Source organism: Pararge aegeria, chromosome 6, assembly GCF_905163445.1.
Source record: "Pararge aegeria chromosome 6, ilParAegt1.1, whole genome shotgun sequence".
NCBI classification, from domain to species: Eukaryota; Metazoa; Arthropoda; class Insecta; order Lepidoptera; family Nymphalidae; genus Pararge; species Pararge aegeria.
The window spans coordinates 10,178,744-10,413,418 of NC_053185.1; the positions used below are offsets into that span (position 1 = coordinate 10,178,744).

The window sequence follows — 234,675 nt, forward strand, 5'->3', positions numbered from 1 at the left end:
AGGAAGTGTAGACCAGGCTTTACTACGCTCAATCGCATCACTGCGTACCAAGGATGCTAATAGATGCATAGTAGCAACATATACTTTTTTATTTTTAACTTTATTTGAAGGATCGTAATTGCTTGGACATTGCATTGGACATGCTATTAGCAATGTCTAAGTAGGTACGGTACATACATTAAACATATTATATTCGATTAAATTTCTTTCGTCAAACTGTCGTTGACCAAAATAACTGAACTGAACCAAAATGTCATTCACCTCTGAAACACCATAGATGGAGACATGAGGGCAGTTAACGAGTTCAAAGGCTCTTAAAAATTTATTTTCTTTAAATGAAGTGAAACAGATAGAGAGAGTAGTATCAAAAGTTCTTTGAAATATAAAAGCGTAGAAAAAAATGTGTCTCGTTCGCCGCTCGGGTATTCAGCCGGTTTGGCTTCGGCGTTTATCACTCTTGCAGTTTTATTATCTGGTAGAGTCCGGGCACGCAAAAGCTTGGCCAGTGAGAGCCTCGGCAGCTGAGGGGCTGAGGGGGGTCGGGGAAAGGGCGCGCGCGCAGCAGCCTTCCGCACCGACACCAGTCTCACTCCGACCATTTCGCTGGTCGTGCGTGCAAATCGAACTGCGTCGCTACGTTTCGTTCTCCGAGTGTCAGTTTGCTCCAACTTTGGAGTGTTGTACGTGTAGTGTTGTGATAGTGTGTTTTTAGTCATACAGACGGATAGTGTATCACTACAAAGTATCACTGTCAGCGGTGTGCGGCTGCTTCCACGGAGTTACCCAACGGCTGTTCGCCTTGCGAGGGAAGGCGGATCGCTTGCACCGGGAGGAATGAGCCCCGTACATTACTGCTCCCACACTTACCGATGATCTCAAGGTTGGCATCCGTACTCAACTGGCCGTGTCGCAACACTATCCGCAACCCCCGACCGCTCGCATTCTCTTCTACTCTCCATTCTGCTCTCATTACAATAACATTTGTTCCTAACCCAACACTCACTTTACAGTACATTCACTTCATAAATATTAACGACTGCACTCAACTAACATTTTTACGCTTACTTAAATCTGTATTCTTATAGGAATACTTGTATTCCATGCCATGTACCGCTGAGGCAAGTACTTGTCTTGCCAATTAGTAAAGTTGATCTAATGAAATTTTGATTCATAAAATTTCACTCTTTTATTAATAGAGGAATTTCTTTAAGTACGTAGATATGTCACTTACTTCATACATCCCTTAATTGAATGGTAAGTAGTAAACTAGCATTTAGGTAATACAGTTTAATTACATATCCCACAACATAAGCTTATAGTGTGGGAGATGTAATTAAAATGTAAAGTGCTACGAGTTGCATAAGAAAGCACGTTGAAAGTTATTGCAGTAATTGCTACGCAGTCAAACGAACGCGATGGTGTTACAACACGATGGTCAGTTTCACTAGATGGCGTTCGAGGTCCACTTATATAAGCCGTACCTGCTCCTGCATCTCCATATTAAGGCAGGCCGATTTCCTTAGCGGCATCCGCAGGCACGTACTAAAGTAACATGATGTAATCAAATTAGTTAAATTAACCACTGTAGTTGATACTTTATTAGGTACGTACTACGTCTAAGTTCCCAAAGTACCCAGTTATTTATTAGATGTTAACTTTTTTTAAAAGCAAATTGACGACCTCCGTGGCGCAGCGGTAAGCGCGTCTTATATGTGGGTGGTGCCGGGTTGGTTCCTGGCAGGGGCAATTTGAATTAATGATTTCTTAATATTTTTGGTCTGGTGGGAGGCCTCGGCTCAACCGAGACAAGCCTTCAAGCGATTAAGCATCCCGGTACGATGTAGCGCAGAAATCGATTAGGGGTGTGGGTGTAATATAACAGCTATACCCTCTACTGATTAGCTCGTTACCACCTTGGACTGCTTCAGGTGAGATTGCAGTCAAGGACCAAATTGAAGTGGAATAAAAAAACACATTTTCCTCTTTAGTACATAAAAAAATACGTATGATATGATACTATTATGGTTCTTAGCTACTGTAATGGTTGAAATAAAAACTCTGCTATAATATTCATAACCAAGTCACAACAGTTATTTCAACATAATAAAGGTACCTACATTAATAAATATTAAATAACCTACTCGTTTATATATCACGGCAATCGAGCAGCATTTAAACCAAAAGTGGTTTTTACAAAGCTGATGTCACATCACCGTAAGTTCCGCAAGCGTCATACGCAACGCATTTGTCCATACCTACTGAAAATGCGAGATATATATTGAAATCATCAGATGCATAAAATAAATTAACGTGACTCCATTACAATACACACTACGTCTGAGTTTCCTCTTGAACCAATACGATTCGTTCGTGGTGTTTTCTGCTCCGTTCGCTCGTAATATAAACCAAGCTCAAGCTGGTCTCAGAGTAATGCATAAGGTCTTTACGGATTTACGCCGCAGTGCTCTAAAACGTTCAGTTAGCTGTATAAGGACGACTTGTACAGGCTATACGCGAGGTTTGGTACTGAGAAATCCGCATCACGGTAAAACGCTGTTCTAACGGCTTACGTGCGTCTTCTATCCGGATGTCTGTGCAGACGGTCCATATGCTTTTCTCTAAAACGAACCTTACCACGCTTGCGGTGCGTACTTATGATGTCATTCGCTTCGAAAAATGAGTTCTTTTGCTCATCTTAGCATCATGGATTATAACTCTTGGAAACATTTAAAATATGCATCATCATCATCATATCGGCCCACTACAGGGCACGGGTCACCTCCCACAATGAGAAGGGGTTAAGGCCGTAGTCCACCACGCTGGCCCAGCGCGGATTGGTGATTATAGAAATATGCATGTTGATGAAAAAATAATGGAAGCAAATATCATCATCATCATCATCACTTCAACCGATTGAAGTGCACTGCTGGACTTACAGGTCTTTTGTATAGAGTTCCAAAATCCACGGTCCTGGGCCGCTTGTTTCCAGCGGCTCCCAGCGACTCGTTTGATGTCGTCTGTCCACCTCGTTGGGGGCCGACCAACACCGCGTTTACCTGCGCGGGGTCTCCGTTCCAACACCTTGGAACCCCACGTCCATCGGTTCTCCGAGCTATGTGCCCCGCCCATTTCCACTTCAGCTTAGCAACTCGCTGAGCTATGTCGTTAACTCTGGTTCTTCTACGGATCTCCTCATTTCTGATTTGATCACGTAGAGATATTCCCAACATTGCTCTTTCCATATGGTCGAAAGATTTATCTTTATCTAATCGTGAGTTACCGCCATGCTTATTTCTTCCGCCAAGCAGCATTGTTGCTATCCTGTGTTCCGGTCTGAAAGTCGTGGTTGCCGGTGTAATTAAGGCACATTGCGCTTAACACCTACAGCCTTAGGTTGATGGACACAGGGAGGTACTTTGTAGAACGTTCCCCTTGCACGAGCTGCCAAAAAAATGTAACACTAGTAATAGATTTTATAAAATATAACATAAGTATAAGACACCAGTGATTTCTTTCTTCATCATTTTTTTGTCTTTATTATACCGATACGTTATGATAACCTTCAGGACTTACCACTATGATGTCCTAGATTAATCATTTTCATCAATTATAGAACCTTTACATATGTGTTTCCAAACAATATTTATTTTCATACTAGCTGTTGCCCGCGACTTCGCCTGTGTTTGATTTCTTTTTTGATGTGGCATTAAATTTAGTTGTAGATGTAAAAAAAATTAAAGTATTCAGTATCGCTAAGCCTTAAATGAGGGGTTTGCTGCTGTCCGCTGAGGAGTTCTGTCCTCTATATCCAACCACAGTTTGGGCAAAATTAAACACATATTATAACCTCTATAGTACAAAAATAATTATTTAAATCGGTTATAATATGTCGGAGTTATGGTGTAAAATCGTCAAACTCTCATCCCCTCTCCCAAAGGAACCGAGCTTAATGTCGGGATAAATAGTATCATATATAATATATATACTTCTAACACTTCAAGAATATGTGTACAAAGTTTCATGAGGATCGGTTAAGTAGTTTTTGCGTGAACGCGTTACAAACAAACTTACATTGACATTTATAATATTATTAGTTAGTAGGGATACTCGGCACTATATATACTTTATATATTACATACATTATACTTATATAATTTTGGAACAATTTTTTATTTTCTTTTAAATTTTGCTTTGTTAAACTTTCTTCGAAAAAGTTTTTTTTAACTATGCGAAATAAATTTTGGAATTAAAATTTCAGTTTATTATATTTTTCGCTATTCAGAAAAAACTGAAATCTAGATACCAATACACCATTGAGTTCAGCACTGGGATAGAAAGCGTGTTTGCCTTCAAATTATGAATCATACCGGAGCTCGGAGGTTGATGTCACATTACTATTTTGTGTAGGTGCCGTGTAGATATACTTAAAATTAAAGTTCTTAATTTTTCAGTATGTACTGTGCGGAATATTTGTGGGTATAAGAGAGAGACATATATATACCAGTTCTATTTAGAACATCAGTGTGTTCTGCTATTATTAATGTGATCTATTTTAATTAAAGAAATAATTAATATCGTCCCGGACTTTATTACACGCATTTTAAGCCAAATATAATTTCTATAGATAGAAATTACTTACCGTTAAGGCAGGGTTCTTAAGAAAAGCAATGCATTAACTAAACTTTACTTCGGTTTACGCTGCAACATGGGTCTTTACGAAGAAAAAAATATTTCAGCGGTATAGTATGCAACCTATGCCCTTTTTAGATACCTATTGGTGAAAGAATTTTTTAAATGCGTACCTAGTCCATACGGAGACAGCCTCCTACATCTAAATTTACAATTTTTTGAGTATAAACATTCAATATTTATTAAATGTATTCCATAATTCTGAATGCGACGATGGGAAATCATAATGCTTAGCAAATCAAAACTTCTTTTCACAATTAAATCAATTTTGTCTTTGATTTTTCCACCGCATGTTAAAAGTACATATATAGCAGTTTCGCTGAAGCGTGGTACCGCTAAACAAATGCTTGCTTCAAGGCCTCTTTGTTCTTATTGCATGCCATTCCCACAAACAAGTTAATTGTAATCAACTGTAGATCAAAAAAGTTTTCTTAAGACATTTCGACATGCTCACAATTCTTAGTTCGTTAGAGAAGTCATACCTCTGCTACAGTGATCATATCTTTTGTTATTGTTTTTCGACAACATTCATTTTTGTATGATTTCTCCTTTCTGTTATTCGTGTCTGCTAGTCCTCATATTTCTCACAATAAATTTTATAATGTTACATGATAACTGTTTTTGTTACTTACAAATAGAAGGCAATACTTCGAGATCTTAAGCAAATTTGTAACAAGCCTTTTAGTAGCATAGCTTTTTGTGACAGAGCTCGTCGTACTTAATGGAAGTGCTACCGCCATGTTTATTTCTGCCTAGCTGCAATGCTGTGTTCCGGTCTCAAGGGCTTGGTTGCTGGTGTACTAACAGTTACATGAAGTTTAACACCTCAGTGACACAAAGCGGCACTTTTGTAAAACTCGTTCCTTACTTTGCCTGCAAAGTTTAGCTCTCTTTACCATACAATGGTCCATCTGCTTGGTCTGTCAATTATGACTATAAAAAGGAAATTTAGCTCCCTCTATAAGTACCTACTCACTTTTAATTTTCGATTTGAAGAGAACTATTTTAGCTGTTAAATTATTTCGTTTTGGTGGTTGGATGGAAAAAGTCAAAATCTTTTCAAAATCGGATAAACCTAACTAAAATATGCTTTTCCTATTCCAACATAACATGCTAATTTTTCAAAGGTCACTGCCTACTGAACATAAGTAGTAATGCGTTATTATAAATTAAGAAAATTCAAAATTAATTTATTTCACATGTAAGCACTTTAGAAACATCAAGTCTGTCTGTTTGTAGTGACTCTATCACCGGTTTGAAGGCAGATTCTACCGAGAAGAAGCCAGCGAAAAACTTAACAGTTGCTCTTTTTCAACATCAACTGTTTACATTTTACATTTATCATTATAAAATTCATTTTTCTATCTTGTGGGAGATGAGAGCGGAGCCGGATGCTTCCAAGCAATCTTGTCATTAAGAAGTTCATCAATTGTAAAGTAACCTCGCTATAATGAATGTGTAATAAAGTCTCAGTTAAAATAGCCAAATGACAAATGCTTTTCTGAATAAAATGCTAAGTTACATTAAAAAATCCTAAACTCGTTATAGGTATATAACGATACGACGATAAATATAATATCTGAATATTATAGGTATATAACGATACGATACGTATATAATATCTGAAGAGCTCCCTCAATTTTTCCAGGATCCCTCCAGTAGATCTACACCAAATTAAAATGGGACTACCTCTGAGGTATGGTATGACATATCAGACAAAAAAAAAAACATCAAAATTGGTTTATTATTGTCAGAGTAATCGCGTAACAAATAAACAAAAAAAAAAAAACTAATTGAGAAACTCCTCCTTTTTTTAAGTCGGTTGAAATTGAACATAAAAATAAATATTAATATATTTTGATTACTTAACAGAGTAAATGCCTTGGTTCATTGAAATATGTAGTTAGCGAATAGCGATTACTTTCACATGTCACGGCTTTTTGTGGTTGAAATAATATCGGGTGTAAAACTTGATACGCGTAGATATCTATCATTATCCGAGGGACAGGCGAATTAGCGCAGATGGCTACGGCTCTACCACTGACTGAGCGAGCACCTGTTACGTTGGTGGGCAGTCGACCGACGACAACGCCCGTTATGTCATTCCATTCCAATGTACGAGTACAAAGCCCGTCCCATACTCTCACGCGTAGGTATGCCATCAATCTCCCGTGGCTGTGAGAAATTTCATTTAATGTTTTTTTTATAGATGAACCTTTGTATATAGGTAGTGCAGGATTACTTGTGATTGTTTTCTTATATGCCTCTACACATAATTATAGCTTATTGAACAAGAAACACTTTGTACTGATTAAGTGTTCATATATCTAATTTACATATTGTTCCTATTACTTTTAGGTACTATTGATTAATGTTATTTATGAGCTCACTGATATATAGTATAACCTCTTTGTGAAAGCTCTGATCTAAAAGAGTGTGAGATATTTTCGGACACTTTTTTTGGACAATCAATTTATACCCAGTGTTTTATCAATTTATATATCTGTCTGTTCGTATTCAAATTATCCTAAAATCTATGAAATGGTCATGTATTCTGGTATGTAGCTGGGTAAAATTAATATAATAAATTAAAATTCCCGAAAAATATAAATATTCCTCTAGGATAGAAAATGCTAATTTATCGATGATACTCCATACTTTCTGCAAATCCGAACCGATTTTGACATTTCGTTTTCTTTTCAAATATTATATTATCAGTATTTAAAAAGTACAAATGTGATAAATAGGTATAATGACAAATAGAGTAGACAATTTGGGAATTTATAATTTCTTGATTTTATCTTAACACCAAACGATTAAGTCCGGTACGATGCTGCATAGAAACCTATTTGGGTTGAATATGTCTATTTTAAACCTAACAGGTTAACCCCTTACCATCTAGAATGCATCATAACTTACCACCAAGTGAGATTGCATGCAAGGGCTAACTTGTAGAGGAATTAAATAAAACATCTAGTAATAACAAAACAAGTCAAGTTAAATCAGTTGGAAGTTATTAAATTGAAAATGAATTTGCTATTTATTCATGAGTATGTTTATACATTAATAGATAAAGACTTTTTAATTATTCCTGTCGCGATTCAGCCGCGACGTCGCCGGTAACCGTCCCCGTCACCGGAACTAAGTTACACGCGAGCGGCTCTTTCTCCTTTAATAGATATTATCGGCATACGAACATGCCCGATGTGTCTCTACCACCAGTCTTCGATGCATGAGATTTATGAGACAGATTGGTCATTTTCGGAACCTATAAAAACGGATCTATTGTGTGATGGAACGAATAATTATTCGGATATTGATTTGCAAATCAATAAACTGGTAATTCACAATTTTAAATTTATCATTCAATACGTTTAGTGAGACTCAAGCTACCGTAATTGGGAACCACAATGGCAATTTATCCTAACAGGTAGTGAATAAGTGGACGGCTATAGCAAAGATGTAGCCGCAAAGGTTTTGAGCTGTCAAACGCCTTATTTTTCTATCATACATCTTTAACCTACTATTATCATACACCTTTTATTTCTGTTCTTTAATTATCACCCACGAGACGACACAAGATATCAATAACTCTAAACTAACAAACAAAATAAACAATGCGAATATCTGTCCATGTCGTACCTTTTGTGGCGCCCTCGGAGATCGGCTTCATATGTGTGTCGATCCCCTAGGAGAAGCGCGGCGTTAAGGGTTTAAGCTCTTTTGTTCCGCTCTTCATTAATATACGATTCTCTAGCCCTGAATTGAGACAGTAGTAGACTTAACGTCAATGCAAATTAGTAGCTATATGTATAGAATATTAGAAGTTATACCTGCAGAGTGTTTTTTAAAAACCGTTAAGTTATCCGTAGGCGTACTTGAATATAGCGGAATGTTTAAGTGAATACCTACTATGGCAAGACGTTAAATTATCATTAATATTTCTATGAAATGAGAATGTCCAAAGTTTGCGAACCATATTAAATTAATAAGAATAGACAGATTAATTTTACATGTAACAGGACACAAACATAACAAACGTTTTTCACTTACTAGCAATTTTCTAAATTAGCTATAATTGACAAACAAACAAACTTAGTTATGTGGCCCGGTGAAACGAAATAAAACAGACGAAGTATTTCAAAATTTAAAATTTACTTATTTCAAGTAGGCCTACTTTATTTATTTTATAGCACTTTTGGAACGTCAAGTATGCTTAGAAGTTTTCGAAACCAATTTGGTGTTAGACTGTACGCATGGCAATATTGCCCATTTACACTTTCTTTAAAACTCCTGTAAAAGAAATAAAGTAACAATGTTTCTTAAACGCATAGGTACAGTTGAAAACACACACACAGAAGCTGTGTTGTGTATTTTTATGCGGTTTAATAAGTTCTCACTCACTACACACTAATGCTTAACTGTTGTATTTGTTTTTAGATCGTAACCAGTTTTATCTTATTATCCAGTTAGGTATATCCTATGTATTTATCTTAGTATCTATACTACTACGTACTAGTCATTAAATATATTATTTAACGTTTAAAATATTTAGAAACGGAACAAAAGAACATAAGAATTAGGCTAGAAAGGAGGACATTTGTCTAAGTTGATTATGATTCTCGATTAAGTCCAAAGGAATATTATTGGTTGCATTTTCAATTCCCCACACCTAGGCATGTTAAATAAGTCTTTTTTTTGTTAAATTTGGATCAACTATTGTGACAATTTGGCGAAGTCCTGGAAAACAGCCAGTTTACTTAATTTCATTTTACCAGATACAACTCTAATGAACGGATCAACAGCCTAATTCCACCCTATTGTTAATAATAATACAGACGATAAACCTGGGTTGCTGTGTTTTTCAGTTACGTTGAGGAATCCAATAAATGAGATGAATGTGGCAAAAGAGTTCCGTTAATAGAACAGTTCCATTACGCTCCTAGCATTACTATCTATACCGTTCCTAATTGTAATGATCCCCATTCAACGTAATCGATTTAGATCGAAAATATCAAAGCAATTTTGTTCTTGCCTGGAGCGTTTGTATCGAAATATTATAACCTTCATTCTCTTCATAAGCCATAAGCTTAATCAGTTTGTGATGATATAGACATTTCTGTAAATCAAGTAAGACACACAAACACTTAAATAACATTACTAGTCATATCCTTGGATATTCAAAGTACCAATAAGTATGATACTCTCTAACATCAGCGATGCAAAGATGTTTACATCGAAGACCGAAAATGGCTGTACCTACAGTACAGCGCGTATCCTGGCCAAAAAAAATCCAATTGCAATCAGATATTTTTTGGCCAATTGATGTAATATCTCCGAAACTGACTGCCAGGGACAAGATATCAACTAATGGAACAGGTCTATAATAATTCACACCCCTCTCAAGTATTTAAAGGATACAAGGAAAGTTCTGTTACATTATATTCTAATAGTAAGATTGAAACTACTGCCAGAAGGCGAACTTAGTCGATAGAAACAGGTTTTATTAATGTTCTTAAATGTTATTTTATGAACCCTAACACTATCAGTATTCTCTACATTTAAAGTTTCCATTTCTCACCACCCGCTTCAGTTATTCAAGAAGCTCTATTGTGTAGCTTCTGCTCTTGGTTTTGATGTTTGTCGTCGTTACTATTAACCATTATTTGAAAAAAAGATGTAAATGTATAAACAAGGAAACAAATATAATTTTGGTGCAAAACCTACCATGGTTAAACGGACTTACTTAGAGATAGGAATTTTGATAAGAGGTTGCAGTGCTACACAATCGTTAATGAAGAATCATTTCTCAAGAGAGAAACTGGCATATAGGCATTGTTTGAAGCCTACTTTCCGTACAAGCCGCGGCGTGCCAGCGAACGACACAAGACGTGAAAGTGAATGGCGCAAGCAAGTTCATATGAACGCACAGTCTTTACGCCCGATTTGATACGTTCACGCGAATTTGTAGGTACTTAAAAATTAATGTTACCTTAAAAATTCTTTCATGACGTAACTATTGTATTTTGGACTATCTGATTCAACCAGTTGTCCTGTCGAAATATACAACTTCCAGTTTTCCGCGATTTCTCAATTTTCCCAGAGACTTTAAATAAGGCCTTTACATAAAGAAAGGTTCTTTATGTAAAGGCCTATGTGAAGGCCTTATTTAAACTCTTATAAACACGAAAAAAAATGCCGAACTATCCAGCCGTTCCCAAACGATGCGATTTTTATTCATAAAGATAATAGGTACAAATAGCTTATACAATTCTAATCTATTATTATACTTTATATTTTAAATATCAATCTCAATACAAATAGCTTATACAACACAACCAATAAAATATAATTGTAATCTATTATTATACTTTATATTTTACTATATTTTAAATATCAGAGTGTATATTATTTTTTACCTATTTTTTAATCGCTACACCGTCATTGATTGACGGTCAACATTGATGTGCAAAATTTCATAAAGATTTTTTTTACCCTACATTTATCGTTTCGGTACGATGTCCGTCCGTAGAGACGATTAACCGATTAGCGATATTGGTTTAATATAACTGCAATACAGGGACTATTGCAGTTACAGGTTAGCCCGCTACCATTTTAGACTGAACTGTCACTAACCATCAGGTGAGATTTCAGCCAAGGGCTAACTAGTAGCAGGGTAAAAAAAAAGATTATTAAACTGAAGTTCAACAATTATGATACCAACACAATCGATACGTAAATACATCTTCATTAAATATGCTCTGCTAGAACTTGGCACTACATCGCAATTTTCATAACATTGCCTTTTGTTTTACAAAATTTTAAAATAGGAACTATAACTGTACCTGTTTAACTAAAAGTTGTTTCTTCGACTTCCAGAATGATAATATTGCCAATAAGACAACAATTTTTTACCAAAATTAATGGCATTTAATAAATAATTTTCAGTATATTTCTTTTAAACTACATTGTATTATTTATTAATGCCTACTTGTACTTATTTAAATTAACGGAGAAAATTGTTATATAGTGTTTTAAAATATAATTATTAATGCTATGTTCCGTAGATAGTTAAAATAAAACTGTTCATCACGAATTCATTTGCAAGGTGTCAAGGTTGTCTGACTAGAGACAAATATTTACAAAGTATTTTCCGAGCATCAATCTTATGTGGCCGTAGCAGCATTGCGTAAAATTCAATACTTTACGTATAGTTTGCGACATCAATTGTTAAAACCTTGTCGTGCATATAAACAGTAGTTAATAATAATGTAGTAGGTATGTAAAGTTAAAATCTATATATACAAATAAATCGAACTGAAGTGTCTGTTTGTAATGTCAAAGTAGCAGCTTTTTACTAAATGCTTAAGAGTATAAGATATATTTTCTCTGTCCATCTATTTATTAAAATGCAAATGCCTGATGTTATTTGAAGTTACTTAAGCTACTTTTAACGGTTTATTCGCGTTATCTTATTATATAGCCATATATACCTGTGTTGATATTATATCTATGAAGTTATTTGTCTATAACTAACAAGAATAATCAGTAAAACACCAAAAAGTGTTCATCTTAACCTGGAGATTTACAGGATGAGATGGACACTTTTTGGACAAAAAACTGTTTGTTTTTTATGTAAACATGAGTACGTGTCCATATGGAGGGTTATTTCGATTACTTAAGAGCTATATTCGTGTCACAATTAAACGAAACGTATAAGTAGATTTTCCTGCTTTTCGTTACTGTTGTAAACTAAATTAGGCTTATTATGATTAGTATTCATTTAACATTATGGAATTCCGGTAAGTAACGCCTGCTATCTAATACGAATAAGTATTGACCATATTAGGGTAAGTCCGGAATATATCCTACTTCAGCAGGATGAAAAAAATATTGCGCATGCTTTTTTGCGCTATCGACAGTGACGGGTCAACATGTCGTGATTTTAATTCGTATTCACGGCGTTTTTTTTTATTTTTACTTTTTAATGTAGGGTAGGATATGTAAATTATGATTAATTATATTTTTAGTATAAAACTAACGCGTTTAACGTTTTTTTCTAAGGCATCTTCTTCTTCAAAGAATACCGTCTAGAAACTTTCGTTACTAATACTGGAGTAAAATTTGGAAAGAGTATTTTGATGAAAAATCTCTGAGCAAAGGAATTTAGTTTAAAACAATTCAACCTACAGTAGGACGCGTTTCATTGATTGATGGTGCTGATCTGAGCAGGTGTGACATTGTTACGGCTTTAAGAGCTGGTGCTGGACATCTTCCACTAAATAGTTTTGGTTTCCTTATGAAAAATACACCTAATCTCGTTACGTAATGTGTACGTAACGAGGTGAAAAGAACAAATTTATTTAATAAGTTTAATTTAGAACGTATGAATATTGGTATTTGTAATAGCATTCTGGCTTCTCCGTTTTTACGAGAGGCTAGAATGCTATACAAAATGATTTATATAACAATGAGGCGTAGAGAGTAGTTAGAAGTAAGTGTAGATACAACAAAGTTTAAACCAAAGGGTGACATGTTCAGTGTTGAACAAACCCTTTAATAAAAAAAAAAAAAAACTTTCTTTACTGTGTTATATGCTTTAAAAATGATGTTGATTATTGAGTTCCATACTCAAAACGTTTGTATTATCCCAAAAGGCATCTATATTTTTTAAAAATATATGTCTGGAACATCCTGTTATGCTATTTTATTTTCAACTCAAATATAATTAAAGACTTGTCTACTAAAATCAGTAAGAAGTGAATAAATAAAGGGCCAAAGTTCATGCACCTAAGACAAACATGTGACGATTAAATGTATGTTATAACGGAGGTATGAGTAAATTAAAAAAGGTTAGACATATATCCCGGATTTACCCTATGACAGACAATACGATTATAATAAACATAAAAAAATACCCGAGAAAATTACAATATAAATAATACGAGAACTGCATTTATCAATCCAATTTGGAAGTATATCCTTCCCTTAAATATTTAATCTCGGATAAAATGGATTGTTTAATACACTTGTTTTACCTCCCTGGCGTATTACCTTCCTGGCGCAGCGGGGGCGTATGATCCCTGGTTCGATGTCCGGCAGGGGCAATTGGGGAAATAATAGTTACTGAATTTTCTCTGGTCTGGTCTGTTGGGAGGCTTTAGCTCTGACTAGTAATCACTCTACTGACAAAGATGTGCTGCTAAGCTATTTAGCGTCCCGGTACCATGTCGCCTAGTAACAGATTAGGGGTACGGGTTTAATATAACTGCCATTCCCTTAGCCGGTTAGCGCGTTATCAGGTTCGATTGCATCATAACCTACTATCTGATGAGATTCAAGTCAAGAGCTAGCTTGTGAAGTAGGAATAAAATAGAAAAATTGTATTGCACAATATAACTACTAGGTAGTGTTTGATCACGTTGGTATTTTGAAGTCGAGCTATATTCTGTTCCGTCTTGTCTTATGCCTACCCGAAGTCAATACACGTGTATAAACAAAACGTTTCTTGTAACTTTTGTTTATTTTTAAGAATTTTTATTTCGACACTAATCTAATTTGTTTATAGCATAAAGAAGTGGATAGGACCACCAAACTAAATAGGTTGGTATTCAAGAGTGCCATACTTTTCCAGAGGTAACATTGCGAAAAGTTACTATACACAGCACTACTATTTATTTAAGTTAAGTTTATTATAACTCTTTATTTTTACACCACATCAAGTTAAGGATATATATAAGAAAAACAGAAGCACGAAGAAAGAAGTAAATTACTGAAGCCTTATCGCTTCAAACGTTCTTTGCCAGGCAACCTCAGAATTAGTTTAGGGATTTGTGTACTACAGTGGCACCATTACCCTAACATTTCCTATCTCACTAGCAATTGCTTAATGTGTGACAACTGTGAACTGATACAGCTGGACAATGAAATACCTACTACATCTACATGTTAATTTGACCGCACATTAGGCCGAATACTCCCGTTAAAAGTGAACCGTACAATTAAACGTTTACGCGTATATGATACAGAATAATCCATTGCGACCAACTCCCGCTCACAGTTACCTGACCTCGCGCTGCAACCTTCGCCTTTGTCGTTCAGTTAAATTTAACGGAAATAGTAGAGTTCGCTTGCGTGAAATACATTTCACTTCTTTAAATAAAAAAATACATTACTTATTAGAAGCTATAATAACGCTTGACACTTTAAGACAGATAGTTAATGGTTTATAATTCATATAGTTCTGGACCCCCGACCCATACTTAAACATCGACGTTCACGAATTAAAATTTCTAATACTTGTAGAACTAAACTCGACTAACAAAAGAATCAATCAGTCATTCAAATAAAGTAGGGAGAAAAAAATATTCATATTATTGTTGAAAGTAAGGTTAGGTTTACATTTTATTGGTAGGTGGTAGGACTTCGACTTAACTTTCGGGGGGCGAGTTCGAATCCCAGCACGCACCTCTAACTTTTCTAAGTTATGTGCGTTTTTTAAACAATTAAAATATCACTTGCTTCAACTGTGAAGGAATCCTGCATGCCTGAGAGTTCTACATAATGTTTTCAAAGCTGTGTGTGTGTGAGTCCACCAATCCGCACTATCAGGCTAGCCTGATCGACTACGGCCTTAACCCCTTCTCATTGTGGGAGGAGACCCGTGCTATGTAGTGGGCCAGTAATGGGTTAATGGGATGATGATGATGAACTACTTATGCCGAAGAGCTAAACATTAAGTTATATTCATATCATCAATATATGAATGAATGAATGAATACACTTTTATTGTACACCAAAGAAAAAGAGTATTTACATAGATATAAACATAGATCAAGAGAGTACAATTTGGAGTTATTGCTACATAGCCATTTCTTCCAGGCAACCAAAGGCGTAAAAGGAAAAAACATAGAAAAGAGGAAGAAGAGACATATTTTGTTGTCTGAAGTGGTAAAACAATTAGGGATAGGTCGGGTATTTATCTGTTTATTATAAGTATTTTGTACATTATAAAAAATATTCATCAGTCGTCTTAGCACCCATAACACAAGCTACGCTTATCTTGGGACTATAGGTGGCGATGTGTGAATTGTTGTAGTATATTTATATATTTATTTATTTTTAGGTGCAATGAGGAATAACTGTTTCTTTGTTATGTCAATTATATTCTCTAATAATTCATTGAGTTATTTTGTCTTTATCCGAAATAATTTATTTTATTTTCATATTTTTTCTTCAAAATCGAAATAAGAAACAATGCTTAACTCGGTCATAAACCCCAAAATTTTTTAGTTCACTTAAATATTGACTTTTGACCTGACCCGGGAATCGTACCTCTCGAAAATGGACCTCGAACTTTACTGATGATGAACTGAACTTTTGAGATGGTTTTGAGACTTTTGATCACCCGAGGCGAAGGCGAGGATATTGTTTTAGGCCCTTGAAGCACAATCTGCTATTTACCTCAAATAGTAGATCATGCACCCAAGGCTAAATATAAGGGCATAAAATAGTAGTTATAAATATTTTAGATTATTTCGAGAAAAGCAGGAACGTAATTCATTTCACAGTTCATTGTTAATCAAGTACATATTGCCATTAGAAGATTTTTTGTGGTACAGATTTTTTGTACATTTTTTATAGTACAGGTTTATTTTGATCTGAAAATACGATGTTTACACAGAAAAATACTTGGAAAAGAATTGATATAAAAAAAAAATATTTCCGAGTGTGTACGGTTTTTAAAATAGCTAGGCCTTACTTCACCATTCTCATTTGACATTGGTCAAATAATTAATCTGAGAGTTAAATGGATCTTTTTACAATAATTAATGACAATAAAAAATCCAAAAAAAAAAACAAATGTTCTTGTGCAATTTTGTAGAAAAAAGCGATGTTTTTTCAAAATTGTACTGGTTGTCTAACCAGTACAATTTTTGGAAAAACCGATCCGAACTGTTTTATAAATACATCCAAGGGGAGGGGCATAAGATAAGCCCTCGGAAAATACAGTAGGGATCTTGCTCGACCTAACCAAAGCATATGACAAAGTATCATTCAAAATATTATTGTCTAAGCTATATGAATGCGGAATTGGGGGTTTCTTAAAACTGGTATAAATTCTACTTACAATAAAGACAACAGCTGGTCCAAATTCGAAACCATAACTTAAGAATTCGGAAAACTCTGAACGTGAAATCGGAGAGACGTTTCGTTTAGGGATCACTTCCTCAAAGAAGAATACACAGATATGTCTTGTTTATGATATATATATAATTAAATATATATATTAAAAAAATTGACATATAATACCAATCACCCGCCATCAACAAAAGATCGCCACAAGCTTCAAATTAACTATAACAAAACTAAATCAAAACAAATATATTATTACTCAATTAGGTTATTAGATTAACCCGCAAGCTATCGACAGTATTATTAGTGAAATGGCATAAATACCAACGCCAGTCCTTATTACTGCGACTCCATGTAGTAAAACAAAAATGTTTTTTGTTTCAGAGATCATGTATATAGAAACCCTACCGCTCGTGGTTTGGACGCTCCTAGTAACATCAACGCATGTAAGTACTCTAGTATTTTTATTATGTAAATTTTCCAGAAACTTATATTAAAATCGAAACAATTTGAAGCAGCCTGACATCATCATCATCATCAACATAATATAAACCCATTACCGGCCCGGCAGAGGGCACGGGTGTCCTCCCAGATTGAGAAGGGGTGAAGGCCGATTGGTGGACTCCGCACACTCTGAGAATACTCAGGCATGCAGGTTTCCTCACGATGTTTTTCCTTCAAAAACGTAAGTTAGAAAAGTAAGAGGTGTAGGCTGGGATTCCAATTAGGCCCCCCGAAAGCGAAGCCGTAGTTCTGCCCAATGGGCTATTAATCTTTTCAAATATTTATGCAATAGTTATAACTTTACAGTTTGGCTAACTCTGTACGAGAAACTATCGACACGATATCGAGCTGTTTTAAAGTCATGCGTGACATCACAGTATATTTCAAACAGTATGTCTGTTTGAAATATAATGTGATTATTTAATTTTAAGTTTAATTAATAAAGGCATTAACATTTCAGGTGGCGACGCAAAACCAATATGGAATAGGCTTAGGAATAAAACGAGAAATATTTTTCTTAAATTTAGAAAATGGTTACTTCGGTTGCCAAGCAAACGAATCAACACATATATTACAATTGTACGAATTATCTAAATTATGCGACGGTGTGCCGGATTGTTATAAGGCATCCGACGAACTTCGAACAGAATTAAAATGTTCAGGTAAAACATTTAAAATTACAATCACTAACTATTTTAAAATATAAAAAAAATAGCAGCAGCTGCGAAGTTTTACTCTGTTTTTAGTCAAGGCGATGGGATTTCACTTACCATCCGTCAATTATCTATATTTTAATACGTGAAGGAAAAACGGACGGACTAGTTTGAAATTTCCCATACTTATAGTTTATGCAGAGAAGGAGTGCAGAATAGAATTAAAATTGATCATAATAAATACATTAAAGGAATAAAAAAACATTACATATCTACACAAAATAGAGACACACATACTCTATTCTTATCATTTTTTGTTTGAAAAAAAATAGGGAAATGGTCAACATTGTTAGTGTTAGCAAAATCCGTGATAATAGAAGTATAGTCTTAGACAATAGAACCATAATAATGTTCAAACCTTTTATTAAATTATTATGGCCACTGGGCCACCACTAGTTAAAAAGTCGATGTTATGGTTAACACTTCGTTATTTTTATAAAAACTTTATATAGTTCTTGCTCTAAAATAACTCATCTGAAGAAGTTGAGGATCACTTATCATAAATATTTATGAAGTAAACTTTTGTATTTTTAAGATGATTGTACCAAAGATGACGGAGCGCGTTGTGTAAATGGTGCCTGCCTCAGCGGAGTATGTTATTGTAACGACGGATTCGGTGGATGTAACTGCCAAGAGCTCGGTAAGTTATTGTTAACTTTTCGTTTAATTAAAACATACGCGCATTAAACGACACATGATGTCGAAAGGAGGTTGGATAAACGATAACAACCTGAAAATAGTTATTGCTATTTTTGAATGAAGCATTCATAGAACATGATAAGTTATACGTTAGTTTGTAGGTAACAAACTAACGTATGAACTGAATATAAATTTTATGAATATTGGCATTTGTAACTCTATTATTAGCGAACCTTTGAGCATTTCGGCAATGAAATTTTATAGATATGTTGGTGATTCTCTCAAATTGTTTTAGTTTGAGATTTATTGGTATTTAGGATTCATAAAGTGGGTAATGATGAGGCTGACATATAGGTAACCTATAAAAGTCCCTAAGTAAATAGTTTTTAAAAAGTATGAAAATAATATATTTGCAAGGCTGCAAATTTGTTCTTTGGCACGATTTTCTTGTATTGAATAAATATAGCAAGCGAAGCACTCTTAAGTGCGTAGCATTAAACTTCGGCGCATTGCACGATCAAAGATACTTCACGATCAAAGATACATAAAAGAAAATCAAGAAAAAATTAATTCTGAGAGCAACAATAGATTCAAAGGCATTTAAATTAGAATTTTACGGCAGTGCGAAACTTAAAACTTTTCATCTTAAATTATTTTAATAATTAAATCTATACTAATGTTATAATAGAATGGACTCTGAAAGTACTAGATCTATTTTAACCACTTCTTCGCCAGAAGAAAGTTAAACTATCACCTAGTTAGTACACACTACACCTAGGCTATACTTTGTGTGTAAAAAAATTGGATATCCTTAAGAAAAAAGCAAAAATGTAATTTAAAGTAGCAAAATTTTTCCCTTGCGCCTTTCCTTCCATCCTTTGCGCTTAAAAAACTCTTAATGATAAATACAAAAATACCGCAACGAAATATATCTGACTTTTATTGTTCGGTCGCAATAGCAGCTTTTGTTTTTTAAAATTTTATTACATTGCCGGTAGAAATAAAAGTTACATTAGTATTGCAATATTAATTCGTAATCAACTATATTATACTTTTATCGTAAATGGTATTAATGTAGCAGTAAAATACTTTTTAATTAATTCGAATCGGACCTTTAATTTAAAGTTCGGACGCATCGGGTGTTTAAAATTTAAGGACGACACGTAAAAATACCAGTTCGATTTAGATACACTTGCTTGTACTTTTTAAAAACTACAACCGATTTTGTTTACAAAAATCCACATCTTAAAAATATCTGTAGAACTACACCTAAATTTTATCCCACACACCTACCTCCCAATCCCATAATACTGTAAACTGTTCCAACGGGTTGCTTTAAAAACCAAATCATAAGCGGACGAAGTTGCGGAGAACAGTTAGTCTTCAATAAAGTAGTAAATAATCAGCGTTTTATCATTAGCATTACGCCTAACTACAAAATGGAACATTTTACCTATATGAACTTAAACTTGATTCTGCTGCAGTTTTCAGTAAAGCTATGTTATTTTTGGGGGACTGCTACTTTCTATATAAAAGAAAAGAGTCGCAGAGCTAGTAAGATGAAATTAATATTATTTGAATAATAAAGAACTTTTTTTTCAGACGTTAATGAGTGCAAAAACAGGCCATGTGATGTATTTGCACACTGTACAAATACCGTCGGCAGTTTTCAATGTTCCTGTTTTCCTGGCTATGTAGGCGACGGTTTTACATGTAAAGGTACTGTGGGAATTTCACTATTAAATAAATTCTCCATTGATTATAATTGAATATGTAATCTTATGAAATTGATATAAGTAAAAACGTAGTTACCTACCAGCCAATACATTGAATTATTTCCAGAATGTATTTTCTATTATTTTATTTTTATACAATTCTTGTTTAGATATAAATGAATGCGAGGATCCAGTAATATCTGCGCGGTGCGTAGAAAATGCTGAATGCTGCAATTTGCCCGCTCATTTTATTTGCAAATGTAACCGAGGTTTTGAAGGAGATGGAGAAGAGGAATGTCGAGGTACCTTATTCTTATAAAAAATATATGAAAACATTGAAAATAATTTGTTGCAAATTGTCCAGCCCGCGAACTTCTAATTACAAAATCAAAGTTTCTCTTTAACCGGATTTCTTATATTTAAAAAAATTAGTATACACTCACGCTCGCTCATGAACACACGCTGATGAGAATATAATAACTGATTGTTCTGTTTATTTTGTATTTGTTCGTATTAATTCGTTGTCACAGTTTAGATTTGTAAGTTATATTTTGAATTGAAATCAATATTTCTATAATAATAATACTGTTTTAGATATTGATGAATGCCAGCACCCAGGTGCTTGTGGTGCTAATGCAATATGCCAAAACTATCCAGGAAACTACACTTGTGCCTGCAAAGCGGGATACACAGGAAATCCTTTCGATGGTGTAAGTTACTGTTTTTAGATTTTTATAATCCATTGTTTTATTTTTACAGCGCCATTGTCCAAGTAGAAACTTGGGTCATGTCCCAAATCCCTTATTAGGGTACTATTTTATACTGAGATTAATTCATCCTCATGATTAACCCATATCGGGCAAGGGTCTCCTCTATAAATGAGAAGGGGTTAGGCCGAGTTCACCACGCTTTCCAATTGCGGACAGGCTAATGATAATTTTATCTGTTGGGCAATTAGTTGTGCTTAATGAAACTGTATTATTTCCTTTCTGTTTCAGTGTGTCGATTTGGATGAGTGTAGTAATGGGGATGCATGTGGACTTGGAGCTATTTGTCGCAACGTCGAGGGCGGTTATGAGTGCAGCTGTCCACCAGGCTACGAGGGGGACCCGCGTATTGCGTGTCATGACCACGATGGATGCAAGCGAGCTACTTGTGGCAGAGATGCACTTTGTGAAAACCTATCTGGCGCATACCGTTGTTTTTGCCCACCAGGCTTTGAAGGCGACCCAAACAAACAGTGCACTGGTAAGGTCCTTAAACAATGCGCGAGTAGGTGTGACCACTCTAACTACTGGTTTCTAATGACTAATGCTTCTGTGTACTATTAATTCATTCATTGCTCGTGAAGACGGGCTGAGTACTACCGCAATGGACGCGCGGTAGCCTCACGCTTTTACTAATCTAACAAGTCATAACATTGACATTTTCTTTCTAAAGTAACACTTTTCAGTTTGGAAATCGACGTCTCTGATGCTTTCTGCTGAATTAGATTTTCTTTTTGGAGAAAACAAAGACTTGCTGAACTTGGGTGTAATAGGTTTTATCGTTGTAGGACTTGCATTGTTTATTATGGATTTCTTTTGCTAGTTTGGATCTGGATCTTCTATTTTGGCAAGCCTTCTTTCATCACTATCATCATTTCCTGTGTGCCTGTAACTTCTTCGTAGTAGCAGTCGGCGTACCTACTGCGTGCGTATGTCATAAATCTTTCACACAGATTGTATATGTAATAAGACGTGAGTTATTTTTTATACCAGACTTGGATGAATGTAACAGTAGCCATCCTGTATGCGGCGTACATGCCGTTTGCACCAATACCATTGGCAGCTACGTGTGTAATTGCAAACCAGAGTACACAGGCGATGCGCACACTCCCAATGGTTGTCACGATGTGAATGAATGTGAAATACTTGAACATCCTTGCGGAATGCACGCCGTTTGTGAGAACACTGATCCTGGATATAACTGCAAGTGTCCACAAGGATATAGAGCAAAACCAAGTCCTCAAATTGCTTGCCAACAGGTAATTTTTGGTTTTAACTTTATGGTACGTATTAAATGAGTTCATGTAATCATGTTGTATATTTTTTTTCTGCAGATGGATGTAAATACGCTATGTAAATCTAATTTTGACTGCACGAATAATGCTGAATGTATAGAAGAACAATGTTTTTGTAAAAATGGTTTTGATGCCAAAGGTTCTATTTGTATTGACGTTGACGAATGCAGTAATAGTTCTAAATGTGGAGAAAATGCATTATGCTTGAATTTACCAGGCAGTTATAAATGCGAATGTAGCGCTGGCTACGTTGGATCTCCGCCACAAACGATGTGCCGAGCACCGTGTGAAGATATACAATGTGACGAACATTCCTATTGTAAACCAGACGGACGCGATGTTTACTGCATTTGTGAAGATGGCTGGACGTTTGATCCTAATGATATATCCGCTGGTTGTGTTGACATTGATGAGTGTAATGATTCATTGGGATATTCTGGACGTTGTGGGCTCAATGCACAATGTTTAAATACCATAGGAAGTTTTATTTGCAATTGCCCTGAAGGTTATAGTGGCGACTCTTACAAAGAATGTATTGATATCAATGAATGTTTAAATGAAAATTCATGTGGGGTAGGGGCAAACTGTGTCAATCGACCAGGCTCTTTCACTTGTGACTGTCCTGATGGAACGTTACCAGACCCCGAACCTTTCATAAAATGTTCTGAAATTCTTACTTGTAAACACGACAATGATTGTCCTGGAAATTCTCTTTGTGACCAGAATAGAAAATGTCTATGTCCAGAACCAAACATTGGAAATGAATGCCGACGTAAGTTTTAAATTACAATATTATTTACTATTATTTATTCTCAATTTTATATAATATAGGTAAACAGATATACTTTATAGAACTCTGGTACTTTCATCAATGACTGAATTAATTACCTACGTGCCTATAAACCACAACAGAAGTGTCTTGATAAACTATAACTGTATTATGTGAAATATCATTCACCTTTTCAAGCAATATCGACATTTTCCTAAATATCCTAATGGCTTAATTCTTTTCCACTTAATGTTGAGTATTTTCTTTCAGATCCGTGCGAGAATTTAAGTTGTGGAAGTAACTCAGAATGTCTTTTAAGTAATCAAGTCGCCCAATGCACATGTCGAAGTGGTTTTACAGGAGATCCATTGTCTTCTATAGGATGTCAGGATATCAATGAATGTGACGTTAGTCCTTGTTCAATGGGTGCTGTATGTAAAAATCTACCAGGACATTTTCAATGTGAATGCCCCGGAAATTTCAGTGGAGATCCTTATTTAAATGGGTGTATTATCAGCAAAACACCTAACGAGTGTAGTAATGTTAACCCATGCCCTTACGGTGAGCAGTGTATTCTACACGAAGGTGAATATGTTTGTATTTGTTCGCAAGGATTTTCTCGCAACAAGGAAACCAGTTCTTGTGAAGACATAAATGAGTGCACCCAACTCGGACGTACTCCTTGTGGAATAAATGCTATATGTAAAAATTTACCCGGTAGCTACGAATGTAAATGCCCCCCAGAATATAGCGGTAATCCGTACAACCTATGTGAAATTTGTGACGACGTCAGTTGTCAATGCCAACCTCCGTATAAGCTCGTAGATGGAAACTGCGTTTTGTCTGGTTGTTCTGTTGATAAAAAATGTGGGAGAGGAGCAGAATGCATCATTATTTCAGATGGAGTTAGCTATTGTGCTTGTCCTGCCGGCTTTATACAAAGTGGTGATGGCTCTTGTGAAGATATCAATGAATGCACTTTTGGCCAACCAGTTTGTGGTTTCGGGGCAGAATGTATTAATATCATTGGATCCTATACCTGTAAATGCCCACCCGGTTACGGGAGGGATACTATAGCCGGACATTGCAGTCTAGATCAAAAAAGGTGCATAAGCGATTCTGATTGTTTCGCTAATGAAAAATGTGTACAGCCAGGTAATTGTGTGTGTCCTCCGCCATTTTACCTAGATGTGACAGATGGGCAAAAATGTAAAAGTCCTTGCGAAAGGTTTGTTTGCGGTATCAATGCTAAATGTACACCTAGCGATCCTCCTAAGTGTATGTGCATGCCCGGTTTTGAAGGAGATCCATATACCGGTTGTACAAATAGAAATGAATGCCATAGTGCCCCTTGCGCATATGGTGCAATTTGCCACGACAAGGTGGGAGGTTACACTTGTACTTGTCCAGATAATATGGTCGGCGATCCATACAAGTCAGGATGTAAGTAAAAGCCATATTTTTAGTTTTTATGCGCCCATACCGCAATATTTTACAAAATTTAATGGATTTTATTGGAAAATTTATGTAATAGAAATGTACTTTTAGGCACTCTAGATGGAGAAATGACACAAAGACAGTTATGTAGTGGAAATATCCAATGCCCCAACAATCTCGCTTGCTTAAATCGCACCTGTATGTCTCCATGCCTAACTGTTTCTTGCGGCCCCAATGCATTTTGTGAAGTCGAAAATCACGCGGCCTGGTGTCGCTGCAGTCCTGGTTACACAAAGCCTGAAGGAGGAAAATGCATCTCTGGCAAGTATTCGTATTTATATTAATAAGTTAACTCCTAAACTTTCTTCCAATTAAAAAAATCACAATACTTCTAAAGATGTAAACATACATCGAGCCTTTTATAGAATATTTTAATAAACCCTTTGAATTGTCTGTTAAGCTAATTCAGCGGTAAAGGTTCGATATAAATATAAACCACAAATATTCTGGAAGTTCTTGGTGTGTTCTGTTAATTTTAAAATACCTATTAATCGTTTTTCTTGAATTTTAGGATGTGACGATTATTCTTGCGCTTCAGCTGCTCAATGTATCATATCAAAAACGGGACCAACATGTGTTTGTCCGGAAGGAATGGTTGGGAATCCATTCCCTGGTGGAGCTTGCAGGAGAGATATTTGCGGGTCAGGATTACCTTGTGAAGAACCGTTGAACTGTATAGCTGGTCGATGCCGACAGCGTTGTGAATCAGTTGTGTGTGGAATAGGTGCATCATGTGATGAAACCAGCGGTCGTTGTATTTGCAATACATATTTTGTTGGAAATCCAGACTTATTATGCATGCCACGTAAGTTACACAACAGTACCAAATATTTGTCCTTTTCATCACTTCTTTTTATTAATTAATATTCTTTCACAGCTGTTGCACCTCCAAATTGTGAGCCAACATGTACTGATAATGCACATTGTACTTATGGCCAAATTAATATGTGCAAGTGTGACAAAGGTTATACCGGAAATCCATACGTAAAATGTCTGTCAAGAAAACAAATAACTTGTGCAACTACTACTTGCGGAACCAATGCAGTTTGTCAACAAACTAAGACTCATGTCGAATGTTTGTGTCCACCAGGCTATGTGGGTAATCCAAATTTACAATGTATAGATATAGATGAATGCAGCTCTAGACCATGTGCTGAAAATGCAATTTGTATCAATACTCCTGGAAGTTATAGCTGTATTTGTAAGAGCAAATACATCGGCAACCCTTACGAATTATGCACACAAGTTTCAATTTCTAAGTGTGTCGATGGATCTGTTTGCTCGTGTTCTCGCAATGCAACGTGTCCTGAAGGGTTTATGTGTCAAAATTCTAAATGCATTGATGTCTGTCAATCTATTATATGTGGTCCCAATTCAATCTGTGAGGAAGGACAATGCGTATGTCTACGAAGCTACACTGGAAATCCAAATGATTTAATGCAGGGTTGCAGTCTTGATAATAAATGCATCACAGATATTGATTGTGAGAATTCAGAAATATGTTTTCAAATAGGAAGAACGGTTCGAAAATGCGTAGACGCATGTACAAAAATTCAATGTGGACCAAATTCTTTGTGTGTCAGTACTAACCACCAAGCTCATTGCATTTGCGCTGAAGGATATATAGGCAATCCTAGTGACGTTAAGTCAGGCTGTCACTTGGAGCAAAGAGAACCAAATCAAGAATGTAACTTAGATAGTGATTGTAATGCACCACAAATTTGCTTTTCAATAGACGGAAGTGGTAATAAAAAATGTCTTGATTTGTGCTCTACAGTTGCCTGCAGTCCAAATGAGATCTGTAATATTGTAGATAATGTTGCTCATTGTGAGTGCAAGAATGGTTTTATTTGGAATCCAATAAGCTCAATGTGTGAGCAACCAACAACACCGAATTGTGAAAACGACGATGATTGTGACGACACTAAGTCATGTCAAAAGGATGTACTCGGTGTAAAAAAATGTGTGGATAACTGTTCCGTATTTACGTGTCCGCAAAATTCAAGATGTGTGACGAAACTACACAAAAGTCAATGTCAATGTTTAGCAGGTTTTATTGGAAATCCAAACGAACGCGATGGTTGTTCACTTATTGATAAAAATGAATGTATAAACGATGTTGAATGTAAAGAAAACGATATCTGTAAAGATATAGGAAGTTTAAAGAAGTGTGTCCCGGCATGTCAAGATATAGTTTGTGGACCGAATGCTGTTTGCGTTACTAATAATCACGTAGCTAAGTGTCAATGTCCATTGGGCGCTTTTACAGGCAATCCAGATGATCTCGATAAAGGATGTCAATCAGTTCCATGTGTTTACAATATTGACTGCCATTCTCATGAAGTTTGTAACCGTATTACCCACGAATGTATTAAGGTGTGTACAGAAAATAGTTGCGGAGAGAATTCTGTATGCATAGCAGAAAATAACAAATTTAAATGTCAATGCTTACCCGGATATCTTCCTGATCCATTACCTGAAATCGGTTGTAGAAAAACGGAATTATGCAATCCTAACCCTTGTCATGAAACCGCAATTTGTGAACCACGGTCCTCAACTTATATTTGTAAGTGCCCTCCTGGTCTCATTGGAGAGCCTAAACACGATGGTTGTCATAAGCAAGTTGATTGTCCAAAAGGGGATGTTGACTGTCCCGACGAATCCGTTTGTGCTAATGGTATTTGCATTAACCCATGTGAAGGTGCTTGCGGTACGAATACTTTATGTAAATTTGTAAACAAAAAAACCGTTTGTTTATGTGCCGATGGTTACGAAAGCACGATAGATGGTAAATCGTGTAAGAAAAAAGTGATAGCATGTGCAAACGATGTCGACTGTGACGGTGATATCTGCCACAATGAACAATGCTTTTCAGCTTGTAAGAATTCTAGTCATTGTGATTCCGGGGAAGAATGTTTTAAAAACTACTGTGTTACTAGATGCCAAAAACATGATCAGTGCAGCATTGGACAAGCTTGTGTTGAAGGTCAGTGCTTAATTGGATGTAGAACCAATGAAGTTTGTCCAAGTGAAGAAGCATGTATTAATAGTAGATGTGTAAATCCTTGTTTGGCGACAAGAGTTTGTGGCCCTAATGCTATATGCTCGAGAATTAACCATAGCACAAAATGTGAATGTCCTGATGGATTCGAGGGATCTCCGACGCCACAGCAAGGATGTGTACGAAAGCCAGCAAGTTGTACTAGAACATCCCAGTGCCCACCGGATCACATGTGTATTGGATTTCTTTGTCAAGTTCCCTGTCAAGATAATTCTAATTGTGCAATGGGAGAAATATGTAACGACAATAAATGCAATAAAATATGTCACACTAGTAGTAATTGCTTACATGGTGAACACTGTAGTGCTGGAGTATGTATTCCTGGTTGCAAAAGCAACTCTGACTGCCCCAATAATCAACTTTGTGCTTCAAAAGAATGTTATTGTGCTGCAGGGTTTAAAATGATAAACAGCGAATGTTTAAATCTTGATGAATGTCTTAATAGCCCATGCCATCCATCAGCTCAATGTATAGATACTGAAGGATCTTTTAAATGTATTTGCCCTACTGGTGCAATTGGCGATCCTTATAAAACTGGTTGTTTGCTTCCGAATCAGTGTAGACAGGATAGCCAATGTGATGAATCTCTAGCTTGTATTCGAGGAAAGTGTTCAAATCCCTGCCGCACTAACGGTTGTGGCCATAATGCTCTTTGCCAAGTTAATAATCATAGGACAACATGTACTTGTGAAAAAGGACATTTGGGCAATCCCTTCGATAGGAAAATTGGTTGCTTTAAAGTTGAATGTATTGATGATTTAGACTGTGCTAATGATAAATACTGTAATCCTGAAAGTAATAAATGCTCTGGTAAGTAAATTGTATTAATCTTTTGAACATTTGCTATTCTTATTAATAGTAAAGTAACAAAAAGTAATTTTGTAACATTCCACAGAAAAATGTAAGGATTCCGTATGCCAAGGGGGTATTTGTAAAATCGAAAATCACAGAGAAGTTTGTATTTGTTCGTCCGGATTTGAATTGATCAATAATAAATGTGAAGATACAAATGAATGTATTAATAATCCATGCCCTTTAAATGCACAATGTGATAATACGATGGGATCGTTTAAGTGTAATTGTGTTAATGGAACTATTAGAGACGTAAATAGTGACACTTGTAAAATGCCTGGAGAATGTCAAACAGACAATGACTGTTCCGAGTTAACAAATTGTTACAAAAATCATTGTGTTAACCCATGTGATAAATTGGTGTGCGGAAATAATGCTGTATGTGCAGTGTCCAAGCATAAGCCTCTATGTGAATGTGAACCAGACAGTGAAGGTGATCCATACAAAAAGTGTACAAAGTTTGAATGTGTAAAAGATTCGGATTGCTCCTCTGAAGAAGCTTGTTCTAATAGCATATGTATTAACTCCTGCAGTTTACCACGTGCTTGTGGTAAAAACACCAACTGTTTATCGAAAGATCACGTCGGGTATTGCTCTTGTATGTCAGGTTATACGGGTGATCCTGTACTTGGGTGTGTACCTATTCAATATTGCAATGATGACAGTAGATGTTCTTCAGGTACAAAATGTGTTGAAAACTTATGTTTAGGTAAGTTTAACGCACGATTTCATTATTTTTTTAACTATCCGTTCATCAGTGTCATTAAATCATAACTTGATGCTACATCCATAACTTAAACTTTAATGAACAGGCTATGAGCAAAAAAAATAATTATTCGGAATTGTATGTTCACCTGATGTCAGACTCAGTTCCAGGCAATTGCAACATATAATGCAACCCTTTTCCTTATAGTAACAATAGCAATGACAGCAGTGTGCGCGAATGATATGATCACACACGGGATTAACTCTTTAATCACATTATTATTGACAATCAACAATGACTGTCTCAGGCTTCGCTTATTAATAAAAAAAGGCTGTTACTTTGGAATCATTGACATGCCTTTGTATTTATTTATTTGTGTACATTTTATATATATACATATGTTTATTTCAGCCGTGTGTCAAAATTCAAGAGATTGTTTTGATGATCAAATTTGCATTCAGGAAACATGTAGATTAACATGTAATTCAAATGACACCTGCCCAGATTCACATTTCTGTGCTAACAGAATTTGTATGAAAGATGTTAAATGTATATCACACAATGATTGTGCTGAAGACGAACAGTGTGGTATTGGATCCAACGGCATATCTAATTGTACTAAGATATGTGAAAATCAACCATGCGGGAGAAATGCATATTGTTCAGGTATTTCCCATAAATCCGTTTGCTTGTGCAAAGAGGGTTTCCTTGGAGATCCGATAAAAGGATGTGAAAAAAAAGAATGCGACACTGATTTAGATTGCAGCGAGGATAAAATTTGTAGAGATAATATGTGTAAAACAGTTTGTTCAATTAATAACAATTGCGGAGAGAATTCAATTTGTTCATCTGAAAAACATAGGCTCGTTTGCTACTGTCAACCTGGGTTTACTGGAGATCCAGTTAAAGGATGTGTAAAAGTTAATTGGTGTGATTCAAAACCTTGTGGTAGAGGCGCTGAATGTATTAACACGCGAAGTAATGCGAAATGCACATGCCCTGCGGGAACTGTAGGAAATCCATATAAAGAAGGATGCCATAAGGCTGAGGAATGTAGATTTAATAGAGACTGTCCTGTTGTTGCTCGTTGTACAGTTATCGGCAGTGTAAGAAAATGCACAGGTGAGTAAAATATAATAAGTACTGAGGGAAATAGAAAAATCGGTTGAGGGTATTAGCCATCACATAACCCTGATTTTATCATCGTAAAATATAATAATTAATTAAATATATACTTTACCTGGGTGTTTACCCAGGCAAAGTATATATTTGAATATAAAAATCTGGAAGTGTGTGTGTTGGTTTTTTAATAAATTTGTTTATTACCTAGTTTAGCTCAATTCCTGGACCAATATTATTATATATTGGACAAAGGAAGCTCTTTATTTCGAGCGACTATGAGTTCATTCAAGTATCGAGCTGATTTAGTGCAAGGTGACGAAAGAAATTTGAACCTATAAAATCAATATCGCCAAAAAAACATTTAAAACTTAATAAAATCACTTTTAATATGTATGTTGTTAGTGCTCTTAATAAATGAATATGTAATAAAGTACTAGATCTCTTATGATAAAAGAGATTTAAAGAGGCTGCTAATAATGATATAATAAAATTAATTGGTTTTCAGATGCTTGTGAGAGTATTAAATGTGGGGCAAACGCTGAGTGTATAGCAGCAAGACATTCTGGTCAGTGTAAATGTAAAGCGGGATACATTGGAAATGCAGCCAATGATAAAGGCTGCCACCTTCAGGAAATAACATGCACTGAAAAAAGTGATTGCCCAGATGATTTATATTGTCATCAGGGAGTTTGTAAAGGTAGATTTCAACTTTTTAAGTAATCAATAGATATAAATCAGCGAAAGCCCGCAATCACTAGACCTAGGAAAAATATCAAGCGTTTCTGTCTGTGGGCATAGTTGTTCCCAATATTGTAATTGAAAAGAAAATTGTTTAGAAATTCGCAGTATAGGCCTGCAATATTATATTAACAGAATGAAAATATTACCCAGGTCTGCTGTATAATATAATCGCGGGCTCTTGATCTATATATATTACTAGCTGTTACCCGCGACTTCGTCTGCGTTTGATTTTGTTTTCATCGTATTCAGTATCGCTAAGCCTTAAATGAGTACATGTGACTGTCAATTAATTATAGACAAATAATTTGCAATAAAATAATATTGCGACTATAATGAAATATCTAAGCTATCCTATCTCTTAAGTTGGACCAGACTGCTCACGGTGTGCCAATTTAATTTAAAATCGGTTAAGTAGTTTAGGAGTCCATCGCGGACAAACATCGTGACAGGAGATTTATATATATTAAGATTAAATTAAGTGCATTTCTAAATTACTTTAAGTAAGTAATACCTTCAAGAAATAACATGCACTGAAAAAAGTGATTACCCAGATGATTTATAGTGTCATCAGGGAGTTTGTAAAGGTAGATTTCAACTTTTTAAGTTATCAATAGATTTAAATCAGCGAAAGCCCGCAATCACTAGACCTAGGAAAAATATCAAGCGTTTCTGTCTGTGGGCATAGTTGTTCCCAATATTGTAATTGAAAAGAAAATTGTTTAGAAATTCGCAGTATAGGCCTGCAATATTATATTAACAGAATGAAAATATTACCCAGGTCCAGCAAAGCTGTATAATATAATCGCGGGCTCTTGATCTATATATGTTATTAAATTAAGTGCATTTCTAAATTACTTTAAGTACTGCATTTTTAGGAGTATGCATAAATGATGAAGAGTGTGAATTAAACGAAAACTGTTACAATGGTCAATGTATCAATCCTTGTCAAATGGAGAAAACTTGTGGGCTTAATGCAATTTGCCAGACTGAAAACCACGTCATACAATGCAGTTGTCCTTATAGTTTCACTGGAAATCAAGATGTCGAGTGCGTTAGAAGTAAGTATCTGGAATACATTTAGAATGCAAAAAATTAGAATAACTATTTTATGATCTCACTTATGTTACTAATTATAACTTTATTATTTATGATTAATTTAAACTTTGGAGTTTCATTAAGCACTACTTCCAGGATTTGTAGCTTTTCAATTTCTTAAAAAGCTATAATTTCTGGATGCAATAAGAAATAAAGAAGAAATAAATATACTACGACAATACACACACCGCCATCTAGTCCCAAAGTAAGCGTAACTTGTTTTATGGGTACTAAAATAACTGATGAATATTTTTATAAATAATATATATAAATACTTATCATATACATATAAATACCCAGACATTGAAAAAGATTCATGTTCATCACACAAACAATTTCCAGTTGTGGGAATCGAACCCACAGACCTAGACTCAGAAAGCAGGGTCGCTGCCCACTGCGCCAATCGACCGTCAAAGGCTTCGACCTCCTTTTTGAGGGGGATCGAGTTCGATCCTAAGTACGCACCGCTATAAGAGTTATGTGCGTTTTTATTTAAGCAATAAAAATGTCAGTTTCTTTAACGGTGAAGGAAAACATCGTGAGAAAACCTGTACGACTGAGATTTCTCATCTTCTCATGCGACCATGTCATTGTGGCAGTCTTCTTGTAAAGAAAATCTTAAATGATATCGTATATTTTATACGACGTTCCCTTCCAAAGTACAGAACCTTAGCCGAGTGACTCGCATTTGCCGGTTTTTTTTAATATAGATTTTTAATCTGAATAGGGAATCGAATTACTATTCATTTTTTGTTTTAGATTAACATTAGTACTTAAATATCACCATAAAAATATTTAGATTTTTTACAACATTTAATGTACCCAAGAACAGATTTGAAAATATATATTTAGAAATGCTGCGTAAACGGTTTCAAGAAAACCGCGTGACTCTGTGTTAATAGAGCGGAGGAATTAATTTTAAAAGTTATTTTCAAAATTTTCTAAATAATGGAAATGGATCAAAAATCTTATCGGTGGTGTTCAGCATTAAAAAAATACTTGTGTCATTACTCCAAATAAATTATTAATTAATTTACGACGAAATAAGAAAAAACTGGTTGAAGTTGGCAAGACGAAATAGCGAAGGAAAGTTTGCAATTTAAATATTTTAATACTTTTATTATAAAAAGAAAATAATCTTACAAAGAACTCTGTCGGTAATGTTTGCACTTTGCTTACACACAGATGACGTCACGCGCATGTAACCGTGTTCCGTTTGGAGTGAACCACAGATTAAAAAATACTTCACATTAAAGTTTTATTTGTTGATTCAAAATTATGAATACATATTATTTAACAAACACATTGATTGGATAATCGTTTCATGTGACGGAAATTCTATTCAGATACATTTTTTTTTTGAAATGCTGTCCAGTTGCCTTGACCGTGGAGTTTGATTTAAAATAACTAATTTCTGCTTTTTATTTTGGATTTATTATTATTAATTTTGTTTAAGCACCCAGGTTGTGTGGTTCTGTCGGGGAATGTGAAGATGGCTATGTTTGCAAAGATTCGGCATGTCTACCTCACTGTAACTTAGACGAAGATTGCGCCATGAATGAAAGATGTTCCCAAGGAACTTGCATGCGTAAGTTTTCGATATTATGTGATATAGAGATAAGATTGAAGTTTGTTTCTAATGTTATGTGACCCTAATTTGTATTTTATTTTTAGTAACATGTCGCGTCGACAATGACTGTTTTCTCGGGCATATATGTTTATCAAACAGTTGTCGATATGGATGTAGACATGATGATGATTGTGGACAGGCTGAAATTTGTAACAACAACTACTGTAAAAATCCTTGTGCTCAAGATGTTAATCCTTGTGGTCCAAATGCATTATGTTCCGTCGTTGATCGTAAAGCTGTTTGCACTTGTTCCGATGGTCTTATAGCAAATCCTACACCTAATATTGGATGTGTTCGAACGCCATCTTTGTTTTGTCAGATGCACACTGATTGTGCTATTGGCTGGAGGTGCGAAGACAATCGATGTCGTCCAGTATGTAATGTGGACGGATCAGAATGCTTAGAAGGGGAGCGATGTCATTCAGGAGTATGTCGATACGCTTGCACTTCAGATGAGCATTGTTCAGATGATGAAGTTTGTGACGGTCACTTTTGTATTACTGGCTGTAAATCAAATTCACATTGTCCAAGTAATCTGGCTTGCATATCGGGACAGTGTGTAGATACCTGTATAGAACCAGGAACATGTGGTGCAAATTCTTTATGCGTCACAGAGGAACACCGTGCAGTGTGTACATGCCCTCAATTCTTAGTTGGCGATCCAAAAGTTGTTTGTAAAAGAATTCCATCACCCTGTGATAGTAACAAAAATTGCCCTGATGGCTTAAGTTGCTACGGAGATACGTGCTACCCATCATGCAGAAGGTAGTACATTTTGATAAAATATCAAGTTGAATTAAGTAACGAAATTTCATATATGAGTGTTATAATAATATTTTACGCTATTTTAGGGACAACATATGCCTATCAAACGAAAAATGCATACGTGGTATTTGTAGGCTTATCTGCAATAGTGACGAAGCTTGCAGTGAAGGACATATTTGCGAAAACAGAATTTGTAAGCAAGGTTGTCGAGATGATAATGCTTGTGATTCTAATCAAGCTTGTTTAAACGGACAATGTAAAGGTAAGATAAATAGTTGTTTTGCTTTATATACTTAACGGTTAAATACTAATATTTTAATATTAGGAAGTTACAATAACAGTTTCTAATAAACATTATTTTGTAGATCCCTGTAAGGATATTTTGGCTTGTGGAAATTGTGCAGAGTGTAAAGTATTGAATCACCGTAGATTATGCAGCTGTTCAAGTAATTATACAGGAAATCCACTAGTTGAGTGTAAGAAGAAACCACTACTATGTGAAGGATTTTGCCCATGCGATGATAGTGGATATTGTGTTTCAATTTGTAGTGATGATTCAGATTGTAGATGTGGTGAGAAATGCATTGAAGGTGGATGCAGAACAGTTTGTTCAGCAAGGAATAAATGCCCTGAGAGACAAATATGTGCGCAAGGTGCATGTATTCCTGGCTGTAACAATAACAGAGATTGTGGTGATGATATGACATGCTTATCAAAGAAATGCGTGGAAGTTTGTAGTGAAAAATCGTGTGGAAACAATGCAATTTGTTTAGCAAATAGACATCGACCAATATGCAGTTGTCCTAGCGGTTACTCTGGGGATCCTCGAAAAGAATGTAAGCCTTATGAGTGCATAAAAAACACCGATTGCGCATCAGATGAATTATGCAATAACGAAGGAAAGTGTAAAAACGTATGTTTGAATGCTTGCGGTGCCAATGCTATATGCCGTCCTGAGAATAGAGTACCACAATGTTCCTGCCCACCAAACTATATTGGAAATCCAAAAATTGAATGTTCAAAGCCGGCTGTTGGAAGTTGCTTACGCAATCCATGTGGAATTAATGCTCGTTGTCGTGATTTGGATGATGGAAGTTACGAGTGCACATGTCCTCCGGGCTGTGCTGGAAATTCGCAAAAACAATGTTTTTGTGGCACGATGACACCGTGTGCCCACAAAACGTGTGGTAGTAATGCTCAATGCAGGATTGATCACAAGAGTGAAGCGCAATGTTACTGTCCGCGCAATTTCCCAAACGGAGACCCTAATATAGAATGTAAGTTTTTTGTTTATAATTTAAAATATAATATTCTTAGTCCTTCAGAAAGAAGTCACTGAATATTATTAGGTAAATCATGGACGATTTAACATTTCAGGTGCATTAGAGCGAAGCGTTGTTGATTGTCGGACCACTGGATGTGGAATAAATGGAGAATGCTTAAGAGAAGGGGCTGAATTTGTATGTCGTTGTAATCCTGGCACAGAAGGACAAGCAGATATCGAATGTCACACCAGTGAGTAAATAATTAGTTAACATGCTCCTCATAGTTTTAACACATGTACAAATGCACGAGACAGGTTTACATAAACAAGTGTATTTCTAAGACAAAAAAATTCAGTCTCCTTAGTTCTCCATTATATCTATTTATATAACAACAAAACAGTCGATATTTTGTAAATAAAATATTAGGATTTCCAGTTATAACGATTCAAAAGGATATTTGTTTTTATTTGAATCATTTCACTTTTCATAGAAGATTTTTAAATTCGAAATCTAATAAAACAAGTATCCTAAAACTTTATTTTTCGAAAAGACCCTGTTTTATGTAGGTCTCTTTTATAAATATTATACTTATCTAAAAAGTTGTACAGATATGTACTATAAAATTAACTACATATGTGTACAAAAGGCTATAGGTCATATTTAATGTTGACGTTAGTGGAAGCATTCTCACCGTTCGTGCTTGAATACAGTCAGTTACATTTTGTTCGGCTTCATGTACATATTGCTTGTATTATAATATTACGTTATATACTTCTGATCATAAACCCTTAATTTCAAAAAGCATGCACTGTCTCGTGAGAAAGTTTCCTCTTCATGGCTGAAGGTACAGCTCTTTCGACTCTGCTTTCTTCTTTCACATCTTCCTAGGTATCGAATGTACGAGCGATAAAGACTGTCCAGTAGACAAAGCGTGTTTGAGCTTACGTTGCGTCGACCCCTGCACCATACGCGGCGTGTGTGGAGAAGATGCCCTGTGCGTATCTGTAATGCACCGAGCGCAGTGTTCGTGCCCACAGTGCTATGTGGGCCAGCCACGTTCATCCTGTCGACCCGATCCTAATTGTAAACCCACTTCAGAAATCAACATAACATTCAATTGTTCTGACTCTAAGCCATGCCCGTTGAAACTGGCCTGCGATTTAAGTACAAATCTATGTCGGAATCCATGCTTGGGGTACCAAAATTGTAGCAGAAATCAAAAATGTGAAGTTCGGAATCATATGCCTGTTTGTGTATGCCGTAACGGGTTTGCTCTTAATGAAAGAGGAGAGTTAACATGTGCACCAGAAAACGCAGAATGTACGAGAGATGAGCAATGCCCCTCAAACGCAGCATGTCACGATTCGAAATGTGTGAATCCTTGTTTAACGTCTAAACAGCCAATTTGTGAGAAGGGAAAACAATGTGATGTCCTTGAACACCGGGCTTACTGCATTTGTGTTGAAGATTGTCATCCAACGGTTTCTATATGTTTAAGAGATAATGGATGTCCCCACAATTTAGCATGCATAAACTTCCAATGTAAAGATCCTTGTAAACAAGCTTGTGGTGACGCACCATGTTCAGTAGAAGATCATCATCCTGTATGCAAGTTTTGTCCTAATGGATTTACACACGATGAAAAACATGGCTGCATTAAAGGTAATTCTGCGTTAAAGAAAATTAAAATATTACAGTACTATTAGTTTATTGCCGTCAATCTTATTAATTTTTTTCTTCATATTCCAGGAAATTCGATAGTATACTTTATGACTTCATCCGGCTCTTTCTATATCTTTAATTCTTTTGTTTCTAGCATGATCATTTTCTTTTGACAGTTGAATTCTTCTAGATCTTCCAAACCAGGTAGAGATTCGAGCATGTTATTTTTATCTGTGTAAATACATAAATATTCGTTAGAGATACTCTCACTTAAACATTTTGGTGTTGGTTGCGCTTGGGTAAACTATAACGCTTTCGATGCTATAATTTAACTCGAACAATGCAAAAAACTGCCACGAGACAGTTTGCAAAGTTGTTAATGTTATGCCTCCGTTCTGTATACTTTTACCACCATTTTATGTATTGTTTTACTATCATTACTCATACGTAAACTTGTTGATAAAAATATTTATTATCTATATCTACTTTTAAGTAGCTATTCCAATATTTTTGAAACGTTTCAGTAACTCAATTCATTAAAAAATAAAACATCTTCAATTTTCATTTGCAATAAAAATATTGATTTGTAATTATTAAAGAAATATTATTAATTTTTTTTAAGAAAACGCAGTGTTTGCACAAAATGTAATGTACTTTAATGTTTGAAAAAAAAAAGGAGCTCTTGGTGATATAGTTCGATTTCGCAGCATTAGAGTGTGGTGCACATGAGCAGTGCGCGGTGGGACTGGCGTGCGTGAGTGGCCGTTGTTCTGATCCCTGCGAGCGTGGCGGGCCGTGTGCTACAGGACAGCATTGCGCTGTCGTAAATCATCAGCCTGTCTGTTCAAAGGGTAAATACAACCTGTAAAATATTTGCAAGACAGAACTGCGTCAGCATGGTGTACCATAGAAATTTTCTCGTAAAGTCATGTCTAGACTAAAGTTTTTACACAATTAAAAAAAACAATTATTTAGAGTTGTTTTTATAACTAAAACCGAGATACGTATATTATTTTTAACAATTAGCGGCTAAAAGATGCGGTGATAGCCGACAAATTTTAGCATTATGCCACCTCTCAATAATTTGCTAGATTCGTTCATGGGTTTCTGTTTCTTCAAACTTAGGGATAATTTAAGGGTTGGTCGAAACAGGAGACCCAACCTTATATACCCGAAGTTAGCAAATCGAAAAACCTGATATAATTGTTATTAGAGTTATTTAATGTAAATATTAGGTTAAGTCGTTATTGCATTTGGCCGGTTTTTTGTGTATAGTTGTAATAGTATAGTATAATTAGTAAGTAAAGTATAGTAGTCATTTTTGAAAATCAAATATTCATATTCTTGATATCACAGTTTTTTTTGTTTCTAACAGTTTGCCAATGTCAAACATCTTCGGACTGTGCAAGATACCCTAATACAAAGTGCGATGGATGCGTCTGTGTACAAGGTATAATGTATAAATATATTTTTAGGTATTTAATAAGTAGTATATTTGATATGCAACTATTTAAAGTCTATCCCTATTGGACCTTGTAGTATCTTATGTGATATTTATTTGTATGAAAATGGCTTAGTCATCACCACACAATGTTAACTAAGTGATTTAGTTTTTTTGTTGCAATAATTTGCAGATAAGTTATGTTGACTAATTTGATGTGGTTGGCGTTTACCTATGTATAATGAGGGGTTTTTCTGTAAAAATCTAACTACCACCCCGCAGACAGTGCAAATCGTTATGCCATCAGGCACGGTTATTATAATATAGTGATAGTAATTATTAATATTACCCTCTCTCATGAGAGAGAGGGCATGCACCCAGCAGTAGGACGTTAACAGGCTGATGATATAGTTATATTTCACTGCAAGATACCTTCAGGTACGTTATTATTGATAGCTGAATAAAGGTATGGTATTTAGATATATCGATATTTGTAATCGTTAAATTAATTGAATAGGATATATAAAGAGTTTGTCTATCGTCAAGTGATATGCAAGTAATGTAAGTATTACTTTATAAAAAATAGTTACATTTTTCAACCTTTTTCAACATTTTTTTATTTTATAACATTTGCTGGCCGCCACAAGCCTGTCAAAATAGATCCCAACTTATGTAGATCAAGACCAAATGAACATTAAATAATGTACATAACAAATTATTATCATATGCATCATTTTCTTAAGCATTCCCGGTAATAGATAGTCAACATGGCTTAGACATTAGGCCTGTTATAGATTTCCAACATGTAGCAATCGCCGGATACCCTTTATAATAAAAAGCGCATCGTTCATTTTCAATGGTAATTAATAATTTGGCAGGTGAACGTCCATCTCCAAATTGTGGCCATTGCCGACCTGGAGTACCCTGCGATCCATTTTCGGGAGCTTGCATGGAAAGTAAGTACTCGTTTAGCTTAGGCATAATTTTTGTCGCTAGTACTTAAAATTCTTACGCTACATTATGATGCCTAATGTGACATAGCTAACTATAATATTATTTATAATAAATTATAATATAATACAGGTTCTCATCTAAGCTGTTTCTACTTACACATTTCTATATGAGATGTGCAGCAGACTTCTACTTTAAAGCTAGCGAGTCTGCCCACTTTTTTAAATGTGAATAGCAAATCTAACTCCAAATTAACTGGTTGTTGCTATGAACAGCGTACCATTTTGTCCGATAAAACGCCACAAAATACTGGTTCCGTTCTCTCGGCAGACCCGATACCCAACGTTATTTTACCTACTACTTATTCTGTTTGATTAAAATTCTCTTACGTAGTTTTAGTCATCGAAATCTAAATAATCTTTTATCTGTAGAATTAGGAATTTACTTCTACTAAACTATTATTTTTAGGCTTAAGTTACAATATAATTAATCTAAAAGAATATAAAGTAATTGTAATTGTAAAATTATAGAATTTTTTACTCCTATCAATTCTTAAGCCTAAATTAATTCTCTTTCTCACTTTCTTTCTTATCTTTCTTTCTACTAATATTTAAATATGGGCCTCTTTTTTAGATTTATATAAGTAAATTATTAAGAAAAATTAAGCTTTATAGAATTTGATGCTTTTAATAACTTGTAATTGTGAGACTGAAGTACCTATTGAGTGCTGTTCATCGATGTTTTGGTATGAATTGTTGCACACAAAATTAACAATTTGTTCCTTTCCCATTAACAGATGATCGACCTCTAAATGCATTCCCACTAACCGAAACATACTCCAAAGCGTTTGAAACAACAACTTCTACGATAAAAAACAATATGACTATTTCTCCAAGTGACAATACTGACAACAATGTATATAATGACGCGACAACCGTTAGTGCTTTGGACGAAAAAAAATATTTATTTTTAGAAGAAACTATTACAGATAAAATGACTACAAAACATATAACCGATAAAAATTTAAGTACTTTCTCTTTTAATTTAAATGAAGTAAACTCATCTGGTGTTACTGATAAGACTGAAATAAATAATAAAGTTGTAGTCACAACAGACGGTACCTTGGATTTTTCGCAAGAATTTAATACAACACCATCATTAAATGATTTTGATCAAAAAGAAATCACAAATAAACAAGAACTTAAAACAACACTAGACTCTGATGAACTTTTACTGAGTAGTAGTAGTACAATTTATGGTGAAAGTACTCTCAAACCCCAATTTCCATATAATAAAACAGAGACTGAAACACAAAAGCTAGTTCATGATAATAAGAATACTAAAACTCCAGAAAATCAAAGAAATTTACACAACTATACAAACTATATAAAAATAACCTCGGTCCCGCCAAAACTCATAGAAACCACTATGCCAATAGAAAAATCAGAAGAATTTACAGCTCTAACGTTAGATATACAACAAGAAATTACATTCAGGATCCCAGAAAATATTACACCAATCAATGAAAAATTATATACTTCTCAATCTCAGACATCAGATGTGACAACTAAAATTATGTTTGAAGAACATCCGACTACAGATAGCGGGATTTCAATATCTACTAATCATATAAAGAAGGATACGTCTGTAAGTCTTAACGATTCATCAGCATACACAAACAATATTCATTCAACACATTCAACGGAATCTATTAAAGACAATGATAATGTACCAATCGCCACTTCAACAATATCTCTAAAAAGTGCAGTCAGTAAATCGACATACGTAACAACAGAAAATGAACCTGACAGTTTTGACGTTGAAAATGAGTTGTTTTTTACTACAGCTAATTATTTCACAGATAATGCCATAACAGAAAGCACGTCATATGAAACTACTAAGTTTTATGAGGACACATCTAGTTCACGCGAAAGTACTAATTCTATTAGTGACTTTACTGGATACACTTTATTAGATTCTATGCGGACAACTTTACAAGACTCTAAACAAATTCCCTTAGAAATTCCTACGAAAGAGCAAAATCAAGAAGTATCAAACAATCTTGAAGGTGAATGGAATTATAGTAAATCGATAACACCAACAGAAAGTACTAACTCAAAACTTACAACATTCAGTGCTGAAACAGATTTAACTACGGGTACTGATTTACCATCAACGAATATTGTAACCGAAGTAAACCAAGACGAAGATAGTACATTATATATAAAATTAAATACCGACATAACAAAGCCTTCCGATACTCTATTTTATACTGAAACTTCTCAAATAACAACAAGCAATGTACAACACAATATAGAAAATTATTTAACTACTTTGCACCCTGAATATCTTACTAAAACTCATTCAAATCAGCCCGATTTATCTTACCTAAATAACAGAGAAATGAATGCAGATGCGCAAAGTTTCACTACGCAAAACTCAAACACATTAACACCTTCAACCATTTTAGTGCCATCAATTAATACAATTTCGACATCTGAAACTCAATTTACACAGAGCAAATCTAATTTACCTGATTTACAAAAAAGCACTACAACATCAATTTCAAAAGTTGAGTTGAAAGCAGATGGAACAGTGATACACTTTAACAATAGTATAATTGAACACACTTTAACAAATGAATTTGATTCTTCAACAGCTGGTTATACTGATGCCAGTGCTGAAATTCCTTTCTCATTCAAAACCAACGATAAGAAAGTATATACAACTGAATTGAATTCGGAAAAAAGTACCAATCGTTTTGAACAAAACTTATTCACAGAAATATCAACAAAAAAGTCCACGGTAAAGGGTATAAATTTGATAAATTATTTAAACATATCTAGACAAGGCATTTCAAAAATCGCTACAGCTAATAATTTATCAGAGAATACAAATACAAAATCTTTTAAATCGGATACTTCTATTCCTACTGCGACGGAACCGTTAGATTCAGTATCAAGTGTTGAGCCACAAATTACAATGGTAGATACAATGGTATCTTCACCCGGTATCGATCATTTTACCGAATATCTTGAAAATGCAGCTATGATGCGTTCCGATACTACAACAATACGCGATAATTTTACTCCTTATGAACAGAATTTACCGAGTGTTCCTTCTGACAGCGAATATACCACTAAAAATACAAAAATTATTAACAATCATAAAATATCAGATCAAAGCGATATGACGTTGGATAATAAGAATGATTTATTTAAAATTGAATTAACATCCACGCCTTATACCACACAAGTCTTTCCAATAGCATCAGATACAATTTCCTCTACAGTTACTAGAGCCATATATGGATCTGAAGAAAATGACAAAGAGCCTACAGCACCTTTAGAATTTACAACAAGTACAGGTAGTGAAATTAGTACCTATACTGATACCATGAAAACCAAAGAAAAAGATAGCTTTACTATTTCTGATAATGATAACAGGGTAATGTCAATAAATACAAATTTTGAAAATAATTCTACTAACGGTAATAATGGGGATGAAAATATCGTTTTAAACGAAAAACAGGAGAAATTTATAACTCACACTTCATCTCATATTCATAGAACACCAGAAGCCCTTCAAGAAAAACACTCAAAACCAATATTCACCACTAATTACGAAACATTTACAGAAGAAACGACTTTATCTGATAACTACTTTAGAATAGAAGGTATTGAAACGACTACTATAATTCCTTCCGGCGCTCCAGTAGATAATTTAACTAGCTTCTACAGTCAAAACTCTTCTCCTTATACTGACAGTGCAACAATATTTTATCGCGATATTACAAAGACCACCAAAAGTGGGAATCTATACAATACAAATGATGAAATCACTATAGAAAATGAACCAGGAAAGTCGCACACCAGTCTTTATGCGCTGAAGGATTATACTACGCTTCCAGAAGCGATTGATTCTAAGAGCTATACACACCCTTTAAAAGAAACGACAATGTCTTCTAGTAGATACAAAGATAATGTCTTTACAAAATCTACTCTTAATGTAGATTATATAATCAATTCTGTAACTAAATCGACCACGCAACCGGCATTTGTTACAAATAGTGAAACTAAAGTTGACCCAAACCGTGACGAACCCACTACAGTTGAAACAAGCAAAACTGTACCTGATGACGAGAATAATGTTACGTCAACTAAGTCACATTTATTTAAAAATTACACTACTGTATCTGTAACAACAGAAGATTATTCAGAAATTGAAACTGAAAAATATATTTCAACTACTTACAAAGATTCCGCTAACAATATTAATCTAAATACAGAACAGACTACAGCAAATTCGGAATCATCTACAATCTCACAAGATGGACCTCCTACTATTTTTACTGGGAATTTAATAAATAAATATACTTATTATCCTATATTAGATATCTCAACACTGTATGCATTACCCACTACTGAAAGTACTGCGCATGATATTGAAACTAAAAGCTCAATTACTCATGAATCTACCATAACTGATAATGTATCTTCACTTTCGCACTATGAAAATAATTTTTCTACTTCATCACCAATTGATACCAAGAGTAGAACTAATAGTTATGAAAGCACACCAGTTGATAATGTTGCAACCACTAACTCAAAAGATAATACAGACGGAATAACAACCACTGAATTAGGCCAAAATACATTTTCATTAAATTCTACACCTATTGCTACTAAAACTAGTACGGAGGTTGTAGAAACCACATCTTCTTTAACAAACAGCATGTTGGTATTAAATAAAAGTACGTCTCAGCCTGAAGATAGCACTAAACATATAAGAAAGAATACTACAATGTTTTCTAAATCCACAGAAAAAGGTTATTTTACTCACTCTAATGAAATACCAGTATCAACCACACCTTCAATATTAATTTTAAATAATGAAACTAGTATACAATCCACAAGAATTTATACATCAAAACCAACTGATAACGTTTTCGATGAAACTTCTGTAAATGAAAACAATGTAGATCCTATAAAAGAAACTACTTTGCCTATTGTCAAGGCGACGCTTTCGTCGTTAACTATTACAAATGATGACGACGTTAGCCTATCAACCTCGACTTCTCGTTTCTCATCTCTAAATGATACTACTTTGTATAAAAATGACGACTCGAGAACAACTACGTTTACCACAGAAACTATTCCAGAAAATTTAAGAGATATCGTTACAGAACAAACCTTACCCACGATGGAATATCATGATGACAATTTTAATGAAAATAAAATAACTACAATAAGTCAAAATATTAGTATTAGCAAAACATCTGAAACTAAAACAATTACTACCGATAATTCAATTGTATCTGAGCAAGTTACCACTGCATTAGGCTTAACCACAGCATCTAATTTTGACAGCACAAAAATAAAGGTTGCAAGCAAACCACAACAACAATCACAACAATTTACGACTGGTTCTAGAAAAACTTCCTTAAATACTTTAGATATAAATAATGAAAGGGGCAAAGAAACTGAACAAAATCTTAGAACATCTACTTCAGAAATATTAACTAACGATGCTTTTAAAAACCCAACTGAGTCAATTCCTACAGTAGGATCAGAATCACCATTAAATTTTAATCAAAATCACGGTGATAAAAGCTATCCATCAACAATATCTGCCCACTCCAGCACTTCTTTAGAAAATCTATCATCTCGCAGAAAAGACATAGACATTCCCGCTTGGACAGATTCTACTGCTAACTATGATATAACTTCAACCGAGACTATTACTATTGTTACTGACACTCATAACCAGTGCAAATTAAACATTCACTGTCCGACGGACATGTTTTGTTATATTGGAGTATGTCAAAATCCGTGTGAAGTTCGGAACCCTTGTACAAAGAACGCTTCCTGTAAAGTCTTCAACCATGAAGCCGTATGTGCGTGCGATGGCCCTGCCGGGGAGAACTGTGAGAAAGGTATGCTAGTAATAATGATACTACAAATTATTAGTTATATTTGCATACCTGTTAGGATAAAAAACTTTTCTTTCCGAAAAATAAGTCAAGTATAAAGGTAGTTTTATCGGACAAATGAGTACTGTTCTGACTAAATGTTAAACTTTGTAAATATACTAATGTTTATAACTTTCCAATATAACGAACTAATAAGAATTTAACATGTAATATACTAGAACCACCTGGAACACCTAAGGCACCAGAACCTTGTCATTCTGATCGGGATTGTATAGAAACAGAAGCCTGTTTTATGGAACTTTGTCAAAACCCTTGTGACTTTGACAATGTATGTGGCGTTGAAGCTAAATGTCATCCAGTTAAACAAAGACCTATGTGCTCGTGTCCAGCTGGTTATGATGGAGATCCCGCTGTAAAGTGTACACCTACAAAATGTAAGCCTTAATTACTCACTTAACATTATAAACTAGTTTATTTAGTAGACCTTGTACGAGTACCTAAACCTTAGTATCCACTATTGTTTAGATACCCAGAGTATTGACTACTAGATATACGAATAAACGAACTAAAACATCTATTAAAATAATAAACGAATTAAATGGTTGTGGGAGTAACCTATACCAATTACAAATACATGCATCGTATCATTAAATATACGGATCATTAAATGACGGTTGACTAGCGTAGTGAGCAGCGACCCTGTTTGCTGAGTCCATGGCCGTGGGTTCGATTTCCATAACTGGAACATGTTTGTGTGATGAACATGAATGTTTCCCAGTGTCTGGTTGTTTATTTGTACATTATAAGTATTTATGTATATTATTCATAAAAATATTCATCACAAGCAACAACACAAGCTGAGCTTACTTTGGGGCTAGATGCCGATGTGTGTATTGTCGTAGTATATTTATTTATTTGTATACTTTTTTGTAAAATATCTGAAAATTTTCACTTTTATTCAGCTGGTTGCACTCGCAATGAAGACTGTCAATTAACTGAGGCTTGTATAAATAATGCATGTCAACATCCATGTGAAATACATAATCCATGCGTACCTAACGCTGTCTGTATAAATACAAACCACGGTTCAGATTGTAGTTGCGTCGAAGGATATAATGGCAATGGATACGTTGGTTGCGTCCCAGGTAAGCTAGCCGAATAAAAGGTATTTACTAGAATGTGGCCATTTGTAAATTTTTAAATAATTATAAACATTTTTTTTAGTGGTTGATAGTCGTTCAGTTTGTCAATATAATGAAGACTGTCCACCAGAATTATTGTGTGATAGATTAAACAGAGTGTGCATTAATCCATGTGCGATAAACGAATGTGGAGATAACGCCGAGTGTTTTCCTTCAAATCACGGTATACAATGCAAATGTTTCGCAGGATTTACTGGGAACCCATTTTTGGAATGTTACCAAGGTATGTATCAAGGGGGTATCAAATGATGTTAGAATTCATAATATGTAAAAGTTACTTATAATACTAGTTGTTCCCTCCGGTATTACACCCGCAAGCACAGCGTACTCCTTCAAAAAACCTAACGTATAGATTTTCGGATTCTCAGCGTTTGGTAGTTCCTAATAACAGTTTCAAATACAAACATGAAAACAAACTCTTCAAGTTTATAATATTAAGTATATTTAGTAAAGACAGCGATGCAACTGCTTTTAACTAGTGTGTGTGTGAATAATATATCTATTTTTGACCTTGGAGCTTCAACAACCCACTATGCAATTACAAATGTCTGTCCCGAGGACCTACTCCAGTTTATCCTAAACTATTATACATTTAATCCCCTATCACGAACTGCTTGGCGGTTATATGTGGTAACACTTTGTTTTCAGTGACATACAGCCTTAAGTGAAGGGTGTGTTGCTGTCTGCTGAGCATTTCTGACCTGTTTCTTCAATCATACTCATCAGTTCTATAAAAATAGTTTAGGCAAAACAAAACTGATAATACAACCCAAACCGATATTCGTTTTCACTACTAAGCTAAATTTCTATCGATTATGTTTTGCGGCCATTTATAATTAATTATTATGTTATAAAATGTATTATTAACTTCTTCCAATTTTACAGTACAAGGTTGTAGGTCCGACAATGAGTGTGCAAATTCTGAAGCATGTATAAACGGAAAATGTGAATCACCATGTAGATGTGGAACTAATGCAATATGTGATGTCCAAAATCACCGGGCCTCATGCAAGTGTTTGGGTGGTTACTCTGGTAACCCAACTTTGAGTTGTGAGCCTCCAACGAATCCTTGTATACCAAATCCATGCGGGATAAACGCACTTTGTGAAATTGACAATGGCAATCCGATATGTTTCTGCCCCAAAGGATTGACGGGCAATCCGTTCAAGACTTGCAGTAAGTAATCATGTCACTTAAGATATTTATAATGGTGTATATCATATATCACAGTAACATAATATGGCCATAACAAGTTCACTCAGTCAGAATAAAACAGCATTTTATTTTTTTTTAGTTCCGGAAGGCAATGAATGTGAACCCAACCCGTGTGGACCATTTACTGGATGTCGAATAATAGATAATAAGCCGGCTTGTTTCTGCTTACCAAATTATGAAGGAAATCCTCCGCGCCAGCCATGTCGTTTGCCAAATAATCCATGTAATCCATCTCCATGTGGACCGAATACACAGTGTACAGTATTATCGAATGGATTCTCTAAATGTACATGTTTGCTAGGTTATGTTGAAAGTCCAAATACTGTACGCGGTTGCGTCGAATCGCGGAATCCTTGTGAGCCAAATACTTGTGGTATAGGAGCACGATGTGATCCAAATAGAGCCCCTGCCTGTTATTGTCCAGAAAACACGCGAGGAAATCCTTACAAGTCTTGCGGCCCTCAATCTTATTTGCCCCCGTCTGTCCTCTGCCAACCAGGAAACTGTGGAGAAAATGCTGATTGCTATGTAAGTAGTAACAGAGAAATGTGTTTCTGTAAAGCTGGATTTATCGGTGATCCGTACATTGGTTGCCAACCACAGAAAAGTCCTTGTAATCCAAGTCCTTGTGGGTCGCAAGCGGTATGTAACATTAATTACGATGGGCAAGCATTATGTACCTGTAGTGAAGGGAGCACTGGTGATCCATTCAGTTTAGAAGGCTGTCATTCCCGGGAATGCGAAATCGATGATGAATGCGCATTAGATAAGTCGTGTATTGGTTACACGTGCCGTGACCCATGTCCTGGTATATGCGGATTAAACGCAAGATGTCACGTAGAGGCTCATCATCCGGTGTGTACTTGTGAAGATGGATTAATAGGAAATCCTTTGCTGTGTTGTTTACTACCCGAAGAACTTAAATCGAATAGACCATGTAATCGTGCGCCATGTGGTACGAACGCTATTTGTCAAGATGTAGGAGAAAACGCTTTATGTTCCTGCCCCCCTGACTTTTATGGAGATCCAACAAAGGAATGTAAGCCAGAATGCCTAATGAACTCTGATTGTTTACCAAATGAAGCTTGTATTAATCGAAAATGTATTGATCCTTGTGCACAAAGCAATGTCTGTGGTATAAATGCTATTTGTATATGTTCAGAACATACTGTGTCATGTTTATGTTCCGACGGATACATAGGAGATCCATTGATTCAGTGCATATATCGACGTGAGTATTTTTTTGTTACCTTTTTTTTTTTCGCACGTTTGGACGAAAAATAGCGAGTTCATCGAAAATATAAAAACGGAATATTGAATTTGGCTTTTTTACTATATTAAAATAGATATCCCATTCATAAATTCGAAATTTGGATGAAGAATTATTATCGTCATAAACTCCTAAACAAAATTTTCTTTCATCATTGTTTTCTGCCTTTAATTAGTATTATGCAGCTACTCACTCACCTTTGGTTAAATGCCTCTTAGCACTATAATTCATAGAATTCAAGATTTTATTAAAATGTTATCCTTTGTATTTATTTCAGCAATTATAATTGTACCCGAGAATTCAACCTTACAGCCATGTACACCGAATCCTTGTGATTCCAATTCATTATGTGATACTTATGGAGACAAGTTTGCTGTTTGTAATCTTTGCACTGGATCTAATGCTATCAACAATCCTGCCTGCCGACCGGAATGCGTTTTGAATTCGGACTGTGCATTCAATAAATTTTGTTTAAAGAATAAATGTGTTGATCCTTGTCCTGGGTCATGTGGTGTTAATGCTGAATGCAAAGTGTACCACCACGATCCGATTTGCCAATGTAAAAATGGATTCGAAGGCAATCCTTACGAACATTGCAAGTTTACAAAAGAGCGTAAGTGTTTATTTAACGTTAACGTTTATTAGATTTATGGTATCTTTTTTTAACTTCAAGAATTGTCCGTACACAATTTTTAAGTCTCACACGACTTTATAAATTATTTTTATTTCACGTAGAAATTAGCAAAATGACTTTATACCTACTTGTTTTAATTATAGCACGCTTGTAACGGCCTGTTAACAGCATACAAAATTCCATAGCAAATCTTGCACAATTGCCGTTACATTACTAAGTCAGTTGATCTGAATCAATAAAGTACATAGGATTATAAAAGACGTTATCGTTAAAATAAAATTCATATTTGTATTTCAGCTGCTCCGCCTGAAACATGTGACAATGTCCGATGTGGAGCAAATGCTATATGTCAAGATTTGAATAACGCCTTAACGTGTAAATGTTCACCCGGTTTTTACGGTAATCCGTACATGTCTTGCAGACCAGAATGCGTCGTAAATAGTGATTGTTCCACTAATTTGGCGTGCATAAATAATAGATGTGAAAATCCTTGTCAAAATGTTTGTGGAATTGGAGCCTTGTGCGAAACTGTTAATCATAATGCTATCTGTTATTGTTCACCGGATCAAACTGGCGATCCATACATAAGATGTCAAGAAAATACTCCCGCAACACCAACATTGTACTCATGCGATCCTTCACCATGTGGACCTTATAGCCGCTGTCTGGTTTCAGCATCTGGATTTGCCGTATGCTCTTGTCTGCCTGGTTTTAGAGGTGTTCCACCAATGTGTCAACCAGAATGTGTTAGTAATTCCGATTGCCCACAAAAAGATACTTGTGTCAACCAAAGATGTATAGATCCATGCCATGGTAGCTGTGGAGTTGGGGCGAATTGTATTGTAGTAAATCATAACCCAATATGTAGCTGTGGGCCAGGGGAAACGGGAGATCCTTTTGTTGTGTGCACAGCATTCGTTGACAATTTCCCGAATGAAAAGAATCCGTGTATACCATCACCATGCGGGCCTAATTCCGTTTGTGAAATAAAATCTAATCATCCGGTATGTTCTTGTCAATTGAACTACTCTGGATCACCACCATATTGTAGACCTGAATGTATTATTAGCCAAGAATGCCAATCAAACCAAGCTTGCATAAATGAAAAATGTGCAGATCCATGCATTGATGCCTGTGGAAATAATGCGGTATGCAATGTTGTGAACCATACGCCTTTGTGTAGTTGTGTAGATGGATACAAAGGGGACGCTTTTATAGGATGCATGGCTGTGTCGAGAGATGACTCGGTAACACCATGTAATCCATCACCTTGTGGCGAAAACACAATCTGTACAGTTATCAATAATGCAGCCCGATGTTCGTGCATACCTCCCAATATTGGAAATCCATATGCAGGTGGATGCCGACCTGAATGTTCTCATAATTCCGACTGTCCAAATAATTTGGCCTGTTTATCGAATCATTGTCGTGATCCATGCAAAGACTTATGCGGCATAAACGCAGAGTGTATTGTTACCAATCATGTTCCTGTGTGCACTTGCTTCAAAGGCTACGAAGGGGATCCATTCTCATCATGCCGTCGAAAATATGCAACACGTGAGTAACCTTAATAGAAATGTTCCACATTTCAATAACTTCATAACAATAAATCATGTAATTTTTTTTACTAAAACAAGTTAAAACAGTTGTACCTTACAAACAACGATAAACATAAAAACATACAACAAGGTTGATGGACTTAGGGCTTTGCAGGACCTCAGTAGGGCGGCTCATTGAATGACCGTTATTATGTATTATATATATGTGTATTATTTGGTCGGAAAATAAACTTCTTCTTTCTTCGTCTTTCTGGCGTTTCAACCCCGAGATAAGCCAACATATATTATTTCCAAATAGTTTGACGTGTTGTACATATGAAAAAATCTAACAGAAATATCACTCAATCTTTTTAGTGATATTTCTGTTAGATGGTGTTCAGAAATATAACGACATCTGTGTCGTATTATCAATGTCACGATCACTCTTAATTATTCTCAGTTAAAAAAACTATTATTTGTTGCTTAAAAGTTATACATTTGGTGTCACTGACTTTAATTGTAGGCATTATTAAACTACATTTTTTCTCTAGAAATCTTCAAGCAGAGTTCATATGAAACGTTTTCGTTCCTTATATAATTAAGATGCAACGATAAATGAGCTGAAGTTATTTTATTTTGTTTACAGCCGCGACACCAATAAATCCGTGTCAACCTACGCCATGCGGCCCTAACAGCGAGTGTCACGTAGTTAGTCAGCGAGCCGCCTGTTCATGTCGCGCCGGCTACCTCGGTACTCCTCCAGCTTGCCGTCCTGAATGCGCGGTGAATTCAGAATGCCCAACCAATAGAGCTTGCATTAACCAAAAATGCAAGGACCCATGTGTACACAGCTGTGGCCTTGACGCGCTTTGCCACGTCGTCAGCCATAATCCTATCTGTATGTGTCCTGAAAACTTTCCTGAAGGGGATCCATTCATCCGATGTTTAAAGAAAAGTAAGTGCTCATTTAGTTTTTGCTGTACTGCGTTTATAATTAGCATGTACGTATAATGATTTCGTTCTAATATATTATTTATAACACACAGGTATTTCGCTGCCAGCACCTAATCCGTGTTTACCTTCGCCATGTGGGCCGCATTCTACTTGTCGGGATGAAGCTGGCCGAGCAGTTTGTGCCTGCGAGCCTGACACTTTGGGTGCTCCTCCAACATGTCGACCACAATGTCTTATTAACCAAGACTGCCCACTTGCTCTTGCGTGCCTAAGTGGTAGCTGTGTCAACCCCTGCGTAGGTTCCTGCGGGTTTAACGCCCGTTGCGTGGTTCAAAATCATCAACCACTATGCTCTTGCGATGAAGGCTACTCAGGAGACCCATTCTCTGGCTGCAATCCAATCGAAAGTAAGTTAAAAACATTTGTAAGTGATTTTTTTTGTATAAGCATTATGCATGGTAGCTAATATGCCTGCATGTTTAAAGTAGTTTTACTATAGTAAATTGTAATTCATATTAAGCTGACAGTCTTGCGAGGAAATGCCAAAAAACTTAAAAAAAATTTAGTGTACGAGACCCACGCTTGCCTCGCCTAATGCGCTTCTGCAAAAGCCAATCTGTAATACAAGACAATCGCCGCGCAAGGCTGTTCGCGCAATGTGGGTCGGGCCACTGTCGTAAAATGTATTATTGAAACACTTTTCAGCTCCTAGAGAAGTTTTCAGTCATCCTTGTAATCCATCACCTTGTGGACCTAATGCCATTTGTAAAGAAAGAAAAGGTGCTGGTGCGTGTACATGTATAGATGACTTTTATGGAGATCCTTACTTGGGATGTAGACCTGAATGCGTTATGAATACAGATTGTGCTATTGGCAGAACCTGTTTTAATAACAAATGTGTAGACCCATGCCCGGGATCTTGCGGACAAAACTCAGAATGTAGAGTTTCCAATCATGCACCTTCATGTTTCTGCTTGCCGGGATATACTGGAAATCCTCTTCATGCATGTTCTCCTACCACATGTAAGACTATCTTTCTTTTCTTATTCTTTCTTATACTTTATTTTTTTCTGTGTTCAATCTGTATATCTTATCTTTATATGCAGCTATTGCGGAACCGGTTGATCCATGCCACCCTTCACCCTGTGGCCCTTACAGTAAATGTCGTACATTCAATGGACATGCGGTTTGTACATGCCTTGATATGTGTGTCGGTTCTCCTCCAAATTGTCGACCTGAATGTATTGTTAGTGCTGACTGTAGACAAAACAAAGCGTGCATACACAATAAATGTCAAGATCCATGCCCTGGTACCTGTGGAATAAATGCTCAATGTCAAGTCGTAAACCATAACCCTATCTGCAGCTGTTTAAATGAGTTTACTGGTGATCCATTCGTGAAATGCTTTTTGGAAGATAGTAAGTTTTGCTGTTTAATTATTTTATGAAGATGAAAAAATAACAATACCTAAGTACATTAATATTACTTAATTGCAGAACAAATGACACCTATAAATAATTGCCTACCGAATCCATGCGGTCCACATTCTCAATGCAACGACATAAATGGACATCCCGTATGTTCCTGTTTAAGAAATTATATAGGTCGTCCACCAAACTGTCGACCCGAATGTGTAATGGATATTGAGTGTCCAGGAAATCTTGCATGTATATCTGAAAAGTGTAGTGACCCATGCCCTGGTTCTTGTGGTTTTCATGCAACTTGCAACGTAGTAAAACATATTCCGATTTGTGTATGTGATCAAGGATACACTGGTGATCCGTTCTCGGGATGTTCAATTGCCCCTTGTAAGTTTATTTTTCATTCCATTCCATTTTTTTTATTCCATTACATATAATATGATGTTAAAGACAAAATAATTTAATTTATTTCTTAAAATTACTAACGTTGTTATTTTTATAGCTATCGAACCACAATTGGAAAATCCATGTGCCCGATCACCTTGTGGTGTTAATGCTGTGTGCAAAGAAAGGCACGGTATTGGATCGTGTTCATGTCTTCCTGAATACTATGGTGATCCATACATAGAATGCAGACCAGAATGTGTATTAAATTCAGACTGTCCAAAAGACAGAGCCTGCATAAATAACAAATGTACTGATCCCTGTCCGGGTGTTTGTGGAATGAACGCCGAGTGTCGTGTAAATAATCACGCCCCATCTTGTGCGTGCCATTTGGGATATGAGGGAAATCCTTTTACTTCTTGTTACCTAAGTAAGATTTCTTATTACACTTATTAAAACAAAATAAACCTATATTTCAGTATTAAATCTCACTTTATAAATATATTGTAGTTTTTCATGGTAACGTTTTGCTTTTAGGTCCCATTGAAAAACAGTCAGATCCATGTGTACCTACACCATGTGGACCATACAGTGTGTGCCGTGCTCATAACGGGCATGCTATTTGTTCGTGTCAGGAGCAATATTTCGGCTCACCTCCGAATTGTCGTCCTGAATGTATGGTCAGCAGTGACTGTATGCCAAACAGGGCTTGTATCAATCAGAAATGCATAGACCCATGTATTGGTGCTTGCGGTGTAAATGCCAAATGCACTGTTGTCAATCACAATGCTTTATGCAGTTGCCCACGTGACTATGTTGGCGATCCGTTCGTTAATTGTGCCTTTGAGAAACGTGAGTTACAAAGATTTTTTTTCAGTGCGTTATATTACACAAAAAATAAATGAAGAATTTTAATGACTTACAAATCTTTAAATAATTTTAGGACCGGAACTAAAACCATCAGGCAATCCCTGTATTCCTTCACCATGTGGCCCAAATTCACAATGTCGAGTTATAAGAGAAACCCCAGCGTGTTCTTGTAAAGCCGGATATATTGGACGCGCACCACATTGTCGACCAGAATGTATATATGACGAAGAATGCCCAAGTAATCTTGCATGCATTCGTGAAAAATGTATGAGTCCTTGTGATGGCTCTTGTGGATCTAATGCTAACTGTAATGTAATCGCACATAAAGCTGTATGTCACTGTCGTGAAAGTTATACAGGGGATCCTTTTAGTGGTTGCTATTTTATTGGTAAGGCTTCATTAGAACCAAATACCGTAAATTTACTTATTAATAATTCATAGTAGATATATTAGTCTTACAACAAAAATTTTTTTTGATTAACAGTGACAGTACCAAGTGAAGATGAAACTAATCCTTGCAATCCATCGCCATGCGGACCAAATTCTCAATGCACTGAAAAGAACAATGCTGGAGCATGTACTTGTTTGCCAGGCTACTTTGGAGACCCATATCTTGGCTGTCGACCTGAATGTGTCACTAATAATGATTGCTCTCCCGACAAAGCTTGCTCGAATAATAAATGCATAAACCCTTGTCAAGGCGCATGTGGAGTAAATGCCTTATGTAATGTTGCACACCACACTCCAGTTTGTCTGTGTTTCGATGGTTATGAAGGAAATCCCGCTATATCATGCCATCTGCAAAGACAACGTTAGTATAACATTTATATTTGAATACATCAGTCGATACGTAGTTCCATTACGTTGATGATTTTATTTTATTTGTAATTGTAGCTCCTGAAGATTTCAATCCTTGTGTTCCATCACCATGTGGACCTTACAGTCATTGTAAAGAGATTAACGGACACGGAGTATGTTCTTGTGAAGAAGGATACATAGGATCTCCACCAACTTGTAGACCTGAATGTGTAACTAGTACAGATTGTCCACAACATCAAGCATGCATTAAACAAAAGTGCAACGATCCATGTCCTGGAACGTGTGGAGTTAACGCTCGGTGCCAAACAATAAATCATAATCCTATTTGTACGTGCAAAGCAGGATTTACTGGTGATCCATTCGCAGTTTGTCAGTTGGAGCAAAGTAAGAAGATAGTAATAATCTTAAAAAAAAAAAATGTGTTTGATATAATAAAAATTATAAAATATCGACTAAAAATAATTGTAATAATTAAAAAGTTGTTTTTTTATAACCCTACTAGCATGCTTTTTCGAAATTTCTTTTTCTTTACTGTTTCTCTATCTTTTTATTCTTAATATATTGAACTTTCTTTCTTAGAACCTATCTTTATGGGGCCTAAAGGAAATCCATGCCTACCATCACCATGTGGTCCAAACTCTCAATGTAAAGTAGTTGGAGAAGCGCCTGCATGTTCATGCTTACCAAATTACATTGGTATTGCACCAAATTGTAGACCTGAATGTTCTATCAATGCGGAATGCTCCGGTAATCTTGCATGCCAGAATGAAAAATGTGTAGACCCTTGCCCAGGTTCTTGTGGCTTTAATGCTGACTGCACCGTAGCGAATCATGTAGCATTATGTAACTGTTTACCGGGTCATACTGGTGATCCATTCAGCGGATGCTCTGTCATTGAATGTAAGTCATCCGGAAGACAATATATATTAGTTATTTAATGAGTGCATGCAATGTTTAACGTATGTATGAAATGTTTCAACAGATGCTTCAGAACCGCCACCTAATCCATGCCATCCATCACCGTGCGGTGCAAATGCACTGTGTAAAGAACGAAATGGAGTTGGTTCTTGCGCCTGTTTACCAGAATATTTTGGAGATCCGTATACGGGATGTCGTCCGGAGTGTGTGTCAAATTCGGATTGTGATCGTAATAAGGCTTGCTCGAACAACAGATGTAAAGACCCATGCCCCGGATCGTGTGGTATTCATGCAGAATGTAGAACAGTAAATCATTCTCCAACTTGTACCTGTCTCTCTGGATATACAGGCAATCCACTCGTAAAATGTGACTTAGAAAGTAAGTTTACTATGTTTTCAATTCAAATAACTTAAGATTAAAATATAAGAAATATCAGGTAACCATGACGGTGATAATTTTTTTATTATATTAATCAATTTAAATTGTGTATTTCTGGACACAGAAACATTTTGATTTGACTCCATACGCTTTACATAGTGTGGAATCGATAGGCATATTTGCAAAATATGTTTTCGGGTACCTTACTGACCAATTATTATTATACCAACGCTGCTTGACGTACCAAAAAGTATAATCGACTTGGACTTTTTTTGCAAGTAAATGTAAATTATTATACCCGTCAATTTAAAGGATTAGCATATTTCAAATAAAAATGAAATACTACGCTAATATTTTCAGCAAAAAAAAACAAATCTTTTAAATCTTATCAAAATTAAGCTTAATTTACTATACTCTGCGAAAAGCTGGAGAATCTGTGTAGCAAATTAAGCTTAATTTTCATAATATATCATGGATTTAAGCAAAGTAACGACTGCTTCTATCCAATCTTTTAAACCTAACAACTTCTACGGGTAATAAATTTACTTTAATATGTATTTCTCGTTTGCCTGTTTTAGTTATTTCAGACGGCAAGGAATCACAAGAACCTTGCCAACCATCACCATGCGGACCAAACAGCCTTTGTCGTGCGGTGAATGGCCACAGTGTGTGCACTTGTGAAATCGGTTACATTGGGACTCCACCGTCGTGTCGACCAGAATGCATAGTTAGCTCAGAATGTCCGCAAGACAAAGCTTGTATTAACAAGAAATGTGTTGATCCGTGTCCAAACACGTGTGGCCTTAATGCACGTTGTCAAGTTGTAACCCACAACCCTATTTGTAGTTGTACTTCTGGATACACCGGAGATCCTTTCACCAAATGTAGTCTTGAAGAGAGTAAGAATTACTTTTATTTATTATATAGTTTAATTATTGTTTTTAAAGAATAATATAAAAAAAACACATCTGTATTTCAATTAATAACCTATAACAGTCCACTGCTGGACTAAAGACCTCTCCCGAATAAAGGCTCATAATCACCACGCTGTGCAAACGCCCAGACGGGTTGGTGATCGCAGTAGATGGTAGTAAGTAGCACAAAAGGCTGCTAGCCGTATTCTGTTATATTCCCTGAAATGCCTCGTACGACAGCCGCGGGAACAGGAGGGGTGTTGACAACTGTATTCAGGTCTGTCTTCACCCCACGGCTGGTATCTCAATAGTTAATTGAAATACAGAAATGTATTAAGAAGTAATGCCTACTTACAGCAAATTTAAAATTACAGGAACTGTGCCCACAAATCCTTGTGTTCCTTCGCCCTGCGGACCAAATTCCGAGTGCCGTGTAATTGGAGATCAAGCTGCGTGTTCTTGCTTAACTAACTATATTGGAAGAGTACCAAACTGCAGACCAGAATGCACAATTGACCCAGAGTGTCCTAGCAATGCAGCTTGCATCAATGAGCGCTGCAAAGATCCTTGCCAAGGCGCTTGTGGATTAAATGCACTATGCTTAACCATTAATCACAAGCCAATGTGCTCATGCCAGCAAGGGTTTACTGGTGATGCTTCTAGGAGCTGCAATCAAATTTTAATATCAAGTTAGTATAATTTCAATTACTATATTTATAGTGTCTTGTAGTAATGAACGCTTAGTCTGGTGTGATGAGGCGGTCGTGGCTTGTTACCACCGACGACTAACGACTTTAATAAAACTACCATACTCCCCAACACTCTAGCCCGCTACCACCTTAGACTGCATCATCACTTACCACCAGATGAGACTGCATTCAATAGCTAACTTGAAGTGGAATAAAAAAAAGAATGCAATGGTGAGATTATTGTTTGATTATGATAAGGATCGTCGATCCAAGGCGTCTTAATTTCAGAGACTATGAACGTCCCCCTGGACACGGATCTCTTCTCTTATAAGAGAGAGAAGCTCTGAAAACAGAAGCTTGAACTTTTGCTTGAATGCAGGTTTGCGGGTTTAGAAAAAAACTAAGCATATTTTATAAAATTGTATTTTCAGCTACAGAAATGACTCCAACATCTAGTCCTTGTAGTCCATCTCCATGTGGACCTAACGCAGAATGCCGTGAAAATAATGGCGCAGGAGCTTGTTTCTGCTCCGAGGGTTATGAAGGTGATCCATACAATACAAACGGATGCCGGAGGGAGTGCGAAAGTAATGACGACTGCTCTTTCAATTTGGCATGCACGCGATTTAAGTGTATAGATCCATGCCCTAGAACCTGTGGTCAATTAGCTCAATGCATTGTTGAAAATCACGTTCCTGTATGTTCATGCCCCGTGGGCTATACCGGAGATCCGTTTTTCGAATGTAGAGAAATACTTTTAGAACGTAAGTAAATATTTTTGATTAAGTAATCATAGTAATACAAAAACAATAAAATCAAATTATTTTATTAAAATTAACTTACTTTAACACCTTACAGCTACTCCAATGAGAAACCCATGTGAGCCTACTCCATGCGGACCGAACAGTCAATGTCGCCAGGTTAATATGCAGGCAGTGTGCTCATGTCTTCCGAATTATATAGGCTCTCCTCCATCATGTAGACCTCAATGTGTCGTAAACAGTGAATGTGACACATCTAAAGCATGTATCAATCAAAAGTGTGACGATCCTTGTCCAAATACATGTGGTCTTCGAGCGCATTGTCTTGTTAAAAATCATAATCCAATATGTACATGCCCATCAGGAATGACTGGAGACCCATTCACACAGTGTTATAGTATGTATTTTAAAATGTAACTTAATGAAATAATGTACATTTAAATATATATAGCAAATATTAAGTATTCATCCTTGTTTACAGCAATACTGGCTACAACTGATCGACCTCCATCATGTACTCCATCACCATGTGGGCCACATTCACGTTGTCAACTATTAGCAACTGGGCCTGCTTGCTCATGCCTGCCAAGTTATATTGGTTCTCCACCGTCATGTCGCCCAGAATGTACCATTAACTCAGAATGTCCAGCAGCTTTAGCTTGCGTCAGACACAAATGTGAAGATCCCTGCCCAGGTTCATGCGGAGTTGAAGCAAATTGCCATGTTTTGAATCACGTAGCAGTGTGCGTATGTAATGAAGGATTTACAGGAGATCCTTTCTCTAGATGTTTGCCAATAAGAGAAGGTACATATAACTATATATAACTTAATAAAGTTTTAATAAGCTTCAGGCTTCGGGTTCATAAAAAAGTTTAGTGTGATATTAAGCAGGTTATATTTTTGAAAAAGATTAAATAATTTTTATTTTTTTCAAACCGTTACCAAAATAGTAGTAGTACAAACACATACCGCGCGACCTTGTCCGTGTTCCCGCAAGCATATAGCTTGTTTATACGTTCTTAGAAATAACTACTATACATATATATTAATATATGCATATATATACAGATTTGTAAATGTATTGTACACGTTTAATGCAAACGAAACCAATTACTTGTGTAATATTTATAAAAATATACTGTATATAAATATTACACAAGTTATTTGTTTTACAATCACTTTTATTGTTATTGCAGCACCTACGACACCTCCACCGTCAGATCCTTGTAACCCATCTCCATGTGGACCAAATGCAAAATGTGATAATGGCTTCTGCACTTGCTTACCTAATTACAGTGGTAATCCGTACGAATCATGTCGACCTGAATGCACCGGAAGTCAAGAATGCCCCAGGGACAAAGCTTGTTTCAGAAATAAATGCCGCGATCCTTGCCCTGGTGTCTGTGGTCAAAATGCAAAGTGCGATGTTATTAACCATATACCGAGTTGTTCCTGTATTTCTGATTACACTGGTAATCCGTTCACCCACTGCCAGCCGATTGAAAAAGAAAGAGCACCTCCGAAAGACCCATGTCATCCATCGCCATGTGGACCTAATAGTATATGTAGGACTACAGATAACACGGCAGTTTGTGCTTGCGTTGAAGGATTCCAAGGTTCTCCACCAGCATGCAGACCTGAATGTGTCGTCAGTTCTGAATGTCCGTCAACTAAAGCTTGTGTCAATCAAAAGTGTATTAATCCATGTATCAATGCATGCGGCTTGTCAGCACGATGTGAAGTAATAAATCATAGTCCTATATGTAGCTGTAATCCAGGCCAAACCGGAGACCCATTCAAGAGTTGTTACGATGTGATAACAACACTTCCTGACCCAGTCGATGCTTGCAATCCTTCACCGTGTGGTCCAAATGCATTATGTATTGAGCGAAACGATAAAGCAAATTGTAGATGCGTGGATGATTATGTTGGACAGCCACCAAATTGTAGACCGGAATGCGTCATTAATCCCGATTGTCCTTCAAATCAAGCCTGCGTCAGGAACAGATGTATTGACCCATGCCCTGGATCTTGTGGTATAAATGCTGATTGCATTATTGTAAGCCACACCGTTTCATGTATATGTAAAGAAAAATATACCGGAAATCCTTTCTTACAGTGTGTGCCTTTAGAAGGTAATTTTCATATTTTAATTTAGATACTATCCACGAACATAATTCAAAAAAAAACCTATTTGATTTTTTATAATATATTTTATATTGCAGAAAATGTTGTCAAACCATGTGACCCATCTCCGTGTGGAGCAAATGCAGTTTGTACCCAACGAGACGGTGCAGGGGCGTGCTCATGCCTTGATGAATATCAAGGAAATCCATATGAAGGCTGCCGACCTGAATGTGTTCTTAGTTCAGATTGTTCTGCCGATAAAGCCTGCATAAGAAATAAATGCGCAGATCCTTGCCCTGGAATATGTGGAACATTTGCAGAATGTACAGTTGTTAATCACGTTCCAACATGTGCCTGCGTTAAAGACTACTCTGGAAATCCATTTGTACGTTGTGAGAAAAGTGAACCGTTACATGAAATAAGACCGTGTCAACCTTCACCATGTGGTCCTAACAGTGTATGCCGAGAAAATGGCGAATTAGCGTCTTGTGAATGTTTACCAGAATATATAGGAGCTCCACCTGATTGTAGACCTGAATGTACTGTGAGTAGTGAATGTTCATCAGATCGTGCATGTCACAAATTTAAATGCGCTGACCCTTGCAGAGGCACTTGTGGATTAGGTGCACATTGTCAAGTTATAAACCATAGTCCCTTGTGCAGCTGTCCAGCAGGCAGTACTGGCGATCCGTTTACTGCTTGTCGAGAAATAAATTATTCCGAAATAGAAAAACCGATTGAACCATGTCAACCTAACCCATGCGGTCCTTATAGTGAATGTCGTGGAGTTAACGAATATCCGTCGTGTTCTTGTATGATTGGTTACATCGGAGCTCCACCAAATTGCCGCCCAGAATGTCTCGTTAATACAGATTGCCCATCTCATCAAGCATGTATAGCAGAAAAATGTACAAATCCTTGTGAAGGTTCTTGTGGTTTTAAAGCACAATGCAGAGTGCAAGACCATATACCGATTTGCAGCTGTCCAACTGGTTATTCGGGAGATCCTTTTATACAATGTTCCGAAGTAATAGGTAAGATAATCAATGATTTAACTAATAGTGTGCTCACAGTAGGTACGTTTGTCTTTAATGTTTTTAATTTAAGATTTATATTTGAATAATGTATGTCTAAAAATAATACCATTATCCTTAGCTATCTACAATTTTTTATATAATTATTAAGTATTCATAGTTTATAATTTACTAATTATTTTACAGTTACACCAACTCCTGCATATGATCCATGTAATCCATCACCATGTGGCAGTAATACTGTATGCGAGTCCGGATCATGTTCATGTGTACCCGGTTACTTTGGTGACCCATACTCGGGATGTCGTTTAGAATGTAGTACTAACGGTGAATGTTCACCAAGTCTTGCATGCCAAGGCGGAAGATGTATCGATCCATGTCCGGGAGCCTGTGGGACTGGAGCAACATGCTCTGTGAATAATCATATACCGTCGTGTACCTGTCCACCGAACACGTCAGGAGATCCATTTGCATTTTGTACAGAAATTACTTTAGACGGTAATGAGATAGAATGATTTAATTCATATTATTTTAAATGATTAAAATAAGTGATGAAATACTGACTTAAATAATATTATTTTTACAGAGAAGCCAAGGTCACCTTGCAGTCCATCACCATGTGGTCCATATAGCGAATGTACAGTGAGTGGTAATGGCGCAGCTGCATGTTCATGCAAAATTGGCCATATAGGTTCTCCACCATCTTGCCGACCGGAATGTCTTGTCAGCTCGGAATGTAAACTTCAACTGGCTTGTGTCGACAGACGCTGTCGCGATCCTTGCGAGGGTGCATGTGGTCGTGGAGCTCGATGCCAAGTAATAGCACATTCTCCGATATGTACCTGTAATGACGGATTAACTGGCGATCCTTTCAGTTATTGCTACCCGTTGCCAGGTAAAGAATTAATTCAAATATTCATTTTGAACTTATTACTAGCATCCTATTTATAGATAAACTGCTGAACTAGATGGAACTAGAGCGAACTCAACTACAAATACCACGCTCAAATGCTGGTTGGCGGGCTTTCATCATTTAAATTATACGCAAGTGAAAAACGACAGACCTAATGTAATCTCTAATTCGCTTAACCTGATCTCTAAGGCACTCTCTCAACTGACTATAATGATAATTATATATAGTCATCATCATCATCATCATCATCATTATCATCATCATCATCATCATCATCATCATCATCATCATTACATCAAGCTATTGATGTCCACTGCTGAACTTATAGGTCCGATCCAAACTCCACTATTCTGGCCCGGCCTGTAATACCAAAATACCACATAATTTATTTTTTACTCCCCAGAAACGAATCCGGTCCCTCTTTATCCGTAGTCAAACATGCTTACCACTAGACAAACGACTCATGATATAAAAAAATATATTTAATTCATTTTTTATTTTTAGCATCTCCACCTACACCTGAAGATTCTTGTCAGCCGTCACCTTGTGGACCTAATTCGATATGTCTTAAAACCGGAGAGACACCAGCTTGCAGTTGCCAAGCTGGTTATATCGGATCACCTCCAAATTGTCGACCAGAATGCACTATAAGCGCTGAATGTCCAGCAACGTTGGCGTGTGTAGCATTACGATGCAAAAATCCTTGTGCGCAAGCTTGCGGACCCGGTGCCATATGCTCTGTTGTAGACCATCGTGCAACTTGTGCATGTGAATCTGGTTTCCAAGGTGATCCTTTCCAGGGTTGTTCACGTACCCAAGGTAAGATTTATTTCTCATTTAACGTGAATAAATATTGTGGTAAATATAAATGAAACAAGTGTAAATCTGTAAAAAATACTTTATATTTTTAAATGTATCAAAAGGGTTAAGAAATACAATTTTATTAACATTGCCAATATCATAGCGAACAGGTAATTTGCGGATAACCATAAGCTTTGCAAAGCGTGATAATTCATGCTTTAAATGTGTGCTTAAAAATTGTATTTACGGTCACGCCTTACACAGTCTACTAATTTATGATAGAGTTGCATTGATGTTTTAGCTTTAAAGCTTTCTGGCGACCATGCCCGCCGGCTAGTTTGTGGCCAAATTCATCTTTGCGATTTCTATGATACGCTTAAAAATTAAACAAAACATTCGGAATTGGAAACTTAAGTTATTTTTAATCATTTAGACTTTTTAAGTGCTTTCAGAAGGGAAGTAACATTATTTATAACTTAATTTTGTGAAATTAATGCCTTGCTTATGATTGGAGCACGCGGAGATAACAACGCACTTACAGTAAGCTTAGGCCGTTCGCTGAGACGGCCGCTTTTGGATGGGCGGCAGGATAAAATCGCCGTCGTCATATTAGAGAGGTCACTAAATGTCGCCGAGCCCAGTAAGCTTCGACTAACGCTTCGGACCAAGGAAGTGCTTCTACCAGGGTGACTGAGTTTTAATGGGTAAGTTAATTCATAAATTATAATACTATTTCAGCTCCACAAAAGTATGAATACTTAAATCCCTGTGAACCATCGCCTTGCGGTGCAAATGCAGTGTGTAAAGTACAAGGAAATGCCGGGTCATGTACATGTATTTCGGACTATTTTGGCGACCCATATCAAGGCTGCAGGCCAGAATGCCTAGTTGATGCGGATTGCCCCTTGGTTTTAGCGTGCAGCAGAAATAAATGTACTGATCCTTGTCCAGGAGTATGTGGATACAATGCAAACTGTTACGTCACAAATCATAAACCAACATGCACTTGTAAAACAGGCTACATTGGGAACGCGCTGTCCATGTGTTCTATTATGCGAGGTAAGTAAATAAGCTTTTCTATTAAATTCAACAAAAGTTATGTTTATTTTACTAAGTGGTATTAATATTTTAAGGTGAAGATTTAGCAGTGACGAACGTTTGTAATCCATCGCCGTGCGGAGCTGGTGCTGTGTGTAGAGAAATTAACGGGCAACCAGTATGCTCATGTTTAAACAATTTCGTTGGTTCGCCTCCAAATTGTAAACCAGAATGTGTTGTAAATGCAGAATGTAAATCAAACAGGGCTTGTATCAATAACAGATGCATTAATCCTTGTCCTAAACCCTGTGGGAAAAATACTGAATGTAGGGTAATAAACCACAGCCCCGTTTGTTCCTGTCTTCAAGGATATTCTGGAAATCCATTTACGACATGTAGTCAAATAATGCGTAAGTTTTTTTGTTATTACTTGGTATTGTATGATAATACCGTAAGTATTAGTTACCTTTACTCATATTATATTTCTATTTAATTTTTAGATATATCTGCGATAACAACAACATCAACAAACCCTTGCATTCCATCACCTTGTGGCCTTTATGCAGAGTGTCGAAATAACAATGATTTGGCATCGTGTTCATGTCTGCCATCTTATACGGGTTCGCCGCCTTTCTGTAAACCTGAGTGTATCATTCATTCCGACTGTCCTAGCAACCAAGCATGTGTAGGTGAGAAATGCCGAAATCCTTGCGACGGCGCATGTGGAATTTATGCAGAATGCTTCGTGCAAAATCACGTACCCGTTTGCTTGTGCTCAGAAGGATTTACTGGTGATCCGTTCCGCGAATGCAGACCAAGACCGCTAACAGGTGAAAATCTCAACTAACTTACTCTTGTTTATGTGTATTTAAACCAAATACTGAATATATAAATATAATTTGCAGATCCTACGCCGGAACCGCAACGCAATCCATGTTCGCCAAACCCATGCGGACCGAACACAAATTGTGAAAATGGCGTTTGTATTTGTTTAACTGGTTATCACGGTGATCCCTACCTTGGATGTCGACCAGAATGTATATATAACACGGATTGTCCACAAGATAAAGGCTGTCAACGTAATAAATGTGTAAATCCTTGTATTGGTACCTGTGGAACAAATGCGATCTGCGATGTTAATAATCATATCCCTATGTGTACATGTCCAAAGGGTATGAGTGGTAATGCATTCGTTGAATGTAGGCTTGTTACAGGTAACATATTTTATTCTTGGATAATTTTTGGATATTTATATTTTATAAAATAATAATTTTATACAATATATTTTATTTTTAGTAACAAATGTCAACCCGTGCAACCCATCCCCATGTGGACCGAATAGTCAGTGCCAACAATCTAACGGCCAAGCAGTTTGTTCGTGTTTACCTGGATATCGTAGTAGTCCACCGACATGCAGGCCAGAGTGTATAGTTAGCCTTGAATGCTCCTTAAAAGAGGCCTGTCAAAATCAAAAATGTGTAAACCCTTGTATTGGCGCGTGCGGCGTGTCAGCAGTGTGTGATGTAATAAATCATAATCCAATATGTTCATGTCCGCCATCATTTACTGGAGATCCATTTTTAAAATGCACCATATTAAGTAAGCTACTTTTTTTTAATTTTTTTCTGCTATAAAATTACTTATTTTGATAATAAATCTAATACATTGTTTTTAGTTGAACCAGTACAACAAAATGATCCATGTGATCCTTCGCCATGCGGGCCACATTCAACATGTAGAATAAGTGGAGCGGGTCCCGTATGCGCATGTTTAACAGGCTACAAGGGCTCTCCACCAAATTGTAGACCAGAGTGTATAAGCAACAATGAATGTGACTATAATTTAGCATGTCTCAATCAAAAATGTTCTGATCCTTGTGTGGAAAGTTGTGGAACTAATTCTGAATGCAGAGTTGTAAATCATTCACCTATGTGCGTATGTCTGGCTGGATTTTCAGGAGACCCATTTTCACAATGCAATCCCATAACCTTAGCATCTCCTGAAATTTTGAAACCTTGTAGCCCAAGTCCATGTGGCTCAAATGCTATATGTAGAGAACAAAGAGGTATCGGAGCTTGTCAATGCCTGGATGACTACTTTGGAAATCCATACGAAGGTTGCCGACCTGAATGTGTAATCAATTCTGACTGTGCTCTTAACAAAGCTTGTTCAAGAATGAAGTGCATAGATCCATGCCCAGGTACTTGTGGTACCAACGCTTTATGTCAAGTGAATAATCACTTGCCGAACTGTATTTGTCAAACAGGATACACTGGGAATCCATTCAGCCACTGTCACATTACGCAAGAACGTAAGTATTGTTACCAAGATAAAGTTCTAAAACAAAATGCCAACGTACCGTATTAATATTTCATATAGGCCACATAACAATATATTTTCGTTTATGTAGAATTTTCTGAATCTTATTTATTTTATTTGATTAATCATTTCTGGTAGAAATCTATAATATTAATATATTATAATATATATATTATAATATTATATAATATCAGGGTCCTATGAATTTATCTTCTTTTATCGTTTTAGCTCTACTAGCTGATGAGAATCCATGTAACCCATCTCCATGTGGCGCTAATAGTCAATGCAAAGAAGTAAAAGGCCAAGCCGTGTGTTCTTGTTTGCCTACTTTTATTGGATCACCACCTAACTGTCGCCCAGAATGTATTGTAAGCTCAGAATGCTCACCAAATTTGGCTTGCATCGACCAAAAATGTTCTGACCCTTGCATAAACAGTTGTGGTGATAACGCAAATTGCAACGTTATTAACCATAGTCCAATTTGTGTATGTAAATCTGGACTTACTGGAAATCCTTTCACTAAATGCTTCCCTATAAAAGGTAACTGAACACTTATATTCTTTAAGAGATTCTCGTCATGATTGATTATCAGATTGTTAACTTTTAAATTATTTTTCTTACAGTATCTCAACCACCGGATGTTATACAATCCGAAGATCCATGTTTGTCATCACCCTGTGGTCTTTATGCCGAATGTCGGAATATTGGAGGTTCACCTTCATGCGCGTGTCAATCGGGTTATGTTGGTAATCCTCCCAATTGTCGACCTGAATGTACAATTAATTCCGAATGTCCCAGCAATCAGGCATGCATTAATGAGAAATGCCGCGATCCATGTTCTGGAGCATGTGGTCTTAATGCCCAGTGTACGGTATTCAATCATATTGCTCAGTGTGGATGTGTGGAGAAATATAGTGGAGATCCTTTTACACAGTGTGTTCCAAAACCACTTGAAGAAGGTAAAAGTTTGGCTATTTGTGCTTCGCTATTTTTACAATTTTTTTTTATTTGTTTTGAGATACAAATAGTTTTTTATTGAATACGTCTATTAAATTAAATATTGTATTTATTTACAGATTTCTATGAACCAGATCTCTGTAACCCTTCACCGTGCGGATCGAATGCACGGTGTAATAACGGTGAATGCACCTGTTTATCTGGATATACAGGCGACCCGTATTTTGGTTGCAGACCAGAGTGTCTTGTCAATAATGACTGCCCACAAAACAAAGCTTGTGCCAGAAACAAATGTATCGACCCATGCATTAATACCTGCGGAAAAGAAGCAGAATGTAACATTTACAATCATGTACCAATGTGCACTTGCCCCGCAAGTTACACAGGAAATGCTTTCCTTGAATGCAGAAAAATTGTAGCGATAGAAGCAATTAATCCTTGCAACCCATCCCCCTGTGGACCTAATAGCCAATGTAGAGAGATGAATGGTCAAGCTATTTGTACATGTTTACCTAGCTACAAAGGAGCCCCTCCCACTTGTAGACCAGAATGTGTCACTAGCGCTGAATGTGCTTTAGACCGGGCATGTTCTGGACAGCGTTGTATTGATCCATGTAAAGGAAACTGCGGTATTGGTGCTCATTGTCAAGTAATAAACCACAATCCTATTTGCTCATGTCCAGCCGGTTTAGCTGGCGATCCCTTCCTTAGATGCATAAAACGAGGTTAGTATTTTATGCAATAGTTATTTGTTTCATTAGTCATATAATACATCGTACCTTTTATTTGTATAACTAGCTAAATGCTTGCTTTTCTTCTTCTTGCGGTGCCTCTCCGACTAGCGAAGGTTGGCAGTCAGCTTAAATTATTGTCTATTTTTCGCGAGGCGAAATAGTTCTACTGAACTCGCGATTCCAGTCCACTCTCTGATGTTACGAAGCCAGGACTTTTTTCTGCGACCAACGCCTCCAACTTTTCCCAAATGTTATTTATTTATGCATATGTTACTTTCTGTTTTTTAGATATAGAACTGCAAGTACAAGTCAATCCTTGTGAGCCGTCACCGTGTGGTCCCAATTCTATTTGCAGAGAAGTAGGAGGCTCGCCATCTTGTGCATGTCTCGACGAGTTTCTTGGAAGTCCACCGAATTGTCGACCTGAGTGTATTGCTAACAGTGAATGTCCAAATGAACTGGCTTGTATTAATCAAAAATGTAAAGACCCCTGCCCCGGTTCCTGCGGATTTGGTGCGGAGTGCAGAGTACTAAGTCATGCACCTCAGTGCCTTTGTCCCGTGGGATATACTGGAGATGCCTTTATAGGGTGTAACGTTATGAGCGTACCCCTTACACCATGCTCTCCCTCACCTTGTGGACCTAATGCGGTGTGTAAAGAATACAAAGGCGCCGGTGCATGTATTTGTCTAACTGAATACATAGGAAATCCATACGAAGGTTGTCGTCCCGAATGTGTAGTCAATTCAGATTGTCCCGTAAACCAGGCATGTATGCAGAATAAATGTAAAAATCCATGTGGTAACATATGTGGCCTTAATGCAGTTTGCAATGTAGTAAATCATCAACCGATTTGCGAATGCCTCCCAGGACTAACTGGAAGTCCATATCAAGTGTGCACGGAAAAAAAACAAGGTAAGATTTAATAAAATATAGAAAAATTTATAATATATAAATATATTTTTGAATCATAGTGTCGTAAAAATTAAACAAATTTGCTTTTACTGGTAAAAATCACAAATTTATACTGAATACACTTTTTTTTCTTAATATGAATCAGTTTTATGCCTATATATATTTTAAACAGATATACCGGCAGAGTCTAGAAATCCGTGTACACCCTCGCCATGTGGACCCAACAGTATTTGCAAAATATCTAATGGTCAAGCTGTGTGTACATGTCAACCAGAGTATATTGGATCACCTCCTAGTTGCAGGCCAGAGTGCCTCGTAAGCTCTGAATGTACGCAACAGCAAGCCTGCATCAATCAGAAATGTAAGAACCCATGTGAAGGCGTATGTGGCTCAAACACTGATTGTAAAGTCATCAATCACAGTCCGATTTGTACCTGTGAACCGCAACATACGGGAGATCCATTTAATCGGTGCTTTAAAGGTATATTATATAATGAGAAATAATTTTCTTTATTGTAAAACTTGAATTCTTGTAGTAACCATTGTTATTTTTCTTGCAGTAGTTGAAGTTCTGAGTGTACCAACAAATCCATGTCTGCCATCACCCTGCGGACCATTCTCGCAGTGTTTGGAAATAAATGGTTTACCATCCTGTTCATGCTCCCCAAATTACAGCGGTAGTCCACCAAATTGTCGACCGGAATGTACTGTTAATACCGATTGTTCAAGTGATAAAGCATGTATAAATGAAAAGTGTGTCGATCCATGCCCAGGCTTGTGCGGTATCAATGCGGATTGTAGAGTTCAAAGTCACGTATCGATATGTACTTGTTTGGAGGGCTATGTTGGTGATCCATTCACGAGATGTTCTTTAAAACGTGAAACTGGTAAGAATCTTATATCACTGATAAAATTATATAAAAATAAATTATTTATATTATTTATAATTAATTTTTCCAAAACTGTATTCTTTCAGAATCAGTAGCTACAAATCCTTGTAATCCCTCTCCATGCGGGCCGAATGCTATTTGTAATAATGGTGCATGCACATGTCTACCCGAATATCACGGTGATCCTTACTTTGGTTGCCGGCCTGAATGCACGATCAGCTCTGAATGTCCAATGAATAAAGCATGCGTGCGACAACATTGTGTGAATCCTTGCGACAATACCTGTGGTATTAATGCGCTATGTGAAATTATTAAGCACATGGCAATTTGCACATGCCCGCCAAATTACTCAGGAAATGCATTTGTACAGTGCAGTCCAATCAAAGGTATTTATTGTATTAACTAATAGCATTGTAGCTTTATTTTTGCTATCGTACTTATAACTTACGTTACATGAGTGTTGTGTTATTTATTACAGACATCGTTCCGCAAAATCCTTGTCAGCCAAGTCCTTGCGGACCTTATAGCCAGTGTAAAGAATATAATAGCCAGGCCATATGCTCATGTGCACCTAGTTATCTTGGTGCGCCCCCATCATGTCGACCCGAATGCGTTGCAAGCTCTGATTGCCCTTTAAATAGAGCGTGCAGTAATCAAAAATGCATTAATCCTTGTGATGGTGCTTGTGGTGTTTCTGCAATATGTCAAGTGATCAATCACAATCCAATATGTTCCTGTCCTACAGAGATGACAGGAGACCCATTCACAAGATGCATTTTTATTCGTAAGTATATTCTGAATTACAATATGTTTAAAAAAACGGATTTGAAATTAAAATCATTATATGAATTAAAGTTGAATGCTATACATTCCGATTAACCCGAAATCCGGAGGACTTAATTTATATTTACTGGGCTTTATTAGATTGTACTTTATCTCTACCAGTCCGTCGGTGGGTAAGACTATCTTGTATCTTAATTACGTGAGATATTGGTGCCAATTCTGTTGTGTTCAAATCATCTAACTAAATTAAATTACCAAGACACATATGTCTAAAATTAATGCTATCGTATTCACAATATGTCTCGTTGAAATGACCAATTTAGTTTGGAGATATTGTATTTATTATCATTTATTGTATTTTCATGATCTTTTTCATTAATGAATTTACCTTAAAGGCTGTTTTGTGTAATTTTGCTTATTTTTCAGCCATCATTATTTTAAACTCTATTGTTAATTTTTTTTTTTTAATTTTTTTACAGCGATATCTAATGAACCTATTGAAGTGGCAAATCCATGTCAACCGTCACCTTGCGGGCCAAATTCGATTTGTCAACCATCCGCATCAGAAAATCCGTCATGTGTGTGTATGCCTGACTTTATTGGCTCACCACCAAGCTGTCGTCCCGAATGTGTAGCAAACAATGAATGTTCACAACAATTAGCTTGTATTAAAAAGAAATGTCAAAATCCTTGTATTCAAGCTTGTGGAACGAATGCGGAGTGTCGAGTTGTTAGTCATACAGCAGCGTGCGTGTGCCCTGAAGGTTATAGTGGCGATGCCGCTATTCAGTGCACTCCTAATGCTTTGGTGCCCACTGAAGCCTTATCACCGTGCACGCCCTCGCCTTGTGGGTCCAATGCTGAATGTAGGGAAAATTTAGGAGCAGGTGCATGTGTTTGCATAACCGGCTATTTTGGTGATCCATATGAAGGCTGCAGACCAGAATGTATCGTCAACTCAGACTGCCCAAGCAACAGAGCCTGCTCAAGAAATAAATGCACTGACCCTTGTCCGGGTACATGTGCATTCAATGCTGAATGTCAAGTTGTTAATCATGCACCTTTATGCACATGTCGCCCTATGTACACAGGAGATCCATTCAAATACTGTACTCTCCAAGGTAATTCTACATACAATGATATGAAATGCTATATAATTACATCCATATATTATATTATTAATGGTACATTTGTTTTAGAACGCAATGAAATTCCAACAAATCCTTGCCAACCATCGCCTTGTGGACCTAATAGCCAGTGTCGAACTGCAAATGGTCAGAGTGTATGTTCATGTCTTTCTGAATATCAAGGTTCACCACCTAACTGTCGGCCAGAATGCGTTGTGAGCACAGAATGTTCTTCCGATAAGACATGTCTAAATAAGAAATGTGTATCACCGTGTCCAGGACCATGCGGTCTAAATACAGATTGCAGAGTTATTAATCATAGTCCAATTTGCACATGTAAAGCTAAATATACCGGAGACCCATTTTCCAGTTGTTACCAAATAACAGGTAAGAAAATAAATCGTTCACATACACAACTCATGTAAACATAATTATGTTTTTTAGAAATCATGCAAATTGATAGAATTTTACCTATAAAGTAGGCTGGTTAAATCACAGAAACATAATAAAAAAATGCCAGTTAATTGCTTTTTTAATTTTAATTTTTGTTTTCAGTTCCAGTTTTTACTTTAGTGCCAAGGGATCCTTGTATTCCTTCGCCATGTGGACCAAATGCACAATGCCAAAATAGAAACGGAGTGCCATCATGTTCTTGTCAACCGAACTTTGAAGGCAGTCCCCCTAACTGTCGTCCAGAATGTTCTATTAATGAAGATTGTCCAAGCAATTTAGCGTGTATTAATCAAAAATGCAACGATCCGTGTCCTGGTTCGTGCGGAATTAATGCTGAATGTCATACAATGAATCACGTTGCAGTATGTACTTGTATCGAAAATTACATAGGCAATGCATTTGTCCAATGTAGCCCCAAGCCTATAAAAGGTAATACTCTTCAGAATATTTATGTATGTGATTAATAATTGTGACGTGGTTGGTTCGAAGATTTGGATTAAGAACGTGATGATTCTTGTAAAAGTTTAAGATTCTCTTCAATACGAAGTTCCAAAACACATTGACAATCGCAAGTCATTCGTAGTCCAGAGTGGTAGCCGAGGCACGCAATTTATCACTTGCTTTACTAAGATGTTTTTCAACTTCCTTGAACATAATTCGCCGTTTTTATACCAGTTCGGAGTCCTTGAACTTTCTTTCCTCGGAAATTGAAAACAAATGGAACGATCTAAAAACGTTTTGAATTATGATTGTTCTCGGAAATACTTTGTCGTTTCGCAGGTACCTACTTATTCGGTACAAATACTTAATTACTCGGTTACTTAAATACCTATAAGTTAAGTTGACACGTGCAGTTAGGAAAGTAATCCTAGTAATAAGGTTCTGTGTAACAGTATAATAAAATCTATTCTTATGTTTTAATATTTTTTCAAAACATTTTAATGTTTCAGATGAAGTTAACTTATGTAACCCTTCACCTTGTGGAGCTAACGCAGAATGCAACGATGGTAAATGCCGCTGTATACCTGAATTCCGTGGAGATCCATACAGTGGATGTCGTCCTGAATGTGTACAAAGTTCTGACTGTGAACGCAATAGAGCCTGCATCAAAAACAAGTGTGCGGATCCATGTCCAGGCACATGTGCATCTACTGCTATATGTAACGTAGTTAATCATATTCCTATGTGTAGCTGTCCTGATCGAACTACGGGTAATGCATTTTTAGAATGTCGAACAATTGCGGGTGAGTTATATTTACGTTACTATTTTTATAACACATATTATTCTTTTTTCAAATGAAATGAGCGATAAATATATATTCAATCTATTATTTCAGAGCCAGTTAATATCAATCCCTGCAATCCCTCTCCGTGCGGTCCAAACAGTCAATGCAGGGAAGTTAGTGGACAAGCGGTGTGCTCGTGCGCCCCTAACACTATTGGAACACCGCCCGCTTGCCATCCTGAATGTATAATAAGTGCCGAGTGTCGTTTACATGAAGCATGCAGCAATCAGCATTGTGTTAATCCATGTGTTGGAGCATGCGGTGTAAACGCAGAGTGCAAAGTTGTAAATCACAATCCTATATGTAGCTGCCCAACTTCTCATACAGGAGACCCCTTCTCTAGATGTTTCATTATGCGTATGTATCCGATGAGTTATACTCTATATTTTTAAATTTTCCGTTAAATATAAAACATAACGTTATATGTTTTGAATAATATTTTTTACAGCTGAAAAGCAACAAGACCCCTTGAACGTATGCACACCTTCTCCGTGTGGTCCCAATTCGTTATGTAAAGATACCAACGATGTTCCTTCTTGCACTTGTTTAGAAGGCTATCACGGTCAACCTCCGTATTGCAAACCCGAGTGTACGAGTAACGAAGAATGTTCATCACACTTATCCTGTATTAACATGAAATGTGTCAATCCATGTGAAGGAGTATGTGGTATTAATGCCGAATGCAAAGTTGTCAGCCATTCACCTATCTGTTTGTGTGCTCATGGATACATTGGAGATCCCTTCTTTGGCTGTAATCGCGATATTGTTTATGTTGAAGAAATCGCAACTCCATGTTCACCCTCACCATGTGGATCCAATGCAATATGCAAAGAAAGAAATAATGCGGGATCATGTTCTTGCATAGAGGGTTATATCGGTAATCCGTACGAAGGTTGTCGACCAGAATGTCTGATCAATACAGATTGTCAGTCTAATAAAGCTTGCATTAACAATAAATGTAAAGATCCGTGTCCTGGTAGCTGCGGTACAAATGCCATATGCCAAGTAGTCAATCATCTGCCATTATGTACATGCTTAATTGGCTATACTGGAGATCCATTTAAATACTGTGTTTATGAAGGTTAGTTTAATAAATTATATATATTTTTTTAATAAAAATTACAAATAAAAATAACCATTATTTATTACATATACTTACGAAACTTGTAAATTACAGAAGTATGCAATAAAATACAGAATTATTTCCACATCATTTCAAAAATAATAGCTTAGAGTATAATTAATTAACATTAGCATGACTGATCAAAAGGTTCAAATATAATTTCAGTTTCAATTAATAGTTTTAACTAATTTCATTACTAATGTTTTTAGAATCAGTCCAATTGATGCCATCGACTGATGTATGTTATCCCTCACCATGCGGACCGAATAGTCAGTGTAAAGTGAATAACGGTCAAGCCACCTGCTCATGTTTATTGGGATATGAAGGAACTCCACCGAACTGTCGACCAGAGTGTGTAGTAAGCTCAGAGTGTCCACACGATAAGGCTTGTGTTAACAACAAATGTATTAATCCATGCCCAAAACCATGTGGACTTAACACAAATTGTAAAATTATAAACCATAGTCCCATTTGTTCGTGTAAGACAGCGTATACAGGAGATCCGTTCACTGTATGCACCCATGTTGTCTGTAAGTATACAAATTGACACATTTTTGTAATATACTAGAATATAAGGTTAATAAATACTAAACTTACAAACTTTTTCTAGTCGAACCAACTCCAGATGTAACAAATCCATGTGTGCCGTCTCCATGTGGTCCGAACGCAGAATGTCGAAACGTCGGGAACACACCGTCGTGTTCTTGTCTTATCAGTTTTATCGGAAGTCCACCAAACTGCCGGCCAGAATGTAGCATTCACTCTGACTGCGCTACTGACCGTGCATGTATTAACTCCAAGTGCAAAGATCCTTGTCCTGGATCTTGTGGTATTTCAACTTCCTGCACAGTTCTAAATCATATACCAATTTGCACTTGCCTAGAAGGCTACATTGGGGATCCATTTACGAGCTGCAGGCTGCAACCCTTACAAGGTACAACACACTTTTTGTATTTACTTTCTTTTATCGTGAGTATTTTCATAAACCAAATTAATTTTGTGCTACTGGGCACAGGTCTTATTTCGTTTAGGAGATAGGGGTAATTTTTTTTTATTCCACTACAAGTTAGCCCTTGACTGCAATCTCATCTGCTAGTAAGTTATGATGCAGTCTAAGATGGTAGCAAGCTAACCTGTTCGGGAGTACAGTACCAGTAACCCTTATCGGTATCTACGCGACATCGCACCGGAACTAAATCGTAGTATCGGTTGTCATAACAAGCTTCGGCGCTTCATCAGATATTAGCGACTGATTTGCGCCGTCGTAACTAGACGTCAATTATATCTATACAGGGTGTTTCGTAAATGTATAATGATCTTATACCAGTAGATTTATGACTGTGATAATGAGTTTTAGCGCTTCATCAGATGTTAGCAAATGATTTACGCCGTCGTAAGTAGGCGGGATATTAAAACTTGTTTACAATAAAGGCATTGTAAACAGATTTGAATATCTCGATTCGCGTGTTTTGTTTCTCTCTTTTTTCTTATTATCTCACTTTATCTATATATTTTTAGTGGAACCGATCGTTGTTGATGCTTGCACAAATGTAAGATGCGGATCGAATGCTGAATGCATTAACGGTCAGTGCCAGTGTTTACCAGAGTATCACGGTGACCCCTACTACAACTGTCGACCCGAATGTGTATTTAGTACTGATTGTGATGATAAAAAAGCCTGCGTTCAACAAAAATGCGTTGATCCCTGCATCGATACTTGTGGCATAAACGCTTATTGTCAAGTTATAAACCACATACCTATGTGCACATGTAATCAAGGATTTAGTGGAAATGCATTCGTAATTTGCAATGCAGTAAAAGGTACGTACTAGAAAAACAATCACAATTTCTAAATATTTGTAAGACTTAATAAAATAGAAAATAAACACGATTTTATTTTTAGCTCCAGCATTTGAACATCCATGTAGTTCAGAAATATGTGGACCAAATAGTCAGTGTCGTGAAATTAACAACCAAGCCGTATGCTCTTGTTTACCTACTTACTTGGGAGTGCCACCAGCTTGTCGTCCAGAGTGTGTTGTGAGCGCGGAATGTTCTCAAAACCAAGCATGTATGAATCAAAAATGTGTAAATCCATGTATTGGATCATGTGGGCTAAAAGCGACGTGTGAAGTTATTAACCACAACCCAATTTGTGCGTGCCCGGATGATTTATCAGGAGATCCTTTTGTCGCATGCTCGATTATTGCAAGTAAGTTATTTTAAGTCATATTGCTATTGAATGTTACTCAAATTCAAGTTCTTTAAAAAATAATTATGCAAAATGCAAATATGCAGCAGTGTTTTGCAATTATATTATTATGTTAAAAATTTAAGGTTCACCACCAGAAACGATAAATCCTTGTCAACCTTCACCATGTGGACCCAATTCTATATGCCAAGAGAACAACGGAAACCCATCATGCAGTTGTATGACAGAATTCAAAGGACAGCCTCCTTACTGTAGGCCAGAGTGTATAAGCAATAGTGAATGCTCAACTCATTTAGCTTGCCTCAATCAAAGGTGTAAAGATCCTTGCATAAGCGCGTGTGGTACCAATGCTGAATGTAGGGTCGTTAGTCACTCTGCCATGTGCGTGTGTCCTCAAGGATATGAAGGCGATCCATTTTCACAATGTTCTATAAGAAGAGCTGTTGAGATTTTAAGCCCATGCACTCCTTCACCTTGCGGATCAAACGCGGTATGTAAAGAACAAAATAAAGTGGGATCGTGCACATGTAACGAAGGCTACTTCGGAAATCCTTATGAAAGCTGTCGTCCAGAATGTGTATCCGATTCCGATTGCCCAGGAAATAAAGCCTGTATTAACAACAAATGTCAAGATCCATGTCCTGGAACGTGTGGAATTAATGCAGAGTGCTCGACTATAAATCATTCACCAACATGTGTATGCATATCAGGTTATACCGGAGATTCATATCGAAAATGTAGTCCTATACCTTGTAAGTATTATGAATTGTACATTATAATCTCGCTTTGATATTAATTTAAAAAATATGAATTCACTGTAATTTAGACTTGTTCAAGTTAGACTTGCCTTGTCCGCTGCTGTTTATAACAATATGGCTAATATTTTGTTTCGAATTATTGACCTTTTTGGATTTTGATTTTGTACTTAAGTAAATAGTATTAAAATCTTTTATTTTAGTGCAAAGTGAACCTGTGAACGTTTGCTATCCCAGCCAATGTGGCCCAAACAGTCAATGCAAAGTCGTGAACGGCCTAGCAGTATGTAGTTGTTTGCCTAACTTCTTTGGAGAACCACCAGCCTGCAAGCCGGAATGTACTCTTAACCAAGATTGTGCTTCAGATAGAGCATGTATAAATCAAAAGTGCGTTAATCCCTGTCCTGGTCCATGTGGACAAAAGGCAGAATGCAGAGTTTTCCATCATAATCCAATATGTAGCTGTTTACAAGGGCATACAGGAGATCCGTTTACCAGATGCTATGTTAAACCAGGTAAATGCCCATATGTTTTTTTATCGATATGAGTCAGTTTTAAATAAATACCTACATCTATTTTATTTTTATATAAAATAAAAATATTACCATACATTCATTTAACAGAAAGTGGGGAAAAACAGGTTTAAGTTTTATAATTTTGTTAACAGTGCCATCGCCACAGCTGGAAGAACATAGAGACCCATGCGCACCAAGTCCCTGCGGCCTCAATGCCATTTGCCGTAACGTAGGAGGGCAAGCTGCTTGTTCATGTTCCCCAGGTTACTTTGGTAGTCCGCCAAACTGTAAACCAGAATGCACAACAAATCAAGACTGTATTAGTTCGCTTACATGTACCAATGAAAAATGTATTGATCCTTGTCCTGGTTCGTGTGGTAGCAATGCAAAATGCTTTGTCCTAAACCACGTTGCAATTTGTACTTGTCTTGATGGCTATAAAGGAGATCCATTTTCGTCTTGTGAATTAAAACCTGTACAAGGTATGATATATTATTTATTGACTCTTCATAGGAAATATGTTTAACAAAAAAATTTACATTGCCTCTTTTTAATTTCAGATGTGACAATTGATCCCTGCAATCCATCCCCATGTGGATCCAATACAGAATGTAATAATGGAGAATGTTCATGTTTGACACAATATCACGGTGATCCTTACATCGGGTGCCGACCAGAATGTACAGTCAGTACGGATTGTGCAAGGAATCAAATATGTACTAACAAAAAATGTGTTAATCCGTGTCCTGATATGTGTGGTCATAATGCTGTCTGTGAAGTCTTCAATCATGTACCAATGTGCAGTTGTCCTGCTGGCTTTACTGGCAATTCTTTTGTATCTTGTAATGTCGTTCAAGGTAAGAACAACTGCCCGCGCCCAAAAAGGGTACTACTTTTTACTAGTTGAATCCCAATGAAGCAGAATATATACCAATGAATTCCGACTAGGTGAATTAGATAATCACGTTAACAGGTCGTATCGTAAGGATACACCGAACTGCAAAATGTGATAGGACGAACCTTTCGTGTTTCGTCCTATCGCACTCTTATAATACTTATTATACCCAGATAAATACGATTTAACTGTATCTAATTTTTTTATTTCTAGTACCGTTGGCTGCAAACCCGTGCAACCCACATCCATGCGGGCCCAACAGTCAATGCCGTGAAGTAAATAGTGTTGCAGTTTGTTCTTGCATACCAGGATACATAGGAAATCCACCGTCATGTAGACATGAATGTACCACGAGCTCTGAATGCCCATTAGATAAAGCTTGTAACAATTATAAATGCATTAATCCATGTAAGGGAGCCTGTGGTGTAAACGCTTTGTGTGAAATTGTCAGTCACAATCCTATTTGTTCGTGCCCTGCGGACCATACTGGAGATCCATTTAGTAGATGTATACCCCGACGTAAGTACATGTTGCGAACCTATATTATTTTTGATTGATTTGTTAATCATCTTAACAATTGAATATGTTCCTATACCTACATAATTATATTATTAATCACGGATTGGTTTCTTTCAGCGCTAGAAACACCACAACAAGTAAATCCCTGTGTACCTTCGCCTTGTGGACCTAACTCTGTATGTCAAACGATCAAAGATACGCCTTCTTGTTCTTGCATGCCAGAGTTTATTGGCACTCCACCAAATTGTCGTCCTGAATGCACCAGTAATAGCGAATGTTCAAATAATTTGGCTTGCATAAATAGCAAATGTCAGGACCCATGCGTTAATGCTTGTGGTTCTTTGGCTCAGTGTCGAGTCGTGAGTCACACTCCTAATTGTTTATGTCCTCAAGGATATATGGGTGACCCATTCGTAGCTTGTCAAATAAAGAGTGTTGCAGTCTATGAAAACCCATCACCATGCACGCCATCACCATGTGGTAGCAACGCTATCTGCAAGGAACGTAACAATGTAGGATCTTGTACGTGCAATTTGGGATATTTTGGAAATCCCTATGAAGGATGTCGGCCTGAATGCACTGTCAATACAGACTGTCCATCTAATAAAGTCTGTCAACGAAATAAATGCCAGGATCCTTGTCCTGGTACTTGTGGTGTAAACGCACAATGTCAAACGGTCAATCATGCTCCGATATGTACTTGCATTCCGGGTTACACTGGAAATCCTTTCCAAAATTGTGCCCCGATAAAACAAGGTAGGCTATCATTATTATTGATTTTATTATATACAAAAATTTCAATCATTTATTTATTTGTATTAAATTATATATTTTTTATTTTACAGAGATACAATTACATACTACCCCATGCATACCATCACCTTGTGGGCCAAATAGTGTTTGCAAAACATATAATGAACAAGCCATTTGTACTTGCATGCAAGAATACAGAGGCAGCCCACCGAACTGCAGACCAGAGTGTGTAATTAGCGCTGAGTGTTCTTCAGATAAGGCATGTGTTTCACAAAAATGTATCAACCCTTGTATTGATCAATGCGGACAAAATTCCAAATGTTTGGTTATAAATCATAGTCCTATTTGTACATGCATGGAGCATTACACAGGCGATCCATTCAGCCGCTGCTATCCAATAACAGTATATATTCCAGAAGAGCAACATAATCCTTGCTTGCCATCACCTTGTGGACCATTTAGTGAATGCAGAGAGAACAACGGTGTTCCTTCTTGCACTTGTCAACCAAACTACTTAGGCGCACCACCTAATTGTCGACCAGAATGTGTTATCAACTCTGAGTGTCCCAGTAATTTGGCTTGTATAAATCAAAAATGTAAAGATCCGTGCCCTGGATTGTGTGGCATAAATGCTCAATGCATAATCAAAAATCACACACCAATTTGTGCATGCTACGAAAATTATATAGGAGATGCATTTATCGAATGCAAACCGCAAGGTTAGTTTGGTTTGACTTAGTATTTTACCTATTTTCAAACAAATAAGTTGATTCCGTTTATATGTTTATTTTTTTGTTTTTGCAGAAATAGTAAATGATGTTACTGATCCTTGTAACCCATCACCATGTGGATCAAACGCGATCTGTAATGATGGGATATGTTCTTGTCTGCCAGAATATAATGGTGATCCCTACTTCGAATGTCGGCCCGAATGTACTTTAAGCTCAGATTGCGCGCAGAATAAAGCTTGTTATAAGAATAAGTGTGTAAATCCATGCAATAGTGGTGTATGTGCCCCTAATGCCATTTGTGAAGTTATAAATCATGTACCGATGTGCAAATGCTCGATAGGAATGATTGGAAATGCCTTTGTTAACTGCGTTATACTAGAAGGTAATAATTACATTTTGTATATACCACTAAAATAATTGTAATATCATAAAACTAAGTTTATATTTAAGCATATGTATATGGTGCAAATATGAATTATAAATTATGTTTCAGTTGAGCAACTACAACCGTGTCAACCAAACCCATGCGGACCAAACAGTCAATGCCGAGATATTAATGGGCAAGCTGTATGTTCATGCTTAGTAGGCTATATGGGAAGTCCACCCTCCTGTAGGCCAGAATGTATCGTTAGTACTGATTGCTTGCCAGATGAGGCATGTAGTAATTTGAAATGTATCAAACCATGCCAGGGGGCTTGCGGTATTGGTGCAAAGTGTCAAGTAATTAATCACAATCCAATTTGTTCTTGTCCACCATCACACACAGGAAATCCCTTTACAAGATGTATTTTCCAAGAAACAAAACCAGAAGTGGTCAGTGCCTGTATTCCATCACCTTGTGGACCGAACTCTATATGCCAAGAACATTCAGGCACACCCACTTGCTCATGTCAAGCTGGTTATGTTAGTGCACCCCCGCATTGTAAGCCAGAATGTATTAGTAATTCTGAATGTCCTACTCATCGTGCTTGTATTAATGAAAAATGTATTGATCCCTGTGAAAGTTCATGTGGTGCTAATGCAGAATGCCATGTAATAAGTCATTTTCCTTCATGTTATTGTATGCCAGACTACACAGGGAATCCGTTTATTGAATGTCATAAAATAGAAATTATGCAAGAAGTGCTATCACCATGCCAGCCGTCTCCTTGTGGAGCCAATGCTTTATGCAAAGAATTTAATGGAGCGGGATCATGTACTTGTTTAGCGGAGTTTTTCGGAAATCCTTACGAGGGTTGCAGACCTGAGTGTCAAATTAATTCCGACTGCCCATCGAACAAAGCATGTCTAAGAAATAAATGTCAAGATCCATGCCCAGGTGCATGCGCGCCGAATGCTGTGTGCCAAGTAGTATATCATGCGCCTATATGTTCGTGTACTGTAGGCTTCACAGGAGATCCATTCCGATACTGTACACCAAAACGTAAGTTTTCTCATGAGATCATTTAAATATATGTTGTTTGAAGTTTAGTCCAGATAACACGGTTATACAGACACGCCTTGTTGTTTTGTTCTTATAATGAGTAAGATGTATAAACTAAGAATTTAATTAATTTTGAAATTATCGACAGAAACTTTGGAGACACCTATGAATATCTGCCAGCCATCTCCTTGCGGACCTAACAGCCGGTGTCAAGAAGTAAACAAGCAAGCTGTTTGTTCATGCTTAACAAATTACATAGGCATACCTCCAAATTGCCATCCTGAGTGTGTCATAAGTACAGAATGTGCAAGTGACAAAGCTTGTCTTAACGAAAGGTGTGTCGATCCGTGTATTGATGCCTGTGGTGTAAATTCCGAATGCAGAGTTATAAACCATAGCCCTATCTGCAATTGTAAAAATCTTTACACCGGGGATCCGTTTACAAGATGTAATCCTCTACCACGTGAGTTTCTTCCCTTAGAGATTTTCTATCACTTTATTTAAGGCTTGTATGTCTTAAAAAATAATTATAATGATAATTTTCTTAAATGTTTTAGCACCAGTAGCAAATGCAGTTTTGGAACCGTACAAAAATCCTTGTATACCATCGCCATGTGGACCTAACTCTATTTGTCAGGAAATTGGACAAATACCATCCTGCACATGTATGCCTACTTTTGTGGGAAGCCCACCAAACTGTAGGCCGGAATGTATAATCAATTCAGAATGTTTACCATCACGAGCCTGTATCCAACAGAAATGTCAGGATCCTTGTGAAGGTGCTTGCGGAATAGGAGCATTATGCGCAGTATCCAGGCATACTCCTATGTGCACTTGCCCTGAAGGTTACACCGGAGATGCATTTTCATTTTGCAAACCCAAACCTCAACCAGGTAAGACAAACACTAAAAATCTGCAACATAAATCGAGCTTGAATAGCTTATCCATTCTATGAAAAAAATTATCAACATATAATTTAGTTGAATACGCGTTACAAACATAAATAAACTAAATATTATGGTTATGTATTGTTCCAGAATTCGACACTACCGACAAGTGTAATCCGTCACCCTGCGGTACGAATGCCATCTGTAATGACGGATTGTGCTCATGCATAGAAGAACATCAAGGAGATCCATACATTGAATGTAGACCGGAATGCGTTCTTAGCACTGATTGTCCTAAAGATAAAGCATGCATAAAAAATAAATGTTCGGATCCATGTCCTAATGCGTGTTCTGCATCTGCGGTCTGTAGCGTTATAAACCATATTCCCATGTGCAGTTGTCCTCAAGGAATGACCGGAAATGCTTTCTATGGCTGCGAAACTATAAGAGGTAAGGTTTAACTTTATTTGTAGTTTTAGTTAAATTATGCAGTGTTACCACAAAGTTGCTAATAAAGTGTATTATTAAATCAATACAATCATAGTGTGAACCCTTTCTAAGATTTACAAGAAGCTCGCTATAAAATAGATACTAGATCTTTCACTTGTTTTGACCCTTTCTAAGATTTACATGAAGCTCGCTATTAAATAGATACTAGATATTTCCCTTGTTTTGACCCACGTTACCTATGAGTTTCAATGATAAAACGACCTAAGGTAGATACTTGTTATCTCCTAAAGCATACAATGAAATGATAATGATGTAAAAGGCCAAAATATCTAAAAAAGACTTTATGGTAAGATGTTTTTTTTTTATTTGCATTAGTATTTTATGCCATTATGGTGGATTATTTTTATAACTCCGCGGACTTTTTACATAGTATTTACAATTAAAGAACCATTCATTTACTGAACGTTATCCTATTATCTCCTGACTTGATTTACAAGTACTATTGTGCTTCAAGCTGAAATAATATTATTACTGAAATAAATATAGATAAAATAGGTTTCTAATGGTGAAAGAATTATAAACAATGTTTAAGTAGTTTTAGAGTTTATCAATTACATATAAAAAAACAATCAAATAAATGTTTCCTCTTTTTTTCAAGATTTCTAATATAGCATTTTTTTTAGTTCCAATTATAAGCAACCCATGTGTTCCGTCTCCCTGTGGACCGAACAGCCAGTGTCGAGAAATCAATGGACAAGCTGTGTGCACGTGTACTCCAGGTTACATTGGAAGTCCACCTCTATGCCGACCTGAATGTGTAGTCAGCTCAGACTGTCTCCAAAACAAAGCGTGTAGTAACCAAAAATGTATAGACCCATGTAAAGGGTCATGTGGAGTAGATGCAAAATGCGTAGTTGTAAAGCATAATCCAATATGCACTTGTCCACCCAAATATACTGGAGATCCATTTACTAGATGTTTACCATTCAGTAAGTATATAATATAAGTAACGGTACACTTCTTAAGTAGATGCTATATAACATAATATTAAGAATCTGCTAGCCTTATATACTTCAGCAACTTTCACAGTATCGCGACAGTATTATATGGTGTTATATAATGATTTGACAAAATGTATGTGTATTTCTGCTGATATTCACAATAAGCCTTTTTGCAAAATTGTATGAACCTACCCTGTAGTAAAATTATATTATGTATTATTTAAAAGAGCCTGTCATTGGCCTATTTGACGATTAATGAATTTATTTTACATTAACCTTACTCGACTTATTTGATGTCGTCTGTCTGCTACTTTAATCCACAAGTTCAAAAACGTGTTAATTCTCCCTCCTAAAAATATGAGCGATGTCTCATTCGATTCGGAATGCCGTCCGTAAAATGCACCGAAAGTATATAATATTAAGCACAAAAAAAATGCAACTGTTATTTATAAATTAAGGTGAAAAAAAGATATCATTTAGTTTTTTGTTAAAACCTAAAACTATTATTAGTAATATTTAAGAAATTTTAAAATTATTTCCGAGAATCGAATAGAACCTTTAATAACATAGGTCAAAATTAGTCATCATGCCTTTTGCAATTTTTTATGTGCAATTATACTTTCGATACATTTTTCTAGACGGCATTTCGAATCGAATGAGACATCGCTCATATTTTTAGGAACGTGATCAAGAATTAACAAGATTTTGAACTTGTTGACTAGCCTATGGGGACCGACGAACGCTGCATTTACCAATGTGGGGGTCGCCTTCCACCTTGGGACTCCAACGTCGATCGGTTATCCGGTCAATGTGACCCGCACGTTTCCACATCAGCCAACCTTACTTATTAGTTATTAAAATTGGCAAATGAATTTAACAAAGTTTTTATTTTATCAACAGGTCCTGTAGAAATGGATACTACGCCTTGTACGCCATCGCCATGTGGTGCTAATGCGCTATGTAGAGAAGTAGCTAGTGCACCTTCATGTGCTTGTATGCCTAATTACTTCGGTTCGCCCCCATATTGTAGGCCCGAGTGTTCAAGTAATAGCGAGTGCCCAATGAGTCAAGCTTGTATACATCAAAAATGTAGAGACCCATGTAACAACGCCTGTGGTCAAAATGCCAATTGTAAAGTGGTCAGTCATTCTCCGATATGTTTCTGTAATGTTGGATACGAAGGTGATCCATTTTCAAGTTGTCAAGTTCCCGTACAAATAATCTCGGAAAATATATCACCATGCACTCCATCCCCTTGTGGAGCTAATGCTGTATGTAAAGAACAAAACTCAGTAGGTTCTTGTAGTTGCTTGCCAGATTATACCGGAGATCCGTATGAAGGATGCCGTCCTGAATGTACAGTGAATACAGATTGTACACCTGACAAGAGCTGTATTCGAAACAAGTGTCAAGATCCTTGTCCTGGTACATGCGGTTCGATGGCTACGTGTGCCACTGTTAATCATTTACCGGTCTGCACTTGTTCTCCTGGTTTTACAGGAGATCCATACCGAAAATGTGACCTGCTAAAAGGTAGTTATACTTACTACATTGTACGTACATATTAATAATAAAATGTTAACGATTCGTTTTAATTCCAGAACTACATCAAGAGCCTGCCACTCCCTGCATACCAAATCCTTGTGGTCCAAACAGTGTATGTCATCCGGTTAATGGACAAAGCGCATGTTCGTGTATGTCTAATTATATCGGATCCCCACCCGGCTGCCGACCTGAGTGCACAGTTAGCTCAGAATGTCCAATCAACAAAGCCTGCATTAATCTTAAGTGTGACGATCCTTGCCCTGGTCACTGTGGAACCAATACTGACTGTAAAGTTTTTACTCACAGTCCTATTTGTTCCTGTAAGTCAGGTTTCACTGGCGATCCTTTTACGAGATGCGTTAAACAACGTAAGTTAACAAATACTTCCTGAAGACTTAAATTATTTAGTTCATAATGACATCGTCTTTTAATATTTATTAAATGTGCTTATCGTGATTTTATTCTAGCGCCAGTTCAGTTTATTCCTGATACACAAAGGAATCCTTGTACTCCCAATCCTTGCGGTGAAAACTCAATATGTAGAGACATTAATGGAGGACCATCTTGCTCTTGTATGCCTGATTTCCAAGGGCTCCCACCGAATTGTAGACCGGAATGTGCTATTAATCAAGATTGTCCATCGAATTTGGCATGTATTAATATGAAATGTCGTGACCCATGTCCGGGTAGCTGCGGACAAAGCGCAATATGCACAGTATTTAATCACTATCCAGCTTGCACTTGCACACCGGGCTTTACTGGTGATCCTTTCACAAACTGTTATGTTACTCCTATACAAGGTAAGATATAATTTAACAGTTTTATATACCTACATTTTATTTATAACATATCGTCTATGTCAACAATATGCTTTATACTTTTTAGATGTGCCGTTACAAGATCCCTGTAATCCATCACCCTGTGGATTCAATTCTGAATGCAATAATGGGGTATGCACATGTATTAACGAATACTACGGTGATCCTTATGTAGGATGCAAACCAGAATGCATAATAAATATGGACTGCTCGACGGACAAAGTATGCTCAAGAAATAAATGTGTAAATCCTTGTCCAGGAGCATGTGCTCCAACCGCTGAATGTAATGTTTACAACCACATTCCTATTTGCACATGTCCTCAAGATATGACCGGGAATGCTTTTAGAGAATGTTACAAAGTTGAAAGTAAGTAATATCAAATTTAATATTCAATTGTGTATTAGCCAGACTTACATAATTCATAAATAAAATTTAATGAGTAATTAATAAGTAAGTTATATAAGTGATGTATTTTTTACAGTTGTGCAAGTTCTACCATGTAACCCTAGTCCTTGCGGACCGAATAGTCAGTGTCGAACTACCAATAGCCAAGCAGTGTGCAGTTGTTTGCCTACATTTATTGGCTCTCCGCCATCGTGTCGACCAGAATGCAGTATTAGCGCTGAATGCCCACTAGACCAAGCTTGCAATAACCAGAAATGTATAAATCCTTGTAAAGGCAGCTGTGGATATAATGCAAGATGTGAAGTAGTCAACCATAACCCTATTTGTTCGTGTCCTGCTCAGTTTACTGGAGATCCATTTACAAACTGCAACCAAATTGGTTTGTATACTATTTCCATGTATTTTATTGATTTTACGTTTAAAACATATTAAATTTATGGTTAAGTGATACGTTTCTCTTTACAGTTGCAGTCCCGCTGGTACCTGTTGATCCTTGTACGCCATCACCGTGTGGCCCGTATTCAATATGCAGGGTGATCGGCGAATCGCCATCATGCTCGTGCCAGACGGATTATGTGGGTTCCCCGCCTAATTGTCACCCTGAATGTATTAGTAATTCTGAGTGCCCCAGCAACCAGGCCTGCATCAACAAGAAATGTAAAGATCCTTGCCCCGGAAGTTGTGGATACAATGCCGATTGTAAAATTGTTAGCCATGCCTTAGTATGTTCGTGTCCTTATGGTCAAACTGGGGATCCACTTGTTTCCTGCAGTCCCATCAAAGGTAAAAAGAATATTAACTGTTTTTTATATTTAATTCAATCTACCAGGCTCACAAAAATTACTGGGTAATATAATTAAATGTTCAGGGTCCCAGGACTTTCATTTATTGGATGATTGTTCTCACAGTTTATTTAGGTCAAAATAACATTAATACATAGTTAAAATAAGAATTTTGCATGTTTTCAGATTCTGTCATAGAATACAATTCACCATGTGAACCATCACCTTGTGGTCTAAATGCAGAGTGCACAGCAAGAAATTTTGCTGGCTCTTGTAAGTGCCTTGAAAATTTCATCGGTGATCCATATGAAGGTTGTCGCCCGGAGTGTGTCATTAATACTGACTGCAGCCCAACACAAGCTTGCATACAAAACAGATGTAAAGATCCTTGTCCGGGTATTTGTGCACCGAATGCAATATGCCAAGTCGTTAATCATCTACCATCATGCCACTGTCCACCTGGACTTACCGGAGACTCCTATTCATACTGTATAGATAAAGTAGAAGGTAAGACAAAATATTTAATTTACTGTAAATATTTACTAATAGATATACATACAGTATACACAACTCAGTATATTCGGTGGTTATTACACATTCTTTGAATTTACAGATATCGTTAAAGTAACACCCTGTACACCTTCACCTTGTGGGCCTAATAGTCAATGTCGCGAAGTTAACTCTCAAGCAGTATGCAGTTGCAGCAACACTTACATGGGCACACCACCAAATTGTCGCCCTGAATGCACAATCAATAGTGAATGTTCAACTGATAGGGCGTGTGTCAACCGAAAATGTGTAGACCCTTGCATAGGCCAATGTGGTAGAAACGCTAATTGCAGAGTAATCGGACATAATCCAATGTGTTCTTGTCAAGAACTCTACACGGGAGATCCATTTTCCTACTGTATGCCTCGTGAGTAAACTTTTCTCATCCTATTAAATCTAATCAAATAATCTACGTACTAAGTAAGTACTTTGTAAAAATAATTGACGTGAAATAATATAAAATTTTGTTTTCAAGAATCAGTTGCTATATCTCCGCCGCCACAAGTAAATCCGTGCATACCTTCACCCTGTGGAGCAAATTCATTGTGTGAAGAACAAGGTGGTATTCCTCGATGCAGTTGTCTTCCAAACTACATGGGTATACCACCTCGCTGCAGGCCTGAATGCACCATCAATTCGGAATGCAGCGCCGTCAAAGCCTGTATAAACAGTCGGTGCGCGGATCCTTGTCCAGGCGCATGTGGAAGCAACGCTCAATGTATAGTCAACAACCATCTACCTATCTGTTCCTGTCTTCCAAGTTACAACGGTGATCCATTCACACTTTGCAATCCAATTATTAAAGGTCGGTATTCAAAATAAACTAGTAAAAAATCAAATCAATTAAATCAAATTCTGTAATGATAAAAATATTTTTTTCATTTTGTAGATGTCGAACTAATTGACCCGTGTTCACCATCTCCTTGTGGAACTAACTCCATATGCAATGATGGTGTTTGCTCTTGCTTGCCGGAATATTATGGAGACCCTCACTTTGGATGTAAACCAGAATGTGTATTAAATTCCGATTGTCAACGTAACAAAGCTTGCATAAGAAACAAATGTAGTGATCCTTGCGTTGGAACATGTGGAAGTGATGCGACCTGCGATGTTATTAACCACATACCCGTGTGCTCTTGTCCAATCGGAACTTCAGGAGATCCTTTCCACTACTGTACCCAATTAATTGGTATGCCGAATTTTATTGTATATATTGAATAAAGTACCTATCGAATACTATACCTTAATAACCTTTTTTTCTCTTTCTAGAAGTTGTTAACAGAAATCTATGTGATCCGTCACCATGTGGACCATTTAGCCAGTGCAGAGAGGTAAATGGGCATGCCGTATGCGTTTGTATGCAAGGATATGTTGGTAGTCCACCAAACTGTCGCCCGGAATGTACTGTAAGCTCCGATTGTAGCTTGAATCAAGCTTGTTCAAATCAAAAATGTTTAGATCCATGTCCTGGTGCTTGTGGTAGAAACACACATTGCATTGTTGTTAATCATAACCCAGTATGCACATGCCTGTCTGGGTTTTCTGGAGATCCATTTTCAGTCTGTCAACTCATTGGTTGGTATATTTATTTTAAATTGTTCTTACCTTTTGTACCTATATTGTTGTATTGCTATAATTATTTTATTTATTTTTTTCTCATTTTAGTTGCCCAACCAACAGTCAAAGTAAATCCTTGTTTACCTTCGCCTTGTGGACCTAGCTCAATATGTACAGAAAATGGAGATAGTGCAGATTGTAAATGCTTGCCACAATTTATAGGGGTACCACCCAACTGTCGCCCTGAATGTACTAGTAACAGCGAATGCCAAACTAATATGGCTTGCATAAATAGAAAATGCCAAGATCCTTGTCCAGGTTCTTGTGGATTAAATGCTCAATGCAGAGTCGTGAGTCACACTCCGATATGTTTATGCCAAAGCGACTACACTGGTGATCCTTTCGTATACTGCAATATTATCACTGCCCAAATAACACAAGAAAGACCGACACCGTGCATACCGTCTCCTTGTGGTGCTAACGCTGAATGCAGAGAACAAAATGACATAGGATCTTGTACGTGTCTTCCAGGCTATTTCGGTGATCCCTATGTATCATGCAAGCCGGAATGTGTATTAAATTCAGATTGTGCGTCTAACAAAGCTTGTCACCTTAATAAATGTCGGGATCCTTGTCCAGGCACTTGTGGTATAAATGCGTTCTGCAATGTTGTCAATCACGTGACCAGCTGTAGCTGTCCTGAACAACACTATGGTGACCCGTATAAAATTTGTACTTTTAAACCTCAAGGTAATTTAGTATTTCATACTTCATACTTTTTTTACATATTAACAATGTAATTATTGTACAACAAATACATTGTCTTCTCATTGGTGACAACTTAGTTCATGGCGCTATCAATCTCGGTCATAAACATAACAATTGAAACAAATTCAAATGTTAGAGTTTATCATCTGAGGCTGCCACCCCTTTAACCTAATAGTTTCCACGGAAACCATGATTTAAAACCCAATATTCGGTCTTATCTGCACCTACCAAGATTCCAAGTCTTACACAAAACTTCATAGTTATTATAAAATAATGCCCTTTTCATTAATATGTTATAAATATTTGTATTTCAGTGGAAAATGTTGATCCTTGCAATCCTTCTCCATGTGGACCGAATGCTCGATGTAATGTTCAAAATGATTTAGCTATCTGTACATGTTTGAGTGGATACCAAGGATCACCGCCTGACTGCCGGCCGGAATGTGTCACAAGTGCTGAATGTTCTCTAGATAAACTGTGCGAAGATTTTAAATGCATAAACCCGTGCCCTAGAGGTTGTGGCGTTAACACAAACTGCCGAGTAATCAAACATAATCCGATTTGCTCCTGTAAGGAAGGATATACCGGGGATCCATTTTCAGTTTGCTACATCATCGAAACTAAACCATCTAAAGTTGAGCCATCAAATCCTTGCTTACCGTCGCCCTGTGGGCCAAACGCTGAATGCCGAAACATAGGTGGAATTCCTTCATGTGCTTGCGTTATTGGATTCTTTGGAAGTGCACCTAACTGTAAGCCCGAATGTGTACTCAACACTGACTGCAGCAACAATAAAGCATGTATAAACATGAAGTGTCAAAATCCATGCCTAGGATCTTGCGGATTGTCTGCCGTTTGCGATGTCGTTAACCATGTACCTATGTGCTCTTGCCCCGCTGGATATGAAGGAGATCCATTTGTTTCATGTTCTATAAAGAAAGCAGGTAAAACATTTTTGAAAAAATTTAAAATGAGATAATTACATGGCCAACATTTTTGGTTTTATAGCGTAAATTAACAATAAAATAAGCAAAAACTAATTACAAAATTACTTGCAGAAATCCTTCAAGAAATAAATCCGTGCAATCCCTCGCCATGTGGTCCTAACGCCATTTGTAGCAACAATGGGGAATGCAAATGCCTTCCAGAATATCATGGAGATCCATACTTTAGTTGTCGTCCTGAGTGTGTGCTTAGCACAGACTGTTCACTATCCCAGACGTGTGTGCGAAACAAATGTATCGATCCATGTATTGATATGTGTGGAAGAAATGCTGAATGTAATGTTTATAACCATGTCGCTGTATGCAGCTGTCCTAGTGGGATGACTGGAAATTCTTTTACTGAATGCATACAAATTCAAAGTAAGTGGATAACTAAAGATAGCTTTCCTCTACCTGGAATAAATTAAAGTGGAAATTAGTGTAAAGGTATTCATTTTATTTACCGCTCAACAAGTAAACTCGCTGCGATAAAGTTACGTAGTTATGGTTTACTAGCGGTTGAAACATAAAAATGATGTACTAAATAATTAAAATAAATACTCATTATTACTATCATATATAAAACTATCATAGTTAAGCCATAATAGCAGTCTTGAGGTAGCCAATAGAACATTACGCTACCATATCTTTAGTTTACATGAGTCAAATCGCGAGGGCCAGCTATGTTAATGATATTTTTTCTTCGTACCACCAGTATTCACGTAAAATAATTATTTATTCTGTAGTTGAATATGATAAGAAATTATTCTTTTATTTAAGATACCATCATAAGACCTTGTGACCCTTCACCTTGTGGACCAAACAGTATGTGCAGAGATTTAAATGGCCAAGCGATTTGTACATGCGTACAAGGATTCATTGGAAATCCACCCAGTTGCAGACCCGAATGCATTCAAAGTGCCGACTGTCCGGCATTCTTAGCATGCATTAACCGAAAATGTCAAGATCCTTGTCCAGGTTCATGTGCAGCTAATGCTGTGTGTAACGTACGAAACCACAATCCAATTTGTTCCTGCCCACAGAGGTACACCGGATCTCCGTTCACACATTGCTATGGTAAATATAGTACCCCGATCTCAATAGGTATAAAGATACATTTGCAAAATATATGGCAATATGGTATGTTTCAGTTTAAAAATCACCAAATATAATTTTTAAATGCCTTAAAACCTTCCACCTAAAATTCATTAATGATTAATAAAGATTTACATATACTTAATTTTTGCCCAAAATGGATTTTATTCTTGACTATTCTTAGGAGTATAACAATCTGTCTGTATTGCCAAAGTTATCCGAAATGGCAAGTCCCATGAGAAATTACGGATTTCGATTCTTTTCGAGTTTAAGATATATTTGGTAGGCGAACAAATAAATGAAATAACAAATGAGCAATTTTACTAGACACGCACAAAATTTTTGATTACCCAGAGCCAATTAAGTTTAGTTTATTGGTTCTAAACATTTTATTACGAGTGAAAACAAAACAAAAAATTAATAGATTTTGTATTTTTCAGTCCAGATTATAGAAGAACTACCTAGTAACCCATGCGCATCATCACCTTGCGGACCCAATAGCATTTGTCAATCAGCTCCTAATACTGATTCTTACACTTGCTCTTGCCAACCCACGTTTGATGGAAATCCGCCTAACTGCAAAAGAGAATGTACCGTCAATGAAGAGTGCCCATCTAGTAAAACATGCATAAATTATAAATGCAAAGATCCATGTCCAGATTCCTGTGGATTTAATACATTATGTACAGTTCGGCATCATATTGTTATGTGTTCATGCAAAGAGGACTACACGGGAGATCCATTTGCGTCATGCCAACAAGTTACTCAGGTGATCAAACCGCAAGATCCCTGTGATGCCGCACCCTGTGGCACAAACGCCCGTTGTAAAGTTTTAGTTAATGGCGCCGCTACTTGCATTTGCGAGTTTGGATATTTTGGTAACCCATACGAATTCTGCAGACCTGAATGTGTTGTAAATACTGACTGCCCATTTAACAAAGCTTGTATAAGAAACAAATGTGAAGATCCGTGCCCAGGAGTCTGCGGTACAACTGCCATTTGTGACGTCATCAATCATTTGCCAATTTGTAAATGTTCTCCGGGATACACGGGCAACCCATATTCATACTGCCATAATATTATTTATGAACCAAGTAAGAACAATAACAATATCACTTTATGAATAATTTTTAAATAAATAATAATTGATTTCTCAAAATACTTTTTTGTTATAGCTCCCGCACCACAAAGACCTTGTGTTCCAAATCCATGTGGAAGTAATAGCATTTGCAGAGATAATAGCGGTATTGCTTCTTGTTCTTGTTTACCTGAGTACATCGGATTCCCACCAAATTGTCGTCCAGAATGTACCGTAAATTCAGAATGCGAGAAGTCAAAGAGTTGTGTAAACCAAAAATGTGTTGACCCATGTATCGGAGTATGTGGACAAAATGCAAACTGCAAAGTAATTAACCACTCACCTATTTGCTCGTGTCGGGAACGCTACGAAGGTGATCCGTTTACAAGATGCATTTTAATAGAGGGTAAGATCAGTTTTTTGAACATTATAATTATACATTTGAATAATTATTTCGGCGATTGTTAATGGAAGGTTACCATTTATTTGTTACAGATGTACCTTCTAGTGATATTAACCCATGTACACCATCGCCTTGTGGGCCTAACTCAATTTGCCAGGCTATAAACAAGATACCGATGTGCACATGTTTGGATAACTTTATTGGACATCCACCAAACTGTAAACCAGAATGCACTGTAAACTCAGATTGCCCTTATAGTACAGCCTGTATTAATCGCAAATGTCAAGATCCTTGCGTCGGTTCATGTGGTCTACAAACTATTTGCCAAGTGCATCAACATTCTGCTGTTTGCAGCTGTATTGAAGGGTATACAGGAAATCCATTTGAAAGTTGCTACACCATTGAAGTAATAGGTAATATCAAAGTTATATTTTACTTAGAAAGGGAAAAATATACCTACATTAGATATTGTTTGTAATGTTTTTTTTTCATTTCAGAACATGTACCTACTGTATACGACAGATGTAATCCGAGCCCTTGTGGAGCAAATACTGATTGTAATGAAGGAGTTTGTACTTGTAAAACAAACTTTTTCGGAAATCCTTACTTAAGTTGTAGACCTGAATGCACCCACAACTCTGACTGTTCAACAAATCAAGCATGTATCAATAATAAATGTGTTAATCCTTGCTTAAACCTATGTGGTCAAAATGCGACATGCGACGTATACAATCACATACCTATGTGTAGCTGTCCGCGAAACACTATAGGAAATGCCTTCTTTGCGTGCACACCTCTCGAAGGTTAGAAAATAAGTATAAATAAAATAGTAATTCAATTCAATTTAATAGAAAATTAAATAATTTTCTATTTCTGCCCAATTTAACAAATTTCATATTTACTTTTCAGTAGAGCAGGAGAAGCAAAATCCATGTGTTCCTTCTCCGTGCGGCCCTAACAGTCAATGTCGCACAATTCAGAATCAAGCTATGTGTTCTTGTCTTTTGGGTTATAATGGAGTACCGCCGTCTTGTCGGCCTGAATGTTTAGTTGATTCAGAGTGCACTAGTCTCATGTCATGTTCTAATCAGAAGTGCATAAATCCATGTGAAGGTTCGTGCGGACTTAACGCAGAATGCAAAGTTCACAACCACAAGCCTATATGCTATTGCCGAAGTGGATTAACTGGAGACCCATTTACACGGTGTTTAAGTATTCCATGTAAGTTATTTGAAATAAAAATAAGAATTCTATACAAAACTTTAACTTTATTCATAACACAATAAAAATATTTTTATTATATTTCCAGATGAAATTCCTGCAACTAAGTTACCTTGCACACCTTCGCCATGTGGACCGAATTCTTTATGTCGTGAAGTTGGTGAAACGCCATCTTGTACATGCTTGACTGGCTTTATTGGAAGTCCACCATACTGTCGTCCTGAATGTATTACAAATAGTGAATGTACTTTCGAAAAATCATGTATAAACAATAAGTGTGCCGATCCGTGTATTGGTGCCTGTGGTCGCAATGCAGAATGTCGAGTGATCAGTCATTCACCATTGTGTTCCTGTAGTTCTGGCTACGAAGGGGATGCTTTTGATGAATGTCACCTTATTAAAGGTATTCATATAATATTTTGTATATATCTTGGTTTAGAGCGAAATATTCAATTTGTCTTACGACCATATTTAAACATTTTCTGAAACATATGTGATTACCTAACTAATATTGTAAATATTTTTAGTGTCGATTCAAATACCAACAGCGCAAGTCAAGCCATGTTCACCAAATCCATGTGGACCTAACGCTATATGTCAAGAACGAAATGAAGCCGCAAGTTGTATGTGCGTAAGCGGATTTTTTGGAAACCCTTACGAAGGGTGCCGGCCTGAGTGTTTGCTGAACTCTGACTGTCCGCAACATTTAACCTGTATAAACAATAAATGCAAAGACCCTTGTATAGGATATTGTGGTATAAATTCTGAATGTCAAACAGTGAATCACGTAGCTAAATGCTATTGCATTAATGGATACGTGGGTAATCCATATGATCGCTGCGCTATAAAAGAAGGTATTTTTCTTATTCATATTTATTTGAAATATTATTTTTTGTTGTCAGCCTCTTACTTAATATGCCTTTGTTCACAGAAAACCCAAGAGATCAATGTAATCCATCACCATGTGGACCAAACAGTATATGCAGAAACGTCAATGAGCAAGCTATATGTACTTGCCTACCGGGATTTATAGGCAACCCACCTAACTGTAAACCAGAATGTGTAACAAGTTCGGATTGCCCACTTACAGAGGCCTGCATTAAGCAAAAATGCATAGATCCTTGCATTGGAACATGCGGAGAAAATGCTCAATGCCGTGTGCACCGCCATAGTCCGTACTGCACTTGCCTTAATGGTTTTGAAGGAGATCCATTTATAAAATGTACAAAAGTACCGATATTTACGACACCGGTTTCTAGTTCTTGTGAACCAAACCCTTGTGGTCCGTTTGCTACTTGTAGAGACGTAGATGGATCGGCGTCTTGCAGTTGCAAACCGGGTTACCTTGGAGTACCCCCACGATGCTCCCCGGAATGTACAATTAATGAAGATTGTTCAAAAGATAAGGCTTGTGTACGCGAAAAATGCGTCGATCCTTGCATAGGGTCCTGTGGCGATAATGCAGAATGTCGTGCAATGAACCACCTTGCTATTTGTACTTGTTCGATAGGCTACAGAGGAGACCCATTCGTTAGGTGCTACGAAATAGTTAAAGGTATGTTAGAACACAATCAAAGTCCATAATCTTTAAACAAAATATGTTGTTTACTGTAAAATACCAATATTAAAATTTCTCAAACGAGGGTTACCAAAATATGAAAACTAAAAATTCCAAACTTTTCCTATTTCATGTACCTTTTGAATACTTTTTTTTTACAAAAATTTTGGCATCTGGTAAAAATTATGCCAGGGACTAAATGAAATATACGTTTTCACAATACACTTAATAACTTTTTTTTATTTTGTTTGTACAGATATAACAACTGTGCCGCTGGATGCTTGCGCAACATCGTCTTGTGGTATTAATGCCATATGTGATAATGGTACTTGTTCGTGTATTCTAGGATATCATGGCAATGCTTACATCGAATGTCGACCAGAGTGTACAACTGACAATGAATGTCAAAAACAATTGGCTTGTGTTAATTATAAATGTATTGATCCTTGTAAAAATGCATGCGGTTTAGATGCAATATGCAATGTGTATAATCACTTAGCAATATGTGAATGTCCAGCACCACTACAAGGGGATCCGTTTATAGCTTGCCGGCGTATCATAGGTTTGTTTACCTTTCAATACTGTTAATATTTTTTGTAACACTGTTAAGAAAATATGTAAAAGTAAAAAATCGTTATATTTCAGCACCGACTGTGACCGATCCTTGTTCACCAAATCCATGTGGGCCGAACAGCATTTGCCGAGCCGCTGGTACTGTAGCCCATTGTTCTTGCCGATCAGCCATGTACGAAGAACCACCGAGCTGCCGCCCTGAATGTCGTGTTGATTCAGACTGTCCGCCAACTCTGGCCTGCCGTAATAATAAGTGTAGAGATCCTTGCCCGGGTTCATGCGGAACGCATGCAATATGTCGAATTAAATCACATTCTGCAATTTGTACTTGTCCAAGTGATTACACTGGTGATCCATTCATACGTTGTTTACCAGGTAATTTTGTTTGCATAACATGTTATATTCTGTTATATGTAGGTTGTTAAGAATAATAAAACTCATTTACTTTATTTATCTACAGTCTTTGGAATTGAAGCGGATACAAAATCGCCGTGTCCAGATTGTGGTCCAAATGCAGACTGTATTGATAGAATCTGCCGGTGCCGTGCAGACAATATAGGCACTCCTCCATTCTGCCGCCCTGAATGCCTGAAGTCTAGTGACTGTGACTGGAAGTTCATGTGTTTAAACAGGCATTGCACTGACCCTTGTCCTGGAGCTTGTGGGCAGGGTGCTGTGTGTACATCCTTGGCTCATGAACCACGCTGCAGCTGTCCCCACACTACTACCGGCAACCCTCTTATAGAATGTCGACCCATCGAAAATATTTGTAAGACAGATTCACCTGGAAGATTGCTTTTATGAATTAATGTTTTTAAATTGTTGCTCGTTAAAAAATAAAGTAGGAAATATTGACGTGGCGATGAACTTATGTTTTCGCTTTTAAAACTTAGGCATGGGTTTTAATTGCGAAACTTAAGGAAGTTGCATTTTTCAAAGTGACCTTTTCAGGCTTTTCATAGTTTTTCGAAGCGTAAGCTTGCTATTTTTGCTTGTTTGTAAAGTAACTCGTATTATAACATGTTTTTTGCAAATTTACAGTAAGACCGCCTAATGACCCATGTAATCCATCACCATGTGGTCCTGGCGCAATTTGTCGTACCAGAGGTACTGGTGCGTCTTGTGAATGTGAGCCAAGCTTACGCGGCGATCCATACACTGGATGTCGCCCAGAATGTGTCGCTGATTCAGACTGCTCTCCAAACCGCGCGTGTATAAGATCACACTGTCGTGATCCATGTCAAGGAACTTGTGGTGTTGGAGCAGAATGTGAAACTGTAAACCACATTCCTCTATGTTCATGCCCATCTGGAACGCGAGGAAATGCATTCGAACGATGCGATACTGTACCATCAGGTATATTAAAATTATAATGTTGTATGCTAAAAAAAATGTAAACGAAATTTAAGTTACCTATTGTCTCATTTGATTCACTCTCGAGTGTGTATCGTACAGTATACTATTATGATAAAAATAATAGGTAATATTTACTTCACCTGATGTATAAAGATGAAAGATAAAGGACCATTCCGGACTTTTACATAATACGCTAAATTAAATATCCGTTTTAGCTGACATGTACTTCTATAAATAAATTAACGTATTTCATTCCAGCGCCTCCTTGTACACCATCACCTTGCGGACCGGGTGCTCTATGCTCAGTAGCAGGCAGTAATGCAGTTTGTTCTTGCCCAAGCGGTACTAGTGGTGATGCAGCCTCTACTGGATGTCGGCCTGAATGTGTTGTAAGCTCGGAATGTTCGCGTGATCGGGCTTGTGTACGAAACAAATGTGTCGACCCATGTATTGGCACATGTGGTAATGAAGCAATGTGTAGAGTGTTTGATCATGCACCGATATGCTCGTGCCCACCTTCTATGATTGGCGATCCATTCCAGAACTGTCGAGTTAGAGGTTAGATTCTGCAGAGCATTTTAATATTATTATATATATTTATATTACACACAAATTTAATTCATTATTTTAAATTAAAATACTTATTTTTCATTTATAGATACACCTCCTACGAGTCCGACTGTATTTAATCCCTGTGACCCTAACCCCTGTGGACCTCATGGTACATGTCGTGACGGATTTTGTACTTATCCAGAGTGCGTTGTTAATGATGATTGCCCTGGAGATCGATCATGTATTAATAGAAAATGCTCAGATCCATGTATCAATGCTTGTGGTATAAACGCAATTTGCACAGGTGTCAGACATTCCGCTGTCTGTTCTTGCCCAGAGGGCTACACTGGATATTCATTTGTACGTTGTGAACGTATAACCACTGTTACCACAATGCCACCACAACCAGAATGTTTGCGTGATGAACAATGTGCTGACAACGCAGCTTGTATTGATACGAGATGTACAGCAGCATGCGGACCTACAAATTGCGGCATAAATGCTCGATGCATAGCAAAACAACATAGAGCTCGTTGCACTTGTTTGCCCGGTTACGAAGGTGACGCATACACAGGATGTTATTCAGGTACCTATTACATAGTATTCTCATATAATTTAACTACTGTATTATATTTAACAATCTTTCTTTTGTAGTATTAAATTTTCAAATATTCAGTAAACTTAATATTAAACTATTTTTCAGTTCAATGCCACAGCAATAATGATTGCCCTGATGACGAGAGTTGTGAAGGCGGCTCTTGTATCAAAGTGTGTTTACGTGTACGATGTGGTCCTGAAGCTCATTGCTATGCACGCGGTCATGTAGGGTCTTGTGAGTGTGACTCTGGAACTCGAGGAGACCCATGGACTGGCTGCCGAAGAGATGAATGTACAGTCGATGAAGATTGCCCTACGTGGTTAGCATGCAGAGGGAAAAAATGTCAAACCCCATGCTTCGGTGCTTGTGCGCCTGAAGCACTTTGTAATGTCGTCCGTCATGCCCCAGTATGTGAATGCCCACGAGCCACAAAAGGAGACCCTAAAATTGAATGTAAACTAGGTAATTTTAATTTAAATAGCAAATTTTGTGAATGTTTTTAATACTTTATAGACACGTATACTACTAGCTATTTAATATAACAACCTACGTATACAGTACCTTAAAGGCTTCATAGTATTGATGGGGCTGCCGCGCTTCTGCATTGCATCATACCTACCTGATATCATGTTTGCGGAGAATCACGTTTATGACTGATGACTTTTACGCAGTCATGCGAAAAAGGTCATGATGAGCAGCATGCGCGCGAGCTCCAACAATATTTTGGAAATTTTAAGGTTTTTTTTAATAAAGGACCATTTATGGATCACTGAGTTGGTACACACGCATACACCAAGTTCTCAAAAGGTTACTTACCCTAATCAGGAGCAATGTTCGGCCAATTTTAAGTAGTAAAATGGTTAATAAGATAATTGTTACTAACAATAAATGATTTTAGAATCATAGAGCGATCATAAGGTTTAGAATTTTATCCGAACTAAACTTTATTATTATTTTTGTTAATACATATTTTAGTGCAAGACAAGAGCGAGTGCTCTAACGATGCGGAGTGCGGTCCAGGCTTAGCTTGCTTACAAGGAATCTGCAAAAACCCCTGTGATTCATCGTCTTGTGGAACTCGAGCTGTTTGCCGGGTCGCAAACACACTGCCTTTCCGTACACTAGTATGCGAGTGCCCTCCGCTTTTGACCGGAGATGCCTCTGTGCAGTGCAGTCCCAGTAAGTTTTTTGTTTATTTTATACGATACACTGATAAATAAATAATGATTTATTAATAAACTTTTTAGTCTTAACAGATATTAATTAACCTTCAGTTATACTTAAATGTAATATTAAATATTTTTTTACCGTACAACAGGAATCAAAATCCTGTAAGCTCAGCGCGAGTTGAACTGCACTTCAAAATGTATGAAAATGGTGCTCAGCCATATGGAAGAAAATTACAGTTGTTTATATCTTGTATCATACACTTGTACATAAATATTGTTTTATGTATCTACTTTCGGGATCGGAAGAGTTTAATCTTTGGTGGCGTTAATAGTATTTTATTGTTTTTTAGCGTACTTTATGTACCAGAAGTTTAAAACCAGATAAATTGTTGGTAAAGTTTAAAACCAGGTAAAATGTTGTTTAATAATTGATTATTTTGATTAGGAGGACAATGTGAACAAAACTCACAATGTAATGACGAAGAGCAATGTATCAACGGACGATGCAAGAACGTATGCGCGTCAGGCGCTTGCGGAGTTGGTGCTGAGTGTCATGCAAGCGCTCACAGGGCCTCATGCACTTGTGTACCACCGTTACAAGGAGATCCTAATGTGGCTTGTACACAAAGTACGTAACTTTAATAGTCTTTTTAAACCGAAATTTATCGATTCACTTATATTCATTACCCATTACCATAATATCTAAACAAGTCGTCCCAAAACAAAACATAGCTAAGCCAACTTGGTCGATTTAAATTTTTTGACATTCTATCCATTTAGGTTTATAAGATAATTTACTTTTAAACTTGTCCTTAACCTTTAGTTTGTTGAACTGTTTTACGCAGCTGAAATAGCTGAAATAATAACACAACAGAAAAAGCTATGCTACTTAACAACCCCAAAAGTTTCAGAAGAAACCTTCAAGAAACCCAGTACCTATTTCGTCTTTTTTCCCCTACATCAGCAATTTACAATTTAAGATTTTGTGAGAAAATTAACGAAGCCGGGATGCTTCAAACCTTTATAAAAATTAAATATGACCTGTATTGTATATATAAATAAAGGTATATAACGAAAATTCAAATACAACAGGTGTATCTGGACCGATGTGCTTGTCTGACGAGGAATGTGGCACAGCAGAGGCTTGCATAGGTCGTCGCTGCGTTTCGGCGTGCGCTGGGGCCTGCGGCGCGGGCGCACTGTGCGAAGCGAACGCGCACCGCGCACGCTGCCGCTGCCCACCCGGCACGGCTGGCGATCCTTCCCGTGCCTGCTACACTCGTAAGTTTATCCGAATTTAACACAAAAGATATACCCTGAATGCCCGTTTTCACTGAACCTAGGAAACGCTTAAATCGGATGCCTAATGATTAGGGTAATGCGTAGGGAGAAAAACTTTTCACCAACTCTTAGATGATGACTAACGACGTTAGGTGCCATCTGAAATTATGACACCGAATCGACGGTGCCTAATGTTTTAGAAACTCGTAAACTGACACTTGACACATGAAAAATATATAAATTCGGTTTTTTTATAACCTTAAATCCATATGAAAAATAAGAAATATGATAATACAAATATAATAAACCACACTTTTTGGCAAGAATCATAGACAATGAGTTGCTTAGTGAAAAGCGATTGGTGAAAGTTAAATGTATGCCTAAGAATTTTCTTTGATTAGGTGTTAATTAGGCGTCTTAATAATGAAATTATTTATTATACACTAAAGGGAATACATACTCGTACATAGGTAAACAACACAACAACAACTTATAAACGAACTTCGGGTTCACTGGTAGTGACGTCTAGCTTCTTAGGAGACTCAAACTACGCGTTAGGAGAATGAGTTTCGTTAAATATGTAAATGGTTCACATATTATAAGACACAAATAATATATAATAAAAATACATAAAATAAGCGTGCGTTATAAGTACACTAATTTACATAAAAAAATTATATAAAGGAATAATAATATACATACCATACCAGGTATGTACCTAATAGTCAAACATAAATAATACATTCCACACATGACGCTTTTGAATAGTCAATTGAATGAAACTTATCTAAAGAAATACAAAATGATAGATATTATCGAATGTTAAGTATGTGTAGTATTTACATCAAAATTCCTATTTTACAGCCGAGTGCACCTCAAATGATAACTGTCCCTTCGATAAGGCCTGCATCAACGGATATTGCCGCGACCCCTGCGCTCAGGGAGGACCATGCGGCCGGGACGCTCTCTGTGAAGTGGTCGCCCATGTAGCTAATTGTCGCTGTCCAACGGGCACACAGGGAGACGCACATCGCGCTTGTGTTTCCGGGGTGTGTCACTACAACGAAGATTGCGATGACACTCAAATATGCAACCGTCTGAATAGATTCTGCCAACCTGTATGTTCCGAAAATAGTTGTGCACCGGGTGCAATTTGCACTGCGAGCCTTCATCGACCGATATGCACGTGCCCACCAGGTTACAATGGAGATCCATATACGCGAGGTTGCACCACGATACAATTAACAGACGAATGTTCCAGCGATGCTGATTGCGCTCGTCCACTGGGCTGTGTTAACGCACGGTGTATCGATTTATGTCTGGGTAATCCATGCGATGCTGGACTTATTTGCAAAACAGTTGATATATTGCCGCTTCGCGCGGTCGCTTGCGTGTGCCCTGACGAAGGACGCGCAGCACCGGACAGCGGATGTCGATCACCACCAGAAGCTGAATGCTCTGCTGATCTAGATTGCGCGACTAGCCAGACTTGTCGCCGTGGAAAGTGCATTGACGCCTGTAAAGCTGCACCGTGCGGACACAATGCTCTCTGTGAATCAGTCGATCATGTTTCACGTTGCAGTTGTCCACCTGGATATTTCGGAAATCCAAGAATTGAATGCAATACAGGTTAGTGATAAAACTTTCTACTGAATAATGAAATGTAAAATCACACCAAGAAACAAAAAGTAAATATCACCCCATCGATATAAATGAATAGATATAGCCCTGCGAACACATATATTTAACTAATTCAACGCCAACTTTTATGAAGTACCTTGCTCATGAAGTACCTACCACGGACTTCCAACATTTTTGTTTTAACTTAAGTTACTCGACATAACCATTTTAGAACGAATATTTACGAGTAAACTTACTGACGGGAAAATAATTGCGCCAATAATGTAATATTTATGATCTGACCCATCTCAATTCTATCGTTGAATCCAACACATATTATAAACTTAATTATGCATTTATAAAGAAGCGAACAAATCTCGTGTCAATAAAATTAGTAGACTTATTTTTATACCCGAGATCGCAGAAAAAGAAAATTCAAAAAATGTTATTCATGTTCTTTCGTTTTTTTTTTACAACAGAATCGAGACAGCCTTCTATACTGGAATGTTACAAAGACGAAGATTGCGGACCGGAACAAGCTTGTAATGAGCGTACCTGTGTAAATCCATGTGTTGATTCTTGTGGTCCTGGGGCTCTATGTCGCGTTCTAAAACATAAACCATATTGCTCTTGTCCAATAGGGCACACTGGCAATGCAAACATACGATGCACGCCCCGTAAGTATTGACAAAAATTACCGATGTTTAGTTTTGATTTCTGAGAGTATCATAATTATAACTAATAACATATACTTTTTACAGCATCACAAGACATGATACCAGTTGGTTGCAAGGCTAACTCTGACTGTCCATTATCACAGGCATGCATTAATGGTGCATGTGGTAATCCATGTATTTGTGGCACCAATGCTGAATGCACTGTAGTGAGACACCATCCAGTTTGCTATTGCGAACGAAGTCACTCAGGAAATCCATACATCGGATGTATTAAAGGTAAGCATATTTCCGAACAGAACGAAGAACCAGTATTTAAATATTTTACCCATTCAAAGGCTTTAAGGTCATATATTTTTAATTCTTTCCTTCTGAGCACGAAATACGTGATATGTCTTATAGTGGTAAAAAAATACGACAGTATTTGTGCTCTTGGGCTAAATTTTCTGTTCGCTAGATGTATTTATAATAATTATAATTATTGTTTCAGTCGATTGCACATCCGACTCAGAATGTCCTAATAGCGACATGTGTTACAACGGAGCATGTGTAAACCCTTGTGTAGTTGAAGCTCCTTGTGCTGTGAGTGCCGAGTGCTTCGGTGAACATCATAGGCCTCAATGTCGCTGTCCCATAGGCACTAATGGAAATCCATACAATAAATGTCAAGCATCAGAGTGCGAAGTGGATAATGACTGCAATGATGATAGTGCCTGCATAAAGGGAGTTTGCATTAATGTCTGTTCATCAGAAGGACGTAATCCCTGCGCCTATAACGCAAATTGTTTTGCCCGTAACCATATCGCATCCTGCAAATGTCCAGCTACCCTTCCATTAGGAGATCCTTTGACTCATTGCGAAAAGTTGCTAGTAATTGGAGAGCCTGAATGTAAAATGGACGGCGATTGTCCAAGTGGTCACGCTTGCCTTAGAGACGAATGCCGTAATGCGTGTGAAGAACTTAAGCCATGTGGTACCAACGCCCGTTGCTCAGTTTCTGATAGTATTCCATTCCGCACCTTGTTATGCCGTTGCCCTGAAGGTTACATACCGGATGAAAAAGGCGCATGTAAGCTAGCTCAATTACCGCCGCTTAGTTGTTCATCAGATCAAGATTGTAGTGAACAAGAATCATGTATTAACAGAATCTGTAGGAACCCATGCAATTGTGGTGATAACGCAGAATGTTTTATTCGTAACCATAGACCTGTTTGCGCTTGCCGGGACGGTTTTGATGGTAATCCATACAGAGACTGTCGTATCGTTGGATGCCGTTCCAATTCTGAATGCGAATCACACGAGGCATGTGTAAATGGCAACTGTGTCAGCCCATGTCTATTAAACAGCACATGTGGGCCCAATGCTGAATGCTTTGTAGAGAGGTCTCAACCACTTTGCCGCTGCCGCTCTGGATTCGATGGTGATGCTTACTTTGGATGTAACGCTGTTGAATGTAGATCAAACGGCGATTGTCCTCTTGATAAACAATGCCACGCTCATAGGTGTATCAATCCATGTTTTTCGACAAATATGTGTGGTAATAACGCCGAATGCCTAGTACGGAATCATATTAGTGTATGTAAATGTAAACAAGGTCATACAGGTAGCCCATACATAGAATGTAGACCTCAAGTTACGGCCGAATGCTACGTAGACGCTGATTGTCCATCAAAACTAGCTTGCTTATCAGCTAAATGTGTTAACCCATGTACTGCATTAGAACCTTGTACTTTACCCGCTCAATGCGAAGTATCACCAACACTACCCGTTCGAACAATGCTTTGTTCCTGTCCATCTGGATATGTCAGCAGCGGAAAGGGCGTATGTCGTCCAGCTACTCCAATCCAAGAAGCAGCCTGCGAAATCGACAATGATTGTTCCTCTAACCACGCATGTATAACATCTGTGTGCAAGACCCCATGCGATTGCGGACCAAATACCGATTGTCAGATAAAGGATCATAAACCTGTGTGCGCCTGCAGACCGGGCTTTATTGGAGACCCTCGCACAGGATGTTACGACGTAAAATGCCAATCAAATAGTCATTGCGCAGATGACGAAACTTGTATTAACAATCGCTGTGTGCCTGCCTGCACTGTTGAACCAGATATCTGTGGACAATCTGCTGAATGTTATGGTGTTGAACATCGTGCATCTTGTCGTTGTCAAATTGGAACTGTTGGCAACCCAGCTGTAGCGTGCTTGCCAATAGGCTGTAGATCAAGCACCGAATGCACATCAGAGAAATCTTGCATTAACTTAAAATGTGTTGAGCCTTGTACCTCCACAACTTGCAATACACCTGCTGAGTGCCGAGTGCACCTTCATGAAGTTTACTGTGTTTGTCCACCTGGCTTCGAAAGTACTTCAAATGGCTGTAATAAAACGGAGCCGCGATGTTCCTCTGATATAGAATGTCCGTCAGGAACTGCATGCTTAGGAGGAAAATGTGTCAACCCTTGTTTAGAAATGAACCCCTGTGGAATCAATGCCGACTGTAAAGTCGCTGATACGTTACCTGTAAGAACTATGATATGCGAATGTCTACCCGGCTACAGAGGATATGCTCTTGCAGAATGCACACCATATAAACGTAAGTTATTTAAAGTATTCTATACTATACCTATACTAAAAATATTCCAAATATTATTATGATATAAACACGATATTAACAAATATAATAATTATTAACGTAATTTCAGCACCCGGAACAAAATGCATACAAGGTCAAGGTGTTGACGTCACTGGCGAATGCGTACCTTGTTTAGAATACGAAGGACGTGTGGTTGATGCAAGAGGCCGGTGCGTGTGTGACACAGGGCGCGGATACACGTTACGTGGAGACACTTGCGCGCCCGGCGGATGTCGCGCTGACGACGACTGTGACAATGCTTCACGATGTATCAATGAACAATGTGTGCCCGCATGCGAAGCGGAGCCTTGCGGTCTCTTCGCCACATGTGAAGCCGTGAGCCATCGCTCTCGCTGCACGTGTATAACTGGCTACATCGGCAATCCAAGAGTTCACTGCAATGCTACAACTACACCAAATATTACTTACCGCACAGACTTCCCGCTACCAGATATGCAGGTAAACTACCGATACATTTTTGAATACTTTAACTTTTTTCTTTTGCCATATTTGCAAATCATGCATCATGGAATTATTAAGGTTTATTAAGATGAGACATCAAATGTTAGAAAAACGGCTAGAACCATTCCGTCCATAATATAATTTTAATATTAACGAAAATAATAATTACACATAAGATTTACAGATATGTACCTCGGCAGTTAAAGTTTAAATTATGAAAATGGTGATTTTTTATGTTCTAGGTTCACTGTCTCGCAAATGGTGTAAGTGTAAGTCTTAAAATCAAGGACTTCAACGGAGTACTATATGTTAAAGGTTATAGCAAAGATGAACGATGCCGTCTCGTTGTTCATACGACCGAAAATCAAGAAAGACCAGTGGATTTCACTGTATTTTTCGGAGACTGTGGATTAGTCCACGTAAACGTAAGTTAAATATTCTTGCAACTGCGTAAAAGTACAAACAGTTTTGATTTGATCCAAAAAAAATGGCTTTTAATAATTACAGTATAATGCCACTACACAATACATACATGAGGCCGCGCATACAACTTCCACTTTTTTTAACATTCGTAACGCGTGTTGTACCTCCTAGAAGTAAATAGCGTAGGATCTATACTAACGTTTTATATTCTACCTGCAGGGATTGGCGAGCTTCGTACTGGTAATGCAAAAACATCCAAAACTGGTAACATCAAACGCTAAAGCTTTCCACATAAAGTGTATATATCAGACCGGCGAACAAAATGTGACGCTGGCGTTCAACGTGTCTATGCTGACAACTGCCGGCACTATCGCAAACACTGGACCGCCACCCACTTGCTCAATGAGAATAGTGTCACAAAGTGGTGGTGAAGTTAATTCTGCAGAAATCGGCGAAAATTTAGTACTGCAAGTCGATGTTCAACCATCAAGTAAGTAATAAAAAATATAAATTACATCAGTACACAAAAAGCTATGATTTTTGATTTGTATTATCATCAAAAAATAAATACTTCTAATTTAAAAATCCATAATAATTAAAATAGAAACCCGGATAACAAATATTCAAATCTTTATTTTTATTCTTAGGTATCTACGGTGGTTTCGCCCGCAGTTGTATTGCAAAGACAAGTGAAGTTTCTACAAACATAGAAAATGAATACACTGTTACGGATGAAGATGGTTGTGCCACCGACAAAGCCATCTTTGGTGAATGGGAACGAAATGAAGACGGTAGCGCATTGCGAGCGTCTTTCAATGCTTTTAAGTTCCCCAGCAGTGATAATATTAAATTCCAATGTAATATACGTGTCTGTTTTGGAAAATGTCAACCGGTAAGAGTTTCCCTTTCATATATTTACAATTGCTCAAATAAAATAAGGCAGTGAGATATGTAAACAGAAACTGTAACGATATAAATCTCTTCTTCCTGCCTTTATCCCCACATTATGTGCGATCGGTGTAACATGTCCCCTTCAAATTGTAATTAAAAGCTCTCCGCTTTGGTTATTTATCTATTTAAACCAATATTACTGATAAATTATTTTTCTTATTTAGGTAAACTGTCGCGGATACGACGCGTTTGGAAAGCGCAGAAAACGAGAAATAGTCGAAAGTGAGGGTCCCCTAGCGGGACAACTTCGAGAGGAGGTGACAGTAGAGTCAAATCAGATCCTAACGCTTGACAGGCGAGACCTGTCACAAGCAGCCCCGCAACGAGACGGGTCGGGAGCATACGGCAGCGCTGGCGCCGCGAATGGCCCAGGCGGCGAGGTTTGCGTGTCCGCGGCTGGGTTGGCCGTAGCGTTGGCGTTGACGGCGCTGCTAGCGCTTGTAGCGGTGGCCGCGGCGGTGGCGTGCTGGCTCGTGGCGTGGCGACGTGCGCGGCCTGCGCCTGCGCCCTTGCCGCATCCGCCCGATTTCCCCAACCCACTGTTTCAGCGCTGAGCAGTTATCCCAGCTAGTCCTACGTCCCGCTCCTCCATCGGCGCCGGGCAGGTGTCGGCTCTTTCTCTCTCACTCACTCGGTTTAATATGTGCGCCGCCGGAGGACCGACGGGCGAGGGCCCTGCGAGCGCTGCGGCATCATAGCCGCCTCCCTCGTTCGCGCTCGTAGCGCCCTAAATTAGATTACTTTAATTTTATTTTTATCTCGATTAACTTAGTATTGTCGCCTCCTCTGAACTTTGTGATAATTAATAAATATTCAACACCATAATTTGTAAAATAAATATTGACTTTAGATTTTAAGCAATTATTAATAAAATTAAATATTATAATTAAAAATTAAAAGATTGTTTTATTTACGCACATTGTGTTTGTGGAATAAACAACCTTTATCTGCATGGTCAGGTTTGCTGAATTTTCCAAAAAAAATGCTTTAAGGTACGGTGATGACTACCTACTTGGGGGTTCACAAGGGGCTATCTCATTAGTCCGTCACCACTCAGTCTATCGTCAATCAGACTATTATGTTTTTGAAAAACTAAATTGGTAACTGGGTTCTATACTCGGACCTTTTCTATTCCTTGTTTACAATAGTGACCTTCCTTATCTTTCTTAATAAAGTAGTACATAGTAAAGTACATGCTTACTTAAAATTAAAAACCTCAGAATGGAATTGGGGCTGCCCCATACACTTCGCACCACAAACTCGCATCTATTTCGCATAGAGGCGTTAAAACAGTCTGTCCGTGCGTCCGTGAACATACGGCATCCATAACAACACTAAGAGCATTATTATTAAGGCGCGGGACCACTTTTCTTATTTTTCGTGTAATTAGCCCGCAGGCTGCACGTAATGCGTGCAACGCTTTCATATTAGCTCTAACCGACATAGCCACTCCCTTTTGATACCAGCATCGTCCTTGAGGTCGGTGGTAATGATTTGACCCAGGTATAGAGTTCCTCTGCTGGTTCACTGTGCCTCCGACAGTAACTCGCGCGTCCTCAGGGTGTTTTTCACCAGCGGCCTCAAGAACATATATCTGCGACACGCGTACTCCTCACAAGTCTGGACTAGCTTCTTCAACCCACAGATCGACGCGCTCAGCAGCACCATGCCGTCAGCTTAACTCAAGTTAGTCATACAAATGCCATCGACATGGCCGCCGATGTGCTGGCCACTAAGCGTGACGATCAACTCGTTCACGTACAAATTGAATAGAGTAGGAGACGATACTCCACCCTGTCTTACACCGCACTTAAGTTGGTATGAATCCGTCATTGCCCCCGCCCATCGAGCATTATTGGACTAGCGCGCGTAACATTGGAACAATATAGGTTTGAAGCTAATATTATGGTTCTAAACGGAAAAAAATGCATAAAACAAACGCTAATCATTTGGATTGAATCTGGTGAATACGGCTTATTTTCTGAAAATAATATGTTCTAAAAAATATATCTAAATTGAAGCGAAAATGAAACTGCAAAAATTTGAACATAAGAAGTAAAACAATTGCAGTGCAATATACTTCATAAGACCAGTCATGTAAAGAAAAAAAGGGAAAGGAAGTTGTATACAAAATTTACAATAAGCTACCGGTTGATATCTTGGAGATAAGCCTTAAGAAGTTGTATTATCAAAGTTTGTATTAAATGTTAGCTTATAGAAAAGTCCTATTGTAGTATAAAGGACTAAGTTAATGATAAAAAACGTTTGGGTGTGAATTATTTATTGCTCTATCTAAGTGGCTTCTCAAATAGTTTTCATATTTTATAATTTTTTACTTTGATTTCGTTAATTTGTTTGCAGAATTGTTCTATGAGTATAATCTGGGTCATGAATTAGTACTTAGTTATTCGTTTTATCATCATCATCATCAGCCTGCAAGCATCCACTGTTGGACACAAGTCTTGCCGAGAGCACGCCACCACACACGGCTCTCCGCATTTCTCATCCAGCCGCTTCCAGCTACCGTTTTAAGGTCATGCGTCCATCGGGCTGGAGGTCGTCCCACAGTGCGCCTACCGGTCTCTCTTTCTCGGTTCTCCACTCCAGAACACGTCTAACCCAACAGCCATCGGTTCTACGACAGACATGACCCGCCTTCTTCCACTTCAGCCTGCTTATTGCAGGATACACTCATTAATTACCTTCGTCTTTTCGCTTTGGGGTATCGGCGAGTAGAATACCTGACTAAGTTTTCCGAATGCTGCCCAACCCAGCTGAATCCTTCTGACATCTTCCTTTTCGTAGTTATTTCTACCGAGCTGTATAACCTGACCTTGGTAGTTATTCTTGCACAACTTCGATGCTGACATTGTCAACGGTAACGGATCTCGGGATGGCGTACTCATTAAACATGACTTTAGTTTTTTCCATGTTCATCATGAAACCCACACATCATGAAACACAACGTCTGGAAGAATAGCTGAGGTCAGTTAGCATTTTTTAAGGTTTTGCAGCGAGTCTTATCAGGATGTCGTCCGCAAATCACAGCGCCGGTGAATCCAGGATAGCCCAGGTTTTTTTGTTAAAGGCTTTTTTGTAGTCCACAAACGCTAGACAAAGTAGGAGATAATACTCCTGGACTTTCTGCATAATCTGCCATAGTATGTATGTTGTTTACGGTACTGTAGCCTTTGCGATACCCAGTCTGCCCCGGGGGCTGGAACTCGTCAATCCTTCGGGCCAGACAATCTGTAATAATCCTTGATAGAAGTTTATAAATGTGCCTCAGAAGTGTTACATGGTCTGTAGTTAACTACAGACCATGATTACAGTTACGCTTCTGCTCCACTCCTTCGGTGTTTCGTTATTTGTTTGTAAGATTGTAAAATACACCATTTGTATTTTGTTTTCTTCATGTTTGCTTTACTACTAAGGTAGCAATAGAGCTATCGCTGAAGCGAAATGTTACTGCTGTGGAAAACATTTACTTCTGCGGTGTGCAAATAAAGTAAATATCTATTAAACTTCATACACAGAATTTGCACATACCCTACAACAGAGAGAGAAAACACCTAAATTAGTGCAAAAGGTATCCACTTCTAGCTACATTTGATACAACCCCTGATCGAAGATTCTTCAAAACCTCTCAAAAGAAAACTCTATCGATCTAGATTTGTGATAGGTAGAAGGATATATCAAATGGGTGCTGTACTCTAATGAGAATCGACCCCTACTTTTGTAGTAATGCTGTTAGGTATGTTGGAAGCGGGTTAATGTATAGTTAACCAAATTACTGATACTGTTATAAAGTGGTGTTTATATAATAAAGAAAGCTTATTTTTAAAGGGAAGACCTTTTTAAACTAACAAGTAAAACTAATTGCATTTTTTTTTTCTCTAGGTATCGCAAATATATTCCATACTAGCGTTTAATTCATTGATACACATGATTGGCTAAAAAATAAATAGGTAAACTATTTACATTACGAGATCTGAACCTTGTATTACTACTTAGTGACAAAACTACGCGGGAAAAATTGGTCGTATAGAAAGATAGCAATCTACAATGCTAAAAAACGATTGTTTTACATAGAAAAGGCCGACTTGAAATTGCAAGATGGTATGAAAACTGGACACTTAATTACTGTTTTTTTTTTTTACGAGACAAAGATAAACAGGTTATATTCTAATGGGCAACGTTATGTATGACGCCCTCCGAAAGAAACATTCGACCCATTCAAGAGTCCACAAAAGTGACATTAAAGCATGGGACGAATGTGAAATTTGGGAGTGCTTTTATGGACATGGTGTTGGACTTGTTAAGCTGATAGACGGAAATATGGATTATTTATTCTAAGTAACATATAAAACCACGGTCGAGCATCTTACTAAATCGTTCTTAATTGTTTGTCCAGTTTCATTACTATTTTAATTTGGTACTACAGAGATTAAATTAAATTTGTAAAAAAAATTGTTAGCGAAGTTATTCTATATTCCTAATCCCGTTTGCTCCATTTGTGTGGCTATTTCATAACATTACTAGTAACTTCTAAGTAATAACACTCATGACATGATTTAGATAAAAAAAGAACTTCACATAGTTAATAATATGGCCACAACTGTATATATAATGTCTTGCGCGGTACGGCATCCCTCTTCGGTGCGTGAGTCTATATGATTTTGTTTTGTAAATAGAAAGATAATATTGCAAAACAAGTACCTATGAAAAAAAGAAAGTTCGGGGGAAATCATTTTATGAAACCGCTTCTTAAAGAAGACCACTTGATCTTGATTTTTAGGGTATGCAAATTTAGAATTTACTCTTTTAGAACTCTGTCAAACTTATAGCCAAGAAGGCATAGTATTTTCAAAGCACATATACTTTCTATACCTACATACAGCAAACAAGCCAGGTTTACATTTTTAATACATCAAGGTTACGGTATCGCACGATCCTCACCACTAAATTTCAAGCATCGAAATTTTATGCCTATTATATTCACAGAATATATAGTAATAACTTTTTCTTAATTTTAACTGCAGTTGGAAATCACGTCATTACTTTGCCGCGGGTGGTGATATTAAAAGAGAACAGTCTGAACAGCCTCTCTTCTCATACTTAACTAATTAAATTATGTTGTTGGCCAAGATCATTCACCATACAGCCATAAAGCAAACAGCCTTTTCGGTCGAATCTACTACAATCTAAGTCTATAAATAAATGACGTAGATGGCCGATGATTTAGGCACCTAGACAAACTTTTTGGTTTAATTTATGATTTAAAGTTTATAGCTAAAATCATCATACTTTACATTATTTATTAAAAATAACAACAATTTTTTTTTTATAATGGTACTCTGATTCACAAATGATAGCCTAATACATGCATAGCATACATGCAAGAGACCCTAGCGTTGCCATGAATGAAAATTGAAAATTGTTCTGTGTCTAGACTATTTTCCCACGATATAACAGGAATCCGGAGCCTTAAAAAAATAAGTGAAAAAAATTTTAATAGTTTTCAGTGGGAGCTATCAATATAGCTAATATTGATAGCACCCACTGAAAACTTTTAAAATTTTTTTCACACACATTGAAATTATAATCATGTTAAATACAAAATTAGCAAAATTATTACAATTACGTGATAAATTCAAGTGACTCAGAAGCAAATTTATCGCCGGAGTCCATAAAAATATCACACCTTACCCAATCTCCAAGTGTTACCCGATTTGAAAAGGAAAATACCTAAAAACGAACAAAAATAATATCCAACTTTAATAGGCTGTATGATCAGTGATCTTTGTCTGCCCTAAAGCTTGCGAAAAGCAAATCAGAAAACTTGCTGTTTTATTGTATAAAACGGCGCAATGAAAAAAGTTAAATCTTTTTCAGAAATATTTTTACAGTTTAATTCACTCGCATTCTTTTTCCTCAGAATCGACTTGACAAGTATTATGTTCAACTCGGGAACACACCCTATTCGCACCCTCAAACTATGAACGAGATGCCAGAGATACTATACCCGAGATTTTTGTACGCTCGTGCATAGAAAAATTTTGGGTAAGCATGGGATTTTTTCTGTCTCGTTTAACGCTTTTATTTTAATTGGTACACTCGTTTGATAGTGGAACTATTATTTTCATCCTTAAGAGTATATATAGACAAATACTGATAGTAACGCGACAATTATTTGATACATAAACACAATAAATCTAATCTAATTTAGAAGGTAAGTACCAATTATACCTACGGTCGCAAGCGCAGCGCTACATATCGCGTCAAAAACGGCGCATGCGCGGCCTCCTACCTCCCCTCTCCTCTTCCTTTCCTGTGCCCTCCCCACTCTGCACTAGCAGAATCACACTATGTTTACCAATTGCCGCGATTGACAAGTCAGGTCGAGCCAGTCGGTCGGCCTGCTTCGCCGATCTCGCTCGCTTATACTCACACAAGCGCGTTCCCGGTGGTAAACGCGACATCAATCATAACGTTATGACTTTGTGACGTAATATCATGAATAAAGCCGATTCCTCGGCGGAAGGCGCCTTGCCAAGCGTGGCAATACGCGTGGACCAGTTCGAGGATCTAGACCATGAACGCTTGAAACTTCTCGATCCAAGTTCTCCAGCACCTATTTTAACGCCCTCTGGACAAATTCGCAAAGTCAAAAGTTTTACTGACACACACAAAATCAGAGATATAAATGTTGCTTCTGGTGCCGCGTCCGCGAGAAGTCTACGCCCTTATGACCAGGTGACTGCATACCCAGATGGTTCTGATAGTGGAACAAATCATTATGCTCCTTCCGTGCGTTCTCTCGCATCAATCGGAATGGGATGTACTGATGGGCGAAAAATGGTCATACGACGAGTTCCTACATCGCCGACGGAACTGTTTCATCTAGTACGTCCTCCTACGTGAGTATATTTCCGGATGTCACATCCTCTAAAGACGATTATTCAATTGTTCCAACTGTAAAACATTTTTGCATGGTTACTCGTTTAATATAGGTAGATGCCCCTTATCTGGAACATCGAAATCATTAAAACTATGCTTATTTAACTAAATTCTAGGTTAAAGGCAAACGCATTTTTTAATAAGTAGAAAGCATCTAAATTGTGTCAGCAGTCAGTATAACCTCAAAAATATTATCATGCAATAACCAAGGTAAGTAGGGTAGAGTAGCAGAGTTTTATCGTTCTTCTGGGATATATCTTTCTACCAATGTTTTATTTCTTCGCTAGAAAGGGAAGAAGATACCCTGGAAGGCGCAAGCCTATGTGGAATAAAAGTATTTGCTACGCTATAACTCCTAGGTATTACTTGTTATGGCATTTATAAAAAAACATGTACATAGTGGACCATTGACATAAACGTAAGAGCATACAATTCCAAGCGTGAGATGAGGGAAAATATTAATATTTAATGATTTAATTTCCGTAAAATATTTTGAAGTCTTTATTTTAGCAATATTTTTAAAAATATCGTTTACCTACACAAATACACACTAAGTATTAAAGCTTAAATATGCCTTTTCGTAAGTTTCTTAAATATGTAACTAAGTACTCATTAGTAACTCAAAATGTTAGTTCACGGACCTAATTTTATGTATTTTCCGTAAATAAAGAGTAAGGTACATACACTATCTACAATAGGAAGGTCGGGTTACTATCTGTTTAACTTAGTGTTGCCCAAATGCAAGAACAAGACGAGACTTAGCCAGTCTTGGTCTTGGTCTTGCGCCAATACACCTGGTCTTGGTCTTGGTCTTGGTCTTGCGCTCCCAGTCTTGGTCTTGGTCTTGGTCTTGCAGCAAGAGTCTTGCAAGTCTTGCAATTACCTATTAGTCTCTCACTATTTATTAAAGTTTACTTTAAATCTTAGAAAAACGTATTAGAATTGGAACATTGTGAGCTTGAATTAACATAGCCATAGTAAAGATCAAGCAGATTAATAAATAACTGAAGATTTGATAAGAAATTCGAAAAATCAACTGACCTATATGTCGTTTTCCATGGAAGTAACTGTTTCTTAATAAACATTTATGATTTATAAGCTTACATTTGCTAAAACATGTAAAAAAACAAATTAATTACAATAACTTGACTGTATTTTAAAGAACAATACTTATCTGTCTAGAAAGAGATTGAACCCTCAACTTATAAGAAATTTAATAAAAGAGTTTTACGATTTATCATTTATTTGAATAAAAAATAAAATACAACACAAATCAACAGCTTTATCATTAGGTTATGATACTTTATATCAATTCTTTTGACCAAGAATTAATACAAAGTAACCATCTGGCTGACTCATCACTTAACCTATTTCTATGTTTTCTAATTACTAATGATTCTTTAGAAAATAACCTCTCAGCAGGTACTGAAGTTGCAGGTATTGAGAGAAAATCACGGGCCATTTTCGATAAAATCGGATACTCTGTCTCATGCGTCCTCCACCAATCTAAAATCACCAATCTGAAACTTATTTATTCTTTGGAACACCTGTAGGTACTCTTAAAATTCGAAATTATTTTGCATGAATAGTGTCAAATGTTATGATTTCGGCGCGGCGGCAACGATTGTTTTAGATTTCAAAAGAAGCCGCCGGCGCGTGTATCATAACCATGTACTTCCGAAAAGCGGCAAATTTCTTTGAGAAGTAAGTACAAAACCTTTGATGCCGCATTATCAAAGTGCCGATGGTTAAAACATAACTATGCATGCACTCAGTTTGATTTTAATAGATATTTTTTTATTCGTTATGTTTATGGTATTAGTCGTAATGCGCATAGGTCCAGTTTTTCATATTCTTTGATATAGTTTTTTGCGTCTCATAGAATTCCTAAGCGTACCTACCTACCTATACACCGAACTGTTACACCTAACTACTCCGTGAAATAGCGCTAAGTCCTAGCTGCAAGACGCAAGAGTCTTGCAGGCTATGTCTTGTTCTTGCTCAAGTCTTGCACGGTCAGTCTTGGTCTTGGTCTTGCTAAAAATACGCGGTCTTGTTCTTGGTCTTGGTCTTGCAAAAACGCAAGAACAAGACCAAGACTGCAAGACCAAGACTGAATTTGGGCAACACTAGTTTAACTGTAAGTTATAAAAATATTACTGAAAGAAGTTTGATAAGGTATATACAGATAAGCCTTCATAGTACCTTATCTTCAATATCGCGATTACGTAGATTTGCAAAACAATATTTTATAGATTACAAAAGTGTGACAAAACATTTATTTTTGAGATGGGCAGCGCTGCTCTACCTTAAGAAGCAAAGATAAGTTGTATGAAAACCATTTTTCCTGATGTTTAAACGTGAAAACTTGGTCGTTTTTTTTAAGGTACTATCTATAATCCTAACTCCCATGTAAGCAAAATTTGTTAGATGAAAAATTAATGTCCTTGCATACATAGGTGTCATTTACGTGAAAGCCTATCTCGTCGTACCTATGCAGTTACCTTCTATTTAACCCCCCTTGGGTATCCCCAATAAACAATTCCTACTTATTGCTTACGTCATATTTCTATAGAAGGTATTTCTTATTGAATTCATCCAAAGAAATCCACCGTATATAATATTCTCGTATGTATTATATCAACGTAATAGCTGGTATCAGGGTGCGTGTCAAGTATGAACGGTATGCTTCCATAGTATGGAGGGTAGAGGTAAGGAGAGTCATCTTATATGGGAGAAAAGTTGAAAAAGTGTCCAGTGTATGCGCTAAATAACAGTTCAAAAATCCTCCACAATGGCGCTGGTGGATGCACAGGGTATGGTATGAATGTAGCAATCGTAGATGAATTGAAGTATGCCGAGTTAAAAAATTTAATGTCATTATCGACTAAAGTAGTTAATTATTGAGAATTTCAACAACTTACGTTGTACAAAATATTGTGGTAAATATAACCTTACTTCCTTGTATCTCCATACTTCCTTATTTATTTTCCAAGCCTACTCTAACAATATTTATATTTGGCGCTTCTTTTAAGAGTTACCCTGATGCAAATGTGGCGCCATCCTAATTTAATACATTTTGACGACACTTTTTCATATACACAGATGACTCTCCTTACCTCTACCCTCCATATTCCATAGTTATAAAAACGTCAAGCGCGTCAAGTCTCCCACAACGAGGCTGTCGTACCTTGAAAGGAAAAGTATAATTAGTTATTTGTTTGAAAAAATATTCGATAAAACCTAGATTATTTTTAAAGAAAGTAGTAGTAGTTAATATTTATATAGCAATACTATCAACACTATTTTATTCTATTATCCAAAACTATGCAGTGTAAAAATGAAGTCCTTATAATTATAATACCTACCTTATTATTTATTAATAGGTACAATTGAATCTAGTAACTCCGCGTTATAGTCTCGATCTAGCATTTGGGCAATTTTTTTGCAAAAATAAACTGTGCAAGTTAAAGATTTGTGGAAGTCGCTTTGCAATCTTCGGAGATACAGTTACTAGATAGTGTTTCTTTCGTAATTTTTCGATGAGATTAAAAAATTAAGTACCTACTTTTAATAAATTAAACGCACATACAGATGAACCCTTTCATTAGTCCCACTCAATTTAGTAACCCGTCCAGTTTAAGGACATTTTATTTTGTAATAATAAAATAATACAATAATAAAATATAAAAAACTAAAATTTTCTAAAACTATTCCAAATTTCAAGTCGATTACAAGCCTTTATTTGAGGTTGTAACGGACGGCATGATGAAACTATGGCACACTGCAGACACGTCAACATTATTGACGATAATATTGATTGAATACACTTCCTGAATCCTTGTTCGACTTTTTCATTATTTTTAGGATTTCAAACCTCTTAATGGACAAAGCGAACCCTCGTAGGATCACTTTGTTGTATGTATCCGTCCGGGGAAGATAAAAACAACAAACTGCTAAATCACTGGAAAATGGAATAGGAGAAGTTTATCCCCGTTTATTAAAACACATATTATTAGGATATTATTTCCACTTGCGCGCCAGTGCTCTGAGAGTTGATAAAGCTGTAGGAGTAGATAAATTTATATCCTTTCCCCGGGGATATAATTGTGTCCTGCCCATGCTAGCCGTGCTAGCGATATAATGTTTCTCTCCTACCTCTGCTAGCCCTGGCAAGGCCAAACAACAAAACTTACAGAGCACTTTAGCATTTACTATAAAAGTAAGGATTATGGCATTAGCAAGCAAAACACGTGAGCGAAACTGCAGGCAGATCTAATGGCAAATATTCTTTAAAAAATATAGGTACATAAGCTTACTACTTGCCTACATGTATTCGTAGGTATAGATCATCATGTACGTAATATTGTCCACTGCTGAACATATCTAGTTATTTTGTGGAGTTTCCAAATTCCACGGTCTTGTGCCCACTGCCTGCGACCCGTTTGATATCATTCATTTAGTAGAGCGGACTACCAGCGGTTTTTTTGTCATAATATCCTCAATTATTATTAAATTAATTACATACATTCTGACTATGCACGTAAAACGATAAATAAAAGCGTAACGTTTGCCTGCTTTTTAAAATGTGGCAAATACTTAATTAGGAAGGTCTTGATGAAACTATATTTGTATCTGTGTTGCTGCCGTAGTCGTAGAAGCTTTTTGTGACAGAGGTCGTCCGGGGAAGTAAACCCGCCATGCTTGTTTCTGCTGCCAACCAGCATTTCTCTGTTCTAGTTCGAAGGGCGTGTTTGCCGGTGTAATTACAGGCACTTTTAACGTGTAAAGTGAGTCTTCTTTGCCAGCTAACAACAGATGATTGCAAGTCTGTTGGGGACTAGCAGTAAGTTTTGGCTGTTACATTCCTAAAAGTATTATTTTAATTATGAAGTTCAGTCATGTAAATTATTATATGATCGAATAAACATATCCGTGCCCAATTAAAATTTTATAAAAAAAAAAATGTTTCTTTAAACCGTTAAATTTTTTTGGAATCCAACCATCATCGTCGTGACCTTCAGTTTCGTCTGATAAGACTGCACTTTATCTGCTCCCGCGTATCTCGCACAAAACATGGATACAATTGATCATGTTCTCATTCTTATCGCAGACTTTTTGATAATTTAAATAGGTACGTTTACCTATTTGTATTTGTTAGTTGACAGATCAAATCCCCAAATACATATTTGATCTACGTAAACCTACACTTTTGTAACGAGAAAAATACTTATTTCCTTCACCTCATAGATAAGTACCTACCTAATTATTATAATATTCACCTTACGTATCATGCTTCTTAAATTAACCTGTGCGTTCGTTTTTCAAACAAAAATAAAAAATAACTTATACTTTAACTGTCGTGTGAATACTTTTAGGGGATGGCCGAATAGCGGCGTCCACCTTGCCTCTTTAGTGCCGTTTAAGATAACGTCCAAGCGGTAATAGTGGGTAAGGCTTCGGCTTCGGGAGACCGAGTTCAATCGCCGGCACGCAACTCTAACTTTCCGGCGTTATGTCCGTTTATAATTGAAGGGATTAAATATTTCGGTAAAGGAAAAAATCGTGTGGAAACCTGCGAGCCAAGAGAGTTCTCAAAATAAATAAACTAAATATGAAAAACGTCTATCAAATCAAATGCCTAATAATTTATTATGAAAATTTAGCTTAATTTGCTATAATATATTATCTCTAAACTTTTAGCTTTAAACTTAGGCGATGCCAAGTTTTAGTGAAAACTGGCATAGGCTAGACTAGTGGTTAGGACTTCGGCTTAACTTTCGGGGGACCAAGTTGAAATCCCAGCACGCATCTCTAACTTTTCCAAGCTATGTACGTTTTAAGTAATTAAAAATATATATAGTAATATATTAGAAAGCTTCTATGCCTGAGAATTCTTCATGAGGTTTTCAATGACGTGGGAAGCCCACCAATCCACACTGGGTGGACGTGCGAGCGTGGTGGACGCCGAGACGGCTTAAGCCCTTCCCACGGTCGAGGAGACCTGTGTTCTGTAGTGGGCCGCGACTTCATTCCTTTTTACGATTCCAAGTTTTGGGGCAAAAAACTTAAATGGGTTAGTAGTAAAAATATTCTGACGTAAGTCGTTCACGTCAGCAAATCATTTAAGCTCTTCATGATCTCACTTTAATCGCAGTAAAACGAGCTCTAAAACAAACAGCTTATCCGTTTTTATAGCAGTTGGAACATACAGATTAGAATATTATTAGATTAGCCTAGTCGCATGTTTATTAGGTAAAATCAGGTATAGCAAGCTTCAAAGTGCTTTTCATAGCGGTTCAAGAAGTTCTCACTGAAACAATAAAACCTTCCGAAACGATAAAGCAAAAATAATAGGTTTTAATGACTGTTTCGCCTTTTTTAGAAAATAAAATGTATAGGGATGACATTTTTATATCTGAATTCAAAGTATGAAATGTTTCAGTTATTAAGAAGCAGAAACCCATTCGTGCCTTTACAAATAAATAAAACATATTTAGCCATCTTATTGAAGCACATTTGGGCTAGAACGCTTTTGAATTAAGTACTACTATCAATAATTTATCTCGTTAAAATTAGTAAGCGGGAACGGGAAAATTTCTTTATTACTCAAAAAAAACCACGTCACTGAAAATTATCTAGGTTAACTAAATCTAAACCCACATGTTTGGAGGCAAAAAATATTATACCGACCACATATTCGGTTGTCTTGTATTTAAAAAAAATGTTTGCCCTTTTTACGTAATTTTAGGATGTTGATCCACATATGTTTAAGTATATAATCTACTCCTCATACTTATAACAAATAAGTCATATATACAAGTACCTTTACGTATACGTAGATCTCCAGTCTAATTTTGAACATTTTATTTTGTTACATAAATCAGTCTGCATTTAGCTAACAAAATAAAATGTTTAAAATTGGACTGGACATCAAACATACTTTCGGCTTTATATATAGCTGTGTCGCGCGTTTTCCCAAACGTTTACGTTTTTGGTCCGCATGTGATTATTTTCTCGAGAAAATGGAAGAATGTGTATTGAACTTGGTGAAACTTTTAACGTATATTTAGTACTAACGCAAAAATAATTGTTCACATACCTAAGACCTGTAATTCCTGTATTAGGACGTTCAAATACAAACTCTTCAAAAGATATTTTAAAATTTAATACACACCTATAAATCTATATAAAAATGCGCGCTGGGTAGCCAGTGATCATAAAAGTTACCGGTGCCAAACCAACTATTGCTAATGTAAGTGGCTCATCCGCAATAACCTTAGAAACTAAACTTTTTAAACTGAAACTTTAAATGTCCATGTATTTGTCCAGGTGTGTATATATATTTTCTTAATGCTCTAAATATTGGACACGCCTATAGTTTTGCATTATGTAAGGAAAGAAGGTAGAACTTTATCCTTCTGGGTTTATGTCTGCCTGTCTTTTCGTACAATGTCCATTTTTGTTCCACCGCACAGTTTTAATGATGTACCCAAATAGACGTAAAAGAAAGAAGTGAGAGTTAGAGGAGGTCATGCGCAAGATATTATTTTTAACTTAAAAACAACTGACTGCCAATCGAGGCTAGTTATAGAGACACTTTAAAAACTATATAATCAATAACAAAGATTAAAAGCCTAATCACCTAGTTCGGTCAAGATCGTGACAAAAGCAATCTTTGAAATAAAACAAGGCACCAACCACTATAAAATAATACAAGTGACAAAATTCAAATTAAAAATGCAAAATTCATTTATTTCAAGTTAAACGTAAAGAAACGTCAAGTAAGTCTGTTTGTAGTGACTCTGCCACCTTGTCTCCGGATGGCAGATTCTACCGAGAAGCCTTCCATAATACCCGTCCAGTTGCTCTTTCCCAACATCGTTTAACAATTTAACAATCATTGACAAAACCACACTACCTTGTACAACGCTTAAATCTTCTATTATATTGGTAATAGAGTAGGTAGGTATTTCAATATTATATTTTCTAGAAATTAATTAGTAAATTGTTTGACAGGCCACCAGATGAAGACACTGCGTCCCATGATAGTGACTGTGGCGAAGAGGAAGAAGATGCGGAGACCGTGCACCTGAAACCAAGAAGACCATTCTGGGCTAATAAGATACAATTTGTGCTGGCTTGCGTCGGTTACTCTGTTGGCCTTGGCAATGTATGGCGGTTCCCTTATCTTTGCTACAAGAGCGGAGGAGGTGAGAAAACTCATTTTCAATATTAAATGATAATTCACATGTCATTGAATTATTGATTACAATAAAAACAGAGAAAATATAAATCACTTGATTAAAAAAACATTAAAAAAGATATACATATTTACCATTCATCTTGGTACATAAGTGTTTTATGAATTTCGTTATTAGGAGATAACATAATTCTTAAAAGAAAGATTATTATTCTCAAACTAAGAAACATATATATTATATATAACATAACATAATTTGCTAACCTATTTCTGCTATTTCATGTATTGTTGTGGTAATATTTATAATTCAAACATTACATAAGTTTGCAAAGTTTAAATACCTATGTGACGGTTTGACCATTCTCACATTATTAGATACATACGTCATATTATAATATGATATAATATAATATGTAGGCATTTACTTAAACAAGTGAATCTAGTTTAGTGTTCCGCCTCCGTCGTGTTTGTCTCTATAATTATAAGCGATTATGCTGGTTACGCAATGACATCTTCTTATCTAAATAATTCCATAAGTACATACCTAAATATACTTTGTACCTACACATCAGGTATATTTAAGTAGGTATTCTACGTAATAAAAAGGTTGACACAAAATGTTATAATTAAGTAGCTGGCCCACACATCTACGTGTTATTAATCTCCCGCAACTAACTTATTAATAGCACTATTATTACTATTTAGCACTACCTGGCTAACAAGACACACCCTGCTATTACATATTTGTCCGATGGCTTCGTGACCAATTTATTTATTTAAGTAGATACGTAGTTGCGAATAAACATATTTCTACACATAACAAACTCTGCTCGTGAAAAATAATTTAACACGAATTGTCCGCACACGCTAAGTAAATTAGATAATTTACTTCAATGAGATCATTGGAGTCACAAAGAAGTCGTGCACAGCATGACATTGGAATTTAATTTTGCTCTGAAAATTCTAAATTTTGAAGGATTTTAATCTTGGGCTTTTGTATCTATTCATTTTTCATTAAACTGCGGTCTTAAGGTTCCATCTGGAACCTTAATAATGTCATTGGTTCTAATACAGGAAGACGTGTGATGACCCAAAGTTAATCTATTATTTTTGGTCTACCAAACACCCGACCACTTAATATACTTTTCAAATTTGGAAGGTAGCGTAGGCACGGACGTAATACACTGAAACTTTATTACTTATACGAAGGACAAGTTGAAACTGTGACTTGTGAGCAGCATATTACAACTCAAAAACCTGTATAGTTAAGATTTCTAATAGCGATTTGTAAGGGATTAAAATGCTTTTTTTCTACTCACACGCATTTTTTAGTCCGATAATACGTTACTTAGGATATTTTAGTTTTAAACTTTTCTAGGTATTTAATTCAAAATATAGTAAGCAGTGGATTAAGAAATAGGCTCTCTCAGTAAATCCGGTGCTGCACTCAGATAGTTCACTACTGCACACTGGTGTAAATTACAACTGATGACTTCTGTAAGTAGATACGTCACGCCACGCAAACGACCTCTCGAGATATCAAGTGATACGATATCGTCGTGATTCGTTTACACGTAAGGCGTATATCTGGTCATCTTGGATCAAGTTTAAAATATCTATAACTGAAACATACTTTCTTCACAGTATTATAATAATGGTAGGGGTTCCCCGCGGTTTTAACCACATTAAATAAATCAATGCCATATTGGCCACGAGGATATACTTACATAATAGGCAAACTATTAATTCTTATAAAAATAAATCGTTTTATCATCAAGTGTATTTATATAGCAGTAAAATACTGTTTAATTCATTAAACGTACCTACATTTTATTTCAAAGTTATCGCAAGTACAAAAAATGTACTTATGACAAGTTCTTTTTAGAGCCACACTTAATTGAAAGACTTTTTTTACATGAACTTAAAAATATCTGTGGAAGTACACCTAAATTGAATGCTTTTTAAGGAAAACGTATTTTCTCTTTTTTAATTTAGTCAAGGAAGAGTACCTACGTTGTTGTCTCATAATTTTACGGTTACTATTCGCTGGATACTAAAATTGGTAGTATCCATTTACTGATGCCAGTTAACATTGCTTACCCAGCGCAATCGAGTAGTTTTTTCTGCTGCTACTGCCTCACATCTTTTAAATAAACTGTTCCTACGGGATGATCTAAAAAGAAGTCGAAAGAAGGACGAAGTCCTAGGCAACAGTTAGGATGGGTATAGAAGTATAATTACACCTGATGTAGGCATTTTGTTGACTTTCATAGCATGGGATTTAAGTTCGGAAAAACGAGTCAGCAATCATGACGATATGAGTTTGGTGGATAATGTATAAACTCTAAACGCGTGCTCAAATAATCCACGTGGAGTCCACCAACCCGCACTAGGCCAGCGTGGTGGACTACGGTGTAAGCCCTTCTCACTGTGGGTGAAGTCCGATGACTTCAAAATTCAAAGAACAGTGACTTATTTGCGTGTCACACCTTTACTTGCAAATGATTAGATTAAATAAAACGTGATATGACAATGAGCAGATAAACTATCTAAAATTATGTAAGATCAATGGTTTAAACTTATTGAGACTAGAAAATAATTAAAAATATTTGCAGTCTAAAGAGTTAGCAGTTTACCGACGCTGAAACAGCTAAACTTGCGTACTTTCATTGAGTAATGTTCTACGGGATCTTATTATGGTGCACAGCTGCTGGTAACCAAACAAAATTTATTATATTATAGCTGCATTCCATTAAGTATGAGGTATGAGTATACAGGATTATAAAGTGGTGTTAAACAAACCGGACGGTGTTAAACACCCCATTCTCAAATCTCACATAAGATATTTGTACGCACGAGCGTAGCGGGGGCGTACATATTTTCAGGGTGAGAACGGCGTGTGTTCCCGAATTGAACATAATTCTTTTTATACCATGACAAAAAAGAGTGAGATAAAAAAAATATTTTCCAATAAGCCGAACTACAGAAATTAATTTATATTATATTCATAATTAGCTAACCAAGTATTATTTTAAATTTTAATTTAATGTAAATTATTTTGATACATAATTTTTTTAATCCTTTGTAACCGAACTTAATATAATACCTGCTTGTGAAGTGTGTTTGTAATCACCATTCTTTTAACATTTCCTAGTATGTAAACAGACTTTTTTGATTAGTTTTGAGATACACGATTTATATGGGATACATAGATATAGAACGTAATTTTGTTATTACCGCTCTTAGCCGTTTTCGATGAATACACCGGATAAGTGGATTGACTTTAACATTATAAAACTTTGCGATAGAAGGGATAAACTGTTTAGCTTGTGGAAAAAAAATCTTAATGATGCCAAATTAAGATTAGACTATATAAAATCACGTAATAAAGCTTATAAAGTACAGAAGACCGACGAAATTTATATTATGTTAAACGTATAAATACCAACTTTAATAACTCTAAAAAAATTTATAAACTAATAAATGAAATGATGGGCCGTGTATCCTTTTTTATTGATGATTCCATTTTAAAAGCCTTTGAATCACAGGGGTTATCCAGTAACGCCATTGCTAATGGTTTTGCAAACGAATTCGACAAGGCTGTTAAATCGATAATTCCGACCTGCAATTCCAAGCTATTGGACCCTTGTTTGTATAGCAAGTCAGTGAACTCCTCCATTTTATTTCAGAAAGCGACATGCACTAAAATTTCTAAGATTATTCAAAACTTAAATTCAAGTAAAGCGCCAGGAGCGGACAGCATTAAGGTTAGCCACATAAAGACGGCTAGGGATAAAATTTCTTTAGCTATAGCAAATCTAATTAACAGCAGTGTCAAAAGCGGTTTCTACCCTGAAAATTTAAAAAAAGGATGTGTTCGTCCAGTTTTTAAAAAAGGGAAACGCAATGATTTTTCAAACTACCGACCAATCACGCTTTTATCGTCGGTAGACAAAATTGTGGAAAAATTTGTCTGCGAACAAATTCATACATTTTATAAGAAGAACGAAGTAATTTACCGCAACCAATATGGATTTCAGCAGGGAAAGGGATCAATAGATCTTCTCTCAATATTTTCTGACGAAGTTAATGAACAGCTTAACCAGAAAAAACATGTACCTGCACTGTTTATAGACTTCTCGCGCGCTTTCGACACTTTGAACCATAATCTTCTTCAAAGTAAACTAGAAACATGTGGTGTCCGCGGTCCTTTGCTCGCTTGGTGCGCAAACTACCTTCGCAAACGCACATTTAGTGTACGGATTGATAACGCCTACAGCGACACTCATGTGGTTAGTGAAGGCACGGCTCAGGGTTCCGTCCTCGGCCCGTTGCACTTCTTGACGTATGTGAATGACATGAGCAACTGTATAAAGCATTGTTCATGTTACCAATTCGCGGACGATACTTGCATCATCTTTGCTGGTCGGGACCCTGACAAGATCTGTGAAGCATTGCAGATGGATTTTAACACCCTGACCATGTGGTGTCACGATGCGGGCTTAGTTCTTAATGTGAAAAAAACCAAACTGATTCATATTAGATCACCATATCTAAAATTCATTCCCTTTAAAAATATTATAGCTCACGATCATGCTTGTCTACACAGTGTAAATTATAATTCATCTAAGTGCCCTTCGATTGAGCTAGTCGACCGATATACCTATCTTGGTCTTACTATTGACTGCAAATTCAACTGGAGTTTCCACATAGACTACGTATGTAATAAACTGAGGCAATTTCTCGCAAATATAACTTTTTTAAATCAACGGATTCCATTTAAAATCAAATTAATGCTATATAACTCGTTCGCTCTTACTTACGTACAATATGGTCTCAGTAGCTACGGTCGTACTTATAAAACTTATCTCAATAACATATATAGCTTACAGTTAAGAATTTTAAAAGCTATTGTCTCACATTCCATTAAATCTAAATACGACGGTAATGAACTAGGGCTTTTTAATCATTGTAAAACATTACCTGTTCAGGAACAGTTTAAATATACTTTATTGAAAAATGAGTTCTTTAATAAGAAGATACTCCGGAAAAATGAACATCCTGTACATACGCGGACGATGAATGCCAACCGCATGCTCATTACGCGCGCTAACAATACATACGGTGAGCGTAAGACCGCCTTTTTGGTTCCGCGATTCATGAACGAACTACCTTCAACGTTGATCCAAAATGTAAATATTAAAAACATTAAGCGTAAACTCAAAGAATACTTTTTAGCGAAGTTATTTGGCTGACTCTTTTGTACTTGATCTCGTATAGTTTATATTATTTTGGTACTTACTACTATTAAAAATTAAAATTGACAGTCTTACTTGTTTTTATACTAACCATTTTATTGTAATTGCTTTATTTGAAAAAAAAAAAAAAAAAAAAAAAAAAAAAGTTCATACCGACCAACCCACTTATATTATGAATACGACAGTTTATTTGTATGTGAAATAAGATTTTAATAACGGCTTATATAAATATAACCTACTTTAAAAATCAAGCTTAACGAAGTACCTACAGTAAAGTAGTAAGTAGGTATCTACATAATTAAATATAGTTCCAGTATACAATTTTACTGAATAAATATAAGTAGATAGTATATTAGTAGGTAGTAGCTGTTCAAAAAGATAGAGGATAACCCACCTTCTATCAACGAAACGTCTAAATTATCATCCCGACCGGACCTAACGATTGGGTTAATTACGACAATTCCATAAGGTCAACTTATTGATATCAAGGACACGGATAGACCAAAGATGGCAATAAACACTTAACAATGCTTCTAGAAAATATTAGATAAAAGTGTCTACTATTAGTAGATAAATGAATACCACGGAATTCAGAATTCAGCCATTATTGCATTCAGTGCTTTGTGTTCAACAACAGTAAAAACGCGCCGCTTACCTACGCCTCACTTCACACCCGTAGAATGTTGCTAGCTTACAAACTTTTCCATTTTCCTCATTTTATAGTAAACGTTTAGAGAATTAGAGGTAAAATAATTACTGTCAACTGCTAAATTAACTGACCGCCTGTTCGAGAAACACTGCTAAAGTGAAGTGGTTTTGATGCTTCAATATTAATCGTGTACGCGATTTCTACAGGTTCTTAATTCTGTGGTGAATACCTATCGATCTCTTTAATATAAACTACCTTTTTTTACGCAACTTAGGTTGCATGAATTTGTTTTAATTTTTTTAAATTCTTATTATATTTTATATTTATATGTCACTATTATAGTACAACTCTTTTACTTCCTCTGTGTTCCTCAAACTAACACATACACTTTTTCTTATAATATCAAGGTCCAATATTTCAATCTTAGTTATAAAGACTGATCAATTTGACTGGCTGATTTTCTTTAAATCAACTGTCAAATACTAAAATTCCTTAGATAAAAACTATTAACTGGCTATTGAAAAACCGACACTGAGTAGCTAGGCCCGGCCCTATAATCATTAAAATAGGTATGATTCTTAGATATACTAAGTTAGTATTTTTAATTACGAGGTTTAGGGTAAGAGGGTTTATTATGCGACTAGGCAGTTATCATTTGTGAAAAATTACTAAACCGAACTGAAGGATTATTTCTTCACCTATTTGACTAGATTTATTTATTTACTATAGGAAATTGGCTGCAGTATCGTATTTTAATAAAAACTACGCGTGACTGATGAATCAATTATTACTTTTATTCTACTAATAAAAATGCAAATACAAAAAAAAAAGGGAGAAAACTTCTATATCTAGCTCTAGAATCTAGATATTACATATATTAAATACTAAGTAATTAACGTACCTATCTATAACTTAAACTAATATATATACTTAATTGTAACTAACTTGACTTTCTCTTTCAGGGGCATTTCTGATACCTTACTTCATAATACTCCTAGTATGCGGCATTCCTATGCTCTTCATGGAACTGGCTATAGGTCAATACACCGCTCATGGACCTATCGGAGCGCTCTCACAAATATGCCCGCTATTCAAAGGTAAACTTTCATTACGCAATGGCGACAAATATTTGGTACAAGGGCACATATAATATACAATCATATAAAAAAATAAACAATGAGTTATTTTTCATATACAAATTAAACATTGTCATGTATCTTCCTATACTTTAGTCATCATCAATCATGGTTTCCTATAAGTTTTGACGGCTTCCCTGGCGCTATGGCGACCGCATTGGTCTTTTATGAATGCAGGTCCCAGGTTCGATCTATATAATAATTAATGAGTTAGTGGTTGGTTTCTGCAGTCTCGTAATCACCCTACCGACAAACAAGTGCTGCCAAGCGCTTAAGCGTTCCGGTACTATGTCGCGTAGAAACCGATTAAATGTATAAATATAAATATACTACGACAATACTCACATCGCCATCAAGCCCCAAAGAAACGTAGCTTGTGTTATGGAAACTAATTAAGCTGTTGAATGTTTTTATGAACATAATACTCATAAGTACTTATAATATACAGATAAACACTCAGACACTGAAAAACATTCATGTTCATCACACAAACATTTTCAAGTTGTGGGAATCGAACCCACGGCCTTGGTCTTAGAAAGCAAGCTTTCAATTACGGATGTAGGTTTAATATAACTGCCTTACCCTGTAACAGGTTAACCGTACAACTCTCATGTTTGCAAACGGTGAACATCTCGTGATGTTTTCCTTCACCGTTTAAAGCAAGTGAATACCGAAAAGGGTTGTGTTCCGGGGATCCGTCCTCCACAAGGCTATCACCGCTTTTTAGAACATAGTAACCACATACTAACCAATAAATCAAACAAGGCAAGTTCTATAAGTATTACAGAAGAACTTTCCAAGTAAACAAATCGAGTGTATTTTTCAGTCCCAGTACTCTTCAGTCTGAGTCAGACTTTCCACGACTTATAACTCATACTGCAATCATAGCACCCATATTTACAATCGCATTATGACGTCTCATTTTATCCGAATTCCAAACGGACAGGTTAGATAAGGTTCAGCTAAATAGATTATACAAAGATGACGTGATCACGCCAGCTCGGTTTCAATAATCAAATTACAATGTTTGTAAAAAATTACCTTTGCTTGTAAAAATTATCGACGAAATTAAAAACGAAAAAATACTCTTATGAAGTAGAAAAGCAGTGAAAGCCTTAGGTTAGTTGGATACCTGCAGTGTAAATCTGAAAGCATCTACCTACTTTAAAACAATATTATTGAGCTTTTTCAAATCGGAAAACATATTTTGAGTTTTAAGCTATGGAGTGAATCCAATTTTCTTTCAAATATCGAAACTCAGATATGAATACTAGCTGCCTAATGGCTATAGCTATGTTTTAAAGCTTGTTCATTATATACCTAGCCATTTTACGCTTCTTGCTGAATGGAAAAACGTCTATTTGCGTATTGTCATGCTTTATCAAAAACATTTTAGGCAACGAGATTAATTGGCTTTGTCATACGGAAAAGGAACTGGGTATAAAGATAGTAGATTATTAGAATGTTTATATTTTACCTACCTTTATCTGTCTACAGATTATATTATCAATATAGGTAAGTATACCTAGTGTATAAATACCGAGCTAGGTATATACTTACCTATGTACGAGTATGTATCTACAATTCAAATCGTAAGACTAACGGTTAGTGCTAAAGAGTAAATCAATTGAACTTAAAGTGGGTACACTCCTTTTGTTTCATAACGCATGGAAAAAGACATGTTCTTTCTATACCGAACTCTCAAATAGGTCCCGTGGTAGGATTAAAAATTGTTAACGTACGAACCTTTAAAAATAATTCTGAAGTCCACGCAGACGAAATCGCGGGCAGAAGCAAGTTATTACTATAAAAAAAATATTATAATACCTAATAGGAACAGCAGTTAGGTAGGTATATTCCCGTTGAGGAACCTGCATTCTGGACATCTAAAAGCAGTTGCATTTTCACGCAAGGTCAATCAACGCGATTTGTCAACTATATCGATAGCCACAAAGACGCGTGACGGTCCAGTAGTTTTCACTATTAGCGTCATAATATGAACGTCGTGATAGGTAATTGTATATAAGTCACGCAGCAGAAGATCAGGCGCGCTCAGTTTTCACTGTAATCTTATTTTACTTATAGTCAGGAATAAAATAATCTTTAGGAATTTTATTACATTTCTTGAGCATAAGTTATGTTTTTGCTGTGCGTTAGTTTCGTAGTATAAAGCGTTAGGTCTGTTCTTATAAGTACTAGCAGCACGAGGTCCTGAGTTTGATTCCAGGGTCTGTCAGACTGAAGTCCCTCAGTGGCTAGGACTATCAATAGTCTGAGGATGATGATAAAGCAGACATAATGTGTTAAAACTGAGCACCAACTTTGAAGCCTAGCAAAAAATGTTTTAAATAACAGAATTATGATTTATAAAGACATGCCTATTCAATGATACCAATAAAAAACATTTAATAGCCACCACATTTTCTTAATAGTCGTAGTAAAATCTTCTTTCGTCGATTCTATTCACGTTTAGAACACTGCAAAAGACATCTACAAACTACATATATGTATAAGCATAATCATTGAATTAAGAACATAAAGAATCCTCATTGACAAAGTGAAAACGCCCCGCGCACGTCTCACTTTACACCCGCGGAATGTTGCTAAGTTACATTTTTTTCCCATTTTCCCATTTTATGGTGAACGCTTCGACCATTAGGAGTAAAATAATTACTGACCTCTGCTAAATGGCATAAATTGACTTACCGTTTTGTACGGCTAGAACACTAGCATACGGAAGCCGAATTTTTATCTAAATATACGATGATGAACCTCCGTAAAATCGCGCAGTAGCAAAATGTTCTTATGATGTCTTAAGATCGGTTTGATTTGCAGGTGCTGGTGTTGCGAGCGTGGTGATTTCGTTTGTTATGTCCACGTACTACGCAGTCATTATTGCATGGGCAATTTATTACTTCTTCACATCATTTAAATCAGAGGTGCCGTGGGCAAGCTGTTCAAACAGATGGAATACGCCACAGTGCTGGGTTCCCAACCATAATACTAATATCAGTAAACCAAATGGATCCCAGACACCTACAGAACAATTTTTTGAGTGAGTATTTTTATTAATAAGTAATTATTAACTTGTTTATTAAGACCTTATTTTTATTTAATTTCCTGTTAGCACAACTTTAAAATTTGAAAATTGACACCGTTCTATGTGAAAACGTAGGTTTTAACAGTTATTTTTGTATAAGTACCTATGTAAAAGTATTGGAACAACAGTTTTTCACTATCACAGATTCATAATGATACTCCATAGCCATAATTAAAACCCGCTTTGTGATTAGCCTTGTATAAATAGTACTTATTAGTTACCTACTTTATAATAAATTTATTATTTATACTTTCTCATTACACAATATCTGCACCGGCCTCATATCGGCAGCCTTTTATATATAAATCTATTCTTTAATGGCGCGGGCTTAAAGTACATTTTTTTTTTATCCTAGATGTTATATTCTACGAATAACCCTAATAAATCTATATATATAAAAGAAAGTTGTGTTAGTTACACCATTTATAACTCAAGAAACAATTTTTATGATATTTGATTTTTTGGATTCCACTCAGACCTGAGTAGGATAATAGGTATTAAAATGTAACACTGATCAAAAAAAAAATTCGCGGTACGAAGTTCGCCGGGGCAGCTAGTTTATAATAATATGGTGTTTAACATTTATTTTGAATTCGTATACTTTCAGGAAAAAGGTCTTAAGCATGAGTGACGGTATAGAATATCCTGGTGGCATGCGGTGGGAGTTGGCAGCTTGTTTAGTTTGTGCTTGGGTGCTGGTTTACTTCGCACTATGGAAAAGTATTAAATCCTCAGCGAAAGTTAGATACATCACTACAACTTTACCATTCTTACTGATTATAGTATTCCTTGGTCGATCACTAACACTCGACGGTGCTGATAAAGGCTTAAGATTTTTTTTCAAACCGGACTGGGAACTTCTGAAACAATCAAGGCCCTGGGTGAACGCCGCCTCACAAATCTTCAATTCCATCGGAATTGCGTTTGGATCCATGATAATGTTTGCCTCTTACAACCGTTTCGACAACAACTTCCTCCACGATACACTGGCAGTGTCATTAATCAATGCGGTTACCAGTCTCATCGTGGGCATATTCACTTTTGCCACAATCGGAAATATAGCCTTTGAGCAAAACACATCTGTGAAAGACGTCATCGCTGATAGTAAGTATATCCCATGATATATTATGTAATTCAGAAATTTTGGCGTAAATTAAAACACCTTTTAAGGGTTGCCATAGACGGTTAACACAAAATATATATTACGCAGTGTAAAAATTACTACTAAAATTTTATTTTTACGTAAATATAACATTTAGCCCATAAAGGACCCTATTCCCACATACTCGTATGATCATTATAAGTTTTACAGATGATATTAAACATTACAGGTGTTAAATTTTTTAGGTTACTATTTTTATTCATATTCAAAGACAAATGTTTTAATCTCATTTTAAGAATAAATTATCGAGATGTTAAAATATAATTAGTGGAGTTATTGTCGTTTAATAGTTATGCTCATCCTACTATCTTTCATAGGCTTTTTGTCTTTGTGGCAAACTGTACCTATCTTAGCTTTCAAAATGAATATGTAGATACTTTTATACGATATTATTTTCAGACACTACATAACATAATCCTAATCCTTTTCAGGTCCTGGATTACTGTTCGTCGTATATCCCCAGGCTATCGCAAAAATGCCCGCATCGCAACTTTGGGCCGTATTGTTCTTTTTTATGTTCCTCTGCCTCGGTTTAAATAGTCAGGTAAGTACTATAATTTTACCACTACATTTTTTTTATGTTGTAATTACGTATGCATATCTATATAAAAAATTAAGAATTACTTTAAATACTTAGATATATTTAAAACGTATAAACTGTGAACGTTTCTAAATTTGAAACTCCTTAGATACGCATTATGTATGAGCTAGCAAGAATCTTCATATCATTCCGAGTGATAGACAGCTATAGCTGTTTTGAATATTCAAAATGGCGTCTATATGAAGCCATTTTAAATATTGACTTGTTTTGTTTACGTTTAGTCGTGTTTTTTGATTATTTTAATTGTGTATTTACATGTTTTATTTATTTTGTTACAGTTTGCGATAGTTGAAGTTGTAGTGACATCAATACAAGATGGATTCCCTGACATGATACGCAGGCGACTAGTGTACCATGAACTTCTGGTGCTATGCGTTTGCGCAGTTTCTCTTCTATTCGGCTTACCACATATCATACACAGCGGCATTTATATTTTTCAACTAATGGATTATTATGCTGCTTCACTTAGTATTACCTATTTGGCGTTCTTTGAAATGGTCGCTATAGCATGGTTTTATGGCGTAGACAGATTGTCAAAGAACATCAAACAAATGACGGGTAAGCATTATACGATGAATATCAAATAATTACTACTATCCTAACTTTTTTTTTTTAATTAAAAAGTCTGTTGGCTTGGCTTACATTCACGCAGCGACATAACAACATCGGCATGGTGCGATTGCCCGCACAGAGATAATGAATTTACGAGTGCTACGTATGATTTGATTATGGGGCTACTTTTTATCCCAAAGAATGCAAAGTTGGGATGTTGAAAAGCCATAAATCTATTAATCAACTGAGAAACAATTGCTTATAAACACTATTTCAGAATTCAATCGTTTTAGATTTGATGATGACATCGTCAAAAATTCCCAATAATTTGGATGTAGGTTAAAATAAGTGAAACAATTGCATTGTTTTAAACTTCCGTTGATATTCATTGAACAAAAGTAAAACGGTTGAAACGGAATCACAGTCAGCTATCTAATTAAATCATTATATTTCAAGCAGCTTTACCTATCTATATACCTATAAACTTATCATTAAAGTAGATTTGGTACCTTGCCATCATCATCACATCAACCCATTACCGGCCCGCTACAGAGCACGGGTCACCTCCTGCAATGATAAGGGGTTAAGGCCGTAGTCCACCACGCTGGCCCAGTGCGTATTGGTGGACTTTGAGAACATTATGTAGAACTTTCAGGCACGCAAGATTCATCACGATGTTTTCCTTCACCGTTGAAGCAAGTGATATTTTGAATATTTCTAACGCACATAACTTAGAAAAGTTATAGGTGCGAGCTGGGATTCGAACTCGGCCCCCCGAAAGTGAAGTCGAGCTCTTACCCAAAACGCTATCACCGCTGTCCTTAATACAACTAATTTTCATTTAAAGATAACTTATTTTATGGCTAGCTAAATCTTTGTTCTTGTGGATATTTTAAAATATTTTGATGACCGGGATAAAAAAAAACTTACGTAGACCACCAGAATGCACTACCAGAATACAATTCATCTCCTTACCAAGTTTTATCGAAATCTGTTCAGTGGTTTAGGCTGAAGAAGATAATAAACAAAAAATATTTTCGAATTTATTATATTAGTATGGTTTAAAATTCTGCCCAAGTAGGAATAAATTCTTATACGTAACTGCTAGAAGTACGTAGATAATTAAAATATAGATTAAGCATAATTTTTCTTTTTTTTCCAGGTCAATGCCCTTCGTTATATTTCCGGTTTTGCTGGCTTATAGCAGCACCGGCTCTGTTACTGGCGCTATGGGTGGCTAGCTTAGTGGACTATATGCCTCCGAGTTATCGGCAATATCAGTACCCGGCATGGGCACAAGTGCTTGGCTGGACCATCGCTAGCGTCTCCCTCTTATGTATACCAGTGTATGCTATTATAGTGATAGTCAGATCGCCTGGAACCAGTTTCAGAGAGGTATGTCCTTCCTTTTTTATTTCACTAGAAATTAAACCCCGACTACAATCTCACTTTGTGAAGAATTGAAGATGCAAGTCTAAGATGGTAGCGGACTAACCTGTTTGGGGTATAGCACTCCTTACTACGCGTTATCGTACCGGACCGCTAAATCGCTTGGCGGCAAGACTGTCCGTAGGGTGGTACCTATATTATAAAAATTAAGCTTAATTTGATATAGGTTACTCTTTTCTGTTTTCATTAATTCTATTACTCAAAAACTCTTCTCTCTATCACATGTATGCGGATGTTGTTCAAATGTATACTCAAACATCTCTCATGAATCTTCCGACAGCCGTTTTAAGGATGAATAAAGATTTAAGTGTTATCCTGGAATGGAGTAGATCCTATGGCCTCACTGTAAATCCTAAAAAATCTTAGGTGATTATTATCGGTAGTCGGAACCTAATCTCAAGAGTTGACTGGTTTTCCCTGCCCCCCATAGAATTCAATAGCTTCATAGTTCCGTACTCTGAAAGCGTTAGAAATCTGGGTGTAACTATGGATTCCACTCTAAGTTGGACTAATCACTTAAAGGAAGTCAGCAGGAAAACTTTTGCAACTCTAGGCTCTTTGCGTCGCCTTCAATTTTTCCTTCCGATTCCTACCAAGATTATGTTAGCACAGACTCTCCTTCTTCCTATTCTGGATTACGCTGACGCAAGCTTTGTTAACTTAACTGACGATCAGTTAAATAAACTTGAGAGACTTCAAAACATTAGCATTCGTTTCTTATTTGGGTTACGTAAATATGACCACGTACATTTCGCTCTCGTCTCAAGTGGTTACCTTTTCGACTTCGCCGGAATTTGCACATTCTTTCTATTCTCTACTGTGTATTGTTTTTTCCTTCTTCTCCACCTTATTTAAAAGAAAAATTTGAGTTCGTTGGTCGCCCTGGTGAAGTTCTCCGTACTGTAATGAAGCTGATCTTAAGGGTGCCTTCACATAATTCATCTTTCTTCTGTGTATACAGAAGACAGTAAACCGATCTTTCACTGTTCAGGCTGTTAAGCTTTGGAATACCTTGCCTCTTGAAATCCGAGAGGCACAGTCTATTACCATTTTTAAAAAACTTGTCAAAGATAATTTTTTGTCTGCATCTGCAAATCTTTAACTTGCCTATTCCCTTCTGTTTTATTTGTGGTTTGAGAATATTGTATATATTTATTTATTATTGATATTAATTATATAGGTATATATTAATTATAATCACTATCTATATATTTTATTGTAAGTTTGTTATATGTATATATTCAAATTCAAATTCAAAATTCATTTATTTCAAGTAGGCCTAATATAAGCACCTTTGAAACGTCAAGTCTGTCTGTTTGTAGTGATTCTACCACCGGTTCGGAAGGCAGATTCTACCGAGAAGAAGCCGGCAAGAAACTCAGCAGTTGCTCTTTTCCAACATCAACAATTTACATTTTGCATTTTAACATTCATTTTTCTATCTCGTGAGAGGTGAAAGCGGAGCCGGATGCTTCCAAGCAACCTTGTCATTAAAAAAATCATCAATTGTATAGTAACCTCGCTGTAATAAATGTGTTTTAACAAATTCTTTAAACTTGTGCATTGGCTGGTCCAAAATTATATTTGTATATATATGTTTATTTAAATGCACCACCTACCTCTGTTCTTGAGCGGTTTTTAACGCCTTTGGTTGCCTGGAAGAGATCGCTATGTAGCGATAAGGCCGCCAAATTGTATACTTTTTGTTAAATTTTTACTTATAATTTGTTATGTTTATGTGGTGTACAATAAAAGTGTATTCATTCATTCATAGGTACTCCGCGAAAAGCAGGAGAATCTGTATGGTGTAATTTATAATTTCTTCAATCCTTATACGCCACACGCACGTACACTCTACGCACGTTTCGCTCCGAAACCGGAGCATCCTCAGGAGAAGTTGACTTTACAATGAATAATTGTTGGTACCTAGCCACGACCAAAACCTCCCACCAGACCAGACCAGACAAAATATCTATATATCAGATATTTTTCCACTACCGAACAATATCAAAATCAATTACGGGTTAGATACTTCTATAGAATGAAGGCTACATGAGCCTAAAATGATTTTTAAGTAGGTACCTACTAACTTATCAAGCTTTATTTAAAGAAGTTAGTTTGGTTAAAGATTAAAATCAATAGTAACCCACCGCTATCGGGAATTACTGAATGGAACGGCTTCTTTTTCGCGGCTTATAGCAAATTAAGGTTTATGTTCATTATATATTATAGAATTCCGTAAAGTAACGCCTGTTTCTATCCAATAAGAAATAGGTGCCTATTATCAAAGCGTCGTATTATCAAAATACCTAGCGTTTTGCTTGAGTACTATTCTTTTGTTTCAGAAACTACGTAATTCAATACGTCCAACCTCTTTGTGTGATTGCGGCGTTGCTGATTGTGATTTATGCTGTTCGGAATCTGAGCCCCCTGACGATAAAGTGACGATCACCTAGTCTACGCTCATAGATCGATGCACTTTAGATAAGAATCGATATAATTAAGGTCTATTGTACCTATTGAAGTATAACATGTGTCATCTAGTACAATGATACAGAAACAATGATAACAAAATCAAACAAGACAAAAAGTTGATAATATTTCCATCATATAAGTTATCTTTACTTAGGTACTATAACTCACGAGTCTGTTGCTCGACCTCAAACTATATAAAATGTGTGCTCTTGTAACAGTGACATAGTTTATAACACTCTTAACTAAAAAGGGTAAATAGGTACTTCAGTGGACTTCAAACAGATCTGTTGATTGCAGTAAGATAATGAGTGGCTATAAGTACTATAGCTTGTGGATTAATCAAACCTACTAAATGTATTATTATCTTTTGTTCTACTTAATAAATATATCAATGTCAAAATTAGATAAAGTTAGTATTGTGTTAATAAAGTCGGTTGTGTTAATATTAATCGATTTATTTAGAAATTTAATACTTTTAATTATTTGGTGTAATGAAACATAACAAAGAGCAGACCTGAATTAAATGCAGATTGAAGTGTCTATTACTTTGACCGAGTGCATACCTAGCATGTCTCCTCAGGAACATTGTGCAAAAAATAGAATTGACACAACCTGTATAAACCAAGTACAGTTTCGGGGTTTTTAATTCTGTAAAAATTGTTTTATCTCCTTGCAAACATTTTTAACGAAGCGGTACTTACCTGACATTAAAAAAAACATATCTTTAAACTCAATTGCCTCGAATCTGTTTCTGATTATCTAATACTTCGCGTCATTCTTTAATTTTATAACAAACGTAGTACTTTAGAAATCTATTGTTTATATACTTACACATGCAAACACAGAATTTTCAGTCATGATATCAAGACATTCCATTAGTATTATTAAGTTTGTTCTTTAAATAAAGTATTATTGCCCAATAATACTTACTGTGATCAAACACATTCCAAACAAATGCTTTCTGATAAGAATTCTAATATTTAAGTACAGTGTTTGATTCTACATTGTAACAACTTTTTTTTAAGTCAACAGTGAAATTACCCTAGTATGTGTAAAAATATATATGTAAAAGAAAATTAATTTCATTAGTGTTAACTCTAGAGTACAACTTTAGTACAAGTTATAAATGAAAGTGTATGAAAATATTTACTAAAAATGTAAATAAAATTTAGTGTTTTAAACTGCTGTAAGTGGTAGGTACTCGTAATAATTATAACTATTCTGTGGCTAAAATTCCTTAGAACTTGTGTTGATGTGTGACCCTTATTAATCATCAGGGCCTCATCCTGATCTAGCGGCTCAGAAGTTATAATGCTTGAAGTTGTGAATAAAAAATAAATGTGATACATATTTAAGAGAGAATACAGAAGTCAACATAATTCAGTGTTTTATTTTAAATATTATTAGTAAGCAACCACCAGTTTCCTTTTTTAACAGAAAAACATGTGAAAATCGCTGAACTAGGATTGGGAAATGAGTCACTGCACTTAAAGTCATCAGTAATTTTATAGTTTTCTCTGCAAAATTGTAAGCAGATTAAACAGTTAATAAGTTAAGTTCACAAAAATGGGTTCAACTTTTGTAGACGTAGGTAATTTGATATAAAAATAAATTAACCAAATTTAAAGTTATGATTTTACAATGTTGTTGAAAATCTCATGTCTTTCGCTTCTTTGGGCTGCCACAATTCGAAGGTCTCTCCTCATCTTCACTACTAGTTAACTCATCTTCAATATTATAGTCTTCTGCAAATAAGGTACCCAGATTAACACACCATTATGTAACAAACACCAATCCATACTGGGCCAGTGTGGTAGACTACGGCCTACACTCCTTCACATTGTGGGAGGAGACCCTTATCCTGTAGTGGGCCGGTAATGGGCTGATACGATGATAAGAAAAAAATATCACAGACAATCAATCATGGGTCTTTCATTTTGGTCTACAAAATTTACTTTTGGACTTAATGCATATGAAAGTTTATTACCTAGAACAAAATATATTATGATGGCTACTCTTCCAATACAATTCTAAATGAAGAAAGAACACAGTTGGTTTTACTATAAAAGTATTTTTTATATAATTTCAAATGTTCATATAATTTCAAATGTTGATATAAAAATTACTAGACTGCAATTCAGTTGACGATTTGAACAACAGGCTTGTAGAAACTCTCCATGTGGTTGGGTCAAAGTTTTTAAAGAACCACTGTAAAAATAGAATAAAAAGTTCTCAGCCCATGCAGGCTCATGAAGAAAAGAGAAGAAATGAGTCTAGGCTTCCACATATATATGTCTGACTATCGTCAACATAGAATAAACATATCTCAGAGTAACAGACGTATGACTTGCAAAACACTTTAACTTGGGAAACATACTTCAACTGATTAAGTGGAGATATAGAGAAGAAATAACTCTCACGATTAGTACAATAGTTGAGGCAATTATAGGTGATAAAAGAACTTAAGCATTTTAAGTATAAGTATAAATTGTAGAAATAGTACAGGTTTAATATAAAGAAAGCAGTAAAAGCCTAAGGGCTTCAATAAAGTTCTTCTTAATTTAAGCAATTCAAATATCACTTGCTTTGACAATGAAAGAAAATATTGTGAGGGACCTGCATGCCTACGGGTTCTCCATAACATACCCAAAGGTGTGTGAAGCCTACTGAGTTCTTTTTCTTGTAGTATTCTATGACAGACCAGATCATAAGTGAGACACCATCGCCCATACACAGAGCAACAATTCATAGGGCCATAGTGCGGCCTGTTCCATCAACCAAAGGTGCCTGAAATTACACTGACAAGAACACAGCATAGCAACAATGCTGCTTGGTGGCAGAGATAAGCATGGTGGTAGTACTTCCTCGGAAGGATTCTAGTGTTATTACATTGTGAAATAACAAGTTTGTTTTGAGAGAATCTATTTCCATTTCTCAGGTAACTGCACCTTGCCATCTGCAGGGTAAGATGCATAAACTTCGGCACTCAGCCCTCAAACATCTTGTGGAAAGGCATATATTATTAACATGGATCTAGTTCTAGTTTAAGGTTCTACTTCAATACTCTTAACTTTAGTTGTAGTTGTAGTGAAATAATTATATGGCCACCACTCTTTTTTTTTTTTAATCAAGCAGGGTTCAGGAAATAAGTAATGTAAATAATTGCTGTTCTATAACTTTGTTTACTAACCGATATTTCCATCGTCATCAATTTTCTGCGTAAGTTTATCATTAACTAATTGGCGAAAAGCTTCCAAAGACTTAACAAGATGTTCTGGATCTGTATTAGTCATATTTTCTACTTTATCAATAGTTTTATTATTCTCCATTATGTCCAATTTCAATTTTTTAAGCATATTATGTACTTCAAAAATTTATGTTGTTCAGTTTCAAAATTCAACATCAATTTCGTACTTTTCGACCGAAGATTATAATCAATTTTAGTGATATATGACAAATCGATTAATTGATTCATTCAATAAGCGGCCACTGTAAATACATACAAAGTTAAAAAAATCGATTATAAAAATAATCATCAAAAATAAACTTTGTAAGCGTAATTATTAATTTTTCATTAATAAATACAGTATAAAGTCTAAATTATACAAAATTAAACTTATCAAAACAATATAAAATAGTAAGCGACTATTTAAAATATTGATAACACGGTAAAAAATATTTTTCCAAATAGGTACCTATTTCAAAATAATGGAATATTTTCACACCTTGATCCAGAGACATTTAACGTCAACAGCACAGCATCAAATATCAATTCATCAGCAGCTACTAATGCTAGCACTTCACGCCGTTACCTGTTCGGTTTCGAGATAAGATTATAGTGGTCAGCGGCCTGTCATGTCCTTTTTGGAGTGTTACTATAGTGACCCAAATATTTGGAACCCGAATCATTTTAACGACGCATGACGCTGAAAAATGTATATGCACTCTCTAAACTTTAAAAAAAAGGATACACTGATGAGCTACATCTCGCTTCGGCGTTATTCGCAAAGTGATGCGCCCGAGCGCTTCATCTGAGCGTGAAGTGCTAGCATAAAACCCGTGGGTTTATCAACTGACATCTATCATCTACGCCTATATCTGTCTTTATCGACTTTATCTTCTTCTTCTTTTTGGTTTAATTCAATTCTCGTTTATGGCTCTGCGCGCTGAGCGATTGGACCATTTCCAAGTGATCAGTCTTCTTCTTTCTTCAATCATAATTGTCAAATGTCAACATCAACATGAATCAGTAATCAGTAATCACTAATCACTAATCACCATTCACCGTAGACAGAGAAGTAAATAGACGAATGGTTGGCGTGCCGCTTGTGAGACAGAGCATATTTGAGAAGTGTTGCCATACATTTTTTTTTACCCCGATTCTAATGTCCCAGATTTCAGGTCTTCTACCACACTTATAGTTTGTTGGTTCCGATTAACTTAATTGTAAAAAGGGAACATGTATGGAATAACATTAGTACGTTGGTCTGTGAAGCAATTTTGCAGTTTTTTTTGAGAAAGGCTTCTGGCTCGTGATTAGTTGGAAGATGAAAGCGGAGCGGCTAGCTTCCAGGCAACTTTGTCATTAACATTATAAATCTATATATATATACAAACTAAAGATGATTTTATAGTAGGCTAATAAACAAAAAGTGTCATAATTATATCATCCAGCATATCTCCATACAATGAAAACTCAAAAGCTAAATTATTCACTGACCAGTGTTGGAACAGCGTTAGGATACAGAACCGTTAGCTTGTTCTTTTTAATGACCATATTATTATGAAAGTGTTTGCTGCAAATATTTGAACTCTTTTTGGGTGACCAATTAGTGCGACCTGTGGATTCAACCCATAGCAACAATAAATTATGGACCGTGGGAAAACTGGAACAAAATATTTTAAACATAATTTTTAATAATAGTTGGGAGATTCGTTTCTCCGCATAGTATAGTTTTAAGTTTACTTTTCTGTACATGAAAATGGTCAAAGACTATCTTCGATCGATTCCGAAATATTTCGGAGTATAAAAAAAAATTAGCTTTAGACTTTACAACGTAGTGCTTGCATATTTGTTGGAGTTAACAAGTTTTTTTTCTTACAGTTCCTCCAAATACATTTTTTCTCTAATACATCAACATCGTATCATACATCCATGGAATTCAATTTATGATTGTTGACACATAAAACTTGAAATTCTATAATTTTAATAAATTAAACTGCGCAGTTTGGGCAGTTTTCATGTTGAATGTAGGCAACACTGCACTCTATTATACTTTAGGTTATGTATGATTAAAATTAGCATAAAACCTTATAAACGATCTTATTCTATTGCAAATTGTGTTGTATATTATAGAAATATAATAAACGATAATTATTTATACTTTTAGCAAATCAAAAGTATTGTACTTACGAGTGGAACGACAAATCCGTAAATTTACGTTCACTATCACTTTTACATCCTAAAACACTGCACCGAACCATGTTTTCGCAGAAATTCTTCACGGAAGCTTGTTATTAACAATGTCAAATTAGTTAGGTCTGTATTTTTGTGCTCACAATCCGTTTATCTTGAATTTCTTACTAATAAAACGATGGCTAACTGTCAAACTAGTTTCGCAAAGTGCTTTGCTAAACCATGAAAAAACCGGCACGCGGTATGAGACAAAAGACCCTATCGCTTTATCTCGTTTGTTTACAAGACGTATACATAAGTTGTTCTCTTACTTGTGTGAATGCGACGGATGCTATCCATTTGTCTATTTACTTCTCTGTCTACGCCATTCACCCATTATTCTGTGATCACTCAGACACAGAATACAGATCTGGTTACAGGAATAATCACTAATCAGGACAAAAATGATAAAATGAGGTTATAGAAGACTGAATTCTCAATAAAATTTAAAATGGAAATTAAATACATCGATATGTATAATCCAACGATGTAATATGCGTGAATTTGGGAAATTTGGCCCTATAATTGGTGCCATTGACGAGGGTACATCTAATGTAAAATTTTTGGTATGGATTTTCATTTATATTATTAATAGTATTTTATTTAAAATTTTAAACCCTCGCCCTTACTGAAACTACAAATTACACAAGTCAGAACTTAAAATGTAATCTGAAGAACTAGTGTCTGTGCGTGTTGTAATTTTTAAGCCAAAGGCCATCTTCAAGAAAAAACAAAATGATGTTGGTTTTCCTATAGATTTGTGTCTTAAAAATAAGTTTTCGTAAAAAAATCTTCTAGGAGCTTGAACTTAAAAAGTACCTAGTAAAAGTCATATTAAAGATGCTTGTATCTTATTTTCATAATATCATGGCTTGTTGGTTAGGTTTTTGCTGCAAATACATCGGAAGTGCTGACTTATCACCAAGTAGCATTGAAACGATTTAGTCCACAAGAAGGATGGGTGGAACAAGATGCATTAGAAATTTTGAGTGCTGTTTTGGAATGTATCGAAGTAAGTATCTTTCATTGTTGACTATTTTGTAATACTTTAAGAGTAAATCTAGTATGCCTATAGGATCATAGTTTTAACTCTAGGCTTACTACTAGGCATAAGTCACCTCTTCTGTAGAGTGAGGTTCTCCACCACAATGGCCAAGTGTGTATTGGTAAACCTTATACACCTTTTAAACATTACACAATGTTTGAACCATTAAAGTATGTGATACTTAATTGCTTAGAGGTTCAATATTTCATATAAAATTTCTTCTGGAGCTAAGCATAGACTCAATGAAACCATTCCGGTTGTCGGAAGATAATTGGAGTGCTGGATGCCCCTAACTATGTAAAGCATCATCCTTTGAAAAGTGGTAATGCTGGATCTATCAAATGCCTCTTATTTTAAATTTTAGAAACATGAATTAATTACCCTGCATATTCTCTATGATTTAGTATGTGAAATATATACTTTTTGCTTACCAATGCATAAATTAAATCAATTTGATAAAACACACACACAAGTTCAGGTTTCTATACAGTTAATGAATTTCAACAGTTTCTTGGAAGCAATGATATTTGCTTCTATATACACAGACAATTAATAATAAACTATTGGTATGACTTGATTGATGGTTGTTGATATTGAGAAAGTGTGACTGCTGTTTTATGTCACCTTCTATTCAGACAAAGCATTCAAATTTTTACCTACTGGCTGATGCCCACGTTTTTTTTACAATTCCAGTGGGAACTGTTTATTTACTGGGATAAAATGTAACTCCATCTTTTCAACTAACCCTGTACCAAAATTAATGCTGATTGGTTGTTTAGTTAAGGTGTAAATGAAGACAAACAAAAAAAAAAATGAAAAACACTAGCATTTATAATATTTTATTATATTGTGCAAATATAATTTTTATGTTATTCTTATCAAACAAACTTACCTTTATGTTTCCATACAGGTTACAGTAGACAATTTGAAAAAACTTGATATTAATCCTGAAGATGTTGTGGGTATTGGAATCACTAACCAAAGAGAAACTACTATAGTATGGAACTCATCTAATGGAGAACCTCTTTACAGTGCCATTGGTAAGTGCAATTTCTAATGAATCAGAATTTAACAAGGTATACAAATCTTTTAACTATATTTAATTGACATACAGGTAGCCCTACAAATAATGGATCATGCTTAAGTAGAAGACACATCACCCAATTATCTACAATTTTATTAGTTTTATCAAAACCTGTATTGTGGCCAAGTTATTCCTTTTTTTTAGTTTGTATATTTTTTGATCCCTAAATATGTTTTTATAATGCTGTAGATATTTGTGTATTTATAGAATTTGTACTATTCTCCAACATTTTGAAACTACTACATAAATTAATCATCATCATCATCATATCAACCGATAGACGTCCACTGCTGGACATAGGTCTTTTGTAGGGAGTTCCAAATTCCACGGTTCCTGCCGCTTGGATCCAGCAGCTACCTGTGATGCGCTTAATGTCATCTGTCCACCTTGTTGGTGGTCTACCTAAACACCAAGTACACATCACTATTCTGAATTAATCATAATTAATTTAGAATAGTGATGATAATGGTAGTAACTTAGCACAAAACATAATTTGAGAAACCAATCCTGTTGTATTGTGCCGATGCTTTAAATGGTAATAAGCTTATTATTGTTTTTAGTGTGGTTAGACGTAAGAACGTCGAGTATTGTTGATGATCTTCTTAAAACCAAAGGAGCACAGTGTATCAATGCTGTCACCCAGACAAGTGGGCTTCCATTATCTACATATTTCTCATCCGTAAAGCTAAAATGGCTACTACAGAATGTTTCAGCTATTAAAGATGCAGTTACTAATGGGGTGTGCATGGCAGGGACTGTGGATGCCTGGTTAATTTGGGTAAGTTTCATTTCCTCTGGCAAAATAAGAAAAAAATATTTATTTGCATAATGGAATTGCGGTGATAGCCTAGTGGTTAGAACTTCTCATTCTGGAAATAGGGAAGTAGGCCCATGCACTCTAGGCACCTGATGTGTTGATATAAAAACTAATATAGCCGCCTATAAACAAAAAACGAAAACTGTCTTTAGGTAATATTTTTATTAATTATTCAGATCATTAAAGTTTTTATGAAAACTGTCTTAATTTTTACATTTCCTTTTTTTTTTTATAAAACGTAGGGGAACGTTAGTTAAGCATTAGTTTCCCTGGAAAATTCTTCCATATCTCTGGGGTGGATACAACTTACAAGTAATCTCATCTGGATGTTCCAGTACTTTGAAACATAATTCGAAGAATTTCTATTTTTTTTTAATCTTACGCGACGGCTGCCCAGATTTATTACAGCATAAAAGATATCCAAGATGCCTAGCTTGATGAAAAAAAATATATCGCAAATATCATCAAGATTGGTGCAGTTGTTAAGCACACAAAATAGACACATTTATAAGAAATAAATCTGTCAACGGGAAGAAGGGGGGCACCCGTTGGTGTCGTACGAGGCGACTTAGGGAATATAACCGAGAATGGGCAGCGGCGTCCTCTGTGCTACTACTATGTCTATTGCGACCACCAACCCTGTACATAGCGTGGTGATTACGGGCAAACCTCCCCGTTGAGAGAGGCCTTTACTACAGCAGTAGACTGTTATGATTATAGATTGCACATTTAAATGTACAATGCACATGTTTTAGAATCTTACTGGTGGGAGCAGAGGGGGAGTGCATGCAACAGATGTCACAAATGCGTCTCGGACACAACTTATGTCATTAAAAAGCTTACAATGGGACAAAGGACTTTTACGTTTCTTTGACATTCCCATACAAATATTGCCAAAGATAAAAAGCTGTGCTGAAATTTATGGATATATTGCAACTGGTTCTCTACTTGGCACTCCAATTGCAGGGGTAAGTAAATTATAATAGAACCTTGGTAACTATATTCCGATATAAATTATAGATATAGAAAGACTTTTTTTTCTAGTGCTTAGGGGATCAGCAAGCAGCATTGGTTGGTCAAAATTGCATGAATTTTGGCCAGGTGAAATGCACTTATGGGACAGGTTGCTTTTTACTTTACAACACAGGTAAATTTTTCAGTTTATTTTAGAGTAAGTACTAAGAATGTGAATAAATTTATCTGTGAATAAACATCTTAGAATAATGATAATTAATTATAATTTTTTTTTGTTCTTAGGTGAATCAATAGTTCACTCTCAAAATGGTCTACTTACAACAGTAGCTTATAAACTTGGGCCAAATTCTCCCGCGATCTACGCATTAGAGGGTTCAGTAGCGATAGCAGGTATCGTTTGAATTTATTTATTAATAGGCTGGCAATCCCAATAACGAATAATTCAATTATTTACTTTAAAAGTTTCCATCTTAAATTCTTAAATCTTAAATAATCGACCTTTTGCTCAGTCACAAATGAGCTCAAGGTAAGTTTAGACTACGTCACTTTACACGATATACTCAGTGTACGCCACGGCCAAAGTCTCTCACCAGATCAGACAGATAAAATTCAGAAGTTATAAATTTCCAAATTGCTCCTGGCGGGGATAGACCTTGAATCTCCCACTTAAAACTACAGCACTCACTGCGCCAAGAAGGTCGTCAACATTTTTTGAGAAGCTTGATGAACTGGCTTTTTCGTCTAGCACGCATCTTTGCCACTTTCTAAGATCGCAGTTAAGAACAAACTTCATACTAAACTTTAAATTAAAACGTATGTTTCAAGAAATATAATGTAACACATTGCATCAACTATGTCATACATTTTTAATAACTGTTAAATATCTGTATCTAGGCGACACGCTACAGTGGCTGCAAGATAGCTTGGGTATTATAAATGATGTCTCGGAAACTGAGTCGCAAGCATCACAAGTGACTGATGATGATGAAGGAAGCATTTGTTTTGTGCCAGCATTTAATGGTTTATATTCACCTCATTGGAGAAAAGATGCGAGAGGGTAAGGTTTGTAAATTAATTTCTTCGATTAGTATTACTGCACTAGATGTGGGGTCCCGTACAAAATCTAAGAGATTAAGTGTCCGACTTTTCTTTTATACTCTCCTTTTTGTTATGTGTGTTGAAATGTTCAATACACTTAACTTGCATATAATATAAGTTGTTACGAGAATAATTAACGAAGATTATTGATTAATAATTTTCCCAAGGTCATTCCAACTACATCGTCACTCCAACCGTTGTCGAAGCCGGCCCAATTCCAAGGCATCGCATAAAGCGCCATTTGTCCTATAGTCTCTAACTACTTCGGCTTTAGCACCTTATTCGATTATGCTGTCTAAAAAAAAAAAGAAGCAATAAGTGGTTAGGTGAGGAGGAGGCTTGCACAATAAGTGCAAGAAACCCACAAGGTCAACGGACTGTTTCAGACGAACCAAGTGCGGAAACGGCCCAGGAAAAGAAGAAGTCATCATTATCATCATCAACAGCGTATTACAGTCCACTGCTGGACTAAAGGACTCTCCTAACGGGAGGATTTGCTTATAATCACCATGCTGGGCAGGCGGATTGGTGATCGCAGTAGATGGTAGTAGTAGCACAGAGGACGCTGCTGCCCGCTCTCCGTTATATTCCCTTAGTCGCCTCGTACGACAACCGCGGGAAGAAGAGGGGTGGTGATAACTGTATTCTGATCTGCCGTCACCACACGGCAAGAAGAAGTGCAAGAAACCTAAATCTAAACCTGAATGGTCATATGGGTTGTTGCAGCGTGATGTGTGGACTGAGCAGCAAGACTCAGCGGCAGCACGTGGTGCGCGCGGCGCTGGAGGCAGTGTGCCAACAGACACGCGCCGTGGCCGATGCCATGGCCGCCGACTGCGCGCCGTTGCGCCGCCTGCTTGCCGATGGTGGTATGGCGCAAAATTCCGCGCTCATGCAGCTGCAGGCAGATCTACTCGCTATACCTGTTGTAAGCCTCATTTCCTCTGAAGTAGTAGTATTTATTTATTTTATTGAAGCGAAACTTCTTTAGAATCGATGCGATTCCAAACCGGATGCAACGGAAAAAGGGACAGGTAAGAGACGCAAATACAAAAATGTGTAGGATGAAGCCGGCAAAGAATGAGACAGAATTAAACATACTATTTATCTGTTTTTTCCTATTTAAGTTACCAAGAGTGACAGAGTGAGATAGAAAACATTATACATTTTTTTACCCATTCTAGTTATCATGGAAACTAAATAATAAACCTTACATTTATCCTAATAGTTCTGATACTCTTCATCCACCTCAATCTCTCGTAGGCTACTTTTCATATATTTTTTTATTGAATAAATTGCACAGGATTTTTTTTTAAATTTACGTATACTCTTTATTTGCACACAAAAAATAATCACTTATTTCTTAAATATATCAAGTGATTTATTACTTCCAAAGACCCTAAAAATATTGTCTCAGCATTTCTTCGTCTACTGCTTTTTTCTTTTAGTTGCTAATGCAGGGATTGAATTCAGAATGTTACCGCGGTCGTTATCAATCTATTCCGTTCTATCTATAGTAACTCAACCAATGCCCACAAAAAGAATCCTCTAAATTACTCCAAGACAATAATAATTTTAAGCATAAATTGACTCTACTGAATAGGTTTGACCTAAAACGCAAATTTCTATGAAATAGATTTAATTTATTATGTCCTACAAACGGCACTCTCTGGCCCATCCCATGCCCATTATGGCGTTCTATACGTACCTATGCAAATATCTATTATAGGAGGATAGAAAGTATCGATTGCTTCTATTTGGTACCAGAGGTCAAAAGCCTGATACCTGTCGAAGAAACGTGTTAAAAAAATACTTAACTAAAGAATACGTGTGTCTTGTCGTAGTATATTTATTTATTTATTCATTTAATTTTAGATCCGCCCGTTAATGATGGAAAGTACGGCTCTTGGAGCAGCAATAGTGGCAGGTCGTGCTCTCCGAGTATGGCCAGCTAGTACACCCAGTCCACCTGCAGACACATTTATGCCAGGAATTTCAAATGAAGGTAAACTATTTAATCATGAAAGCGTTTTCAATTATTTACAAATCTACACTGTATTTACAGTCGAAACTATACTCCTGCCATTTTTAACAAAACCATATTTGCAGATCGAGAAATACGCAAAGTTCGCTGGGAAGCAGCTTTGGACAAATGTTTGGGTTGGGTATCAGAAGAAAATGAGGGAAAACAATACAAACTTGGTAAAATGTGTTTTTTTTTACACTAAATAACTTTTCACTTTTGACCCATTAAAACAACCACATGTTATAATTATATTTTTTTATCTTTGTTACAGATGAGGTCGATTACACTACGTCAGTGTTACCATCAGGGCTATTTTTCCTCGGTACTGCACTGCTTGTTATTTTAGCAGATAAATTGAAAATTACGTAGAGTTAAAAAATGTTCCTCAAATTAGTCATTAGATTATACCGGCAGTGATAGTCAGCCATAACATATGCAGTATTATTATTATTGTGTTAGTGAAATGGTACCAAAATAAAAAAAATGTTTTTTGCACTGATGTTTATAATTTCATAGTAAAACCAATCGTACAGTATAAAAACTCATGTATTTATATTGTTAAATAGGTGTTGATACAGGACAAAATTATTCAGCCTTTGATTACAGCAATTGGTCGTAATTTAACAGTTTTTTTACTTATTCCAGCAGCATGACAAGTATTAACAACATCAGTCACATTTTTATACGACTCAGGAGCTTCTTCCATAACCAACTTAGGCGAAGCAACCCTGATAGAAATACCCATTTCCTCTAGTTTTACCAAAACTTCCTTGTAGTCAATGTTACGCCTCGACTTAGCACGAGAGAGAGCGCGACCCTGTAAACAAAATAAAATTTAATATTTGTTATTAAATTTTAGTATAATATTTAATATTTATGAAACAGGCATAATAATAATATATATATATGTATATGAAGACTTCTAGGTGGACTAATATTAATTTTTTGTTTTTACGGGTACATATTACAAACTAATACTATAATAATACTGCAAACATTAAAAGATAAATTAAATCAATACTTCCGTACTAATATAAATGTGAAAGAAATTCTGTTTGTTTTTTATCATGTTGTTGCACTGCACCTATCAAGAAATTTGGCCCAAAATTACACTCAAGATGTAGGAAGCAGAGCCAGAGCCATAAACGGGTAGCACGAATATATCTTTGCTCTGATGATCTTGATTATATTATTAATTAATAGCATCACGCAATATGTGGCATATAATTGATTTCGTAATTCAGTGTTTTTAATACTGTCAGTTGAAGTGAGAATGAACACTGCATGGTACCTATTCAAACGCTATACCACATTTATTAATAAGTCCCACAAAGTGAAAATTGAAACTGACTGCAAACAATTATGTATAACTAACCCGCGTAAAACGTCCGCGTTTAATACTGTTTTTTACAAATCCCGTGGGAACCGTTTGTTTTCCTGGGATAAAAAATTACTTATGTTATTCTCAGTCATTTCAACTAACTCTGCCAAAAATTTATCTAATAAGAAGTGTGCTGTGACAATGACGCTAGGTGTCACGCGTAATTTATTTATTTATTTGGTATCTGACCCATCACTACGCACTACACTATAACATAAATAGAATAATTAAAAACTAAACTAAAATATCTGCAATATAAAAAAAAAGTTACAAATTAAAATTTCTGCATCCAGGCAGCCCTATGTGGAGTTTAATATACAACTTGTAAATTGGAGAGTCGTATCGATTTATTAGTGCTTTCAGAATGCCGTTACTATTTACCCACGTTCTTTTCATCAAGGATGCTATTCGATTTCTTCTGATGGCAAAAAAGTCATCAGTATGAGCCATCGCGAACATTTCTGATGCACTACAATAATGGGGTAAGCCCAACAGCATTCTGAAACCATCATTATACTGAACTCCCAGGGCGTTTAGCGATGCCTGTGTATAATTGGTCCACAGGGATCCTGTGTAAAAAGGTTAGACAAAAGGCTTTGAACAAACTAACTTTTGCTTCATGGCTACAACAGGCAAACCTGCGGAACAACATATTACAGCGCACCGCCAAAGCCCTACACTCTCGTTCTATGTCTGCATCATCCTTAAGGTCATCATTAACAACATGTCCTAGATATTTAAAATGCTTATCATATTTAAGCGGGCGACCATTCAGTATGATACAGTTCACTTCACACTCTTTCGTTGGTATACCTTTTGCCCTAAAGATCATGTATTCACTCTTTTTCTCGTTATATATGAGCCCATGACTGCATACACCTCACAAATTTTTAACAACTGTTTTATTGTAATGTTAGTAATGTTCACCCAAAAACTACACATATATATTTACAGCTCATGGAAAGCGTTTTGTGACAAAGAAGCGAGTCCTATGATTTTTGTTCACGCAAAAAGCGCTCAATGAAGTTTTCACTTCAATAAATTGGAACTAGTACAGATATATAACTTACAGCTCCATGACAAGTAGATCCAAATGTTTCTGTCATACCCTGGTGAGTACCCGTAAGCACATAACTGCATGTTCCCATAGATCCTCCAATTAAAACAGGCTGTCCAGTCAGCTGGTAGTCAACTGGTATTAATGGATGGTGTGGAGGGAATGCCCTTGTAGAACCCTGTTAGCAAAGAAATAGTAATAAAAGATGAATTTAAATGCCAATTGTAATACTTAACCACAATAATGTAATTTGATACCTTTCTATGGACTAGTAAGGTCTTCGCTTTTCCATCTATAACATGTTCTTCGGTTTTAGCAATATTGTGTGATACATCATAAATTACATGCATATCTAAATCATCAGGGGCCATTTTGAATTGCTTTGCAAAAGCCTGGCGAGTCAAGAATGTCATGGAACTCCGATTGACCCATGCAAAGTTTGCTGCAGCTGCCATGGATTTTAAATAGTCTTGACCTTCAACCGAATTTATCCTTGCACATGCAAGTTGTCTGTCATTCACATTAATTTGATCCCTTTTCATGGCTTTTTCCATTTGAACTAAAGCATCCGTGGCAACTTGATGTCCAAAACCTCTACTTCCAGAGTGGATCATAACAACAACTTGACCCATTCTTTCAAGACCCATTTTACCAGCAGCAAATTTGTCATAAATTTCATCAACCACTTGTATTTCAGCATAATGATTCCCAGCACCTAGAGTACCCAGTTGTGGCAAACCTCTTTTTTTTGCCCTCAGGCTGACTTTAGATGGATCAGCATTTAACATACGTCCATATTCTTCACAATGTTCCTTGTCTTCAGCCCACACATACCCTTCTCTCAGCGACCAATCCATGCCCATTTCCAACGCCTCTTCTAAATCTCTTGCATTCATAGGAATAATTCCTTTAGAACCCACACCAACAGGTATATGATCAAAAAGACTCTGAGCTAATTGTTCCTACAATAAATAATACAAAATTAAATACAAAAAAAATATTATAAAAACTATTGTTGTCAAAAATATTGTAAAAAATTAACCTTTACTGGCAGCACATCTTTTTCATGCAAGTTAGTCCTAAGAAGTCTGACACCACAGTTGATATCAAAACCCACTCCTCCAGGAGACACAATTGAAGTTGGATCAGATACATCAAATGCTGCCATGTTGCCTTGAAAATAATAATTTAATTAAAATGGTCTTAATATTGAAAAATCAAGAATGTATAACCATTTTCAAGAGTTAAGAAGATTATTAGAATAAAGTAATAGTAAATGTGCCATATGGTGGTGGAGAGTAAAATAAAAGTATTATTTCATAAGTGGAATAAAAAAACCTTAGTGTTAGGAACCTACTCCATTCTTGGGCACTATAGCCTAATGCCTCAATAAACATAAGACAATTCAAATTATTCTATTCCACTTATTTTTCAGTTTTTAATAGTAGTAAGCTTTTTATGGTTAAGTACTTCCACCATGCTTATATCTGCTACCAAGCAGCATGGCTGAGTTCCAGTCTAAAGGGGTTTTTTGCCAGTGTAATTACAAGCTGACACGTTTTAATGTTTAAAACATGTCAGCTTGTTGGGCAAAGGGTGGCTTGCAAGTTTTGTTGTTTCTAGGCGATGGCTTTTCACCTACCATCAAGTGGCCCAGCTGCTTTATGATCACTAACAATATTTATGTTTTAAAAAACCCTGTCATCCACTGCACACATTGTGTTACTTGCAGGATTGGTTTTTAGTAGCACCTGCTCCGCCGTACCTCCTCGTTTTGAAATCCATAAATGGATTTCTGGATTTATCGATTTAAAACCAAACCAAAGGTTCTGCAATTGCAATTTGATTTGTGAATTAGTCTTATAATCATTTAGTTAACTTTTAAACCAACCTATTGCAAAACCATATCCTGAGTGTATATCCGGCAAGCCAACAGACTTGCCCACGATACCTGGTAAAGCTGCAACATTTGCTATTTGCTTGACGCCAGGTAGAAATCCCCCCGTCATACCGGGCCGGCATGAATTTCTTAATTCATCCAACATTAGTTTTTCCAGTGTGCTATTTACATAAAATACACCTTCTACGTTCATGTTCGGTTGGAATCCTTTTTTAATTTTCCAGCAATGGGGATTTATCTTCTCCAAGTACTTCAATTCCTCATTATACTGACGGACGACCATTTTCAGTACTTTATGTTTCTTCTTGTTTCCGTAATAATTTAAGTAGATACCAAAGCTCAATAATAATCACAAACGCAAATTAATGTATTAAACTAAATTTGTTGGAATAATGTAGAATATTGAGGGAACTATTTCCAGTTTCACCAAGCCGTAGGAAAACACAGACTCACAGAGTATTATTTGTATGGATAAGAGAGGTACCGGCTACCACAGACCTTTAACCCTACGCGCCATTATACCTTACCAAAGAGAATATACCTCTAGTATTAGCGTATTATCTTGAATAGGATCTAGATTCCGAAATGCAAATTACACGTCTTGAATCGATAATATTTTCATTGCAGGATCGATTCTTTCGTTCTTCGCGGGTTTAGACTAAACGTCGATTGTATATAATATTCTTAGAATATTATATACAATCTTGCGAACGCAGACAGGACAGTGACAGAATGCTCTACATCTATTAACAATAAAATAATTCAATAGAGTAGAGATAGAACGAGCATTTGCTTGTTTGATGTAAATCGGCCTAGACAATCTATGCTAAGCACCAGTGATGCTACAGCCTGATAGCAACCAAATATTGTTTAATAATTTGTTTTATATTTTTTACGGATTGCCTATATCTACGACATATATATATTTTAAACCAATTTAAAATGCCGTGCGGTGAGGAATTAATCTGTACTGTATTTTTTTTCATTTTCATGTTCAGTCTGTCTCAATATTCACGGCGCGCCAAAACTACTGAATGAATTCGAATTAAACTTGCCATGATTTGAATTCATACCACTAGGATACTGCTTATTTATTACTGTTCTATTATTTTTTAATTTCACAAGTTAGCCCTTGACCGCAATGTCACCTGATGGTAAATGATGATGCACACTATAATATAAGATGGTAGCGAGCAAACCTGTTTGAGGTATTTATTATCGGTTATCGGTTTCTACGCTTCCTCGTACGGGAGCGTTAAATCGCTTGTCGGCATGCATTCGTAGGGTGGTCACTAGCCACGGCCAGACCTCCCAAGAAAGACAAAAAAAAACAATAAAAATTATAAATTCACAAATTATCCCTGCTGGTAATTGAACCCGGGAGCTCCAACCGACCACAGCGCTGACGTTTCTGATAATTTTACACCATTAACTCCGTAATTTTCCTCCACGACCGATTTTACCGATTTTAAGAATTATTTTTGATCGCGAAAATTTCTTATAACAACAGTTTAGACCCAGCGACCGAAGTGACTTAATAACTATTTTTGAACTGGAAGGGTTCGTTGGAGCGGACAATTGTGTTATAAATTAAATAAGATTTAAAAATGCTATAAACAAATGTTGTTTAATATGTTAAATCTTATTTTATTCAACAATGTTTAAGGGTAGGAAGTTTTCATGTTTCCTTAAGAGTTACACCACACCATTATAAAATAAATTAATTTATTTAGAAAATTAAAATAATCTCTTCTGAACGATGTATAAGCAAACAGCTAAGAAGAACAGAAATGCAAAAAACATTATCACTTTATCTGTAAACTCTCGTCGCCCATATTTCTTTAGTAATTTGCTCGATTGGGTAATAGTGCTCCCTGTATTCTGAAGTTCTGCTTGTGTACCCTGTAAAATAAATAGTTAATAAAACTCAATTTGTTTGTGAATTACAGAAAAGCACGATTAAAAATATTCATTGAAAAAAGGCCTGTCTTCTGGTATTGGTATTGAGGTCTGCTATTGGCTCTTAGGATGCCTATCTATTATATATAAAGGAGAAACCCACTGACTCACTGACTAATCACGAAATCTCAGGTACTATAAAGCCTACAAACTTGAAATTTTAAAGGTAGATTATTCCTACGATGCAGGGGTTGAAAGTTTGTACGAAAGTCCTATGTTTTTGAAGTCAGTTACGTGAAAATTGATATTTATATATTACAAAAAAAATGTGAAAATATAAATTATATAAAAATGTGTAAATTATTTAGAAAATCCCCCGTTAAGCGTGGTAAAATAGGAGATTACCTTTTTTCATAATTAAGTCTACTAACTTGAAATTTAGAAAATACGTTACTTTTAAAGCATAGACATCAAGTTCAGAAAATATTTTATCCAATAAAGCGGTAAAACAGGGATTAGAATATTGTATGAAAATCTTATGTTTTCGAGGTTAGAGACACCGAAATTCGCATTTAGGTTAGGTTCCAGGTAGCAGGTAGGTTACTATAAATAAAATATAGATATTATTTGTTGTTTTGGAAATCACCGGTTGTAAAATAGGGGAAGAAAGTTTCTCGTAATTTTTTTTTATTACTAAGGCGGAAACCTGAAATTTAAGAAGAGGAAGGGTAACCATCCCAGTAGAAGGAGGAAAAGAGAGGGATGAAATAATGTGGTCAAGGGCTAAGACTGCAGCATACGGGATGAACGGATGCCTTGAAAATTCAGTTATAGTAATAATAATAATCCTATAAAGTATATATTAAAGTAACTATAAACGCCTGTTGTCTGTTTGTAGCCATCTACCGTACAAACTTTTGAACTGATCTTAAGGATATTTGAAATTTGCCGGTAGCTTTCTTTCCGGAGAAGGGCATTTGCACCTCAGGGAATCTTCTCAAGCCCACGCGAAAAGAACTCCACGCTGACAAGTCACAGGCATCCGCTTAAATCACATTGAGGTGCACATTCGATGTAATATTATAACTTTCAAGTTTATTCCTGTATGACCGAGTTTGAGGTACTTGCTGGAGATAAAAGATCCCAGGGTTTCTTCTTATTTCGCGGACGAAGTCGCAGGCAACAGCTAGTAAGACATGTTTTTGAAAAAAGAACGAAGAGAATAGTGGACTAGTAGGTAGGTAAAAAAACTATTCAATTGACGCATTTATAACCGCTCTTGCTGTACCAGGTAAAACCTGGGCTTCGGCTGGGAAAGTCCGGCTACCAAGCGTGATAAACGACATACTTAATCGGTAGTGAGTCATCGCTCTGAAGGAGATTGCTGAGTGGAAATAAAAATACTCAATGTACAGAGAACCGAGAGCATAATATATCGCAAATGTAGTTAAAAGGGGTTTGAGACAACTTTATTCTTACGCATTAAGCACTAGAATTTGAAACATCCTTCCGATGACTCTTATTTTCTGATTCTTACAACCTCGTTTAAAACAAGAATGAATAGGCATCTTATAGGCAAGTGCAAATTATCGAAGGCCATATCTACATTTCACATCAGCTGAGACTGACCTGATGGAAAGCACAAGATATTGAACACAAAAAAGTATGATTTTGTAAGGGGAGGATTAGTAAGGGTTCCTCAGTAAATGGGTTGCAAATAGGCAAAGTTCATCGTCGGCACAGTTGTTCTTATGACATAGACGGTTTTATTGGGTTTTAGTGGGTATTCTGACTTCTTGTACACATAAGATTATTATGAAAAATTAAGTTTAATTCGTTATACATCGCAAAAAGCAGGAGAATCTGTATGTCGTAACGTAATTGTTATGGGAATTATTAATTGTAAAGTCAACATCTTCTGAGCATGCTCCGGTATCGGACCGACGCGTGCGTAGAGAGTACATTGCCGAAGACCTGTTTGGTGTGGAGTATACTCTACATAGATTGTATGAATATGAGATTGAACTTCGACAGCCGATTGGCGCAGTGTGCAGCGACCCTGCTTTCTGAGTCCAAGGCCGTGGGTTCGATTCCCACAACTGGAAAATGTTTGTGTGAAGAACATGAATGTTTTTCAGTGTCTGGGTGTTTATATGTATATTATAAGTATTTATGTATATTATTCATAAAAATATTCATCAGTTATCTTAGTACCCATAACACAAGCTACGCTTACTTTGGGACTAGGTGGTGGTGTGTGTATTGTCGTAGTATATTTATTTATTTATAACTAATTATAAATTACACCATACAGATTCCCCCAGCTTTTGCGGAGTATAGCAAATTAAGCTGAATTTTCATAATTTATCATGGAATTCCGCCAAGTAACGCCTGCCTCTATCCAACACTGAGAGCTTTGGCTGGAATAGGGTTAATTTTCGACAAACTCATTTACTATGCAACAAAATTACAATGGATACAGTATAAATAACTCATATAGTATAAGTAAAGCACTTACATGAACTGTAGAACTCGATGAAACTAAACTGTCCAAAGTGTCCTGACTCCTCTGTGTTGTTGCTGCCAGTTGTCGACTAATAGAAAGCAGTTGGTCTGTTACACCTAAAATCATTTTTCTTCATTGAAAAGAAGGAGGGGGAGGAGGGGGAGAGGTTAATAGTCATTTTTCGCCTGGCAAAAAAGGGATTAATCGTCACAAAAAAAAGTCACAGATTGCAGACTATTTTAAAACACATTTGTATAGTTTATAGTTAAAGATATATATTTTTTTCTACAAAAAAATTTACGTGATCAATATTAGAGTAAGTCAAAGCAATTATTCTACTGTTAGGAATCCAGAAACTTGATTAGTTTAAATTTTGGTTTACTGCACATGTCTACCTTATGCGGAAAAAAAAATATTTTTGCAGTATCTATCAAAAAATGAGTGTGTGAGCATGAATATATTTTAGATGTGTTTATAATAATTATTTTGCTGTGCTCAAAGAGTAGTCGCGTATTATGTTTTTTATTTATATTTGTTATGATGTAAACTATTAAATAAGTAAATATCACATTAAGTAGCCAAAAAATACCCTGTTAAACCTCCTTTTAACGTATAATGATACCAGCACTAGAATTTCCAGTAAAGGTTGGGACCAAGTAGTAAACTAGGAAAATTATAGAAATATAGGTACATATTTTATCTCTCATCACAATACTTATGTTTATTTTGTTGTCATGAAATTAACAGTATTATATTACTGCAGTGCATTACCCCATATTCAAAAGGAAGGTAAGCTTCATAAATATTTTTTTAGGTAGGTAAACATCAATTGTAAATATATGCACCACAGATATTACCTGCAATATTAAATAAACTAACCTGTGGACATGTTCAAAAGGCCATCACTATCAACTTTTTTCTTTCTATGCTTAACTACACTCTCTTCACCAATTCCAGCCTGAAGCAGGTCTTCTCTCTGAGCTTTCTCAATAGCAAACATGCTGCTGATATTGGCTTCCTTAAATTCCTTTAATAACCTAAAAGTTGGTTGTTAACAAGTAATATTACAAATATAAAAAACTATATAAGTGTTTTAATCAGGGACTTTTCATCTAATCAGAAGTTTCACTTCTACTGTGTGTGACTTACACACACACACACACACTTATTTTTTTTGTCATTAAACTTTTTATAGGTTTTTAGTGGTTCATCTAACAAATCATTGGTTTGAACAAAGGTCAATGAGACAAGATAAATGTACACATACTTTGTTGTTACAAGACCTCTATGTTATTCCATATCAATCTTAAAAGAACAACTTAGCTTTTTAAAGATTTGACTGATAGACGTAATGTACTAAAAATAAAACTCAAAATATTACTCATGTAATTCTTAAAATTTTTAAACAGAACTTTCTGAGACATTTTTCACATGCAAGAAAAAAGGACACAAATACACACTGAACTTTTCTCCCTCGTTCAAATAAATTACTCACTCAGCCAAATGATGTCGTTTAGAAGATAATTCATCAATATATTTTTCATCTCCTGAATTATTCACATATGCATGCAAATTTTCTATTTCTTCCCTCAATAATTTTATCATTGATCTGCCTTTTTCATTCAACTCATTTAATGACTCCATTGAATCTCTGCATTCTAATATATCCTATTTTAAAAATAAAAAAATTACAATTTTATTTATCGATAAACATATAAAGATTTAAATAAGGCGAAATTTCGAGCTTTGAATTGATTAAAGCATGATATATGGTATACTATAGTCAATTAAATTAGTTTTGGTTAAAAGTAATAACAGAGTTACGTTTTAGATCTATCGCATCCGTGCATTTTGGTGAGATAAAAAGAACCTCTATATGTAATGTGTCTCCTCTCAATAACTCAAAATTATGTAACTTTTTGGCCCTCAAATGATATCAATAAGGTTTTCAAATCAAACAATAAAGGCGAAAAAAAGGAAAAGTATATGCGCTTAGATTGGAATTACCTGGATTATAGCTTTCACTTCACACTCCTGTTTGGAAACATTCTTTACGAAATTTTGGTACGTTATGTCTGGATTATCTAATTTTTGTTTGAGAAAGTCCCGATTGCCTATTTTTAAATTCATTTTATGATATTTTTAAAATTCAAATATTCGGTACTGTGTAAAACCATGAAAATTTTCATTTCCTCCACGTTCACAGATAATTAATTCATTTTCTCAATAATTTTCTGTCTGACACAAGCACAGATTAGATTTAAACAAAGCGGATAGACACATGAAGGTGGAGGAAGAATATTGACGGGCAGCCAAAGTAAACTGTAAAGGGCAGTAAATATTATTGACACTAAAAATAATGTCAATATTATTACCAATACTTTAATACTTTAATAATAGGTAACCAGGCACTAATTTCAAAAAATCCACCAACCTCATCCTTATTTCCCGACCTTCAAAATCATTTTTAAAGGCTTTTTTGGTGCTAGATAATTTTTATAGCTACTGGTTTTCCAAGTATTAGTATGTATAGCGATATTCGGTTGTATGCAGCAACCAAAAAATTTTTTTGGTGGTATAAATTAAGAATTTTTTTTGCATGCAAAATATTTGGGCTTGCCAATAAAATATCATTACTACAAGATTGATGAATTCCCTAATGAAAATGTACTTGAAAGCAGGCCACTTTGTTCTTCTCTCTCACAAGATAGACAAATTCGAAAGCGCAGTCTGCTGAGTTTCTTGCTGGCTCTTCTCAGTAGAATCAGTGGTAATCACTACAAATAGACTGACTTGACTTTTCAAAAGTCTTTACAAACTAAACAGGAATGAACTTTGAATTTTTGAGATGTTTTTACTACCAGTCCAACGTATAATATCTTATTTAAAAAAAAAATCCTGTGCAATTTATTTACACACGGCAGAAGTGTAACTTCTGAAAAGTAGCTTACGAGATATTTAGGTTGATTTAGAGTATCAGAACTATTAGGATAAATGTAAGTTTTATTATTTCGTTTCCATGGTACCTAGAATAGTAAAAAAAATATATAATGTTTTCTATCTCACTCTGTCCTATACATATATGTGTTTGTTTCTTTATCTACATATTATTCGGTTTCCTTGGTAACTTAAATACGAAACAAAATGTGTAATGTATTCTATCTCATTCCCTCCCACACATGTGTCGTCTATAAATCTGTCTCTTTCTTGAACGTGAAGCATTGCGTTACATCGAGTTTAAAATCACAACGGTTCTAATTTCCATTCAATTAATATTATAACACAAAGCAATACAATATAACTCCGTAGTGCAGTGCGTGTGCGGTTTTTTTTTAGCTTTAGTTTTTGGCATAATTTTTAAATTAATTTATCAACGAGATCAAAATCAACAATCATCAACAATCAACACACTTATACTAAAACTTTCTAATACGCAGGCGCATTAAACACATGTGTTCTATCTTATTCTCTCGCCGGCTGAATCCTACATATTTTTGTATTTGTCTCTTGCCTGTCGTTTTCTCCGTTGCATCCGGTTTGAAATCACAACGATTCTAAAGTAGTTTCACTTCAAAAAAATTGTCCGAACGAATGGTACCGATGCAGGGCAGGACGGAGGTTATTTAGGACTATACCCAAACCAAAAACCACCACGGCATGTCCCTCTTGTTGGTTTAGTTGGACGCCCAGGGAACCCGTTGTATACCTCCCGGACGTTTACCAACCACCTCAACCGATTGCTGGGGCTCCCGCGTTAACGAGGAGGGGTTACAGCTTTTAATCCTTACATCTTATCAGGGGTTTTTATCTGTCTCGTTGGTCTTGTTGAGTTCGAAATGCTCGACCGGGCCAAACATTGTGAGGTGATTAGTTGTGTTTTTCCTTTAAAGAATTTTGGACCAGCCCAAAATAAGAAAATGGTGGTGTCGACCCCTGTGTCTCGGAGCTCACGCTAAGCCAATGGTCCCGGTTATTGTCACTAACTTTTGATAATTAGTGGCAAAGCACACCAACCCACATTAAAGCATTGGGTTTATGCTCTAAAACCGTCCGTCTTATGTCAGAGGCGGATTGTGCCCAGTAGTGCTTAAGAGGCTACAGATGATGATGGTGAAAGTTGTTTTTACAATGAATAATATAATTATTATTATTATTGGTTACATTGAAATAAAAATACACTTTAAGAACACGGTTCAATTACACGGTTAGAATAATTACTATTTGATACCATGACAAGCACTATATTATATATAAAACAATATTTATTTCCCTATTCATTACATTATGACAATAGTGTTTCAGAAACATTATTTAATAAAAAATGTCGTTGGGCGCATTCAACTAATGATAGGCAAATCATTTTATGGTTCCAAAACAGAAAAATATATAATCTTGATTTAAAAAGAAAAATATAATCTTGAAATATTAATAATAATATATCGTATAATATGAAGTATATTATACCGATTTAAAAGTAAATAATAATTGGAATACGAAATCGATTCTTGGATTGATCGACCTTAGAGCGCATAAATACGATACGATAATTTTACGGCATTGGTACGATAGCTGCCGGGCTTCAGGTTGTCATCAGTGCCGCAGACCGTGAACCGTCTGTCATTGTCATTTGTCATGGTTTTGTTTCGTAATACCTAACTCACTAATTGTGAAAAATCAAGATATATTAATCTTAGTTTTCATTGTTATTAAAAAAAGTTATTTGTAGAAAATCTCTAACAATGGCTGCTTTAATAAAACTTCGCAATATATCCATAGTACAAAGATCCCTTTGGAACCACATCTCCAAGGCGAGCCGTAACATTTCGACTTCGAAGAAGAATAGCGACACAGTAACACATACAGCGACTAGTGAATGCCCAGAAGTACCAGTACCAGAAGACAAAAATTGGGTCAGCTATGGATTCGATTACACAAGCAAGGAAGAAGATACGAACGCACATCACTCAGCATTCTTTTTTTCAGTGACTCTTTGCCTAGTATTTGGTAGTTTTGCATGGGCCTACGCTCCGGATGTCCATTTGAGAGACTGGGCTCAAAGAGAAGCTTACCTAGAACTGCACCGCCGTGAAAAAACAGGTCTTAAACCAATTGATCCTAATTATGTTAATCCAAAGTCTGTGAAGCTACCGTCAGAAGATGAACTTTGTGATGTTGAAATTATCATATAATTAATTTGAATACTATTTTGTAGAGTTATAATGTTCTAGTAAATCATGTCAAAACCATAAGTCTCACTTTTTTTTGAATTGTCATATTATAACTCTGAATGTTGCTTTATTTATTAAAACTAGTTAGAATTCATACTATTTAAATTTATTTCCATTAATCACATATACTTATTATAAATTGCTTCAATGGAGAAGGAAAACATTGTGAAACAACCTCCATGCCAATGTTTTAATGTGCTAAAAGCATGTGGAGTCTACCAATCTGCACTGGGCCAGCATGGTGGACTACGGCCTAAACTCTTCTCGTTGTGGGAGGAGATCTGTGGCCTGTAGTGGCCCAGTAATGGGTTGATATGATGATGATGATGATGGTGACATATTATTAAAACTGTTTAAAACAGACTTTTTGTTTATGCATATTAACTGTCATATGCAAATTGCAAAACCAATTATGTATTATGTGGTTTTCAGTAGTCTATTGAACTTTTAACTTTTTCATTTAAATTGGGTGACAAATAAAATATGTTTATTTTAGTGTATTAGATTGAAACAAATGTGCATAGCATAGGAATTGCTTGTTTTTAAAATAAAAAAATGGCCTATATTGATATTTAAGCGACCTTCAAAGGAAACCTCCAATAATTTAGGGTAAACACTTGGAAAACAACTACAGCCTTAGTTGACCTGGACAGAACATAGACCTTAACATAGAAAATGGAAATTTTCTCAGAATATTGTTTCTTATAGTTATGCAGAGTTACATTATTTGTTCGGATGTTTTTCCCTCGTTTTGATACCTCATCAATCTCAATTCTCACAATATCAAATGTCAAGTGTGTGAACAAAACTTGCTCTGTTGCCATTTTAAGCCATGTTTATTAATAATGCCCTCATTTGTACTGACTTACCATTCAATTAAGAGCAAAGAAAAATGGGTTATACAGTTTTTGAAAATCCACGTGTTTTGGAGTTTTTATTTTTTTATATTTTAACTACTTCAATAGTTAATAACTCGCTTTCTGGACAACGGCATAAGCACGGCGAGAAAATATTTAATCCTACGGGGTTTAAAGATTACTAAAGAAAACTAAATACTAACAAAGTGTTTTGGATTGCTCCATTAATATTATATAGCGCCCTAGGTCTTCGTTTTTATATGGTATTCTTTTAATTTAGAAGATACTAGTACTCATATTTATTACTAGCTATGCCCTACGGTTTCACAAGCATAAACTCCTCGACGCAGTGTAGGTACCGTTAAAAAGTCTCCATCAGAAAATATGCCGCCTAACGTAGGTAACGATTATTTAAGTGACACTAGTAAATACCTACATATAGTTAAGATAGCGATGCAACTTCTTTCAACATATTTTACAATCAACTGAGCTCTGCTTAAATATATTCTTGCCCTTTGAGCTTCAATCGCGCACTATTTAAAATCTTTAGTCATTTAAACATTACCAATCGCACATACTCCAGTTTCTTTATGAAATGGATGGGTGGCTGGTGCCTGTAAATTTGGTTACTTATCGTTGGTGATAACTACAAGTATAGATTGATAAATAAATGCGTAAGTAGTTGATGGTTGGTCCTTTCACCCAGCAACTTCCGCATATAGGTGTTACATTAGTAAAAACACACTATACGCCATAAGTACTCGCGGGCGGAACTAGTAATTAAAAAGTAGTTGCTTGCATATAATTAGGTACTTAGAAAAAAAACTGAGGTTTAAGCTGCTTTAATACATATAATTTTACCGCCTGTTAATAGTGCATAAGCAGTATCTCCAGTAACAGCAACAAGGGCATTAATACAGGCGCCTAAGTTTATTTCTCCAGCAGGTTGTAGTTTTTCTTCATCAATTTTCCACCTCTTTGCGCAGCCGTCCCAACCTCCAGTCCATACTACACCATCCCTCGCTGACATACTCGTAATTATCATGTCACTAACCTGGAGCAAACAATCAAATCAGTATAATACTTTGTGTAGATACACTTTTATCACATCGCTATATTTCCGCGAAATCAGTATGTAGGCAGATAATAATAGTATAGAAGTAGGTATATGAATATACTTTTATTCCACAATTCACGCCGGCTTTGGGAAAGCAAGAGCGCTACCGGGTGGTAAGAGCCGCCTGAATGCCAAATGCGAAAAACCAATTCAAGCAAAATTAAAATTTTAATGCGAATTACAATGACATTTTAGATAAACTTTGTTAAGTAATACTCAATTATTATTTATTGAACATATAAACTGAAAGACATTTTACTCCAGTTTAAAGCATAGACATAAACGAGCGTTAACGCTTTTCACCATGATTCAAATAGGTACATAAATTAAGCGGTCTCTTGGCGTGACAGGACTTATACCTCCATGCTATAGGCAGGTGATGTTTTGGCAATTTTTGGTAAGCAAAACCCATGATTAAACTTGTTATGTATTTTGTGTGTATTATATTTCGCTTTCACTACCGGTTAACATTTGCCTTATAAGTTAAACAATACCGGAAAGGTTGGTTTGCTGCCTTCTGCACCACTTCTGTCGCCACCATGAGGCAAGAATAAAAAACGGGAACAAAAAGATTTATTTTCTGTTAAAGTCTATCCTACATATACATTTGATGTGATGATGATGATGATACCTAGAATATATTTTATGACCTGATGGTTACCCAATCTACTGAACATTTTCATAAAAATTATGTTCAATATTATAATATGTTACCTTGACTTCGTGTAGTTTCTTAAATTTGCTATCCAAATCAATGTCGTGTAGCTGAATATTATTGCCACCTCTAGACGTGACAACTAGGTGCTTTCCAGATACTCTCAAAGGTGCCCTTCCCTCCATAACATGTAGGGTTGTGAAACGATCTTTTGATTGTTCTGTAATCAACAAATTATCCCTGTTTTGTATCATCTTAAATTAGTAGTTGTAAATCATCCACTTGTCGTCCCTTAGCAATAAACATACCAGGCTTAATTTCTGTGACAGTTACGTAAAGATCACGCACAGTGAACATAAGCGGTGGACTTATTGCTATATCTTTTACTTCCTCTAGAACGTTGTATTGAGCTATTAAACTGTTGTTTTCATATACATAGATCTGAAACAAAAGTCATAAGTATTTTTTTTGCCCCTTAGTGGACAAAGTAAGGTAGCTAGTAGGACATAAATGGTCATTTAATTTTTTAATTTTAATTTAAAATATAGTGCGTTTTGGTATTAGTAGTTTCATGATTCATTCCGAAAATCGAAATCTGCCTTCCGAACGGGTGGTAGACTTGCTAAAAGCAAACTGACTTAACGTTTCAAAAGTACCTACATATAAACTAGGCCTACTGCCTCCTTTAAATAAATATTTTTTACATGCACCTATTTGGGATAGCCATGTCGAAATTATTTCCTGAAATTATTGGCTGAAAAGTAGCCCCACTGGGTCCCGCGTATAAATTGGTTGTTTTGTTCGGAAGTGAAGCCAGCCAGCTAGCTAGCTTTTGAGATTTTATTGTCGGTAGGGTGGTAACTAGCCACAGCGACCACGGCTTCCGCCAGACCGAACCAACGAAAATTCAGAAATTATTTATTACCAACGAGAATCGAACTCGGTACCCCCCCTAATAAAATCATAGCGCTCACAATAGAGTTCATCAATTTATGTTTCTATACATTATATTGAAAAACTCACGTTTCCTTGCTCGTCGCCAGCATACACATATTTTTCATGTAAGCATATTGACTCTATGTCAGCGTTGGGTGCCGGCAACTCTGATACCTTATCTCCTTCCGAGGTCCATATTCTTATTCCTCCATCATTAGAAGTTGAATAAACCTTTCCATAATTTGCAGACAAAGCAAACAATTGCACAGCATGCGCTGTCCATGAAGCACCCGGTGAAAGATTTGAATCGAAAGACTGTTAACCATCAAGATTCGACAATGTACCTTAGGCTGCCCGCACACAGTCACTATCACGACAGTATCAATATTGACAATATTATTTCCCAATACTTCAATTCTTCAATACATGTACACAATCTTGACCCCATACACGGTCAATATTATTGACAATATAATTACGTGTGTGTGGGCAGCTATATAAAAATCTTGTGTTAGTGTTAGTGGTCGCCCGTTTAAATTTATTATTTAAACCGGTATGAGAATAATGCCCGTTTTCTTTACACCTTTGAAAATGCCTAATAGGCCATGTTTAAAAAAAAAAAACTTACGTTTCACCAACTGTTAGGAGAACTATGGGAGAAAGGTATGCCAAGGAACATCTTTAGATTAGGCGTTACTTATTTAGGTATTGCATTGTTCGGCTGGTGAAAACGGGCATAAGTCTTCAAGTAGATTAATTCAAACTGTGATTAGGATGTCCCTATCTAGATTTTTTATTTTTGTTTTGATGAAATTTTTTTTCAAATAAAATTACCTATAATCCCTTTTTACCCCCCATTGGACTCGGTTAGTGGCACTGCTGTCGGTATGTTACCCAATTTTGTTTAGAAATAATATCTGCTTTTCCGGGCATATCTGTTCTTAGGGCCCAGACCTCTACCGGATGGTTAACAAATGTAACAAGTGTTGTGTGATTTGTGAACCCTCGGAACAGACAGAAGGGATTTTCTGACAGTAATTAAAAATTTTGTACTCGGTATTAGGTGTCATAAAAGAAGTCCTGCGAAAATATGAACTACTAAATTAAAAAGACAAACCAATTATCTTTTTACCCGACGCGCTGCGTTCGAAGCGTGACTTCAAAACATAGACAACCATATTATGATGTTACGTTATACCGACTCATAGGACCAACTCGCTATTCCATCCAGTCTATTTTCTAAGTAAAAGTTATTTGCTTGTGGTCTTCATACAAAACGCAAGATTTGGCACCAATTTATTAACTTATATCTAAAATAAAGTAAATTTTGCATGGAGATCAACAGTCGCCATCAGTTGGCAATTATTTTACGTTACAGCTAGATTTTTGATTCCTATGAACTGGCAACCAAAGTACAAAAGCTGCTCGAGCTAGGTAGTAACTTTTCTAACAAGTTACCAACCTGGTCGTCTTCATACAAAATGCATGATTTGACAGCCACTGTTTATTAACTCATAACAGATTTTGTATTGAGCATACAGATCTTCATCAACTAGCAACTGTAAGGAAATTTACTGAATCGGGGGACAGATAGGGCTTGTACAAACATACAATATTATACCTAACTATAGCATATTTATTTCAATAATAAACGAAGTTGTTTAATTGCTAATAACTACGTACAATTCAAATTAATTGTCATTTGATATAGGTACAAAGTAGATGTGACCTATTTGCTTCTTAGATAGGAACCTATGTATCTAAGTACCTGTGGTAGATACTGCAGTTTTTTTCTTTATTATTCTTTAACCTTCGAATAGGTACAACCGCAACTTACAAATATCGAGCCGGTGTCGGTACCGACGAATAGTTTATTATTCCAAGCCACAACACTTCTTCTTCTTCTCTTCTTCTGTTCCTGGGCCTTTTCCGCACTTGGTTGGTCTGGGACCGTCCGTTGTACGTATGGCCACTGATGCGGCTCCCCGCTGGATCACTCCAGCCAGCCGAGCTCGCTCCAAAAGCTTAGCAGGCCGCCCAGGTCGCCGAGTGCTTCATGGAGTGTTGCTGAGGAGCCAATGTGTGCTGCGCGTTGTTCTGCTACTCCGTTGCATTGGAGTATTACGTGTATCGGTGTTTCCTCCGCCTCCATGCATGCTCTGCAGAGAGGGCTGTCAGTTATACCTAAAATGGAAAGGTGTTTGTTTAGTGGGCAGTGCCCTGTTATCATACCTACAACTGTCCTTAGTTTAGGTCGATTCAGTTGCAGTAATTTTGTTGTTAGTCGTGGGTTGAGAACTGGTACGGCCTCCTTCGTGTGTTTGCACTCTTTTGTTTTAGACCATAGTACCGAGTGTGATGCTTGCGTCTGGTTGTGGAGCCATGTTTTGTATTCAGTGAAGGGTATGGGTATGATGGGTTCCGGTCCAGCTACCCTTAGTGATGCTGCCTGACGCGCTAATTCGTCGGCTGCGTCGTTTCCTCTGTTTCCGTTGTGACCTCGTATCCATTTTAGGGTTACTCTGTTGGATTTTGATAGGGCTTGTAGGTTCTTGTGACAGTCAAGTATGAGTTTTGATGTTGTTGTGTGTTTGGTTAAGGCTTTTAGTACAGCTTGACTGTCACTGTTTATGTTGATGCTGAAGCCTTTTACCTTTCTGTTTAGCATGGCTATGACTGCTGTTGTTATGCCCACGCACTCCGCTTGGAAGACGGAGTTGTTCTTACCAAGCGGCTGGGCAATGTTTATGTTAAGCTCCGGGCAGTATATCCCCGCTCCAGTGCCTGAGTTTGTCTTTGATCCGTCGGTGTAGACCTCTATTACGACGGTGTCAGCTTTGTCTGTTTTTCCTCCTTCAGCGGCTACTTTATAGTGCCTGTCTAGCACATAGTGTTTCCGCGTCTTGTCACATATCCAGTCTAGTTGTGGGCATTTATTAATTTCTTTTGATAGTATCCTTGTATGTCCTATGTTTGTATCCTTCCACAGCCCGTAAGCCCTCAGTCTAAGGGCTGCAAGTGTGGCTTCCTCTTTGATGTGTAGGTGTAGTGGTGGTATGCATAATATAGCTTCCAGCGCAGTGGTTGGTGTTGTGCTCATGCAGCCTGTGATAGCTAGGCACGCTTGACGTTGGAATTTTTGTAGTTCTAGTTGGGTTGTCGCAAGGAGTGTTCTCGGCCACCATATCAGTGAGGCGTAGTTTAGTGAGCTCCTGACGACTGCTAAGTACAACCATTTCATGATGTATGGTTTAAGCCCCCAGGTTTTTCCTGCCATGCGTTTGCATTGGCTGAGGATGATCGTTGATTTTTGGATTTTTGTATCTATATGTGTCTTCCAGCTTAGTTTGGAGTCCATCGTTACTCCGAGGTACTTTACCTCGGTTGATAGTTTTAGGCTTGTTTTAAACAGTGTTGGTGTTTTTGGAAATTGTGGTTTCCTTTTGTTGGTAAATAATACGAGTTCTGTCTTTTTCGGGTTAACCGTAAGTTCATTTTCCCTGCACCACTGTTCTAGCAGTTTCAGTGCGTTTTGCATTATTGAATTCAGGGTGTTTTCTTGCTTTCCACTTATGAGGATGGTGATGTCATCGGCATATCCTATGGTGAGGAAACCGTTTTTGTTCATTTTTGTTATTAGGTCGTCAACTACCAGGTTCCATAGGATGGGGGAAAGGACCCCTCCTTGTGGGCACCCTTTAGCTACAATACCCTTGGTTGTTCCATTAAAGTCCAGTTGGATGACCCTAAATTCTAGTAGGGCTCTAATCCAAGCTCTTAGTGTGTCCGGTACTTTATGTCTCGCAAGAGCTAAGTCTATGCTCTTGAATGTTGTTTTGTCGAAAGCTCCTTCTATGTCTATAAAAGCCCCGAGAGTCGAGAGTTTGTTTTCCAGGTCGTGTTCTATTTTGCTTACAACAGAGTGCAGAGCTGTTTCTGTTGATTTACCCGTGCAGTAAGCGTGTTGATTTTGGTTTATAGGTATGTGCTTCAGGGTTCCGTCCCGGAGGTATCTATCTCCGAGTCTTTCTAGGGTTTTTAGTAGAAAAGATGTTAGGCTAATAGGTCTGAATGATTTGGGTTGTGTGTAGTCGCTTTTACCTGGTTTGGGTAAGAATACTACTTTTACCTCCCTCCATGTTAGCGGTATGTATCTATGTGCTAAGCATGCTCTAAAGATTTCTGCTAGCCATGGTATGAGTTGTTCTTTGCCCCATTGTAGGAGGGCGGGGAAAATGTGATCTGTACCTGCAGATTTGAAAGGGTGAAAGGATTCGATAGCCCAACGGACCCTTTCATATGTCACAATGTTGTTTGCTATTTCCCAGTCTGCTTTTGTTGGTGTCGTGTTGTTTTCTTCCCACACTGGTTTGTCGACAATCTTACAGCCTGGGAAGTGGGTTTCGATAAGTGTCTCACTCACTTCTTTGTCGTTTTTAGTGTAGTTCCCGTCTTGTTTCTTTAAAGATCCGATGGTGCGGATATTGTCCCTTGACAGGATTTTCCTTATGCGGTTTGCATTATCGTAGTTTTCTATGCTCGTGCAGAAATGTTGCCAGGATTTGACAGTTTTCTGTTGCACAAGTTTTTTGTATTGAGATTGAGCCTCTTTGAACTTGTCCCAATCTGCGTCTTTCCTGGTGTTCTTTGCTCTGTTGAAAAGGTGCCTTAACCTTTGTCTTTTTCTCTCCAGGTCGGGGCCCCACCAACTGTGTTTTGGTGCATGTTTTGTTTTTTGTATTCTTAGTGGGCATGCTTTTTCGTAGCATGTTGTTATGTGTTTTGTTATTTGTTCTACATTTTGGTCTATTTGCATCGTTCCCTTTATTTTGGGTTTGTTGTTGTACATTGTGTCTCCCTTTATAAGAGTTTTGTATTTCTCTCTGTTTGTTTTTCTGGGATTTCTTCCAGGAGTTTCTTGCGGTTTAATCAGATCCAGTTCAAAACTTATTCGCCTATGGTCGGAGAGTGTGAGTTCTTCGCACACGTGCCAGTTTTTTATTTGGTCTGATATGTTGTTTGACGCTAGAGTAAGATCAATAATCGTCTGGTATCTACTTGAAACAAAAGTCGGTTCTGAACCTTTGTTAAGAATGTTTAGGTTAGTGGTTAGCAAGTATGAAACTAGTTGCTCACCTCTTTTGTTGTTTGTTTTACTTCCCCATAGGATGTGGTGTGCGTTGCTGTCGACCGAGATAATCAGATCGGTGTCGTCTTCTTCACATTGTTTTATAAGGTCCATCACCTCTTTTGTAGGTATTTCGCCTTCTATGGGTAGGTACAGCGAAGCCAGGACAAGTGGTCTGGCCGCTGCAACTGTCCCTTGTTTTGTTCCGTTCTGTATTCTTACTGCCGTTAGATCTCTGTAACAGTAATGTGTTAGTAGTGTCGCTGTTAAACAGCGAGGTATGTATATACATGTTCTAGGTTGTTCCTGCGGGCTGTTGTAGTACAACTTACCATTACAGCTGCCGAAACCGCATATGTTTTGGGCCCTTACCCACGGCTCTTGGATTAGGGCGATGGTATCGGTCTCAACCTCCAGCTGTCCTCGTAGTGTAAGCCACAACACATGGTTCAGAGTCGATTTTTGTCTCGCCACCAATAGTTAAAGACATTGTACCTAGGTACTTTACTGTCACTAGCCCTATTAAAAATTTGCAAACGTCTTTTCTAAGTCGAATATTATTAGACACTGCTTGGTGTGAAGAGCCGCGGCGCTCTGAAAATAGACGGGCGCGGTGCCGTTATGAGATATTTGCGGAATATAAACACTGTATGTTTAATCTAGATATAATATTATAAAGCTATTTCGAGATTAATCAAGAATATTCGTAATAATTCATATTTCGTAACGCCTTAGATCAGAAATAAGCTATTGGTTAGAGGTTGCTATATGTTATCCCTAAAATTAGGTGAAGGGGACATAATGAGGGCACCTTAAGGTGTCCTTTTTGATTCTCCTGCCCTTACCTGAGGTAAAGGTAAACGGACTAATTTCCAACGTTTGTACGCGCTAATATCAGTAGTCAGTATCTGTCAGGCTTTAAAAGGTGAAAAATCGTGAGGAAACCTGCATGCCCGTGCCCTGGTTGAGGGCTGGGGTGATTGATGATCATGTAAGTAAGCTGTAAGCAGCAGCAGCAGCCGTAAGCATGAGCAGTAAGCAGTTTCAAAATATACTTACTTATATTTCGTAACTCTTGAAGAATGAGTTTGAATGATAATGATGATTACTATCAACTCACTACCGGCCCGTACAAGGCACGCGTATCCGAATGAGACAGGTTTAGGCTGTAGTCCACCTCTGCTGACCCAGCTGCTGCGGCTGACCCAGTGCGGATTGGAGGACTCAACGCGCCTTCGAAAATATTATGGAGAACTCTCAGGCATGCAGTTTTCCTTCATTTCAATCGTTTAAAAAGCAAATTTAACTTCGAAAAGTTTGCAGTGGCTAATAGAGTAATACCACAACAGGCTTATAGAGGCACTTACTACCTACTTACGTATTATATAATTTAATATGTATCAACAAATAGGTCAAATTGCTTTGTGTCTTCAGAATTATTAATGCTGTGCGTAGTGGCGACTGTTCCGGAAACAGTTGTCGCATAGAGCTCACACTAACGAGAAAGTGAAAATATCTACTGAATTGCTGAGACATAATAGTGCCGTGAGACACTTCTCATTATGTCTATATTGAAGTATGAACGTGGTCGCTTACATCATAACGGAAACCCAAGACAATTCTACAATAATACAGCCATTGCGTGACACTTTTTGCTACTACTTGGCGACTTATCTATCTAATGTCCAAATGAAACAATATTCCAAGTACATTCGGACATAACATAAAATACTTGCGTTGTTTATATAATACTTATATTTATTTTATGTAACGACAAGCGAGCGTACCTAGGCGAAATAAACAGGCAGAGGTTGGAATACTATATTTCTGTTAATTAAACCAATACCACTTATGGGGCTCCAAGCGGCATCCTAAAGCAACCAATTCTAGCATATTCTGTGCCGGTGATAAATTATTTAACTGTAAGGTTTTTCCGGTAGGTACGATAAGAATCGGCAGACTTAGCTACTAACAGTAATTTAAAATGGTTATATTAAAAAATATCATAAATTATATTTTTTAATATAACCACGAACCCTACATAATGGCTCTCATATCTATAAAATATAACAACGCATTTTATTCTACTTTTTCTAGGTAACATCTTTAGAATGAACCCTATTAGCCGTGATTTCTCAACGATTACTATGCAAATATTCTGCGTCCTAATCTTATTCACAGGTTTTCACTTTTAGCGCGATACCAAGTACTAACAACCCTCTCCAAAACACTTGACGACAGTGGCTATGACGGTACAAACATGTTTGAGTTCTACTGATTATTGCATATTCCATTTAACACCTTTACCTTATGCAATACCCTTACAACTGAAAACTTTGTTTAGGTTACCAGTTTGTGTATAAGCAAATAACTTTTCGTTGGCATATTCTTACTGACTTTTTCGTATGCCTTTATCTGCTTGTGTCGTGTAGTGACGGCAGAATAGAATACAGTTGTCTCCGTTATATTCCCTTATCACCCGCGGTTCTTTCCGCGGGTGATAAGGGAAAAACGACAAGCAGCTTCTTCTGTCATACTACTACCATCTACTTCGATCACTAAACAGTCTACCCATCGTGGTAATTATGTGCAATACCTCCCTTCGCAGTGCAGTCCAGCAGTGGACTGTTATAGACTATTGATGGTAATCATTTGGTAGCTATTTTAATCTTTCTTTTAAACTTAGGTTTCATTCTAAGATGCACTTGCCTAGAAATGAATATTCACTATTTGTTTTATGTTTGTATTGATAAGATGGGAATCACATAAGGATGGCACTGCTCGTGGCGTAGAAATGTCGAAAGGCAACGATAATGGCAATAAGGCAACATTGCACCAGTACTGGATTTAGGGAGAAGTTTTGTCAATGTTAGTGATTAGTTCCACTCCGCTCACTCCGCCAATCAAATCAGTGTTTGATATTGTCAGGCTTGTCTCAGCGTGAACAACCGTAAACAACTTGTCGAAGAAATATTATTATTGTGTTTAGCCAAATTTGTGTAATTTCCCAAAATTATGATCGGAAATCCTGAAATTGAGCCGATCTAACGAAAGAAGAAACAACCTTATAATTTCAGGTCAGGAAAACAGGTTTTCCGCGCTCTTTATATTCTTCATAACCTTCAATGAACGGAATAATGAATTTCTCAAAGCTTCAAAATTATTGTCATCCGTCTTGTCTTCATGACTTGTATTGAAAAGTGCTCATAGTAACAAAACAAATCAATCCAAACTCGAATGTCTTACCATATGCGTGTCATATGTCATACCATAAGTGTTTCAGGTATGTTTCAGGCCTACCCAGATTTCGCATTTACACAATTTCAGTTCAGATTACGCACAAATCAGTGCATAGTGCCCTGATCTTCGTTTGCCGATCCTTTTCCACAGATTATTTCTACAGCAACAAGACATCGGTTTATTTGTTCTTTAATCATAGAACTAAAATCATGTACCTACATAAATGAATTAAAACTCCTTATTAAGCTTTTAACGAGTATGAAAAATCATATTCCCAAAAGGTTAAAAGATAGTTAAAATAAGAAATATCGGTTAATATTAAAAAAACATTTAATATAAAGTATAAAATAATATTTACAAGCACACATCAATTTGATGCAAGACAAAAATAAAGGAATAAAGTTGCACTCACTGAAATTTCAGCATCGTGGTCGTACTTAAATCTGTTAAACGTACCTTTTGCTTGATAATTCTAGGAATATTCAAAAGTGAATAACAACCTCATTTTCCCATTTATAAAAAAAATGGTCATCTATATGGGGTCTTTTTGTCTCTCTACTGAAAGATTTACATTCATGGCAGATTTACAGAGTACAAAAGCATATATTTATCTTTGATTACACGAAATAAATTTCTGCGTTATCTTTATTTCTATTTGTCATAAGCTTACTATAACAAATAGAAATAAAGAAGATATTATTTTATCTATTAAAATATACACTATAGACTTTTTTGGGTTTCCGTAGCTAAAACAACTAAAAACCATACAAAATTTACATAAGCAACGGCGAAAGTGTCCATGAGGATGGACAACACAAAACATAGTCTCCAAAATGTGCTTTATCACACATATCTACTTAAACTTCTCAATTCAAAGCTTAACGGATTGGTGTTCACTAGTTAAGTGTCTGGTCTCTATAGAATTAGCTATGCTGCTCATAATTTTCAGTAGGAAACGAAATCAGTACATCATCGGCTATTCTAGGGTGCGCCGTATTCCGAAGAAGGTGCAGAAGCTGGCGGTCCATATTGTGGTGCGGGCGGTGCCGCATCAGGATACCCTTCTTGTTTCTGTAAAAAATAAGTTTAATTTAAAGTAAATACCTATATCATCATTAATAAGGGAGGTTTTGTTCATAATCACCACGCTTCGCGCTGGGCAGACGGTTGGGTGATCGCAGTAGGTGTTAGTAGTAGGTACCCATAAATATCTTAAAACTGTAATATTATTGATATATATATGATATTAATTATATATGAGGGCTATCCAACACAAACATTTTTTTTCAAATTCAACTGAGACTCCCACAGACACACATAATCTTGAGCTACAGAAAAAAACAATTGAACATTCGCCTGAGGAATTCTAACTGCAATCGTCCATTTGTCACCTTAATCTTATTAACATCGCAAATCACGGGGATCCATAGCAGTTATACTTTAAAAAAAAAAATGGATGGATGACCGATTTTTGGGGAATAACGAAGGAAACTTACGCATAGGTACGTCGGCCACATTTACGGTTAAAGCTCCTTACTAAATTTTTAAAAAACTAAACGGACAGCATAACCTTTTCATCGAAATCAGAATCCTATGCAAAAAGAAATCGTTTTTGAGAAGAAATATCAAAAATTGTTTTAAATTAGTTGATTTTAAGCATGATAAGCTTAGAAATAGACAGACGGGAAAACATTTTAAAATAGGAACAGGTATTCTTTGAACATTAAATTCATATAAAGCTCTCCTCGTTAAAAACATTCCCAGCTTAGTTTGTTGCGGCCCGCTTCATAGGTTCTTTTTTAAAGTAATAATTGGCGGAACAAGCAGATGGCACACCTGATGGTAAGTGGAAAATCATCGCCTATAAACATAGCTTACTCACATCCTGGGGTAGCTGGAAGAGATCTCTTATTTCCTTTGTACACTTAATGTATGAAATGTTCACATTCTCATGATATGGGCATAGGTACAAGGAACTCGCCCTGCAACTTGCCGCTCTATATGCATTAATGAGGCGAGGTGCTATGTCTAATGATCCTTTAATTTCACCGTCTACCACACCCTTCAAACCGGAAAACAGCACTGGAACAATGTTGCTTAGCGACAGAAGTAACCTCTCTCTACCTAATAGGTACTTGTTTGAATATAAAATTTTCAAATCCATAATACAAATATTATAAATGCTTTGTTGGCTCGGCTTAAACACTACACAAAGGATTAATAATACTAATAATTTCCCGCGGGAATTATATATAGCGGGAGCAGCCTTAGTAGCTTTGGATATGAAATAATAGTAGTAGGTACTTCGACCTTATTTATGATTAGTGAAATACTAATTTTAACTTCTGAGATAATGGGTGAGTTTCGTACTTTTTACGATTATCCATTATATCAAATGACAAAAGAATACAGTTTTAAAAAAAACTAACGTACTTTGAAGTTTGGGATGAACGAACGACCGTAGTCCTTTCATATGAAATAATAATTTCTAACGGATTTAAAATTTTCCTTGCAGTGAAAATTATATTAAATTTATTTCATCTACAAGAAACTTAGACAATCTTTACTTGCTTATAATTACTCAAGTAGTTAGCATTATTAGGTAGATATCTACCAGACTATAATTGCAGACGAACAAAGACGCACCCTCCTTTTTTAACATTATGATACAAGAATCTTGAAAATACGTTACCTACGTGCGCTATTTGAATGGAATTGGATATCGATTAAAATAAAATTTTTTACCTGTGTCTTGTATCTTATGAAGTAGACCTCTGGTTTGGACGGTTGCGTTGGTGCTGGGGTCGGAATAACAATTTCGGGTTGTTCTTCAGGTTTCTTAACCAACACATACACAAGTGTCTTTTCTTCATTCTGAGGTTGCAGTGGAATTATTGGAGCGACCGGGGTAGGTGGCGTTGGTGCTTTAATAAACACAATCTTATAGTGTTTTTGGGGTGGTGGAACGTATACAGGCTTGCGAAGGGCGGGCGGTTCGTTGTCCGGTGGCGGCACGTGCACGTATACATGTTTATGAACAATGGGTTGAGGTGGTCCATACTGAGGTGCAGGGGCTCCATATGAAGCTGACGGTGGCCCGTATGAGGAAGGCGGCTCTGGGCGTGCGAATACGCATGCTGCTGTCGCAGCCAAAATTAATGACTTCAATACCTGCAATCGAAACATATAATTTTACAACAGTAAAGATAATATAGATCTATTTTTCATATGCTAGTTACCACCCTACCGACATAGATGTTAGATGTGCCGCCGAGGCCTCTGGCTTATAACTGCCAAAGCCCTCCGCTACTATCTTAGAATGTATTATCACTTAGCATCGGTGAAATTGCAGTCAGGGAGATAATAGTTTCAGATATTTAAAAAAACCAAATTCAATTCAAAAAGCCTCTATATGCCTCAAGACTCAAGTAAGTTATCATTTTAACCCATTCACGACCTACTATAACATACAGGGCCTTTGCCCACAATGAGAACGGTTTAGGCCGTAGTCACAAAGCTAGCCACTGCGGATTGGTGGACTGCCATTCAAGTAAGTATTCGAAAATATTAAAACTTGTAAATCCGTTTTTATAGAAGGGGCTATTGACGAAAAAAGGGGTTATTTAGTTGAAGCGAACAAAGGCAAGCAAAGGAAAGTTCATTCTTTAAAACATTGTTATTACCTTGGTAATTTAAATCAAAAAAGATAGTTACTTGTTAGATACAACGGAGTTTTTATCCTATTATATTTTTAAATACGTAGGTTACAGTTTCAGACCTTTAACAATACAATTATATAATTTTACCTACGGACGGAATGTATCTATAAAATTCTAATAATAAATTTCGATCTATAAAAACAATAGATAACTGAAATTACGCAGGCAAATCCATCGGCTCCATACATTTTCATGAAAACACGGGTCTAATCAAACCTAGTTACTATTTGGAAAACAGAACCTTAAGGAAGAATTCAAATATGTCACTTTATAATTAATACTTTTATTTCACCAGATCACAAGGTCAAATTATAACACTATCACAACACGGGCACCTACCGTTTTATGACACATCCTGGCGATACGATTAGACAGTCTTAGACAGTGTAATGTCCAGTATGTTGATGCACCTGTGTTTATAAGAGATGTACGCTCTACATATATCCGGGGAGGGGGCACTTTCAATGGTTCTCATGGCTTGCGCAAGGCAGTGATGGTGTTAACGCGTCGTCCTATCCCCAGACCCCGGACAAAGGTGAATATGACTAGATTTAATCAGTGATGCTATAATAATCAATTTCAGAATAAGTTAGCGTGGACGTGAAACTGGACTATTTTACAAATGAAAAGACTTAAAGAAGAAAAGTCCCTGGAAACGTACTCATCAAGTCTGTTTTAGTTTTCCTGAAAAATAAATCAAGCTGATAGTAGAAATCTGGAATTTCCTAATCAGGAAATATATCCTCAGCTGAGCAGACTTGCAGTATCTGGTCTTACATTTTTACCAAGATGTAGAGTTTGTAGATTTAGGGCTTATAGGCAAATAACTCTATTATTTGTTATTTATTGTTATGAAAAGTACTAGAGTAAAGATTATTATAGACGTAAATCTTGGCCTTGAAACTTAGCTCAGGAGCTACGGCTTGGCTTGGCTCTACTAGAGATCTCATTACCTTTTGACAAAGAAAGCATTATAAACGTATGAGTCTTGGCAACAAAAGAAATGTTATTCGGGGACGCTGATTTTTAGATTGTATTGATCTATCTTCCCACCATACCTTTGAATTCAAAATAAATCTATATCTAGAAATCTGTTAATGAACACTGACGATTATTAATATAAATAAATATACTAATCAACCTACGCAGTTAAAATTAAAGCATAGGATGTGAATTAGTGCGATTATAATTTGCATTATTCAATGAATATTTATTTTATGTAAAATACATCAAATTATTTAATTTAATAGACATTAAAATTACATTATACATAAGTACTTATATAAAACAATATGCAAGAAGCAATTATTCGCATCACGCATGTAACTGATCGTTCAATTCGCTATTGCGCAGTATAAAAGCGATGGCCCTCTTTTTACGTGACATATGCATATAATGTTTATTTTGTAGCTGATTCTATATTATGTATAACACTAGGGTAACAATGGTTGCATTAACCAATACTCATACACCATCGCCAAACACGTAAGAGACTGCTGGCAGAAACTTAGGAAGTATTCCCTAACCTAAACCATAGACTAAGTAATACCTAATGTACGATCTCGATAAAGGTAGACTCAGGAAGGTGGTGTGTGTAATAACAGGGCACCTTTAACCAGACATCTCTCTATTGTAGGTGACACTCATAGCCCACTATGTAGAACGTGTATGGAAGCAGAAGAAACACGAACGCACGTGCCGCTGGAGTGGACTTAAGATCCCCAGCGTCAGTCTCGGAAGTCTTAAGAAGCCTGGGCGGCCTGCTAAGCATCTGGATGAACTTGGATGGCTGGAATAACAATTCCAGCGGGGATCATTTCCCATCGTACCTGTCCCTTGTGTATGGTATGGTTATGTATGGTCGTCATTTTCATGTACCTTTTTAATCGCAAAGTTAGGCAGTTTCACTAAGTGGGCTACTCACTCATGATATCATTCCGCATCATCCGCATCACACTTTGTGTTCGACTACAGAAAGGTTCCGGTCATCATAACTATCCTGACGACCTCCCTGGCGCAGCGGTGAGCGCTGTGGTTAAGTTTACGAATATGGTTATCGCCATCATCTCACTACCGTGTAATACTCATGTAATGTACGCATCAAAAGTGCTACTTACGGGCCTACTTGAATAAAGATATTTTTGACTTTGACTTTGACTTTGTTTGGTTGCAACTCCTGGCAGGGGAAGTTTGGGAATTTATAATTTCTTAATTTTCTGGTCTGGTGGGTAGGCCTTTGCCCCGGCTGGTTACCACCCTACCGACAAGACGTGCTAAGCTAATAATCGTTGAAGTCAAAACTTGCATAATCATCTCTTTATTATTTTGACATTGAAGATAAACGCTTCTTCGCTAACCTAAAAAAAAGTTAATAACTTAAGTGAAATCAGTTTTATCAATCGGCTAATTATGTAAACAAAAACAACTCATCTTATGATTTAAGCTTATGAACAAGTCAATGAACCATTATTCAAACATCATACCCTAAGTGAATACCTAAATATAAATAAATTTGAATTATTTTTACTATAATCTTTTCATTAAATGGGTACCCACTTATTTATTTGTATTTGCATCTATTTTGAAATAATAGGTGAGTTTTATGACTGAAGTTATCCATGCAGAATTCAAGGCTAAAACCTTTTTAGGCTTCCGTTCAAGTTATCTCCAAGAATTCCTTACAATTTGGTATCTATGTCCGTCCGCGACTCAGCTAACAGAATGCTGGGAACGAGTTTTTATTTCTAATCTATCCTTTGATAGATCTGTCAGAAATATATGGTGTGTGTAAACATTTTTTTATTCAGTTTCAATCAAGAGCTAATTTTTTCTCCAAGGTTCTTTACCACGGTTATGATCAGTCTTAGGTGTCTGCGAACTAAACTGTTAAGGGGTATGGCAGTTATGTTAAACCCTCCCTAGTCGGTTTCTAAGCGGCATCGTACCGGAACGCTAAACGCTGGGCGGCATCTTGGTCCAATTGTCGGTATTGGGGTAATTAGACCAAAACATAGAAAATTCAAAAATTATAAATTCTTAAACCGAACCCGGTACCTCCCACTAATAAGACGACACAACTGCGCAGTCAAAAAAGATGGTTAAAAATATAATTTTTCTAATATTTTCTACCGCATATTTGCCTACCTAGTACCTACTCTAAGAAAATCTACATCAAACTAATGAGTTGTGAAAAGCGTGCAATGGTAGCCTAGCATAGTTGCATTGATTGTAAGCTTGACCAATCATAATATTATGAGCTACGTAGAACGTAGGTGCAAGTTTACTTCGGAGAACAGTTTAATTCCAATAATTATTGTTGTAGGTACGTACCTATAACTAATAGGTACTTATTGCAGCGTAAATAAAAGTAGTTTCTCTATCAGCTTCTTAAGAAACGTTTGTCTGTGATCTTGTGTGTGAGAGAACCTATATACCTGGCTAATAAATATTGTTATAAGTTCTTTAGAAAGATACGTTGGTAAGTACCCAAAGTAAGTTTAACTTTCAGTTTAATAGTTACGTTCGGAAAGATAAGCTGCAACTTAATAATTAAAACATGTTACAATTTAATTTCATACATTCGTACTTTTAATGCTTTTATAACCGATAATAGCGATGACAATAATTAAATGTTTGTCTTATCGGAATTTTATAGGTAATGCGCAAAAACATCAATAACTCGAGAGATCGTAAGGAGAATGCATTGTTTCTATTAAAACTATAAATTAAGCTCTATAATTTAATGGATTTAAAAGCAATAAGTTTATGTTTATATATAACACGTAAATAACTCATCGGGTTAGTCTTCCGCTGCTCGACTAGCTAACTATTCCGGATGATTGAGGACTTAATTACCATTTATTGGTGTGGACGTTCGGCACATTAAGGCAGTGCTACAGACACGCAGTACGTTCCAGGCGAGAGTCCGGAATCAATCACACTCAAACATCCTCTCTTCCATTGAGGTCATGTGAAGATCTCGGAAGTACAGTGGGTCTGTGAAAAACCTCCTTATACCGTACATATACCCATTTGAAATACTGGTGTATGTGCAATTAGAACCATGAGTGGAACAAAATATTTATGGAATTGCTGTTTATACAAGGTAAGTAAATTAACTAAATTTTTACCGTATATTTCGCTTATATTCAGAGAGCCTATCTAAGTTTTTATTACTTACAAATTAACCGACAGACGTTTTCCAGTCCAAAATAAGCCTATCCATCCTTTTAATGGTAAATTAATACAAAATCTCATCAGAAAGCTCATGAGGTGTGTCCCTTTAAAATGGTACGCTTACCAGCGAATCATCATCCGAATACTATCACATAATTTAAATTCCAAAAAAAAATCGACTGAGATGCTCAAGTTTGATTTACATAAAATTATATGATTGAATTTGAATAACTATGTACAAAAGTGCCTTAATGTAAAGGTGGAGAATGTGGCAAATTTCACCACAGCGAACTGTTTATTTTTTTATTCTAAGTTGCATTTGACAGTTTTAATTTCTGATATATAATTTTCCCATACAAATTTACGGCTCGTTATTATGAAAGTGGTTTTTTATTCCCCCTCTTCGCGGGATGACAACAGTCTAAACTAACCTAATTTCTTTTAATGTCTGAAATGTAATAAATCCGCATATGTGTGACTCAAAATAGTAAATCTTTAAAAATAATAATTTTATGTTATCAGTGGTGTCCCGTTAACACGTACGAAGCGCTTTCCTACCTTGTTTCTAGTAAGATCTGGAATGCCCTTCTGGCTTCCGTCCCGATAAGTGGATTATGTGGGATCCTTCAAATGAAAAGTGAATCCAAATGAAAATTTACTAGGCAAGCACACTCGATATTACGCTGTATCTTCACGTCTAAATCTATATTATACAAAAAAACATGGAATTCACAACAATGTGTAAGGTGCATTCTCATAATATCTGATCTGGTAAGTGACATGTTCAAAGGCAACTTAGCAATGTCGAAATTATACCGTATCGACGATTTGAAAATGGTAGAGCTAGAATTAAAATAACCATCATTTTCATTAGAAGCAGCCTAGTATTGCTGCCTGCCTACACACACGCTATACATACAAAAACAACTCGCGCACCGAACGATCCTTGCCTTGCAAAGGAAACTTATAGAAAATTATTAGGTTTTGAATAATAATAAATTATTTACTACTATAAAATCATAGAACTTGAAAAACTATGTTCTGTAAAATAATTTTTCAGTTGTATAAAATATATATATAATAATTTTATTTCAGTTTTGAAATATTGGAATAATAATCCTGATTATTATAATATCAATTTGACGGCCGATTGGCGCAGTTTGCAGCAACCCTGCTTTCTGAGCCCAGGGCCGTAGGTTCGATTCCCACAACCGGAAAATGTTTGTGTGATGAGCATGAATGTTTGTCAGTGTCTTGTTTATGTGTATTTGTGTATATTATTCATAAAAATATTCATCAGTCGTCTTAGTACCCATAACACAAGCTACGCTTACTATGGGGCTAGATGGCGGGGTGTGTATTGTCGTAGTATATTTATTTATTATTATTTATTAATATCTCGGTTTCTTAATCACATACGGATAAAAAATTGATACAAAGGATATACTTTCGCGTCAGAAAATTAAAATTAAGTATACACAATTTTTAAATATATCAGACAACTGGAAAATGGCCTAAACTTCTTCCGAATCTCACAGGAACCGTTTATTTTCCCATCCTTCCCTATGTCAGTTTACAGTATTAATATACGAGTAGGTGTGAAAATTATATAATTATATTTTAAATCCCGCGGAAATGGTTTCGGCCTTAGATTATTGAGATATCAATTCAGTAGTCATAATAGGTTTAGAATTGATATGCCGAGATACTAAATAAATTCAGGATATCTATTAGAGGTGTACTAGAGCCTATCAATAATAAGAAGCAGGGTAACTAAAGTACGGAGAAAAATTGGTAAGTATTTTTGTCCACATTTTCAAGGTAAGCTGCTCCACTACTTGATGTCGAATCAATTTTTTTATAATATCTAAAGTTTGCCAAGCTATAAATGGTATATAGCTGATAGATATAAATAAATTTAAATATTACGCACATAGAAAGTAATTTTTTTTTTAATTCTAAATATTTTTGAAGTTATATCCACTTCTTCGTTGGGGAAATATGATGATAGTAAATTCTTATGATGCGCGCGAACATCTTCACAAAAAACCGACATCCTATAGTCAACATTTTGGTTTTTCAAAAATATGATTTTTTTCAGTTCTTTCTTCCTTCACCCACTGGGCTATCACCGTTTCACCCTCTGTTCTAAAAATTATGGGCCTTCAATGCATCTGTTTTTTACAATATTTCTATAAATTACTCGACCAAAAACAATCCGAAATACTTCGGTAGGTGATCCTTAGATTGATACATTGTGAATCCACTAAGACCAACTGAAAAGACGGGTTATTTAAAAGTTATATTTTCGGCCATATTCATTTATTTATTTTGCTTCCATCTTATTAGTCCAGCAGGGCCACGTAAGCTAACTAGTTGGAATTACATTATTAATATGTATACATTAATAGCAGACAAAAAAAATACACTAAATATTATACTTACTATAGTGTACTGTAGTGGTACTCTGCGAACATTAGAATTATGAAATTATTTAAATGTTATAAAACAACATAACTGTATATTATGGCGATGGTAGGTTTCAGCGCAAATTTCTAATTGTAAAATAATTAGCAAATACAACAACGAAAACTACAATTATTCATATTATTACGACGTACGTTATTGATTTTTCTAAAAACAGAAATAAGTAGGTACTTCTATTTATTTACCTAGAGGTAAAGAAATGAAGTAATATTTACACTTAAATATCATCTCATAAATATATCTTTTGTAAAAGAACCACTGAATTGCCGTGAATAAAAAATATATACTACGACAAAAGTAGGAACAAGCCCAGTTAAATTATAATTCATCAGTAACTTATTGATGTTATTATTTTAAACACATAAATTACTATAACCACGAAGAAACAATCGGTAGGTTTAAAGAAAAGAGAAGTCACGTTACAGTAGTTACTTCGATGGGTCGACTTAATTGTTTGGAATGTTCGTTAGCTATACGCTGGGCGTATATTGCTCCCATGCAGTCCCCATGTTGAGTCGTCTTTTAACAGGAATTAAAATGTGGTTAGTACCGGACTCAACCGCCTTAGGGAAGTTGTAGAGAGAATGAAACCGGTTTTTTCTGCTCGTTGTCCAGTTTCGTTATCACCAAGACTAAAACAACGAGCAACCTCAATGACTTACTAGCTGAAACGCAATACTCATTAGATACACTTTTCCGTTAATAGTCTTCTTAAAACCCACTAATCCACACAACAGGAAAAAAGCAAAACTTTTGTCCAACTTTAAGTAAAGTGTCAGGTTGAGTCTATTTGTCCTCACCTGTCCCGTATACCGTACATATAGATAGAACAATGTTAATGTTTTTCAACAGCTTAATTGCCAGTTGATTCATCAATTCGTTTAATTCCATCACCGTAATTGAAATTGCTTTGAGCCAGTCAGTGTTAATTATTTTGCTCAATGAGCAACACCCACTGACCAATTATGCCTTAGTAGGTACGATTATCTATTTAATGCCAATGCAATTAGTCCTGACTGCTTCCAAATATACCTACTTCCTATATGTAGTAGATCTAGATTAAGATAAAATTTGTTCTATGAAAAATATGAAAATTAATAAAAAAATGTATTTGCAGATTATTTTTATTTATTGGAGTATGAATTTATTATGCCCGATACGGGCTTTACCGAATAAACCGAATACAACTGAATCAAATGTGCTAGAAACACAAAATGGCACGAATATCGAGCTATTTCACTGGGAGGATTACAGTGTACTTGCAGCAATGCTTTTTATATCGTGCGCCATAGGAGTATTTTATGGTTATTTTGGAGAGAAACAGATGACCGGCGACGACTTCCTTTTAGGTGGTTCCTCTATGGGAACTTTTCCAATGGCTTTAAGTTTAGCAGCTAGGTAAGTGTTGTACTTCTTCTATTAATGAAGGTGTTAAAAAACTTCCTTTTAAAGATATAAAAAAAAATTAACTTATATTGTTATTAACATCAGGGAGTATATTCTTGATTACTAAATTTTGGGGCTTTTTTCAGTTTTATAACAGCAATAGAATTACTAGGAAATCCAGCGGAGATGTATATGGCCGGTGGCCAGTTTTGGATGATTTGTTTGGCATTTGTGCTTGTGGTACCTGTTACGAGTCATCTATACCTGCCAGTATTCATGAGACTACGACTGACTTCATGTTACGAGTATTTGGTAGAGTATTCTTATGAGTTTATAGATACACACTTCTATCGCTACTTACTGGTTCTTTCTCCTAAAATTACACTTGCTAATTGGCGTATAGAAAAAAATACCTAATTTATCTACGAAACTAGGATTAAAAAAAAATATAAAACAAACTTTATTTTAAGGTATAATAATATTTGACGGCCGAATGGCGCAGTAGGCAGCGACCCTGCTTTCTGAGTCCTTGGCCGTGGGTTCGATTCCCACAACTGGAAAATGTTTGTGTGATGAACATGATTGTTTTTCAGTGTCTGGGTGTTTACCTGCATATTAAGTAAGTTTTTGTGTTATATTCATAAAATTATTCAACAGCTATCTTAGTACCCATAACACAAGCTACGCTTACTTTGGGGCTAGATCGCGATGTGTGTATTGTAGTAGTAAAGAAAAAAAAAAATCAGTCAGTGTGTTAGTTTCTATGATTTGAAAACCAAATTAATATACCTGTTGAAACTGTGGGACAAACCTAAAAGGATTTTTATTCAAAGGAAAGGAAACAAATTAGATTTCTTCTAAACCGGTTTATAAATGAAGATAAACAAACATAAATCGATCCGAATTGTAATTATTATACCTGTAACTTATTCCTTGAGTATCTGTTCATGAATTCTAGTTGAGTTAACTATTCGATTCTTAATTATGTGTACGGTGTACCTATCAACATTCTATTATTCGTTAATTTTCAGGAAGTTCGCTTCTGCAAATCAATGCGTGTGTACGCGAGCTCTCTCTACATGATGCAAATGATACTGTATACGGCTGTGGCAGTGTACGCACCAGCGCTCGCTCTATCTGATGGTAACGATTGTTATAATTAATTACTATAATATGTTTTTATTTTGTGAGCTGTGACTTTAATTTTTCATAAGATAATAATTGAAATGGCAAAAGCGTTTCAAAAAAATCAAAATTCAAATAAGTTTTAATTAACATTATTAAGAGGTGATGCTAAAAGCTACATTCGTTATCTTAAAACTAAATCTAGGAATAACTAACTATTTGAATAAATCTATTTATTACAAAAACTTCGTCATATCGTTTTCAATTAAAAATGTAAAAGTGGGTTGTGCTTATACAAGTATTTAGAAAGATGGAAGAAGTAGTAATGTGACTATTTATATGCAATACCGCTGTTATATGGTAAAAATGCTCTAAGATTATCTGTAAAGAAACAAGCAAAAATGTATTATGATGCAACGGTGTACTACGTAAGATGCCTCACACGTAATTAGCTAATAAACATAGTAATTGTTTTTAAAATGGTATTACCATTACCATCATTTTAGTACAGTAAACTTACTTATTTAGCTTACTTTTACAATTTTTTTTCTGCGTTTATTATTGTTAATTGAGAGGTTTTATCAGTTTTACAAACTGGCATGCTGCTATATTTAGCCACAGATCGCAATAAAAAGTATCATACAGGTAGGTTATGCCAGCCACCCAATCTTTTGAAGGTATACTTCTTTTGGCGCGATGGAGAAAAATGATGAGAGTGAATTTTTCCGATGCGCGCGCACACTGACACCTAAATTCTACATCGTAAAGTTAGTTCTAGGTGGCATGGAAATCGATAACTATGTTCAAGTTGTATATTCTAGTATTTTTATATTTAGAACACGTGTTTCGTTACAGTACAGTGTGAATAAATAAATATTATTTTGGTGTTTTTATTAATTCATTTTCATATATGACGGTGATAGTATTTACTAATAATTTATTTTTATATTTATATTTAAATATTATATTATATTATATTAAATAAATAAGTGTTTAGGTATTTTGTTAAACAAATTAGGGAGGCTGGCGTTTTTTTTTTTAAATTCAATCAAAATGCACAATTTCTTAATCAAAGTAATTAACTTAATCAATATCCAATTTTGATCAATGGACTATTGAGTACCTACAAAACGAACTGTATTTATAAGAAACTCACGACGACGTGCCGCCAAGCGTTTTAACGTTCAAGTACGATGCTGCGTAAAAAGTAATACCGAAAAGGGGTATATAAGCTGCCATACCCCTAACTGGTCGGCCCTCTACAATCTTAGATCGCGTCATCATCATAAGGTGAGATTGCCGTCAAGGGCTGACTTGTAGTGGAATATTTTTTTTTCAATAATATCCAATAGGATAATAATCATCCATAACTAATCCTACACAAGTTTTTATCGGGACACTCTACACTGGTCGCTCTACCTACAATGGTGTTTGCTTTCTTTGGGTACGCAACACTGACCAAAAAATAGACCTAATAATAATTCTAAACACGACTAGGGTAGGTGGGGTACACAAATATATTTGGTTACTCAATAATTCTTAATAGAGCTTCAGGGTCGTGCCACATTTTTGCTGATTGTGTAATAATAATTTTAAAGTGTTTATTCGGACTGTTTCGGTACCTTACCGTGATAACTTGACATTCACTTAGTCTTTTATGGCCAAAGTTCATTTAGTACGCAATGCCATGTTAGTGGTCCTGGTGCAAGCAGACCTTTCCTAAGCTTGACCCTTTTTTTGAAGACCCAAGAGAAATCTCTGGAAAACAAGATACTTCCGACCGACTTCTTGGGCGAACTCGTAAGAACGCACCGGGCCCTTGCCCCTTGCAGGACGCCTTTTGGGATCGTCTCGGGGAAAACGGTCCAAGCACTCGTGTGTCTCTCTGTGTAATCGGCCAAACTAGACTCATAGCTGGACCCATTTTTATATAACTAACAAAAGTAAGTACTGTGGGCAATTCGATTTTGAAAGCTTATAAAATTTAAGGAATTTGCGCTCATTAGTAATCCAGATATCTAATTTAATATATGTATAACTTTATCAGGCTATACGGCTGTGTAGGCAGCCTACATTATTAAATTAAAATAATTGTGGCATCTGTAAAAGACAAACGCTCCAAACAAAAATCTCAAATCAATCTACCGAGAATTTTCAACTAAGTATTAAAAATATACCTACATCTAAAATATGTTTTTCGTTTAATCATATTAGGTAACGGCGATATTACAATTATTTTAAATAGGAACATAACTTTTAATATTAAGAAACATAGATAATAATAGTTAAAATGTAAATGAAATGGGTATCTTGCTTTAATGTAACATAAAATAATATTTTATTCTTATTGGAACAGCGTTGGATAATCATGAATGTATGATTTAAATAAAATTGAATGTCAACTCCGAAATTTGCCTATTAGACTATGCCTATATGCCTATAAAAAATATTTCCGTAGGTAATTTAATTATTACTCTCCTATAATTACGTGTCATGTTTACATGAAAAGCTCAATGATTAATAGTATTTTTTATTACGAAACTGGTCCAAATTATAAGGTTGTTTAGTACCTCATAGTCTTTAAACTTATACGTAAGTAACAAATTAGATAAAACGAATGTATTTAGAACCGATAACAAAATATACGTAGAGCTACAAAAATAGGTAGGTAGTGTACGAGTACCTTAACAACTTCGACTGATTTTGTCCACCATGGATGCTAAATAAATGCACGTCATCAAAATTTTCGAAAGAGGTGATATAGAGCATACGAATTTTATTATCATTGCATAATCATTTATGTATTCTAAAGAGCCCATTGTTCTAAAATTGGGTAGTGGTTACGGAGCTATGATGTCACTACATTATTATAATAGGTTACGGTAGGTTATACGTGGATATATATCCTTTATTTATAGTTTGCCCACCTAATTATCATGATACAACAAAAGGACAACTTTCTTGTGACGAGAATCTTAGACCAACTGCAGGAAGTGAATAAGTTAACTTAAAATATAAGTATTATTAGCAGGATTAGGTAGGACTAGGTAGGACTAGGTAGGCATACGCAGTTTATTTCCTTATCGTTCTGTAAAAGAGAAGGCGCAAATAACTGTTATTTTAGAATTCAATTTTACAGAATGTACCCAACAGACTATTTAATATCTTAATATATATAAATCTCCTGTCACGATGTTTGTCCGCGATGGACTCCTAAACTACTTAACCGATTTTAAATTAAATTGGCACACCGTGAGCAGTCTGGTCCAACTTAAGAGATAGGATAGCTTAGGTCTTTAATTATAGTCGCAATTTTATTTTATTGTAAATTATTTGTCTATGATTAATTGACAGTCACAACTCACATGTTATATTTATATATATACTACTATACTCATTTAAGGCTTAGCGATACTGAATACTTAAAATACAAAATCAAACGCAGACGAAGTCGCGGGCAACAGCTAGTATACTATAGAATAGTTATAGATATACAGACTACAATATATATACGTATAGTTGGGTACCGTTTGAAATCAGGACTTATTATTTGGCGATGGTTCTCTTTAAAATACACAGTAAAATTTACAAAAAATGAAATGCTTGTAAGTAATTATTTTACTTTATTTGTTATCTAAATATCGGTAGACTGGTTTCGAAGTTGCCTTGATTGGTCGCCGACAACGCATTCACACTGATGAGTCCTTTTCTTGGTGTGATGTTATGACTGGGGTACCTCAGGCGTGTTATTGGCAGCCCGGGAATGATTTCTATGTTCTATAAAGGTGTTGCTATTCCATTTTGTGCCACCGTTAAAGAACTTGGCATACATCTAGATCAGGAATTATCATGGACAACGCTTGTTATGTTAGAACAACGATTGCGACAATAAGAAGGGTTTTTACTCATGTTTTTCCTAATCCTAAGGTGGCATAGCAGATATCACTACCACAGTAATATATTTTTAGTTACTTAGTTGTACTTAGCGATAAATCCACCTTTTTTGTTCTGCTTCTGATCTAAGACTCCTGGTCTTTATAAAGTTAAAGAACATATCAACAAAGATTTAAGATTCTCCTTTTGTATAAAGATAAGTAAGATAAGTAGCAAAATTAAAATTTGCAGGTAGGTTAACTCACTGCATTATATAGTTAGCACTATGTAGTTAAATAGAAAGTTAAACATGCAATAGTCAAAGGTCAGCACGTTAACTTTGCCATTTTATTATTTTGATGCAATTTGTAAATTAAGTTTCATTATACCAATAGTTTTCTAGCGTGTGATAAAATTATGATTGACCTTCTGTTTACCGCGGTTTTACCCTGTCAACTAAGGGTCATATTTATTGGCAACACGGATACTTCACTCATATACCTACCCCGCCGAATATCCATTATCTCCTAAGCTATGCGATTAAATAACAAATAATAACAAGATCAAATCTATATCTATACTTATAATAAAACTGTAACAAAAAGATTTCTGTACATTTAATATATTTTCAAAATATTGACCGGGGGATGATTTATTCTCGATACTAAGTCCAAAACACATTTTTATTTAATTTTTGTCTTTCTGCCTGTCTGTCTGTCTGTCTGCCTATCTGTCCGGGCATCACGTGACAACTACTTAACGGAATTAAATAAAATTTTGTATAGTGGTAGCTGATATTCCGGGTCAACATATAGGCTACTTTTATCCCGATAAACAATAAGTGTCTTCCGGGAAATAGGACGAATTTTTTTGTCAATTTTACTTCATAGCTCCGTAAAATTTGAACCGATTTTGATAATTCTTTTTTTATTTGAAAGTGTATACTACCAAGCATGTATTTTCTAATTAGAATGAAGATCTGATAAATATTGTTGGAGATAAAGGATTTAACCCTTCACAGATGACAGCAAGTCGCAAGGCATATGGGCCTACGATCGAATGCATGCGTACCATCCTATTAATGCGAACGTTTGTGCGGATGGTTGTTTGGATAGATTGATGAATGTATGAATGGATGTTTGTTACGTTTTAACGCCACGACCAATGAACCGATTTGGCTGAAATTTGGCAGAGACATACAATATAGTCTGGAATAGCTCATAGGCTTCTTTTATCCCAGAAAAGCAAACAGCAACAAACAGGATAGCATCGCTATTTTTTCCGCATTTGTCTTTCAAAATCCGCGCAACGGAGTTTTAGATTGACGTGGTTTTTTAGATAGGTATAGTCAAGGACCTGAAAAGTGACAAAGGTTACTTTTTATCCTGGAAAAATAAGCAGCAGCCATTAGAAATATTTTTTTAAGAAATAAAAACGAATAATGACCGATTTGATGCAAACGAAGTAGGGCGGGTCAACTAGTTTATAATATAATACATCTTTATATAGACATATTTTATATATTTTATAAATTTAGTTGTTGATATTTTATAGCTAAAATATCAACAACTAAATTTTTGCACTAATAATTGTATTTTATTCGTCAAGCATTTGAATATAACCTAGGGCCACAATTATGTACTTAGTACTTACTCCACACTGATTATATAACTTTTTGATGACTTCCAGTTACGGGCTTGAACACATATTTAGCGGTCTCCGTAGTCTACATTGTGTGCATTTTCTACGCTTCGCAAGTAAGAATGAAATAATTTATATAATCACTAAGAAACATTTTATTTTAATAATGAGTATTTTCGCACTCAGGTGCTTATCTAAAGTTTATTAGGTTTAATAAGATCAAGGTATACCTCGTGACAATCTGTGTTGTTTATTTTATAAGTAAATGCTTACTATTGTAGGTCATTTTAGAAATGTGTAGAGACTGTCGCAATTGTTTTGATCGGCTGAGTTTGGGACTTGTGGTATTTTAGTAACCTTTTAATAAACCGACAACGAAAACGAGTTAAAACAGGTGAAAAGGTACAAGTGTTCGGGAAAAGAACGTGTTGGTGTCGTCGGTGTTGCGGACCTTACTCAATAGTGAAATAGTTCATATAGAATAACATTACCGCAGTTCCGACAGGAGACTTTTTCTCCACGGAGAAAGATAAATATCTTCTCCCAGTTTTAACCACTTTACGAACATGGGCGCACGTGTATAAACGTGTAGGTAATATCAAACGGGGCTAAACTTAACCTTATCACTATTGCCGTGCTTTAGCAGGTTGACGAGGATATTTTATCCTTTACCGTTTGATAAACTTTTGGTCTCCATGCCAGCCGTTGGCTCTCAGACATGAGCACAAGTTCAAGATATGTAACTCCAGGCTACAATTGAATTCCTAAGAACCCTGCCACGAGACTGGTTTTACGTAATGTTAACCTTGATATGTTAAAAAAGTGAGGCTACGCTTCAGTAAATCGGTTCTTAAAAACTGATAACTGAGCGAAATCGAATAAGAAGAAATTTCTCTATTTAACCCGTTTATTAAACTAATGATTGCTATTAAAAAAAGTGAACAGTCGCTTCGGTAAATCGGTTCTTAAAAACTGATAACTGAGCGAAATCAAATAAGAAGCGGTTTCTTTATTAAACCGGTTCATTAACCTAATGATTTCTATACCTTCCAGGCGATTACTGATCAAATTCGAAACTGGTTAAATATTTTATTTTATTTTACCAGTTAATAACCCGTAAAAATTTCAAATGTCCCGCTATATATATTTAGTAGTTAGTGGAGCTTCTTGTGTCAGAGCTCATCCGGGGAAGTACTTCCACCATGTTCATTACTGTGTTACGGTCTGAAAGGCGTGGTTGTCGATGTAATTACATACAGGCACATGAGGGTTAACATTTAACACTTACGCCTTAGGTTGACGGACACATGGTGACAATGTTTATAGGCGATGGTTTTCCGTTTGGTTCGTCAAACATAACTTCAAAAAAATTTGCGGAACTACTCGTGACTAACTTTAATCCGGACAATTAAGATCGCGCATTCATTCTGTTTGTACTAATTCATTATGTGTGTGTTATTTAGGACCAAACGTTTAGTTTTTGAACATTTTTCAGGGCGGCATGAAGGCAGTGATTATGACGGATTCATTTCAATCTGTGGTACTGCTCGGTTCACTCGCTGCAGTTCTAGCGCTGGGCGCTGAAAAAGTTGGCGGTTTGGACTCTGTTTGGGATTATGCAAGACGCACCGAAAGGCTACATTTCTTTGAGTAATTATTAGTCGTCATCATTAACTGCAGCCTATTAAAGTCCCAGTGCAGGGCACAGGCACCTCTCTCATTGAGATAAGGTTTTAGAACTGACCCACTACGTTGCTTCAATGCGGGTTGGTGGGCTTTAACGACGTTGATAATAAATAATAATAACCGGGACCGATGGCTTAACGTGCTTAATATTTTTTAAACTTATAAATAAGTAGGTACTCATTTTTTGTTTTACTTGTGAGAGAATTTAACATTGAGACCCCGCGTCGTTTTGAACTAAACAACTCGGGAAAGTCGTCCTTTTATACCCTCGTTTAACAATCTACTTTTAGTACTCCGCCAGATTACTAAAAAAATTATAAAGTAGGTACCATAGCAAGCAGACAGTGGAAAGAATAAAATGAGAAATGCACTAACGACTTGCATTCTATGTCATTACACCATCGCCGGCGCTCGGCGTTGTCGTGAAACAATGCTAGTGGGAAAATCGTCCGTGATGGACGGCTTGCCCTATCACCTTAATAGTCATGTCGCTTTACACACGCGATCATATCTTGTTCTGGCTAATATTATGACTTATAATAGTGTATCTAAGACATAGGTAATTTGCCTGTGATAATTTTATTAATGAACCCAATTGACGGCTGACTGGCGCAGTGGGCAGCGACCCTGCTTTCTGAGTCCAAGGCCGTGGGTTCGATTCCCACAACTGGAAAATGTTTGTGTGATGAACATAAGTGTTTTCCAATGTCTGGGTGTTTATCTGTATATTATAAGTATTTATTCATAAAAATATTCATCAGTCATCTTTAGTACCCATAACACAAGCTACGCTTACTTTGGGGCTAGATGGCGTTGTGTGTATTGTCATAGTATAAAAAAAAAATATTGCCACGCAAGCAATAAATCGAAGGATTTATTACGGACCAGAAGAAGCTGATCTAGAAGCATACAATCAAGAAGTGCCTGTATGCCTTAAGTAATCAATTTTTATTTTTTGATGTTCAGTATATAAAATTGCCATCAATAAAGAACTCATATTTGTTTATACTTAATTAAAAAAAATGCACGTTATTCTTAAACAACTTTGCCATCCAATGTACCTACTTACTAAATGCAATTTTATAATCCATAACGACCAAAAAACCAATTTATAACAATGTTTGATTTTACAGCATGAATCCGGACCCAACAGTGCGGCATTCGTTTTGGTCAGTAGTAGTAGGTGGAACAATTTACTGGATCAGCATGTTCTGCGCCAACCAGGCGTCTGTGCAAAAGTATCTCTCCGTAGAACGCGTGTCACAGGCCCGGATTGCGCTGTGGGTGTCCGCTATAGGGCTTGTATCAGTATATTCAGTGAATTTCGCCACTGGAGCTCTTCTCACCGCGCATTACGCTGGATGTGATCCAATACAGGTACGAAACCATTGATTTCTGCATGTTCTGTGATAACGAAGCGTCTGTACTAAAATATCTCTTCGTAGAATGCATATCACAGGCGCGTATTGCACTGTGGGTGTCCTCTATAGCGCTTGTATGAGTGTATTCAATGAATGTCGCCGCTGCAGCTCTTTTCGCCGCACATTACGCAGGATGTGTGTAATATAGGTACGGAACCAATGATATCCGCATTTCCTATGATGTTCTATAACGAAGGGTCTGTTCATATCTCTCTGTAGAACGCGTATCTTAGGTCCGTATAGAGCTGTAGGTATCCGCTATAGGAATTGGTATCAGTATATTCAGTAAATTTCACCTCAGCAGGCACTGCATAGCACTGTCAGGAGACAAAAATTATATCCCACGACTATATCACCTGACCCCATAGGGATATAATTAACGTGTCCACCTGCTAAAGCACGGGAACAGGGAATAGGTCCGTTTATCGTGTGCTTAATATTTATTAGGTATTATTAACGTATTTTTTTTACTTTTTTTTTAACTATTTACACTTAGATAGTTTGAATAATTGGAAACACACTGTACGCAAGTACGTAGCGGATGCCTAAGTTACTAATGTATCTACCTTGCTAAAAACTTGTATTTCATAGGTAAGTAGGTACCTAATGCTTGCATATTTATAGATATTTAATTCAATCATAGCGCTCGTAAATTTAACGATTATTTATTCATTATTACCTAGGTAGGTTACTTAGGTATCTAATTACATAGACGCCCTATGATCCTACATGTTTATTTGTGTTTATACAGTTTACCAGATCAGGCTCTTCTGGTTTCATAGAAAACTTAAAAAAAAAAATCCATGGGACACCGTCCGCACTGGTTAGGTTTAAAGTATGACACGTTTACGTCTCGAAAAGGTGGTAGCCTAGTGGTTAGGGCTACAGCCTTTCGGGAAACCGAGGTCTAGCGCTGGCACGCACCTCTAACTTTTCCTAGAAATGCACGTTTTAAATTTAACGCAACTAAAACATACTTTAACTTTAACGGGGAAGGAAGGAAGTAGGTGAGGATGGGGTGATTACCATCTCGCTTAGCAATCTGCTATTAATTATTAAAAATATATAATGATTATTATTTACCTCAGGCCGGCGTTATAAACGCTTCAGATCGTCTTCTTCCTCTATATGTCGTCGGACAGCTCGGTGAATATCGTGGAGTTCCTGGGTTTTTTGTTGCCGGCATATTCGCGGCTAGCCTTGGGTAAGAAAACAAGTTTTCCAAACTTACTTCACTTTATTCACAGCACTTGTTTATTTTTACATTAATATTTAAAAAATCTGTAGCAAAAAACATTTCTGAAACTTAACGGAATATACCGAATCAAAAGAGCTCCGCTCAGAAACTAATTCAAAGTTTACTTGATTCCATATTTAGGACCTAACTAGATATGACCAGCCTTCATACCGGATTCAATTTAAGCAAGACGATCTGGAATTGGGAAGTCTATAGGTAGTATAGTAGTAGGTATGACTACTATCAATACAGTTTCTATAACTGATTTCGGCAATTGTTATCAATCACCAGAGAGATTTCCAACAATGCGGGAGACATTATAGTGCACAAGTGTGTGCGCAAACACAGGTGCACAATCTCTTAGACTTCTTTGACGCTCATATTCCGATAGGACATCAGCTCCGACACTACCGGAAATAGATCAGGCGCAGTTTATCGTGCTCTCCGAGGCACGGGGGAGAACGGCCGCCAATATCCTAACTCCGGGATGGTACTAAGAATGTCTTGCTAGAAAAACCCAATACATTATTATATTTACCCGACCCGGGGATCAAATCCAAGGCCTCTTGATCTGCAGTCAAAAATGCTCACCTCTAGACCAACGAGGCAGCTATTTACATACCTACCTACTATAAATACTTCGTATATAGACACTTTTGCAAAGCAGGTAGGACTTACTTACTTTATTAATTTACAGAACCGTGGCGTCGGCGTTAAATTCTTTAGCAGCTGTTGCATGTCAAGATTTAGCAACAGGGCTTCTCGGTATAACATTGCCAGAAGAAAAAGGCGCAGCTGTGAGTTTTTATTTCTCTTACTTAAGTTATACATTAGTTAGGGTAAACCTAACTAATGCAATGTTAAACTAATCACCGTTTAATTACCTCATCTGTTGTCTCTATATCAAACTCCCTTACTCCCTGACGGGCCTATGACGAGAGCGCTGAGATGCAAGTGCACCAACGTGGCAATTCGGGAATTATAGTTTTAGAATTTTCCCTGGTCTGATCTGATGGGAGGTTTCAACCGTAAATAGTTGCCATCCTACCAACAAAGACGTGACGCCAAGCGCCCCGGTACGATGCCCCGTAGAAATCGATAATCACCTTATAGTACATAATGATGCCATCTGAGATGGTAATAGGCTAACCCGTTATCATATATAAACCCCACCCAAATCGGTTACGCGACATCGTACTGGAACGCTGTGCCCCTGCCGGGAGTGGTCGTCGTCGCAGTACCAAGGAGATCGTCGTTAACCCTAAAAAATCTTTTTCCAAATTTTTTTAGGGCCCAATGCATCAGCTTTTTGATTTTCAGATTGCAAAATGGGTGTGTCTAGGCTGCGGGGCACTATCGTTCGCACTTGTATTTGCGGTGGAGAAACTTGGACCAGTTCTACAACTCGCGCTATCTTTCAACGGGATGATTGGTGGCGTATCACTAGGACTTTTTAGTCTCGGAATGCTTTTCCCCTGGGCTAACGCTAAGGTACTACTCCTCCACAATTGATACTTATTTGATATATATGAATTGATATAGACGGCCAATCCAAAATTCATGCATATAGGTATCTACCTAAAGATCTCAGAGTTTCTAAATTCTAAGATCTAATTCATTAATAAGATTCTAATTCATTTCCATATAAAAAAAATCAAAACATTCTAACTATTTACTTATGACTACCCTATTGAAGATAAAAGACCGAAACTCGCATAGTGCCTACGCTACGCGATGCGTAGCTAATAAGTATAGTGTGAATATATAAGAATCACATGATTTTATTTTTTTATTTGATGTTAGGGGTGTATCTGTTTTCTTTCATTAAAAACTATAGCAGTGGTTTACTCTTAGGTTTCGCTTTCACATATAAGTCTCAGAGACAGTATATAATGTTCTTACCTCAAAAGAATATAAAGTAATAATTCAGTTTTCGTTGTATAGGTACCCACTAAGTACCTACTTATACGACTTTGATTAAAGTTTAACCTTTTAGGGCCCCGATTTCTGACGTCATCCGGACGTGGATCCTTACCACGGTCACGGGGGCGTTCGGACTAAACAATGATTAGTCCAAAAGTCCACCAACAGTCAGATTAACGTCGAACCGAGCCGAGGTCCGAGTCCTCGCAGGAGGCACCCTCGGGTCGACGTCTCCCATACTCCCCCCGATGTCGTCGAGCCCTGGGGCTCTTCTCATGGCGAGCTTTCGCGCTCGCCCCACTCCCCCGGTGACGCCGTAGCAACCCCTTAGGTAGTTATCGGCAAGTGTCCTTCCGAAAAAGCAAGCAAAAAAATCCATTTCGTTCAATAACTGCACTAGATGAAGAAATTTAATTGAATCGAGTAAAGCGGACAGTTGTCAAGAATATTAACCATTTGCTGTGTAGAACTACCTAAAGTTGGTTCGCGGATAAATTTACCGCACTATACATATATTATCTTTCAACCTCATTTAGCAGCACTCAGCACCTTATATAAATTATCATAATACCGATGGACTTAATGCGGTTGAAACATTTCAGGGAGCTATCGCAGGCGGCGTGTTAGGTTTGGTCATCGTGGTGGTAGCGGGCGGTGGAGCTCAGTTCGCCCAAGTACCTCTGCCGCGTTTGCCAACCTCTATCGACTCATGTCCTGCATCTTTAAATATTACATCGCATTTAAGTATGGACCCAACGTAAGCAGTTTTTTCTATCATAGCAATTCTAATTTACCAACCTTGCCTTGGCTACTAGGACGAAACAGCGCATCGAAAAGGAAATTGAAATGTCAACTGACAATAAACTTCTTATAATCATGTCTCACCCATCACATTCTTAACAATTAACCAAATGGTTTTGACACAAACTTCGTACAATCAAAATTCGTAAAGTTATGCACCTACCGAAAGCTCCAAAAACTGTTAGGTACCCTGAACTTCAACAAACAGTCGTCTCGATGCTCTTCCTTGCTACATAGATCACAAAATAACATATCACCATCTCAAATGTTCTTTAACTCATCACAACATTAGGACAGCTGCACAAGAAGGTGCTGCACCCACGCATACGTTTTTTAAGCCATCCTAAGCCTTTTAGGCAGGTATAAGTAACACATAACGTAGTAAACGTTAAGACGACTAGTAGATTTAAAAGATAGACGAGATTTTGGCAGCATTCGGAGCTAGCTCTATTTAGATATAAATTGGTACACCTATATAATCTGTACATGATTTGCTGCTTACGTTATGGGCAACAGTATTTATATCTACATAGGTACATAATACATCAATTAATTTACTAATAGCTATCACATTACTCGTTGATTAGTTACGTCCGTCGTTCCATCGAAGGCGTCTGGACAAACAAATCGGGCTGTAGGTAAGTACGAGGCAAAGAAAGGACTCTCACTCGCCTCAGTAGAAGGTTAGGGTAGGATTCTATATCTCTGTTATATCTGTTATCCGATGTCTGCATTTACCACGGGATAAAGGGTGTCAACAGCGACGGACTTGCTCCGAGGGCCAGTGAATTTTAAGTCCAAGGCCAATGGTGGCCGCCCTACCGGGCCCTTTAAAATTAAAATTCACCTTCACTTCACTTCATTCACCAAGAACATAATTTTTAGACTTACACCCTTTATAGTGGGTCGTACCTATTTACTTCCTAAATCATTTTCTAGCATTTTATGTAAGGCATAAAATATAAAGTGTTACATATTAAAAAAGTAATGTGTAATGTATTGTTAATACATTTTGATAAAAACTTACATGGTCTGTGTCCAAGGGCAGACAAGACTGCAAATCCAATACTGGGCGTCTCGCAACTAGTATCTCTTCTGTAAACCGTGGGTTGTTCTTTAAATTAACTCGTCTTGTTCAACAGACAAAACCACGACCAAGCTGTGTTTTGGTTGTTCCGAGTGTCTTACCTGTGGTACTCGAGTCTAGGGTGCCTCGCCACGCTGCTCATCGGGCTGGTTGTCTCACTCATCACCGGCATCACCAACCCAGCCGATGTTCCTATCGACCTTATTTCACCGCCTGTCGTTAGCTTCCTCAACTCATTGCCAATAAAAGTTAAGGTAAAGTTATATAGTAATTTAATTTATATACAACTGGAAAATGTTTGTGTGATGAACATAAATGTTTTTCAGTGTCTGGGAGTTTTTTATCTATTATAAGTATTTATGTTTATTATTCTTAAAAATATTCACCAGTTATCTTACCAAGTACCCATAACACAAGATACGCTTACTGCTTATGTGTGTATAGTCATAATGTAATTATTATATATTAATTTATTTATATACATTAGAGCTAACCTGAACTGCGACCTCGAACCTGCCCCGTGTCATACTTGGTATATTTCCACACGACGCGACGCTTCCACGTTACTATCATTGCGATTTAAAATTCGGGCGGTATAAAAAATGTGGTTTAACACAGTGACATTCCAACTAAGTAGACATACTCTACGCAGTGCATTTGGGATAAATTTTGTGCGAATATTTTCTGCAGTAGTGATACGATGCCGCAACCGCCAAAAAAATTACAGAAATCAGAAGATTTTGTGAAATCCCGTGAGGGAAATTTATATTGCGAAAAAGAAAAAAATGCGCGGTTTTTAGAAAGAAGAAGTAAAGAATAAGATCTTCTTAGTACACCTTGTATTTTTTAACACACTTCCAAGGCCTGAATTCCATAGGAACGCGTTTTAAGGTTCCGAAACGATTCAAAACTTTTTAGTGGAAAACGAAGCCCCAATAAAAATGTTAAGGGACCACATGTCTTGCTTTTTTTTGGTAGTACCAAGTTAAAAGTAGCATTGAATTCCTAACTTCAATCCGTCTTTTATACTAAAAGTCCCACCAGCACCACGGTGCAATGCGGTCTGAACCTAAATAAAGAAAAAAATCTTCCCAATTTCAATATTGAAATTTTGCACAAGGCAGGTATTTTATCCACTCAATATAATATATTATGGTATTCAATGACAGGTATATTTTGTAAACAACTGGTAAAGGTAGGCACTAATCAAACATCTTAGGGTAAAATTAGTACCAAGTCATCATCATCATATCAACTTATTACCGGCCCACTACTGGGCACGGGTCTCCTCCCACAATGAGAAGGGTTTAGGCCGTGGTCCACCAAGCTGGCCCAGTGCTGATAAGCGAACTTCACACACCTTTGAGAACAGTATGTATAATAATCAGGCAACACAGTTTCCGTCAGGTCACCATTAAAGCAATATAATGATTTGATATTTTGAGCGCTTAAGATGCACATAACTTAGGAAAGTTAGAGGTGCGTTCTGACATTTTAACTCGGTCCTCCGAAAGGGCTGAAGTTCTAACCACTAGGCTATCACCGCTTATATTATATTCCTAGTAGGAAGTCAAAATAAAATTAGCTGTAAATTTACAAAATAAAAGTTGCTCTTGTATTGATAAAACAATTTTTATAATAATTATTCTATGGTTATCTAGAAAGCGTTGAGAGTTCCAACGAGACTAGGCTCCGAACGGCGAAGGAGTTCAAGCGTCCGACCACCGAGTATGGCTGACGACAAAGACACTAGGCGCAGAAGGCGACTCTCCGAGCTGGCGGGCGGCGTATTCTACAGCGACGGATCCGTGCTCACCCGCGGCCACGACAACCTTGCACTAGGCCTCGACTCTGAGAAACCGCCTCCGCAAGACTCCAAGCGTACAAGTTTCAAAATCGATCCCCAGCTGAACCCGAACACTCCTCAAACTTCTTCGTGTTGACTGCAGCAGTGGATCTTTATTAAGTAGATTTTAGTATTCGGGAAAAAGCGTATGAATGCTTCCAGACCAAGTACTACTAGTAATGAGGCTTGGAAACCGGAAGAACTTTACCCTGGTTCCACAATAATTTAGAGTAAGGTTTCGGTTACTTTTACTTAATTAGTTAAATAGAAACCGTTATATTCGATTTCCATCGATTTACAAATATTAACCGGTCCACAGAAGTGTCTTAACACACCTTAAATGCTGAATTGAATTAACGACGGATAAATGTTATTTTCCTAGCAGCATAGTTTGTCACAGAAAGACCGTAGGTACTCGTAAGTAAAGTGACAGATGATTTATGAACTTTCGTTTAATAATTATAATTTATGACTTAAGTAATTGTGTTAATTTTAATATTCTTGTATTACCTTACTATGGTGGCGTCGTTACCCGTATGTAGTAAGGCATCCTTGAAGTGCCTTGTAAATTAGTGTCCATCGTACCGTTCCCATAAGCAAATCAGGTTTTCCTGGCGATACAAGTCACAGGAAACATCACATAGGCTTAGCACCATATCGCCCGGTTAGCTCCAATCTTGAAATTTTGCATAAGGTACTTAAGTATGTATTGCAATTTTTGACGGCCGATTGGCGCAGTGGACAGCGACCCTGCTCTCCGAGTCAAAGGCCGTGGGTTCGATTCCCACAACTGGAAAATATTTGTGTGATGAGCATGAATGTTTTCCAGTGTCTGGGTGTTTATATGTATTTTATAAGTATTTGTGTATATTATTCATAAAAATATTCATTAGTCATCTTAGTACCCATAACACAAGCTAAGCTTACTTTGGGGCTAGATGGCGATGTGTGTATTGTCGTAATTTATTTATTTATTAATTTATTAGTGAAAATACATGGTAAGATACTAATCAAATATTGTACGTAATACAATTTATAGTACCAAATAGTAATCACATCTAGATAATATGCCTTACATCGAATTTTGTAGTTTAACAAGTATATGACAAACGATTAACAAAGTATCAGTTGATTAATATGAATTAAAATTTACAAATTTAAATAAACCGCGACTGCTACACTCCCAGACGATCTATAATCAACGGTAAATGGACATCTGAGAATCTTAGATCCCATACTATGTAAGAAAAACTGCATCAAAACCAAACCAGTAGTTTCAGAGTAATGGTAACTCACCTACCTACTTTATAGTTAGATACTTTTCGATATTGTCTACAATTTTATTTATTTATATTTATTAAAATATAGTAAATTATTAAAAGGGTTGTAATGTTGAATGTTGAAATTACTGAATAAGTGAACACACGTTCGAGCTATTTTGATATGATTTGAGCAATCATATCCAAGTCGAATTGATTCGTTTTGTGAATTATGCTGATAAGAACTATGTTAATATCGTCTCTAGAAATGCTGAAACTATTTTACAATTTAAATATGTTACTTGACCTGCATATAAAATCGTGAATATAATACCCATTTGTTGAAATAACTATTTTTCGTAAAGTAGGGTTGAATGAAAAAAACCTTCGGTAAAATTGTTCATTATTTGAGACGGACTCCTTCTGGCAACCAACCATAGTTAGAGAAAATTTCGATTATTTGAGTACGAAACTCATTTTTATTACGAGAGTTTTTAAATGATACGATATGAAATAATAGCTCCCAAATAAAATAAAAACTTTTCTCGCTTTTAAAAAAATATGTGTGGTCAAGGGGGAAGTTCTCATTCAATAGCTAGATAAGATAATGACTGGAGTTTTAAAGGATGTACGTTTGAGCCACACAATTGTAGACTAAACGTTGTATAGATTAATCTTTCTTTAGTTTAATAAAAAACATATTAAATCTTTGATTGTATATTTTATTTTCGTGCTAAAAATACGCATTAAAATATAAGAAAGGCAAACCAGTAGGTACCTATGTAAATCACAATACCTAGTCATCGATTACCTACTCCGTTTATTTTATACATCAGATAGGTATATAACAGACTCAATTTTAACTTTATATATTAGATAGGTATATTAAATGCCATACAAAATTAACAATTGAATAAATAAAAGGGCCCTGATTTTCTGTGGTATTGGTATCTAAACTTGTGGAATCAATATTGACACCTATTAATACGAAGACTATGACTTTTAATGTCAGACCATATCGACTCGACACAAAGTCAACTCAAATTTATAGCATTGAAACGTGAGCTTTACGTTATATGACATAAAGCATATGACATTAAGTGTTGCACGCGGAGATAAGAGTTGTAAACTCGTCGTCCACTCGTATTAAGATATTCGGCCGAATCTGTGTAGATCAGATAGTGTTAGTGTCTGAGTAGAAAGGTCTGAGTGTAAATTGTACTTAATAGAAAATCAGTGCTCTGAACAGAATAGCTGACATAATAATAATATATAAATGATCAATATATGCACAGACAAACAAACTAATTTTAACTAATAATTGTGGAGACACAATTGATATCGGTATATAAGCCCGCATTAATATAAACTGAAATCGAGCCAAGACCAGGTTTTCAAGTTTTGGTCAATCTCTAATGCGACCTAGACTCTTGAGAAGCTGTTTTAGGCTCAATGTCGATTAATAACTACGAGCCCTATACTCGTTCCCAGACGGGAATTCCCCACTGTTAAAAATCTTTCGAATAACCTTCGATCAGGCATAAATTACCGATTTAAAAAAAACCGCTACGCCACTACCGCTCTGTGCTTTGACAAATAAGTCATATTGTGGTTTACACATGAAGGCCCTTTTGGTATTAAAGTCATAGTCAATCAAAATTACATTTGTTGGGCAGCGGTAGTCATTTCATGTACATATTGGTATTTGATAGAAATATAACATAGCCTGAGGGCATAGGCGATTTAGTGGCAGTGCTTGATAAGAGCAGATTGTTTGCAATGTAGTTTCTCTGCACCTATGCTGAATACGGTAAATCAGTTTTGCTAGTTAGTAGAGGCAGACTTCTGGATTCAAATTTTTTAGTTTAAAAACTATGAGTTATTTCGGATTGTTTAATTCACGCAGAAGTAACCTTACGATCGTTTGACTATTAAGAAGCACCTCCTTAAAATCTTCTAAAACCTCTGGAAATATGCCAAAAGGATCCTCATGCTTTAATGATATCTATTGCATCTCCGACCAACATATGCAACATAAATAAGTCCTGCGGGATTACTCTTTATTATTTACTGTATATGCAAAACCCATTTCAATGTTTCATCATTATATATAAGATCTAGTGACCCTATGAAATGCGTTCATAAGTAAGGAAGCTCAGATGAACGTTTATAGACGCATGTTTTACAAATCATGCGTAGGTATAAAATCCATATTATCATATAAGCTCACTACCGGCCCACTACAGGGCTCAGGTCTCCTCCCACAGTGAGAAGGGGTTAAGGCCGTAATCCACCACGCTTACCTAGTGCGGATTGGTGGACTCCAAACACCTTTGAGAACATTATTGAGAACTCTCAGGCATGCAGGTTTCGCCACGATATTTTCCTTCACCGCAAGTGATATTTTAATTAATTAAAATCCATATAGTCCTATACAATTTTTGAACAAGATGATGTCTGTCGCGATTCGACTTCATGAGTACATCAATCTCTTTTTAGAAAAACTCAAAAACCGTCGACAGATTGCTTTTGAGTTTTTCGATTGATGATTAATAGTTACTATTTCGTTAAAAAAAAAAAAATGATCTAAAACACCAATATACAATTTCTCCAAGAGTGTTGTCATGTTTGATTTCAATCTAATGTCGCCTATAATGGTATATAGTCGAGAACCTAAGCCTTTTTTGGAAAAAAATATCACGACATCTTTTCTTTCTTTATCTGTCATAAAATAACTTGAAAAGTTTCATTTTAATATCAAAGAACACAGCCATTAACCATAGAATAAAGGACATAAAGATCATTCAGCCATTATTGCATAAGTACAGGGTTTAACAATTATTCATTGTAAAGTCAACATTTCCTGAGGATGTACGTGTACGTAATCAGTTCTGTACGTGGTTTCTGTATCTTCTTAATTCTGTGCCATTAACAACACAAGTTAATTACAGTAATAATAATCACATAAGATTATCAAATTACAATGCAATTATACAAACTAACCCACGAGTTCGTCAGCGCTAGTTCCGGTTAGGGAACTATTTATTTTGCCTAAAAAGCATTTTGTATGCAGGACAGATGATGATGAAAGATGCCTTATCTGTTTGCCAACATTTTACTTAGATCGATGAAATTGTTTAGCCGAATATAAGCAAACAAACAAACAATTTCTTCTTTCTAATACTAGAGTACCGAAAGGTTATTACTAAAACGTTAGTAAAAATCATATGTCCCTTATCCCATTGATTTCAAGCTACATACACAATCATTTGTTTATAGAAAAAAAAAATCTCTTTTTGCACAATGCTTTATCCACAGGACTTGTTTGATGGAGATGCTAAAAAGCAGTATGTTGCAAAATTAAAAATGTCTATGATAATAGATCTTGCTGTTGTAGAACTTGCTGTTGATGTATTTCTTGCATTGTCGAAACAGGCAACGTAGCACTTACAGTTATTGAAGGCATCCCTGGTAAGGATACTGGCGTTACTACGGGCAAGCCAGCACTTAACGACGGCGGCTGCAGCGGTGCTTGGGTAAAACTACTCATGTCAAACGTGGGAACTAAATTCGATGATGTTTGTTGTAAAGGGGCAGATGCGGGAACTAAAGGTTGATTATAATTTGACATTATTGGTATATAAGGCTGTGGCTGGTTCATAGGAATGCCTGGTAAATTTGGTAAGGGTGCCGGAGGTTGCATATTAGAAACTGAGGGTATACTACCTAAATTGGTCAATGTTGTTTCAGCGAGATCTGCAATGAAACAAAATCATAATAAAATATAAATCCCAATCAAACAAAACAAGTTGAATTTTCATATGACAAGATACAGACAAGATAATCTGACGGACTGCCGATTGTGGCAGTGGGCAGCGACCCTGTTAACTGAGTCCCCGAGCCCTTACCCTTGTAACCGAGTCCAAGGCCTTCGGTTCGATTCCCACAACTGGAAAATGTTTGTCTGATGAACACAAATGTTTTTCAGTGTCTGGGTGTTTATATGTATATTATAAGTATTCCTGTATATTATTCATAAAAATATTCATCAGTCGTCTTAGTACCCATAACACAAGCTACGCTTACTTTGGGGCTAGATGGCGATGTGTGTATTGAAGTAGTATATTTATTTAAGGCCCATATAATTACAGCGACACCAAGCTAAGAAAAAAGTTCTCAAGTTGCATCTTAAGTCAATAGTTTAACCGATACTAAAGAACCTATTATTTCCTATATGGTGGTGAATTAATGATAAGTAAAAAGCTTGGTATCCCGGAAAGGATATGGCAGTTTATTTTAACTATACTGCTTCTAATAATTAGGATTGGTTTATAGTTTTCTATGCAACAAACTAGAACAGTTCGTATCTAGATGGTTATCTTTGCCAACAGAGTAGAAAGCTTGACTCATCAGACATAAATCAATTTAAAAATTATCAGTTATTAAACAATCTATCTCATTTGAAATCACATTGTCATCAATTAATTAGCGGATGAATTATTTTCTTTTTTTGTTAAAAAAAAAAAAGAGGCAAAAATGCAACTTAAAACATGAAAAATAAAAAAAAATTAAGATTCCCTCAGTAGGTGTTCCTTAACTTCCTCCTAAGGAATCCTTAACTGACTATATTCTCTCTCTCAACCCACTCAATTCTATTAAAAATATTAGGCACATCTATTTTAGCCTTTTACTTTAGGTAATGACTTGTAAAATGTTTTATTGAAAAGTAGTTATGATTTTTCTTTCCCGTTCATTCAAATCTTATAATAATAATAATATAATAATAATTGTTTAATTCAGGTAAAACCCATCTCAATATATAGTAATTATAGTAATTATATGGAAGTTTACATGTAACCATGCAAAATTAAAGCAATAAAAATATGGTCACTTATACTTACTGCTAGAGTAAGCAGCCATATTAGATACCACAGATTGTGTTTGTGACATTGGTGGTTCAGAGTATCCTGATGGTATGCTCACTTGCTCCATCATACTTTGCGGTGCAGTACTACCATGGGATGTATAAACTCCAGGATTCACCATAGGCACTCCAGATAGAAATTGTGGTTGCGTAACCTGAATTGGTGCTAAGTTTGTGCTCTGATTTGTGTCAACAAGTGGAGTTGTTTCATTTGTTATATTTAAGTTTTCAACACCTGACACCAAGAACTGCTGCGGTGTGTTCTGCGGTACCTTAAAAAAATAATTGCTGATATAGATTATAAACAAAAGCGTTATACAAAAGAATGAAAAAACTTGTGGTCAGAATGAAACATTTGATAAACAACTTTGTTTAAGCGGGTGAATTTTGCTTCATTATAGGCAAGTTCATTATAGTTCAGGGGAGCACCAACAGCATTATTTGATAAACAACTTTGTTTAAGCGGGTGAATTTTGCTTCATTATAGGCAAGTTCATTATAGTTCAGGGGAGCACCAACAGCATTCTGGCTGCTCTGGCAGATCAGCAGCTGGGTTGTGTTTATAGTAACTACTGTTGCAGAAATGTTGCATGTTGCATAATATTCTAAAGTGGGCCTCATTCTGATTATAATGTTCATTACTTTTTGAGATATTATCTATTTCTACAAAAATATATTAGTTTTTAGCTTGTATGGATTATGTTTATTTCAGAATAATGAGAATTAAATTAAATTAAAGCAATGTTGTCAAACTAAATAGTTCTTAATCTTTGTTTATTGAACAAAGATTGCAAAGCTTCCAAATTTTGAGCGATGAACCATTTTTCACTGACATAACATTTAGTACACTATTGATTAAAAATTGTAATGCTTGAGAGTGTAAAACATATTATTATGATTGTTAAAATTACTATGTCATTTTATTTCTAGCCTAGCAACTACTATTATTATCAATTAAAAACATACCATTGCTGGTGGTGGAATGTAATGTGGGTTTGGTACAATTTGACTGCTTCGTATAGGAATCCTGTGCAAATAACCATAGCCAATGCCACATCCAAGACTTCCTTCACCACCCCACATATGATTAGGTGTAATGACAACTTCTCGGCAAACATCATCATTAATATTATAAACAAAAAGCTTTAAAGCTCTGCCTTCATGTGCTTCAATTATAGTAAAAAGATCTTCGCTTTCATGCATGATAGAATCTGCACCAATTATATAATCAGAAAATGGCCGCAAGCCACACATTTCAGCCGGCGAAGATGGATGAACTTCCTGTAATATAAGAATAAATATATTTTATAAATAAATTTTCTATTTAAAATAAAACTCCACTACGTGTACAAATTTTTAAGGTGTGTTTGGTTTACAATTTTACCCATACGCTCCATACATAAAGCATAACAATCACTCTCAATAATAACATTGGAAGAAATCCTGTAATACACAGTTATTTACACTAAACTAAATTAACATGACTAGAAATCGTGATATCCTTTTTCAGCGGATACAGTGGGAGAAGCACTACTTTACCATTGTGATTTAGTTTCGTGATTTGTTTAAAACATGTGTCTTTATTTGCCAGTTAGTATAAAGATTGCATTGAAATTTTTTTGGCGGCCAAGCAGGTGGCCCTCTTTGTAAGTGTAAAAACATTGCATACAAACAGATTGAACCTTCACTGAGAATCCAAGGGACACATCCTACAAAATACTGCCCTGTGTCTGTCAATTTGAGGCATAGATAGCCTCATGTGCCTGTAAATACACATCCAACCTTGCAAATAAGACCAGAACACAGCAACACTGCTTTTCAGCAGATATAAGGATGGCCGTAGTACTTTGATGTACAAGCTCCGTCACAAAAAGCTCCACTACTGCTACTATACACATACACACAGAGATTCTAATATTACCAATAAGAATTGACAGTTGAATACTTAGAAATGGGTTCATACTTTGTTTGTTGTAATTGCCTGGTGCTTGTTTACTTAATGTAGGTACTTCACTCTTAGTTTTATTTTCTATTAAGTTATCGCTTTGGTATATCATATCATACTTTCAGTCACTCTCAAACTCACAACTGAATCTTTAAAATACCTGGGCCCTTCAATTTTGCTATTTAGAGCTTACACTGTATGTAAGGAGACTAAACTGGGACTTCTAAAAAATCAAATTATACACAATATTCTATTCCTAATTCCTTAAGCAAACTACTTTTCTAATGAAGGCAATAAGTTTACCAAACTAAAGATTTTAAGTAATTTCCAATTGCCAAATAAACTTCAAACAGTAATCAATCGCAAGGACTCTTGCTCATTACTCCACAAAACACGGCTGGACCAAAGGTTGTCAAGGTTTTTTGGTGCTTAAGTTCAGAATACAAAGTAGCTAGCTAAATTTATAGCAATAGATTGCTAAACATTTTAGTTTAAATTAAAAAATATATTAAGTACTTACTAAGATATGCCAAACATTTTCGTTAGCACCTTCATATGAACAAAATCGAATACTGACACCAAGAAGGCCTTGTCCTCCCCAGTTTTCACTGGGTGTAATCATCACTTCCCGGACTGATTGAGTTTTTGTACTATAAATAAGCATTTTTATTTGTTTATCAATATTCTTTTTTAAAAGGGTTTTAAGAGTTTCATTGTCTTGATCTAATCTAGTATTTTCCATTGCTACTATAAAGTCAAAAAACGGTTCGAGATTTGCTTTTGCACCCGGAGAACCTTCTTGGACCTGCAAAACATTGACGTGTTACTTCACAAAAACATTATTAGGGCATTTTTTTTGAAGATTAGACGAATAACTAACCCTTAGTACATGGTAACCCTCAGAACCACCTCCCGGAACTTCAGAGCTTTGTGATGAACCCATTGGGATAAATAAATATCAGGAAAACTATAAAAATTCTAAGGTATTTTGAAATTTTACAAATTTTATGACAATCAATGATTTCAGTTTTGACTTTGACATAATTGTTGACATGAACTTCTACGTGGCAGATGGGCAATAAACGGCCCTACAGATAATTGCGCCTTTGAAACCTACATCTGTAAACTCAAAAATACATAATTGGCAGTGCTGCAGCACTCAGTGTGACATTCTTTCACTATGAATTGCAAATTTCATATTGGTTTTAAATAATTTTAATGGATTGGGGAATATTTTCCGATCTATGTATGGAATTAAAACAAAGTTGCCATAGTTGCTTGTTTGTATACTTATTGTTGACCAGAGGTTAATTTGTAAATATCAAATATCAAAAAGGTAGTTGTTAGAGCCTTAGAGCGAGATTTAAATAAAACTACAATTGTCAACAGTGTCATAGTTGTCACTGTCAGTCATGTTTACATTATATTAGATTCTATGATTAGTTGATTTAAAATATTAACCCAATTAATTCAATTATTTTAAATTATATAGTATTTATTAGACAAACCGTGAATTTTGATATTAACGCCAATAAATAAAATATTCAAATCTGATATTTAGGACAACTATAAAAAACTATTTTAGAAAGGTAATTCAGTTCCAGATAAGTAATAATGTATAAAGAACTCTGTTTTTTTCGAAAATTATTCAAATGTGTATTATTTTAGGGAACACAACACAATGGCAGAATGGAAGCACTTAATAACAGAATGGCTTAGTGAATATGCTGCCCTCAGAGATAATGAAATAAAAAGTTTTGCGGCTGAACATGAACATAATCATGAGATAGCAACTGCACTTTTTAATCTTCTATACAGGGAGGATGATAAGGAAGGGTTTTCCAATGTGAAAGGCCAAAATGATGATATAGATCAACAGGTAGAGAAAGCTTACCAGATAAATTGCTAAAGAAAAATATTACCTAACACCATTTTCTTGTTTTTCAGATGCTAGAAAATGTTTGTATACAATTGTTTAGTTTTTATCGCTCTAAAGAAGCAGAACTCCAAAGATTTACACTGCAATTTGTTCCAACATTAATCTATCGATACTTAAGTTCAGTTGCCCAAAGCAATACAAAATCATGTAGATGCATTGAAACCTTACTTATTGGTAAGTCATATATTTAAATATTATCAATTTATATTAAAGCTGATTTCCATGTAATGTAATTTAATGATTCTTGATCTTACATTTCAGGTCTATATAACTTTGAAGTTGTCGATGAAAATGGGAAACCAAAAGTGGTTTCTTTCAGATTACCATCATTAGCTCAAGCATCTATATATCATGAGGTAATTACTTTTTTATTATTTCATGACTCATAGGATAAGATTTTCCTAAGATTTTTTATTCAATGAAATTAAAATTTATTACAAATATTAACAGTTAATTGTTTGGTTGGGATAGTATTCAGGATGTCACTGAAGTGAATTGAAAAAAAATTACTATATTTGTTGCAGAAGCTTTGTGTAAATAAATGAAACATTAAATGTAAATTTTGTGCTTTTTTGTATTCTACAGCCATTGTCTTTAGGTTCACAATTTCTAACCGAAAGTGCACTGAGGCGATGGGAAGAGTGTAACACTAAACTGGTGAGCTGGGGCCCGCACTCACAAGTGGAGATGATCAATGCACAGAACCGCCTCAAAGTAATGGCTGCTCTCTGCTTTGTTTACAATCGCCATTTAAGTCTACTGCCAAAGCTTGCATTGAGGCACTTTTGTATTGCTTCATCCAGGTACTTTTTTATAATAAATTAACTTTATAACTAATTTTCAGTTTTCTTCTAATTATAAGTTTTATGTGCATAGAAATCTTTTTTCACATCAGTGTGTCCAGAAGACATAGCCTCATAGGCCATTTCCATTTTTTGCAGTTCTGAAGCACAGTGATCCTGCTACCTTTTGTATTTCATTGGACTACCGTTTTAGTTGTCTTCCTCTCTTTCTTTTGGAACTTTGCGGGACCCATTCTGATAATATTTTTGCCATATTTTATTGGTTTTGTAATTTTAATTTGTAACTTTAATGTTAGCAACTGGCATGATCCTTTGGCAAGTTACTAATTTGTAGTGGAATTTTTTGACATAGACAATGTTTGGCAGGCATCAGTTTATTTTTGCTATTATTTTAGCAACAAAAACTCTTCCACAACCAATACCTTTTCAATGTATTAATTACATTACTGCCAATTTCTTGACCTGATTTTAGGCTGAGATAACCTGTCCCAGGTATAAGTAGGAGTCACTTCACAAATTCTTTTTGGTTATTATTCTAAACATATACATGTTTCTAATTTTTATTCTACTCTGTTAGTCATAGTTATTTTTGTACTACAAATATATTTTAGACTAGCTGACCCGCGCAACTTCATCTGCATCAAATATAATTAAAATATTTTTAAGCATTTCTATACCCGTCGTAACATCTAAACGATAGGTCCAATTTGAATAATTTTAAGAGGAATTTGCAGGTACATAATCAATTTTAACTATAAAACTATTTATTTGGATTAAGATATGATAGGAACGTCACCATCTTAAGATTGTACTGGTGTTTTGATTGACAAATTATAACAACAAGCGGTTATTGTGCCTTAACAGTTATACATTTAGCCATCCGGACTTTTTTTAAAGTAATAATGATTACTTTAAACATGTCCATCGATCCATACATACATACATCCATCCATCCATACCTCCAAACTCACAAACTTTCGCATTTATAATATAAGTAAGATGGTACGCATGCATTCGATCGTTTTCCCATATGCCTTGCGACTCGCTGTTATCTGTGAAGATTTATGTCCTTTATCTCCGACAATATTTATCAGATCTTCATTAAAATTACACAACATATGCTTGATAGCATACACTTTCAAATAAAAAAAGAATTATTTAAATCGGTTCAAATTTAACGGAGCTATGAAGTAAAATTTGTAAAAAATTTCATGTCATTTCCCGGGAGAAGCTTATTGGTTATCGGAATCGGGATCAGCTACCACTATACCAAATTTTATTTAAATCCGTTCAGTAGATTTCACGTGATGCCCGGACAGACATACGGACAAAAATTAATTAAAAATCTGTTTTGGACTCAGTATCGATTATAAAGCATCCCCCGGTCAAAATTTTCTAAATATATTAAATGTACAGAAATCTTCCAGTTACAGTTTTATTATAAGTATAGATTAACTATATAGCGAATAAACTGGATGATTGTATAGAACTCCTAAATTAAACCTACATATATATTTTTTTTATACTACGACAATACACCCATCGCCATCTAGCCCGAAAGTAAGCGTAGCTTGTGTTATGGGTACTAAGATGACTGATTAATATTTTAATTAATGATATACATAAATGCTTAGAATATAAATATAAACAACCAGACACAGAAAAACATTCATGCTCATCACACAAACGTTTTCCAGTAGTGGGAATCGAACCCACGGCCTTGGGCTCAGAAATCAGGCTGCAAACTGCCCCAATCGGCCGTCAAATTAAACTTTTGTTAACTACAAATTCATATTGGCCAGATTATTTATTATATTGATTAGATTTTTTACAAATATGCTTATAACTATTATTTAACTAATAAAAAGTTCTCAAGAAACAATAAAATTATATTTGATTAACAACCAATGTTCATGACATTGAGCTGGTGGGTATTTTGATATAAATATGACGTTTTATCGATACACTCCAGTCCGTCAAACGATGCAAAGCTCAGAAGACTGCCCTAAGACAATTTTTTTCACTACTAGAAATACAAATGACGTTACGTATGCAGGTGGGATGACGGCATCGGAGGCGGAAAGATTTGCAAATGACCTTGGCGCATCTGATACTGATAAATATCATTAGTTTAGTAGGTTGTTGCGTATCTCGCAACAGTTTAAGCACAATTTACGCCCTTCAAGAATTCCTTGTAGGTACTTAACGAGTAGTTTTACTGATGAGGAAGGTCCAAAGTGGATTATTAAATTTGCAATATCAAATCTAGTGCAACTGAATGTCATTCATATCAAGTCTCAGTTGCGTTTGACGCCCTTTAACATATCATTTATGTGGTTTAATATACTGATACTTATAGGTAGGCAGTTGCTCTTACAGTTAGTATTATGTAACTTGCTATTATCTGTTTATTTTAAATTGCAGAATAGTCACACAAGGATTCACTAAAAAAGGTGCTTCATCCTCAAGATCAATTCAAAGAATACCAGTATCTTCAAACTTTCTCCTAGAAATGATAGAGGGTGCATACTTTGCAATGTTCAATGAATTTTACACATTAGCTCTTCAAGCTATAAAAGATATAGACCAGCGAGCACAATATGAGCTTCTTCCTGATGTTATGCTGGTTACCAGTGCTGTTATTAACTCAATGAAAAACAATCCATCTGGTTAGTATATAATTATACACCCCCACTGCACTACACTATATTAAATAGTCTATGGTATGGTCGTAGAAAAATCACTAAACTAAACTAAATTATCAGCCTAAAAGGAAGGTAGTACCTACTGTTCTTTTCATAAAGTTTCCCATGGAAAAAGACAAAACTCTTCTTAGATCTGTGAATTTAGATTGACTTAGAGAATTAATACAACAGTAATCCATCTTTTCTAACCTGCCTTTGGATGTAAACAATTATTTCATGCATTTATTATAATGTACCTACACTAGTATATTGAGTGCGAATGAAGCTGCATATAAAATTGGTCCAGACACAATCGTCGAAGCGAGCAGCTGCCTTGCCTAAAATCGTGTTACAATAATAATTAGGAAGGCTCCATTTTTTATATGATTGACTAACGAGTGTAAAGTTATGATAGTCTTTAATGCTGGACTTCAGAAAATGTATTATATTTTTCTTTTTCCTAAACCACCTCAGTGGTGAAATAATAAAATGGGCCAATTGCAATCGTTCTAACGAGACAAACACACGTTAATTGATTTTAATTTTGATATAGTTATATAGATACAAATACCTCTATCTTACAGTATCACCAAGTTATATGTCAGTAATATTTTTTGACAACACATAATTTGTTTTCAGGCCAACCGTGTGATGGTCCCATGGGTATTAGCGTGGCATTGTCCCCGGCAACCACAACAGTTACTATGTCTAAATCGATGATAACTAATGCATCATTCCGTACTAAAAAGTTACCAGGTGAGAAAATATTTTACGATATTAGTTATTTTATTTTTATCATTGTGGTTATGATTTTAAAGGTCTAGTCACATATGATTAATAAGTATGTCATCATCATCATCCTCAACCTTATATCTCACTGCTGGGTAAAGGCCTCCTATAAAGAAAGATACATGTAGACCTTGTACTCACTATCAATAATGTTCAATCTCTAGTAAAGCGTTCTAGCAGATTTGCTACGAGAAAATTATGTCCACCCAATATCTCGTGTATCTATTGAAAAATAAACGAGTAACAGGTAGAGATAATTATGTCGTGGCACGCATGTTAGCCACACAGGCTTGATTATTAACTACATATTAGGATCCTTACAGTAAAACCAAATATCGTTGTTTTTTGTCCCAACTTGGGAATCAAACTCAGGTTTTCGTGTCCCATAGTACAAGCCAACCTAGTCTGGAGACCAGCAAGGCAGTTACTGAGAAGTTGTTGAGCAACCTACAATAATTTCTTAGCATCAAAATCACGTCATACTATAAATTATACTCTGTTATTTGCAGATACAAAGAATGACTAATTTTGATGATGATGATGGCATAATGAAAGTTCTTTTAAATGTGATTTTATGTATCCCAAACTTCCATTTTTGTTTATTTAGCAAAAGGTACGCTACACAGAACAGAAATCAACTGTAGGTTATAATATAAGTTGACTCGACAAAGTTAACTTTAAAAAAGAACTATTGTGTACTTATAATAACAACACGTAAGAACTACTTCTTTTGCGTTAATCACAAATGTTTTGGATACTAACTGAGCGCTTAACTTTTGTTTCATTCTGATTTTAACACCCAATAAGATTTTAATAACGCGTCTGGTTATTTTAAAAATATTGAATGTATAAATAATGCACATATTGAAAGTAACAGTTTGGCTGCCACTGTCTTCTGAGCAGTTTTAAACTAGAATTTAAACTAAAAACTCAAATTAACTGTTTAGTAAAGTGTATTAAAAATATAATACACTTTACTAAACATGAGCTGCAATATCCCTAGCCCAAAAAAAAATTTAGTGTATATAATAATACAAGACAATTTTATTTTAGATGACATTCCTATCCAAGCTGGCCAAGTCGTAGCACCTGATTCAGCGGATATGCTCACTGCAATAACTGAAGAAGGAGAATCAGACTCTGCTCCCATACAAAGGGGCGCGGGTGTTCGCAACTCTAAACCGAAAATCAGCGCATTCCCTGTACTCGGCAAAAAGACTAAGGACTCGAAAGACAAAACTGGAGCCTCTTCTGATAAGAAAGTTACCGTCAAAGATACATCAAAAGGCATATGGAACTCTCTGAGCGGTGGCGGGGACATGGTTGATGCGCAGCAAAAAGCCAACGCAATAGAATCTTTTGACGGCAATGGGAGCTTCAAAGATGAGATTTCTTTGAATTCTGCTCATAACAGCATAGAGAACTCCGACTCGCGATCTCAGGGCACGACTGACTCATTGGACATAGAGAGCACACCGCGGTTCGCCGCGATGCAAGTTAGCTCGGTGTAAAATAATGCTGGTAATTATCACGAAGATAATCAAAAAACTAACACTTGCAGCAATGGTTATCTAGGCATATAAGAATGAGTGTCTCATAACTCCGTGCCAGACTTGTTTCTCCCGGAACGTTAGGTAAAAAATCATACAATATGCGACAAGCCCGACTAACGTGCTAAATTTGGTCTAGCAATTACTAGTTGCGCGCTTACTTATCTTTGAGGTATATAATGTTTATTAGTTTTATAATATTATTTGAACTGAGTTAAACAATAGACGATGTGAATGTGTAAATAAACTACGAATGTGGTTTGTTTGAGATTTTACCACAAAAAATATCGGTCATCTGCATGGCGACAGCTTTACGCCTTTCCTTAAATGGTGCCAGCAGCGTCAAGCAAGCCCGTTTGCCAGTTGGTGTCAAATCCATACCTTAAATTGCATGTAACAATTTTGGAACCCGAAGAATGCCCGCATGTCTTCGGCTTTCGCGGTCAGAGTGCTGGGCCAATTAAGTCACGTTCTCAAGTTCTCATACCACCGATGCTGAAATTATCATATGCCTTTTATTAGTCTTATAACTGCTATAATTAGGGTTAGTAGAACTGTTTTTTAGGTTGGTTTGGCTTGCAAGGGTGGGTTAACATAGTGTTGAGCCGTGCTGTTAGAGTAGCTATATCACTGTTAATTATGCTAGTAGCTATATGCTGACCGCGTGAACCTTCTGTACTGTCCGCACTATAACATAATATGTGTCGTGCTAAGAAAAAGGTTCAAGACTTTATATGAAGTCCTTCACACTTATCCATATCAAGAGCATCCGATAAGAGTTCGGAGAATATTTCAATGGACGCAGGCTTTGTCAGTGCTATGCCTTCATTAGAGCCAGTGTATATATTGCGTAACGTAAAAACACCTCAGGGTTCGACTTCGCAGTTAATATTTTTAGATAGGTATATTTAAAGACACTTTTTGGTATCGAATATAAAGGGTTAAATAAAAGTACCAGATATTCGGCCTTTAGTTTTTAGATTAAAACTAGCAACTTATTTTCTACGTTTTTTTTACTCAAAAGATTGTGAAAAATTCGATATTCAATATTTTACATACTTCTTACTACTCAGTAAAAGTAATGTAATACAATTCCAATATTCCAACTGTTTCGCTGATTATTTGGTTTCACAGTGTGATGTCACTTTACAGAAAAAACTTTATTTTTTGTATGAACAAAACTAATTTTGAAAAGCCGTAGAAGAAGATTTGTTAGTTTTAATGATATAAAACTACATGACCGAGAGCTTTCTGGTATTTTTTATTTAACCATGTACATCATCGACCATTCTTAAAGGAAACTACTTTCTAAATTTTAATGCTCCATTTGATAGTCTGTGGTTGTTGGTGAGAGATATAATAAAGAGTATATATTATTGATCGTAGCAGTAGACCGATGCGTAACCGTTATTTCCCGTATGTGGAACGCAGGATGTTTAATCAGGGCAGCATTCTAGCAATCTTTCTTGTATAAAGTACGTGTATTCTTCTTATCTGTTAAGAACTTACACATTCAACGTGATATTATGCTATCGCCCAAGTGATAAACAAGAGCATTATTCATAATGCCCAATTAATTGGCCGTGATATTTGTGGTTCATTCTGTAAAATGCGCAGTAAATCTTTCACATTGTACTTACTTTTCTGGTGGAAGTTTGTTGTATTTATTATATGAGTAAGCGACATAATAAATTGGTGGTGAGTTCACTAATATAGAGAAATTGACTACCATTTATGCACGTTATTTTGAAAGTAATAAAACAATAATTATCATGTATGGCATCAGCCAATGTTAAATAAGTATTATATTACTATAATAATATGTGTATAAAGCACTTTATTACAAGCGGTATTCCATAGATATTATTCTTCTTTTGTGATAGCTTCACTGGCGTGTAAAGTGAATACATATTATATTGCAAACTAACTTATGTAACCTGTGAGTGAGTCAGTCAACTACCATGATATATTGATATATGGCTTAAATTTAATAGTTAGTTAAATTTTCGATGTAACAGTGTTATTTACGTTGTGTATTTGTATTGGTATCGTTAATTTTATCTGTAAAGGTGTATGTTTCAAATGTATTTTATGTAAAATATTGAAGTTAATATATTCATAAATCATTCAGAGAGTTAAAGGAAATTCTATTTCATTTACCTTCGTTATTTACGATACCCTTTCCCTTATGTAGTTTAACTCACGGCTCCTTCGGGATAATGAAAATACTTACCTAGCGACCGCCCCTTATTCGCATGAGATTATATTAGAACATGAGCTAAGTTACGGCCCTGATAATTTATTTTACTTATTAAGATATGTATATATGAGTGATATATGATATCTAAACGATGATGCATCAAAACCCGTTGCGTGGATTAGCTGTTAGTGTATGGCCAATACAGATTGACGTGGAAAGCTACTTATAGTTTTAAACTGAGTATAGATAGAGATGTGATCAGAAATGAAATGATTCGTGAGGCACTGGGAAATTTTGGTGTTTCACAAAAGTTAAAAGTTACCAATAAATACAGTTCCTCTACCTCCTCCGTGTAAACCATATTATAACCAACGGAACCGTTTGAAAAAATGATCTAATTCAATTGTAAATTCGTGAATCTAAAATTTGTTTAGTAGATGGTGATGGTGCAGAATTCAGCTGATCAAATTCCGCTAGATTTGTCCCTAGCTTTACCTAAGCGCCTTCCGAGAAATCAATCTTCACGGTTTAGTAATAATAACAGCGATATGCCAACAATATAGAACCGCGTCAGACGTCTCTTTATCAGCACTCCTATTCGTAGCCTCATAATGAGTTAAGATATTTATTTACACTTAACACTTTGTTTAATTATTATTACGAAGCCGCAAACAACGGCTGTTACGTTTAAATGTAGTTCTCCCCGGATCACAACACAGTTCGTACACATTATCGACGTGGGTTGTTCGTATATTTCGTGTAATTTTATAATTAATAATTAAATATGAGATCCTTATTACTTTTGAGTTTCGTTGCTCTCGCTTTTTTATCTACATGTTGGGGTCACGATATGACAGTAGGTACGAGCTATAACACGCGGCTTATTTGGCAAGAGAAATCCAATTACATGGCAATTCCATTTAAGAAGAGAGTGAAGGAAGTATTTTACTCCGATCCAGCACAGCAGACAATCAGGGTAAGATAACGATTTTATAATTATAATTTTTTACCTTCACGCATCAATCACCTCTATTTTTAGATGGTATGTAAGTGTTCGTTTATTTATATTGCTGTTGTCATTTCAAAAACTACTTAGTAGGTTTAACCTACACCTACACCGATTTAGTTGTAAACTTTTGCAATGTGAAGCAGAAGTTTAAAATTAAATCGGTCTTTTGCGGTGTAGGTCTGCCTAAATCCTACATCTCAAAAAGGTTCTTAGAAGATTTTTATTTTACTTGTCAGACTTTAACTTACTAATAGCATTGTAGTTCTTTTACTTCTCTTCCTGTGCTTATCTCACACTATGTTTTGTCGTCAAAGCATGTCTCCTTCTAACTTGAAGACAGACAGACTCGTTGTTTTGTTTTTTCTAAAACTTTTTTACGACCATCCCGCTAGGCTGACTTTAAACCTCCTTTGGAATGTCTCTTCGATGGAATAACTGTTAATGAAATTTTTTTATACCTATTTATTTGTACCACAGAATTAAGAACATGCAGAATCCTTATTGCATGTAATGCATTGTGTTCAAGAACAGAGAACGCCCTGAGCACGTTTAACTTCACGCCCTCGGAATGTTGCTAACGCTTAGAACATTAGACATAAAACTCAACTGCTAGATGAATTAAGTGACTTCGCACTATATTAGTAGTTTAGTCCAGTAGCGAGTAATGTAGTAGGTATCTAAACGTGTCTGAACATCAAAAATTAACATCACAAATAAAAATCATTAGAGGATGTCTAATATTTCAATCTGATAATTCTGTTCCGTATTAATTATTACCATTAGTAATAAACTCTTAATAATAAAAAATATAATTTACAATAACTATTGTAAGGTTTAAAAAGGTGTGTGACTCAAATATAGATAAAGATTTATATTTAAAAAAAATGCATAAAACATTCCTTACACGACATTAAAACAAATATTATTTTTTCCAACATTTAGGGTGTGATTGCAAGAGATTTGGACCACTCAGAGGGAAGCGCTTCTATAACGGCGGGTGGTGTGGGTTCCAGCTTTGTCAACATTCGCCTGAAGAGCGCCAGAGGGCATAGTCTTAATTACCAGATTGAGATTTATGTGTGAACGAATCGGCTATCAATAAATTATTCTTTGCTTTACTTAGTTTACGTACCCTACTTATAGTTTATACCCACTATAAGATAGTAATTTAACAGTTTTTTTTTATTCTATTTAATTTTTTTTTTTACAAAGTTAGTTGCTATCAGTGTCGTGTATTTTATACATGCACAAAAGCACTACCTACCTAATGTTGTATAACACTCTTATAGAAGGTGGATTTCTCCTATTTTATGCCTATCTTAATAAGTTTTGCCTACCCTGGTCTAAAAGCACGCCACTACTTGCTACAATTTTAGTTGATAAATTCCTGTGAAATCGAAATTCTTAACTACTGGTAAAAAGTATTTTATGATTTAATGCAAAATTGTAATGAAGAAATATAATTAAATACCATATTGAAATTAGATTCCTTACTAATAAACTTTGTTTACCAGTCCAGTTAGTAGGTTAATAACTAATGAGTGAAAGAAAGAAAAAAATCGATGTATGTACTGTTTTTGATAGTCATGAACAGTGAAATAATAGGAAACTAACGGTTATAGATTACCTACCGTTGTTTCCCTGTTTTTGCGTCTGCCGAACAAAAAAATACCATTAAAAATTTAAGTTATACTTATTTAGTTTTCAGATACGATTGAGTTATTATAAGTGAATAATAAAGGAAATTCATTGTATCTATCTCATTGTGGGAGAAGACGCGTGCCCTGTAGTGGGCCGGTAATGGGTTGATATGATGATGATAATAACCCTTGGAAGGAGGTCGTAGAAAAACGATTGTAGATCTTCCTTTTAATAAAAAATTCTATTCATTCGACTTTCTTCGTCAGGTTTAGTGTTTCCTGTTATAACGAACAATTGTCTTGTATATAAATCTTCATTATCATAAGAGTGCAAAGGTTTTGAGTTGAATCGCTGATTCTTGTTCTCGAGGAGCAGTTGGAGTTTCTCAATCTTCGCTGCCTGCTCTTCGAGTTCCATCTCATTGATGAGTAATGGTAGACTGGCAGCACACACCCACAGATAAAACAGGCCCACTGAAAATATAAAGATTACTGGTTAACCCATAACTAGGTATATTCTCTCCCTTTTAAGCCATCGTAAAGAAAGTTTCCCAGATTTCTCCGCCGGTGTTTTTACAATGACGATGACGATGGATGATCGTTTGTATATCCTATTACCTTTTTTGTTACAAATAACACTTAATAACATAAAATTATATGTAATTTTATTGTTTTAAAACAAAGTTCATATAAGTTACCAACTTATCTGGCCGGTAAAGATAACATGACTCCAATATATGAAGTTGTTTACTATTAGTTTAACCAAGAATTATAATAACACTGAAGGATTCCTCCTACCTCACATTTTTACAATCGAACTGCGAAGAATCAAAAACCTCGCCGTAAAGCACTACATTTAAGGTAATAAAATAAAATAAAATAGCCTTTAATTCCAAAACGTCATTTCATACACACTAATAAACATTTATACTTTTAAATTTAATAAACATTAATATATTGAATTGTTAGGTTAGGTATTATATTAACATTAATATTGAATTCAAATTATGTACTTAAATTATTAATTAATTATGTCCGAAACTCGGGACATTTAAGGTACCTATTCATAATTTTGTACTAGTGATTTAGAATATGTCAAATTATATGTCATTTTAAATATATAAAGATGAGATGGTCGTAAGTCCCCAGGAATTCCCTTCCGGCTTCCTTGAAGCAATCTTTATTATACCTAAGTGAAGCGCGCTCTACCTTGGCCTAAAAAGGCTGCATCATTATTTTTTGATGTGATTGCAGTCAAAGCGTTAGTCTAAAGGTATCCCTATTCATAAAAAATAAAAGTACTTACTTGCAAAGAAATTACCGATACCTACTTATCTTCTTATCATTAGTGTTTTAATCTGGCAGATATGATATGAAAATACAAAAAGAAAAGATATACCCCGGAAAAGCATCAGATCCCCAGGAATTAAAAAAAATATTTTTGCCAATGAATTGAACTGCATGGCTGCTGAACCGATGATATCACGAATATTGCTTTAAACGGGGACTGTTTAAAGTCATGTTACTTACACAAAACAAAGCCACCCATAACACTGGCGCCAATAACGAGACCTATATCCATGATGTTCTGTTTAAGAACCAACAGCAACGTTGTTACTATTATTGAAAGAATGAAAAGGCGTATCAGCTCTATTAAAATAAATCCAATCATCGCAGCATTATTGAACTGTAAAGAAATAACTATTAATAGGAGTCAGCACTATTTTTACGCTTATTAATTTGGTTTTGTTTATAGATTTATGTATAACAATTTAGGTATACCATTATATCATTAACTCATTTGAAAAATAATCTACCTGTGTACCTATTAACTGCCCCGACAAAAGGTCGACTACCGATGTCCGAAGCAGTAGGTAAGTACAGCCAAAATAAATTATGCCCGGACTTCTTGGAACGGTAAGAAATTTAAAATGAGGCGCGATAAAACAGATTTTAAAAACCCATTGGAAGTTAATAAACTTCCATTTATTTATAGGCTAGTGCCTATCACCGCCTTTTAAGCTACTAGAGTAAGGTTTCGGCTTTCTTCTCTTGAGGATCGAGTTAAATCTCCGGCACGCGCCTTTAACGTTACGGAGTAAGGTATGTGCGGTTTAATGGCGATGTTCGTCACTAAACTTACATGGCTGCGAGTTCTCTATAATGTTCTCAAGGGCGTGTGATGTCTACTAATAGATACGCTCTTATGGACTATAACGGGCTAAACCCTTCTCATTCTGAGAGGAAAACCCGTGCGCTGTAGTGGCCTAGTTGGCTGGTAATGGGTTTATGGTGATGCTCATGAATGATACTGGCAGTCGGTAATATGGATTTTACCAAACCTGGATAGCTTACTATTTAATGTGGCTTACGAGACAAAAAAGTTTGGTTACCTCAGATGTAATCAAGCTAGTCGTTAGGAGCCACTGGGAACAAACGGCACAAGTCCGTAAAGTTTGAAAATACCACGAAAGATCTATTTCGGAAATTCAGAAGTTGACGTCTATCGGCACAGTAATTAACTTACCACGTAGGCTCCATAAATATACAGGAGACTAACAAATATGTATATTGTTAAAATAATAACGGAAAAAGTTATGTACTTTCCCGGATCTGAAATAAATTTTTTTTTTTATAATTTTAGTTATTATAATTAATTTGATTATACTTGAGCTACCTACGAGTACGTACCTTCTTGTAAATTTTCCAAGTATCCATTCACGTAAATGAGGTTAAAATTTTTCATCCACAAAGATATTTCATCTTTGATATTTTCCGAATGCTTGTGAGCTATACCAAAAATTATTATTCCCACTAAAGCTTGAATCTGTAAAATACATATTATACTCGTAACTACGAAATACTTATCTGTACCTATTATGTTAGCAATAATTCCTTTCTAACTGGCTATAGGCATAATAAAAAAAACAGAAACAAATTAATGAGAAAATGAATTCGCTGCACAGGTTACAGATAGGACTTCATAAACACACGTAGGTTTGTTCACGTGAATCTGAATCTCTAATTGTGAGAGATGGGACTTTACTGCCGATCGCACAATTTTCAAAACAGAGCAACCAACTTGAATTAAAAACCGCAACATGGTTACACGACATCACAATGTTTTCTACAATACGCGTAAGTGCTAACATTTCTGGAAATATTACAAGAAATATCGGTATAGAAATGGAGAACTAAACTAAGCAACTAGGTGAGCACCCCTAGGCCCTAAGCCATGATGGCAAATCCTTTGAGATAGGGCTTTATCGGGGAGAAGACCCGTACTCACTGACATCAAGTCAGAAAGAAGTTCCCTCTATAAAAGTAAGTATCTTTTGTAAAACTAGAATCTTACGATTGAGAAAATTGCTACTAAAATTCCACCAAGACGAAGCGAAAACCAAAAACAGCAACTGTACACGAGCACCATTTTTTTTTTTAGTCTCACTCTGATTTCATGCATAGGTAGCTAGATATACTTAATTGGAATACCACACACACATCATAATAAGTTGCGTGTTGCTTTTGTTACCATAGAGTAGGTAGGTAAAATATTTTTTATTGTATTTGCCTGCGACTTCATCTTTAGTGGTGATATTATAAGCAGTAGCTATTTTTTTTTATGTTTTAGGAATAATGGAGGGACCGCGTAGATTGCCTATCTGATGGTAATTGGAAAACCGTCGTCCTTTAACAGAGCAACGCAAGCAAGTGAACGCCCTGTGTTCATCAATCTGAGAGACTTTGGTGTTAAGCCTCATGTACCTAAAGAAATAAGCATGGCGGTAATAGTAGATAGGTATAAGATAGAGTAGCAACGCTGTGTTCAGACCGGAACACAGCGTTGCTGCTACGCGGCAGAAATAGGCTAAGCATGATTGTAGTACTACCCTGTATGAGCTTTGTCACTCTATTCCTACTAAATCTCTAAGTATCGTCTTTTTATAGCGTCTCACAGGTACGATAC

The 234,675-nt window shown here is 36.2% G+C and overlaps 11 protein-coding genes and 1 pseudogene across 12 annotated transcripts; 6 read left to right on the plus strand and 6 right to left on the minus strand.

Annotated features, from left to right (window-relative positions):
* The first annotated feature begins 604 nt into the window (after nucleotides 1–604).
* LOC120624656 lies at nucleotides 605–112,448 on the plus strand. Its single transcript, XM_039891324.1, has 135 exons — nucleotides 605–880; nucleotides 17,209–17,270; nucleotides 17,789–17,990; nucleotides 18,577–18,681; nucleotides 20,283–20,399; nucleotides 20,566–20,697; nucleotides 20,990–21,105; nucleotides 21,394–21,643; nucleotides 22,156–22,421; nucleotides 22,497–23,229; nucleotides 23,497–24,669; nucleotides 24,775–24,984; nucleotides 25,235–25,528; nucleotides 25,601–28,594; nucleotides 28,680–29,345; nucleotides 29,754–30,464; nucleotides 30,970–31,161; nucleotides 32,081–32,263; nucleotides 33,757–33,888; nucleotides 33,975–34,695; nucleotides 34,782–34,957; nucleotides 35,061–35,972; nucleotides 36,073–36,210; nucleotides 36,849–37,622; nucleotides 38,330–38,473; nucleotides 38,998–39,072; nucleotides 39,942–40,019; nucleotides 46,165–46,380; nucleotides 46,909–47,091; nucleotides 47,171–47,371; nucleotides 48,034–48,324; nucleotides 48,443–49,594; nucleotides 49,911–50,246; nucleotides 50,565–51,824; nucleotides 52,452–52,760; nucleotides 52,852–53,166; nucleotides 53,465–53,782; nucleotides 53,866–54,177; nucleotides 54,256–54,567; nucleotides 54,683–54,994; nucleotides 55,102–55,416; nucleotides 55,508–55,822; nucleotides 55,919–56,245; nucleotides 56,329–56,637; nucleotides 56,833–57,153; nucleotides 57,236–57,550; nucleotides 58,129–58,449; nucleotides 58,839–59,153; nucleotides 59,585–59,917; nucleotides 60,012–60,311; nucleotides 60,396–60,719; nucleotides 61,111–62,049; nucleotides 62,140–63,075; nucleotides 63,262–63,573; nucleotides 63,662–63,970; nucleotides 64,493–64,807; nucleotides 65,528–65,848; nucleotides 65,923–66,237; nucleotides 66,328–66,657; nucleotides 66,733–67,041; nucleotides 67,124–67,426; nucleotides 67,503–68,138; nucleotides 68,375–68,686; nucleotides 68,770–69,105; nucleotides 69,223–69,828; nucleotides 70,126–70,752; nucleotides 70,925–71,233; nucleotides 71,313–71,639; nucleotides 71,729–72,028; nucleotides 72,121–72,426; nucleotides 72,905–73,546; nucleotides 73,625–73,939; nucleotides 74,108–74,434; nucleotides 74,956–75,249; nucleotides 75,343–75,648; nucleotides 75,740–76,372; nucleotides 76,624–76,944; nucleotides 77,025–77,348; nucleotides 77,933–78,235; nucleotides 78,318–78,626; nucleotides 78,752–79,378; nucleotides 79,585–79,896; nucleotides 80,049–80,378; nucleotides 80,457–80,753; nucleotides 81,005–81,310; nucleotides 81,428–82,066; nucleotides 82,156–82,782; nucleotides 82,868–83,176; nucleotides 83,288–84,217; nucleotides 84,366–84,680; nucleotides 84,775–85,110; nucleotides 85,255–85,554; nucleotides 86,238–86,543; nucleotides 87,456–88,088; nucleotides 88,157–88,468; nucleotides 88,568–88,900; nucleotides 88,986–89,285; nucleotides 89,401–89,703; nucleotides 89,790–90,107; nucleotides 90,293–90,613; nucleotides 90,720–91,022; nucleotides 91,131–91,460; nucleotides 91,545–91,844; nucleotides 91,925–92,230; nucleotides 92,321–92,962; nucleotides 93,295–93,924; nucleotides 94,039–94,344; nucleotides 94,744–95,040; nucleotides 95,499–96,152; nucleotides 96,234–96,542; nucleotides 96,632–96,952; nucleotides 97,037–97,342; nucleotides 97,449–97,760; nucleotides 97,849–98,163; nucleotides 98,288–98,614; nucleotides 98,692–99,315; nucleotides 99,575–99,880; nucleotides 99,964–100,266; nucleotides 100,352–100,660; nucleotides 100,933–101,247; nucleotides 101,506–101,805; nucleotides 101,906–102,385; nucleotides 102,503–102,859; nucleotides 103,373–103,576; nucleotides 104,012–104,194; nucleotides 104,659–104,847; nucleotides 105,712–106,476; nucleotides 106,947–107,144; nucleotides 107,229–107,420; nucleotides 107,632–109,734; nucleotides 109,844–110,232; nucleotides 110,478–110,660; nucleotides 110,878–111,148; nucleotides 111,306–111,550; nucleotides 111,774–112,448. The coding sequence occupies exons 2-135, from the start codon at nucleotides 17,214–17,216 to the stop codon at nucleotides 112,161–112,163; spliced, it is 54,603 nt and encodes an 18,200-aa protein (XP_039747258.1). The 5' UTR covers nucleotides 605–880; nucleotides 17,209–17,213; the 3' UTR covers nucleotides 112,164–112,448.
* Nucleotides 112,449–118,125: 5,677 nt separating this feature from the next.
* Nucleotides 118,126–144,533, plus strand: LOC120624327 (sodium- and chloride-dependent GABA transporter ine). The gene is made up of 9 exons (XM_039890792.1): nucleotides 118,126–118,529; nucleotides 126,589–126,782; nucleotides 133,642–133,776; nucleotides 136,651–136,870; nucleotides 137,523–138,019; nucleotides 138,509–138,621; nucleotides 138,957–139,236; nucleotides 140,393–140,625; nucleotides 143,025–144,533. The coding sequence occupies exons 1-9, from the start codon at nucleotides 118,126–118,128 to the stop codon at nucleotides 143,133–143,135; spliced, it is 2,187 nt and encodes a 728-aa protein (XP_039746726.1). The 3' UTR covers nucleotides 143,136–144,533.
* A 4,432-nt stretch (nucleotides 144,534–148,965) lies between these two features.
* LOC120624416 (glycerol kinase-like) lies at nucleotides 148,966–156,146 on the plus strand. The gene is made up of 12 exons (XM_039890945.1): nucleotides 148,966–149,175; nucleotides 149,493–149,621; nucleotides 150,565–150,694; nucleotides 151,299–151,516; nucleotides 152,311–152,523; nucleotides 152,600–152,702; nucleotides 152,813–152,920; nucleotides 153,425–153,587; nucleotides 154,355–154,556; nucleotides 155,504–155,633; nucleotides 155,738–155,830; nucleotides 155,926–156,146. Exons 1-12 carry the CDS (start codon nucleotides 149,104–149,106, stop codon nucleotides 156,021–156,023), a joined length of 1,659 nt encoding a protein of 552 aa, XP_039746879.1. The 5' UTR covers nucleotides 148,966–149,103; the 3' UTR covers nucleotides 156,024–156,146.
* Nucleotides 156,147–156,182: 36 nt separating this feature from the next.
* LOC120624417 (RNA-splicing ligase RtcB homolog) lies at nucleotides 156,183–160,476 on the minus strand. Its single transcript, XM_039890946.1, has 5 exons — nucleotides 159,984–160,476; nucleotides 159,135–159,265; nucleotides 158,350–159,054; nucleotides 158,106–158,270; nucleotides 156,183–156,471 (listed from the first exon to the last, which is right to left on the minus strand). The coding sequence occupies exons 1-5, from the start codon at nucleotides 160,273–160,275 to the stop codon at nucleotides 156,244–156,246; spliced, it is 1,521 nt and encodes a 506-aa protein (XP_039746880.1). The 5' UTR covers nucleotides 160,276–160,476; the 3' UTR covers nucleotides 156,183–156,243.
* A 1,224-nt stretch (nucleotides 160,477–161,700) lies between these two features.
* On the minus strand, nucleotides 161,701–166,598 carry LOC120624800 (vesicle transport protein SEC20). Its single transcript, XM_039891546.1, has 5 exons — nucleotides 166,405–166,598; nucleotides 165,893–166,065; nucleotides 165,277–165,434; nucleotides 164,410–164,513; nucleotides 161,701–161,894 (listed from the first exon to the last, which is right to left on the minus strand). The coding sequence occupies exons 1-5, from the start codon at nucleotides 166,525–166,527 to the stop codon at nucleotides 161,730–161,732; spliced, it is 723 nt and encodes a 240-aa protein (XP_039747480.1). The 5' UTR covers nucleotides 166,528–166,598; the 3' UTR covers nucleotides 161,701–161,729.
* A 2,375-nt stretch (nucleotides 166,599–168,973) lies between these two features.
* LOC120624477 (NADH dehydrogenase [ubiquinone] 1 beta subcomplex subunit 11, mitochondrial) lies at nucleotides 168,974–169,646 on the plus strand. The gene has a single exon (XM_039891045.1). The coding sequence runs from the start codon at nucleotides 169,137–169,139 to the stop codon at nucleotides 169,584–169,586; it is 450 nt and encodes a 149-aa protein (XP_039746979.1). The 5' UTR covers nucleotides 168,974–169,136; the 3' UTR covers nucleotides 169,587–169,646.
* A 1,615-nt stretch (nucleotides 169,647–171,261) lies between these two features.
* On the minus strand, nucleotides 171,262–178,892 carry LOC120624689. The gene is made up of 6 exons (XM_039891365.1): nucleotides 178,763–178,892; nucleotides 175,028–175,083; nucleotides 173,278–173,505; nucleotides 172,563–172,695; nucleotides 172,314–172,474; nucleotides 171,262–171,536 (listed from the first exon to the last, which is right to left on the minus strand). The coding sequence occupies exons 1-6, from the start codon at nucleotides 178,806–178,808 to the stop codon at nucleotides 171,315–171,317; spliced, it is 846 nt and encodes a 281-aa protein (XP_039747299.1). The 5' UTR covers nucleotides 178,809–178,892; the 3' UTR covers nucleotides 171,262–171,314.
* A 3,032-nt stretch (nucleotides 178,893–181,924) lies between these two features.
* On the minus strand, nucleotides 181,925–185,752 carry LOC120624573 (annotated as a pseudogene).
* Nucleotides 185,753–188,608: 2,856 nt separating this feature from the next.
* LOC120624674 (sodium-coupled monocarboxylate transporter 1) lies at nucleotides 188,609–210,674 on the plus strand. 2 transcript variants are annotated; one of them, XM_039891345.1, is made up of 14 exons: nucleotides 188,609–188,755; nucleotides 188,933–189,382; nucleotides 193,058–193,338; nucleotides 193,473–193,638; nucleotides 194,358–194,469; nucleotides 200,014–200,081; nucleotides 201,461–201,615; nucleotides 202,785–203,028; nucleotides 204,161–204,276; nucleotides 205,007–205,106; nucleotides 205,630–205,800; nucleotides 206,835–206,989; nucleotides 208,176–208,374; nucleotides 209,782–210,674. In XM_039891345.1, exons 2-14 carry the CDS (start codon nucleotides 189,341–189,343, stop codon nucleotides 210,061–210,063), a joined length of 2,091 nt encoding a protein of 696 aa, XP_039747279.1. In that variant the 5' UTR covers nucleotides 188,609–188,755; nucleotides 188,933–189,340; the 3' UTR covers nucleotides 210,064–210,674. The 2 variants fall into 2 exon arrangements, with proteins under 2 accessions (XP_039747279.1, XP_039747281.1); XM_039891347.1 differs by having other exon boundaries at nucleotides 189,195–189,382.
* A 3,842-nt stretch (nucleotides 210,675–214,516) lies between these two features.
* Nucleotides 214,517–219,037, minus strand: LOC120624377 (Golgi reassembly-stacking protein 2). Its single transcript, XM_039890887.1, has 5 exons — nucleotides 218,975–219,037; nucleotides 218,615–218,899; nucleotides 217,116–217,430; nucleotides 216,127–216,421; nucleotides 214,517–214,981 (listed from the first exon to the last, which is right to left on the minus strand). Exons 1-5 carry the CDS (start codon nucleotides 219,035–219,037, stop codon nucleotides 214,596–214,598), a joined length of 1,344 nt encoding a protein of 447 aa, XP_039746821.1. The 3' UTR covers nucleotides 214,517–214,595.
* Nucleotides 219,038–219,530: 493 nt separating this feature from the next.
* LOC120624515 (hyccin) lies at nucleotides 219,531–228,004 on the plus strand. Its single transcript, XM_039891106.1, has 8 exons — nucleotides 219,531–219,683; nucleotides 219,763–219,973; nucleotides 220,042–220,207; nucleotides 220,295–220,389; nucleotides 220,619–220,836; nucleotides 223,261–223,505; nucleotides 224,160–224,276; nucleotides 225,363–228,004. The coding sequence occupies exons 2-8, from the start codon at nucleotides 219,776–219,778 to the stop codon at nucleotides 225,818–225,820; spliced, it is 1,497 nt and encodes a 498-aa protein (XP_039747040.1). The 5' UTR covers nucleotides 219,531–219,683; nucleotides 219,763–219,775; the 3' UTR covers nucleotides 225,821–228,004.
* A 2,933-nt stretch (nucleotides 228,005–230,937) lies between these two features.
* LOC120624291 lies at nucleotides 230,938–234,138 on the minus strand. The gene is made up of 5 exons (XM_039890749.1): nucleotides 234,064–234,138; nucleotides 233,400–233,535; nucleotides 233,236–233,321; nucleotides 232,239–232,395; nucleotides 230,938–231,182 (listed from the first exon to the last, which is right to left on the minus strand). The coding sequence occupies exons 1-5, from the start codon at nucleotides 234,136–234,138 to the stop codon at nucleotides 230,938–230,940; spliced, it is 699 nt and encodes a 232-aa protein (XP_039746683.1).
* Nucleotides 234,139–234,675: the final 537 nt, after the last annotated feature.

Coding starts and splice junctions, on each gene's coding strand:
- LOC120624377 (XM_039890887.1), bottom strand. CDS start 219,037: ATGGGTTCATCACAAAGCTCTGAAGTTCCGGGAGGTGGTTCTGAGGGT. Junction 218,900..218,974: donor AGGGTTACCATGTACTAAGG/GTTAGTTATTCG, acceptor AATGTTTTGCAG/GTCCAAGAAGGTTCTCCGGG. Junction 214,982..216,126: donor TATGGCTGCTTACTCTAGCA/GTAAGTATAAGT, acceptor GTTTCATTGCAG/ATCTCGCTGAAACAACATTG.
- LOC120624416 (XM_039890945.1), top strand. CDS start 149,104: ATGCGTGAATTTGGGAAATTTGGCCCTATAATTGGTGCCATTGACGAG. Junction 149,622..150,564: donor CTGTTTTGGAATGTATCGAA/GTAAGTATCTTT, acceptor GTTTCCATACAG/GTTACAGTAGACAATTTGAA. Junction 155,831..155,925: donor GGGAAAACAATACAAACTTG/GTAAAATGTGTT, acceptor TCTTTGTTACAG/ATGAGGTCGATTACACTACG.
- LOC120624689 (XM_039891365.1), bottom strand. CDS start 178,808: ATGTCTTTAACTATTGGTGGCGAGACAAAAATCGACTCTGAACCAT. Junction 173,506..175,027: donor CCGACACCGGCTCGATATTT/GTAAGTTGCGGT, acceptor GATGGTTAACAG/TCTTTCGATTCAAATCTTTC. Junction 172,696..173,277: donor CTGGCGACGAGCAAGGAAAC/GTGAGTTTTTCA, acceptor CTTTTGTTTCAG/ATCTATGTATATGAAAACAA.
- LOC120624327 (XM_039890792.1), top strand. CDS start 118,126: ATGAATAAAGCCGATTCCTCGGCGGAAGGCGCCTTGCCAAGCGTGGCA. Junction 138,622..138,956: donor GCCTCGGTTTAAATAGTCAG/GTAAGTACTATA, acceptor ATTTTGTTACAG/TTTGCGATAGTTGAAGTTGT. Junction 139,237..140,392: donor GAACATCAAACAAATGACGG/GTAAGCATTATA, acceptor TTTTTTTTCCAG/GTCAATGCCCTTCGTTATAT.
- LOC120624417 (XM_039890946.1), bottom strand. CDS start 160,275: ATGGTCGTCCGTCAGTATAATGAGGAATTGAAGTACTTGGAGAAGATA. Junction 159,055..159,134: donor AAGATGTGCTGCCAGTAAAG/GTTAATTTTTTA, acceptor TATTTATTGTAG/GAACAATTAGCTCAGAGTCT. Junction 156,472..158,105: donor GATCTACTTGTCATGGAGCT/GTAAGTTATATA, acceptor TTTTGTTTACAG/GGTCGCGCTCTCTCTCGTGC.
- LOC120624291 (XM_039890749.1), bottom strand. CDS start 234,138: ATGGTGCTCGTGTACAGTTGCTGTTTTTGGTTTTCGCTTCGTCTTGGT. Junction 233,322..233,399: donor CTTGGAAAATTTACAAGAAG/GTACGTACTCGT, acceptor AATTTATTTCAG/ATCCGGGAAAGTACATAACT. Junction 232,396..233,235: donor ATATTTATGGAGCCTACGTG/GTAAGTTAATTA, acceptor ATTTCTTTACAG/TTCAATAATGCTGCGATGAT.
- LOC120624674 (XM_039891345.1), top strand. CDS start 189,341: ATGAGTGGAACAAAATATTTATGGAATTGCTGTTTATACAAG. Junction 193,339..193,472: donor GCTTTAAGTTTAGCAGCTAG/GTAAGTGTTGTA, acceptor GGCTTTTTTCAG/TTTTATAACAGCAATAGAAT. Junction 204,277..205,006: donor ATATTCGCGGCTAGCCTTGG/GTAAGAAAACAA, acceptor ATTAATTTACAG/AACCGTGGCGTCGGCGTTAA.
- LOC120624477 (XM_039891045.1), top strand. CDS start 169,137: ATGGCTGCTTTAATAAAACTTCGCAATATATCCATAGTACAAAGATCC.
- LOC120624800 (XM_039891546.1), bottom strand. CDS start 166,527: ATGAATTTAAAAATAGGCAATCGGGACTTTCTCAAACAAAAATTAGAT. Junction 166,066..166,404: donor AAGTGAAAGCTATAATCCAG/GTAATTCCAATC, acceptor TTTTTAAAATAG/GATATATTAGAATGCAGAGA. Junction 161,895..164,409: donor CATCGAGTTCTACAGTTCAT/GTAAGTGCTTTA, acceptor TTTATTTTACAG/GGTACACAAGCAGAACTTCA.
- LOC120624515 (XM_039891106.1), top strand. CDS start 219,776: ATGGCAGAATGGAAGCACTTAATAACAGAATGGCTTAGTGAATATGCT. Junction 220,208..220,294: donor CATTGAAACCTTACTTATTG/GTAAGTCATATA, acceptor CTTACATTTCAG/GTCTATATAACTTTGAAGTT. Junction 220,837..223,260: donor TTTTGTATTGCTTCATCCAG/GTACTTTTTTAT, acceptor TTTAAATTGCAG/AATAGTCACACAAGGATTCA.
- LOC120624656 (XM_039891324.1), top strand. CDS start 17,214: ATGTATATAGAAACCCTACCGCTCGTGGTTTGGACGCTCCTAGTAACA. Junction 76,373..76,623: donor TAAATACTGTGTTTATGAAG/GTTAGTTTAATA, acceptor TAATGTTTTTAG/AATCAGTCCAATTGATGCCA. Junction 82,067..82,155: donor TTGTGCCCCGATAAAACAAG/GTAGGCTATCAT, acceptor TTTATTTTACAG/AGATACAATTACATACTACC.